The following is a 212,164-nucleotide window of genomic DNA, read 5'->3' as shown; positions in this document are numbered from 1 at the left end:
TTTGGGCTGAAGTGACTCAACCTGGCTGTGGTTTTAAGTTCAATTCATGTCAAACTTAGCTTTAGAGTAAAATAGCTACTATGTAGAAATTACAGCTTTGCTGTGTGCACAACATGCTTGGTAGCACAGTCATGCTATACCTCAGTTTTCCAAGGGACACCTTGTCAGATCAACTAGGACAAGATCTCAAGGTGCATAAATCTTGTAGGATCTGAGTGTGCTGGACACCTATATAGCTTTGTGGTTCCACGTCTGAGTTTCCTTCCTCTGTAAAATGGAAAGAGTGTTTTCCTCTGGTGGCAACTACTCCTTTGGTGTAGGGCAGTCCATCAAAGGGCAGAAGCATTGTCCACTGCAACTGAGCCTTTTGAAGTCTGTGGTACTAATACCAAACATCTCTGGGATTTCCTGCTTCACCAATGTTTGAGTTCATCAAAAACCTCTGCCAGGGACTGTGCCCAGGCATGGAGCTCAGCACATATCTGTAGCTGGTGAGGAGGGGACAGAGGGCCCAGATCAGGAGCTCTGCCCATGTCATAGGGGAGTAAATTGTGTGGGTTGAAATTTGGAAGGCGACACCAGTGGGGAAGAAGGGGAGAAATGACAGAGCAGGTACTGGGGGCCTCCTACCCTCTGTTCTGATGCAAGGCAGGGTGGACTCTGCTCTTGCCAGCCTGTGCTGAGTATCCTCCAGTGACCCAAGACTGCCATGCTCTCCTGGAGCTGCCACTAGGGAGCTTCCCCAAGACTTTCTCTGTGCTCCCTTCCCCCTTGTAGCAGAAAAAAGGAGGCAGGGAACAAAACCAAGGAGAGATGATCTGCTTCTCTGACACGGAGGATGAACTGCAGAGCTGAGGGGTCCTGCCCTGTGCTCGTTCCCTGTGGCTGGTGGGTCCAGGAGGAAGTTTCCACCTCTTCATTGGGGTCTGGCTTTGGGGAATGACCAGGGGTTTGCAGCACTGGTGAAGACCTTGGCGCTGAGCTGCCCAGTGGCCCTGGGCTTTGCCAGTCTCTCTGTGCACCTTTGCTGTGAGGATGGGGCTGCAGCTGTCCCTCCCCTTGGGATCTCCATCTCAGAGGTGACTCTGGCAGCTCGGTACCCACGTGTCGCCTTCCTCCCTCTCCTTCATTAAGGCACTGATCTCTTCCCAATAACAAGGGGGCTTCTGTTCGACAAAACCTGCCAATTAGTCATTCTGGCTGGGTATAAACGTGGCACTTGAACAGCTGAGGGGACGGCGGGCAGTCCTGCCCCTTCTCGCGGCGTTGCCAAGCTTGCCATTAACACAATGTGACAACTAATCTCTCTATAGCATCTGACTGAGCAATTTTAATTAATAGCTCTGTACGCTTGCACACACACCCCTACCCCCTCCGCTTCGTGCAGGTACCGCATGCCTTTAAAGCTCTTTCCTTTGCATCACAGCCTGAGTGGACAAAAGGAGTAAAAAAAAAAAAAAAGCCCTGTTTTGCCCCAATTAGTGTGGAAATGCTGCTTGTTTGGAGCTCTGGCCCTTGGACTGAGCCAGGGCTCACTGCCCCCCATTGCCTCTCCCCTGTATGGGATTGAGGACCCCAATAAATGTGGTGGCTCCGGGGCAGAGGTGTGTTCTCAGCTCTGCTGGTGATTGGGACATCCCTGTGGTGGCCTGTGGGAGGTGAGGAGCTGGCAGGGCTGAGTTGGCTTTGCAGGCTGGATGTGTGGGAATTGGAAGGCACCAAGGGGCATTTGTGCTTCTCCTCCAAAAACAGGCTACCTGGCTTTATCCAGGTGCATGTTAACATCAGAAAAAAAAAATCCAATTTCGGTGGCTAGGTTCTCCCCTGACGTGAGCAGCCACGTCTTGGCAGATGGCTGCTGTTGTGGCCCGTGCAGTTTTGGTGTGGAGGTGTCCCAGTTTGCTTTAGGACAACTGGGAGGGCTCATTCGTGGTGAAGCTTGTATGTTGCCTTAGGCAAATGTTAGCTTGAGGATGCCTGTTTTATGCCACTGCTCTCTGCAGAGACACCGATGTGGTTGCAGCAAGAGCAGAGCCAGCCCTCCTCATGACCAGGAAGGATGCAGGAGCCCATGGAAGCTGTGCTGGGCTGTGTGGGTCACTGTTTTGGGAGCAGCACACAAATCTTCCATGGAGAGAAATAAATTGTTACGGTTAGGAAGAGTGCTGGATGTCTCTGGTACGGACTGTGGCAGAAAAAGCTGGGCACGGGAGAAAGTGGGAAGGCCGGCAGAGTGCAGGGGTGCGGATGGGTGCTCCCTGCCCTTCTATCAACACCTTAATTCAATATTTTGGTTCTTCTGATCCCAGTGGTTCTGGGTAGCCAAGACCAAAGATGGTGATGGTGTGGCTGGATATCCTGAACATGATAACTTTGCTCAGGCTTTGAGCACATAGATAAGAAGAATGCATGGGACCATCTCTTCCCATGGTGACATGGCTCCACCATTGCCTTCCTGCAGCTCCCTCCTACCTGGGATCTGCTCAGCGCTTTTCCTTCAGTTCATTAGGGCAAGTCCTCAATGACAGTGAAGAAGCACCATGGGGGTGCTTAGGCTTGGGCAGAACATCCGTGCTTTCTGCAGGTTCTTGTTCCCATGGCATGTGGGTCTGGGGGGGTCTTATACTGTCACCTTGGCAGAATGGCTGCAGTGGGTCATACTATGGTATCGGGAGCCCCTTGCCTCATAGGAAGAGGGGAGCAGAAACCACCATAACTAGTGATGCTTAAGAAATGTGATACTTAGATAATAAATGGGAGACCCCTTGTCTTCAAGAGAGAGCTATACTGTTGGATAACACATTTCTGGCTGGGAATATCCATCCAGCCTAGAAGCGTTGCTCATTATGGACAAATGCAGAGGATTGTACTTTGTTTTGTTCTTGTGGAAAGCACAGGCTTGTGTCCCCATGGGGTGTGTCTCTCACCCTGGAAGAGGTGGGGTGTGTGGGACACTGGGGTGGTGTGCAGGAGCCCCTTTCCTGGAGATGGGATTTAGGAGGAAATGACCAACTGGCCTAACAGCCCTTTCCCTCTGCATGTGTGCATCCTTTCTGGCTTGGTCCTTGCTGGTGACTCCTGGCTTTGGCTCATGTTTCTTTTGGTCCCTCTCCTGCCTTTGAGGCTGTGTAGGCTGTATCCCAGAGCTCTGGCTGCTATTGCTGGAGGATGTCTCTGCCTTGCTCTGGCAGGGAACTCATCCTGTATGTGTTAAGGGCTTGGACTGCCCAAGAGCACCCTTGGTCCCTAAGGTGACTTGCACTCAACACCCTGGGCACCCAAAACACAGCACCAGGCTGTCTTGCAGTGGGATGTCCCCTTGTCCTAGGGCATGGGCCTGGCTGCCTTATGCTGGGTGAAGCTGCCCAGGCACTTTGAGCATCTTGGCCCTGCAAGGACCACTGAGCACAGAGTCGTGAGAGCTTTCCTGCTTCCAGCTTGCCCTCCCGGCAGAGGGATCACATGCCGGGATGCGGTGGAGTTGACTCGGCCAGGCAGCTGGCAAGCGCAGCCACCCGTCTGCAACCTGGGAAACAGTATGTGGACCAGCCATGTCCCCACCCAGCTCCTGGAAGAGCATCTCTGCCCTGCAGCAGAGACCAAGGGGACATGGCAGGGAGTGGTGCAGAAGCTGGTGTTTCCTGGCCCCCCCCCCCAGCATTGCGGCGGCAGGCGGACGCGGGACCTGCCCCATCTGCCTGCACAGCAGCGCGGCGGGGAGCTAATGAGAAGCAAGGTGAGAGGCAGGAGACAGGCTGACAACTTACTGGCTCCACAAGCTGCTGGTGGCACGTGGGCGGCAGAAGGATGGCATCTGCCCCCCCCCCCCCTCCCCCGGCATCTCCAGCCTCATAATGAGGTTATTACTGGCCTGCTGCTTGATGGCCAGCACCAGCATCTCTTGCCTCTTCGTCCTCCCAATTCCCACTTGTGGCTACGGGAGCAGTGAGTCAGGGAGGAAGGAATCACCCTAACCTCACGCTTGGGTTTGGCCCAGAGCTTCAGTGGGAGGGTAGTACGGTTTTGACCTTCCTTGCAGAGGAGACAGTGCTCCCATGCTCACCACCTGTCCACCCCCTTTATTATCTCTTGAATGTTTCTGGCCCGTTGCAGCCTGGTTTGACAGGGGGAGAAGTCTCAAAGATAATTAAGTTCCTACAAGTTTTGTGAAAGCGGGCAGGCGAAGGAGAAGGATGTGATAAGGGCTTCTGTGGTAGGGAGGGCTCCTGAAAGGGAGCCTGGGCCAGGGAATGGTGGCTGCCTTGCTTACAGAGCTCATGGGAAGCCCTTCTTGAGATTTAACTCAGGAAATTGGGGAATGATTCTTAACTAGGGGTTTTGCCACTTTGGGTCTGCTGGGGGAAGGATGGGATTTCACGGGGTATGCCCAGGAGTGGTGACATCCCAGTGCATCCGATGGAGGAACTCACAAGGGGATAATGAAGGCAGGGCTTGTCCCACCAGCACCAACAGAACACTGACTGAAAGGCTCCAAAAACTTTTCATTGTCCCACCTCATTCAACAGCAGCTGCAAACTGCTTTGCTGAGCCAATCAGCCCCAGCATGCCATTAGCATTTGTATTAATCCCTAATGTAGCAAGAGAAACGAGTGTATAACCAAACTCCTCTGACATCCAAAGGTTTGCAAACTGGGCTGTGGAATGGCTGCTGCTCACCTGGCTCTGCTCCCCTCCTGCCTTGGCATAAGGGACCCACTGAGAGGGACACATAGGTGTCACTGCTTGCTGACCCTGACCCCACAGCTGACCACGGGGACCCACTTCCAGGCACCCACTTAATGCTGTGGCAGGAGCTGCCTGCGGTTGAGGTGCCGGGCAGGGACCGGCTGGTTTTTTTGCCTCTCGGAGCAGCTGGTGTGGATGTCGCAGCCGATTACGTCGAGGAAGGAGGTGAGCGGGAAAGCAGTGACACCTCGCTTATGGCACCCTGCTGTCAAGGGGCAGATGTGGAGGCCGACACATGTTCGCTGCTGCCATGCCGCTAATTAATCACCTCCATCCCATGGCCGTGATGGCACCCTCCCCCATGCAAGGGGTGCAGTGGCCCTGCCAGGGTGGCGATGGGTGTTTGTCCCTGTGCTGTCCCTTTGAGCCATGTAGTCCCATCCATGGGATGGTGGGATGATGGGTGACTCCACCAGGATGTTTCAATGCTGTTGGGTTTTGGCTTCTGCAAAAAAGAGGTTGGAAAGGCAGGGTGCTTTTTTTTCACCCCTTGCAGAGACATCACTGCCCTATAAATCAAGGAGATCCCTCCCCAGCACCACCCCAACTTGAGCACCCCATGGGAAATTGGGCACCCTGAGACCTGGGCACCTCAGCTGCACCCTGGGAGACAAGAAGATGCACGGTCCCTGTGCTTGCAGCTGGAAGGGGTTCAGGCAGACATGAAAAGGGATTCCCTTCCCCATGGAAAGACCTGCAACTTCTAAATAATACAGAGAGCAGGCCCTATTTTGCAGAAAATGTTGGTAAAAAATGGGACTTTGAGGGTATTTTCCTGTTTACTCTGGCACTTGCGGCAGAAACCAGGCATTGCTGCTCTAATACTACTCACCAAAGAGGCACAGGAATAGCAAGCACCCACCCAGACCGCTTTTCCCCAATTTCCCTGCTAGCCAGCTGGAAAAAATCCCAAGTGGAGTGTGTCACAATTTTGCTGAAACCTGTTTTTTTTATTTTGTGGGGTTTGGTTTTTTTTTTTTTCTGTGAATGTCTCATTGAAATTCCTGGCAATTTTGCCTCAGCCAGGAGCATCTCATGGGGAGGTCAGCCACACCAACCCCCTTTTGCCTGCCCGGCCTGTCCCGAGGTGGGACAACGGTGCTGGGGAGGGGGAAAGATGACACTTCCTATCTGTTCGCTCTGGCTTTCCACTAAGTCAAACAAACAGATTTTGCAGCAAATCCTGGTGGTGGCCTGGCTTCGGGGACAGAGGACAAGGATGCAGCAGTCACCTTCGGGGATGCTCCGATGCCACGTCCCAATCCATCCCCAAAGCGCCGCAGTGCCCGGGCAGCCCCGGCGTGTCCCCAGGTGACGGGGGACAGCGGATGGGGATCCCGCAACTGGCCTGGGACCTCTGCGGGGTTGCCCCGGCTCCTCTCTGCGGGCAGAAGCCTCCACCTCGTGGCCGAGTCCCGAACGACAGACGGGCTGCGGGACAGGACGTGGACCGGGGACGTGTCCTCCCCTCGGGGGCTGCGGCAAGAGCCGCACTGACCCACAGCCCTTTTCTTCATCGCTGACCGTGTAATTAGCTTTCCCTCACCGCAAATTCGTCGAGCCCTGCCCGCCCCCCGCCCTGTTGAGCCGGTTATTTTTATTTATCGCTCTTTATCTCTTTTGCGCCTGTATTATTTTGGCAGTCAAAACTTTTCCAGAAGGTTATAAAGGCTTTTTCTTTGTCTTTTTTCCCTCCAATTTTCATTTCTGAAGCTGGGCTCAAGGCAACCGAGGAGGTAGTGGGGTAAAATTATGCAGCGGTGCATCCCCACTCCTCTCCCTGCTCCCCGGGGTGTGCGGTCCCTGGCTGAGGGACTAGAGGAGAGGGGACACCTCCACCAGCTCAAAGCAACTTGTCCCTGTCCCCTCAGGCTCTGCTGGACCTTGCTGGGGCCATCAGGAATGAGGCCATGCCTGGTGAGGATTTGCACATCACGTTTAACAGCCAAGACTCTTGCAACATTCGCTTTCCTGCTCTCTAATCCCTTAAATATGAACATGAGCAGGGTGTGGGATGTAACCCTGTTAGCGTCACGGTGAGCCCGGGGTGAGGCAGGCCCGTGTGCCTCAGTTTCCCTATTTCACATGACCTTGTTCTCCCTTTGCTTCTCCCCCAGCCTATTCTAACCCCTTTACTTAATGCAGGGACTAGCTCTGCCTTACAGTATCTAGCAGGTTTTTCACCTAAAATCCTCAGCTCACGTAATTAATGAATTCTCTTGCTTTTTTTTTTTCCTTTTTTTTTTCTTTTTTTTTTTTAAAGCAATGGAGCAGCTGTTATAGGGCAGCTCATTCCTGACTTGCCCGTCTGCACTGTGTGACCCTCTCAGGGCTGATTCGCGCTGGCCTTGGGGACAGCCTTGGGCAGCCTCAGTGGCTTTCAGGATGGGTCACGCCAAACAGGAGTGTCTGTCCGACCACACTCGCAGGGGAAGGAGATCATGATGCTACCCACTTGCTAGTCCAATTCTCCCCTGTGATGGATTTTTGCATGGCTTGGCTCCAGATCTGGCAAACCTGGTTAGGTAGAGGACACCCACATGGCCCCGTGGACGCCCACAGACAGAGGAGCCTGTGCTAACCTCAGCAGTTGCCTTCTGCTTTCCCTCTTCTTTTCAGCTGGGTACAGAAAATCAGGAGGGGTAACCCAGGTCTCGTGGTGCTCTCACAGAGAATCAGCTTCTCCTGGTTCTCACTTCCCCCATCTGTTATCACTGGCGCAGGTACGGCGCGTCTGCCCCGGTGCTTCCACAGCGTCATTTCATTTAAACAATTCCCAGCCGCAGCTCATCACTTTGCCCGCTGTCATCTGGAGATGGCTGCCTGAGACAGCGTTTGGCTGAGAAGTCTGTTCTGCACAGATCAAGGACAAAGTTTGACAAAAACTGAAAGAGACAAACGGCAGCGAAAAGCGAAGCCTGCTGACCAGGGCTGGGCAAGGCTGCCACCCATAAGTTAAAACCGTGGTGTCCTGGGGGGGGGGGGCTTGGGGATTAACCCTTCCACGTCTGGCAAGGCCTATGGGGGACATGGGATGACTTGCAACAAGCCAAGCACCACGTTGTGATGGGAAACATCTTGCACGTGTCTTTTTGGTCCATACCCTATCCCAGGGTGGAGGTCCCACCAGCCATAGCCCCACCACTACTTCAGGGCTCCATCCGGCAGCACCTGCCCCACACCTGGAGCTGCTCCTCACTGCATCTCCCCAGGTAAGCCTGCAAACCAAAGGCATTTCCCTTCAACTTTTTTATTTTCTTGCTTTTCAAAATTTAAGACCTTATTTCAGCATCGGGACAGGATTTTTTTCCTGTTTCAGAAATTCCACAGGGAATTTCAAGAAAAATGGAAACATTTGCAACATGCCCCAGGACAGAGAATTGGGTTGTGAGCAGCTTTCATCTGGTGCAGCTTTTGCTTCCTGCCCATTGGGATAAAAGTCCCAGAAGAAGTGACAAAGACTCATAAATTCTGCAGAACAGTTTAGTACTTTCTGGAAAAAATCTGGTTGTTCCCTGAAGTGGGAGTGAGAGCTGGGTGTGACGCGGGGTAAAGAAAGTTTCTGCAAATGTCTGTCTCTTAATTAATATTAATACCTCTCCAGCTTTTTATCTCTGCTTTAAATAAAAGGAATCCAGCCATGGCAGAGTTCCCACCACATTAAGAAACTCATGAAAGCGGAGTGATGGATGCTTTGGAAGATGGCTCTCATTAATGTCTAATCCTTCCCATCAGCCCCACTTGTCCCTGACACTTGGAGCTTGTTAACCATTTTTTGCAAGTGTTTTCAGGGACTTCTGAAACTGGGGGGAGATGGCACTGCTTTCTCCCCGTGCATTTGGGTGATGGTGCAAAGAAGAGCATGAAAAAGTGGGTTTTGGTCTGGGTGCAACTAGCTGCTGCTCTTCTATCTGCCTGCCCCAGGTTTATTGCAAGAGGTCTCTCCCAGGCAGACCCAAAGGCTGGGAGGCCAGAGCTCACTGGAGGTAATGAAAAAAAATTTCTGTTACTTTATGGGTGATAGCCATAATTAGGCAGGCCGTGTATACCTCGCAATAGCTGTTGCTGGGTGCAGGAGTGCTGTGTTAGGCAACCAAGGAGTGGGGGCCCTGCTGGGACTGGAGCTGTTGCCTCCTCTTGCTGCTTTGCTGTTGTTAAGGGCAGTCTATTTGGGGACCTTTTGGAAAACGCCAGCTCCTGGATTAATGTAAGTCAGGAACTTTTGCTTTCTTTTTTGAAATAAAAATCACTTTAGTCCTTGTGGCAGCAGAGGTGCATGAGGAAAATGCAATAGGTTTTGAGGGTGGAAGGGAGCAATAAGCTGGTTTGGTCTCCCATGGGGTCACACATAGAAAAACCAGTAGAAGGGCTTCCTTCTCAATGCTAATTGAGAACTTGTCTCAGTGACTGGTGACGGCACAGCATGCTCGAGGAGAAAGGTGCCCAGCCTTGTTGGGTGTCCTTACAGGGAGGTCACGGAGCCCTGCCAGACCTCAAGGGACCGAGTCACCCATGCCACGTACTGAGAAAACGGGGCTCTGACCCTACTTGTGGTCTTGCAAAAACCCCTGGCTGCTCTGCTGAGGGGATGCCCAAGATGCTGGGGCTGTCAGGAACAGCTTGCTGAGGTCTTAAAAAATATGAAGCTTCTGCACCCACCCCAGCCATGCAGGATAAGCAGGTCCTGGCCTCTCTGGAAGAGAAAGGCCACCCCAAATCAAATCAATTGTTAGACTTAGTCATATACATCTATGTTTGGGCTGAGAGTGATGGGTTGAAGTGTTTCTTGCAGCTAAATACTGCAGTAAGACTTCCAAGTAGGTGGATGAGAAGCCCCTTGGAGTAAATTAAGCCCTTGATGTGGAAGTGGTGCAGCCGAGGGCGGATGCTTCTGTCCGCTTTCCACTAGAGGTAGCTGGAGCCACGCACAATCCACCCAACAGCCCTGGGATTTCCACATCCCCAGCCCTAAATCAGCATCGATATAAGTGATTAGCTTCCCATTAAAGGCATATATCCCAATGCAGGAGGTTGTTTGTCCGCAGTTCTCCCTTCCCTGTGTGGCTGCTCTCCCCTGCCTGCATCCCTGCATCCCCTGCACCACGAGAGCTGCGGCGGCGAAGGCTGCATCAGCGCTTTCTTGGTGTAAACTCTGTAGTTCGGGGGCTTTTTAAAAGCAGAGGCAAAAATTCCCTTTGCTGCTGGAAATCATCATGCGGCTTCTCAGCCTTGGGGACAGATGTCTGCGACACTGGAGAAGAGAAGAGTAAACCGCTTTTAGCTATTTATTCTGCAGAGGAGGAAGAGGATAGAAGTTTGGTGGTTTAAGGCGATTTTTTTTTTTTTTTCTTATTTTTTTCCTCCTCTTTTGCCTTTCTAGCAGGTTTAGGATGTGTATTGCCAGCTGACTCTGTAGCTGCTCTTTACGGAGGGGTGAGGAATAAGCACTGGGGGTGGATGGGTGATGGGGCACTTGGGGGGGCAGTTGGCTCTGGCTGCAGGGACCACTCTGGCTGAAGGGCTCCCAGGGTGCAAATGTGGTGGGTTTTGTTGGGAGGGGAAGGAGTATATCATGTAGAACAGCTACTCCTGGGGAGTTGCAATAACCTTGCAAAGCGAGGAGGGAAAGAAGGTCAGGAGGAGCGAGGATTATCTGCCTTCCCCACTCCCAAAGGGAATTTAGTGCTGACTTTTAATAACAGCCAGGAAAGAGGCAGACCTCATGCTTACCCAGAGGAAAAGGCCCTAATAGCACAAAGGATCAGCTGGAAAAAACCCTTTTTAATCTTGCTTCACCATCCCCGTGGAGACTGCCATGCCAGGGACTGCAGCCCCTGCCCTGAGCCTCTGCTGGACCTTCTGGGTCAGGGTCCCAGCTGGTACAGGGGGTGCTCATGCCACCGATCTGGCCATGATTTGGTGATGGTGTGACTTCCCCCGACAAGGTACTGGCACAGCTCTGTGCAATGCAAGGGACTCACATGTGGGATGGATGGAGAGCCCTTGGGCCCCTCTCTGTTGCCACCATGTTGCTCAGTGCTTGCATGAGCTCAGCAAGTTTGGCTCAAAACAAGGGAGGTATTGGGGAAGAATAAATTTGGATTGCATGGCTGGGACCATCTGCAGCTCTTCAAAGGTCTCCCAAGCCTGCAGCATGCCACAACAAGAAGGGCTCCTTGTCTCTTCCTGTTGCCACTTGAGATATGGCCGCAGGTCCTTAGCTGCATCATCCTCTTAAGGTTGGGTCTTCTGGCCATTAAGTGTCACTCTCATTTGGTCTGGCCAATGCCAGCAGCCACCTTCGTGCTTGCTAGGTCCATCAGGTGGGAGGAGGCTGGAGAATCGAGAGAAATGAGCATTTCTGAACGAGGGGCTGGCACCTTCCTGTTCTGGTCTAATCCCTAAACTAGCGCTGGAAGATGGTCTCAAAACCATGCTTGACTGCTTCTCCAGAGGGTTTGCTGAGGGCTGGTGGGTGGTGTTTGTGGGTGGTGGAGAGCTCACCCAGCCCCGCGGGATGAGGACGGGCACACACTGGAGAGCTTTGACGGATGAAGACTGTTAATATTGAACATATAATTATGCTGGCCAAGGCCGAGAGTCCTTCTGCGGCGATGCGTATGGAGGGCATCAATATTAAGGTGAGTTACTAAATGTATCTCAAAGGTGAACTGAAAGGCGTTTTGGAGGTTCAGGGCTGAGTTTCAGGACTCTGCTGTGCTGCGGCCGGTGTTGAGAAGTTTCTTGCTAGCAGGGCAGTGGAGAAGAGAGTTGCTTGTCCTGAGCCTCTCGAGATGCCTCTTAGTTTGACAGTTAAAAGAGGAGACAGGCATGGCCACCCCGTGCTGCCGAGCTCAGCCTTTCCGAAATCAGGAAATCGGCTTAAAATGCTTATTTTTACAGACTGCATGCTGTTAATGAATCAACCTAATTAAAATAAATCCTCCCAGGGTTGGGGCTTTTAGGGTGCTTGGCTTTCTTCTTCCACCAGACAGCTGGAAACTTTGTTGTGGTTGGTTTCTAATTCAAGTTATTCTCACCCAAGCCCTCAGTTCCTGGAGCCGGGGCTTTAGACATTTTGGGTGCCAAGGGGTGGAGCTGGGGGTCCTGGAAATTGTGCTGGAAGCTCCCAGTTCTCTAGGTGGGAACTTTTTTTTATATTTATGGAAGAAAAGGAATAATTTCTCTCTATCAAAAATGAATGAAAACTTGAAAAATCTCTACCAGGTTTATTTATTACCTCATCTATTAAAATAGACACATACCTATTCAAGTGTGTGGGGGGCTGCACTTTATCTTGCCTTTTTCATGAGTCACAGAATACTTTTTTTTTTTTTTTTTTTTTTTTTTTCAGGGAAAAGATACTGCTGAGTTTCTCACACGGGGAAAATGTGCTGGAGGACACCAAGGACATGACTTGTCACCACAGCAGCCAAGCAGCCCAGTTGTCCTCCTGCTGCCACCGTCCCATGGCCCTGCAAAAACCTTGGTAGCTGATGGCAGCCTGACAGCCCATTTCCACCCCTGCCAGTGAGCCAAGTCTGGGATTTTCCTCACTCTTAAACCAGGACCCATCTGCTGCTGGTGAGTGCTGGTTGGGTAAAAGAAGGCAGAGATGCTCTGGGATCCTGGAGGCACCAGCAAACCTACTTGCACCAAACCTCTCAAGGGACTGATGGGCTTTCTAGCAGGTTTGCACATTTGTGCCTGTGTTTCTGTGGCTGTGGCATGAAGGAGACACACGCATACAGACATACAATCTCCTCTACCTTTCTTGCTTTGCATTCAGTGAAACTGCTCATATTAAACATAAGCTCTGAATTTCTGCTAAGCCAGCCCCGTGCAGGAGCTGATCTAGTTGTGCTGGAAGGGACACACTTTGCTAGTCGAACACCAGATGCCCCAAAATATGTGAATTTAAACCCCAGAACAGAAGCCCCCTCCATTTTTTTTCTGACTTCATCTCACACTGAATTGCAAATTCACAGCAGGACAAGAAATTAAACCTGCTTCCCATGATTATACCCCTGTGTGTGACTCTACCTAGGACTTAGCTGCACACCTTCGCTGAAACCTGGGCTTTCCCTCTGTCCCCAGGAGCCATCGCACCAAACAGATGTTGCAGGTTTGTGCGTACCTTCCAAAAAAACCCTGTCATGGGAGCTGCTGTCTAACCCGAAAATTGATGACGGTGTTTAACACTGTGGGGCCAAGGAGGAGGAGCCCCCAGGGCTCCCACGGTGGGACCCCTGCTATGATGTTCTGCCCAGGGCTCGCCTTTCCACACCTCACCACAAACTGGCAGGGGCACCTCGGTGAAGGGAGAGCATCAGATTTACTCGCGAACAAACTTTTAAATAAAGTTATCCATAATACTGCAAATAATATTTGCTGAGCTCCATATTATTCATGGTTGTTTCTGCGTACAGTAAGCGCCAGTTTTGCTAGAGCTGCAAGGGCCCTGTGAAACTGCAGGGAGCTGGTTTTAACTTTCTGCAGTAATTTTTCTGAGTGGGAATCAAGCTGAGGATGGCTCCAGCCAAGGGCACAGCTCAGGACCGCTAGGGCCAGTGAACGAACGGGACTCTGCCAGGGCTGGATGAAATCCAGGGTCCCACTGATGGAGAATTTATTCCTTGGGAAACAGCAGGAGGGGGGGGGGAGGGGCAAAAGCCATCACTTTATTAGTATTTTTTGTAAGCACATCAGCCTGGGGCTGGGAAGACGGGCAGCACTTTCTCCTGCTGTGGGTATTTTCCCGTGGGAGCCCCACATGGGCCCCACGAGCCCTTGCTCCCCCCCACACCCTTCCTGCCTATTCCCTGCCGCGTCTCAGAAAAAGCTTTATTTATACTCATTTAGCTGCTTGCCTTCGCCCTAATTGAAATCATTAACCTTCTCGCTTAATGAAGAAGAGGACCGGGAGGAGGGCAGGGGGTGCCGGGGCCGGCAGACCCCCTCCCGGGCTGCTCTGCTGACTCCCTCACCCGGCTGAAAAACGTGATTTTGAATTTGGCCACCGGGAGCTAAAAGAAAACAACCCCGAACAACTGTGTCTTGGTCGGGGGGCTGGCGGGGTACGGTTCCCTGTGCCCCCAGGGCCGCGGCGGGGCTGACGCCGGCATTTCATCTCTGCAGAGAAGTCATCGGCTCTGACCATGGGGAGGGCTTTGCCCGCCAGGTCCCACTTTGCTCCCCTATATTTAGCCCATTATGAATATGGAAGAGCATTGAAAATGATTCGCCCAGACATCCCTCTGTCCAGCCGAATAACGTCAAAGGCGGGAGCGGGGATGGGAGCTGCTCACCCTGACAGGGACCCTGGCCCCCGCCTGGCCTTGTGGGTTGCAGAGTGGGGTCCCTGTAGCCACATGGAGCGGGGGGAAATCACACTCATGGCTTTAGGGACCCCCATCGTGGGTGTTTGGGGGGTGCTTTGAGTGGTGAGATGCCGGCTGGGGCAGTGCTCCCCCCGCTGCAGTGTGCCGAGCGGGCGCCCGGGGTCTCAGCTGGCTTTGGAAGGGGCTGTGGCGGGGACACTGCACGGTGTCCAGCTGCGCGTTGTGCTCTCCAAGGGCACAGCGGCCCCATCCCTCTCTCCCTCCTTCCCTCCCTCCCACCGCCTAACACCCCCGGCCGGCCAGGCAGGGCCCCAGCAAAGGACCACGCAGCCTGGGATACACAGCCTGGGAACCGCTGGTGCTTGCTGCTTCCCATCAAGCTCCCTCTTCTCTCCAGCAGTGGGGAAGAGGGATGCTGTGGTCCTGGCTGGGTTTGCTGATGGCCCGGAATCCCGACTCTGCTGTGTTCAGGCTCCGGCACCAAATGTGCTGAATGTCCCGGGCGGCCGAGCCGACAGCATGTGGCTGCTCCTCTGCCACGCTTTGCCCCGAGCACAAAACACCTTTTCCCAAGGGGAGCTGCTCTCCCTTCCTTCTGGGAGCCCAAAGCTGCCCCAAAAGCATTTGGGCATCCTCCTGCCCTGCTCTGGGGAACACAAACACCTCCTTGGGTGTCTGCCACTTTTCACCTGCTATTTTCCTCCCCTTTGGAAGGATCATTGTTCCATCCTGAAAGCCAGGCATTGATGGGGAGAGGATGCGATGCAGGGGCAGAACCCCTGCCAGAAGAGGCCCCCCCAGCTCGCTTGGGTTGGTTTAGAGTTTGAAGAGCACTTTGCGCAAAAGATTAACCTCGCTTTTGGGCATAGTGGAAAAGAGGGAAAACAGCTTTATTCAAGCTGTTAATGAAATGTCATTTGCAATTCACTTCCATGGCTGTCACGTGGCGGATCCGCAGCACCCCGGGGTTGCACTGCCTCACACGGCGGGGGGGGGGGGTGTTACTTCGGAGGGGGTTTTGGGAAGAGGGGAAAATGCACAAAAGCATTGAAACATAACTGCCCCGTCCCCAGAGCTTGGGGACTCTGTTTGTCATGGATGCTGTCGCCGGGTAAGTTGTCTCACTGCCCCCCCCCCCCCCCCCCCCCCGCCGAGCTCAGGGACAAGGGGGGCTCAGCAGAGACCTGGCAGAGCAACACACCTTTTGTGTGGGATCTGGGCCCAGAAATATCCCTGGATTTTATTTTGCCCCTCCTCTCATCATATATCTATATCTCTCACATTGCATGTGAGAAGCCGGCGGAGTCCCACTGCCTTTCCCCCCCTGCAAGGCTTGGCGACATGATTTGGCCCCCCTTTTCCATTCTCCCCGCCTTTGCCTGCCCCCTCTCCTCTCTTCTGCCCCTTCCCAATTTCTGAGTGATCCTCTGCAGCCGTGAGCAGGTTTAACTAATCTTTCTGTCAGTGGGGTACTTTATGGAAATTGAAAACTAATTAACGTTCATCTCAGCAGCTAATCGCATAAAAAACCCACCGCCTTGGCCTCCCTGGTCTTAAAATAATGACGGCATGAGAGCAGGAGCAGGGAAGATCTCGATCAAGCTCACCAGGATGGGATGCTCCCTGAGACAGAGCCGGGATGCCCCTGAAACCCTCTACCTGGGGACAGGTCACCTTCTGCTGGACGTGGCTCCTGGCCCACTGAATCCACTTTGCCCATCCTACAGCCCTTCTCTCTGGCTACCTCGACCTAAGAGGTGGGGAAGAGCCATTTGGGGGCAGCTTGAGAAGAGAGGGTGGTGTGGCCCTGGGAGGGTGGTGGAGATGTGCGGTCAAAGATGCTCTCGCCCGCAGTGACTCATTCGGCTTTAATTGCTCCCTGAAGTTGCCGGCTGCTGGCGGCACCGCATCAGAGATGTCACGTTATAGTCATGCGTGAAGAGCTAATGGTCAAGGGTGACACCACCAACAAAACATCCTCGGGGGAGCTGTCAGCGGTGGGGAGTATCAAAGGGCAGGGAGAGAGGCCACTGCCAAGGGTCGGGGCTGCTGCTGGAGATGCAGGTGCCCAGCATAGTGGTGGGGGTGGTGCCCGGGGGGTTTTGTGGCCAGACAATCTTCTTGCCAGATCAGGAACGGTGCAGGCAATGCCAAAGCTGAGAGCACTGGCCACTCTCAGGATCCCTGGAAAAGCTTTCCTTTGGCTTTGAAGCTCCATGCTGGCATGGTTTGGGGGGCTCATGCTGGTGGTGTCATTGGACCAATGTTAGTTGGTCTCCACTGTCTTCATGCCACAGGGAGGTGGCCCAGGTGTGATAAACCAGGATGGTAAGGTGGGTCTCAGGCGCACAACTCCTGCAACAGTCACGGGGACACTACTTCGTTCCTTTGGCCATCTGTACACTCCAGTGCTCTGGCTGGGATGCTGCTGTGCCTGGCCAGGCTGGTTGGCACCTACCAGAGGCTGAAAGGAAGACCTGGGTGAGACTCCATCTTGCTGATGCAAGAGGTTAAGTGGTACAGCATGGTGGGGTTGCTTTTTCAGATGTTGCCAACAAGATGGGCCCCAACACATACATTTGCAGCCTGTGCCGCACTGACAGCGGCACAATACAAGGTGCCCTTTCCAGATGCCCTTGTCCCCAGGGGCCACAGCAGTACACAGGCTGCTCTTCCACTCTGTAGCAGCATCAGTATGGTCCTGGTTTGAATATGGCTCGGTGGTCCTGTTTCCAGCTGCTTCCCATCATCCTGCTGCTGAGTGCAGCATCTTCTCCCCACACTGCTGCTCTGGCAGGATGGGGCAGCATCTCGCTGCCCTCCATCAGCAGGAGTGGCTTGGAGAAAGCCAGGCGAGATGGCCACACTTCTGGGGCACAGATCAGCCTGCTGGAGAAGCAGCCCTGGACGCAGCCATCCTGCCGAGAAGCGCGGCGAGAGAGGAAGAGTTATTGCTGCAGTCACACACCAGCTATTACCTCCCAACAAAAGGCAGCGTCTGCACAGCCGGGAGAGAGCCCGAGGACAGGGACAGCCCTGATGACCTTCAGAGGACGCGCAGCAGACAGGCCGAAGCCCTGATTGCCCCAGACAGGTATGCCCATGGGCACCCCTCCACCTGGCCCAGCACAGCGGGAACCTCCTGGGGTGCTCCCCACAAGCCTTCAGCCACGATCAGCTTCAAAACCTCCTTGCCAGCCCCTGGCCTGGGTGGTTTTTTTTTTCCCTTCCAGCACACATCAAGCTTTCAGGTTTCTGAAAGGAGGAAGAGGCGATGCTGTTGTCGGCGCTTAGCTGCTGTGAGGTGCCAGTACCCAACCTAATGTTGGGGTTTGGATACATCCCTGCAAAGGATCATTTTCCAGCCCGTCCCCAGCAGCCAGAGCTTAGCAAGGAACCTGCTTACAACAATTTGGGATCAAGGCTAAGGTGACAGCACCAAAGATGTGGGGGAGTGAGCTGGGGCTCTCTCCCTGAGGTCAGGGGCCGGGGGCCAGGGTCTACTGGCTGTGTCCCCAGAGCCTGACACACTGGTGTCATCTCAGCAATGTTCTGGGACAGCTGGACCTGAGGAGCTCTCATTGTGATGTTCTTGTGCTGCCTCTCACCCCAGGAACAAAGGTATTCAATGGCATCCCCATGCCATGGTGAGAAACCACCTGTAGACAAGCAGAAGTTACTACTTAGCCAAGTTTCTGGTCTCTGGCCCAAATTCACCTTGGGGAGATGTTGAGGTGTGTGTGTAAGAGTAGGGGAAGCATCATCATCCCCCGGTTCAGCTCCCCACAGAGAGCTGGATAGGAGCAAGTGGCCGGGGCTTAATGAAGAAGGGAGGAGCAGGTTGTCAGCAAATGTCAAAAAGCAAAAAACAAGCTGGACTTCAGAGCCAATTAAGTTTGTACAATGTGAGAGAAGTGCTGCTTAAAGACATGGTACCAGCTGAACTGTATATCCATTTATTGAAATGCAGTTTTCCATGGGAGCAGAGTACATGCATAGCATTAGTGCTAACTATCTCTGATAAGGCTGTCTTCACTAATATGCCAAAAAGAGCTTAATTAACTTTGCTCTGCAGTGAGCCAGGGAGGTTCCTCGAATGCCTTTTCCTCCAATCGGGAACAAAACAGGTCTTGAGACATGGGTACAAATGTGGGTGGGTAGGGTTGTTCCATACAGGGGAATGCCACCAAACAGCGGGTGACCCTGGAGGAATCCATCTGGCCGCGATGTGACACCGCTTAGCTTGCGGAGAGGAACTTCAAAAGCACATTGTGAGCCCAAGCTCCATATGAAAATCAGAGGAACACTGTGGCTATCCAGAGTGAGATGGCGGCTGCCTCCCTGGGACATGCAGGGCCACCACCTCTCTGTGCCCTGCGGCGAGCACGAAGCCCCAGCATCCTGCAAACTCCTCAGCCATCACCACTGCCCGTAACTAGAGGGATGGAGGAACCAGTCCAAGATTTAAGTGGCTGTGGATTCTGTCTGTCTCTCCGCATTTCCTCTCGCACGTGAACCTTCCCAAGCCCACTGCCCTCCCATCAAATCCCTCATCTGGTAGCTGATTGTCCCTACGTTCTTCTGCACCGCCAGCAGCATTGGGGAGCACTGACACTACCATGACATGCACCGAGCAGGGGGGAGCCTGGGCTCTGAGGGGTGACACTGCCGGTGGCAAAGGCAGGGAAGCAGGGTGCCCCACAGCATGTCATCAGTGCCCCAGCACTGATGGCACTGGCCGTGGCGGCTGTTGAACCTGCTGCACCCAGAGGAGCTCTTCAGTGGTGGTACCTTGGCTTTTCACTGCTGTCCACTCCTGTTTTTCCAAGCACAAAACACATTGCTTGCGCTCCCCAGCCCTACAAATCCCAGGTGGGGTGTAGGTCCTGGGAGCTAGCACACTTCCAAGACACTTCTACCTATATACATACACATGTATGTATGTAAATACATTATATAGATGATTATATTTATGTCTTCTATTTCATGCAGAGGTCACAGCTGTGTAGCTGCCAGCCCTTTTGCACAGCAGACTTTTCCACAAGCCCAGCCATGCTGGAAGCAGAGGCGATTTATCGGAGACCCCCTCTCGGCACTGTCAGCTGGCAGCGGCGACGGCTGGGCACCCTCCATCCCAGTGCCAGCCCCGCGCTGGCCGGGCTCCAGGCAGCGCTCCCCGCTTCCCTCGCAAACCTCTTAGTCCCGGGGTTAATTAATCGTCATCAAATAACCTGCGTGGCCGCAGCTGGGACAGAGGCTTCACCTTCATTCCTGCTTCCGCCTGCGATGCCGGGCTCTGTCCCAGTGGTGTTGCTGTGTTTCACTGGGCTGCCCAGGTGTGAGTGCCCAGCGCTCCGGCCGGTGGGAAGGAAACGGGCTGCTGCCAAAATGCAGCCCCTGAAGAGCGGGTCTTGATAGGAGATGGGTCTTGATAAGTTCGGGATGTTGATAGGAGAGGGGGGTGTCAGTAGGAGAGGGGTGTCTCCATAGGAGGGGGGGACATGATAGGAGATGGGTTCTCAATAGCAGAGGAGGCGGTCTCGGTAGGAGAGGGGGACTCAATAGGAGAGGAGAGGTCTCAGTAGGAAAGGGGGGCTCGATAGGAGAGGGAGTCTCAGTAGGAGAGGGATCTGGATAGGAGAGAGGGACTTGAAGGAGAGGGTGTCTCGGTGGGAGAGGGGTCTTGATAGGAGAGGAGGTCTCACGAGCATGGTCCTTTTTGTTTAGCTGGCAAAGGTGTTCCCTGCAATGGCTGCACATGGCCCAAAGGACAAGTTTTGAGCAGCTCAATGCAGTTTTACCCACTTAAAGCCCCAGTCAGGCTCTGAAATCGCTGCAAACCACAGACGGATTTCAGGAACTGGAATTCCCTGTATTTTGCAGTATCTCCCCATCACACCAGGAGCTTGCATTAGCTGCGCACTGACGAGCGCTGGTGGGGGACCCTCCGTAGGGTGTCCCTTATGGTGGCACAGTCTTGCTGGCGGGCAGGAGAAGCGCCGTGCTGCCCACACCTGCCTGCGCTGGGCTCTGCCTGAACAGATGCTTCTGCGCCGTAATAAAAGGCTAAATATTTTAATAAGCATTAGCCACATGTTGAAGGTAAAACGAGCTGCTTGCTTGCACTCTCTCTCTCTTTTTCTTTTTTTTTTTTTTTTGTATGCAAATGAACTGGAAGCTTATTAACAAGATGAGAGGCTGGAGCCTAATTAGCAGCAGGACGAGAGAGCCGCGCTGGAGCTGAGTCAGCGAGTGGGAGAATCGCTGGCGCGGCCCTCGGCAAACACTGCAGCAGTCCCTGCTGTTGCCGCTTCCAAATCACCCCAAAAACCAGGAGAATTGGGCAAAACCCCACGCATTTCTGGAAGGATGAGAGGAGACCATCTTCACTTGGGTTCCTGCTCTAGACATAGCCTGTATGGACCACCCCAAAGCCACCGTCCTCAAGTTTCTCCTCCATGTTGGTTGCGTCGCAGCTTGGATTTTACAGGTTGAGCTAGGGCGGTGTTTCCAAGCATATATTGAATATTCAGGGGGTGATGCCACCAAGTCACGTAGTGATGGACGGAGCAGAAATGAGGTATTTCTGGTGTGGGCTCAAGCATGCCCAGTGCCACTGGCAGGGGCCTGGGCTGCTTTACTCCCTGCGTAATTTGTTTTAGTGAGTATTTGCCTCTGATTATGTTTCTTTTTTCATTTTGAAGAATCATTTTCCCACAAAGAGCTGTAAAGAAAACAAAGGAGGAAAAAAAAAACAAAAAACCAAAAACAACACACACGCCAAAAAGCAGGGAAACATTTTTTCTTTAAAAAGATCATCTTTATTTCCTGCTGTCTCCTTTCTTCTATCTCCTTTTCCCTGCTCTGGAGGCTGTTTTTCAAGCAGAGAAAAGACAAAAAGCTCCTCCAGCTGCCGGGCGGCTGTGGCAGCGGTGCAGGCAGGGGCTGCCCGTCCTGCGAGGCTGGTGGCTGTGCAGGGAAGGGACTTGCCTCCGAATGAGAAGCTGCCGATAAACCCCTCTTGTAATTTGCACCTTCGGAAGGCGATAGCAGCCGTGTGGCCCTGTCTTTCATTTGCATTTTTAATTAGCTGGGCTCTCCCAGCACCTCTCAGCTGCCTTGCCCTGGGGCCAGCAATGGCTGCAGGAAAACGGGGTTGATTTTGAGGGTGAACAAAGCGTTTTGGTGGCCCACAGGGTGGGAGACCTGGCAAGGACGTGGTGGTACTCCTCTTTTTTTTCCCTGTTTTATTGATACGTAGTTCTTCCACTTGGTCTCGGTCCAGCCCTGCCTCTGTGCCATCATCACCCGCTGCAGTGCTGAGCCAGTGCCCATTCATCTGCCCTCTCCTCTGGGCTCCTTCCTCACCGTCCTCCTCCTCTCACGCCACCAAGCACCCTGCATCGCTACCCTGGGTTCCCCTTTCCTGCACAGCCCCATGGGCAGCGCTGCCGCATCAGCATCTTGAGCAGCCAGCGTGCAGAAGGACTCCACAATTCCCCTATAAAGCTATTAAAACTCTACCTCATTAGCAATAATTAAAAGGTGTAGTACATGTTCCCAATAGCTCATGCCTGTGGGCAGGGTAATTTTTTATTTATTTTTGTTTTATTTGATTTTTATTTTTTTTTAAATTATTTTATTTTAAATTTTTTTCCAGGCTCCTACACTCACTATGCCCAAAAGATGGGCAGCATCATCCATGCCATCCCCACAGTGCTGGCAGACGAGGGACACAGGGACAGCCACCAACCCCCATGCCCACCTGACGGCAGGTAAGGGGGAAGGGGAGAAGGCTGCCTGCATCCAAGGCACAGTAAAATATTTTACTACAAAGCAGAATTACTCCAAAGACTGATGGGCTGACTTGCGAGACCCACTCACATTTATGGAGGTCGTAAGTTATAGACTCCCAGTGAACTGCAGAAAAAAAAATAATGCTTGCCTTTTATAGGCAAAACTTCCTGCCATATATTAAACTCTCCAGCAAACAGACGGGGGCTTTACTGCAAACTATAACTTTAATGCCTCTCAACCCCTCGGTTAGTTTGGAAGGATTATTAATAACTGGGTTGTGCTTTGCCAGCCAGTCCCTGCACGCCAGTGGTTTGTCCCCACGGTGGCTGGTGGTGTCCCTTGGCTGGAGCTCCTGGCATGGGGATGGGTGGGAGCAAGCAGGGGGTACCCCAGCTCTGCAAGCAGGGGCTGGGGAAATGCTGGCAGCTGCCTATGGGGACAAAAAGCTGCAAGAGGCATTGGACGGGTCAGGACATGCCCCAGAGAGCTTGGGAGAGACCTGGCACGTCCTGGGCATCAGCACGTCACCAAGCTGCTGGGTGATGCTCACTGAAAGCCTTTTGCAGCTTCTGCTGTGGAAATCCACGGGGCTCGGTACACACCATGTCTTTTTTTTCTACTCCTTGGCCTAAAATATTATAATGTGAAATGGAAGAAGTGCAGGAACCAGCCCTCGAGGTTTGCTCTCATCCAGGGCTGAACTTTGTTGCCCAAATAGGGGGAAATAAGGAAATAAAACCCCAACCATTGATAAATGAGGGGCAGAGGGAGAAGGATGGATAGCACCAGCAGAAGGAAAAGGTGTGGATGGAGAGGGGAAGGAGATGAAAGCAAGGAAAACTGAATCGAGTTTGGGTCCTGTGGGTTTGGCTTCTGTTTTATCCAGAAGCAGCCAGCAAAGGGTGGGGGGGGCGTGTGGAGGGAGGATGCTGCACCCAGCCTGGTTCCTCCAGCTGCCCCCAGATGTCTGGCAGGCTCTGTGTGCCCTTTTCCCACCTTAAACTCATCTCTTTTTTCCATGGAGGGGAAAGACTTGAGCTGGGACAGGTGTGACATGCTCAAACCCAGCCCAGCACCCAACCAATGTGTGCCAGGACCCCTAGCATCATCACATCACCTCCTTCCAGCATCACCTCCTGCCACCTGCCTTTTTGGGGCGATTTTCTCATCAGGGCCCAGTGAGACTTAGCATTTCTCTGTTTGGCACTGGGATGAGCATTTATTAGAATTAAAACAGCTGGGAGCAAGATGATATTTAAACTGGTATTAGGAGAACACCGTTGGAGGGAGATAATTCCTGGGGTGGTCTGGCAGTGCGGCAGCCGGGGGGGCTCCTCGGGTCTCCTGCCAGAGAGCGATACAGTTAATTTGCAGCCAGAGCTGGAGGCTGGCCCACGCTGATACTGCCGTGTTATTTAGAAGAGAAAGGTCAGGCTGGAGATTGAATAATCATTGACAAGAAATCCATGGGGGAGCGTGGGCGGCAGCTCCAGGAGAGGTCCAGCATCCTTGTGCCACCTCCCTGGGGCTCCCCAGGAATTTCCCTCCGCTTTAGCCCCCTCAGAGTGTCAGGGGGGTTTTGTGGCAGGGATTCTGCCTGCCTTTTTCCAGTTCGGGGAATCACAGCCTCTCTCTTCATCCATCCCTTGCCCCCCGCTTTTTTTTTTACCTCCATTTCTGGGGATGTGGCAGAGCTGTCCCGGTTTTCAGAACAGATTCTTTTTTTTTAATTGTAAAATATTCTTAAATTTAAAATCACTTTTTGCTCAGAAATGTTTTCAAAATTTTTCTTTTTTTAAACTAAAACCCACAGGAAAACACAAGAAACCACCAACCCTTCCCCTGCTCCCCAGCCCTGGGTGTGATAAAAATCCCCATTCTAGCTTTTTTGGAAAGAAGTGCACTAAAAAGTGCAAAAAAGCAGTGAACGAGCAATGAAAATGAAAGATTGAAAATGGTCTTTTTGCATGGACAAATCTGCGTGTCCAGAAGTACCCACCTCCCCCTGCCCAGGGAAACTGAGGCACGGGGGGGAGGCGCAGGGACCAGCAGTGATGCTGCACATCAGGCATCACCCCTGAATCGCATCCCTCCGGCTCCCAAGCTCGCACCGCCAGGAGCAGGAGCCAGCATCAGGCTTGGGTGAGACTTTGCTCACACCCCCCCACACCCCCCATCACACCCCAAACCCCTCCTGCCCCCTGCATCCCCATGGGGGAAGCCCCTGGGGCATCTCGCTTTCCTTTTTCCTCCCAAAAAATACACCAGGTTTGGTTTCAGGTTTTTTTTTTTTTTTGGTTTTTTTTTGCAACAAAAGAAACTATTTATTTGGAATATGCATTACCAGTACAAATCAGGAAACTGTAAAACCTACACCTTGTTAGTATCGTCATAGAACATAAAAGTCTCAATTGGGATCAGAAAGACAGAGGCCTTTTTTTTTTTTTCTTTACAGAAGCAGAAAAGCTTAAAGTTTCAAAACCAGGTCGGAACAGAGAGTCTTTTTTTTTTTTTAGGGTTTTTCTTTTTTTTTATATTTGGAATCCATTAGGAAGAGAAAAAAAAAGATGGGGGAAAAAATAGAAAAGAAAAAGCAACTCAGAACAACTGGATCATCTTTACAAGGGATAGAAAGGGCTTTGCAAGAACAAAAAGAGCAAACCGACAAAACCAACCCCCCCAGGCAACATCTGATTTACATCATCTTAATAATAATAATAATAATAATAAAGGTGTACGAAAACAAAAGGACTCCAGGAAACCTTGGGATTAAAAATAAGACCCCAAACCCTAAACCATTCAGTGATGTGAAAAGCTCAGCTTTTTGGGAGGAGGGAGGTGAGCAAGGAAACTGTTTTAAGACAAAACTAAAGCGATGCCAACCAGTGTCTTCTCAGCACTTCTCCTTGAACCCCACTCTGCAGCCACCATGATTTCGGGCATTTTTGGGGGGGCATTTTGGCCCTGTCCCACCATGGCTGGGGGGCTGCCACATCCTGTCCCTTGTCCCTCATCCTTCCCAGCGCCCCTGTGCAGCTGGAGCCTGGGGCCAGGCTGTGACACTCCATCCTCATCAAGAAGGTCCATGGTCAGAATGAGGTTGGTACCTTGCTCCAAAACCCTCATTGTTGGGCCAACAGCTGAGGTTGGGCTGATGGGTGCCTCCAAGCCAGGGGTTCTGCAACAAATCCTCGGGGCGAGGGTGCCGCCAGGATTCAAGGCAGAGCCCAAGTTGTTGAAGCCCACCATCTACACATTTTGGGGAGGATTGATGCCCTTTCATCACTTCCAGGCAGCTCAGGATTGCCCCAGCCATGGAGACCGACAGGGGATCAGCACCTGACTCCCCATCACCACCCGACATCTCCTCCCCAAGCCCCCTGAGGATTACATCTCTCTCTGGGGATGTAATCCCCCCGCTCAGCCCCAGAGCAGCCACCCAAGGATCTTCTGGGGTTGGGTGTCAAAATGTGTGGGGACCCCCTGGGACAAGAGAAACACCACCCCCCCCCAAAACACCACCATCACTTTTCACATCACTTGGGTCACAGCTCAAAAGCGCAGGGGAAGCGGCAAGGCCGTCGTCTTGGCAAGGTCCAAATAAACTCAGCATCATCATCAAAGCCCCCTCTCCCCTCCCAAATAATGCCAAAAAAATAAAATAAAAGGTAATTTCTGGGTCTCAACGTTAAGAAACATAAAAGTGTTAGACTGTACCTATTAATGCTCACTATTCCAACCATTTTTTTTTCTTTTTAAAGTTTTACAAAATGAATTACTGTCACTTTTTAAACATTGTGTAAGAAGAAATGAGTGTGCACAACTCTACACTTTTCTAGCATTCTTGAACTAATTCACAAATGCGAGAAAATGGAAAAAAAAAACAAACCATGGGAAAAACAAACAAACAAAAAAAAAGAAGATGAATGTAGGTAGTTTGATGTTATAAACTATACAGGAATGAAGCGCTTGTTGCCACAGAAAGAACAGGGACGGGACCTTCCCCCTGTTCAATTTTGCGTGCTAAGAGGGTCATTTTTTATTCTTTTATTATAAACACTATTAAATTCCGACTGCGTTTTTGGTTTTTTTTTTTCTCCTTTATCTGAATATACAAGAACATTCATTATCAAATGTTCGTTATCATCAATACTACAAAGAACGAGACACAAATCGCAAGAAACAATGGAAAATGTTAATAAAGCTGAAAGAATCGTCGAGTTTTTTTTGTGGTTTTTTTTTTGTTTTTATTTTTTTTGAGTTTCTGCAGGTTTTTTTTGTTTGTTTTTTTGTTTTTTTGTTTTGTTTTGTTTTTTTGGTATCGAAGTCAGGTTTTTCTGGGCAGAAAAAAAAATAAAAAAAAAAAAAAGAAGAAGAAGAAGAAAAAAACCCACAACACTCAGGACTGGAAAGGGGAGGAAGGGGAGGAGAAACAAAACCCAAAAATAAAAAAGCAAAGGAAAAGGCAAGCCAGTAGCTACGCCAAGGCGAACCGGAGGGACCAACCGGGGAACCCAGGAGGTGATTTGCAAAGTACCGTGGAGGAGCGAGTGCCCCGCTGGGGCAGGGGGTGCCGTGGGCAGGGGGTGCAGGCAGGAGGGGCAGTGGCTGCAGGGCAGGGGAAGGCAGCCCCGGCACGGGCCGTCTCTGGTGAGTGGGTGGTTTCGGCTCATTCCCGGTTGGTTTCCAAGAGGTACAGTGGCATTCCCAGAGGCACGGCACTGCTGTCGCCCTGGAGAACAGACCTGACCCAGTCCCACATCCCTGAAACGCTTTGCCGGAACGGTTCCATGTAAAATAAGCTGGAAACGGTTAAAAGGCTGCACTGAAGGAGGCCACGGGAGGGGAGGAGCAGAGCAGGAAGGTGCATGGCTTGGGAAGAGGGGCAGCACCTCCTAACCGTCCTCCTCCTTGCAGGGAACCAACCTTCTCGTTGCTCTTAACATACTCCCAGCTGGGAGTCAGCCCTAGACCTCACATGTCACATCACTCTCTGCAACATGGTCCCCGTCCCTGGGCACAGACACGAAAGGAAGAGCAGAATGTGTCTCACCACTCGAGATTAAGAACTAAGCAAGGAGCAGCTTGTGCTGTTTCTTTTCACGTCCTACTCTGATCCCACCAGCTCAGAAACAGAAAATCCACTGAATCGGGACTTTCAGTATTTGGGGGGAGGTCACAAATTCCAGAGCGGGTGTTTTAGAGTCTTCTGGGCTTGTTCCCCAGGGAAAGGCAGGCTTCGCCTCCACTTCAGGAGAGTCAGAGCCACAGGCACCTCCTTTTTCCAGCAAAAGGGTGGAAATTTTTCTGGCAGTGCTTTAACTTTAAACGGTTCCTGCTTAATGCTGCTCTGCGCTGGCAGTTCCCATCTCGAGGTGGCTGGCACCAGCATGGGCAGGGTGGGCACGGACGTGCAAGAGCATGAGATGTGGCCAAGAGGTATTAGGGTCCATCACAAGGTGCCAGAAATGCTGCACCCACACCGGTTCCTGTGACACCCAGGATCTTGCTGTGGGCCGGTTCAGCCTCCTCAAGCCTGCTGGAAGAACCAGTGGCCAAAAGTACCTCCCCGTCACAAAGCTCAGCCCATTGACTGGGGCAAACTGGTGCTTCTTAACCCTTCTGTTCAGTGAAAGCCATGTCCTCACAGTGTTGGCTGTGTGAAGGGGTGTTTTAGCAAGATGAAGCCTTGCGTACCACCCACCACCACTTGTCCAAAAAGCAGACCAGAAAAGCTGGGCAGAAAACCCCACAAGTGCTCCCACGGCTTGGGATGCCACTGCCCAGAGTAACTCCCACAATAAAACCAGCAGCTTCAGCAGAAGACATCCCCTGGCGAGGCACCCAACCGTCCTACAGAGCTTCACCCTTAAGCAAACCTGTTGTATTAACCATTACCAAAAGCACCCGACGTGCTCACCCCACCACATCCAGCCTCTGGGATCCCGCTGCCCAGCCCTCATCGCCTGCCCGGCATGGCTTTGGGGATGCAGTGGGTGCCACCCACCTCTGTGGGTCCTGCCTGCACTGGGGAACCCCATCTCCTCCTCTTCCACAGCGCAGCACGCTCCCGAAAACACGAGCCAACAACCCATGACACTCTCCTCGCCAGAAAAACTCCACTGCCGGTCTCCTTAGATGCTGTGAGAAAACTGCCAGGGTCCCATCAATAACCAATACTTGATCCCATACAACACCGCGGAGGTGCTCAGTGCCTTTGTTATCAGTGATGGCATTTCCCGTCCACCTCTGCCTCATTTCCTTCCCTCCTCTCCTCCCCTCCAACAGCAGGCAGGGAGGATGGTGGGGTTTCATGGCTCACCCAGCTCACAGCAGCCAGTGGGATGCGCGGCGGAGCAGGGCAGGGACCGGGAAGTGCTGGTGGTTTCCCCAGGGCTGGGAATGGGCCGGTACCTTTTGGAAGTGAAGGAGAGCACGCTGGCTTCTTCTCCCATGTGCACAGGGGCCTGCATCCACCTGCCCCATCACCGGCAGTGCCCGGGGGATAGCTCACCGAGGCAGGGCTGGACGCGGGGAGGCGATGTGCTGGCTGCGGCCGGCAGAGACGAGGTGGCAGCGGGGCTGCGGTGGCATTTCCCTATGGAGAGGTAGCGTGAGAGACAGGGGGGATAAAAGGGGGCTGCCTACTAGTAAAGGAGCGAGACGTGACTGAGGTACGTTTGTGGCTCCTCAGAAAGACACCCAGCACGAGGCCGTACACTGCTTTGGGGTTGTTTTGTGTGGCGGCAGTTGATTTTTTGCTTTTCCTCCTTAAAATCCTTCTACCTGTTGACACATCCTTCGGTGGGAAGGGGTGAGGGGAAGGGAGTGGTGTTGTGGTGGTGGCAGGGAAGGGGAGAGCGGCTTCTACCCAGAAAAGAAAGGGAAGAGAGTATAAAGAAGTGTCCAGATTGGCTGAAAAAAGCATCCCGACGAAGAGAAGAGAAGAGGAGTCTTCTTGTGTGTGCTGATTGGGTTCACCTCCAGTCTGACTGCTGCGGTGTTAGGAGAGGCCCCCTCCCCTCCTGCCCCCGCCGGGGCCGGCTCAGCCAGGGATGCAATTTGCTGGGAGATCAGTTGGAGGTATCAGAGTGAACGCTGCCAGGGCCTTCTGTGGGGGAGGTCACCGACGACGGGGTAGTAGCATCTTGCCAACCTCCATTAGCCTGCAGGAAGGGAGACACAGAGATGTCAGTCACCCAACAGCACACCCGGCCCTACCCAAGTCACCCATCCACCTTGGACTCCCCCCCTTGCTTCTTCCTCGGCAGAGGTCAATGTAGGAGGCAAAGATGTCACCTCTGGCTCACCCATCTGACCACCCACCATAGGGCTCCATCAGTGGGATGGGGGCAAGACACAATTCTATCAAAAACAGGGGTTTCGATAAATTGCAAGTGCTCATGTGCATGCTCAAGTGCCCTTCAAAAATACGTATTTCTGCTGAAACCCTGAGCTCTGGTTGTTTGTGGTTTTTTTATCCCCAAATAGGACCCTTCCCCAAATGGAAGGAGAAAAATAGCAAAACTCTCACTCCAAAAACCCTATCCTGGGACGTTATCTGGATCCAGGGGCCCTGAACATGCAGAACAAGCAATGGGTCCCAAGGGACTGCTGAGCCTTGCCATGTCCCCACCATAGCTCCATGTCCCCCCTTGCTACCTTTCCGGGCACCCCTCCTGCTCCATGGTCCCTGTGCGGGGGGAAGCCATCAGCACCAAACCTTATCACGGGGAAGACACCCTGTCCAAACACCTCTCCCGCCACCATGAAAGCTGCATTTGGGGATTTGGGCCACCTCTCTGCTCCCAACACAAGAGCCTTCCCCTCCTTGCTTTGCAGTAAAACCACAAACACATTTCTGCCACCCCAGGGCTGGTCCTCCACACTCCCCACCACAGCACAATGGAGTTGCCACCACCATATCCCATCCAAGGGTTCATACAGCAAAGCATGGTGGACAACTTGTTTCTTCTCCTAAAAAGAGTCGCAGAGCCAAATTCTCCAACCTCTCGAGAACAGCACTACTGAAGGGCCCTGGCTGCCGCAGGCAGGAGCCAGCAATGCACAGAAGCTGCTCCACCGTGGCTGCCATCCCCTTCAGAGAGGAGCAGATGTTGCACCCAACCTCCTCTCCTCGCTCTGACATTGATTCAGTGCTCGGCTAATTAATCCTTCCCAACTCCTGCCCAAGCTCATGTTGGTAGCAGCCGCCATCCTGCTTTTGACATGCCTGGCCTGCCTCGCCTCTCTGGCTGCCTGTCCCACTGCCTCCAGCGCAGAGCATCCATCACCGGCCCTGACAGCTCTGGCTTGCCAGGACCCCGCAGACCCCCAAAGTGGGATAAGGGTAGGGAAAGCCCCATTGCACTGAGCAGCTGCCCAGGACGTGCCAACGGCTTGTCCACGCTGCTGACCAGCTCCTGTCTGCCTGAGAGGTGGCTGAGATGGGAGCAAAGAGTTCACCACGGGCAAGCCGTGGGAACCCATGTTTTGAAGGATGGAAACCACTTTGCAGAAAAGACAGAGGCGTACACACACACAATGGGCTTGTGTGTTCTCCCATGCACAGATGGGAGTGTGCAAACATGCTCCCTTGCAAAGGGGTTCAGGCAACAGCAAGAAGACAGGAATTGCAACCTGAGCTTGCTAGCAGGTTAGCAAAGTCCACTTCACCTTGGGTGCAAGCATGAAACCAGACCATGTGTGAACATTAACAGCCCCGTGTGCCTCCCACCTGCAGAGACCTCACCATGCCTACCACCCCCACAGCTTCCATCTGTAGCTGAGCCCTGACCCACCATCCCTGGGCTCCCCAAGATGCAATATCCACCCTTACATGTCTTGGACTGCTGTCTTGGACCGCTGCAAGAGGCAGCAATTACTGTAGATTATCAGCCCGACAATGACAGGCCGCGTAAAGAGAGACACAGAGCCAACTCCACCGCCCTGAGACTGGCATATTCAAGTACACTTAGGACATTAATAGCAATTTACGTGCCATCAGTGAGAGAGAACCACAATAGCTGTGCTGGCAGGCTCTTATTACCAAGCCTGTTATTTGTTGGAGTTACAAGCTATAATCACAACAGAAACTTTCAAAACCCTTATCTTCCGTGACGCACCAAATCTATTTCAGAGCCATAATTGCTATGTCACCAGAGAGTTTGCTGCTTAATGCACTCAGATGCCATTTAGTGTTTGCAGGGTCATTACGGCAAGCAGGAGGGGGGGAGAGCGGAGGGGGCCGTGCGGAGCAGGGCTCCGTCCCTATTGTGCTCAACTATTTTTAGCCAGGCTTTTGCGTGCCAGCCACGACTGGAAGGAGCGGGAGGTAGAGCATCTTGCAGACAGCGACTGCGGTGCCTTAATGTTTAGCACTCTGCCCCCCAAAATGCTGGGGAGCCCCACGGTACTCAAGCTTGGGAATCAGGCTTCACGTGTTGCAGGAATCTGTGCTGCTGACGACGACCTCACTGGCATCCAGTGGGAAGACAAGAGGATGCTGGGGAGAGGCTGACCCATACTGGGGCACCCTCCACAGGCCCCCCACCCTCCTGCTCCCCCAGCCTGGCAAGGCCCCACGTTATGGGTCAAGCAACGGAAAGGCGGCTCCAAGGTTGGCCATGACTTTAGAATCTTGATGCCATCCTTTGGTACGGACAAGCCCTCCACTCATCCCTCCTTTCCTGGAGTTCACCCCATTGCTACACAGACCAAGCCACATGCAGTATACATCCGATTCCACCCAGCTGGCCCTGTCTCCTTCTGAAGCAAGGAGATCCCTTGGGATCTGACTGTAGCAAATCCCTTGGGATCTCCCTCAAAGACGAGAGAGTCTTCTGAGGAGGCTGCTGCTCCTCACAGAACCTCTGAGGAGCCCCTGCACACAGCTGCGACTTCTTCAGGAAGGGCAGAAGCCAAAGACAGAGCAACTGTCTCCAGGACACCTCTTCATATATCACCTTCTGGTGCCAGAGTACAGGCAAGGCCTTGGTGGCTGTCCAAGTGGTGGAGCCCTGGTGATGGACTGCTGAAGCAACTGCTTTTGTTGCCTGTTTCCACAGGCCCCACAGCATTTTTGTCACCTCCAGCAAGTCTGGTTGGCTCTCTGTCCAGGCCTCCTACTTGGGGCTGGGAGATGACTTTCTGCCAATCTTTAAAGGAGCCTTCTGCTTTGCATGGAGACTGTGTCAACCCCCCACCTTCTGTGACAAAATCCCTATCCCGCCATCAACAGGGCAGTGTGTCAGGACAGCCTCCAAACACACCAGATACTGGCAAGTCTGACAGATGGGGAGTAACCTCAAAGATGTTTCAGACCTCTGAATTCCCTATCAGGGCCTCCTTATGATACGCACTGAAGCTCTTACTACACATCACAGAATCCAGCCTTGTCTAGCCATTACTTTCCAAGGGTCACGGTGGCAGTCTCAAGACACATCAAGGCATCTCTGAAGCCCTGCCAGACCAGCTTCAGTATCCCAACTTGTGATCATGATGGTGAACTGCAGCTTGCTGAGGAGCAGAGCCACAACTTTCTTTTCAAGACCCAAATTCTTAGAGAAAAGGGTCTCAGCACAAGCAAGCAGGTTTCACCTCCTACAGGTACCAGTATCCAGTGGTCCTTGTTGACAGAACTGAATGGAAAACTCAATGGCGCAACCTGCCCCTGACCACTGCCATCACGACAAAAGACACTGCTCTGTGAATAGACGCAGCTCTGCACAACAGTGTTTTTAAATCAAAAACCTTGCACTCTGTTGAACTTTAAAAATAGCCCCTCATTTTAGACTTTTAAATGATCTATAAATTAAATTAAATGAAGTCCAAAAATAAATTTCTGAAAGAGTTTTTCTTTAAGATGACTATAGCTCATTCATTAATCAGCAGACAGGGGACCTAAAACACTTTGTGGATTTAGGGTCACAGGACAGTGACCTAAAAGGGCTATGTTTTGGGTTGGGACCTTCCAGAGGACTATGGCAATAAAGATCCAACTTCTACTGGAACCCACCAGAACCCGGACATCTAAATGCTTTGAAATCCCCAGCATCAGGGATCCCCAGCTGGGTATGCACATGGACCCCTATAAACTAGCACTGTCCAGAGCGACCAGACACCTTTCACTTAATGGTGCCACATCCCCAACCTCAAAGCTTGCAAAAAGGGCTGGATTAGGCCCCAAACATCCCCTCCTTTCAGGTGAGCAGGGCCCTCCTTCATCTCACTGCTACCCAAGGCAGGGCACCCTCAAGACGGCTCCTGCCTCTACCATCCCTCCATCACCAAGAGCATCCCTGTCCCTCACCAGGACCGGCGCTGCCTGACACCATCTCCACCTGCAGAGGAGAAGGCGGCTGTTCTCACTGCATCAGCCATCACTGCGGGTCACAGAGATCACGATGGCTGGGACATCACCCATTATCCCGCTAACGATGCAGAACCAACTCCAGACCTTTCTGCCCCGCGGAGCGGTCTGTCAGCTGTCGAGCAGCAGAGACACGGAGGGAACTGGGCTTTGGGTAGATTCCTGTCCTCAGCTGTCATGACTTACATGCATTTAAAAATTCATCCTCCATCAAGGAAGGCAAACCCCGAGCATTGTCTCCCCTGCCAAGGTTTGCAGCGATGGAGCTGGGCAACCTGCCGCTAACTTCCCAGCCTTGACGGGCTCTGGGGATGACTTAACCTCAGCCCCGTGCAGACATCTTTGTGACAGGGCTCTTGACTAGGTTTCGGCTCATCTCCTTCCAGCAGCTCATGGGGATCCTCGGGTGACGTGGGGACAGCAGCTTTCTGTGTCACTAGCAGCTTTCCTCCACATGCTGCTGCCCTTCCCTGGCATTAAAGGGTTCAGCAGAGAGGCAGGGAAGCCCTGCCTACTAGAAGACAGCCACCCTGCCTGCACTGAACAGCTCCCCAGGATCTTGCCCAGGACCAATGCTTCTCAGAGGGCAGCCACACCTCAGGGGTGGACAAACTAGGGTTCATCAAGGGACCTAGCTGGATGGGAAGACATTAAGTGACAATAAAAACTACAAGGAGGAGCTGATATGGGGGAAGCAAAACATTTGGGGACAGAGAGGCAACCCAGAAGATGCTTCCTAAACTATCTGCTCAGCTCTGGACTCCCTGTCTTGCTCCCCATGCCTAGCACAGCTTTATGGGAAAACAAGGGATCACCCCCAAACCTAGGTGGTCCCTTTTCCCATTTGCCACCTTGCCCCTCTCTGAACAACATCCAATTCGGGCCAATGTGGGCTCCTGTCCTCCCTGAAAATGAGACTGAGGAACCATCAGTTGCAACCATCCAGGGTCTCTGTTTGGGAAGTGCAGTGGGGAGAGCTGAGCCCCTGCAGCTCTCAGCTCACCAGTTCCCGCCCTTGTGGCAATAGTGGTTCTCCTCGTACCACGGCCAGAAACACCAGCCCAGCCCTCCTCGTCCTATTCAGCTTTTGAGTTTCCACGTCCTTTTTCTTCTCCTTTCCCCCATCACCCCCTCCCCCCAAATTTTGGCTTAACCCAGCCCACTGTTATTTTCCAAGCCAACTGCAACCATAATCAGCTCAGCCTCTTTCCTTGGGGGTATTTTAATTTATACAAAAGTATCATCTCTTATCATGATCAGCCTGCGATTCATTTACTCTCCAAGTATTAAAAAGCCAGAAAGGGAATAAATTCAGCGCACGGAGAAATTAATGCGGAACGATAGGCTCTTTCATGTGGCATTTCCAAGTGCCGTTTTTGCAACGGGCTTATGTAATGAGACATAATTATCTGCACATGTTCAATTACATTACTTCACAAATCCTCCCTGCCTCCTGACGTCAAGCTGCCCGCTAAGCCCTGGCGCCTGCAGGAGAGGGGACCACAGACCCCTGTCCTGCTGCACTCCTCTCCCCGCGCTGGCGGTGGCCGCTCACACACCAACAGCCTGCAAGGTGACCAATAGCACAAGCCTTGGCTGGGAGGGTGATGGGACCGGACTGTGCACCTCAATGGGGTGCTCAGCCACGAGACCACCATCCCACCCAGAGGACCACCACGTTCCCGCCCAGCTCGAGACCACCCCACCTCAACCTTCAGCCTCCTTGCTGAGGACTGTGGCAGCAAGCCAGGTCCAAGGCGAGCCGCCCCCTCCTCCATGCCACCCCGGACACCACTGCCGCCACCCACTCGGCGCTTGCTCACAGCCTCCTTTTCCAGGCTGCCCTCTTCTCCCAGCTTGCTGTCACTGCCACTGAGATGGTGGACGATTGATCTGAGAAATGAAGTTGGATTGCTGTCCCGAATCTACACTGGGTTCTCCTTGTGTGTGTCTGATCGATTTCCCCCTGTGCGACACAGCTTGTCGCTACGAATTTTCATGCTAGTCAGAACCCGCCAGCGCACCCAAGAACAAGGAGAAGATGCTCTGGAGACCGCCCTCCCCCTCGCATCCTCCCCCAGTCCGGTTGGGCGAGGTTTTCTTGGGTTGACGTTGGTTGGCTTTGTTTGTTTTTTTTTCTCCTTTTATTTGCAATCGTTATTGCCGCCAACCCCATCGCCGCCGTGCTTTCGGATGCCGGCCAGGGATGGGTTATTTTTAGATGGTCGCCATTGGCCTCTGCATGGAGCCACCTCTGGACCAGGGCATTCGCAGTGACATTCCCCACCGTGGCTATGCGAGGTGTCACCTGTTTAGCAGCTCCTTTCAGCCGAGTGCGTGTGGCCGCAGGTGCCAGGCAAACGCTGATCGGCTCTGACAGTCCTAGACGCCAGCTGCCTGCACAAAGCCTGCCCGGTCGCCACTTTTTTTGTGGGCAAAGCTCTGCCGTTGGCGTGACCGATACAGAAGCAATAAACTAGGTGACCGTAAAAGCAAAGACAAGTCCTACTAAGTGGCATTCTGAGCCCTATGGCTTTGAAATAATTGGTAGTGAGAGAACAAAAATGAAAAAAAAAATAAAACAAGAACCCGAGCCTAGTTTTTTTTCTTACACTGATGCCCTGCGGACTATACATCTGACTTGCTGCGAGTCCATCACTGTATCCTCCTGTCTGGCTGATAACATGGCGAAGGGTATCCACCTAAACAGACCAACGACAACAAAGACACAAATTAGAGTGAATGAAAGGTTAGTGGGCAAAGCCTCTTTGGTTCATCTTTGGCAAGATAAAAACACACAAACAGTAATAATAATAATAAAGGTATACATTTAAAGAGGGACAAAAGAGAAACCACAGTTGGTCTTGCAGCGAGAGCTGAGCCAGAGGACCACTCCTGCCTCCCTCACCACCCCCCACCTGCCCTAGCAGCCCCATCATGCTCTCCTTGGTCCCAGGTCTTTCGACAAAAAGAGCAGAGAGGGAGAACAGCATGGCAAGCATAGGGTGGGAACTCCTGGAGCACATCACTGCAGCCAGTTCCACCACCGTGCTTGAGGACCCACATTCCTACCCCTATCCCCTTCCACTCTTCAGCCCCAAGCACTGGGAAGCTCATGGCAGTGGAAAGTGATCCTTGGAGTCGGCTGAGCGCCTTCATTTCAGAGGGCCCAGAAATGGAATATACCTACCATGGCAAAGGCACCGGCAGCTCTCCTTCGGGTGCCCTGTTCCTCTCCCTCCACTCCCCCAGCCCAGCCCCAGCAGCAGTATAAGCGACAAGCACATCTTGTCGCCCATGGATGGCACGCTTGCTCTGCATCCAGCACTGTGAGGGGGGCAACCTCGGCTTTAGAGAGCTCTCTTTGCCCAATGCAGAGTGTCAGAGTGGCTGTTGCTTCTCAACACTTCTCACTACAGAGCCTTAGATGCCAGAGAGTGGACTCATGGCACATCTGGACATCGGATGGGAGGTGGGAGATCTGAGCGAGTTCCTGGCTATTTTAAGTTCTTTCTTTTTGCTCAAGGCACAGGTTGAAGTTTCAGTAACACTGCTCAAAGATCCCTTGCTCTGTCTTGGTGGTCTGGGTACCTGTGCTTGGATAGGTGGGGAGATGATGAGGGGTGGCTTTTAATTAAAAAAAAAATTAAAAAAAATCTATCTATTTATTTGAGCACTTCTCGCCTTTCAGCAGACACTTGGTTCGGCATCAAAGAAGTAAGTGGAATCCTTGTAAAATGAGACACCAGTCCAAACATCTGGCCCCTTCCCTTGGAAGAACAAAGCAAGCAGAACCTAAACCTCAGCGGCTTTTGTTTGAGTTCATGCCTGTTCTCCTAAACCTCTTCTCCTCCTAGTACGACTATCAAGCCAGAGCCAAATGCATTCACAAAGTGTGGGCAAGTCTCCTCAAGACCATGGTTGTTGGTTTGGTTGGGTGTTTGGTTTTGGTTTCTTTTGGATTGATTTTTTTTTGGTGGTTGTTGCTGTTGCTTTTTTTGGTTGGTTGGTTGGTTGTTTTTTTCAGTTTGGTTTGCCTTTTTTTAATGTTGGTTGGTTCATTTGTGCTGGTTGAGATTTGCTCTTTTCGGACGGGAGGGAGAAGTGCCAATACAATCAAAGGCTCCTCCAACACTAATGCATTCACTGGCAGTACATCGGATGGGTCCCTACCTGTGACTGCACGTTGGCTCCAACCTGGGCCCCTTGGTAAGAATCCCCATTGAGAGACTGCACGCTCATGAACAAATCTCCAGAGTTTGACATGTTAAAAGAACTGGAAGAACCTGGAAAGGAAAGAGTGAGGCACCTGAATCACAGAAAGGAAAAAGATCCACCCCATGACTCTCAGCCAAGAGGAAGAAACAACATGCAAAGCAACCACAAAAACAAAACAAAACACACAGTCAGGTTAGTAGTATGAAGAACAGAGCAAGCCAAAAGAAAAAAAAAAAAAGGGGATGCACTCTTGAGGTTACTCAAAGCCACATGTTGTTACAGCTCAATGCCAAGAACATTCTTCAACAGCTCCTCAGCTGGAGGAAGGATTCTTCATGCTCTGGACCGAGAAAAATAAAACCCAGCCTGGAGGACTCAGACAGCTCTTTCCCTTCTTTTCAGGGCATCAAAATCCTTCAGGCAGCTTTGAAAATCTTGGTTGTTGAAGGTGTCCACCCGGCAGACTGCACTGGAGAACAGAATTACCCAGACAAGCCTCACTATTGAAAGTGGAAGCCTTGGCCCACACCACTGTTTCCGAGAAACTCAGATCAGGGTGGGTAAGTCTGCACTGGGCTGCTCTCTGCAGGGTGAGCACATCCAGACACCATCCAGTTCCACGGCCAGAGCTCCTGCCGAGCCACAGGGAGCTCTGCATGGGAGTGGTGCGTGTGGTTTGCCTTCAGGACACCAGGAACCCATCACTGGTGGGAACTGCATTGCACCAGGAGTGAAGGCTCACAAAAACGTGAAGGAACCTGGGCTAGACTCCCAGCACCCATCAGGTCATCAAGTGTCTTTCATCATGATGGGTCATGAGAGAACGCAAGGGTGCCACAGCCCTCCGGGGTCAGCTGCCCCAGGAGAATGAGCTCTGTAAGCAAATTCCCCATCGCATGCACCAGTCGCCAACGTTACGCTAAAAAATTATAATGGTGAAAACAACTGGGTGGGATCAGGAAAAAACAAAAAACCACAGATGAAAAGAAAAAAAAACAATCCCGCCTTTGCAGAAACAAGGCTTTCTGCTTCCAGCTTCAAGATATCTGAGCACCTCCTCAAAACTACTGAACGGGACAAACAAACCCATCATGTAACTGGAAGGCGGGGGAGGAGGGAAGGGGGTTAAAAATAAATAAAAAGGTTTTATGGGATTATTTCAGAATTTATCGTGCAGATCAGCGCGTTAAGTGTGAGACAGCTCAACGTGCAAGGTTTGGTTATATACATGACGTTAGCCTTGGAAAGGAGAGACTTCAGGGGCCCAGGTCAGCTACGCTTTCAGCTCCAACCCCAAATACACTGTCATCATCTTCACTGCCTCTTCCAACTTGGAAGACTGGCAACCACAGTCCTGGTGGAGCTGCCCAACTATGGCTCATGCGTACGCTCTGAGAAACACCTGGCAATCCCCCTCCCTTTGCTGGAGAGGGAGGAAACACTGCGGACTGAGCCCAGCTCTGCCCTAGAGGTGGACTGAGACGGATCCTCTGAAGGAAGCCACCTCCAAGAAAGATCAAGGAGTAGGTGGGAGGTCTATGCTGGAGGCTTCACGTTCACTAAACTCTCTGCAGCGCTCTGCAACTGGCTCTTTTGTCAGGTGCTGGCAATTCCCAGAACTGAACGAAAGCAGAAACATCACTGCTAGATACAATGCCCAAGACAGTCAAGAGTCTCATCTTGAGCACAGTGAGTCTTGGATCAGGACCCTCCCACCAGTGCTTGAAAAGAGCAGAGCCAGGAATAGCTCATTGTCTGTGCTCACTGTCAACCCTGCCCAACCTGTTCCAGAGAGCAATCCCACAGCGCTGCATAAAATAACCCGGACTAGTCAGAAGGCAGCTGTAACCATCACCTCCTCTGTTCAGCTGGCAAAGGGCTTCTGTCACTTTCTGACCTCTCAGGTTACTTGCCACTTTAACGGCAAAAAACCTAGGGAAAGGAGCTGGCAAACTGAGGATAGCCCACCCTGACACTGCTCAACTTTAACCATGAAGATGGGCACTTTTCACATACACAAAGATGTTTTCTGCTGGCTTTTCTGAATGATCACTTTGGCTACCGACATAAAAGCACAGGGCAGTAACATGGCTTTGCACTCCTACCGTGGCTGAGGACCAAAGGGTTTTGCAGCTACCGCTCATAAGAATCACAAAATATTTTCCTGTTCTTTTAAGGTGAGCAGAAACCTTTGAGATCACAAAAATCATCAGTGGCAGAGCTGAGGACTTGGGAATCCCTGAGCACCTGACAAGGCATTGCTATCACTCTGCCCCCAACAGAGCAACATTTCATCCCACCTTCCCCTACCAAAAGAAACCTGTAACAGTAATAACAAATAAAAATGTCATAAACTTAACTGATATTTTATTGAAACTTAACAAACCTGGCCCTAAAACTAAGACTGGGAGGGAGGAAATAAAAACAAACAAATAGCCACAAACTCCAGTTCTGAAGAGCGCCGGTGTCTTAGAAATCATGAGGAGCAGTGCAGATGTCACTTACAAGATATACGCTGCTATTGGCATGGGGTATTTTTACAATATATGTGCATATTTAAACGGTAAATATGTCTTGCCGCTGATGTGGATACAAAGATAAATATGCGCATATCAATGGCCCCGCATGTATGGATGCATTTGTATCAGAGCTGTAATTGCAGAGAGCCCTTTACGCTGCTGCTCTGCTGCTTCAGCACTCCGCTGTCTACGTGCTAGCCATGTATGAAAATTACGATGGCCCAAAGTCTCAGAGACACGGCTAAGAGGGGCTGATGCACTGGAATGGGAGAAGGGGCAGGAATGTGAAGAGCCCTGAAAATTAAGACTCTGGTATCCTCCATGGAGACAAGATCTGGGAATACAAGTCAAATCCTTCCACTAGAGGAGGCTCCATCATAAATCTAACCTGTCCCTAAGAAGGCTTCCCTGTGACTGCACCAAAGGTTTTCAGTGGTCATAATCCGATCTGGAGCTTCTCAAGAACTGAAATGTAACAACCACCTTTGAACTTGTGAACCCAAAAGAAAAGGGCTCATATCTTGGCATGGAAGTCCCTTGATGCTGTTGTGTGCAGACAAAAAAAACAAAACCACCAGAAAACCCAACACTTTAATGACTTGTAGCAATGTGGAACAGTGGTTCACCTGCAGTATCCAAACATCTTATCAAACCCAAGACCTATCACCACCATTCCTTAGCGTCGAGATTTTATCAGGGCATCACCGGCTTCAGAGAATGGTGGAAATGTTTAAACAAGCTATGGCACTCAGATCTTGCCACTTGTAGGTGAAAGGCTACATCAAAACAATGCCCACAATGAGACCTATTCCACCTCTTAACATTTCTGATGAGCAAAATCCACCTCAAGTTTGCTTCCAATTCAAAAATCTTCACAGGCTTGACTGCCGGTATTTCTTGCATCACTTCTCCAGCTCTTCAGACAGCTTCTACCGCTTCTCTAATGTCTTTTCTAATGTTTTGACAGTCTCCACTTCCACCTCAAATTTTCCAGGACCTCTAATAGGTCCTTTCCTCTAAAGTATCCGACAATTCAAATGGCATCAAGAATAAACAAGCATGGTAATGGTGCTCATTGGAGTTGAAATCTAGCCATCCTCATCTGCTGCCTCATTCCATCTACCACCAATGAGACAGAGACCCAGCAGACTGAACCACTGAAGTTTACTTTGGTCATGTATACAAGACTGCTAATTGAAATGCAATGACATATATGCATTCAAAGCACAGGATTTACCCGCCCTGTAACTTTTCCATGTGTTTCTCCCATGGCCAAAGATGAGGGAAGAACTTGATAGACCATGTAGCTCCTCAGTTGGACAAAGCCACCAAGTTTGACAGCAGGTCTAAAAGCCTGGGATGACCCAGCAAGACATCTGTTCTTTTTCCCTTGCCAACCAATACTCAAGACAGTGAGATCATGATCAGAACATGGTCTCTGCTTAAGCAGGATCCTCTCCAGTGCTGCACTCTGGACAAATGACTGCCACATATGGAGGAAGGCAAAGGAGAGATACAACAGTCAGGCCTGTACCCGACGAAGTGCATTTCCAGACAGCATGATCCCCTCCATCAGCACCTTAGCAAATAGATTTTTACAAAACAAAAGGGTGAACAGAAAAAAAAAAAAACAGTTTGGGTCAATTTTGTCTGCTCCGCGTGGAAGATTTCACTGGATGTCATCACCTGTGTGCGGCCCTTGAGGACTCTGGTTGGCAAAAGGGTCTGTCCACATAAAATAGCTTTCATTTGCCATGTGGTTTTTGTGCTGAGATTGTCCAGGCAATCAAAGTGAGGATGGGGAGTTGTTAGCCCAAATGAGCCAGACATCTCAGCTTATTCGAACATCTGGCTGATATAAGCCCAACTGCGCGTATTCAGGATGAAAAGGTGTTTGACATTCAGGCCTGGGTGACTGAGGATGGGGGACCCTGCTTTGAACGTGCCAGATGGCTAGACAGATGCAATCCTTGCCCTTGTCAATGTGTGGCCAATCTCTTTGACTGACTGTAGCCATTCACCAATCTCCGGTAACACAGGCATCAATGCAGAGAACAGATGGGCCTGCGTAGCCACAGCAGAAATGAGTTTAGCTCGTGTCCCAGGTCCCATCGCATCCAGTTCCACCTCCAACATCATTGCCCTCCAGGGACTACATTGCTGGTCACTTTTTTCTCATGACCTGTCCTCTGCCTACTCTACTTCCTTCCACATGCCCTACCATGCATTTAAACCAGAAGGTCCTAAAAACTCCCTGCAAATCCAGCCTTTTTTCAGGCTCCTTCCTCACCAAAGTCTCAGCCAATGATCTGAAAACAGAAAAAAGCCCATGGTGTAAAAGGAGAGACATCATCCATCCTAGACTTTCATCTCTTCACCCACTTCGATCCTCCCAGGGCAATTCAGCACATCCGGGTGGCTCATGGCCCTTGACACCATCCTCCAAATCTTTCACAGATAGGTTATTTCAGACCTAGTGTGTACAGGTGTGCTTCTTGCTGCTAGCACCTCCAGGACAACCTGAACCAGAGGTCACCAACTTTATATGTCCTCAGGTGATATCCTTGCCCCACAATGTGACAATGCAGAGATGCTTGACTGAGCTGTTACATCCACGTGGCTCAGCTGGGGAGATCTCAACCTGGGATGCCACTGTTGGAGATAAAATCCTGAGGCCCTTCCAGTTATCTTCTCAGGAGAGGGCTACAAGGACATCCAAACCTGCTGTTTCTGCAAGCTGACCCAGAGACTGCTGTCGTGCTGACAGTGGCGCTTCCCTGCTGCTCTGCCACTGCTGTAGTGTACAGAGAAGGTGGTGGCATCTGGGTCAGGTTAGAAACACTTTGCTTCTAGCAGAAGGATCTCAATGGCCCAGGAGCTCCCCTTGCACTGACATGCTGCTTTAGCACCGCTGCCACATTAGGCACGTGAAAAGAGGTCGATGTTTCTGGAATGCAGACAAGTGAGTCAGAAAGAGGACCCTGGAGCTCAGGTCCTACACGTTAATAACAAGACTGTTTGTCCTTCCTTGAAAGCGTAGTGTTATCCAGGGATTATCTTAGCTGTTTACTGCGGGGTATCGGCCAATTTATCTTTAAAACAGCTGTGTTACTGCCTGTGGGGAAGGCAAAGAAGCAGCCTTGCACAGGAGCACTATTTAACTGGGCAGGCACTGGGTAAATGCCTATTCCACAACGTGTGGGCCAGATCCAAACCCATTTAAGCAATTTGGAGCCCTTCCCTTGCTATTCCAGATCTTTGGATCTGACTCCAGTTGAAGAAAGAGGAAAAGAAGGAAAGCTGTCTTTCTTCAGTCCAAGCTGATGTGGACTGGAGGACAGCACCACAGGCAGTTGTACGTACTTCCCTCAACACAGGCAATTGTGCTCTCTATCCTCCAGCTTTTTCTACACGGGGGTTTTAATGTCAAGAGACTCCACCTGACCAGGTATTCTGAGCGTGCTGTTTGGAAAGGATGACATTTTAAAAAATGCAGTTAAATCTTCAGCATTTAAAACAATGGAAGGCAAAGGAAAAAAGAAAAAAAAAAAAAAGAAAGAGAAGAATCAAACAAAATTCCTGCAAACCATCTGTCCCTGCAGAACTCTGCCGCATCCACCTGAGCCCTCTGAGCACCTCAGCTGAGCCAGAGCAGGCATCACAGCTTGCTCACAGGCAACCCTGGGCAAGGAGAAGATGGGAGAGATGCCTCCCCAGTAGTATTTCTGACCTGCAACCAAAAGCTGCAACATCTCTGCTCTGGGTGGCTCTGGGAGGCAGACCCTTAGCCAGTAACATGTCCCCCGGCAAATAAGAGGTTGTGTGTAGGGACTTCTCTCCACTGCCCACTAACCTTTCTGCTCTGTGCAAGCCATCCACATGAGTCCCTGCAAGGTGTGGATGAGCTCCCCAGCACAGAGCGATCAACCACTGCTTACCATGTTAGCTCGTGGGTCACAGACTGCCTTTGCCTTCCTGCTGGGGGGATGTTTTGAGAGATCAGCCAGAGACCCAAGCGACTGGTTTCTCTCCTTATTTGACCCTTGGCTCTCCACTTTCCACTCAAATCCTCCAGATCTAGGGGTGCTTCTGGGTGCGATTCCTTTCATACCTGTCACAGGCAGGGTTACTCTCACTATAGAAGCACGTCCTGATAGCAACCAGCATTTGCATGGTGTACCACTGATGGTCTACTTAACATCCAGCTTCTCCTGCTGTCCACCACCCTCTTTGCTCCCTCACCATTTCCTTTAGCAGCCTACCTGATAACAGCAAGCATCATGCCCCAGGGAAAGGGTACCATGAGCAGACACCGAGCTCAAAGGCACAAGAGTGGCACATTCCCACTCTCCCTCCCACCCCTAAAAGGAAAACAGGCACACAAATATTTGCATGGATAACAAAGTACATAGCACCCATGACATTCACTTTTTTTTCCTCCTTTTAAAGAAATCCCAATTTTCAGTCCCTCTTGGGAGCAGAGCATAACCAGCTGACCACAGTCTGGGATCATTTTTGGGTCGGTCGTCATTGTGGCAGGCACCACGCATGAACTAGGCATCATTCTCTAGCAGAGGAGTTGAAATCTGGGCAAAGTGCTCTGTGCCTTTGACCCTCAAAACAAACAAATGGAAACCACAGCAAATGGGAAGGGAAGGGTAAAAGGGAAGGGAACGACCCATGGATTTCCTTGGATCGTGCTGACACAAAGGGAAAATAAAATCCACACAGGGCACACTCTTGCAGGTGATCCAGACACTGTCATGTAAGCAATCAAAGGTAACCACAATAGAAAGAAAACCAAAGGATAAAAATCTATTCAAAGCAACCCCCAAAATAGCATGAGTTAGGACAGCCCAGAAATGCTGGGGTACGTCCATTAGGGCCACTCATGCTTTCAGCCCCACTGAAACAGAACCATTATGCAAGGACTTTTTTTCAATTGCTTTCTTCCCCCAAAGTGCAAGCAATCCCAGCAATCTTTTTTCAGATAATTTTTCTGGTTTTGTGTTTACCATCCATGCATATAACACCCAACGTGGCATCATCAGTCACAAGGTCTGATCACATCACTTTTCCAACAAAAAACAGAAAGGGGAAGAGGAAGAGAAAAAAAAAAGAGAAAAGAAAAGAAAAGAAAAGAAAAGAAAAGAAAAGAAAAGAAAAGAAAAGAAAAGAAAAGAAAAGAAAAGAAAAGAAAAGAAAAGAAAAGAAAAGAAAAGAAAAGAAAAGAAAAGAAAAGAAAAGAAAAGAAAAGAAAGAAAAGAGAAAAGAGGGGGAAAAAAGTAAAGAAAATAAAGTACCCCGACAAAACAACCCCCAAAACCAAACCCATCTCTCTTTTTTTTTTTTAAAGACCATGAAAGTAAGCCAACCAAAACAAGGAAATTAAAATTGAAATAACCAAAAGGAGAAAACAAGAGAGAGATTAGAGGAGGGGGGGAAAACGAAGGAAAAAACGAACACTAATGACCCAAAATAAAAAAAAAAACCAAAAACTAACCAGCTGAATTGGGAGTTGAGGGTGAGTTAGCCTGGCTTCCATGGGCTGACACGTTGGTAGCCGTGACAGCCGTTTTGGCAGCATAAATATTGGCTTCCTCTTGAAATTTACCTATGTTCTTCTTGTACCGGATTCTCTTATTTCCAAACCAGTTTGATACCTAGAGTGAGTTTAAGAGAAGACAAAGACGTTAACGTTTCAGCTCTGGCAAATGCAGTTGGGTGAGGAAGGTGGATTAGTTCAGATCAAGCAGTGCATATTCTTCTCCCCCATGCCCTCCTGTTTTCCTAGTTGTGGAAGGCAGCACCTTCTACCTGTGCGTACCACACCAAGCCCAAGGAAAGGCGGTGGGACCCCCTTGGGAGGGCCGGGTTTGTGTGGATGCATCTGGCTCCTCTACAGTTGGGACATCCACTAAGGGGATGCTCCACAGGAACTGCTACACCCATCCCATAAAAATATCAGATGGGTTTAAAAAACAACTGAGAAAGCCAAGTGACTCTGAAATTACACAATCTGAAAATGACTATGTGTCATTTTAGAACTTCTTTTTTGCCTCCTCCTTGGTGTCTCTTTGACAGGGACAGATGTTCGATTCCCAGATGCCCCTTCTCCTCCCTTTGGAGGAGCCAGTGTGGCTTTCAGAGAAAATTAATTTACACCCAATGAATTTACTTGGGCCTGGCTGACAAACAAAATTGCCTTGCTATCACTGAAACTTTGCTTTTGATCCACCTGAGTAAAATCAGTGCTAAAGGCCAGAAATGAGTGTTTTGCATCCAGCTGAACTTGGCTTTGTACTTGGCTTTAGCATGAGCCACAAGATAAACCAGGAGCTTCAGGGGAAGGCTGGAGAGGCAGCACGGGGCTCATCATAAGACCTAACTTTGGTGCCGAGGAACAAGCGTATCCTTTGGAAAGGGAGAGGAGATGTTTCCATTGTGTTTGCCCAGAGACCACTATGGGTCTGTTGTGTCTAAGTGCCTAGAAGTGTGTTGAATGAGGCTAGTGGATTTATTTAAAAAAAAATAAAGCAGCAGGCTGAACTTCTTCACAAGTCACAGGGGTGACTGAAAATGATGGGCCGGGTGTCTGGATAAATACCCCACAGTTTGCAGATCAGAGGTTCAGCACAGCAATAGGAAACTCCGAAATCTGTGAAATCAGGCTGTGATATCCAACAAGAGCTGCTTCTCCAGGGAAAATGTCAGGGTACCACCATGAACCCAGTGTTCACAAAATCCCGCTCAGTAGCCTGCTGAGGTTAAACTTCTTCACTTGTGGGCACTATGTCGCAGTAAACAATTTCAGAAAAGATGTAGGAAATATTCAGCCTAGAGTTTGGGAAGCAGCTCTCAGCTTCTTCTTTGACAACCCTGAACACAGAGAATTAAAGGAATGTCTTCCTGCATGCAGGTATATAGGCAGAAGACAACTTCCAGCTGCTCCTGACCTTGTTTGAGAAAGCTCATCAGGATGAAGAGGATGGGCAAACGCCAGAGGATGTTGCAACTCTCCCAGAAGAGCTCCAACATTCTCGTGCTTGCTGGTGAGCAAATACATTGGTGCTCCCTCTTCCAAATGGACTGTCCAAGCACCAAGACACAGAAGACAATACTGGATGTTCATTCTATGAAGCTCATGACTTTTTCCTCATCTTAGGGAACTGTTTTGGCTTGGGTGTTGGTAACTGAAAGCCATATGCTTTTTTACTCCTATGATGCTTTCTATCTGCAGCACTCCTAGAACATTCAGCAGCTTCTACAGAGAAGGAGCTTCATTCACCAATTTACTTGCTACTGAACTGCACGTATCCAATCCTGTGCTGCTGCAGAGCAGGAAAAAGAAAATGTAACCTCCAGAGACTCCTGGGAGGCAAAAGGTAGTAACACAGATCAGTGCCCAACCAGATCTGGGAGTGAACATTTCAATGGCACTGGGAGCAGGCACTATTTGTAGGAGCTCTATTCCACTTCTCAGTCTGGCTTTCTCATTAATGACAATGTGTTCCTTCATGATCTTCTCTCTTGGCCATCTCTCTACAACAGCTCTTCTGGCTTCAAATGCTGGAGCTGGTGGGTGAACTCTGACTGCCACATGGAAGGAAGTCGGGATAAACAGCCACCACAATCGATCTTCATCTTAAAAGTTGTAAAGCAAAGAACCTGCCTAACCTGGTCAGCCTTTGAGTTCAGGTGAACTCTGCTCATGACTTGCACAGATTCATGCTGTCCCATGTTCCCACTTAGCCTCAGCAAAAACGGAGACTTGGATGTGTGTTTGTTTCTACCTTCTTTGGATGAAGAAGGGAAGGAGATTGTGGAGTCAGGCACAAAGCGGCCTGGATATAGCACGGTCAAAAACTATCCTAAGAGCAGCATTTCTCCTGGGCATTTTCTCTTTGCAAGGAAAAAGCTGTAAGTGTGAACAGATGAATTAAAAGTGAGAGGGGAAGCATCAGGACAGCTGTAGTTTTACTTAAGCCAGTATGTGCTGTCTCTCATAGGTAACTCTGGGCAGAATCGATGTTTGGGTCTTCTGACCCAGGGGAAGCAACTGGAGTCACTCAGCAGGCATTCAACACGGTGATGACACCTACCCTTGGATGCTGTTGCTCCTGCTGAAGGCAGACATGCTCTCACAAGGACACCAGATGCTACCGCTGTCTTCAGTTTACTCAAGCGATGAACAGGCGTGTGCCTGGGGCTGGGAAGCGGCCCAAGATGGGGAACGCAATGAGAGCCTAGAGGGAGCACTAAGCTCACACAAGGACAAGACTACCACAGGCCACATAGACTGGCTTTCAATCACACAGCTTGCTCCAAAAAGAAAGGAAACAAAAAAGGCCAGGCCTGAGCAATGTACGGTTGAACACTTCAAGGACTGACTGCACTTCTCACAAATCCCAGCAGCTCCTAGGTCATACCTATAGACTCCAGGAACTAGGTGGCTGCCTAGAATGTACGGAAATAACGAAATTTGTCTTTATTGACCAACCTTCTTCGAGGGATAAGCAAGTCAGGTAGATGTCATGTTCCACAGCACAAGAGTAATGACAGAGAGAAAAGACCTTGAGAAAGCCCACTCTCCTTGAGCACAAACTATAACCTGTCTGACCCAAACCCTTCCCACCAGGACCTTGTCCATTCTACCTTATCAAGCAAAATCTGCGCAAGTCTTCCTACTGCATTTGAATCTCTTGTCTTGAAGAATGGACTTTCAGCTCAAATAAGGTCTTCTTGTAAGCCATCTCAACACTAATCCCTTGAGGAGAAGACTTTGCCGCTGTGGATCACGCCACATCATTTCTGTGCTGTTATCACCTCGGCTGCACACGCAGCCATTGCTCCATGAAGTCTTCATCCTTTCTAAATCCTCTCCCAAACTCTCCTTTTCCATCCATGGCTTCAAACTGCACTTCTGCCATCTGCTCTCCATACACTTACACTAACTTGTGCTAAACTCATTTAGTAATTAAACTCTCAACACTGGGACATGATTAACTTGACTGAGGTCCAGAGTGCCCTTCACCACGCTCAGGTAGCCATCTTTGCTGTGTTTCTGAGCTCTCTCACCTGTGAGACTGTGATGCCGCATTTCTTGGCTAGCTCTTCTTTGGCTTCCTCACTAGGGTAAGGGTTGCTGAGATGGGAATAGAAATACTCATTCAGGATTTCCGTAGCCTGCTTGTTGAAGTTTCGTCTCTTCCGCCTTAGCATGAAGAAAGAAGGGGAAATAGAAGGAAAAGGAAAGAGAGTCAGTGCCAAGGATCCAGAAATAGGAATGCAATTTTAGATACCCTGACTTTCTTCACTTCCCTTCCTCCTTGCCCTGCTCCTGGAAGCATGGAGCGCAATAGATTCATGGATGGGAAGCTTCCCATCTGCATCTTGCTGGTGACTCCTCTCTCAGCACTTTCTAAAGCACGTAAGTCTCCGTCTCAAATTATCACTGTACCCTCCAGCTCACAGAAGAGTCTTAAAACTGGAACCCAGCTCCTCCCCCTGGGAAGGTGACTCCCGACACCTGGCTGCACTGGCCAAAGACATCACTGCTACTCTGCAAAGCTCCATGCTGAGGAAGCAGCGCTAGATATATCCTTGGGGAAATCTGTTCCATTTACAGCTGGACGTTATCTGTCAGCTACCTCTTCCCTCGTACCCCAAGTGTAGCTGCCTCTCCTCCCCATCCAAAGCTGCAGCCAAAGCCACAGCCTGCATGTAACCAGCTTGGAGAATGAAATAATTTTACAGCAAATTGAAAATCTGGGACAATGGAAACAGAAGGAAAAGAATAGGAACCTAGAGGGGACAGGATGGGCTGAAGGATTAACTTTCATCCCTAACTGATGTGCACATTTTCACCACAGGGGTTTGTTGGAATATGCCACAGAATTTCCTTCTGCCACAGCAAAAAACAGGATGTGCAATTCTCAAGGTAAAGCTGGGAGCCTCCCCAAGACAGAGGCTGGATGTCTTGAACTCCCTTGCTGAGCTACTGAAGATTAAGGAAGGTAAATAGCCTCTGCAGCTGAAGACCAAGAGACGTGGTCCTTCAGATGGACCTGAGTTCACTCCAGAACCTCAAAACACCTCTCCCAGGCCTGAACAATACTGCACGGTGGGTGGAGAGAAAGGTTTGGTGGGGTGAACTCACCGTGCATCCAGAAATCGGGAGCGCAGTATCATGACGGCTTCACACGTGCTTTGCTTCAACTGCATCTGGATGGAGCTGAACTTGCGGTGGATGATGCTCACCATCCGCTCTATCTCCTTTGGTGAGATAGGTCGAGTCCGGCTCTGCTCACGCAGCAGGTTCATCACGTGGGTGGTGAATTCGTTGCATGCCTGGGATGGCAAGAAAAGCAAAAAAAACCCCAGGATCGGAAGGTCATTCGGTGGTGTCAGGGACAGTACAGAAGCAGCACTGCTAAGGAAGGAGATGAAAGTGGAGGCCTCAATGGCTGGGGCTTTTTAGGGCAGACCCAGAGCAAGAGCATGCTGGTTCTTGAGGTAGAGAGGCATGCAGAGGGCATGAGAGGTCTTGCTGGATATGGAGCTGGGGCAGGTGAAGGCCTAGGACTCATGACTCATGAAAAACATGAAGAAGTCGCAGCCACTGTTTTTCGATGGGACTGGAGGAGCTATAGATGTATCTGTGGAGGACCATGAACCTTTTGACCCACTGTCCCTCCTCCTGCTGCCCCAGCTCGACTCCAGCACTGTGTGTCCTGCAAAGCCCCTTGTGCTTCACAGAGAGACACGGCCCTGCTCCACGGTTTTAGCACATCAGATAAGAAGTAAATAACAATAATAATTAAAGCTTGAGTGAGGCAGGAGCCCTGACAAGTAAGGGCAAGCAGGTAATAATCTCAATTAGTGTGTGCTAGCACAGCACTGTCTGGCTGCTCCTGCTGTCCCCATGCTGTGCTGTGAGGACAGGGCAGCGAGAGGAGTTGGGTGGACAAGTGAGGGATTTTGAGGCCAGATAAAGGCCACTTCATTGCCTTTTCCTCCATCCTCACAAGCACCTCGTGGACATGACAGGATCCCCCGATTCCCAGAACCAAGCCCCAAAAACGAGGCTGAGAGCAGCACTCGGACACTGACGGCTCAAGAAGCCTTTGGTGCTCCTGGGACACAGGCAGGTGCTCTGGGGACAGCGTCCTCAGTTCCCACCCTGTGATGGGGAAAAAGGGGCTAGCAGGGGAAAGAAACACTGATTTTGTGGACTGGAGATGAGCTTGACTTACTATATCCCACCCCACCCTTCCAAGCTGAATCCCCACCCACAGCTCAGACCTAACAAGGAGACATCCCAGAGGCCAGCAGAGCCCCTCCAGTTGCCCATCACCAGCTTCAGCTGACAACTCCCCTCTCCCAGGGTGAGCACTGGCTACGAGAGCTCTCAGCCGGGTGCCTCTTTGTCCCAGACGCCCAAGCAATTTCAGCTCGTCTCCTCTTGGCGTGAAATAAAGAGCATCAAAGGCAAAATTGCAAGTGTGCACCATGCTGTCACAGCAGCAGCCAGACGCTGTGAGAAGGTGCTGAGCTCCCCCAGCCACCAAAAATGGAACCAGAGAGAAGGGGATGGAGACTGAGAAACCCTGAACCCTGGTTTTGCAGGACTGTGGGTGATGATACCAAAGATGTGGACCGGCACAGGTGTTTGCAAAGCAACTTGGTGGCAAAACCAACCCTGTCAGTGCATTGTGAGAAGGAAAGAAGTGGCCTATCCCACCCCATGGGGCTGGGCTAAGGGCTGCTCTCACCTGGGTGTCCCTTTGGGGAGCAAAAATGAAGCAGAAGCAAAATGAGAAAAGCAAACAAAACTCCCGCCCAAGGGGAGAAAGGAGCAAAAGGTCCTTCCTTGAAGCCTGTCCCTAGCTGTGCCAAGGGTCTCACCTTGGGCTTTGTTGGCAGAGGACATGGGATCTTCTCTCCCACTCTTCAGCCTGGGAGCTGAGAGATGAGCCCTGACATGGTCTCCACTCCTATCCATGTGTGATGGCTGGGTACAGCCACCAAAGGTCATCCTTCCAACCTGCCCCCTGCCTACTCCCTGGGCCCCACCACCCCCTCCTCCTCTAATGGTCTGCCAAGATGCCTTTCATGGCATGACCCTACTCGGCTTCTCCAACACCAGAGCCCTGCCTGGCCACCCTGACTCCAGCTCCAACACAGGGGCACCCATCTAAGGTAGCTCCACACCAGCCCCGGGTGTAGGTCTGAATATGCCAACCAGCAGCCTCAGCTTGGCCAATGTGGCACCTGAAGGGGTGAGACATGTCTGAGCTCCACCACACAACCAGTTAGCTGGCTAAAATGGGGGCCAACCTGGCTTGCCCGAACAGATCCCAGCACTGGTGGCCACTCACAGCCCTATGACACCGGCAGAGTCCGCTTTAAACCAGAGACCTGAAACCCCGCCTGGCTCTGGCTGCGGGGATGCTTTCTTGCTTGCACTCCATAAACCACAACCTTGGGGTAGAAACCCCATTCATGGCAAGGGCAAGCTGCACGGCGGCTAAGAGATCTGCAAAACATCTGGAAGCGTTTGAAAGAAACCGGTTTTGAGTGTTGGCCTGTGAAGCTTTTCATGCAATTGTCAGTGTTACCAATAGCTGCATTCATGACCCAAATAGTTTTCCTTTTTCTTTCCCTTTTTTTTTTTTTTAAGAACCATTTTCCAATAAAAAAGCCACTTTTTTTCCTGGAAGAACTTTTCAAGCAGAAGAAATATTCAATGAAGATTTTGATTCAAGCCTTGCTTGGAAACCTGCCTGCACTGAGGCCAGCACCTCGAAGAGGATGCCACCTTCAGAGAGCCAATTTTTGGCAAGATATTAGAGGAGAAGTGAAAAGTAAAAACCAAAGGGGCAATCCATGCCGAGCCTATTCTCACATCACATCCCAGCACAAAAAAAACCCAACCCTGCCAATCCTAAAAAAGCATGTTCTCACGCAAGTACCAAGCAACAGTTTGCATTCGCCCGCACGCTCCTAACAATAGATGTCAGTAGCGATCCAGGCTGTGCACATCCACGCTGCGGTGCTGGCACCGGACGGCGGCTCTCCCGGACGCTCCGGCTCCTGACACCACCATCATCCCACGACGATCACCCTTGGGCAGCCCTGCCCTCCGCCGCGAAGGAGCCTGTTACCTGCTCGTACTTCTCCAGCTCCGTGTGGTAGATCTGCCGGATCTGGGAGAGTTTGGCTCTGTAGTCGGAGTGCTCCACTGAGTTGTCAGAGCCAGCTCCTCCCGATGCGGCGGCAGCGGCGGCAGCGGCGGCTGAGCCACCTCCTTTTTCGGGGCCCGCTACCCCCTCGGCCAGGAGCATGTTGTCTAACCGCATCAGCTGGGGGTCTGTGGGCTCCTCTTCCTGCGCTCCCCGGATGCTCAGCACTGCAGGAGACACAAAGGGGAGAGGAAAGCCTGAGACGTGCCCGGAGCTTAACTCGGGGAAGGGGATGCTCACCCCAGGTTGGACAGGCGGGGCTCAGTCCCCATCAATGGGGCTTCCTTTGCCAAGGGTACCCCAACAGGCAGTCGGCATGCTGGTGCTCCACATGCTCATCTCCAAATGCAGCTCCTCGGCTCTCCAGCCCAGCAGCAGCCATGAGGGCACTCCAGCTCTCCACTACCCTCCCCGCCTCTTCCCCTCCCTTCCCGCAGGGAAGAAGTAGGGCAGAACCGGCAGAGAGCTCACCGCAGAGGTAACCCAGAAAACCATGCTCTGTGTTCAAATATGCAGCAAAAATGCTAGCAACACCAGTCAAAAAACCCAACAAATTTACCCACTCTTCCTGCCAGAAGCGATAGGGACTGTATCCCAATTGAAGCACGGGATGGGAAATCAGGAGTCTAGCCCAGACTTCAGCTCAGCCAGGGGTCCTCTCCTGTCACCTACAGTACCATTTACAGCCGATCCTGCACCGTTTGCATCAGCCACGAACCCCAGATGGCAGAAGTAGTAGTAGAGAGCCCAGGGCTGGCTGTGCCTCAGTTATTCCACCTTTAAATACCGACACAGACGGCTTGCAATGCCGTGCTTTTAGCCACCCAGTGGAAAAACAAGCAAAAAAATGTATGAAAAGCATTTTACTTTTTGGAAAACGCCAGGTTTTTTTGAACAATCCAGTTGTTCCAGTGAAGTCTGAACCATGCTAAGAAAAGGGGTGACAATAAATCAATCCTCCCAGAGTGACTTGCCAAGGAGAGGATTTTCCTTCCCTCTTTGTACTCCCTGCCTCAATTATAGCTTCGAGTAAGAGTCCTTCTCCTGCGAAGGTTTTCCTAGAAAAACCAGATGGGAGCATCCTGACCACTCCAGGCTGGCTTAGCAAAGGGGCACATCCCAAGTCTGAAGGATGGAGGTGCCCCACATGCCCTCCTTTCCCCCCCACCATGGTCTGTGTTTGAACACAGAAGTGTAACATGAGATTTCTGCATGCACACAGACAGGTGTGCGCAGCTGCAAAATAAATAAAATAAAATAAATCCTTGATGAGCAAACAAAGAAGGCATTTCCTAAGAGAAACAAATTGTATTTCCCCACATCATCTAGCACAGGAACTCAAAGCACTTTGTAAACACACACCCACCCCCCGAGCACACACTCGTGCACATCCGGAGCTGGGTAACGTTGCATGGATTTTAATAAAGCTGTGCCCACTTACACCCAAGATGAATTTGACCCCCCAAATCTGCAGCGCAAACAAAAGCAAGTGATTTTCCCAGTAATTTAAAAAAAAAAAAAAATTCTAAAATTAGTTGGCAATAAGAAGTAAAACCAGAGCAGCTAAAAAGACATTGAGTGTGTTCTTCCTCACTCTGAACTAAGTTAGAGAAGGATATAGCTATTATCAAAATATAATATTCATAGAATCATAGAATGGTTTGGGTTGGAAGAGACCTTAAAGATCATCCAGTTCCAGCTCCCCCTGCCATGGGCAGGGACACCTCCACAAGACCAGGTAGCCCCATCCAGCCTGGTCTTGGATATATTACAATATACAATATTGTAGTAAAAGACCCTGTTGAGAGGTTTGGCTAAAACTAAGAAGAGCTTTTTTAAAGCCTCAAACTCTACTGAAATCATTATTTTCAGGACTCTAATACGTATTGCCATTTTTGGGATTAAAACATTTGCTGTCAACAAAGGTGAGGAGGTCAGGGGGAGAGGAAAGAAAAGAAAGAAAAAAGCCCGGCAACAGTAAATTTGCCAATAAAACTATGAGCTAATAATAAATATATGAGCTAAAATATGAGCTAATAATAAATAATTCCATGCTAGGGAGGATTGTTTCTATATGGAGGGATGGGGGCATACTGCCAAATTTGGAGCTGGGTGCCAGTTGCCGAGCCTCAAGGAGACAGGTCCGGCATCCCCCTCCACTGCGGGAGGCTTCCCGCGGCTCTGCCGGCACCCAGCCACACGCTTCACCAATGAATAAATCCAAGGGGAGAGGTCAGACTTCATTTGTGGTCCATGAACTGAAACAAGAGGTAAACGTAGCCAAAATCCTTAAAAATAGAAAAGGGAAGTGGGGAGGTGCCCAGCTATGGGCAAGAGACAAAGTTGCTATGAAAAAAAAGAGAATAAATTCCTACTCTTCCAGGAAAAAAAAAAAAAATCACTAAATTAAAGCACATCAAAAGCCCAAATACAAATGGAAAGCAACACAGGTTAAAAAAAGAAAATAAAATTAAAAACCCCCAAATAAACAAATCAAAAGCAGAGTTGCCAAAACAGGTGCATCTGGATTTCAAAAGGGAAATATTTTTAGATTAAAAATCTCAGGAATCATTGACCTGACAGGTAGGCACGAGTGATTAATTAGTTGATGTTTAGAAAGCTGCTTCCCGTTGAAAAGCGCTGTATAACCCCTGAGCTTTATTACCGTGCAACACGCAAGGAGCAGCACCCGCTGGGTGTGTGCATCCCAAGCTTCCTACGGATGGACATGCGTCCCCACAGCAAAGACCCAAACCCAGCTGGGGACCGCATGGAGACGGCCTGGGTTTGGCTGCCCGCTCGGAATCAGGCTCGGGAGGAAATAAATGGAAAGTCCAGTGTGTCTAAGCAGAACTGATGCTGCCTATTTATCCCTGGAAGGCTGCGCTAAGCTGAGAAGAAGACAAAATGATTATTTAAAAGCTCCTTTTTTATCTTCCCGGTGCTGTCCCCGGCTCCAATGCCCCTCCTGCCAGGATGCCCGCGGTGCTGGACTCCTTGGCAGCTCCAACCCTCCGAAGTGTCCCCGTGATGGGATGCAGCCCCTGCTCCGCTCTGGGGGGCTCGGGGTGAGCTGGTACAGGCAGCACCGGACCCGCGGTGCCTGGGCAGCCGATTGAGGCTGCAGGGTTTCCTACCAAATTAAAAATAAAATAAATTAAGCAGAACGATCCTCAGCGGTCCAGCAGCAAGCTGGAGCTGAGGGGCTGTGGGAACACTCCCGCCCGTGCCCAGGCAACCCCAGAACCCGCCATTTGCCCCTCCTAATTAAAGAGAGGAAAAAAGGGGGGAAAAAAAAAGGGGAAGAACAAAAAAGAAAGATAGCGACTGGCAGCCGGGGGGGAGGAACATTCATGCAAGACTTTCTGTCCTTGGCCGCTTTCCTGTTGGCTCGGCAGCCCCCAGAGCCGTAGCAAACGCCACTAGAGGGTGCTCGGCTCTCGCTGAGGTCCCCTGCTGCCTCAAAAAGTGTTTTTATATATAAATACATATACACACACAAATATATATATATATATATGGATTTATTTTAAAAGCAAAGCCAAGCCATGCGCCTTGTCCCCGCTGTGAAATGCTCCCTGGGTGACCATGGAGGGGAACCGAGGAGCATGGCTGCCGAACGGCTCGTGGCCATGGCAGGGTCACCAATGCCAGCAGTGGGAGCAGCTGGGGACCGCTAAGCCACCAGCCTGCGGTCCGGTCACAGACGCCACCAGGGTCACAGAGACCCGTTCCAGCAGCTGGGAAATGGCTCCCAGCTCACATGCTCGCTCCTTTTTCCTCCCAAGTGAGGTATCACAGCCACGGTCTGCAGAGGACATGGGCCAAGTCCTGGGCTAGCTCGGTGGTAGGACTGGCCTTGGAAAATCAGACGGGAAGACAAAGCTGAAAATAGCTCCCCAGCTCCTTGCCTGCCCTGCGATTCTGGGTCGCGGGATGGAAACTCCATTGAGTCGCCAAAGCTTTCAGATGGTCCAAGATGTTTCCTACCAAATCGGGCATCACCAAGGAGCGCCTGCAGAACAGCCAGCCCCACGCTCACACAAGATGGGCAGCCAGTGCCCCACTTGTGTCTGTGTCCCCACACCACGGTACCTGTGCCTGGTGTCCCTGGGTGCTGGGGCAGCCTGATGTATAGCCAGGGTGGGGAGCATAGGCAAGAGAAACAGCCCTTGCCAGATATGGTACTGATATATGCCTTCGAAATGGACTGTACCCTGGGGATAGACTGAGGCTGTGAAGACACCTAAGAAATCCACAAAGGTGGGTACCATGTTCCTCCTGGTCCTCCATGCTACCATACCCTCCATTCTCCTGGGAGCACTTTTTCAAAGAGACTTGAGGAGACAGTTCAGAGCAGAAGCCAAGCACACAGCCACCTCTGTCCTCTACTAAGGCCATCCCAAATGCTTCAGCTTAGCAACACTTTGCTCTCCATCCCTTCCAAACCCTCCAGATCAGGGACGCACAGGGCAACATGGAAGGAACACCATCATGAAGGCAATGAATATAATGAGGGTGATGGCAGCAGCTTAGCAGGAGACTGTGGCTCAGAAGTGACAGCAGAAAAGGATGATCGAACGACCAAGCTCTACCTGTCTTCTAGAAAGGGCAATTTACCCTACTGCAGTAAGTGCTCTCAAGCTGAAGAAATGTGGAAAGCAGAGGCCTGTCCCAGCCAGCTCCAGCATGGGATATCTCCACTCACACGGGGGAGACAGGCTGCCGTGGTACAGCAGTCCCCACCGTTTCTCATCCTCGCGCCTCCCCTTGGATGCTGTTGCATGTGTGTGTGCTCATCCTCAGTTAGATGTGGCCCGGACTTCTGGGGTGAAAGCCGAAGACCAAGCAGAAGACACTGGAGGACACTATGGCCAAGCAAAGACATCAGAGGAAGCTAAGGCAAGGTGGAGCAGTTGGGAATAGCCTCTCTAGGGATGCAATGGGGACACCGTGGAGGAAGAAGACACATTGAACGACACAAAGCCAACCCAATGATGAAAGAAGAGGTCCCCAGAGCTGGAGCAACTGCTCACGAGGGCTTTGCTGCACAGGACCAGCATTCTTTCACTGCCAACTTCAGTGGTCAAAACCCTAGTCCTGTGAAATTTGCTGTGACTGCCAAGTTAAGATCTCCTCCAACCACATGAGCTGGCAGTTTCTCTACAGCTTCGTTTGCTCACACCACCAGCCAAGGGCTGGTCCCAGAGGCTGGACATTCAAACCAACCTACCTAAAAAGAAACCTGCTGCATGGTTTTAATGAGTACAGGAGGAGCACTGCCCTCCCGCATGAGCTGGGCTGCTTCTGGATGGGTTTTCTTGTGGTTGTTTCTGCCCATTCCCAACTTGCTGAATTGCCTTTCCAGGGGGACATTTTAAAGGAGAAGGAGATTTCAAGTAAATGATTGCAACTTATCGAAAATAATGTGCTACTTAGCATCGGAGACAAGCATCCTGGCAGGCAGAAATGGGAAGCAGTGCCGGAGCAGATGGGAGTAATTAGGTTGTGATTTTCAGAAGGGTTTACTTCTGCCTCCACTGTGCCTAAGATGTACTGGGGGGGGGGGAACAACCCATCCAACAACAGAATTTCAAGAGAGGCAGATGATTCCTTTGCCGTGCTGTGAGCTGGTCTTTGGTGTGACTTTCCCATGGGGAAACCAGAGATGCCCAGGGTGGCAATGCTGCTGGTGGACCACTGCTAGCTGCTCTCGCTGTTCTTACCCAGCCACAAGTGGGGCAAAACGCCTCCTTCCCTACCAAGGCACTCATCTGCCACTGAAGCACAGAACACCTCACCCGCACATTGGATGAGTAAGGTCTTGCCCAAATCCTGTCCTGGATCGGTGGGTGCCTCTGTGGGTTGATATAGGCAATGAAGGCAAAGCAGCTCCTCCCTGGGAACCTCAAAACTTCTCTACAGACTCACACTGCGCACAGTCAGGCTTTGAAACACACATCAAACACCATCCCTTTTGCAATTTAACCACTCTTTGCAATATTTGCTTGGGCTTGTGGACACTGAGCTTCAGGAGTCACACGAGCTCACTAGTTTCTTTAAACATATGTTTTTACACCTCCAGGTCTAAAACAACAGCCATCAAACAGAGGGACAGATGCGATGCCAGCAAATGCCCCTGCTAACAAAACCGGTAACTAATCACGTTATTTTAAGCCAATCTCATTATTCCCCAGAGCCTGAGTCTACATTTGTGAATGCTGAAGATCAACAGCACTGAACCTGGTACAAAAATATTCCCATCTGCCTCATATTTGAGGACAGTTACGCATTAAGTGGCTTGCGGCTGTCGGTCTGCATCCTCCTCGTACTTATACGTGTAGTCACAACCGACTCAGGAGAGTTGGCGTTTGCTTCCTCAGCTGATCCATGACGGTACGGGCTTCAGTTGCTCTTCCCAAGCTTTCTTTGTGCAGAAAAGCTCCCAGATCCCATGCACCTACCTAAACTCCTGGATTTTTGCCTGTTCAAGTATATTTGCAGCCGACTTTCTTCTGCAACAGCAAACCCCATACACAAAGGCAAATGCAGTGTTTTGGGTCTTCTCTTTAAACACAAAGTCACCTTCAAGACCCTATGTCCAAAATGAATACATAAACTCTCAGAGCTTTGTGGAGGATGCTGAAGAACCTCTGGCTGGGTCTTCACACTGCCCAGTCAAGGGTCCATGTGACAGACAGCAACGTAAATGTCTTCTTGGCAAAGCCTCTGGTGTCCACGTTAAAAGGATATCAACAATCTCAATAACCAAGATGGAGCACTTCGATGTTAAGCAATCATAGGGAGTTTTAAACCTCGGTTGGCTATATTCACCATGTTTACATAAAGTCACTGAGAAAGTCAATAGCAAAACACAAATACCTACTTCCAAGATAAATGTAAGCTGGAATTTCCAAATACACCGACACACACCCTTCCAGGAAGTGGGAATTAAGAGAAGCTGGGTTCTTTTTTTCCTCTTGCAATTGATATAAAAGTTCCCCTCCTCACTCCAACCTTTCCAAAACTTACAACTGGATGAACAGATTTTGCTAAGATTTTCCAAAACAGGCTGCCGTGAGATGAGGCATGGAAAATTTCAGCTGGCAAAACGACTTTTTGTGCATCTACTTATTTATTTTATTTCCCAGAAAAAGGAGGAACACTGTGAAATCGATGGGCCATTTCTGTCAGGAATTTTCACAGTCTAAAGCCATAAAACAAACCAAAAATCCCATTAACAAATAAAGACAGAAGCTTGTACCCATAAGCACTGCAAAGCCACTCCGGACACCTGCAAACGCACCTCCTCTCCCAACACAGAGTGTCCATCAGGGCTGTTTGGAAACAAAGCACTTAATTTAGTGAGAGATGCTTTGAAAGGTGGAGAAGTGTTCCTTCAGTCCATAAAGCACGGAAAATTGTGATGATACATACTCCCACAGATACAGGAGCAAGTCACATCAGTTCAGAGTAATGGTTCATCTAGCCCCAGAGGCCAACGCAAGCTGTGGCCAACAAGCTCTACTGGAGACCCAACCAAGGCCATGACCAACAGCAGAATCATCAGATATTCAGGGCAGGAGCACTTCCCCCCAGCACCCTCCTACCCACCACCAGTTCGGGGAACCTGCGCTGCAACCCAAATTCAGATCAATCAAAAATGCTTCCTGAATCAAAAATGAAATCTTCTTCTCCTATTTCATGTTACAGTTTCCCTCTCCCTCTTTATAAATCAAAATTTGGATCAATTTAAAAACAACCAAACTGGTTTAAAAAACACTAATTTCCCATCTTTCTGGGCTAGAAGAGTCCAAATTATTTGCTGAATCCAACCCAAATTCAAAAAAGAGTCTGAATTACCTCAAACTGTAATTTCGGGGTGTGGGGAACGGAAGAGGGGAATTTATCACATGCCAAAAAGTTTCTCAGCTCCCAGTAGCAGCTCTCCATCACTTCAGGAGATGCAGCTTGCATGTGCCATGGAAGCTGCAGAACAGAGACATGTATTTCATAGTGCTGGCAAAGAGTCTGCACTGGTTTTCTCCTAACCCCATCCCAAATGCCAAACGGGTTGCCATAGCAAGCGAGGATCTGGCAGTAAAATGCTCAAAAGGTCTGGAAAATTATCACTAACAAATTAGGGGGGAAAAAGTCCCCCTCAAAATGGAAAATGATCTAAAATAGCCCTTTCCACAAAAATAGGGCACAATGTTGTGGTGATTACTGAAAACCAGATTTCCCCAAGAAATGTGACTCTCTGGAAAGCTGAATGAACACAGATGAACTCATCTTTCCAGTCCTTCTCCGAGTCTTGCTCCCATCGACCAGTTTAGCTCACAGCTAGTAACCGAGCTGGGTATGGAAACTTCTGACCCCATCCCTGCATGTCCAGTTATTGCTACATCATGGTCAAATGAAGCACTGTGGATTAAATTGAAATATTTTCTGTTTTTCTCTTTGCAGTCCTGACGCCACAAACCATGTCTACTCACAGATGCTTCACTGCAGGTTGGTGGTCAACTCCTACTGGCTTCAGCAGCTAAACTCCCAGCTTTAATTTTCACATCTGAAATCTGGGGACAGATAGCACTCAGAAGCCAGAGCCGATTGAACCTCTTGTACCCCGAGTAGATTGCTGAACAGAGGTGGGTGGTTTAGTGGTGAAAGCAGGCTGCAAGTGTTTGCGAACTTAAAAACAAAGCAACCAAAGGCAACCAGCCCACCGGTGGACAAATCACCTCCTCCCCTCACAGTTACAGCAGCTTCAAGCCCATCTTTGCCATGTCCCACAGAGCAGCAAACCCTCACAACTTCACCTAATTAAGCAAATCCACTGCCCCTCAAAACACTCGCCAAACAACCCATCACCCCAGAACCAAACTTAGGGCATGGAGGGGTCAACCCTGCCCTACTGTCACTTTTGCCTTGGAAAAGCAAGGATAAATTTTGGCCACACACAGGTCCCCTCCCTGTCCTGCTGGGCTCCCCCGTCATCCCCAGGCCAGGGTCATTGTCTGACCACGAAGCAGCCTGATGTTGGGGAGCGATGCTGAAGCGGGCTGGAGCAATCCCACACTCGGTTTATCTCACAAAGCAGTCTTCCCCTTCCTAAGCAGGGCAGGATTAGCAGGCTCCAGTTACAGCTGTGAAGCGTAATCAATCCCTTATCTGCATAGGCAAACCCAGCACGTCTCAAATTCTCCTGCTGCACCGACCGCACGCCATGGGAAAGATTGTCTGCAGCCACCCGGCCTCCTTCATCTCCAGCCCCTGCCATGGGCAGGGGGACGGGGACCTGGACTGACCTCCAGCTGCTTGGAGCAGCAGCCGCAGGAGATAAAGGAAAGCAGGGCGAGATTAAGCACTGCTCTGCTGCTGGGCCAGATTTGAGCAGAAGAGGTGAGCCAGCTAATTGACCACAGGCTGGCCTGGCTCAGGGGAGCAGCATCTGCTGCAGAGAAAAGCCAGTGGCTGGGATGGGATGGTAAATTGGCATTACAGGCAGCGGAGGGGAGGAGGATAACACAAACCCAGAGATGTGCCCCCTTTCCACACCTCCCGGTGTTTCCGATTTTTTCCAACCCTAGACTGCGATATGGGGCAAAAGAATCAGATTTTGCTATTGTGATGAGAAGAACAGGCGGTTACACACAGGGCTCTGCCTTGGTCCCTCCAACAGCAGCACCTGTTATGCCGGGACCTCACCTTCTGCTGGTGGAGTTTGGGTAATGGACCGGAGTCCCCTCCGCAGCACCAAGCCAGTATATTGTCACTGAGGGACAGAGCAAGCCATTGTCCCCATCATAAGAGATCGCTTGGACCTGGGCAACCTGGCATTCACCACACCTGGAGACACCGGAGTGGGCGAGGGGCTCCCTAAGGAGGGAGGAACAAATCAGCAAACAAAAGATGGGATTGCTCCCAGAAAGGGTCCAGCCATAAACCCCCTCCTTCTGAACGCCAGTTGGGCTGGGATCTGCCTCCTGCTCCAGCGCAGTGCTTTGCATATGAATTCTCCTTGCTGAAAAGAAATGGGTCCTTTGAATGAGCTGAATCTGCTAATGAGAAGCCGGGGCCTCCAGAGCCCCTCTGAGGACAAGGGTCCTATTTCGACCGCCCCAGGCCAAGCCCTGAAACTGGAGAACAAACAAAGAGAGGTTTTCCCCCAGAAGGAAGCTGCCTTTCCAGCCTGCTCTCCCTCTCAGAAAGGTCATCTCCCCTGGACACGCAGCGCCTGCGAATGGCTGCTCGATGCACAAAGCAGCTGGGGCAAGAAAGTCATAGGTGAAAAGACTGGCGAGAGCCCAAGCTGAAAAGCTGCATTTCAGATTCCCTTCTCCTGCCATCCTTCAAAAAAGATGACCCGTGAGACTCCATCTAAGCAAAGCTGACTTGGGGCTCATTAGATGGCAATGTCCCACTCAGGTCTTTGGTTTGCTATATAATTTGAAGGTGCCCGCTGCCCATCACATGGCTGAGAGCACTGCCACTCTGTCACCAAGTTGATGGCCTTGCCACAGGCTAGATTTGGGATTTTGTGCAATACAGGAGAGATTTTCCAGGTCTCGGAGCCAAGCTATCACAGGAAATACACTGTTCCTCCCTTCCTCTCTCACAAAGCAGGCGGCCCAGAACCACGACAGACATCTCCACCAAAAGCTGAGGACAAACATGTAACAGCCTCCCACTGCAGAGCACCCTAGGGCCATGTCCTCTCCCTCCACTGCCAAGGGACCTCCCCACCTTCTGCTTACTGGCACACTCTCTGCCTAGAACCATGTTCCCATTTCCAGCAGCAACCTTCTGATACAACCCAAAAACAAGGACTCTCCAGCCAGGGTGAAACCTCAGGGATGGGGTCTGCAGTAGGAAAGCTACTGCCCTGGCAAAGGGGAGACTGCAGCCACTGCCAAGTACAAGCAGTTCAGAACTGCCTACCATCAGTGATCGTCTTCTCCGAGGGTCAGCCACGGCCCAGGGTCTCTGCCTCGTGGAGGATGGACACTGCTCTTCCCCAAGAGACAGGGGTCTTCCATTACAGATGCATTAGAAACCATCCCTCCACATGTCCACCTCCCCCCCAAGCCAGGAGATTCAGAGTCGTCTCCACAAAAAATCTGAACTCAAAGTAAGTTATATGCATATGAGGATAGGTCAAATCCAAAGCACAAGAAGCAACCATAACCAAAGGTAACAGAAATCCCACCCCAGCTCCTGCAGTGTAGCCACCACTCCTGTAGATGCAACACATCAGCCACTGGACAACCTCCGGCACCTAATTTTGGTGGTGGCCTGCACTGGGACAGTATCAGGCCATTTCACAGCGTTAGAGATGTCACCTAGATGACAGGACCAGTTAGCCTCCCTTGAACCCATATGCACGAGCCCCATGTATTTTTGAGGTACCACAGCTCTCCAGGACTAAATGTTCCTCTAACTCCTTGCAGACTTCCCTTACGCACATGTGCAAGGTCTTTCTCTCTATGCTATACATAGATCACACCAAAATCTGACCATTCCTCTTCCATTTGCTTGGTGTTCAAGCTTGACCCACCCACAGCATCACAGAGAAGTCAAGTTTGCCCAAGCCTAGATGGTCCATCAAGCTCCCATGGCTAAGACATGCCATTTTGAACCCAGCTTTGCTGGGATCCAATGATCTCGGGCAAATAAACGAGCACATTTTTTGCACGATGCTCAGTCCCTCATGCTACCGTGCCGACCTGCTGAGCTCGGTATCAAACCTCGTCCTTGAGCGCACCAGACAAAACCCGACTCTTTGAAAGGCAACAGCCGGTCGGCAGCGTTTTAAGGCCAGAAAACAGCTCTGAACGTTCAGTTCCTTCTTTAAATAGAGGCCCCTTCTGTAAACGATCTGTTTGGACAGGAGGGAGAGTGCTGCAAGAGTCCAAGTGCTTGTGAAATAGGATCGGCTGCCTTCGTTCCCGCTCCATTCAAAACATGTGGGGGGAAGAAAGAAACCCAAAACTGGCAAGGCAAGGGGGAAGGAGAGAGCCCCTACACCTCTGTGCTGCTGGAAGGGTGCGAGACACCAGAGAAAACAGGGAAAAATAATTAAAAAGGATCAATTAGTGGCATTTCTGTTTTGAGGTGCCGGCGTGTGTTTAATTATATTCCATGCAAGAGGTTGTTGACACAGATTTCCGTGCTGCAGGGCGGTGGTGTAACGGGATCCGGCTCTGCCTTCTACCCTGGACAACCCCGCTCGGGGCTTTTACCACCAAGCCCCCCCCTCGCCCTAATGGTTTGGCAGCGCCCTTGGGCAGAAGGGGGCTGACACCCAGCCCCATAGCACGATGGCCAGACAGACGGACGCATAGCTCCCCCCTGCTCCTGCAAGAGAGGCCCCTGCCATAAACAGAGAGGAGATTAAAAAGGGAGCAAAAAAAAAAATCTTTGCCCGACTCCGGCTGCGTCCCAGATCAAAGATCATCTCCATCGAGGCCATCTGGTCCTTGTAAATGTAAAACCAAATTGAAAGCCCTGCCCTCACCTCCTCTGACTCCCTCGGCAATATTGCTTTTACCGGCCGGGGATGGGGAAGGAACTCACAAAAGGCATCTGTATGTAATATAGAGCCCCCGTGCAGCTGGGCTATAGGTTTGCGACACCCCCCATCCCCCCCTTTTTTGTTAATCACGAAGCAGAGGTAAATGTTTTCTTTGTATCTCCAGGGGCCCTGTTATTCCCAGGGGCTTCGGGAAGAGCCCACGGCACCAACCCTGGGACGGAACAGGGCTGCTCTGCATCCCCATCACTTCTTTCCAGCTGGGAATCTGGTTGTTGTTCCCATCCTGCTTTAGAAAGGGACACACCAGGAAGGGAATATGTCCCCACCATCACAAAAACCATGCAGCACCCTTCTTCCCCAGCCCAAGCAGGTTTCTCCTACCACCGCTCCCTGCCTGGGATGCAAAAGGGGATGCAGAGGCCGGCAAATCACAGAATCACAGAGAGTGATAAACAGAGAGAAAGAGGAGGACTGAACTGAGCACTTCCAAAAAGGGGATACAACACGTCTGAGCCAAAAAAGACTTGTGAAAAACCCTGCCATTGCCAAGCCAAATACTCCAGGCTCGACTTGAAAGGCAAGCAGGATCCGCTATCGAGAGGCGAAAGCTACACGGGAGACATCGCAGGCAAAGAGGAGGCAGCTTGAGGAATTCCTACCTATCAAGCTTTATTGTGTTATTCCAACTAAGCAGAGACAAAAAGACAAATCTCAGCTCCCTACTTTCATTTATAATTGAACCCAGTCCAGAAGGATGGAGCAAGTACCATCTGTAATGCAGAGTGCATTAGCAGCCGGCAGAATGAAATATTCAAATTACTGTAGGCTACCTCGCATTTTAATGACAGGGTTACAAAAACCTGACTTGTAAGTGGAGATTGGACTGGAAGAACAGAAAGTTTGTTTTTCCAGTGCATGAATTAACCTAACAAAATGTTACTTTCAGGAAAAAAAAAAAACATTTGCATGGGCAATTCTGCAACATATCCCAACAGGCTGATGAGAAAAAAAAAAAAATTATTCCATTTACCTACCCTAATTGATATATTGTCCGGGGAGATGAAAAAACTCACAGAAAAAAGGGCAAAGCTTTTTCCTTTTGGCTGACAATACTAAATAAACAGACGTAGGTGTGCACAAATCTTAGCAACAAATACAGGTCTCGTACACAGGGATGCACAGCAGCACATATGTGCATCCACGGGGTGTATCAGTGCAATACTTGCACGAGCTGTAGCCTTTTGATGCTGTGCACAATTTGAATATGCAAATCACCCCTTGATTTTCGTGCTTGTGCCTGCGCCGGGATCCATTCGTTTTGATATCGTTAATCAGGGCTGCCGAAAAGCCTGACACAGTAAGTGGCTGTAGCCCCTAGCAGTAGTCAAGATGGAGTGACAGGCTCCATTTAAGATGTCACAGCATATAATAAAGTGTAAAACTATACTTAAAATAAACGAGATAGAAACAATAAACTTGACTCTGGGTTTGAACTTTCTGGGAAAGCGGCAGAGAGATGTAAGCACGTGTGTGTGCAAGTGGGCATGGGGCTGGGGTGGCTGGAAAGGACAGTCCCACCACCACCCTGCCACACAGGTGAGAGCAAGGAGAGCTGACTTCCCACATCCTCCCAAGGAGCCAAACTTCTCAGCAACCCTACAATAACAACCAGTCTGCATGTGGGACATCTCTGGAGGTGACACAGAGGAGGAAGACAAGAGCCGTAAGTGGGATCTGCTGGCGACCAAGGAGATGGACAGGCCACAATGGGCATTGCGATTCAGGTGAGGAGCCCACCGAAGGGGCTAAGCTTTGCTTCCAGCAGCTCAGCAAAGAAGGTGGCATTTACTCACTGCAGGTATCACCTTTGGATGCCTGGAAGGAGGTGGGGACGACTTGGTCCAAACCACCTTTCCCTCCCGGGCACCCAGGGAATCCCTCCCCCTCCATTCCCAGGCAGTAGCACCAGGATGGGAGTGGAGAGGCAGTGATGCCCTCAGCATCTCCAGCGTGGGCTCAGCCACATGCCCTGGGACCAGGAGCCAGGGAGACACTGCAGCCCTTCCTTGGAAGGACCAGGCACATGTGGGGAGGGGCGGGGGTGTTTGTGTGTATACTAATGGGTCCAAAAGCCTGATTTTGCTCCCCAAACCACCTTTCTGCACCCTAAAACCTCCTGTGTGCCCAATGGCAGCTCTGTGCGCTGAGACAAACCAGTCGCTCTCCCTCCTGCTAAGCAGTTAAATTAGAGAGTATTCAATTAATAACAGCTGAATATTCTGTCACATTTAGGAAGATGTATGGTAAGACAAGCGAGTTGTGATGTCTGTGACAGAAATGATAAAAGTTCTCCCGACACAGCCTGGCAGATACTTGGCTGGAGGAACCGCTTGCTCTCATGGACTCCAACGTCAGCACAGACACCAGGCCCAGTGCCGCCTTCAAAGGAGACACGCTCCAAATTGCACAGGAAAACCTTTGCCAAAATCATTTGCAGGCAGCTCCCTCCCGCCCTCCTTCTGGGATCCATCTGAGACACAGGGATGAGACCCTAGAGAAGACTTTTGCCAGGAGAGGTTTGAGACAGCGCCTGCCAGCCACCGTGTGGCAAGCATCACCCAGCAGAAACTCAAACCCTCCCATGTCACCTAAACACATCCCTTGACATTCTTCCCACCCCCAGGCTGCCTCAGTTTACCCGTCTGCTAAAAGAACAGTGATCACATCCCAAGCAATGCACCCCAGAGGGGACCAGGGCAGCACTGGCATCGTACCACGACTGTGGGCAAGTGACTGCCGTCCAGTAAGACGTTCTCTGCCTAATTTAAAGATGCAGTGTGGCCAGGGGACATGTAGAAGCGGTGCTCTGGAGGCTGCCTCCTCTTCTTCTGGGGGGTCGTTTTTCACTGGTGTTGTTTGCGAACAGAGTTTTGTTGCTAAGAAACTACCTTCATATTGCTCAGAGAGCAAAGACAAAGCAACCGTCAAAATAACACTGTATTTTGACAGTAGCCAGATCGTAACCATAAATGATCCATTTTCCCCGCTCTCCTGTATGCTCATTAATGTGGTCTAAATACCATACTCCCATATATAACCCACACTCTATACGTACACACGCACGGCAAATGCAGGCACTGGGGACCCATGCCATGCTTGCAGGGGGCTCCGCCACATCCATTCATCCCCTGAGCAAAAGCTGAAGGAATCAGAGCCGGGAAGAGGAAGGGGCTCCCTGGGGAGGCCCCATGGCTCCCTTGTAGGCAGGAAGATGGCACAAGGTCTTTAAGCAAGAGATACATGAGAAATTAACAGGGAGAAAGTAAGACCTCTGCCCATAGCTCTGCCTGTCAGCCCTGGTCTGGGGAGAAATGTAATTATGTGTGGGCTTTGGTTTGTTGGGAGGGCTGGGGTTGGTTGTTATAGGTCTTTTTCTTAAAGTCCCAAGGGAGAAAAAGTGGGGGAAAAAGTAAAACTCATACTGCTCAGTTCCCAAAGTGCTCTGTGACTCTTGTTGCTTTCAAGGTGGGGAGACCCTGCCACACAGGGAAGATCAGAGCACCCCATTATCTTGACATAGATACATTCCCAAGCCAAGTCCCCGGGATCCTGACAATGCATCCACCTCCTAGGGCAGGAGAACATCTTCACCTTTCCTGACAAAACAATGCTGCCCCTCTTTGCTGATCCCACTACAACTAGGAGGGCCTCGATGGGTCCCAGAAAAGATGTGAAAAGCAACACATCAGCCCCCCAAAAAAGGCAGGAAAAGGGCAAAAGCACTTCCAGGGCAGCAGCAGCTGCAGGAAGATGCTACTCATGCTGATGCAGGACCATCCAGGTTGATGCATGAAGCTAAAAGGCTTGGTGAACACAGTGGTGTGGTGAGGTTGGCACTGCCTTACTTGCACCAAAACGCTAGAGGAAAGCAAACGTCCTGTTTGCAAATGTCCCATGTGCCCAGAGAGCAGGGGGTAAAGGCAAGGGGAGAAAAGACACCTGGGCCATGCTCACTAACAACTGGGAATGAAAACTGCTCCACTGGAAAGCCTCGGCATCGTGGGAAGTGCCCTGAGCAGAGGCAGCGTGCTGCAGTCAGGTGCCAGTGGGACAACTGGAGCAGTGGGTAACCACCATGCAGGCAAGGACACGAGTGACCGCCATGCAGGCAGGGACACAGACAGTGGCACCTTGTACCCACCCTGCTGCAAAAGCCCCCCCCAGGCCTGCCAACCTGCCACTGCTGATTTACGAGGGAAAGGCAGGTAAAAGGCAAGGCTGAAACTCCAACCTGTCGTGCCAAGGGCACTGCGCTTTTGCAAACCCCTGGTGCAAGAAAGGACGCCCAGAGTCACAGCGCAACAGCAGCGGCTCTCACCACCCCAGCAGGACAGCAAACTCAGACCTTGACCACGACCCACCTGTGGTAATCACTGGCTCAAGAGCCGACCAAGAGCAGGGACTCATGGCTGGGGAGGGATTACACTGATCTGCTTTACGCTCCTCGTCATGCACTTGTGCAGATAGCAACTGCAAGCAGGGACCAACAGGGCGTGGGAGAGCAGTGCCCTGCCTTGCATGCTTTTTAGGGGGGATAAGTCAAAAATTGAAGTTGTGGGAAGCAATCCCGCCGTATCTGGGTTGTTTGACTCTTCCCCTGAGTCAGCTGGAGCATGGCTCTGGCTGATCCCTTGCTCAAGCGCAAGACGCTTCTGCACGTACCCGAAACCCCAGCCCAGCACTGAGTGGCCCGTCTCCCGCAGAGCAGCAGCTTGCCACGTGTGCTTTCTCTGCCAAAACCCCGAGCTCCACCCTACAGTAGGAGAAAAAGGGAAGGGCGAGAAGAGCTCTGTCGAAACCCACCAAACCCCAAACAACATTGCTCTGCAACAGAACAAAGCCCTTGGAAATCTCTTCTCTGCTTGGGTCCCCCGACCCACATGAAAGCAGCATTTTTCTGGGCTAATTACACAGGCTGTTCTGAGCCTCCTGGCAGAATACGAGCTGCAAAGGCAGACATCAAAGGGCTCCCAACTTTAAAACAAATAGAGAGCAAAGACAGTGTGGTCCATGGGAGACCTCTCCCCGTTGCTTCTGCTGGCTGCCTGGGTTGAAAGTTGGGGGTGAGTCAGTTCACAAGACCCCCGGGCAAGGAAAAGCAGGGGAAGAGGGGAGGGCAGCTAGGTTTTATTTACATGGCATGTTCCCAGAAGGCACAGGCAAGGAAGGGGAGTTTGGTCACTGCAGGACCAGCCATGGTCGCAGCAAAGCCTTCTGAGACCTCCATCCAAGGGAAGGACCAACTATGGAGGCTTGTCTGCTAGCTGGGGTGGGCGAACTGAGGCGCTGGATGGAACGGCCAAAGTTGGGTTGTAGGAGAGGATGGGACAAGAGTCACTGCCTGGTGTGTGGTGGCACTGCCTGGCCATGGTGGCTGCCAACACAGCTGGTCTGAGCACCAGCACCAGGGCACTGCATGCATCAGTTTCTCCAAAGGTGAATGCACCCATTGCACCTGGAGCTCCTGAGGTGTGATTTTCCAAACAGGTCCTTCACCCTAAAGAGCAATCATCTAGAGGAAGCCTTGACCCTGCTCGGGCCAAGTCACAGACTGTTCTTGCAGCTCCTGGTGGACAAGAAGCCTGAGCTCTGCTTCTTCCCATTTGTTTGGGAGAGAAAATACGTTTACTATCCACTCTAGGAAAAGGGCAGTAGCTAGAAACCAGCTTCACCTTCCACCAGCACCTTGCTGCCATCCGTCCCCACTCCTGGCCTAGAAAGTGGCAGACTCTCCTGGCTTTCAGGAGGACACCCTGATATGCCAGGCATGATTTGCATCAGAGATGACTGGGAAAGATTAAGCCATTCTGCCACCTCCTCCAGCCCCCACCTTTCGCTCTCCCCTTTGGGCTTTATAGGGCCTTGCAGCCGGTACATGCTCTGCAGAGCAACCAGCCCTCGCTTGTTGCTGAGGAGCACACAGAGATGCCTCCAAAACAGCAAGGCGTAACCAGAAATCCTATGGGTCTTCAGGCTCTGGTCCTTCCGTGGGCAGCAATTACCCAGGAGTGCTGCCATGAGACATTTCTGCAGAGCCTTGGAAAAGGACAGGGGCGAGGCAATCCACATGGGATGCTCTGACGTTCAGGAAGATCAGCGCACACGAAACTGTCATATGAGGGATGGCAACTGTGCTCCTGTACCCAGCCTGGTCCAGCCCTTCGTCTCCCTCCTTCTCCCCCAGCCTTGGCTCCAGGGGCATGGGGGCAAGGAGGAGGGCTGAACTGCACCCGGCTTCCTCACGGAGAGGAGAAGGAAGATGAAAAGAAAGATGAGACTGGGATGGCCGAGCGTGGGATGCGAAGGGAAGGTGTCAATTAAAGCAATGAGGCCCTCTGCATCCCCGCACCTGACAGCCAGGCTGAGCGGAGCTGACAGCCGGAGTGCCGGCTGGCTTCCCTGTCTCGCTCGCTGGAGCGCGCTCCCCCCCACGCACCCCCAGCTCCAAACCAGCAAGGCCAGGGCATGCAGACACCAGCAGCATTGTGGTGCCCCTTCCCCTGCCCCCAGAGATGCTCCTAATAATGGAAATTCTCATGATTTGGGGCTTAGAGCAGGCCACCGCCATCCTGGAGGGGGATGGCAGTGAAGCAGAGGGAGGCGCCAGATCGCACTGAAATTACTAATGACCACCGCAAGGTCTCAGCCCCTATGCAGGATGGCATCAGCCGGGTGCTGGGATGCAGGAAAGGTGGGAATCAAGCAGACACTGGCTGCAACTCGTCCCCAAAAGCCTCCCTGGACAGCCAGCCTGGATCTCTGTTCCCCCTTGCCTCCCCCTGGGAATCGCATCCCGGGAGCCCCTGCTTCAACCCCTGCCTCCCCTCCCCGCAGGCTCAATCCGATTACTGCTGATACACATCTCCTCCTGGGCTCCAAAACACGCTCTTCCTAGCTGAAGGATTCGCAGGGACACGGAAAACTTGTCCTGATTGCGGCGTTAATGGTCGTGTGGCCCATGTCATCACCGAAATGGCCTTAGGGGGAGAGTTGATGGGTCTCTGAAGTCATCAGGACTACCCCACCTCATCTTGCTCCCCTTATTAAAACCATTCATCCTGGGAGCTAAATGAATATGTTTCATCTTCAAATGCTGAGACACAACAGCAAGCAGGCAGAGATCTAATAGAACAATACCCATCTAATCATGCCGATTTTTCTCTCCCCATCCTGCCTTCATATTACACACGCAGTCACAAGACAGAGCCGGGGCCGCAGGCAACGGGTGAGGACGGGGCATGGCTTGCTCTCGGCTTTGCCACCACCGCTGCACCTCAACCTCCCCCCCACCCCCCGCCAGGGTCTTCCTCCCTCCGCTGCAGTGGAAAAAGCCCCAGGACTTTTAAAACTAATAAGCCCGATAGATACCGAGCCTAACAAGTCTAAGGGAGCCAGGGAAGCGGGGCGGGCCCTCCGCCACCGGCAGACCCCTGCTTCCCACAGGAATACTGCACGTCGTACTGCCCATGAATCATTTTGGTGCTCCTTCCCACACCCACTGCAGGTTTTCCGGGCTCCCGTTCCCTTAGATACAGGGTTGATTTTTTTCCCTTGTTTGCTAAAGCACCTTTTTGCACGCATGACGTCGGAGAAAGCAAAACAGTTTTGTGTCTCTCGCATATTAAGCCTCTCCGGCAAGGTCCCTGGCTGTGGATGGGGCGGTGGAGGACACGGCGGGTGGGAGCATGGGGAAAGGTTGGAGATGGGAAAGGTGGTTAATCCGTTGCATCTTTCAAGAGCCTGCCAGAGACGCTGCTGGCCTCCCCTTCCTAACCAGGGTTTGCACAGCAAATCCCCGCTCTATCTAATTATTAACGATAATAACAGCGGCTGGCTCGCTGGATGCCATCTGGAGCCCTGCCACATGTGCCCACCGGCCCCGGGAGGGCCAGGAAAGGGGGTGACCCTGCGGGGCAAGGGCCAGGACCAGGAGCCGGCCGGGCGGTGGGTACCAGCTCGGGATCGCCCTGAGGACCCAGCGGGCCCACCCAAGCTGCCGTACTTGTGTTCTCTGCTGTGGCAGGCTTCATAAGGCTCCGCTCTTTGACTGGCGTTGAGTTTATGTGAAAGTAATTAACAGTAATTAATCCTTAATTACAGTAATTAGCCAAGTCGCAGTAAATTAAACCACATCTGGAGCAGATGAGGGCTTCCGAACGGGAGGCTAGTGCAGGCGACAATCGGAGAGATGCTGAATTCATCTGACAGCATCTGATTAAGGCTACCTGTTGCAAGTGCCTCATTTGCATCGTGTTTTTGTTTGCATTTGGCAGTAACCCTTTTAACCGGGCTCCCACCCCCCACCTCCGCTCCCTCTGCCCTCCTCCACCTCCCCACCTACCCCCAAAGAGCTGCATGGACCTGTGAGGAAGAGGAAGCAGCTCCAACTCAAGATCCAACCCAAGGGTCTCCCCGCTGTCCTCCCAACCAGCCCAGGCTACTCCAGGGTGGCAGGGATGAGCCCGCACAGAGCCATGGAGCTGCTGGGAGAGCACCCTAACCCTAACCCAGCACAGGGCCATGGAGCTGCACCCTCTGGAGAGCAGAAGCTGCTCGGGTGGTGATACATAACCCACCCACCCTGCAGGCAGGTACCAGGCAGCAGATGACCAAGCAGGATGGAGGCAGAGCGATGGAGGCAGCCAGCTTTGCTCCTCAGCTTCCCCATGTCCTGTGTTGTAACAGTTACAATAATAATAATAATAATAAAAGATCTGGACTCCAAAGGGGAGCATTAGCAAAAAAGGGCAGGTTATTATTAATACCACTCAGCATTTACCCAGTGCCTCAGAGACCTTTGCTGATGTTTAGCCATGCTCACAGGAAGGGGGAAATCCTTCCCTTCCCTTTCTTCCTACAACAGAGAAACCACGAAATGGAGAGATGAAACAGGGTATGAGAGGCTTGTCACGTCTGAACACTGAAAGAAAGAGCTCACAGAGTAAATTGCGCCACCCTGACTGTTTTGTGCCTTCATCCTGTGCAGCCAGGAAGCAGGGTTGGCTCTGAGCTGTTAGAAAAATGCTGGGGACGATTCACAAAAATATCTTACAGTCTTCTGGTCATCAAACTGTGCTGCTCACAAGCAGCCCAAACCCTGGGACAAGGTTTTCTATCAAGGCAAGGAGATGCCAACAGGATGTCAACCATGATGGTCCAAAAGCAACTGCACGATTTCATTAAGTATCACAAAAGCTTCAAGGCTTAATTGCATGCAATTAATGAGCATGAAGGTCTTGTGTATCTTGCCTTTTCATCACACAGTACAGGTTGGATGGGTGGTGTACCCCAGCTCTTGAAGCCTAGGCAGAGTGCTAAAAAACCCTTTGATACTGAAATATTGTCTTTCCTCTGGACCAAAACTGTTCAGGACTGCCAAAGCCAACAGCTGGAAAAGGCCCTGGAAACGATCAGAAGAACCTCATTTTATGAAACATAGAAAAGAGCTATGTTTGCCCCTGATTGCAAAATAAAAGCAACCTTTTGAATTTCCTGTGCACACAAGAGCCTCACACAAAAAATGTCTCCCTACCTCTGCTTTGACTCTGCATCAGGCAGGATTCCCCTGCAGCTCTGCAACCCAGCTGAGCGCTGAAACAGCCACCGACCAGCCGATGTCCAACACCAATCTGTCCCAGAAACACCCTTTGCTGTCTGTGTCTCAGTTGGAGAAAGGGGAATTCACAGCTTTCCTCCCCTTCCGAGGAGAAACGTGGTATGCCTCAGTTCCCAGGGCCACCAGCCACCAAATGGAGGAGGAAAAATTAAGCAGACTGAAGTGATGTTGCACCAAATCTCACCTTCCCAAACTAGGCAGGTCTCTGACCATGGATGCTACCTTGATATGGCTGTGCCTAGTGCAAGAACGTGTAACCACCCTGGGGGAAAAAATTTTGCAGTCAACTTAAAAGAGTGGGGAGGGTTCCTGATTCACACCCCCAAAATTAACTCACACTGTCCTTTTAGTGCAATTTTGCTTTCAACGAATAGTTTTCTAAATAGATATTCCAGCAGCTTTGTACTTGAGATCCTTCACAGTTATGGCGTTTACAGCAAATCACATTATCTAGCTGCAGCCAGATTTTTGGCTAAATAAATATTAAATTTGTATGAATAAAAGATTCCCTCACAAATGTCTTCAAGAAATACACCCCCCAAATCCACAATGCCAACATTTTGCCTTGCATAAAAATAACATAAATTGAGAAGCTGTAACCAAATACGCAAAGCTTGCTCTAGCCAGGCAAAAGAATGGAGGACATCACTCCGCTACAGAAGCAGCAATGACCTCAGATGGTTTAATGGTGAACAGGAGAGTCTGTCTGAGCCTGCTCCTCCTCCACAGGTATCGGCCAATGGCTACCTGTACGGACCATAGATGCTAAAGATGTGGCCTTCAAAGCTGGAAAATATTCAACATCTCAACTTGGGTAAATAACCAAATTTTCAGTGCGTGGGCAACTCAACACTCTTGGGAAGACAGTAATTTTAGACCCAAGCAGATGTTTCATTTCAGCTTTTGCATGTCTTTGTATCCAAATTTCCTCCAATCTCACTTGGCTACGAAGCTTCCATCTCTGCAAACACAAGGAAGCCCACTCCCCATGCATTGAGAGACTCAAGAGAAACAGCTCCAAAGACAATTCCCAGCTGTCCCGTCCTGGATCAGGATGTGATGAGACTCGTCTCCCGAGCACACAGAGCGGTTAAAGTGGTGCAACCTCCTCTGCTCATCTGCCTATTGCTCCTCTCGATGCTGGCAACGACTTGCAGGAATATAAGGACTGGGTCAGTGCCTCCTACAAGATGGATCAGCAATATTGCCATTGGGTCCAACTAGACCCAAAGCTAAAAGCTCCCTAAGCCTCGTGTGTTGTCCAGCCCATTTGCCCTACCTGCTTGCAACTGGTACATCTCAAACTCTCAAGCCTATGTCCTCCATGGTGGCTCTGACCTGCCTAAGTAGCAACATGAGTCCCTTTGGCTTTTACTTATGTGACTGGAAACACGTCCCTGCTCTTTTTACAAGTTTCTGGGGAACAACCAAGGGAAACATCCCTCCCATGTTGGTGGAGCACCTATTAATTCCACCAAGTTCACCCTCTCTACCTTTTCAAGCCCATACAGCCCCTTGGGACTTTCCACTGCAGAAGTCCTTCAAAAAGCAGCCCAGTGGTTGCTCCATTTCCAGTAGTTTCGCATCAGATGAGATGAGAAAACAAATACAACCACAGAAGAACTAGTGAGGCCATGAAGAGTAGAGGCACATGTTGCTTCTCCTCTCCAGGGGAAGGGAGACATGGCCATACCCAGCAACATGGCCAGGCAGGCTTCCCCAGCCATCAAATATCACCATTTTTGGACGAAACGCGAGAGTGCAAGTTATAACCTGAAAACATGTGCATTGGGAAGTTCCCAAATAAAACCAATTAAAACTAAGCCTCTGTGCCGTACAATTGAGGAAGGCAACGTGTCCCAAGGACCTGCAGCTGGGGAGGTGAGAGGCAGCAGATTTGCCCAGCCCTGCCAGGGCTCCAGTGCAGATTCCCCTGTCATTGCAGACGGACATGCACACGCACGTTTTACGGACATGTGTGCGATCCTTTCAGGCTGAAGACGCGGGTCCCTCCTCATCTGCACAGTTCGAATTAATTATACACTTTAATTTCATGAATTATTAATTTGATTCTGACTCGGCAGCTTACGATTATCCAGCGCTACAGACTATGCAATTCCAGCTTCATTAAAACATCACCAGCTGCCTGAGAGACAGACATTAAATAGCAGAGAGTAATAATAAAATTAAGCTCCCTGTGCATAGCAACAGAGTCTTCCCCAGCCGCACGCGGCGAGGGCCCAACTGGTAAATAGGTTCCTTCCAGGAGCTTTATTCCCTTCCCGAGGCTGGTCCCACCCCACTCCCTCACCAGGAGGATGCTGCTCCCGGGATGCATGGCAGTGGAGGTCCGGGGTTCTGCAAGAGCATCTTGGGGATGGGGGTCAGGGCCAGGCGATGAGGGCGAGTGGCATCCCCCTCCCACACCCTCCTTGGTGCCCGCAGCAAGGACGGGGAAGGCTTCAGGGCTAACATCACCTCCAAATAAATAAAGCCAGAGCGCTGCCTCCCAGCGTCTCCCTGGCAAAACAATTTATAGAGGGAAAATGTCGGAATTTAGACATTCCATTTAGCTGCTTCAGAAATCTAAGGACCCCAAACCTTGTGGGATTTGAGAAATCGATGGAATTAATTAAGGGAGATGTCCAGCGGTCTCCGCTAAGTAATCAGCAGGTACAGTAGACCTGAAATTCTATAAAGAAAAATGGGAAGGGATGACATTGAAGGAGGCAGTGGGGATTAAAAAATGAGCATCCGAGTGGTAAAGGCGCACACCCATTGATCGCTGCATTACGGATTAAGGCTTCAACGAGCAGCCAGAAGATTCTGTAGCAGAAAATGGTTACAGAGGATGAGCATGAGCAGAGCGGATATATATAACCTCTGACAGCCAGGAACAACTGAGACGGAGGACAGCTCTGCAGCGAACCCCAGAGCAAGAAAGTTTTGGGGAGGGGGAGGAAGGGGAAGATGGGGGGAGCCATTTTATGCAAGGGAGACCAGCCCAGGAGGAGGGAGCTGTGTCCCCTGCCCGCCCTGGGGAAGCAGGTGGAAGGGGGCACCCAGAGCCGGTGCCAGATGGGGGGATGCAGGGGTGGGCAGTGAGGTGGGGAGGGGCACTTGGATGCTGGCCTGGGAAGCCGCTCCATCAGCAAACAGTTAATGCCTGGCTATGATGGCTATAAGGCGCAGCCCAAGCAGACACAGACACAGAGATTAGACCTGCCTGCGCTGCCTGTCGGCCTGTCACAGGGCTCTCCGGATCACACTTCACCTCTCTGCCCTGCTGTGAGCTCCCAAGGAGATCACCGCCTTTAACCCTACGCCCCTTACTGGTCCCGTGCTTTGGTTTCCCAACCATCCCACCTCCCATGGGATGACTGCATCCAAGCCCAAGAAGGCACTGTCACCACTCGGTCCACGTCCATATGGCAGCAGCTTCGCGAGGTCACTCTGTCCACAGCATAGCCCCAGGATGCGCAGCTAACCGTCCCCAAAAGCCAGGCTGGACCCTCCTCACAAGGGCGGCTGCGGGCAACAGCAGGCAATGCTGCGTTTAGGGGCAGGTCACCAATTAGCACCATCCAACCTTGGGAAGGAAGCGAGTAGCATCTTCAGACACTCCGGGTATGTATGGGAGGGTGTTAAAGCACAATCACCTGGGAGCTGCAACTGTGAACCCTCCCCCAGCACGCAGCCAGCCACCCGTGCAGCGCTCGCACCACACTTGTGCCACCATTTGGAACCAACCACAGACAAGACGTGCTTCTCCAGAGGTCCCAAGCATCACCCAGACCATGGTACCCGTCAACGTTGCACAGCAGCCGGTTCAGACAAGACTTCAGCAATGTGGTAAACTCAATTTTCCGTGCTTAAAACGGATCCTTGCTGGGAACGTTACAGCTGCATCCAATGCCTTGTGCAAACAGAGGAGGAAGCCCTTGGGAAGCGGCACCCCACCCAGCCATCCTGCCTTCCCCGGCCACTGCAGAGGGAGGAGACGAAGGCAGCAAAACTGAATTGGGATTGTTGGAACATTTCAATGAGAAATTTCAAAAACAAAACCAAACCCCCTGGAGCCACATGCGGCGGCAGCTCCGTTTCTGTGGAGGTCGTGGGGCCAGGGCCAGCCCCCCGTCACCCTCCCGCCTGCTCCTCATACATATGCATCGTTGCAAGCCAGCGAGAGCTAAATGTCAGCGGTGCCAGCACACGCACGCAGCCAGAGGGGACCCTCGCTTTGCAGGACAAAGGCAGGCGCTTTGGGGTACGGGAGGCATGGACCAGCTGGGTGCAGGGGGGAGAAGGGATCACCCCCACCCATGGATGCGGCTGTAGGCACACAGCTGCTTCAGGAGGTGGTCGCAAGCTGGCGAGGCTGGTGAGGCTGAAGCACGCTTCCAGCTAAGGGCTGCTTGCAGCCCTGTGGGTGCCTGGATGGGTCTGGCAGTCCCTGTGCCCCCACCCTGGCACTGCTGCTCCCACCACCACCACTCTTGCACACATAGGAGTATCTCCATCCTTCATTCCTTAAATATCTTTTAAAAATCCAGTGGGGACCAAAAAAGTATGCCTGAAGATCATGGGCACTTTGAGCCAAACCCAGTGAGAGCATCCTGGTTGGGACAGAGTCTGCAAAAACATCTTTCCTTCCCAGTCCACCAGCAAACACACAGCCGTGCTTGGATCGGCAGCCTCCATGGGGCTTCTGGGTCCCTCCTCTTGTGTGGCTCTGGGAGACAGAGCAGGGCAGCAAGTGGATCTTGGCCCCTTCATCATTGAGGAAGATAGGGTCACCTTCTCCGATGCTGCTGAGGGACACAGAAATCCCAGCCTCTGTGCCAGGCAAGCCACAGGGACCAGGGGACACAATGGGCACTTGCCTGTTCAAGCTGAAGTGAGATGCTCCTGCATGCAGAAGACTGAACACCATGTCCCCAGATCCAGCATGACAAGACACCAGCAAAAAGAGGCCACGACCTCATGAGAAAAATAGGTCTAGCAGACACAGTAGCATAAACACAGCTCATCCTTTCTCCCTGGAAAGGCTTCTTCTGTGTCCAAGCTGGACTTTGAAGCCTCTCTTTGTCCCCACACCTCTGCACATCCTTGGATCAAGCCCCTCCAGCTCCAGCCTCAGGTTCCCTCAAGCCAACCCCAACCTGCCGCTGGCAGGAGCTGCAATCCCACAGCCCGAGTCAACAGCAACGACTTGAAATCACACTTGGGAGGCCTTATGGGTGCCCAGCGACACGCCAGGCGGTGTGTATTTTACAATACATGTGTTGAAAAGCCCTGAGCAAAGGCTGTAGCAGATGCAGAATGTTCAGCAGATTCCTTCCCCTGGCTGCATTACAGCGGGAGGCAGGGAGCAGCCCCGGCCCTCTGCCCCCCGCCTCCCCGGCCCCCAGCAGGCATTTGGCATCCAGTGCCATGAGCTCCTCGGGCAAGCGTGCTTGTCGCCACAAACATCCTCCCTCAAAGCAGGACGCCTTCTCCCATGGGGCAAACATTAGTGGGACAACTGGAAACGTTCAACTTGATTATAATGCTTTAAGAAAAGGTCACGGTGAAATTTCAGTGCTTTACCTTGAGCTCTGTTTGTTCTCCGCAGGATGAGATGGGAAGAGTCAGCTTGCCCTGGCTCGTGGCGTCCGCGTAACTCTGATTGCATTTCACGGGCCGGCAGCAGGCTGTTGAGCCGCAGCAAACCCCCCAGCCCTGGGGACCGAGATAAGTCACCACGGACGTGCTTGTGGGGGCACGTGCTGGACCACCACACCATAGCTGGACCACCACACCATAGCTGGACCACCACACGATAGATGGATCACCACACCATAGCCAGTCCATGTTTTCACTCTGAAAGTTGTCCAACCCTTAGCTGATTTTGCACTGTGCTTGTACTTCTGCTGTCAAAACAGGCCAAATACACCCAAAAAGCATGGAAAAGCAGCCAGCAATTCCTAGATAGCATCTCCCTTGGAGTCGGGAAGGCTTTCCAGCACGCCATTTGGCTTGATCTTTTCGGGCCTCAAAGGGAACCATGGCCAAAACCACAATAAGGCAGTGGCACTGCAGGACTCAAGCATCACTGAAGCATCACCCAGACCACTGGTGACCCACAGCCACCATGCCAGCCCCACCAGTGCTTTCCCTGTGCTTCCAGAGAGGGAAGGCAAAGCAAGGGCTGCCAGTACTGAAGGGCTGTCACAGTTATGGCCAATACTATGAGAAGAACCAGGTCTCAGCCTGCGCAGAGCAGCACGAACCTCAGGAGCATTCTGGCTCCCCGGCCCCTATCCTTGCACTCTGGCACAACTGCTTTGGGACTCAGTAACAAGCCACTTTGCTCTCCAAGCTGAGGTGCACAAGGACAACCCACTGAAAGGCCCACAACTGGTGCAGAAGGCAGCCAGGACTCCCCAAAACCCACGGGTACAGGAGAGGAGCAATCTACCATCCCTCCTTGTCTGCACATCAGAACGGGAGCAGCTCTGACAAGCAGCAAAGGGTTTGTTATCAGTTGGGCAAGAGGAACGCCAAGGTCAGTTTTGTTTGTGGCCAACTCGAGGATGCTCTGCCCCCAGCAACATTCCTGCTACAATAATTAAATTTGTCGTCCGACCATTTGTTGCCAGAGGAGTTCTCAAAAGCTCTCCAAGCGGAGCCAGAGATGAGTGCTTAGTGGAGATGGAACTCTGCACCCACCAGGGTCCAGGCTGCCAGGTCCAGGCCCAGGCAGGTGAAGGGAGGAGGAAAAGCCACCAGGAGCTGCCTTCAGCTGAGACAAGTCTCCAGGAAAGAGCCAACAGCAGAAGATTTTTGGAGGAGATTTTAAAACAGCCAGTTCCAGCAAACCAGACTGAACGACTGAGGTGCCGAGTGCCCTCACAGCACCTAGGTGGCCAGGAAGGGTTTGGCATCCTTCCCTGGAGGTGGCTGTGCAATCCAGCCTGCAAAGTGTTCCTTCAAAGGGGAAATGGTTTGAGATGCAAACGATTCTTTCCTGATGGCTGCTGATGCAGCCAGAGCGCAGGGCCAGCATGACACTCCTCCACAAGCTAGGATGCAGCTGGAGAGTCCCCGTGGCAGCATCCTTCCACTGAAAGCCAACCTCGGCAAAGGAGATGCTTGCTTAAAAGCCGAGGAGGGACAGAATCAACACCTTGGCTTGTCGGTGGGGCCGTAGCGGACCCAGGAGGTAGGCAGACCCTCGTCCCCGCAGCACTTGCTCTTGCTTTTCCGGAGCATGCAGACACACCTGCCTGCGGAGCCGGGATGCTGTATTCCCACCACTCCGGCAGTGCCGCTTGCAACAACTCCCAGCTGCTGCCAAAAGGTATTTTTAGCTGCATTATTTATTTGAACACCTGCCTGAGACTTCAAGGCAGAGTACGGAGCCTGAGCAGCGGAGGGAGGGAGGGAGGAGCGGCACCAGGAGATCTGGACCATTTCCACTGGAAGATTCGAGAGCAGAGACATGGGCATAATGGAGCAAGACTCAGGCTACACCAAGGGAGAGGCATGGCAGGGATCACACACCTGCACCACAAACAGCACCAGGTTAATCCCGCTGCTGGAACAGTCGAGTACCAGTGCAGACTGGGAAGATGCTCTAGTCACCCTCATAGAGAGGTTGCCTTCAGAGAAATTGGGCTCATTAGGTGCCCAACCACATAGGATTTCAAGATGCCCTGGTCCAAGATGGTGTCTGCAGCAGGACTGCCCAGGTCTCGCTGCCGTACATCTTTTCCACATAACCCGATTTTGGGGAGAAAACTCAAAACTGCCCTCTTTTAAAATGCCTTTCCTCCACACAAAAGCCCATTGCCGTTTTGGAGAGTCAGCCCGAGAGAGGAGAGGACAAAGCCAGCAGAAATTGAGGGAAGTAGGGATGCCATGAGGGGGAACAGACATACTTCACTCTTGCTCCCAAAGATGGAGATGCCTGCATGTACCCCAGGGGACTGGGGGGGCCACAGGGTAACTGAGGGACCCAGGCAGTGGGCACACGGAAAAGGATGCAACTCCCTTGTGTTATTTCTGCACACCTTTCTTTCCACCCCATTTACTGATGTGAACAAAAGCCGCCACCTTCCTCTCCTTCTGCTGAAATAATCCCCCCTTCTCTCTGAAATCAGCCAGGAAAAGGAGGGGGGAAAAAAAGGAAAAAAAAGAGAAAAGAGCATCTAAAAATAAAGGCCAGGCCAGAGTATGTGCCTCTTGGTTGGGCTCCTGTGCTCACAGATCTGCTTATTTTGGCCTATCTCTCCCCAGCGATAAGGCAGCTAACAGCCCGTTATCAGCCAGTCGGTGAAAATGTGCTCCAGCCTGATTAGGGCTCAGTCTTTGCCAAGGTTATAAACAGCCGTTATCGTTCTCCCAAACAGAATAATCCGGACAGTATCAGCTCAGAAACATATGGGCCACACAGCGAAGATAGCCGCTGACGGACACTTCATTTTAATTGTAACGAGTGGTTAGCAGCAGCCTCCAGACAACAGACACAACTGCCCAATTGGCAGTGGGTTCGCATCTCCTCCTGCATCCCTCCTCCCTCCTGCTCGCCGCCGCTTTTCTCCTCTCCCCACTGCCCTCCTCCCCTCGGCTTTGCAGACCCCTGGGTGAGCATCCCTGCAGTGCCGGGAGAGCCCTGCCCAGTCTCTGTGGGGCTGGAGGTGGGGGGAGCAGGCAGGCAGCACCCTCCTCATCTCTGCAGTGAAAAACGGGCGCTTGGCAGCGGTGGCAGGAGTGTGGCCGTGTCACACCTGATGTGCTTACGGCACACATCAAGAGGCTGCACAAGGCCGCTGCAATGGTGGGAAGGCACCAGCGCCCTCCTCTCCATGGGGGATGGAGGCAGAGCGATAGGTGCCCACTGGAGAGCGCAGCACCCACATGCCTGGGTCCCCCCTCCACGCAGCATCTCGGCAGCTCCTCGCTGCCTGCCCGTGTGCCAGCTCGGCAGCAGGCAGGGCGCGGGAGGAGGGGCAGCAAACCCTCATTTCACATTCTCCCGGTGTCCCTTCTGTGTCATACTTCCCCACCACCACCTTTTCCCCCTCCCTCTTCCCAAAAGGGGTGGTTTAGCTCAGAGAGTCTTAAACACATTTGCATTCCCAAGACAAGCTTAGGCATAAATTCATCTCAGTGCAGGGGTCTTTTTCTTTTTTTTTTTTTTCTTTTCCTCCCCATCCTCCTCCTTTTCCTCCTTTCTCCTTTTCTCTCCAAACCTGAAATGAATTCAGCAAGAACCCTTGCAATTCCAGCACCGTCGCGCTGCGCAACGTGGGATTACAAGGGATCCGAGGGCTTTCCTTTTCTTCAGACTCACGGCATGCAGTGTTGCTGCTTGGTTTTGTTATTAACAATATGCAGGGATAAGGCTCTTAGCCCCATTAGCTGCGCTAACCTTCTTCCCCCTTTCTTCTTCAGCCAGCCCTGGCTCCCAGCAATTGCACCTGAGCTCCATCCCTTCTGCAGGGAAAAAGCAGAAGGAAAAGGGGAAGCCCCCCAAAAAAATGACAGCAAAATGTTAATATGGGGAGGCAAACTAAAAACCTTAGGAAGACCCAAGACTGAGCTTCAAGTCACGGATGCTTTCTCAGATAATCTGTATTCCTATCTCGGTGCCAGCGGAGCTGTGATCAGAATATCCAAGGTCTCATAAAAGATTCAGGGCTTATTGACTTCCTTGCCTTCACTGCCGGTTCGTGGTGATCCTGCCTGCTCCTGCTCAGCCTCCAAAGCACCCACTGCCCCTTGCAAGTTGCCATCACAGGTGCTAAAGTTGAAGACATCTGCTTCTGTGGCTGTGCTGGACCAGCAGAGCAGAGCGGTGGAGGAAGGCTCTCCTCCGGAGCTGGGGAATGTATTCCCAGCCCTGGTGAGAGGTGTTTCAGTAGACCCTTTGCTCCAGTGGACATTCCCGCCCCAGACAAAAAACCCTCTTAAAAGTCCCCATGGCCTCTCCAGCAGCACCGGCCACCGTGGCAGGCAGCCGATGCTCCACGCGCAGCAGGCAGAAAAGCATATTTTCATTCGAGTCACACATTTAGGTGAAATCATCTCCAAGCTGGAAAAAGAAAACTTACAGCACAGACCCCTCAAGAGCAGGCTTCCCCCTGGACCAAACCCAGGATGAGCTCTCCGAGGGCTGTCTCCGGCAGCATTGCAGCCCAGTTTTGCTGCATAAGCAGCCCCGAGCAAATGTGCCGACCAGAGAATCCAGTCCCTGCAAATTTATGATCAGTGTTACTCGGATACAGCCCTAAGGAGAAGGCAAGGGATGGGGGCAGGCACCCAGCCCTTTGGAACACACCATCCCACTGTCACTCACGTACTGGTTTTAGGTACAAAACATCAGGTGAATGGTGAACATAATACAAATTGTGTAGTTTACATACTGGATATCTTCATACATGAGTTACGCCAAGATGTCCATGAACACCACACACAACTAAGCATGATGTTACCATCAAATCCACCCTAATAACTGCATTTCTGCATCGCCTAAAAGCCTTACATGCGCACCAAGACTCCATAGTAGAAGGTACCGCACAATATAGGAAATAAATCCATATAAAAATAAAATACTGCATAGGAACACATAGATTTATACATACGTATATGCTCAAACACACACATGCGCTTGTTTGTTTACGTATCGATGTGCATACACCCTCATACAGCACGTGCGTATACACCCCCGCAAGGCATACCCAGGCACACATATATATACATATCTGCACATAGATATAGACTATTTATACATACACCAACTATACAAATGCTCTACGCACCCTGCTCGGTGACAGCTCAGATTTTCAGTAATATCATAATATTATTTTTTAGATCAGTTAAGGTATAAAATGTGCGCTCTCTCAGTCTTTAATATTAATAAGTCTTGTAACTAGCAGTTTCTCGTAGCTCCGAATTCTTGAGCACAACTAGAAAGGGCACTTATCCTGAAAAATCTAATAAATTTACAGTTTTATATACTTCCTTCAATTGTAAAAGTCTTGTTCAATAAACTTTAAAATGCCACTATAGAGCAATAACACAGACAGTATAAACCCAGCCCTGGGAAAGCTGTGCAACCAGAAATTGTTCCCCTTTCTGCTACAGCAATAAAGTTTTATATGTTTGAACTGACTGTAAAAAGGTTTGAATGTTGGCAACTGGGGAATAATCTGTCTTCTTTATAGTTATTATCATATTTCCCACAAGACCCTTTGGTCTGTGTCAATCCTTCTCGTATATGACACCTTTGTACTGTCAGCGAAAGCAAGAATACTTAACTTTTTGCGTGTGCGCGCGGCTGTGACTGGAGGTCCTTCGTTCTGCTTTTCTTCAGATTACAGCACCCGGGAATAAATTACCTGTGACGTGCTGCAATGGATGCCTTTTACCAAATCAAGCTGATTTGGAGTACAAAGCTCAAAAAAAAAAAAAAACCGCCAGAAAAAAAAAAGGATTTGGGGACCGTTTCTCAAGGTGCCAGGGGTAAGAGCGGCTGCCACCAAATGGGGATGCTGATGTCCCCGCAACTGCCCAGGACACTGTGGCTGCACCCCCAGGGCAGGCAGCATCCCCCATCGGTGGCACGTCCCTGTGGCTCTTTCAGAAGAAAGAGATTCTCTTTCAAGACCAGCTGAAAGCAAGGTCAGGTCCAGCACCAGCATCCCCAGATTCAGCTCTTGGAGCCAGAGCACCCAGACACCTTCTGGACAGAAACATTTTCGGGATTCTCACTGAATCCCAAAGAAATCTGACCCAGACCCCAAAGAAGCAGCAGACAAACACAAGGAAATTCCTCAAGCTCATCCGTTTTACAAAAGGATGATGCTTTAATCAGTCACAATTTTTAACTACCTAGGAGCTTACAAACCAAGATGAGAATGCATTTTGTCACAAGACCTACAGCAAGCCTGGAGCCTGTCATCATTCATACAGGGCTGATTTCCAGAGAAGTTGCTGTGGTGGCGGCCACAGGGTGCCAGGATGCAGGAGAACCTGGTACTCAGCTCTCAGCAGCCCAACACCACTCAAACCCTGACCATGGGCCATCTTTCAGGTGACAACCATGAGGCTTAATCAGAGATTGAGATGTCAGAAGAAGTGATGTTAAAGCACGTTTGGAAAATGAAAAATGAGGAGTCACCAAGACCAGATAATACCTGCCTAAGAGTTCTGCAGGGACTCAGAAATAAAATGATTGCATATTTTCATTAGCAGCTCAATCTCTCATTACACTAGAGAACACAAAATGTCATACCCTATTTTTAAAAAATGGTGTGAGATGAGCCACAGATTCACCGACTTGTGAGTCTCACTTCAGTACCGCCTAAGATGATAAATAGATAGTATAAAGCCTGGAGATGGACACGATACCACCAAGATTAACTAGCAACGCCTGTAAGAAAGGAGAAAACATACCTCACTAGCCTTCTTACAACTGCGGCACACCCATCAACAGAAGGCACGAAGCATGGTTGGTGTTGTTTGGAGGCCCCCAAAGTTTCATCAGTTGACAAATTTCTCTTCTCAGAAGCAAAAGCAAGGACTAAAGGTTAGTTAAGAGGTGGAAGAGAGTAGACATAAATAGCTTTTTCAACAAGGCCATGGGTGTAGGTTTGCCCGCTGCTGCTTAGTAAGTTTATTGCCAGGAGAAGAGCACAAGCAGCTGTAGGTTTGAGGAAAACATGAGAACGGGGTTTAGCAAGGACTCACAAAGGCTGGGATACTCCTCCAAGTATGTGTGAACGAAGCTCCATAAGCTGGTGATAAGATGGTGGGTAAAAGTCAGCGAGGGTAAAATGCACAAGGAAGTAATTTAATTACTCACACACACTGACTACAACAAACTGTGCAGTCAGGCTGGACACCTAGCGAAGCATGAAGGGAAGGGGCGGTAAGAGCTGCCAGGGCTGTACGACACCCCACGTCCAGGCTGCCCTCTGCCCTGAGGCTTCTCACCCCCCGCAAGCCCATCATCCTTACAAGAAAGATGGAGAGAGACTTTTTATTAGGTCCTGTAACACTAGGACAAGGGGTAATGATTTTAAACTAGAAGAGGGTAGGTTTAGATTAGGTGTAAGGACAAAATGTTTTATGATGGTGGTGGTGAAAGAGAGGAAGAGGTTGCCTGGCAAAGTTGTGGATGCCCCATCACTGGAAGTGTTCAAGCTCAATTTTGATGGGCAGCCTGATCTTGTCAAAGGTGACCCCGCCCATGGCAGGGCACAGACTAGATGATCTTTGAAGGTCCCTTCTCCAACCCAAACCACACCGTGATTCTGTGGTCCTGCAGGCAGCAGATAATGCCACCCATGGGGTTTCCTCATGAGCAAGCTACAGAGAGACTCTGTAAAGAGGAGGGATGGAAACGAGCTTATTAGTCTTCAAAATACAATTTGACAGTTAAGTGGATGACAGGAAAAGCCATCAATGTGAACCAGAAGAAGAGGTCAGAGATGCACCCAGCCTGCCCTCCTCGGGTGTAACCACAGAGCTGGAGGGGCACCAACCACCTCTCCACCCATTTTATCCCTCCAGATATGAGAAATGATGTTTGAACCACAAACCCAGCACTATAACCATGGGGTTTCAGTTCTGGACCCCAGCTTAGCACTTTGTGCAACCAGCCATGAACGAAGGCAAAGCTTCTCAGCACCTCTGCCACTGACGGCAGAGAAACATCAGGTCACGGGCAACCTCTTCTCCTGTCCTGCTCCGGGACTGTGCTCCTCACCTTGTCAGCTATTGCGGTTTCAGTTGGGATAGAGTTAACATTTTTACTAGCAGCTGGCAGAGTGCTATGTTTTTGGATTTGGGATGAGAAATACTTTTGGTAGCGCACTGGTGTTTTCAGTTGTTGCTAGGCAGTCAAGGCATTTTCTGCTCCTCATATTGCCCCACCAGCAAACAGCCTGGGGGGTGCACAAGAAGTTGGGAGGGGACACAGCCGGGACAGCTGATCCCAACTGACTAAAAAAAAACTATTCCACGCCATGTGATGTCATGCTCAGCATATAAAGCTGGGGGGAAGAAGAAGGAAGGGGGGTACTTTTGGAGTCTTCCCAAGTAACTGTTAGAGGTGATGGAGCCCTGCTTTCCTGGAGATGGCTGAACACCTACCTGCTGATGGGAAGCAGTGAATGAATTTCTTGTTTTGCTTTGCTTGCATGCACTGCTTTTTCTTTACCTATTAAACTGTCTTTATCTCAACCCACGAGTTTTTTCTCACTTTTACTCTTCTGATTTTCTCCACCATCCAAACTGGGGTGAGTGAGCAAGTGGCTGCATGGTTCTAGCTGCTGGCTGGGGTTAAACCACGACACTAGCTGAGCCCCCAAGACTTCCACACCCACCCTCAGCAGGACCCCAAAGCCAGAGCCACCCCAAAAGCTGCATCCCTTTGCACGTCCCAAGCAGCACAAGCCCTTTTGCTAACAAGCGATGAACAGATCTCTTGGTGCTCACCATGAAGATGCTCCATCCTGAGCTTGTGGCAAGTCCAGCAAGTGCTGCTGTTCAAGAGGTGGGGGGTCTGGAGGGACCCGGGCAGCACTCCCCACACTCCATGGGGACAACCTGGCTCTTCCCACCGCACCTCAGCATCCCAGCCCCGAACCAGCCAGATCTCAGGGCCACAGGCGAGTGGGACATGCACCTCCCATTCCACCCCATCCCACCAGTGGAGTGGCAAGGGTTAAGTCCAGCCGCCACGGCGCATCTCTGTTGCAAGAGTCCATTACCTCCCGCCACATTACCTCATTCATTTCTTATATGCGGATGGTTTATTCTCCCATGAGCACCCTCGCCAGCAGACATGGCTAGTGTAAAGTCCCCTCCCTCCCCTGTATTTCTCTATCCATCACATTTAACACTCTGACAGTAACAGTCTATAATGTTTCTATTCTACAAAACCGCTCTGTCAACTCTGGGCTTCCAGAGCAGCAACTGAGGAAAATAAATAACATCAACGCCAGGCCCGACAGTATCACAGCTTGCTTTCTGCTGGGGGTTTATTTTATTTTTTTTTGAGGAAGGGAAAGGAAGGGAAAAAAAGGGAAAAAAAGGAGGGTGAGAGAGAAAGGGAAGAGAAAGTGCAGGCGTGTAACGTGCACAGAGAGACGGGTGGGAGTTTCCTTCCCACCCAAATGAAGGGCTGGGAGACCCTCAGAGATGGGCATAGCAGCTCTAATGCAAAGGAAGGGGGGGCCCGCTGTCCCCACCCTGCTGCCCCTCTTACCCTGCACCCAGATTCCCCAGGGACACGGTGGCTTTGCAGAGGCTATTTGGGGCAGTGAAGACCAGGCAGGGAGGGGGAGTGGGGCTGCAGCTCTTGGAGACAGAAGATTCAACCTGCCATCACCCACCATAACCCCCACAGACCCCACACCAGCAGCAGGCAAAACCCCATCTTCTCCACACCAACCCCTGGTCAGAAATCACTAATCCACTTAAATGATCTACTCCAGCTCGTGGCTTAGTGGCCTCACGGTGCTTTCCATCTCCTTTCACTCTTGTGAAATTCCCTGGAGCTGAAATCAGGCATGCAGCTGAAGCTCTGGGGTTTGGCTGCTCCTTTCTGCAGCTGCATGGGTGACCTCAGCACCCAGCGGCAGGGAGGGCAAAGGAGAACCATACCCAAATAAATATATAGTAATAATAATAAAATATAATTTTTAATTATTTAAAATACCTTAACAGATTGCCTAGAACTTTAGAAAATCAAAATAAAGCAGAAAACCTCCACTTTTTTCCTTGATAGGACTACGCTGGTATTTATTTCAAGTCACTGTCGGCAAGCTCGCCCGCCTTCTGCATGAGCTGCGCAGGCTTGACAAACAGAGACCTGCTCAGGTGGTGTTTTTCATTGGGGAAAAAAAATAATAACTATATGCACAAGAACTTTTCCAATCAATCGGAGAGAGACGCAGCCCTTGACAGCCCTGTAGATGTGGGGGCTGTGCTCACCAGGCAGCTTAAGGAAGCCAGCAGGGACGCACTCGCCTGCAGCAGAAAAACAAGGGCCAGAGGGGGTGCTCAGAGGAGAGAGAGGTTTGGAGGACTCAGAAAACGTGGGGAGCACATAACTGTCCTCACAGCATCCCTGTTATTTGCTTCCCCAGTCCCTTTGTGTCAAGTGGCTCTGAAATCCAGCTGACACCCTCCAGCTTGACACCAAACAGGGCCACTGCCAGCCCCAACGTGCATGGGGCTACACCACCCCACATCTCGCATGCGTACTTGAAATGACTCTTTCAAGTGAAGAAAAAAAAAAAAAAAGAAAAAAAAAAAAGAAAAGAAAAAAAAAGAGTGAGCAGAAAACGGTTCCCTCCTTTGTTTACATACCTGCCAAGGGCTGACGCTGGCTGCTGTCAGTCATTTGTATGAGCTGACGGTTTTCTAGCCGAAAGCAACACAAGTGATAGCAAGGCAAGCAATAAAGGGACGGATCCTGCTCTGAGAGCCCCACGCCACCCCCCAAGCTCACCCTATGAACTCTGCTCTGGGAAGAAAACACACTGAGCAACCAGAAAGGCTCTGGGTTTGGAAAATGAATTGCACGCTCTGACTCCTTGCAAGGGAGAGCATCACCGCTGCGAGAGGGAACTCTGAGGAATACCAACACCAAGCTCTGCCGAGCATCTGAAATTAGGAGAACTCGGCCACGGATGGATGAGGTTTGCACCTAAGCATCCTCTTTGGGACCTCCCCCCTGAGAGCGGAGGCTCATGCGGTACCCACTCTGGTTCAGGTTTGCTGGCTGGACCCTGCCTGCCCTCTGCTCCACAAGCCGGGCTTTGCTACAAAGCCCTTGGAGCCGCTCAGAAAACCCTGAGCCAGGAAGGATGCTAAAGGGATTTTAACTACCAGCTGGAATGGGCTTAAGGATAAGGACTCCAGAAACAACTACCTTTTCCACAGACTCCCGGTCCACTGACAGGAAGGGCCTTTATTCCGCTGCAAAAAGAAACTTCCCACTTGCAAAAGCAAGAATAAAGCTTCCCGCAGAGGTCTGACAGCATAATATGCATGCAGGCCCACGTGTACACACACACCCCTATACAGACATGCTCGCAAGGGGAACGTGCAAGAGAAATACAAAGAATTAAGGAGCAATGAAAGGCGCAAACCAAACTCCAAGCTTTGACGTGAAAAAATACACAAATGCATTTTTTTTTTGTCAAGCTGTATTATTTTCCATTCATAAATATCCCCCTCAATAGCTATATACGTACCCAGATAAAATTTGTATTTAGCTAAGCCCTGTCACTGGGAAGCATGTCATTTGCTCTTTCATCGCTGTCGTTATTCGATTTATTAAAAAACCTCCCTTGCCCAACATGAGAGGAGAAACCGGGCACTGGGACCGATCACATTGCAACCAGAGAGCAGCTCTTGGAGAGAAGCGTTTGCAAACAATTCACAGGCTGATATTTATTTCTGGAATCCAATCATGTTTATATAATTAATCCATTTCCTATTTACTTTTGCATGAGGATTTGCTGACAAACAGGTCACAAAGTTGTAAGATAAAAGCAGTGGGTTTGGGAGCAGGGGGGAGGGCTCACAACTTTTATTTACTCCCTAAACTCTGGGGAGATGCAATGCCCTGTGGTTAGACACAGAAAGTCCGGCTGTTGCGTGGAATAGTCAAACCTTTCAGGTTCGCTGCTGCCAAAACTCAAGGCTGGAAACTTGCTCGCAAGACCAGCAGCATCTTTTGCTTGTGCCTGTAGCGGAGTCCTCTGACATCCAGAAATGATGGAAGCAACAGTGCACGGGGGCAGGGAAATCCATCCTTTCTAGCTTCAAGAAATGTGTGATTTAGACAGTTTTTTTCATGGCAGAAGGGAACTGAGGAAGCAGAAGATCCTCCAGTTTTAGCAGTTCCCCCCTGCACCCCAGGCTCAGAGCCCTGGGCTCCCCGGGGAGCAGCCAGCGCGCGCACCAGAGGGCAGCAGTGCCAAAGCCACCCACCGCCACCCTGCAACCTCAACCACCCGGCAGAGGCGAAAATGCCCAGTTCCTATCACGACATTTCTCACCATGCACTCACTTTACACAGAGAAAGAGGAGGCAGGAAAACAAAATCACCGGCCATGTGATCCCTTTCCTTTATAGAAAGCTTGGTGCAGCTTACCAGAGTCAGGAGCATCTGTGTACCAAAACAAACCAAACCTAAGCCCTTTTTGCTGCTGCTTTGAGGACATCCTCAAACACTGAGAGCAGCACACTGGGGCGGATGGCTGCTTGCAAGGGGCTGCGCTGCCGCAGCACTGCCCATCAAAGTGTGACTGGCTGGGACTCGGTGGATGGTCCCCACGTTTGGGCATTTCTGGGCTCTGAAAAACCCAGGCTCTACTGCCAAGGAATGGTATGTGACCGAAAGCCATGGGGGAGGGTCTGGAGTGCAAGCAATGCATTGCTTGCGAGCATCCCTGCATTGCTGCAAGCACCCTTGAATCACTGCGAGCATCCCTCCTGCAGCCCACCTGCAAGAGGCCATGGGGCCAGCTCAGCTGCGGGCAAGTGCAATGACACCCACAAGCCACCGCCTCATCCTGCACGCCGCCTTCTTGCCATGTTCCTGCCGGAAGTCCACCTCTGGATACGATAACAGCTAATGAAACCCACGGCTTGCCGATAACGGGAGATCAAGCAAAGCAGCGACGGTGGCAGCAGCAGCCAGTCTGCCGAGCGGGCTGGGATGCATGTAATCAGAAGGGTTATCTAATGCTAGTTTCATTCTAATTGAGTCACTACCATATGTCACCCTGCAATAACAACGCAAGCAGCATGCAACTGAATACATATTTAATTCACATAATGGGTACAACAGTAGAAGTAATCAAGGCAGTTTGCCATAAGCCATAAAGAAGTGTAGCGTGTTCCTATCGAGGAGCAGCCTGCGCTCGGGGAGAAGGGGATAGCAGGGGCATCGCGCCGCTGCAGAAGCTGCAAAGGAGGGGGGGACATCTCCCAAAACACATCCCAGCATGGACTGAAGGCGAGGCGGCTATTCGACGCGAATGGAAAACTATGGCAGAATACTGTCGACGGATCGTTAGCCCCTTCAATATAATTAACAGTAATGGATTTATTGGTGGAAACTTAATGATTTGAATGTTAAATACTGGCCTGGAATTGTGGCGCACAGTCCAGTTGAGGGGCGGTCACTTTGTTTCCCATTTCAAAAAGGACCAAAAAATTGGAAAAATCAGCCTAAAGCCAGGAAAAGGTACAACCCCAGAGGCAGGTCAAGGCGGCGGGTGGTGGCCATCCCCGCTGCCGGCTCACCATCCTCTTTCAGCGGCACATGATGGCCCTGCTTGCTGCCTTCATTTCCTCCCGCAACGAGAAGATTAATACGATTGAGGACCACTCATCAATATCTTTGGACAGATCAACCGGAGTTTTCATTAAAGCCATATTAATGCTTTTGGATACACAGCTGTGGATAGGTTAGGCTTCAAAAATAAAGCCCAGAAAGGAAAGAAGAGAGAAGAGGAGCAGTGTCCGTTCCCAGCCGGGAATTAACGGAGAGCCGGCCTGTTCCCTCGTTAGTGGCCTCTCCCACCAACATGTTTTGATGTATATTTCATGAGGATAAACAAACATTCATTTCACTTTGGGAAGGTGCTTGCTGTAATGTATTGGCAGCCTCACCAGCAATGAGGGGACATTAATTTCAATTCTGGTGTTTAAACACTTTGTTGAGTCCCAATCATTCATCCCTGGCTCAGCACAGCTCGGCCATGGGGAAACAACGGACAAGCAGAGCCCCAACCTCACCCTCCTGCAGAGCCTGCTGGAGTTTATTTGTTATTTAAATGACTTAGGAAGGACCAGACATTAATAAAGAGGTGGCCCTACCTGGCTGCTTGCCTTGGGGTGCAGCCTTCAGCCATACCATATATCACCAGAGAAAGGCTCCCAGCCTACGTCAGGAAATACCATCCCTGGAGGACAGGCTCTGATGAGCATCTGCAGCTACGAAGAACCACTGGACGTGGCAGGGACAGAAGGATAACACTTGAGCTGGAAGACTCCTCAATCTTCCAGGACTCCTCAAGCCCTCTCTTGCTTGCGCCTTCCACCTCTGCATTCCTGTTAGATTAGAGTAACAGCACTGCTTTTCCCAGGGGGTTGCTGCAGAGCAGTCTCATAAAGATGGGGGATTCTCAGTCCAGTCTCAAAAGCCAGACCTCACTTCGAAAACAGCCTCTCCGGCCCATACAACTTGCCTTGCGGGGACAGGAGACCAGATGTGCTGGTGAGGACCCATCGCACATACCTCCTTCCAAACCAAACGTGGTTGTGGGGCAATAGCTGCAACCAACTCCCAGCTTCAACTCTTTGGGCAGATTTACTCACTGGTAACCTGCACCCCTCAACAGGGTTTTGGAGACACACAGGCTATAGGTGAGAAAATGTCCACAGTGTTTCCCAGGGAAATGCAGATATAGATGCAGGCGGCTGCATCTTCTCTCCATTGCCAGCCCTTAGATGCTCACATGCACCACTGAATAAATGGAGCTGGCAGAAACTATGCAGCAGAGGGAGCAAGGGGGTCGGGGCATGGAGAGTGGGGACATCCGGGAGTGGGAAAATGGGAAGCAAATATGGCCTGGAAAAGGACAGGGGATCCTGCTGCACAGGAGAGAGCAAGACAGGCTGAAGAAAGAGTGGTTGGAAACACAACACCGCTTCTATTACTCTCACGTGTCTATAAGAGGTGACACTGCTTGCAGAAAGGCTTTTTACAAATAATCAAATGTGGGTTAAGACGCATGGAAACAGCAAAACAGGAAAATGATGCCTGTATGAAAGAGATGTGTTGTTTATGTGAATGCCAAGGGCTTTGCTTATCCCAGCCCTCCCTGAACACACTCACCACCACCCAAAAGGAAGAGGGGAGCTCCATCATAGTTCCTCTCCTTCCAAAAAAAAGAGGTCACATCAAGAGACTAACAAATAATCACCTGAAGAGCCAAGGCAGGTGAACTGCAGCCAGAGCTGCCCCCTTGTTTTTCCTCCCACTTTTATTTTCCTGCATCTTTTTTCTGATCCCCAAATATGCAAGATACCCTACACATAAGGTAGATTTAAAAGAAGTTACAGTATCTGACAACACATCAACAGCTCTCTGGTAAGGCCGTAGAGACATTGCGGTTGCTTTATATCATAAAGCACAAACAAAAAGACATAGACACACACACACGCTCCTATCTAGCTCCACATAAATGCAGGCGATGCCATAAAAACATTTCTCCTTTCACTTTATTTTGTGTGATCTGCTTTGTGGGGATGTTTAAGAGGCAGCAGCACTGTCTCCTTTCTCATCTATGCATCTCCTTGTTTCTAAGGGTAAAAAGCTGCTTTAAGAAGAAAACACATCAATGCCTAAGAAAGGAGCTTATGATAGGAGAGCTGCCACAAGGACAGAAACCATCTTGCACTCAAACGCCTTCCAGGGTATGATCCCAATGAAAGAGGGTTCCATCAACATCAGTTGCTTCAGGAGACAGGACTGTCCCCTGGTACCCAATGACTAATCCAGCCCTATCAGAATGCTCTTCCTCGCCCTTCATCAGAGGCTGATGAGGGTCTATGGCCCTTCCAAAAATCTCCCCCACATCTCTGTCTTGACTTCTCCTAAGTGAGACTTTTCCAGTAGTGCAATGGACACAACTGACCTGATGGCAGCCCCCCTGGAGACGCAGTCAGACTTTGTGCTGTTGGTTGGATGAAAAATGTATTTCTTTGCAGTAGAGTTAAAAACTGCCAAATTTCCAATTTCAGCTCCCTGCAAGGAGCACATACCATCAAACATGGTCTCCACCCCAAAGAGTTCCTCATCTAACCAAACTGGCCAGAGAAAGGCAAGGGAATGAAGGACTAGGTCAGACCTCTGTGACCCCAACTGTCCCACTACAGCTCACCCATTGACATCTAGCAAAGCCACGCTAACTCCTGAAGCTTCCCCATCCTACTGGGGCCACTGGAAAAGAAAGATCCATGGTCCTAAGTCACATGGAAAATCCCAGAGCCTTCCCTCCCTCTGCCCCTCACCCCTATGTTCAATAATCCTGTTAAACTGAACCCTGGCTGGATTAATCTCTTTCCCCAGACAAATGGGCGATTATTCAGGCATCACATTGGGATTTTTAGGGTTTGTGTGCATTTCTACTGATTTTCTCTTGGCTTTTTTTGTAAATGGCTTTTACTGCTCCCCTGACAGCATGCACGATTCAATTCGGTCTCTCTATTAACATTTCAGATACAAATACCTGCTCCCCAGGGCTACCCACAACAAATACTGGCAGAGCTTCACTACTTCACCACCAGTTTGGTGGCCAGAAAAACCTACAGCTACTTGTATTTGTCCTTAAAGCCATGTCCTCTCTAAAGCTCGCTGAGACAAGCTCTGCAAATAGTCAAGCCACGCAGCCTAAGGCCAGAGCATCCAGCAATCAACCTTGTAACCAAGCCTGGCAAACCCAACACATGCCTCGGGCAGCCTTGGATAAGGAAGATCCTACTGAAGTCAACTAAATTTGGCACTCAACCACCTGAGTGTAAACATGTAACCTCAGCAGGAAGCACTTGGGTAGGAACATCAGGTGGCTGTTGTACCTCCTGCCTAGGAGAATAAATGGAGACCCACTAGGAAAAGTAAGAAGGAAAGCCAAAGTGACCCCGAAGACTGTGCTGAAGTTTCTTGCCTGGGTAACACCAGACACCACCTGCGACACCAGGGAACTGGCCCTGGGTCCCACGTGGCGACGTTTCCTGCAAGGTTATTTTCCAGCAAGTCTCTCTTTTTTCAATAAAGAAAGAAAGGATTTGGGATCAGGACACACGGTTCCTACCTTGCACAAAGAAAGGTAACTATGTGGCTCCTTTACTCCCTGGAACACCTCCACAACACAGCCTCTAGCTACCAGACCAACAGCTCAGATGCCCATCATTCCACATTTGTATTCCTATACATGCGGTTATGAGTGTGCATATACAGATATACGCATACATAGACATTTTTGTAAACAGCATGGAACTAGGCAGCACTGAAATGCCTTTTTGTTCTTTGAAAAAAATCTGCTTTTAAAGTCATTCACTCCCAACCCCAAATAATGCCATCACATAAAAGCCAACAAGCCCTTTTGCACTGCCCAGATGTTTTCCCCGCATGTCCTCAGCTATATTTCTATACTTGAGTGACTACAATAAGTTGAAACTAATTTATACTCTGGCTGGCCCTGCCAAGGCGAGCTGGCTAGGAGAAGCCAGCTGGACGGTGGAGCTACAGGACTGTTTACCGAGCTCCAGCCTGCTCTGCCTGACCAAGCCCAGCAAAGGAGCACACTGTTCTCTGGATGCCAGCAAGACCCTTCAGCTGCTAGCAAAGAGAAAGGGCAGAAACCAGAAGATATCTCAGCTCTGCAGCTGGAAGGAAGAGCTCACTGGTACTTGCCAGCTTCCACGTCAGTGGGATACTCACGTTTTTTCCTCCAAAGTTCCAGGAGTTTTGGGAGAGATGAGACTCTCAGCATTTGGTATCAGAAAAGAAAGAACACCTGAAAGTAACGCTGATGCTCAGGAAAGACCAAGCCTCAACAGTGAGATTTCCCCCATCGCTTATGACATCCTTAGAAAACATAAATCGGTATTTTCCAGCTTCTGTGTGGGGTCTGGTTGGCGGTACTCGGGACACACCACATGCTTCTTGACACTGCTAGGGACAGACAATGCTCTGCCAATTCCTGCCCACGTCACGTCAGCCCAAATCAGGGACCGGGGATGGCAGCGGAGAACTGGTGAGCTCAATGCCAAGCTGGAGGGGCAGTGATCCTCAGGAGAGACCCGGAGCACTGGAGGAAATGGATGCTCCGCAACTCTGAAGAAATCCTTCCCGTCCCCTTTGCAGCAAAGGGCAGCCCGGGGCGCCAAACAGACCAAAAAGCCACAAAATCCCTGCACCCCCAGCCTCTCTCCCCTAATCAGGATGGAGACAACCCAGGCAAAATTCCCATTAACCAGCTAATGCATATAGCAGTGTTTCCCAGCCAGAGCTCCTCGTGGCTAAATAACAGTCTTTATCCCCCAATTTCCCTTCATCATTTGTCATCTTCTTTCAAATCAACTCAGTATTTCCTGAATCCTCAAGTACTAACAGGCTTGGGAAAAAAAAAAAAAAAAAACCTCAAGGAAGAAAGTGCTTATGACTCACAAGAAAACTGGTTAATGTTTCCCACCCCTCTTCTCTCTTCTCTCAGACTTCCCCCCTTTTCACCCTGGGCCTCCAAACACTTGCCGGACATGGCAAGTGGATCGGCTCAGACACGCTGGCCCAGTGGAGGAAACCCAGCAAACAAGCAGGCAGCTGGATCACAGTGCTGGGAAGAAAGAAGCACAGAGCACCAGGATCTCTGGCAGACGGGTTTCCTGTTCCCCCATCCCATCCCAGATCAGCCCAGCATCCACAGGACAAACCCAGTCCTGCACCAAGCAATGCCGGGACCTTTCTCCAAGGACAAGGGCAGGAAAGCTACTAGGGATCATGATGCTGGAGCATCCTCTGTGCATGCAGGACACACAGCACATGTCCCTCCCTCTGCCAGCAGCCCCCCTTTGAGCTGAAATGAATGGGCAGGGACATGAGTTTCTGCAGCAAAAATGGGTCTGCGAGGGCACAAAGGAGAGGAGAGGGGCTGCACTGATGGCTTGGAAGGTGTATATGGAAACAAGAGACAAGAAAACAGAGCACAACAGTGTTTCATGCTCAGGGTCTTCCCCCTCCACATGCACCCATGGGCATGGTGGCAGGTGGGATGGCGTGGGTGACCTGGGCAGGGCCCCATACGGGACTGAAGGTAACTCCACCTGCATCACCATGGCACCTCCATCGCAGATGGAGACCTCCAGCTCCTGCAGAAGGCAACCCGACCCAAGCCATCTCCCAGACGCAGCCATACTGCTTGCCTCCTGAGTGGGGCCCATTCTGCACTCTCCAAAGCAAAACAGAAAAAAATGGATAATTTTTTTACCCACCCCCCCCCTTCAATACTTCTTCCCCCAGGTTTACCCTGTGTTTGCTTTCTAATGCACTACCACATCCCCAGATAAATTGTGTCAGGGCAATTCAGGGGCACCCCAAAAGCAAAGAAGAATGGCTGCAGAGTACGGAAACAACAAAAAACCCTCAAAAAATAAAATAAAAAATGAGGAGAAAGGGTTTTTAAAGAGAGACAGGACTAAAGAAAAAGCAACAGCAGCACAAGAAAAGGGAAAAGGGGGGAGGGGGGGGAATTCCTCTGGAAATCATTAATACTCCAGGAACCTTCAGGACTAAACCTGAATACAGACACTTAAGCTCTCAGCTCTGCCATTAACGCTAGGGCCTAAATTATTGATCTTTTGCCTTTATCAGCATAACAGTCACGTCCTGGTATCAAGATCTAACTACACTGCGGTCCCTGTGCTGCAGCCACTGAAATAATTAGGAGAAATTCTCATTAAAGGAGAGTGAAAGGTTCAGAGATGGAGACAGAGAAAAGGGTCTGGGAGGGTGTTTAATGTCTTCCACGGGGTCGAGAGAGCGCTCTGATCAAATCCCCGCGCGGGGCCGGGGGATGACAGCTTATCAAAAGGAGAAGTCCAAAGCCTGGGCTGTGCTGCGCCGTACCGGCGCCTGCCCGCAGCCACCGCCACGCACCGGCGAGAGGGGGAATAAAGGAAGGTAGGGGGGAAATCCATGAAAAATAAATAAAAAGAAAAAATTAATAATGGAAGGGCTGCTGTGGGCTTGTTCGGAGTCTAAAAAATTCAGCCTGGGGAAAGAGAAGGGGTGCAGGGAGGGGAGGTGGGTACGAGGGAGAGCCGGAGGAGGAAGGAGCCCAGCCTGCTCCCCAAGGCACACGGCCACGGCTCTCGCTATCGATTTCACTGCAGACTGCGCCGCTCGGGACGCCGAAAGGAAACCGCAAAGCAAAAAGGGAAAGCGGCAAAACCGAAGAGAAACCACATGCGCGGCCAAGAGGAATGGAGGGAAGAAGCCAGCAGGATGGGGGGAAGAAGCCCGGCCTGGTGGTGGCACTGGTCTCAGCCCAAAATGCCATGGAAAACATTTTTAAAAAAAAAAAAAAAAAAAAAAAAAGGCAAAAAGAGAAAAAGGCACCCCCACCAGCCTGAAAATCCAGGAAACATTTCACAAAAGCCAGGGGGAAAAAAAAAAATCTCAGTCTGGTGGGCAGCAGAAAGAAGTCGATGGATATTTCAGTACGATTGGGGAGGGGGTGATGGAAAGATAAGGCGAGTGATGGACGGGGAGGGAGAAGGACATGGATGAATGTAAAAAGGCTGTCCCCTCCCCCCTGCACACACAAAGTTTGCCTATATTTAATGTCAACGCGCTGTAATTTAAAAGAAAAATTCCATTTCACTCGGCTAATCAGAATGGTTAGAGAGACCATTACCACAAACACTGGGAACATCTGAAATTGATTATTTTTTACTTCGTGCAGTTAATGAAATCCTCCAGCGACCGCAGGCGAGCGCGGCAGAGGGGTCTGTGCCCGGCGCCGGGGATGGGGAGGGGGATGCCGCGCCGCCGACCTTTCTGCCCAGGGCTGCGGGGGAGAGGCGCGGGGCTGCCGGAGCCGGGCTGGGCTCTCTGCCCACCATTTTGTGAAGGCTGGAGATATTTAGCATGGGCGGCACATCCCGTAAGGAGCACCACATCATTAAATGTCTTGGGCTGGTGCGGCAGGGAAGAGAAATGCAGGATGTCACTGCCTGATAGGGAGAAGACTTGGAGGTTATTTATTAGCGGACACTTACCACAAACTGCATTTTCTCCATTTGCATTCGATATGCTGCAGCCAGCTTAGCGCCAGGAAAAGGTGGGCGGGATGGAAGGATCAGTACCCTCGACCTTCCCCTTCTCTCCCGTCTTGCTCCCCACCCATCTCAACCCCTCAAGATTCTCCCTGCTCCTTGCCAGTCCCATCAGAGCCAACTGTCTATCTGCTTGGCAAGACCCAGTCATGCCAACTTTCCCAAAGAAGCCGTGAGGCTCCCCATTGATGCTCTCCATCACCATGGTTCAAGCAACTGAGCCCCGGGGTCCAGCCACCAAGCCACCCTGGGGTTTTGCCGAGGCCCTCTGAGCTCTGCAGTGGCCCTTCGGCCACAAATGCAGGACACATCCCTTCTGCAAGACCATCCTGAGCAACACACGAAAGAGCCCACAGGACACTTGGACACTCAGCCTGTCACAGCCAGGTTCCAAGTCCCCCCACTTGGAGCACCATGAGGACATCCCAACGCATCCCTGCCTCAGATGCAGGCAAATGTCGGGGGCCACTCTCCCCTCCATCCCATGGCCGCAGCCTCTCCCCCACCTCCGAAAAGTGGCCGAGTGTAATTACGCAGAAAGCTCCTCTGGAGCTATATCAATAAGACAGACGTCTGTTGTATCATTCCCTCTCAGTAAGGCATTTCTTCTCCCCAATTGCTCATATAGAATCATAGCCTAATAGCATGCTATTAACATAATTGCCAACACAACTAGTGTTCCGTGTCTCACAGCCATTTGCTTATTTTGCCATAAAGAATATCAAAAAACAGCCCGAAAACCCGCAGCCGGGCTGTGTGGCCAAGGGGACTAGCCGCTCAGCTCCGCCAGTGGTTTCGGGACCCGGCCAGGAGAGGAGCAGCACCGGCAGCTGGCCCCAGCTGCGGACCACGGTACCGGCAGCGCGCTCCGACCGGGCTCCCAAGCAGACGTGTGCGAAGATCTAAACGGATTCTGCCAGGCGAAATGAAATTCCCATTATTTTTAATTAATCCTTAATTAAAATATATTACTCCGCAGATTCCGCAAATCTCTCTTAATATGCAAATGCAGCCCATTCAAGGATATTTACATATCATTAATTAAAACGGCACATTCTTTCAGTCTAACAAGCTGGGAGCCGTGGCTGTTGCCACACTGGCAAGCAAGCCCTGCCCAGCACTGCCAAATTCATCTGCGAGAAAGATGTTAAGTGTCACGGCAGGGGTGGGAGAGCAGGGGACAGGGCTGGGGAAAGAAGACAGCTCCCAAAGCTCTCACTGATCACCAAATGAGGAGACAAGTTTGGGAGATCCCGATCTGTGGCAGAAGAGCATCCTGGAGCCTGTCTGGAGCAGTGGATGGGGATGCACAGCGGCATAGCAGCATCCAGGGAGAAAGGAAGCATTTCAGCAGAAGCAGGGGCACAGTCCAGGCTCTGGTCGCAGGGTAAATACTCACTCAAGCATGATGTTTGAGGTCACCTATTTCTCCACAGCTTTCATTGCCAGGGACACTGTGCTGTCCCACCAAGACCTGTCACCAGGAAGTACTTCCGCTCTCCCCATCTGCCTCAACCCCTGACCATGGTGATCTCTCTGCTTCAAAACTACAGTACACATAATCTGCAAGAGATGAGCTCCCAGCACCAAATTCACTCTGCACCTCTTCACACCGAGCAAGAGAAACCACCCCATCAGAAGGGTCAGACCCTAAGAGACAAGCCAGTGCTACAGCCCTTCAACAGGGTGAGAGCACAGAGGTGACGAGCTGGCTTGAGGGAAGAAAGCTTGCTGTGCCCCAGTAATTTGCTCCTCCATGGCTCTCCAACAGGACTCTGCGCCTCCTTCCCCAAGTCATAAGGGGAAGGCTCTTTGGGCAGCATCACAAACACGGACATCAGAGCCCAGCGGCAAGCTCTGCATGGCCGACTTCCACCCCAACCACATGTCCAGCGGAGTCGTGGACCCTGAGATGTGTGTGAACCAAATCAGAGCGCGAGAAAGCCAAGAGGTTAATCACTGCTCCAACACGGGTCTAATAGCTGCAGAAAAACTTACGGTTTAGTACTCTGGAGAGGCTTATCAGGTAACTGAGTCTGGGTACTAGTCAGGCATAAATCCATCACCCCAAAGAGCCATCAGTTTTGCACACACAATGACAACTCCCCGTTATTACCAACTGACCTGCATTCTTAAGTCTCCCATGGCCTGGGGTCAACAGGAACATCAAGCACCCAAAACACAGCTAGCAGCTCCTTCCCAGAAGAGGAAGGCCACCACCAACCACACAGTATCTACATGTTCATGGCTCCAAAGGCGCCTGAAGGCAAAGGCTGGCCAGGCCTCCACAGTGACACACCAGGACACAGCTTTATCTCATATCACAACCTGAATATACTGCTTCTATAAAACTGGAGGTTTTCAGCCTGCAGGACTGATTTCCATGAGAATAACAGCTCCACTCTCATTGTCTCAGTACTGTCACTACCTTCTAGACAGAGCAGAAATTCAACCAGCAGCTCCTCACGCAGGACTGATAGATATTCTCAACAACAATTAGTAAGCCTCTGTTCTTCTCCAGCGCTTTTATCAGAGGACTTCAAAGTGCCTGAATGAACTTGTCTCCACCGTGCTCCAGAGAAGGAGCAAACACGTAGCAACCTCTCTGCCCAGATGGAGAAACAGAGGCATAGTGCAGGGAAACTTGTCTCCTGCCACACAAGAAGCTTTACACACAGAGCAAAACAAAAGCCACCTGGATGGGCGAGGGAACTTGAGCATTGCCGGGTCTATTGCTGCTCGCTGATGGGGTTTGGGAAGGACACCAGCGAAGAGGCACTTGTGCCTTGTCCCTTTTTCCTCCTTCACCTGGCAGCTGCCACCGGGCTTTGGCAAGAAGGGCAACCTGGCTGGATGTAACTTTAGTCCAGCCTGGCATAGCTACCCTGAAACCCCCAGAGATACTCAAATAACACAGGTACTTGCCAAGCAACATTTTCTTGCTTTCCCAATAAATGAGGCTGTTCAGGCCACACGAGCCTTCGATCTCCCAGGTCTTCAGAGGAGAAGGAGAGAGTCACACTATTCCCAGTCAACTGAGAGAACACAATACGAACTGCTCAAATCAAGATCACTTGGCTGCATTTCCACACCTCCTGTGGTTGGGAAAAGCAGCTATATCTCCACGTACCAGGTTGATACTCACATTGAGTCCGTTTTAGGCCACACTTACCCCTTTTTGCTGCACAAGGAGTCATTCGTTCTTCTAGTGGGCTGAGCCTTTAATCAGAGAAGTGTATTAGAGAGGATTCTTGCTTTTCTTTTTGCTTGCCTTTTTTCAGGACAGTGAAGGGAAAACATTTCTGCTTTATTGCAGACTGCCCCTTCAGCAAGTTTTCACATCACTTAACTCCTCTTCAGATCTTCATGCCATACCAGTCCAGGGAGCTCACCAAGGACCATGCAAATCACAGCAGCTGGCAAGCCAGGTGCTGCCACAGAGGTTCGTCCTGCTTCCGCAGCATTTTTGGTCCCGAGTCCTTCTCAAGAAGCAAGCACAGCCAGGCAAGGGGGGGTGCTTTGAGCTGGGCTTGCAACCCCCATTCAGCCCCTGTGTCAACCTGTGGAGGAAGTGACCAATGCACCAGGAGCTGCAGACAAAGCCCACTGCGATTGCCTTCCTCAACTGCAGGCAGGCAGTTTTGGAGACCCTTCCACCTGCCCCCAGCACCACACCATGGCCTCAAGAGCCACTCAGGCCAGTGGCACTCATCCGCTTTCCAGAAAAGCCTCAAAGCTCGCCAAAATCCCCCCAGCCTGGAGCACTGGGACACTGTGTGGACAACACACCACGAGGAGCCAAACAGTTGATGAATTATGCCAATTAATACTCCCACGGCATCTCTTGCTGTGGAGAGGTGTTTGAACCTTGGTGGTCTTGGCCCAGGGCCAGACGAGGTGATTAAATCACGCCTCCCTCTGCTCTCCCTTTGCAGTTCCAATTGCACGTGAAATTGCTCCTCACCTCCTGGCACACCCAGCTGCATCCTGGCTGCCTGCACAGGGTTAAAAGCCACTGCCGCAAGCCACGGCTCCAGGCCACTGGTCCACAGCCTGAGCTGTTTCGCTAAAATGGCCCCATGTCTGTGCTCGCTCCTCCAGCAAGCTGTGAGGAGGAGGGGACAACCATATCTGGCTTCTCCCTCCTCTGCACTTTCTTCTTTTCACCCAAAATTTGCTGGTGTGGGCAGTGGAACAGGTCTGGGGTCCCTGCTCTGCTCCCCAGGCTGGGGGACCAAGACCAAAGTTCCCCCAGGCAGGCAGCGATGCTGCTCCATCCCATGCAGAGGGACAGGTGCCTGTCACCCGTTCTCACCATACCTTCCCCTCCCAGCAAAACAAGGCAAAGCAAAAATGAACACTCCAGACCATTACAGCTTCATGGCCAGTGAGGGCTGCAGGACAGAGGGTCACCAGAGGGACCCCAGGGCCAGCTTTGTTACCCAGGCTGGTACTCTCCCAGCCAAATCCTCCCAGGAGCACTCACCAGCAGCCCCGAGATGTCAAACCTGAGGTGCAAAAGGGCCTCAGCTTCCCAATATCCTAGGAAAGCTGATACCTGTCCCCCTTGGCTCCTCTGCTTCTCTGTCCTTGGCAGATACTGGCCACCTCTTGGGGGCTGGGCACAGCCTCCAGTCACCCCAATTCGGAGGGACAGCAAGAACAGTCACTGGTGGTGGGGCCTGTCCCTCCCTCCCCACTGCTGATGCACGCTCTGCCATGGCACTAATCCCACATTAATATGCTCACCACAGCTGAAGCAGCCGATGTAATGAAAAAGCCCATCCACAAGGAGATAATTATATTACAAAACTATTTTAAATCAATGAGAGCCAAGACGGATGGGGCAGGGGGATGCTGAGGACAGGCTGCTGTCACTCCAGGTGTCCTGCCATGGTCTGGCCTCCTCCAAGGGCTGGGGAACAGGGGATCCCCAAGCCTCCGGCACCAGGGGCTGGGCAAACCAGAGGATAGAAATACCAAAGAAAAGCAAAACATGGCCCAGAAGAGCATGGCCTCAGAGCCAGCGGGGGACTGTTGCATGACTGTTGCAAAAACATGGCTGGCTTTTGGTGCCCCAGCTCTCAGGACAGGCGGCAGCTTGCTCCAAATTCACCAGCTCCTTGAGATGGGAGACGGCAGCTTTCATTACAAAACTCATCCCAGCTTGAGGGCACGAGCCAGGAGATGGAGTAGAAGCTGTGAAACAGCCACTTGGTTTTAAAACAGCACTGTCACACGCACCGCTGTCTCCCATGTGGCTACAAAGTGTGGACAAGAACAAGCAGGGGCAGAGGATGCCCAGATGTGCTCTGCAGCGGGGACAAAAAAGAGGACATCCCTTCTCCCACCCCAACAGAAACAGACCCAGGGCCACGGACAAAGTCATCACCACCAGTGTGACAACACGCCAGCCTCAAAGAGAAACTCTAGTCGCAAAGGGAACAGCTTAAAAGGAAAAATAGGTGGAAAAAGGGGAAACCCTAGAACCAAAGGAACCCCTACAACACATGTCCTCCCCCTCCCCTCCTCCTTTTGCGCCTTGTTCTCTCTCTCCTTTCCCCGGCCGGTTTAATTTGACACCTTGAGCTTTGGTAACGAGGTGGGGAGAGAAGAGCCACAGCGGAATTCATTAGGCTGAGCACTGCAGGGCCTGCTCTCGGCGCGCTAATGACATCGGAGGATAGGGAAACGAGACAGCCGCCACGCCGGATGAAATAAACATGAGCACTGTCAGCCCTGACAGCAAAAGGGACAAAATAAGGCAGGTAGAGACCTTCCCTCAGCCTCGAATGCAAAGCGACAGCTTCCAAAACCCCCTGCCTGTGGATCCCTTTTGCCCTCTGCTTGGGAAAGGAGAGGGTAGCTGAGAAGCGGATGGAAAAGAAAAGCGGCAATTAAACCACCCTTCCCATGATTAAACCACCTTTCCCCGGATACTCACACTCCTTTGGTCCCCTTACACAGCAGGAGGAACTCGTGGAACCTCCTTCCAGCTGGTCGGCACAATCCCAAACTTCACACAGCTGCTCCTAGGGTAGGGGTTTTGGGGATACTGTCTTTGCCTGGGGTACACGTCTCCATACCCCAAACAGCAGAGGGAAGGGGGGGAACAGGCTGAGCCAAGTATTGCACAAATCCCACAGGCTCATCACACCTGTGAACAAGCTGGAGAAGACCAAGCTCCGGTGTGCCATGGGGTTGATGTGCAGCAGAGGGGCGTGTGTGCAGGCACAGAGGGTGCTCCTGGTGTGCCATGGTGCTATACAAACCCAGCAGCGTGGCTCTGACACAACTTCTACCAACACTCACCATCTTCTTTCGTTCTGGAAATACCCAGGGAGCCAGCAAACCCTTACTTTGCCCACTTGCAAACCTTCATCCCAAGTCCATGAGTACCCAGGTCCTACTGAGACAGCAACGTTTAAAAGGCAATATGCAAGTTGCAAAGGGCAAGAAAACCGCAGGCTCTAGGAGAAAACTATCTATCTACATCAGCTCACCAGTCTTGATGCTAGTCTGCAGGGACACCAGGCCAGAACGGTCCCAGCCTGCTTCCCTTGGAGGATCTGGGCCTGCAGGAACATCAGGTGATGCTGAGATCTTCCACTGTGTCTAAAACACAAGATGATGGTTGCAGAACCACTGCCCACCAGCAAGGTGCTGGAGCCTGGCTGCCCAGCTCAGCCCCTGGTGCAACACAGCCTCTCCTACATCTCCCAACACCACTTCCAACACCTCCTCACCCAGCTCCTAGATCCCTCTCCTGAAGGCACTCTTCAGGAGGATGAGGCTCTTCGTTATCATAGGGCTGTTCTAAGCCACACAGGTGAGAGGAAGTTCAGAGAAGCAGGCGTTACCAGCAGTGCATCAGGAAGAAACACATGGGCTTTGAGAAACCAGATCTCAGGGAAGACAAGGCCACTGAGCTCACCTGCCTAGCATTAATTCTGCCTGATGTCGGGCTGAGCTCAGGGCCCAGCATGGTTCCCCTTCATGCCTGCTCTGTTCACCACTTCTCCAATTCCTCAGACAGCGAGACAGCCAGGTCAGACTTTCCTTCGACACCCCTAATGCTTTGCAAGGAGAAATACTTCCCCACCCATGAGCAACTGGCATCACAAACAAACTTCTCCTTACCTCCAAAATGTTGACCTGCCCCATCACTCATACTAAGTGAAGAGACTACTTCTCATGTGCACCAACATATGGCACAAGAGCTCACCTGCTTGATGCCAAGCAGATCGCTTGGGTTGACAGATGCTCTCTTCCCATCATGAATTTGAATTTTCTGCTTGGGTTTGGGGGCAAGTTTTTCTGGCTGGGCAAAGTTTCTAGAAGGCTCTTTTACAGCATCTTCACTTCATTGCTTTTAGTGCTCCCAGTTGTTGGCTCTGCTCCCAGGACGCAGCAGCAGCAGGAAGGAAGGGCATATGAGGGAAAAAAAAGGCAAACTTCTGGAGCACAAGAGCCCCAAGCACTACTGTATCGGCCCCTGGCCTGTACCCGATCTCAACAAGTCGCATGTACACACCTGCCTCAATTTCAATAGTTTCCCCACCTATTAAAATAACCGAATCCTCATCCGTCCCTTCTCTCCTCTTACTCTGAGCAAAGGATGGCACTCACTGACAGATGCATTGCTAGATTTGCTGCATCTTCACCACCCTTTCACCCCAGCAAAGAACCCCACACGTTGATGGGAATATGGGACCCATCATGTGGTTTAAATGACCCAGGGCTGTTTCACAAAGTCCACTCAAAGGCCAGGAACACTTCCAGGCTCAGCCATTCACCCTCTGCTCCATCCTCTGCTTTTATTCCCTCCCCCCGCTCCCTCAAGCATCCCTTGAAAGCGAATGGCAATTGAGTTTGTAAGTCCCTATTCATCGAGGAAATTAATTCCTTATGCATAATTCATTTCTTTTGTCAACTTTTTTTTTTCCCCCCAAATGCTCCCAAATGCATCAGGAGTGGAAGCAGCAATGGGAGAATGGGAACACAAGAGGCTGATGGGGGGAAGAAACAGCCTCGCTATAAGCTGACCAGTCTATGCCCTGCACCAGCCCATCACTTCAATCCCCAGCTCACAAGGTGTCCCCATGAGATGGCTGAGGAGAGGGAGGTCATCACAAAGTTTGAGCTATGAATAAGCAGTGAATTTGCTGGTGGGACGGAGAAGATCCGTGGGCTGAAAGTTTGTGCTATGTCTATGTTGTTGCCTACACTTGGAGGTAGTCGAGCTGAATATCATCTCGCTGTAGTTGAGCAGCCTCTCAAGTGACAACTGAAAGCCCAAAGAGAGGTCCAGGGCTGGCAGAGAGCAGGGGCACCAGGGTGCCCAGAAGACCAAAGATGACAGGAGCTCTGAAGGCATGAAATCACAGCACTCTGATCCCTGAATCAAAGGGTGTGGCAGCCTCTCATCAGGCTTTCTGTCCTCCTGATATGTTATGCTGGCCTTGTGCTGCGCTGGACGGACACGTCCTTCAACAGCTATCCTCTCTGGGTCCAGAGTGAGCTATCCAGGCTTCACCATACATCTTGTCTGTAAGGAGGCATCCACCCGTCTGGGTTATTTATGGAGGAGAGCTCTGGAGCCATGTAAGAACCCTGCTGACTGCAGAAGCTTTGCAGATATGTTTACCTTACTGCAAGCACAAGTCTGGAAGGAGGCCTGGAGGTAACGCTCACACCTTATCAGCTCTTGGATGGACAACCTAGGAAGATAAACCCAGTTGCAAGAGGAAGAGTTGGCTGGAGATGAGCCATGCCTGCACTTGGAAAGGACTCTGAACCCCCAAATCCTCCCAGTGTCAGGATGGGCCCTTGCCACCAGCAGTGCCCAGTCTTTTATCTCCCTACAGCTCTCACGGTGCAGCAAGAACTGAGAGACTCTCCCTGCCAGCTCCACCTTGCTCCTTCCCAAGGCAAGGAAATCCCAGATTGCCCTAGCATCGGCACAGCCCAGCTCAGACATGGGGACACCATTGCTGAAACTCAGACCGGAAGTGCTGAGGCCATGTGCAACACCGTAGCCCCAGCAGAACACTGCTGGTCCCAGCAGGATCAGGTACAACAGCAGCTTGGGCAACAGGGCTCAGTTTACCGCTGACCTATCGACATTTACACTCACATGCAGCTGGTAAACCGCCTTCAGATACCTGACCAAAAAAGACTGTGGCACTTGGCCCATGCTGCTAATCCCCAAACTTGAGGAGAAGTTCACACGCAGCGCTCACACCCACGTACCATCACCTCCCACCCTGCAAGCTGGGAAACCACATATAAATAAAGCTTAATTGCTGCTACTCCAACACAGCACACACAGGCAAAGCACGCAGTAGCCAAACAAACAGCAAAGCCCTGGGATTTCCCGACTCCTCCGCAGACCAGACCCTCCAGCCAACGTTCAACCGAAGTCAACAAGACCATCACCTTACCTGCAAACCTGGCATCTTTCATGACCGAATTTCTCCCTCTGCTAGGGAGAGGAAGGTATTTGTATAGCAAAGCTGAATTCGTTTACTGCTTCTGCACTCGTGACTCTCAGTGGCACTAAAGAAAAGGGGAAAATTAAGCGATGTGCTGAGATGCCACTACCATCTCCAACTCTCCGCAGAGGGGACACAGCCCTGGCTGTATCCCGCCCCAGCCCACAGAGTGAAAGGTAGCGGTTCATGCTGTTCCCTGTACTAAATTTGGACAGTAAGTAACGCCACCTTGTCACGGGGGTACAGAGAGCGTTTGCAACGCCCCATTTAACTGCACTGTACTCCTATCCACAGGCTTCATCAGCATATTTCAGCAGCGCCTTGATGGATGAAGATAGATGGGAGAACATCATCCTTGGTGAAATCACTGTTTTATCAAGGTTAAACCATCCTCACGCTGCACCACCTCCCTTTGTTGCTTCGTTTCCAATCACAAAATTAGCGGCAGACGTAAAGCACATTTGCACGGACCCCGGTCCTCCCTCTCCAGCTCAGCTCTCCCTTCTGCAGTGTGGGGAGGGAGGGGAAGAACAGGGGGACCTCTCCCATCCCCATGCCTAAGTCCCGTCAGCTCTGAGGACCCAATGAAACCCAAAATCCATACGGATTTCATAAAGTTGTCTCTGTGGCATGAAGGGCCGCTGGAAGCACAGCTACGCTGTCATCAGGGCTCTCCAACAGCTCCTGCTAAAGCCAAGGACCACCAGCCCTGCTCATTTCACCGTAGCACACCACACCTGCTGGCACTTTTCTGTGGGCTGAGAGCTGAAGCCATGGTGAGAAGAGGACAAGGAAGGAAAGCAGGAGGCAGGTAGGCTTTTGGTGGAGCCAGATGGCCTCATGATGAAGACACCAAGGGGAATGGGATGCACAAGGGCAGCGGCACAATAAATGACCTTTCTCCATTGTAAGCCTGGCTGGATGCGGGTGGGAAAGCCTGGGCAATTCGAGGAAAAGGGCAACAGAGCCAGGGAGGGAGGGGAAAGGCTTTTATCTCCAGGTCAGAAGTTCAACCCCAGTCCAGGTCAGCAGCGACAGAAAGCTGTTGCCTTCTGACACCTCTCCAGCAGCCAGCTGGGCAGGTTGATGGATGTCGCTGTGACTCCCAGCCCCAGCACTCCCCACATCCCCACCTGGCAGGCCAGGCACATCTCCTTCCAGCTCCTCCTGAGAGCTGTCCCCTCCAGACTCAGGGGGCATGGCCCACAGCAGCTGTGCCGGGCCACCAGGCAGAGCCAGGTCCCCCCTGCAAACCCCAAGCACACTTAGGAGCTCTATCAAACCCTTTCCACAGAGCCTCTCTGCCAAGGACGGCTTGTCCCCCTGCCCCGGTTTTACCAAAAAGGAGAAATACATGGCCTTGAACAGCATCCCTGGTGGATCACCTTGAATCACCCCACTTTTCCAAGATCAGACATCAAATAGCTTCCCGTGAAGAAGACCTTGTGCAGGGTCAACCGAGGAGCCCTTGTGACTTGGAGTGCGCATCCCATTGGAAAACCTAGATCGCAGACTCCCAAGTCACTTTGACCCAGATTTCGGAGACCTTTCTGGGCTGAGTCACTCCCTGCCCAGAGGCAAGGCCCCAGCAGAGGAGAGCACCTGTTATCCCTGTGGCCTTGAGCCAGGCGCTCACTGGAGGAACATGATCCCAGTGACTTGGGAATATATAAGGACAGACAATCAAGGTGGGCAGGTTTTAAACAGCCCTCAGGACCCCTCTCTGTAGCCCCAGGCTCCTAAGTACCTTTTAAAAAACTCTGTACCCCCTTTATAGCACTGTTTGTCTCCACAGGGTGCTATTAAGTTACAAGAGTATCTCCGGGCCCGGGGCCAGCTGTCGTATTGTGTAGTCCCCATTAGACACAGATGGGTCAGACTGCCTCCTGCAGGGAGACCTGCTCCAGCCATGGCTTTGCATCCCCATCATGAAAGAGTCAGCCTTGGCGGCTATGCTTTCCATCTAGCCCATCACTCATGGCCTACATGTTGCAGAGGCCCCCTTGGCACCTTTCAACCAAGGCTCAATGGTGTTTTGCACCAAAAACAAAGGGTAAGATGGCATGCAAGATCATTGGCTTTACAGTTGGGGAAACTGAGGCACAAGCAACCGTAAGGGCCAGCTCAGGCTCATAAAATGCAGTACTGGCCAGCCCACTTGCTGCAGCAGCCCTTCCCTCTCCCTCTGCCCTGACTCCTCCCGCACATCCTTTGGACGAGCTCCAGACACAGCAGGCCCAGCGGGTCAGGTCCGTGGGGGCTGCCAGCCCTCTTCCTCCTCCTCCTCCAGCGAGAACTCTCCTTTGCTCTTTCGCTAGCAGGGAAAAGCATCCCTGATATGCAGCTGAGCGGCCAACTGACCCTGGCAGGCAGTGACCCAGGAGAAGGTCACTTACTGAGTCCTGCTGCAATATTTGCTGCCTCCGAATTCACCCTGGCTGCTGGGGGGGCTGTGGGTATGTGCGTACACAGACACCCACAAACTTTCCAGGAGAGGCGGCTGGTTTCACACCCCAGCTCCTTCAGGGCTGCTTCCCCACGCCAACAAGCAGCAGCCGCCATCAGGCGCAGGGCAAGCCTTGCCCCGGCTCCCCCCATCTCCTGCCTGCTCCCCCCATCCCCTGTCTGGTGCAGGCAGCTCTCGAGTTTGCAGATACCATCACAACAAGCCCGGTGGAGCAGGAGCTCAGACGAGATGCTCGCAGGGAAGTTTCCTCTGAGCTCAGCGTGCAGCGGTTGGCTCACACTCCAAAGCACTGCAGTTTATAGCCCTTATAAAAACATTTATATAGAAACTGCCTGCTCCTATGCATATAAGGCCAATGCCTTCAGACTTGGGCAGGCACCAACACCATATTCAGGCGCAGGGAATAACCCGGCTTCCCAATGAGCCAAGCACATCCAAAGCTGGACAGAAACCAGCCAGCATGTCTGAAAACCTCTTCAAGAGCTATATATGGATTTTGGAGCCCAATCCCAGTTCACACTGGGAGAAGAGGCCAGGAGGGCTGTGCTGACCAGCACTCAAGACGCAGCTACAGAAACACATTACCAGAAAACTAAAGAAATGGTTTACAGCAGTAAAAAGAAAAGCAAAAGGTGGACATCTCCTTTACTTCACCCCATTCCTAGCACAGAGAGGTAAATGAGAGCACGGATTAAACAGATGCGGCTTTCGCTAGATCCTCAAACAAAACAAAAGCAAGACTTTCTGCAGTATAAATATGTCATTAAAAAGCACAGCTCTCGGTAACAGTACTGCAGCAGCAGACACTCACAGTAGCCCAGATCTGGCTTAACGTGCTACATCCAGGTTAGAAAGTACTCAGCACCTGAACCTTTCAGTTTTGCAAGGATCCCAATCCATGCCCAGTAGACAGGACCAGTTCCCCTTAACCCATTTCATACTGGTTGCCTCCAAATCTCCTTAGGTATCCCACCGCAGGGAGGGGAACATCCTCTCTCTTTTGCTACTTCATACGCTACCCTCCAAGGAGATACCTTCTTCCTCAGTATCCCCAGGACCCAAATAAAGTGCTCATTCCCATGGCCATCCCAGCCTGTCACACAGCTATACCCATGGCAAACTTGTCCCCTACTCCTAGTAGCAACCAGTTTGTTCCAGACCCATGCAGCTTTCATTAAGAGCTCACAAACCATACTCGCCCCAAACTTCTCCACCAGCCCTGACCCGGGCTGTCCTCTGCCACAGAGGTGGCAGCACCTCAACCATGGGGCAGTTGGGTATTTGTCATAAGCAAGGACGCTCTGGAAAGCTTTGCTGTCTCACAGACACATCCACTTCCAAGATTCAGGGACATTTGAGCTTTGGTTCCTGGAGACAATTAAGAGAAATAAATCTGGTTGCTTTAGCCCCAGCACTGGAGGGGGAACGATTTTCCCTAGCGCTAATGGAGGTGCTTTTCCTTACATATATATCAGCTGAGATGATGTCCAGGCAGAACATTAAATTAGCCAGCCTCTATTAATTACAGCACTTCTATAGCTCTTCCCATCCTCCAAGTGCTTTACAAACAGCATTAATTCCTGCGCATGTCATCTCCTTTCCAAAAACCACCCTGAAGAGCTGGCAAAGCCCCACAGCCTGGAGGGGCCTTGGAGTGAGTGGTCTCCACCCAGCCTCGTGGTCCCCTGCGTGCATTCAGGCTCAAGACCATTGTTTGGAGCTGGATCCAGAGGCTGGCTAATTTACGAGTCATCAAAAGGGCCAGGACTCCCCAGTGAGGTCCATCCCCAGCTGGTCTCCCACAGGCTGGGACTTATCCCAGCTGTCCTCCCACCCCTGAGGGCTGCTGGCACTCCAACTTCAGCATCTCTGCCTCGCCTCTCTCCCTGGCTGGAGAATTTCTCCCACCATTAAAATTAACAAGGTGGGTTTGCAGAGACGAGCTTGCTACAGAGCCCCTCTTGTTCCTGGAGTTTGGGGTTGTTTTTAAATCGAGCTGCAGTCCTGTAAGCGCAAAGTTATACCAAGCATCATTTACTTTACTGCTGAGCAATGAGGAGCAGGGAGGGAAGCAGGGCGCTCCCCTCCCGGCACGCCATAAAGCAGCCGGCACGCACAGGCACGCAGACATTGCCTGCAGTTCTCCTCTGCTCCGGTCCGGCAGTGCTCCCCGTGCCAAGAGCTACAGCCTGGAAAATGGCACTTGTGCTAAAGTGCCCGCATTAATCAAATCTTCATTCACACCAGCAGAGAGAGAGGGAAAGTCAGAGAGATCCCACCAGCTCCCTGAGCCCAGCCTTTGGTCCACCCCGGCTGGGAAGAAGCATGCTCTAGTACTTTGCCAGCCAGCAGCCTCTGCACGATGCACCACAACAGCAGAAAAGGACAGTGAAAGCCTCCGTGTCGCAGCTTTCACAGACTTAAGTGTTCCCAGGAAGAAATGAAAAATTACAACTTTCCAAACTAGATTTAACAGCACAGGCAAGAAAGACCTATGGCAGAAGGGGGTCATGGGGTTCCTAGCAAAATCACCGAGCTGTGCTTTGACCTGAGAGACTGACCACAGCTTTCTAACTGGATACCATCACTGGGACCATCAATCCATCATCCACAGCATGCTATGGAGACAAATTTAGCAATAGCAATGGGGACATCATATGTTGGACCCCCAGGGATAAAGAACCCATGAGAACGATTGCTAGACTTAAGGTTACCCATAACACCATCCAAATATAGGGCAACCTCTTAGCCACAGTCAGCAGGAACAGAACAGATGCTAACCACATCAGCAACAACCTCATACTGGGAGACCCAACACCAGACTGGCCCCTAACACTCCAAGTCAGGACGCTGGAATGGACAGGCAGACACGTACAGACTGACCCCTTTTCCAACACTTCAACAAGAACATCCTCGTCGGTTATTCTTCTAACCTGTTTCTGGACATTCATCCCAAAGGTGAGTCTACTACCTCCCCAGGTGGATTTACACTTGCACACATAACCTGAAGAAAGGGGTGCTTGAACATTACATTAGTTACTACTTCTCACCTGGTTTTTGGTCTTATATTTACTCTTTCAGTCTGCGAAGCAAGAGTATGTTTGCTGTCCTCTTTGAACTAAAGAGAGCAAGAACCACCTTGATTTTAGTCTGTCCAAGAGCTTAACTCCCATACGCTCCTATCTAGGAAACTGTAAGACAAAGTCTTGTCCAGGCTTACACAGCTATCTGTGGCACTGGGAAAAAAGTCAAATATAGAGCATCCAAAGACCAAGTGAGTGCTCTGCCAGGTGAATCAGGGGGAAAAGCACTGTACACAAAGTACAAAAACGGGAAGGTGGAGGAGGGATTCCTCTCCCTCCCATTTTAATAACCCAAGGTTGCAAGGACAGGAAGAGCTCTTCAAACTACACAGAGCTGGGCGCAGCAGCATCACGACCTTCACTGGTTTTCCGCTCATCGGAGAGGAAACAAAACACAACATGCTCCAGTTTCTTCCACTCCTCTGCCTTTTTCTGTTCCCCACAGACCCTCTGGACAACCAGACAAAACAGACCTAATGCTCAAAGGGAAAGTCAGCTGGAGTGCAGCCCCACCGAGATCTTAAGCCAGACCTTAGGTGAGACTTATCCCTTCCCTACTGTGAAGGTATGGCAGGAAATGGTACCCTGGCCACAAGAAATGAACCGTGAATCTTAGCAAAACCCTGACACCCTACATGTGCCAGCACTCGTGGCTTCAGCATCCCAGCTCAAGAAATGGGAAGACACACACACACCACCCTCCCAACATAAACAGCTGGTTTCAGCCCTTCTCCCCCCTGCACTGTTATGGGGTCTAGGACACAGGAGGCAGGTCTCCTCTAGGCTTTGGTTACAAAGCAGCCTGGTGTCTAACTCACAACAACAGTGGCAGCTGATGCTCAACAGCCTGTTCCCTCTGAAGCCATTGCCTCCCAGGTCCATGCCAAGCCAGCCGAGATGGCCACAAGCCTCCCTGAGCAAGGTGCACCACAACACCTTTGCTCAGCACTTGGAGGCGAGAGGAAGGAGAGTCTATCTGAAACCACTTTCCAACCAGCCTTAATAAGTTAATGCAGAAATCTTCCCAAAGAGTCTGGCTATAGGAGACACTGGTCTCCACTGAATCAAGATCTGTTATGTTGTAATATAATAGATGTAAATTAAAACAGAAAATCTATCATGCCTCTAATGTAGCCTGATAGCTGAGCGTGTGGATCCGTACAAGCAGAAGCACAGAGAGGAAGGGTGATATATGGCGAAGCTGGATGGAGGGTGAAAAGCGTGGCGAGACGAGCCGGAGAATGGTGCAGCCCGCTCTACGCTCCTCAGACCCAAGGGCAAGAGAGGAATAAATGTTGATTAGTGTTGATTTTGTCCGACGAACGCTTGTCGAGTGACAGTTGGACTAAGCTGCTCTGAAAGAGAAGCATTAATCTTGGTCTGGTTTAAGTAGAGTATATTAATTTGTGTCATTTTTACTAAGTCGCACTGAGAAAGGCTTCTTACTGCTTTGCATCTGACTGCTTTGGTGGTTTAGCCTACTTTATTTTTTTTTCTCTCTTTTCCCCTCCTTCCCCCTTTTAAACAGATACAGCGGCAGCAGCAACATATTCAAATAGCTCAGCAGGAGAGCGGGGGACCAAACGCTTCGCTCCTGGATTAAGAAAATAAACTCCCAGGGTGTTGGCATAGCAACAGCATTTCAGATGAACTGCTATATATTCTGTGATTAATAAATTAACATTTTTTTCATATGGTTGTTCCTCCTTTTCTTTCCCTCCTTCCGATGGCAGGAAGGAGAGCAGGAGGGGGGGGTGAGCAGCGTGCAGGGGAGGCCGGCGCCGATGTCCCCACGAGCTGAGGACGGGGCTTTGCCCAAGCAGGGTGGCAGGGTCTCCTTCCCTCTCTGTGCGCCCAGCTGAAGCACAGAGCTTTCTGCACCCTACAGAGGTGCAGGAATACAACAGGAACACGACATCCCGTATGTTGGGGCCAAGGAGAAATGTGCCTTGGGTGGATGGGGATGAGGATGCGGCACAGCCGAGAAAGCAGGCGTAGGGGTGCAGGCAGCCCTGCCACAGGCAGAGGCTGGAGGTGCTGCTCGTGCTGGGACAAGGCTCGTTTCAACTCCCCTTGAATAGCCCCGGCTGGCCAAGGAGCATGCCACACTCTCACCATGGAGGAATGAAGCATTCCCACAGCGGCAGGCAGCAGCACGGGCAGGTGTTGCCTGCGCTCCCAGTCCTGGCTCGGTTATGCTCCATTCCTGCTCTCGGCGGGACCAATGGCTTCTCAAGCAGGTCTATGCCCCTTGCTGGCAGATTGGCCCTTTTGCAGCCCCTTTCTCCTCTCTGCTGCCTGCCTTCTTTTTTTCTTTTACTTACTTTTATGGAAAAGGGACTAGAGGGAAAAGCTAGAGAAAATACCATGAATTAAGAGCAAAAGACTGCAAAGTTCCCCAGAGCAAACTGCATGCACAGAGTTAATTTTCCATGGCTGGAGCAGGTAACAAGAGCTCCCGCAAGCCTTTCTGAACATAACCAGGCGATCCCATTCTCTAAGAACAAGAAACCAGAGCCTCCCTGAGGAGCACCGGTGAGTGACTGACCCAAATTCAAACACTTTCTTCCTCCTGCCAGTGCTGGCAAAGTGACCGGTACTGAGCCATATCCGCCTTCAGGCCCTGGCCCCGCTGCACCATTAAGAGCCTGAACACAGCAGGGAGAAAACCAACAGTTCATTATAGTCCCCCCAAAAATAAAAAGGTGTGGGGATATGCTGAGCCAGGAGAGCTTTGCCAGGACGGCAGGCTCCTGCCGGGGTAAAGGCTGGTGGGGCAAGTCGTGCCCTGTTTTCAAACACTTGTACCAGGTGTCGTGGTTTAGCCCCAGCCGGTAACAAAGAACCAGGCGGTCGTTTGCTCACTCCCCCTCTCTGCAGCGGGACGGGGGCAAATCAGAAGAAAAAGGCAAAACTCATGGGTTGAGATAAAGGCAGTTTAACAGAACAGCAAAGAAAAGGGGAAAACGCCAACAATAATACCGATACAGGAATATACAAAACATGACCAATGTACAACTGCTCACTGATGGGACACCGCCCACCCCGGCCCCCAGCTCTATACTGAGCATCACTTTAGGTCAGCCGTCAGGGCTAGGTCCTGTTCCGGCTCCTTGTGAAAATTAATCCTATCCCCACCAGAACCAGGACACTAGGCGGTCTGCGTGCTATGGGATCACCATGCTGAGAAGGTTCAGGCTTGAACATGCTGCTCCCACTGAATTCAAGAGGTTTTGGGGTTGGGGTTTTTTTTTAAATCTTAGTGTAACAACTCTTGCATCTGCAAACATGCCCTGAACATCCCCATCACCCATGCTGCTTGCAGCCTCTTTGGCACCATAACAATCCTCCCCCAGCTCTACCACCCAAAGCTGCTTTGCTTCAGGCACCATCCAAAGCTGAAACATTTCCTCTTCTTACCAAAATCTGGATTTGTGTAAGTTCCGTTAAAGCATGAAATCGTTTTGACGAGGATTGAGTTACGTCCACCACAAAGTGCACGTGCCCATAGGCATGCTGTTGACGCACAGTCAGCACACCTCTGTTTGAGAATTAAGATCCTGAAGAAGAACCAACATTTTTAAAAGCTGTTTGAGGCCCAAACCTGGCTAGGAATGAGGCCTCTCATCTTATCCCAAGAGCAAGACTTGGGCAATCCAGGAACATTACCAAAGGAATTTAAACGCAAACCAAACCAGCAGTTCTGTGCTCGCTGCCCTGCACGCAGCTGCAGGCACAAAAACCCAAAGCTCCTCCATCACCAGCAGGAATACCCTCGTTTAAGCCCACTGCCAATCCCTCCCAGTATCTTCTGAGGTCTCAACAAACCCCCCACCTCTTTCACAGCATCACCCCTCCAACTGTGCAAAGCCCCAGCACAAGCTGTGCCATCGTGCCAAGTCCCTCTATGTTCTCTATACCACAGCAAAGGTCAGCAGGGTCTCTATCCATGCCTCGAAGGCACCCTGTCACCCACGAGACCTTCCTCCGCTGCTGGCAATCCTAAAGAAATGGAAACCTTTAAAATTGGAGCCTTCGGGGAGAGAGAAGCAGAGTAGGGCCCCGCAGAACTTTCCCTCTGCTCATTATTGCTGCTGCTGGGGACGGCGGGCGAGCAGCACCACACCGTGTCCTCCCCTTAACGTTATCTTACGCTCTGAAGCACAAAGGACTACTTAGAAAACCCTCGCTGGTGTAATGCTGTTTCTCAATGACTGTTCTTATGGATCCTGGAGGACATGCTGTATCAAAGCATTTCCACAGCTGCATACAGAGAGCTGGGCTAACCTAAGCCTTTTATTTAAGCAACTGCCAGCCTCTAGCCCAGCACTGGGAGTTTTTAGGAGGAAGACGGAAGCGAGCGAGTGCCCATGGTGACATGGGATGCTTGGTACCAAACTTCAGAGGTGTCTTTGGATTCTTCATGTAGTCCTGGTTCAAAACACATCCTGACTTCCAACATATTTATTAAACACACCAACAATCGGTCTACAAGTAAGGACTGAGTCCCAAAACAAAAATATGCAGAGCCTGGGACTTATCTACACACCTGAAGGTAGGAAGGTTCCTCCTCCCTCCCAAACACCATCCATGAGAGCCCACATGGAGTCACTGCAGCACCGACACTACCCGGTCCTTCACTAACACCTTCCATCTAACCCAAGAGACTTTAGAATAAATCAATCCATCAAAACACTGAGTCCAAGTGTCAGCCCCTTCGCTCATGAGGAGAGGGCGAGACCCCAGCAGGCAAAGCGCACACACGTGTCACAGCTCATTTTCCCAGGGCTGAATTGAGGAAGCCCAGGGTCAGCACGGGAAGAGGTGCATCCCCTGCTTTCCAAGGTGTATGGCCCAGGAGAAAGAAAACAGGGCACTGCTTGGCCATAAAGGACCAGTCCCACGACTCAGGTGTTTTTCCAGTAGCCTAAAATGGTACAGAAAAGATCCGGCTGGCCCTACCTTGTCATCTGAATGCCGCCACACACAGAGGTTGCGTCCCTCCAGCAAAGAGCCTTGCCCACTTCAGGCATTATGTTACACTGGTCCTTTAAAGTTCTTAAATTGGTCTGCTGGACCAGATGGTTCTCAGCATCCTCAGCAGGGGCAGTATCAAATACGAGATCCCCTCTTAAAAATTTAAGTGATGAACCTCCCATGAATGGGAGGGGGAAACCCCCAAAAGAAATTAAAAAAAAAAAAAAGGAAAGAAGAAAACAAACCAACAGCACAGCCTCCTGGAATTTGTCCATGATGATCTGCACAAGGTTATTCTGCTTCCCCTGATTTCCCCAGTTTAAAAAGAACCCTTCAAACAATCGGGAGCTCAAAACAGAAAAGGAGGTATGTAAAATAATGCCAACCACACAGCATACTGCAAAATGCCTCCAGCCCCTTACAGCTTTTGCCCCCTGCAGTATAATCCGCAGCAATGCTATTTAGACCCTGCTTCTGGCCTTACTTTTCAATTCATCCCTTGTCCATCCTGAATTTCAGCACCCAGTTCCTAGTCCGGGGACAGCTCTGTGCTACCCATTTGACAGTTTCTCACCATCTGACACCCATAGCCCTCATGAGTTCATCCAGGGAGATGCAATGTGGCAATACTTGCTCCCTAAACTTGGCAAGAAAGAGCTTATTTTTTGGAAAAAATTCTTTAAACACCCCCAAAATCGAGGGGAAAGTCTGAATTCAAGCTCAGATCAAGAAACCCAAATAGGAGACCAACCAATCAATCATTAGTTCCACGCTGCTCAAAAATCCCATTCCAGAAGTTTAGCCATGGACCACGTCGACCCCACATACCTGGTTTAGGGGTGCCTCTAATTTGCTGGGCTCACCATCAAGTTACCCGTGTGGTGCTTGCACAGCTCCATTAACGCACACTTGGAAAGACCTGCTCTCCGTAATTTGCAGCCAAGATCACAAGAGAGAAGCCTGTAGAAAGTCTTCTGCTGCTACTACTCCTTTGCATTTACAAAAGACCCTACGAAATCCTAAGGCATTGCCCTAAGGCAATCCTGCTTCAGCAGCGGAGTTGGACTAGATGATCTCTATGGTCCCTTCCAACTCTAAAAAAAATTCAGTGAAATTCAGTGAAACTCCAGTGCTGTGCAAAGAAACGGTACAAACCGGTAAAATGCCGTTCATCTAACGAGCTTCTACTCCTTACATCCTGGAGTCACTCACTCATTTATTTTAAGTTTCTCTCAGTCCAGGTGTTTCCTACCACATGTTAGCACCTAACATCCCCTTGGAGAGTGGCTGCTGGTGGGTTACCTGGTCTGCCGTGGAAATTAACGAGACTCCACCACAAAGGAAGAATTTCTCTCCGTAACTCCCTAGCTCCGATCCCATACATCTGGAGTTCCTGAAACTCCCTTTATTTCACCAGTATCGGTGCATTAATAAGATGTCTGGAGACACATGCCATACCCAGTTAGGAAAAGGAACTAAGATCTCTCCTGCTCTATCAAGTGTGGCCTCTGCAACCCAGAAAGCCCACTGCTACCCTTTTTGCCAAACCACACTGCAAATAACACATCTAATTTGCTCTCCGCTGTGCTCCTTAGGTCTTTTGCAACGTTACTGATTTCCAAGAGCTTTCCTCCCACTGAATCTTTCCGGTTTGGATCATGACGGTAGTATTTTGCAATTCCTTCCTCGCACATTCATGAAGTGTTGCTGTTTGCCACTAAAAAGCCGCTTGCTGGGCTCTGCCCCAAAGGCAGCTGCGTTTCAATGGTTGGGAAGCTAATAATATACATTACCATACCGGTAGGCAGGGAGAGACGTGCACTGATGTTTACATCTTCCCTACACAACCAATGCACAACACAGTTTTTTTCAGAGCAGAATTTGGAGACAGAGGGAAACATGTGAGACGATCACGCCACGGGAGCGAGCAGCAGCGCGCCACCACCAGCACCCCAGCTCCCGATCAATAGGCCATCTGTAATAGAAGATCAATCGCTTCCATTTTGCGAGGTGTTAAGTGTGACGGGGATTGAATTAAAGCCGAGACCATAAGAGCAGCTATAAGTTATGCCTTTTTCCTTCCCCCCTTTTTTTCCCCTTTTAAGAAACAAACCCATAAAATGGTACCTTTTCCTATCTTCTCCCCTGCCCCCTCCCTTTCCCCTCTAAGATTTTCAATTAGGTGAGTGGAAGGACGAATGGTGCAAATACATTTTGTTCAAGTTCTAAGTGCTTTTGAAACCCCCTGTCAAAGCATTTAGTAACGCAAGATTTAAGATGCCCAATTAATTTTTCCCCAACAAGGAGCCAAAAGTAGATGCAGGAGGAGGTTAAAAGCTAAGTGTTTAATTAATATTAAATTTATATGATTCTTTATCACTGAAAGCATTGTAAAATTGAAAAAGCAGTTAATTTTATGATCACTGTGTATTCCTCTGCTTTGATCTTTGATCCGTGGAATGAAATCGCAGAGTGTAAAGATTCTCCTGCTTTATTATACCTGTCTCACGGCAGGGATGCTGGATGAGGTGAGCTCATCTGAGCCCCAGCACAAACTAGGCAGGGTGGTACCCGGGCACGAAGCCCACACGCTGCCTGGGGCTTGGGGGTGCACAGTTTGCAATCGCCCCCCAAGGGGAACTTTGTGCCATTTGGCCGAGGACGGCATGAAACTCTTCTGTACGCCACCGCTGCCTCACCGCCGATTCCTGGCCTCCCCCGTGCCTATCTGCCAGCGAGACAAAGAGCTATTATGCAGAATGGATTGCACAGGAAAGAAAAAAAAAAAAAGAGGGGGGGATAATTTCTGCAGGGGTTTTTATGTGGGTTTTTTTTTATATTTTTAAATCCCAATGGGAGCCTCATTATAATTTAGTTATTAGCAAGGGGAAAAAAAAATTCCAAATAAGTAAAAGAAATTTAACATCTTAAAAAAAAATATTTAAAGGGAGGAGAAAAATCAACAGGATGAGAGTTCTCCAAGCTTCAAAGCAGTTGCAAATTCCCGATTCAAACATCTGAGGCAGAGCCACTGGCAGCGAGCTGCCTTGGGGTCAGCTCCCAATCACAGATCTGTCTCTGCTCCCAGCCGGAACAGGCAGGGTTCCCAGACCACAGACGCCCTCGCAGTCCAGACAGACACCTGGGATGGAAGCACATCTCCACACCAAGCAGGACCATCTGATCCCACTCCTCTCACCCAGCCCTCCCTTACTTAGAAACCCTTTGAAAGGCCACGTACACCTTCCCCCGTCCCTTCAATTCAGTGCCTCCTTCCCAGAGAGAGGTATTGTGAGTATATTCATACAATAGGAAAGTGAGGGTTTATATGGGAATTTAATCTTATTAAAGTCTTGATTTTAGGGCAGGTACAGAAGTCATACTTGCAAAGAGGCATGAAGTAATGAAACGGTGCAGCTCTCGGGATACAGCTGGGAAAACTGGGAAGTCATTAAGGATGGACAAAAATTAAGCTTGATATCAAGAAATAAGATCTAATAATTGGCACTGCTTCATAAGCAATGGGAATTAATACTGTTAACCCTTCGCTCCCACTCTTCAACTTATTTTCAGTTGCTGTCAGAGAAGGACAGTCACCTCATCCCCACATGAGAGGTTCCAGCACTGCAGCAACACAAGCTGCCCCAGGTCATGCAGCAGTGATGGAGTAGAGCCTGGAAGAAAAACCACGTTTCTCCTCTCCCATGGGATGCCAGAAGGCGGCTCCTCTTCTATTAAGCAGAAGAGATGTCAGACACACAAAGCAGCAGTCTACCTCACCTCAGGAAGTCTGAAATGGGATGGATAACAACAACCCTGCTGTTTTTAGCAGGTCATCTCTGCTCCTATCCAAGACATAGGAAGCACAAGACACAGACTGGTGTTTTTAACATCCCCACTGGATGGGCCATGGAGTCGAATCATCAGTGATGCTGGCCACCAAATCATACCCTCCAGCTGGCACTTCTTCAAGCCCATGTCCAGCCTGGTTTTTTAAGGCTCAAACTACTCTTGGCCCAGCTAAGACAGGACATCGGATTCCCAAACACTCAGCCCTGGCCTGGAACCAGGCAACCAGCTTTCAAGCCTTGTACAAAGCATGTCAACCAAAAAAAAAACCTGAGAAGTATCTGCAATTGCCCATGGGGAGTTATCTACAGCCAGACTGCTCTCTCCATTGTTCATGGAAGAGAAAGAGGTACCAAGGAGCCCACCTCCTGATAACTTTCACATTTAAGGTGGTGTTTTCAGGATCTGCTTGACAGAAGTCCTGCATGACTTCTGGTCCTCTCCCAAGGATGAGAAGTTGTGCATGCTCAAGCAGAGCTGTGCATCTATCTTGGGAAGAGCGGCCATTAAGCGAGATGTTCAGGGGACATATACAGCACAAAAGAGTCCTGGTGCTGCTCTGACAACTCCTCTGCTTCCTCCCAAGCAGTGGGTAACAGCAGGTCCACCACAGCTCTGGTCATACACAGCGCAGCTTTGCCCGTGCAGACAGACTGACTGTATTTTATACATATGCGTGCAGATATCGACAGATGGAGAGAGAAAATTACTGTGCCCATAAATTGAAGCTTTGGTCACGTCAGTTCAAGAAGCAGAATAGAAAATTTAGAGCCAAAAACCCAGCTTGTGTCAGTCAGGCTGATGAGCGCAGGCGCCAAAAAACACACCCTTTAGCATGGGGAGGCGAGATGCAAGCACATACATGCACGCAGAGACCCCGCTTCTCTTCATCTATTCTCAGCAACTGTTTGTCTGAGGCCACATGCAACTGGATTTGTCAAGCCCCCTTTTAACAACTTCTTGTCACAGTCCATTACCAAATTGCATATAGTTATATATTCCACTAATTAGGCTTCTAAAATATCATTAACATGTCTCTTGATCATTAGCATAACGTATGAGGCGTCCTCGTTAGGCACGACTCGAGTTTGTTAACGCGGTAATGAAAGGCACGGGGCTGGTACTGCAGGAGCCGTGCAGAGATAGGAGGCTGGGAACATCAAAAGCATCAGTGCCAGGCTCAAAAAAAAATAACAACAAGATCAGTGAGAGGCAGGGGCAGAAGCCAATCGCTGGGAAACCAGGGTGATGTGGAAGGTGGAGCAAGCATCTTCAGGCAGGCAGATACTTCACATACACCATGCGTCTTCCCCAGACTAAAATAACATTCCCCTGATCTGGATACAGTGCAGATCAGGGATGAGTCAGGATCACAGGCTTGAACGTATAGTCAGAGGTCTGGCTAAAATGGCAGCGATGTCCAGGGTCCACACAAGACTTCAGCCACGGAACAGATCTGCGTCCCCACTTGGACCCTTCCTGTTTGATTGACTTTGAGACACCCCTCACACCTGCTTGGGCCAGCCCTGCTCCACACAAGGACACCCTGCACCCAAAACCCAGTGCAAGACACACATGCTCCTCCCTCCTCCAAAACCAACGTTGAGTGCTCCCTCTCCCCAGCCCCCAGATAAAACTGGTCCGATGCAATGCCAGGCACCACCCTCAGCCAGTCAGCTACGCAACATTGAGCAACCACCCCAGTTAAACCAACGACGAAAAACCACCACCCACCAGGCATTACCCAGCAGTAGATCAAGGGTGTTAGAGACAGCAGCCCAGGATGGTGCAATGACAAGGGACCTCGGTCAGGAATGCAAGAGAAAGGTATGAAAGGTCTCCGCTACCCAAATGCAACCCCCCAAACAGCAATATTCACATATGTGCTTCACTCCATCCAGGGCTGGGGGGTGAAGGATGTGAATTAATAGCCAAAGGTTTGACCAGGACAGATGCTTCCATGTCCAAGCCAGCTCATGTATCAGTGGTTACCACCGTTGCTATAAATAAGCAGGGACTTTTTTTTTTTTTTTTTCCTTTGAGCGAATAACTCAATAAGTCACCGCATGAAAGATATTGTAAATAGCTCCAGCAGAGTGCAAGTCAGGGCTGCTTTCAATTAGCTTTCACTTACGCTCCCCCTGCCTGCGCCAAGTTTGCAGAGTTTGTTCCCAACACGCCGCTCGCTGTCTGGGGAGAGGTGGGGAGCGAACCCCACTACAATCCAGGCCACTGCTCCTGCGCGTTAGAAATTATCTTTTCATTAAGGCTGCAAGGACTTCAAAGCAAGTGAAAACAACTCCAACTCACATACGCAGTTATCTTTGTCCAGATGTTAATGAAAGGTGGGGGAGAGGAAAAAACCAAGAGCTTTTCTTCAGCTGTTGAGAGCAAACACCAACACCACAGCATAAAACAAGCTCAGCAAAGGCAGCCCAGGGGCTTTTTACACACACATCTGAAGAGACACCCCTAAGAAACGGGTAGGACACATCCTCGTGGGTGACACCACTGCCAAAACAACAGGGGCAAGATGGATGATTTTGCGACTCTTCATCAAAAAATTCCTCTTCCATGAGATAAACACGGTGCTAAGACTCTTTCCGAGATTTTACTCATTCATACACACAACCGCTGTGTCCCGCACATGCATGCGTCTTCACACAGCAGCTGGCCCCGATACCAGAGGAGCATCGCAGCCAGGAAACTATCACCAGGAAGATAAAATACAGGGCAGAAGAGTGCAGGATCAGTTGGTAGCCTACAGGAACAGGAATCCTGGGGAAGGGGCTTAATTCCCCACCACCCCTATCTGGGCAAATCACAGGGCATCCACATCTCACCTCTTGCAAGATGGTCATACAGGTGCCTGACCTGAGCCAGGAGATGGAGGGAGACCAGGAAATCAAGACCTGCTCATCGCATGACCATTTTAGCCAAATCTCCCTTCTTAAGTCACCATACAACCAGGAACCACCATCACTCAGGCATTTTGCAAGGAGGTCAGCAACACCCCAGAGCAGGACTAGGAGGTCTCCCTAACGAAGCAGATGTATTCATTCACAGCTGAGCAGCCTCCCTTCCCTGCCACCCAAACCATAACACTGCATTGAAATATGGACACTGGAAAGCATCCACTGTTTTGGGGAGAGGGGTTACAGCAGCCAGCGCAGTGCACACCGCTTTTGTTTGCTTCCTGCCTTTCAAGCCAAAAGCAACAATCACAAAAAAGAAAAGCCACTAACACTAGATAAAGCTTTTCAATTTGAAAGGGGTCAGGAAAAAGTTCCAGGAAAGGGAAGAGAAACAACCTTCTTTTAAACCCTTTAATGTGGTGAGAATCAGCTCTCACAAGCTACACGGGTTTATATTTCTCCTTGTAGTTTTTCAACCTCCTTTACCCCCCGCCCCCCGTCATGCTCCATCTTCTTCCCACTCCCTGCTGCACTCCCAAATGGCGGCAGCGCTCTGTTAAGATGGCCAGAGAGGAACCTCTCCCCTCCCCATGCAGGAGGGCGCTGGGTTGACCTCTCCACATCTGGACATGGCTGCAACCTCCGGCTTTCCACAGCAAATGCCGGCAGCGCAGCAACCTTCCTGGAAACTCGGTCCCCTGACCTCCCTTCTCCGACCCACCCATCTTCCATCCCTCTGCTCAACTCCACCACCCACCACTCTGTCTGGGCTGGGGACGCGGCATTATCTCATGAGGGGTGCAACTCCTCCAGAGAGATGAGTCCTTGACAGCTCTCATGGGGCCAAATCCAGGGTGTATTTGCTTGGGAAACTGAAGGGGGGTCAGAGAGAAGAGGAAGAGACTCCAGACTGCAAACCAGCCAGATTTAAATAACTAAAGCAAACAGCCTGAACAGCAACAAATCTGTTCAGATCCTAGAGCCACATCCTCAAATCCACTTTTGATCACCTGGAGAGTGCTTGCCACCACAGACTGCCTTTAACCAGTGCATCTATCGTGCAACCAGCCAGCAGGTATTACAGACCCATCAACAACTCTACTGGCGTAGTGAAAAAGCCTTGGTGGGTCTTCTTACTTCTCGTGCTGCATGAGTCCCCCAGATCTCAACAGTCTGAGTAAAACACTGCCTTCCCTAGCCATATCAATGTGCCTCAGCCTTCCCCAGCCAGTCCAGCACGAGGTGGTCCATGCTCTAGCTTTTCCAAGCTATGCATGGGCCAAACCAGATGGTCACTGATACCACATCACGTCCCCTCCTCATGCAGGTCCAGAACTCCCTCCTCTACATGCCCCAGCTTTCCCACAACTCGCACAGTCACATTTTTTCATGGGAGCTGCCTCTCCCAAAATACCAACAATTTTAACACGCTGATGCATTGCTGGCAGATCACAGTGCCCCCATGGAACAGGAGGCCTCATCCCGACCGGGCCCACAACCAACCACTCCATCCACTTGGGATGGTTTTTCCAAACGTCCTCCCACCCAGACCGCAACCACCCAAGGCAACCTGGACCTCCCCACCCCTTGGACCATCTTGGATGAAAAAAGCATGACAGAAAGCAGAGCAGATGCTAATGGCTACGCTGTAAACTGTGACTCACACAGGTAGCATCATTTGCTCCCAGCCAGAGGAACATGCAGAACTTTTCTTTATAGGACACAAACAGCTTTTCCTGTGTGCATCACTACCACCAAATCCTACTTTTGCAGCTTCACCAGCAGCAAGGCTAATATTTTTCACCCTCCTTGCTGGGCGAGTGCAGAGACCCCATTCTCACCCCCCAGCCACTCTGGGGGGCATCATGTCGATAAAGCCTCATGCATGCAGTGAGATGTGAGCCTCCCTGCTGCCCGCAATCAACTTCATTTGTTTATTTTTGTTTGACCAAAACTTCAACTAGGCTGAGCTGGGGGGAGGACAAGCCCCTGGAAAGCCAGGCTGCGCGTTGGTCTCCAAATGGACTGAAACTGGGGATGGGAGGAGGGGCCAGCTCTCCTTTCCAAAGAGCTTTCAATAGGAAACAGATGTTGAGGGCCCGAACACTGAAAGCAGGGTCTGCAGCGGGCTTTCCTGGCTCAATGCTCCCAAACAGAATCCATTTTAATTAAAATATTTCAGTTCAAGCACGAGGCGAGGGGTAGGGGGAACGGGTAAGGGTCCGAGGGTGATGTGCTTGTTACCTCTGTGCAGGCAGCAGGGTTTGTGGCAGGGCTGGAGGGAGTGCTGGGGCGTGTAGGGTTGGGTTGGAGACCCCATCCTGTACCCCCAGCCCAGGCTCCCTCCCTCCAGCAGGGCTCGACATAAATTCTGCTGACTTCAAGTGAAAAATTGCCTCGTTTCGGTACCGAAAAAATAACATTACATCATGTAGGCTGTGTCAGGTTCTATCAATGCCCCCTTCCCACCCACCCCCAAAAGCAAGGGGGATGTAACCCAACACTATGAAAACACCAGCCCAGAGAAGAAAAGGGGCCTTTGTCATGGACCGTCAGCTCCCTGCTCCTGCCTGAGGTGAAGAAAGATCTCTGAAAATGTTAGGCTGGGAGGTACAGACTCCAGACGTGTCCCCCCCACAGTCCCTTTCCTTCCCCATCCCCACCTTCTAAACCCCTACTTCTCCCTTACTTAAAAACTTCTGCCATTACTAGGATCCAGAGCTCCCTTCTCCCCCAGATCCCTTGGGAAAGGTCAGCCCCATGGAAAAAAGCAGGGTGCCAGGAAGCCTGAAAGCCCAGCTGCAGGATCACTAAAACCTGACTTTAAGCCTGGATGAGTCAATAACATCCTCCAGGTGAGGATCCATCCCTTGCAGGAAGGGATGTGGAGCAGAGGATATGTGGACATCGACACCCAGCTCCAGGAAGAAGAAACAGGGGAATGCCAGGACCTGAACAGCAAGGAGGGGAGCCGGGAAGGGCTCTGCCAAGCCATGACCACCCCGCCAGAACACAGACAGAGAGTGTCTGCCCACCCCGTGGGGATAGGTATGAGCCGATGAGGAGAGGGAAGGAAATCAGGGCCCGCAGGATCTGATAAGCAGCATCAGCAATGCACGGCATTATGGTCCTCGAGGCTATGGGTTGAGCAGGGCCAGGCACAAGCTGCAGGGCTCTCTTGCAGCCGCTCAGGGAATGCTGTGCCGGGTGGATGGGAAGCAGGCTGTGCCACTCACCCGTCAGCCAGGGAACAGGCCCTAACCTGCTTTATTTACTGGGAGAGAGGAGCTCCATAAGCCTGAGGCCCCACAGGCTCCCAGGGCTGAGTGTGCAAGTGGGAATGGAGGGGGTGCAAAATGGAGCAAGCCCCTCCTGGACCATGCAGGGTACAGGGCAGGGTTGCTTTCTGCCTCCCCCCTGCTGGGATCACGCTTTCCTCTACCACATGATGGGGGAACAGGGGCATGCACCCCAGCAAAGCGTGCCTTGCTTAAACCATGCTTGCCAGCAGCACCTTGGCTCGCTGAGCAAAGCCACAGCAGAGGGAAAAGTAGCTGCCGCTGCCCGCGGGCAACACAGCACCCGGCCATGCACGGGTCGAGAGGAGAGGGAGGAGAACACCCAGCTTGCCCCAGGCCCTCGGCTCTCAAATGTATTTTCTCATTAACGTGTAATACGGTTTTATTGTCTCAAACAATGTCTGTTTTCGATCAGTTCCTTTATCCCAGACACTGCCGCGCGGAGAGACCGAGGAGGCCAGATGGTTCGTGTTGCAGGAGTCTTCCCGCTCTTCCCTACCCGCCCCCTAATTCCTTACAAATTCCTGGAATGCCTGCGCCCCCGAAAACCAGCCCCGGGCAGGGCAGAGGCAAGCATCAGCCTCCAGAATAGGGGCTGGGGACCCTCCCCAGCCTCCCCTCCTTGTCACCAGCAGCTTGCACAGGGCACATACCCAGTGGCGAGCGGCTGTCGTCTCCTCCACAGGGTCACCAGCAAGCAGTTCGCACTGTGGAGATCCACAGGCTCCCCTCCTTCACACACGACAGGGGGGTTTTCCTCTGCTGAGGCAGGGATGCACAGATCCCAAAACCCCCTATCCCAGCTCCAAAGGCATGGCTGGCACCAGGGCTGCAGGCAGCGGGGAGGACATCTGCCCATAATCCCCACCACGTGCCCAAGGCCACCAGGCCCCCGCCACACCGCTCACAGCTCCAGCTTTCACCCACGCCTCCCAGTGTTAATCCCCACGCCAGCAGCTGGACACAGAGGTTCACTGAGCTCTTCCCAAAATCCAGCGGCCGATCTGAGCCTCAGTCAAATCAAAGGGAAGGCTCCCGCTGACTTCAAGCGGCCTGCCTCCCCCCAGCATGGGCTATCCAGACAGGCAGCTTGGCTGGCAGATCCAGCCCACCCTGAAAGATGTCCTGGAGGCCCTGCAAGGCTTGTGCTCCTCCTGCCATCCTCCCAGCACCCTTGTAAGCACCTTCCTTGGAGGAGGAGGGAGCCCGCCAGCCCCGGGAAGGAGCACAACCCAACAGCGGGGGGGAAAATAAGGGATGCCGAAAGCAATTGTTCAGCCTGGAAGAAGGCCAGGAGACTAGTGTTCACACCCTTAAACTTGGGAAAAATGCCATGAGAGCACAGATAATCCCATCTGGGAAAAAACTGAGTCTGGTAGAAAAGATGGCACCTTCTCCAGGGCATTCAAGCACTGCATGGCACAGCCAGGCTGTTGGGTCATCCCAGACCAGGCACTGACTGGCAGATTCCCACAGTCTCTCCCATCCTGCGGACCTTGTCCTGTCTCCCAGGAGCTCCCTACAAGTCGTGTTTTCCCTGCTGTTCCTGCTTTACAGGAGCTGCTGCTCAGGAAAAGTCTCCACCAAAGAAGGCTGGAGGGGACAACCAGCCTGCAGCACCCTGGGGCTGTGAGACACTCTCCAGGGTTTGGCTGCCAAAATGTCACATGGGCTCCTCAGAGACCTGCCGAGCAGACGGGTATCTGCTCCCAATTCGACTGAATTTTCATGAGGATGACACAAGACAGTCCCACTGCCAAGTTTCCACAGCTCTTCCAGAGAGCAGGGATGCCAGAGCCTAAGAGGCATCTCCAAAAATCTCACTCACACATGCAGCGAGGAGTACACCTTTTTTCTACATCGCTTTTTTTTTTTTCCTGAGCCACTCGGCTCATTTTAGTAAGCTAAACCTGCCTCCACCCAGAGAAACACCAGGGCACACAGTCCTGCCAAGTTCTGAGAGATGAGAGGAAAAAAGAAAAAAAAAAAAAAAGAAGGTGGAAGGTTTATAGCAGTAAGATTTATACCTGTAGGATCATGCTGTCTCTTCCAACACTCTTCCTACACCTTGCCCACAAGCACTGCGATGGAAGAAGCCGTTCTTGCCCTGTCATGGTCAGCTGCTCAAGAGGGAAGGCAGCTACAGGGTGTGAAATGTTTCGTTTCCACCCAAGAAGCCCAAATACAGAAGAAAAGCTGCTACAGGCCAGAACTGAGGAGTCTGGAGAGTCCTTGGACCCCAGGCCTGAAACAGCCAGGAAGGGGACAAGTAGCTGATGTGCTTCGTACAGTGGAACAAGAGGGCTGGAAGTAAGTGATGGTGGGGGGCATGCAAGCGTGTTGGCGGTTTTGCACTCCGTAGCAGAGAAAATATCACCTGCCACCTTTCGGCATTCCCAGCGCTCAACTTTGGCTCCATCCAGCAAGAAAAAACGCAGCAGGAAAGAGCGAGCGAGCTGAAACCTGATCCCCTGAAAGGCCGGACTCGGTGTCTGGCTTTTCTTACCGGCTCGGCCGACCTGTACGTGCCAGCCTGGGAAGGCGTAATGGTTCCACCGACAGAACTTCATTAACTTTTTATACACTTGGCCGCTAATTTATAATCATTAGCGGACAAACAGCCAACAATTACACAAGCAGCACGTTAAGAAGAGAGGGAGCGAGCTTGAAGGAGCCGCAATGGAAACGTGCTCATGGTCAGGAGGGAGCGGGGACGGCGTGTCCCCCGTCCCAGGGCTGGCATGTGACAGGGGCGACCTCTCCCAAGATTTACTGGCACGCCATTTCGTCAGCTGTAATTAAGGCACCGGGCAGCAGAAAGGCAAAAGGCGCAGGTGAGTGTGGAGAGGGGAGAAGTCTCACAAGCCCTCTCACGACACAAAAAACAGAAAGAGACGGGAAGAGGAGGAGCATGTATATTCCACGTTTCCAACTCCTGGGGCAGGCTCGGCCCCTGTTTGCAGAAGAATGTGAAACTGCATACAAACAGCATAAAATTCATCCTGTTTTAATGGAATCTTCAAACATAGGTCATGTAGCCCCAGTGCGTTTCCACGCACGAGCTCTCCTTCTGGGGGCAGCTCTGTGTGGGGAGGTAGGAGATGGTGTTGCAATCCACAGCCCTGGCACCCTGGATGAGCAACGCCTGCAAACACCCAAATCCCGAGGATGGAGATGTGAAAGCGGGGAAAGGTTTCAAACACCTCTGAGATCAGAGGTCTCTGCTTCCCAAAAGAAAACTCAAAACTAACTCCACCAGTGCTCATCTTCTGCTCAATATCCCTCCCGGTCCCTGCCAGCAAAGGCGTGTGACTCGCACCATCCAGCCAGACCTTCACTGCACAACACGAAGCCACAGGCAGAGAACAACAGGCAACAACCCTTCCCTGCAACAACCCGAGTGGCTTTAAGCCATCAAAGAACCATAAGATCTGCAGATATAGACGTCCCTGCCATGCAGGCAGGCCAGTAAGGAAGCAGAGTGACCTGCCTGGCATCACTCAACAACACGTTGTGCCCAGAAACCAAACCTACACCTCTGCTGGCTCCCGCGCAAGGGCTGAGCCTGCTCTCCTGCCCCACGCCAGCCAGTCCTTTTTCGAGACGTAAGCTTCCTGCTAAACAGGTCTAATGAACACCCTGAGCGCTTCACAAAGCCTCTGCCTGGGCATCTCCGAGCAGCCAGCGCAGCTCTAATCACCCACTGCCTCTGATGACAAGAGAGGAAAACTCCTTTCCAAAACTCCATGCAGTGGGGGGATGAGGGGGGGCAAAGAGCAGCACCCCTTGAGAAAGGCAAAGGAAGTGGGTGGCTGGCCACAGCTCATCCCGCTCCCCTCCAGCGCGGGAGGGGGAGGCTGCAGGGAACAGCGCAGCCCGCTTGCAGGACCCGCCATGCCTCGCAAGCCACGGCTTGCCAAGCACGCAGAGGGCAGGTAGGCAGAGCCCCACGCTCCGAGCGCACAATCCCGGGCGTGCTCGCAGCTGGAAAAGGCCCTCGCAAGCCCTCCAGCTGCACCCGCTCCCCCGCCTGCTCCCCGCGGCAGGGGCGTGCGGAAAGGCTCACGAGTCGCTTTTGCTCAGAGCGGGGCCCTTCCCCTTCCACCCTGGGTTTTGCAAGCAGCCCAGTGCAGGTGTAATGCGTGCAGGCTCTTTATCACATCACATTTGGGCCAGAAGGATGAACGCCTCGGAGTTTACTGGGGACTAAACCCAAATTTCTTGTGCAACAAGCTCCCTTCCCTCTACTGCTTCTTAATAAGCATCCAGCATCCACGCAGGAAAAAAGAAAAAAAAATTTCTCCATCTAGAAGTGCAGCTCTCAAGGCAATTCATGGGATCACACAGTAAAGGTAATTTAGATGTAAATTCAGACCACTCATCCTGCCTAGGACAGCACTGCAACTCCAGCTGCCTGCAAGATCGTGGTGCCCACCTACACAGGGGCAAGCTTTTAAGCTCAATGCTGCTAAAAGCATTGAGCGTGCTGCTTAGATCATTTTCCTGTGGCTGTTCAATATCCATAGTGGCACAATACCCTCAGTCCATGCATCTAAGAAAACCAGAGGGAAAATCCCCTACATATGACATTCCATCCTGCAATTAAAATGGAGTAACACTGTGTGATCGTGCAACCACAGATCGAATGGCAGGATACGCTGGGAGACAAGTGGAGGTTGCTCCTACAAACTTCACTTCAGCATTCCTGCCTTTGAGTAATTTGACATTTGCCCAAATACCTATTCTTTCAGGATTTTTTTTAAACAGCATCACTTGAGAAGTGGATTTACAATTAAGATATTTGTAATACAGAACTGAAGTCAAATTTCAGAGAAATACTTTTAATAAAAAAGGCAAAGGCTTAATTGCAAAAATGTAAATATGAGACGTTTCCATCTTTTTTACGCTTCCCAAAAGCAAAGCAAGAGAGTCTTCTTTACTGAAACATATTGGGAAATTGAGCTGCACAAATTTGTACAACATTTCTGTCAACCCAAATACACATTATTATTTCTTTTCCTCCTTGAGACCTTTTAATTTGGAGGCGGGGGTAAAAAGAGACCTTATCTTGCCTACAGACACAAAGATCCCAATGCCTTTCAAGCCCATAAACAACACCCTGTCCATACCCCATCTCGCAGGGATGCCATGTAGCATCCGCAATAGGCGAGAGGGAGGAGGGAGCATCTCACACTGGACCCAGTTCACCATCCGGTCTGGGGACTCCACAGCAGAGGCAGGATGTAGGCACCAAACCTTGCGCAGGAATTAAGCATTGCTCTTATGAGCCCCCTGCCCCACTGCCTTGCCCACACCACCCAGGTCACAGGAAGTGTCAGCATCCAAGAACCCTTCCCACACAGGGAATTGAAAGCAGCCAGGCTCCAAATAGGAGGAGGGAAAAATTACTACAACCACCAAGTCCAGGTAGGCTCACAAGCAAGAGCCCCCGATGTTTTTGGGGAGAAATGCAGAGATATCTGGGCTCATCCAGCCCTAGGGATGCCTGTACAGGGTGGGAGGTGAGTACAGGGCCCTCACCATCCTAAGCGAGGAGGGGACAGCGAGTGAGGATATGGTGAGCTGGGCAAAGGGAGTGCAGCAGCATCCTTTGCATCACTAAAGCATCAGCAGCATTGCATTGTGTCTGAGGGGTTCTCCTGGAAGGGCCTTCACCCAGAGCTGCTCCCCCTCCCTGCACATTTGGGAACGCTCCTCTTTGGCTTTCGGTACTCCATTATCCAAAGACCTCAGCAAACCAGGCAAGACCAGCAGCAGCATGACTTGACTCAGTGCCTCCCCACAAAGGGGCCAGTCCCATCCACCTCTGGCTTCCCAGCAAGCTGCAGGAAGGGCAAAGGAGGGGGGGCTGGCAGAAAGCACCCCCCTGCTATGGCCAGCCCCACACAAACCATCCAAAGCCTTCCCTGGGGAGAGGGGGCCACACAGCCAGAACCCCTGTGTGCAAACCCCCTCCTCCCCACAGCCCCTTTCCCCTCCCCCTAAATTCACTCTCGGGCCCCATCCTCCCGAACAATCTCGCCGCGGGCTGCTTTTGTAAGCCTACAGCCCCAAAAGAAAAATGATGGGTTTGAACTCTTAACCCCGCCCCAGAAAAAGGCTGGAATTAAAAGGGGTTTATGACTAAGTATGCAGATGGGAATACTGTAATAACAACAGGCGAAATGTTTGCCCAGCAGTTCTGGGCTGGTTTCGGAGGGAGGGAGGGAGAGCGGGGACGGGGCGGCTTCTGGCCGGAGGATGACGGCACGGAGAAGGAATTTGGCGGCTGGGAGGGAAAGGAGGTTGCTGATAAATGCTGGGGCAGAGGCAGGGAGGGGGGCCGGGACCCGAACGCCGCATCACTGGCACTTCAGGGAGGCTGGCTGTGGCGCTGTGGGTTTCTGGCCAGCTGACAAAGGCACCGCCATGAAGGAGGCAAGCAGGGGTAGGGGGAGATGGCAGGAGAGTTCAGCACAGATCACACATCTTGTGGGACATAGTTGTGTTCAGTGAGGCTGGGACATACAATAGGGAACATATCAAAGCAGACGGCAAAGCTCCCCTGCACCCCAAATGCCTTCTGATGGCGGGGACACACACGCACAGACTCCTGCCAAGGGTAGACCCCACAACCACAAATAAGTGGCTAACTTTTACCAGTCTTGGGACTTCAGCTCTGCTGAAAAGGTAGTAAAATGTCAGTACCCAAGCCACCTGGCAGGGCATTTTCAGGACATCACCTTCCTCTTTTAGCAACAGGCTGCACCCAAACCTCAGCCGTTGTCCCAGAGGCATGCACACTGCTGCTCACTTAACCCTTCCAACAAGAGGGGAGAGCACTGCTTCTCCACCATCCAGTCCTGCACAAGGCTCCCAGGACTCCCCTCTCCACAGGGGAGCAGACAGATGAGGCACCTCAACAGCTCCCCACCATACAACGAAGAGCCCCCCCAACATCACTCAGCAGAGCCCAAAAACATCCCCCTGCCACCATACCAAGCCAGGCTGTCCACAGGCACCCAGTCCTTAGGAGAGGTTTGCTCCATAGCTCACTGGGGATGCAAGTCCCTGATCATATCAAACCAGGACCTTCCTGTTCTCTTAAGCTCTCCATGGGTACCTGCAAACTAAAATACAAAAATACAAGATGCAAACTGCTCGCACATCATCACACATGGCTTGGCAGCCACAGGCCAGAAAGCCAAGTCATCAGGACCCGCGAGAGAGAAATTCACATGTGGCACACGGAAACAAGCCACAAAGACATAGACCTCCTCAAGCTCCCAGAGGAGCCACAATATCAAACTGTTTCTGTGCGATGCTCCTGCTGCAAGCACAGGGACCTTCCCCCCTGCATTTGCTGGGTGCAGCCTGGCCTGATGCAACAGCAGCCCTTTGCCAAACCAAGCACCTCGCAGGGGTACGAGGTTTGGATGGGAACACGCCCCAGCCACTTCCCTGCAGGGGTGAGGAGGTAAAGCCACGTGCAAAATATTCAGGGCAGGACTGGCAAGCCAGGAACTCCAGGAGACATCTCAGCTTGCAACGTGAAGGATTTCCAAGCGCAACTCACAGCCTTTGCTCCACAGGGACCTCAGGGTTTGCAGCATCAGCACATGGAGTTTTGACTATGGTCACCTCCTGCTGGCCCACTGCATTTGCCAGAGACTAGCAGTGCTGGAAGGAGCCTGTGGATGGTAAAAAGTCTCTCTCGTTGCCACAATCTTCCTCCAGGTGTGACCTGTTGCATTTATGAACAGAAACACAGCAGTCCTACAGCAGCAACCAGGCAAGAGGCAAGTGGATCTCCCCAAACTACCTCCTACAGCAGCCAGTATTGCTCTTACCAGCAACACAGCACAGGGGACAGGTCAAAAACAAAGCCACCAAGGTTGCTCTTCTTAACAAGCAAGGAGATCTCTATTTTGCCTCTCAAAGAGAGTAAACGTCTCTGCAAAGACCATCTGTGGGATCAGGAAAGATGGTCACTAGCAAAGGGAGCACATGCATTGCTAAGGGTGACAGGGGAGACACAGGCTCTGGTCCCTTCCAGCACCACACGCTGCAGCAGCCTGCGGCGGACACAAGCTGCACAAATGTACAGCTCCCTTCACGGCCGCTGCTCCGCGATGGCACGGCGGTGAGAGCCAACACGCCAGGAAGAACTCAGATCAGGTAATGGAGGGTGTAGGAGACTCGTGAGATGATTCCTGTGAGTCAGACGAGCTGGCCAGGGCCCAGATCAGCAAGCTCTGCGAAATCAGCAAACAAAAGAGGGCAAAACCTGGACCTCCCCAGCCCCTTCCTGCCGCCTCTGAGATGACCCCTGCAAGCAGCCCCAGCAGCAGGCTCAATGAGTGGCCAGAGCCACATGGAACGCCGCAGCCAGGGCTGGGGACAGAAACTCAACCTGCCATGCCTTGGGGTGAGCTGGTCGCCCCAGCTCCCTGCTCAGTCCCGGGACTTGCTAAGCAATTTGGTTTCTCCTCTGCCAACAGAAAAGATAACATTGCTCTTGCTCATTTAAGCCGTCAGCAGTCTCTCCACATGCAAACCAAACACAAGGAATCCTCCTCTCAATCCACAGCTTCCAGGGCGCTTCCCAGGGTTTAAGGACCAAATGTAAACGCTCCTTTGCAAGTCCTTTTCGGAGAGCAGCGTTTCCCTTCCTTGCCCAATCACATACCCAGGCCTTGACAGCCAGGCACAGAGCTGACCTACACAAGGGATATTCACATCTCCCTGCCAACAGCGTGGCCCTGAGCAGGTGAAGCCCCTGGCCCTGCCTTGCACCACATCCCTGGAGCTTGTTCCAGAGGCTTTAACAGATAACACGTTATGGGAGGCTGCAGCCACTGGTCTGCATCAGAAGGATCACCTTAGGAGACCAAGGGGAAGGTCCTTCCTTTCCAGAGACAGATGAGAAGCATCTGATCACAAGAAGATCCAGGGCTGAAGCAGAGCTCTGGCCCAGCATCTCTCTGCAGGATCACAGCACCTCTTAAGGAGCAGCCCTGAGTGAAGGGTCACCCTACATTTTTGTGGAGACTTCCTCTCCCTGGAGGCTTGAGATCCTTACCCTCCAACCTCTGCCAAACCGAGTGCTACAGTCAACCCAACTTTCATAAAAGCCCCCACAAAATCTCTGCCATGAGGTGCTGCCATTCCTTCCTCATCTGGAACATCCAGACGTGCCAGTTGTCGTTTTTCATTAAAAAAAAGGAAAGAAGGGGAATGGTGGGGAGGACATCTGGAAGAGGGATAAATACCCATCAGGAGTTATCCCAATTCTGACAGCTGAATGAGTTACACAAGTGCTAACAAACAAACAGGCTAAATTGCTCCTTTCCCTTCCTGAGAGGTTGAACCAAGTCTCCTGAGCACCCCGAATGCCAGCTCAGGAAATGGTTCCTTCCCAGCTTTTGGTAGCAGTGAGAAGCTCAACCCAAGCAGCCGCCCAGCTAAACCAGCCTGCACATGCTGCCCAGAGGCACAGGGAGGCCTCCAACATTAAACCCCACTCTCCTGCTCCCTCAGTGGGGTACCACGCACCACCCAGAGAGGAGCCCTCAAGCCAGGCAAGATGGAAGACCAAGTCACCTTTTTGGTGAGATGGAAGACCAAGCCGGGGCAATGCAGCCCTTATAAATGGATAGGGACTGGGACTGTGCACCCCCTCTTCCCTACGGCAAAGCCTTCTGTTCCAGCAGAGAGGCGATGCAGGCAGACTAGCAGCCTCCATCCCTCTGATGCCTGATGGCCCATAGCCCCTTCCTTCCCCCGCTCCCAACGGGAGGCACACCCAGTGCTAAACACTGAGGCTAACTCCATCCGGTCCTCCTTCCCTACGTCTATTGTGGCTAAAAATTTATCTGGCTTCTGCAAAAAAAAAAAAAAAAAAAAAAAAAAAAAAAAAAAAAAAAGAGCTGTACCTCCCCTTTGCCCTTCAAAGTAAAAGCAGCTCTGCTCTGCTCTTTACCCAGGGAGGGGGAGAAGAGTCCCCCATCTACCCAGCACTGCTCCACTCCTCCTCCAAGGACTTTCACACAGCCCTGTCCCGTCAGCATGTCTGTGGCATTTGATTCCTGTCTGTCACTAAGTGATGAGGACAAAGGGTGAGGAGTCAGGAAAAGGTCTGAGCTACTTTGTTCATCGTCTGGATACGAACTTTGGATGAACTCCGTGGGGAAAGAGAAAAGGCGCATGGAGCAGGACGCACCGTGCATAGCGCTCTCTCTCCTCAAAAAAAAAAAAAAAAAAAGAAAAAAGGAAAAAAAAGGGAGGCTTGAACAAGGGGAAGAGGTGGGAGGGAAAGGGAAAGGAGAGGACAGCATTCCCCATCCCCATGGCGGCAGGCAGTCCTGAGAGCTCCCTGCTCCGAGGAGACAGAAGGATATTCAAACTGCCTTCCCAGGAGGCATGTTCAATAAAGCAGGATGCCAACGCAGCCTTTTCTCAAACAAATCTGTTAGCGGTGGGCCAGGGGCCAGCCACAAGGGCTCGCTTTTTAAAGCAACCAAATGGGAATTTCCTAATAAAATAAAATTTTTTTAAAAGCCCGACTGTCGCATGATTAAAGGGAAGCTTGCTGGCAGCAATGAGAAGTATCTTGCACACAGACCTCTCTGGAAGCATGGAAAGACGAAATACAGCACAGGATGGGACGCTTTAGGATGCAGCCAGGGCACTGAAGCACCCACCTGCACGAGCTGGGGGAGAGGACTGCCTACAGTGCAGCTACATACCAGGGTGAAGGTTTACAACCATGATTTTCTGCTGTGCTGAACAAGGGAAGGGGCTCACCCTGTGCTACAATGGAGGCAATTTCCCTCGTGCCGACCTCAGGGACCTGGAAAAGCCACTGCAAGGCACACTCGGCTCCTTTGCTTCATTCTGCTTTTCAGAGCAAAGTCAAACCAGTTTGCAACTGGAAAGCCCTGTGGTAGCCTTGCAAACATTAATTAAGTCAGCCCCTCCTGGGCAGCAAAGCTACCACAAACTTTGTCTCGAATGGCTCTTGCCCAGCAGCTAAGGTGCCGGCACTGGGATCGGACACAGCCTCCATTGAGGATTATCGGCAAAGCCTACACACAAGACGTGCCAAGCCACACAGGAAAACGATTACAATTGTGTGTGCAATTCTGCAGTGTTCATAAGAGACCTGCTGAGCGCTAGAGGCGAAAGGGTGCCCCGGACAAACCACCCCACCACTCTGCACCAGCACCACCCACTGAACGTGAGAGGGGACCTACAGTCCTACAGGCTGTCTGGGAACACAGTTATTGCTCTGCGACCTTAAAAGTCTGTGTCTGAGGCACAAGCAGTTGGAAATCCAAGGGTCATACTGGAGGCTGTTCACCACCAGCAGAGTGGGTGAACTGAACTCTCCAGGATGGGATTCCTACATAAAACAGATTAAGTCAGTTACAAAACCCAGGAGAGCACTTGAAAGCAATCCACTAGTACATGCCGGAGGTTATCCCAGATCCCTTGTCTCTCTACTAGCCACCAGCAAGTAGAAAAACAACTCTGTACGAGAAAGCTCTGCCAGGGACACAACAGCCCTACATGTTGCAGCAGCCCAGCCACAGAAGGCACTGGTAAGACATCCCTACCTGGGCACACAGCAGCAAGCGGGACACACCTTCCCCTTCAAGGTGGGAGAAACTTTATCGCTTGCATGGTGCCCAGTGTAGGAGACTGAGAGCTGCAGAGATGGTCACAGGAACCACTAATTTCAGTTTCAGTCTGGCTTCTCTGCTTGGGAAGATGATTACTCACCACCAGGACTCTTGGAACTGGAAGGAATCAGAAGCTCGACTTCACTGACCCACAGCTACACGTGACCTCAGCCCTCCCAAGATCCACCTGCTGTGCACCAAGACAATGACCAGGGAAAAAAAGGAGGAGGAAGGAAGCACAGTTCTGCAGGGAAACAACCCGTCCATAGAAACCAGCAAGGCAGGGTCATCCCTTGCAGCCACCACCACATCCCAGAGGAGAACGTGTCAGGACATAACTCAAGCATCTTGGAGGCACTGCCCAAGACCTCCAGTGGAGATACTTTGACTTCCTTCAAGTACAGCCAGTCCCTCGGGACTGCCTCGGAAGTACACAGCAGAGTGTGCCAGGACAAATCTACTCCACAGAGCAAACCTCAGCCCATTTGGAGGAGTCTGTTTCACCACTCGCTCCAGAAATTCCAAAAAGCTCCTTTGGTGGTGGGAGGGACCCATCCCCAGCAGCCCAGCCAAGGCAGTCTGGCTCAAAGCAACAAGCTCCCCAAAAGGGAGAACCAGACAGAAGGAGAAGCAAAAAAACTGGACAAGATGTCAGCTGGATTGGCCAGCAATCCCATTTGCAAAAGGTGGGAGCTCAGGGAGGAAATGCTGGTGCTGCTAGGTCCAGGGCTGTTTTGGGAACAGCAAGGAAGAGAGGGAAAGAGAGGGGGCTGGGGGAAGAGAAGGTAAAAGAAAACAAATCTGCTTTATTATTGCCTGAAACTGAAGGAGACTGATTAAAGCAAACAGCCCCCCTGCCCCTTCCAAAGGTTTGTCTCGTCTGCTTCCTAAATCTGATTCCCATTTGTCTCTATATGGTTCTCATTTGTTCTTCATTTAGGTCTCCTCCACGCTCCTTGCTGTGCCTAAGAGAGCCCCTCTGGAGAGCCACAGGGCCAGGCTTCCCTTGGGACCCCGTGAGGGCAATCACCAACCAGGGTCAGACCCAGCACCAGTGCCTGCATAGAGGAAGGAGATGCAGCAAGAGGAAGGCAGCACAGTATCACTGCCCAAGGATGCTGATGGGATCCTGGCCACCTCTGGGCTAGCAGACCCAGCATCCCTGAAGAAGGGAAAAAAGAAAAAAAAGCAGAAGGGACCAGGAAGAGGGGATGCAGCATGAGCAGAGACCCACTGCCCAAGCAGTTCCCCTCTTCATCAGCAGACGGCCTTCTGATTAAACAGGAACTTAAAAATTTTCCTAATGGAGCTCGTTTCAAACACAAACCGCAGGGACCTCTCCTAATTGCACAGCTCCTTTTTCAATCACAGCCTATGTATGATGAAGCAGGTCCATCCACCGCCCTTGCCTGCAGCTGCGTGCCTCAGCACGCAGGACCAGCACACTTCACCAGCCATGCCCGCAGCTCCCAACAGGATGTCGGGGCTGGAAGCACCGTGCCATCATGGCCCTCCCAGCACTCACCTTCTGCCCTGGCCCCTGGCTGTTAGCCCCCGAGCACCCAGCCAGCTAGGCATGCTGCCTTTGATGAAGGACATTTGCAAAGCCTAACCAAACATGGCAGAGAAAAGGAAACAAAAGTCTGTCCTTCCACCCACACGGACTTTGCCACCTGCCTCAGGAGCATGGAAGGACCAGGAACTTCCCCTACCACTACCTTAGCTGTGCCTTTTCTCCTTCCATATTGCTTGTGGGCTTTTCATGGTAAACAATCCCCACTTGCCCTTGGGATAGTCTCCCTAAAGCTCCATCCATACCATTGTGCCAGCATGTTAACCTACCCCCAAGGGTCAGGATCCCACAGCTTTCTAGACCTGGATGCAGAAGAGCCATTTCTAAGGAAAAATCCCACCTGAGGCTGTGCACCTCCCAGGCACGTGCTGCAAACCTATCTGAATGGAAACACAGCATCCTTTCTCACAATGAAACCCAACCAAGCACCCGCTGCCCAGACCCTGGCTGTCCAACCAATCCATCTACCACAAGAGGAAACTGAGCAGGGTCTAAGCTCTCCACAGCCAGAGCCAACCCAGCAACCACCCAACATCAGAGCAGGACCCAGATAGTTGCACAGGTACAACATGCTACATAACATCAGTTTTCCCCTCCTGGTTGCTGCCTAGGTAAAGGATGTAGTACCCATCAGCTGCTTTCTCTGCTCCCTTCTGCCCATAAGGAAAGCAGAGACCCCTGACCTTCTCCACCGCATCCCCCAGCCCCTCTGCAGCTTAAGCAGCCCAGGTGCGCAAATGTTAACCATTGCCCTCACCAGGCAGAAAGTAAATTCCACAGAACAGGGGAAATGCCAGCCACAGTCAGACCCTGGGATGTGCAAATAGCAGCTGGGGACCTTCGGGAGAGGAACAGCCCAGGCCCAGACACTCCTGCTGATAATCCTTCTTGGGATGCCCCCTCCAGAAGCTCCTGTACCAGAGCAAAGATGCTAATTTGACTATTTGAGAGAGTGAAAAAAAAAATAAATCGTAAATTAAGCATTTGCAATTGCGCTAAATGACCTTTTCAGCCGCTTGGGGACAGAATTGCACCAGGGCTTTGAAGCGAGCTACAGCAGGCTCTGCTCTCATGCTCTATGCTTTGTGCCTCCGGATGCATTTAAGGGGTCCATGCCCCCTTAGCCACCTCTGCCCACCCACTCACAGAGCCGAGAAACAGCCTCTTCAGAAATATCTGCATGAAGTAGGGAGGAAGAAGCAGTCTGCTAAGAGCTTGCTGAGCAAAGCGCTTCAGATGGCTTCATTTCACATCACCAAAAGCGTAAATCAGGGAACTGCTCCTCGGGTTTTTCTCCATTAGCAAAGTATATTGCAACTCGCCTTCCCACCACCGATACCGATCGACACTCCACATCTGCTGACCAGATCTAACAGCCAGGATTTTCTGGGGGAATAATACATTTGCTGAAAACACCATTCCTGCCACCTGCTCCCCCCGCCCGACATGCAACTGCTCCGGGAGCAGGGCCGCGGCAGGCTCCTCACTCTCTGCAGGCACATGCACAGCACAACGCGGCAGTCAGAAGCTTCATAAATTCACATCAGAAATAAATAGGCGACCCCTTGCAAAGCAAGGGTCATAAACCCTTCAAAACACCACTTCCACCAGGGTGGTGGAGCCTGTCCCACTGCCTGCAACTTTACTGGACAAGACCAAATGCCCTTCTGGAAAGCATAAGCTTTCACACAAAACATACTGAGGAGCCTGTGTCCTATACTATGAAGTCAGGATTGATGGCTGAGACTCCTTCCAACTCATTTCTTTTACCCTGTGAACTGTGCCTAGAGATCTGCAATAATATTATTGCAATAATAATTTTGCATATAAACATCCCCCTCCCAATCAAAAAAGACCAAGTTAGAACACTTGCAACCCTTTAAAATTAGAGACCTAGAGTTAAAAGTCAAATTCAAAGCTTAAAGCTGGAGACCAACCCATGCAGAGACTCCAGGTATTGTATCATTCTTAATGTTTCACCAGAGAATCACTGCACAGGGAAAAAAAAGGATGTGTGTAAACAAGCAAACATACACCCACCAGCAGCTTGGGTTTTGAAACATTAATGTTGAAATTAGAAAGGCACATTTCAGAGAGTTATGGGCAGATTCGCTTTCATTTTGGCTCCAGCCTTGTAAATATCAAATGTCAAAGGAAACAGTCGCAGTGAATTAAGAGAGAAATATCCCCGTGCTGCGGAGACATGTTCGGGATCAGGACCACTGGAGTTAGGAACAGAGCAGCAGCCAGCAACAAACACTTTACAACTGGAAGGGTATTTTTACTGGTTAACCTGCCACTGCTAATTCTGCTAATCGACATCACTCTGGAATTTGAAAATGTTATCCAACCAAGAGAGAAACTTGATTTTCTTCTTCTGATAACGAGGACAGGCAGGCCAGCCAGGCCGGGCCAAACATGGCATTACAAAATGCTGCCTGTAAAACCAAAAATGGGACATGGAAACGATGCACTGAGTTTCTGGGCTTGCACTTCGGTGAGAAACAAAAATCCAGCCACCAGCATTTAGACAGGGTGATTCCACTTGCAAAGGCAGCTCCGCTCGTTTTTCACCAAGGCTGAAGTAAAATGGCAAAGTTATCATTTTAGATTAGTGTTGCTCCTCACAGCACTGGCTGTTCCAAGGGTTGTCAATTTATCAGTATATTTACAAAAAAAAAAAAAAACAACCCAGGGGAGCCATGGGGGAACAGCCCGTCAGCTTAGGCCAAGCAAAAAAGCTATTTTGGGTAAGGCTTCTCCTATAAATAAAAGGCTGGGCAGGGAGAGGACAGTGACAACGTGCTGCTCGCTCAAGGTGTCAGAGGGGATTTCTATTATCCATGCTGGCGACCTCCCCAAAACACCGAGAAGCAGCGACAGCACACTGCTCCTCAGCAGGCACGGCAGACCGGCGAGGTGGCTTCTCCTGGCAGCCGTCCCCTCCATCGGGCTGCTGGTTCTCCTGTCGTCTCGCCTTCGCTAGCAGGAAAAGGAGCCAGTAAAGGTGGCTTTCTATTCCAGCTTAAAAAAAAATAAATTAAAAAAAAAATACAGGGGCAGGGCTCACAAACACAAGGCCAAGAGATTTAATTCTTCAGTGGTTCAGGGTTTTTTTTTCAGCTTTTTTTTTTTTTTTTTTAAAAATCAACGCAGTTGCAAACCAATTAATTCCAGCCCAACCAATCCCCCAGCACCAAGAGAAAGCATCACCCGAGTCCCTCTCCAGCCCCACCGCCAGCCTGACAACACCACACTTTAATGTATTCAGCCCACAGCCTCCTCGGGCCACGGCTTTCTGTAATTTATCCCTATACCGCCCACCACCTTGTATTATTTAAGTCATCGGGGGACGCAACACCTCCGAGACAGTTTTCAGCAGAAGCTGCCGACCGCCTGGCCTGCAAAACCATCATTTTTGGTTTTAAACAGGCTTCCCAGCAGATGCTCCCAAAGGCGACATGGCAAGAGGAGGGATTTTACGGAAAATTCCTGACTGTCGATGCCTCTGGAGCACGCTGGGGAGGTGACACTCTACAAAGCACCCTGCAGCACCTACAAATGTCCAGTGTACCCAAAAAAGCCATGGTGCTTATACAACCCAGGCTCTGGCAGGGGGTATAGCCTTGGTACCCAGTAACTGCTGGCAGCACTGGGATGCCACGTATGACCCCAGGCTGGCAGATCAGGGGCCAGGCACTGTTCACAAACAGTTTCTCCTACCACAGGGAATACCTGCAGTCTGACCGGACTGGGATCCTCTCCGGCAGGATGTTTGGGGAAAGCTAAGGACGCAGATTGAGGTTGGTTTATTAGATTATGGGCAGCCCCATGCAAATAGGGCCATATTGATCCGGTCTGCAAACACCTGGCTGGGAATACAAGCAGCCCCTGAGTATACAGAAGCTGCTGGAGATTATTAACCAGATCCATTGCTGTAAATCACATTACCTCCTTCCAAACCCCAACCCAGCCCCAAGTCCCCCTGTGCTAGGTGCTGTATGGCACACACCCTTACAGCACGAGACAGCATCAAGTCTCCCTGCCTGACACCCAAAAGCCCAAAGATTCAGCCCAAAAGTATGGAGCCCGGCAGGGGCATCCTGCTCTGGGGTTCGTGGAGCCAGGGTTGCACAGCCCACTCCAAGTGCGGGAAAGAAAAAAAAATAGTAGTAAAATGCTTCACAGCAGATTTCCAAGAGATCACGAAACCCTTTGCAGAGCTTTATTAGCAGAGAAGGCAGCAGCTCACGGATTAAAGGGGGAACTGGGGAATGAGGTGTTGAACCAGAAGCAGAGGAAGAATCCCATATTCCTCTCTTCTCCCCGCCAAAATCCCCAGCTCTGATTCAGCAGAAGCACCAACAGCAGCATAAGCTAGTGTATCTCACTGCAAATGAAACCACTTAAGTTTAACCCACCACCCTACTCCCCTAAAGAATTGCTGCATGTAGTAATTTCCTTATGACGGGGGGAGAAAAAAAAAAAAAAGCCATGATGAAATTGTCTCAGAGTTTCACTGCGTTCTGTTTACAGCCACTGCCCTCAAAGCCAGGGCTGGCACGCAGCACGCAAGCCTGCTAACAGGAATAAATCTAACATTTGAGATCATTTAGAAAAGCTCTGCTCACAGACAGTCAGCGCTCCAAGGGGGAAATCCCTTTGCAGGTCTCAAATAAGGGAACTTGAACCATTTTTCCCTGGAGAAATTTAGGCCTGAAAGATCTTCCGAGTTTCTAGTTTGGAGCTACAAGGCCCGATAACAAGATCTCTTTCCCTGGACTCAGCCACAACACTTTGGCTGCTGCCAAAACCATTTGGAGGTGAGGGGAGATGGAGCGGAGAGAGACCCGTGGCAGTGGGGAAGTCACCCAACTCATCTACATAAGAGAATGCTCTACTTAGCTGTTATTTATATATGCATCAGGTTAATATAGGCATTTTTCCGGCACGCATTAATTGAGCACAAAGACTCCTTCTCCTCTGCACTGGGCCAAGTGCTGTCAGCAGGCAGCATCCAAAGCGCAGGCACAGCACCTTCCCAGCGCCCTCCTTCCCCAGACACACGCAGTCAATGGCCACTGCTACCCAAAACCTGCTAGCGGGGGCAGCTGGTACAAGTAAAGTCTAGGAGACTTGGGAACATGGGATCTGGGGCAGGAGGACAAGCACATCCATCCCCTAGGAACAAACAGATGGAGCAGGGAGCAATGGGACCCTCCAAGACCGTCTTCCTGCTCCGCTGCAATCACAGCAAAGTTTACTCGACATCAAGCACCCACAAAAAACCAAGCCTTGAAATAAAACTAAGCAGGTTTTGTACTCCCCAAATTGTAGGGACTCCCTAAGGAGCAGTAATGTTGTGCTGGAGCCAGGCCTGGTTTCTCTGCTTTGCCGGGAGGGTTAAGGGGGAGGAGGTGGGATGAAGAGCCCACTGGCAGCCCTGTGCTTCCCACCTCCTCCCCTGGAGGTTTGCAGAAGGCCAATTTTGATTAAACTAATTAAGCCTGCTCCATTCAAAGAGCCCCAACCACATGCTACCAGGGGAGAAGAATAAAATATAAAATTGAAAAGGAAAAAGAGAAATCTCCCTGCGATCACACTCTTCTCCAAAGCTATCCATCCCCAGCAGATCCCTGATGGACAACACTGCGCTGGAAGAGGAAAGCCCAGAGAAAGGACACATTGCAGTGTCACAGCTCCAACCACAAAGACTCTGTGCTCTGGAGAAGGCTGCTGCTCCTTCCAGGCACGGGACACATCCCCCCCTTCCCATCAGAATGAACCGGTTTCCATCCTCTCCCAGCAAGTCCCCAGAGGTGGCCCCTCCTCTCGCAGTAATACAGCCCTCCACCAAGCCAAGATCTCCCAGATGCTGTCTTCTCCCTGCAAACCTATCCCTATCTTCCTGCCCCTTGTAAGTTCCCTTCCCTCCTTTCCCTTGAACGCATCAGGTTTCTGGAAGCAATTTATTTGTGAGCTGCAAAGAGCTTCCTTGGGCAGTGCTGGCCAGCTGGAGGCCCTGTTCTCCCAAAATGTTTCTCTTCCCCCCAGGGCAGTCGTATCAGTGAACCGGCAGACCCTGCCCCTACAGACCCCACAGACCCTGCCCCTATAGGGAGCCTGCCTGGCTGGGAGAGAGAAGCACCACTATTGCTTTCAAAGCCTTTCATCTGGAGGAAAAAAAAAATAATAAGTATCAAAGCAAAGGCTTCCTCCCCTTTGAAGGGCAGGAGGAGAACAGCCGGGCGCGGGCTGGACCTGCAGAGAGCAGAGCGGGACCTGTCCTCCAGGCTGGAGCCCAAGCACTTTCATTATGAGCTTTTGCAGAAGCAGAATGAAGCCTTAGGTGCAAGAATTGCATTGAAATTCAAATCGGGGTGTTTAACTCTCCCCTGCGCCTTGGGAAACCTTGGTGGAAATGCAGGGTAAGGAGGAGGGCAGGGTTTGAAACCACAGCAAAGGGCTGGGGCGGGGGGAAGGAAAGCAAGCTGGCCCATCCTTCCCCGCAAAAAACTTCATCCGAAGGTCCCCGGGCTTGCCAGTGTACCCCACTTACAGCTCTGCCCCGCACCCCAAACCCATCGGCACTGCACGCACCGCGGCTGCCCCTCTTCTCCCCGTGCCGCTCGGTGGGGCTTGAGTTGGGAGAGGGGGAAGAGAAGGAAGGGAGGAAGAAAGAAAGAAACCCCATATCGTAATTGCTATATTAAAGAGAAATAGCAGGCAAGAATAATAAGAGAGGTGTCAGAAGTGAAATACAGTAACAGACATTAAAAAAAAAAAAAAAGACTACAGTTCTGCGATGGGGGTGTTAATTGAACACAGAGCTGGAGAGAACAAAGGGGTGTTAAGGAAGAAAAGAAGGGGGAAAAAATCCTACCTCCTCCAAAGATCTGATCTGAGTTAAGTTTGATGAAGATAATGCACAGGGAAAGGTAGCTAAGAGGCACCGTATATAGCTATTATGTTCTAAAATTAAAAAAAAAAAAAAAAAAAACACAAACCCATTATTCAACAACAATTGCACAGCTAATCAGTGCTGTCTATAAATATTCCACTTCGTAAATTCCCCCCGTTGGTGGTATGTACATTTTTCTTTAAAACCTGAATTCCTTCAATGCAGAAGGGTGAGGGGGGTAAGAAAATAAAAACCAGGGGATTTCAAATACAAAGTCAGGGTCTTTTTAAGAAGTAGAATTTGCCCGATGTCCTCGCCTCCCCCAAAAGAGCGAAGAAAGTGAAACGATGGGAAAAGCTCTTAAGGAGGAGGAATCAGATTAAACGGTCATATATCCTGCGCCCAGCCTCTCCCCACCGGTCCCCGCCGAACGAGATGGGAGTTGGGAAAGGCTCACAGCTGAAATAGATGCTGCTGCATTTTGACAGCAGATATTTTCCAGTTTGCCATCCAAGGACCCCACGTCTGCGTACGCCTTGCCTGATTCTTCTGCTTAGTTATTCTGCTCATGCAGAGAACAGCTTAAAAAAAAAAAAGAAAAAACATACCAACAGAGAGAAAAAAAAACAAGGGGGAAAAAAAAAAAGCCATAAAGACAGAGCCCCTACCCCTGCCTTCAAACTTTTTATAAATCAGCAATGCAATTTCCGATTTCAATCCCTATTGACGGAGGAATCAATTGTATTTAGGACAACAATGACTCCCATTTCCATAATTATTATTCCAAAAAGCCAGCCAGCCATTTGAAGGCAGTCCTGCCCCTTCCCTCACAACAAAGCGACCAACAGCAAGTGAAAACACACCGAATGAACGCCGACAACTTATATGTATATTTAAGCGGCAATTTTTTTCCCCCTACGTACTCCCGCTCGGCTCAAACCTCTCTTTTGTTACTTTTAAACAGAAATCACCCCAAAAGCGACAATCTCCAGGTTGCAGACAAAAGACAACCCACCAAGCCTTTTTTATTATTATCTTTTTTAAAAGTGTTTATAAATGCTTTAAAATAACTGAAGAGCCCAAGAGCAAAAGGGAACTCTTTGGCCAATACAGACGACCTCTTTTTCTAAGAACTTTATGGACACTTTGGGTTTGCTCAAGACAACGTTAACACTATGAAATATTAGCCATAATGTTGCGAGAGACGGTGGTAAAGTCTCCGTAAGGCTCTGGAGTCACTTAAATCAGGCAGCGGGGTAACTGAACGCACATTTCTGCACATCATAACGCCGGGGGGAAGATGTACGCACGCATTTTCAAACACCCACCAGTGACCACAAACAATCACCAGGATTTCAAACGCGACACATGCAAAAATCTGGGAAGCAAAATGGAAAGTGGGAAGAGAGAAGTTGGCTAAACTTTCACACTGCTGCCCACAAGGAAGGAGTACGCAAACAGAAGCAGGCGGTACCCTCGGCCCCAGAAAACACAAGGCTAACTTCCCCCTAGCACTGGGCTCACAAAGCAATAATTTTAAAAAAATAAATAAATAAATAAAACAAAACCATCTGGTCGTTTGCTTCCTTACAAAGTGTGACTTTGGGGGATGCAGATGGGGGAGAGAGGAAGAGGTCTTTGAAATTGCAAAGTAAAATAATTCACCGTAAACCTATCCGAGGGTAGAAAAACAACGCTCCAAAAGCCATCTCGATTGAACCTCTTCAGACAGCTCTGCACAGCAGCCCCATAGCCAAGTAACCCAGGCACAAAAGCAACAAATAAAATTAAAAAAAAAATTCTAAGACAACCACAGTTCACACCTGAATATACTTTATTTCCAGTAGCAAGATTCACCCTATACCATCTCACTCGATTTTACTTAGCAGAGGGGAATTTTCACACCCAGGCTCCATGAATACGTACAGCTCGCTGGGACCCCACAGCATCCCTGAGGTCACCTGGATTTCCCACCAGGTTTGGTCCTAGCAGATTCCCCATCCCCTAACTTTGTGACTGCACCAATAGCAAAGCTGAGCTGGGATTAATCAGTTACCCTGCCAAAAAGTACCTCTGCACAGACAACATAAACAGCATCAAATACATGGGGAGAAAAGGCAGACAAACATTTTCGTTGGCTCACACAAAATAAAAGAGAAAAGAGGGAAGAGGGAAAGGAACTTGGTGGCTCCTTTTTTTGGGGTGGCACCCAGGGAAGGACTATAAAACCATCCATAAAATTTATCTCTAGGCAGACTACCTCACGTTACATCAGATGAACTCTACAGAGGTTCCCATACCAAACCCACTGCTTGATATTATGGAAACTCCATAAGGAAGGACTCCTCAGGAAGGTCAGACCCGGCCACGCAGCCGCGAGGACTTCAGAGAGCCGAATGCCATCGGTAGGTGCTTTGTCTGGGCTACACGCTGCACAAACAACGTTTAACAAAGGACCCTCTTAGTCATTTTATATATATTGCAAGAGTCAAGTAATTGTATTTGCAATCAGTTGCTCATGCTAGGAAGTTTTATATATATATTTAAGAAACAAAAAAAAAAAAAAAAGGAGAGCCAGATTCAGGTTTCTGAAAGCTGTTCCCCTTTTATGTGTAACTATCAATGTATATCAACTGGGTGTGCAATCATATTTATTGTCACTTTCATTCATGTCATGCCCTTGCTTATATGGTTTAGATATGAATTATTGACTGTTACAGTCCTTGTTATAAAAGGGGAGGGTGGGGGAGAAGTCAAGTACTTTGCAGCGTGCTAAAACAAGGCAGCTAGATCGGCATGGGAAAGCCCGCCGATCAACTCCAGTCAGCTTGGAAAGTCAACAGCAGAGATGAACCCCCTCCCCCGCCGAATTTCCATCATTCCTCCCACTATTTTTTTAATCAAAAAAAAAAAAAAAAACCAAGAGACATTCCGACAAATAAATAAATAAGTGGTGCATGTTGCTAAATGTCCTTCCCTGAGCATCTGTTGTTTAAGATCACCCTTGATTGATGACTGCTATTTTTTAATTGTTGCTTTTAAAATTTAAATGCCCCCCTGGGATGTGTTATAAGTGTGTTAGTACATGGTAGGAGGTCTGGAAAGTGGGAAACGGCAGAACCAATGCTCTCATGCCATTAGCTTCTTTAGAAGCCTGAGAACACCCCATGCCATAAAACAACAGTACCCTAAAGTAACTAACAATCTAATATATTGCTTTCACTAAAGGCAACTGACAACTCACTCTTACATGAGCTAGCCTAGATGATTGGCAGACAAGAGCATTTTAACCCTTTCTTTTTTAAAAAAAAAAAAGTAAGAAACCTTTAAGTTTACCTGAATAGTAACAGTAGCAAAGCTGCGCAATTTCGTTTTGTTGGGTTTTCCCCCCTACTCTGTACTCAGATTTTTCTATTTATCTTTTTTTAATAAACAGTGCTATGTCTTAAAGAAGAAACTAGAGCAAGAGAGAAATTGCAAGGGTTTTGATTTTTTTCTTCTCCCCAGAAAAAGCGATAAATAAAAAGAGTCTATACAATAGAAATTAAACCACACTATTTTCCCTTCCAGACACAAACCGCATCATGCAACTCCACTGCCAGAAGCATTAAATACCGGCTAGTTATTTCTCCCCACTTAAATACTGCTACATGGGGGGGGGAAAGGCACAAACTTAGTGGAACAAAACCCTCAAAGAGCAAAAAGAAAAATAACACAGAACCAACAGCATTGATTTCCTACCTGTTTTTTCTTTGATTTCACACAAGACATTAAAAAGGGCTGGCTTCATCCTGTGGCAGTTTAAAGCATGTTTCCTGGAGAGAGAAGAAAAGAGGGGAGGATGAGGTTAGGATGTCACCACAAGGAACAACTTTCCAAATTCATACTGGCTGGCATGTGCGTGACAGAGGTGGGGGGGACGATGCACACCTTTGAGCCCCCGCAGCCCCACCACCATCCCTGCTAGCACTTGAGTGCCGGTGCTGCAAACAGCCACCTACCTAACGCAAAGGAGATGAATTAGCCAATTTAGGAATGGCTTGAAAATTGCCTTTGCCACTGAGCGGCTCACACTGCCAGTGCGAGCCAGGCGATGCACTGAGCCAAAGCCAGCAGCTTTTGGGAGCCAAGCTCGGTTCAACTATCTTATTCAACACAGAGCTCTCTCCGTCCCCCACCTCCGATATTAAACCCAGCCAAGTGCTTTATTAGGCTCGTCCTGCAAGGCAGAGGGGAAATAAGCCCCCTCCTTGCCCCAGCGCTGGAAACATTCTCTACTTAGAGCTGTCAATTTCAGGGAATTTCAGCGCCCAACTTGGAGCACAGAGCCAGGCGGGCAGGTATGGAGAGAGAAACCCGTTCCTCCGCCTCCATGCTACTTACACCCAGCTTAGTTGCAGGTGTTAAAATTTAATTCTTTACAACTGGGACAGTAAACACATTTAAAAACACGGCCGGCTGCTTCTGAGAAGGGGAGGGCACACAATTCAACGCCTTTCTTTTCAGCGGCTGTTATTTCACAGCTGACCGTTCTCCGGTGGGTTTTGAGGAGAGAGTTGGGGTGGGGGGGTGTGTGTGTGTTTATTTAAAACCCACCATGCGCCCTCCGAGGCAAGGAAACAGCATGATTTTATTTTTTTCTCTTAAGCCATACGACCATTTAGCCAAGGGTTTAGTTGTATAGAGGGGCTGCTGCTATCAGGCTCCGGTTACGGGATTTCTGTTTACCAACCGAAATTACACGCAAAAGACAATGCGAACATCTGGCAAACATTCACACTACTTACCCCACCACCCACAACATGTTAAAAAGATTTATATATCCGATGAAGTCTCTCAAAGGTATATACCCTTGCAGAACCACAGCGTCCCCTTATCAGCACACACAGATGGGTGCAGACATTTGGGTATACACAAATCACGTACATATGCTGTAGGGGCCCTCTTACAAATAATACTGGCACTTCACATCTTCCAAAACTTCATTTAGAAAAACAAGAAAAGAGGCAGGAAAACAACTGTGCAATAGTAGGATGGATGGAGGAAATGCGAAGCCAAACAGCGCTGGTAAATACAGCGTATTTCGCAGCTCAGCATTAAAAATAAGAATAATTAAAAAAAAAAAAAGTACTGTGAGGAAGCAGCTAAAATAGTCTAGCAAGGCAAACCCATAAAGCCTTCTCCTAGCTCTGTTCTGCTTTGGTTTTATTGATTTGATTAACCATACTAAATTATCCAGACAGGAACACGCACAATTCCTGCAACTTTCCGAAGGAAGATCCCCTCACTGCCCCGGGTCTGGCCAGGAAAAAAAGTGCATGATTTCCTCCTCCTAACAGCTACCCTGCCCCTGCAAAGAACATAAGAAAATTAGTAAGATCAGCCCAGCAACAAGACTCTTCGGTAAGCAGGAGCTTTAAACAAGCTGGGGAGGATGAAAACAGAGGTTGGGGGGCGGGGTACTTTTACCCTTCTGGAAGTTCTTACTAAGCGAGTTTTGGGGCTGCGTGGTGCGTTTTTCCAGGAACAATGTATTCTAGCAATCTGCTCCAGCTCGGGGCACGAATGCCAGGGGGAAGAACACCACACCTAGAAGCTCTGCAGCCCAGAAGAAATTTCAAGCGTACCTCAGGCAATTCGGGGCAACTTTTTTGTCCTTTTTTTTTTTTTTTTTAAACCCTTCAACCGCGCTTTCAATTTGGGGATTATTCCCCCTCCCCCTTAACTTTTGCTAGCGTCTTTGAAGGTGCACATTAGGTTTGCGCTCCTTGAAGCCGGGGGCAATTCGGTTACCGGCTTTTACAGCCTTTTTTTTTTTTTTTCCCCTCCTTTTTAAATACCTCTGCAATTAAGAATAAAGATAATAAATAAAAGAAAGCTTCTACGTGCATCCTCCAAGCACAAAAAAACGGCCTTAAAAATAACATCACTACAGGGCCCTACAAAAAAAAAAAATAACATTATCAACGCCCCTGAAAAAAAATGGAGCAGCACTTCGTGCTTCTTTCGGAGGAGCCCAAGCAGAGCCCCCCGCACCCCCAGCCCGCTCCAACAACCATCTCCCTGCGGAATTAACCCCAAAAAGGCTGGGAAAAGCCAGGCCGCCCGCCCGGCTGAGCCCGAGTTTGGGACCCCCACTGGGGAAAGGGGACGGGGGTGGGCGGAGGCGGGGGCTGTGGGCGCTGCGACCCCCAGAAACCTCCACGAAGTTGGAAAAGGGGGGGGGGGAATTAACCCGTTCCCCCTTTTTTACCCCACCCCCCAAATTTCTCGAGAGCAGGAGCCCCCGCGGCCGGGCGCGCTGCCCCCGCCGGACAACAAAGGCCGGGTTGGGGGAAACTTCCCCGGCACCTGCCCCCCCCCCCGCCTCCGTTCCCCTTCCCTCCCCGCCGGCCGGGGACGGGCCGCCGCTCTCACCTGGCCTGCGCTTCGTCCAAACTCTGGTCCGTGATGGTCATGATCTGCTGTAAGATGTCTCCGATGTCCTGCTTCCTGCCTGCCTCCCCCTCCGCCCCGCCTGGTCCATCCTGCATGTGCTGGGACAGGCCCGGGTGCCCGGGCATCCCCACCCCGCTGTGCGTGTGCATCAGCCGCGGCTGGTCATCCATCGCCGGCCCCCGGCCCCCGCTCCGCCGCCGCCTCCTGCCCTGGCTGCCGGGAGCGGCGCGGCTGGGCTGGCCGCCTGGCTCCTCGCTTTCTTTTCTTGCTCGCTTTCTTCTTCTTCTTTCCTCCTCCTCCTCCTCCCCCCCCTTCTCCTCCTCCTCCTCCCCAGCCTCTTCCTCTTCGCTTTTTATTTATCCTTCACGCTGGCGCCCGGCTCCGCGGCGGGGAGGAAGAGGAGGAGGGGGAAAAAATGGGAAGAAAAAAAAAAAAAAAAAAAGGAGAGAGAGAGAGAGAAAAGAAAGGGGGGGGGAAAAATCCCCTTGGCTGCTGGAGGAGGAGGAGGAGGAGGAGGGAGGGAGGGAGGCGGGAGGGAGGGAAGGAGGAGGGAGAAGAGAGGGAGGGGGGGGGTTCCGGGGAAGGGAGGGGAAACGGCGGCGACTCCAAAAGCAGGGCAGCTCAGCCCCGCGCCCGGGGAGGCGGCGGGCGGGCCGGCGGGGGCCGGGGCCGGCGGGGGCAGGGGCTGCGCCCGGGGAGGAGGAGGCGGCGGCGGCAGCAGCAACGGCCGCGGCGGGGCGGAGCGGAGCGGCCGCCCGCGATGGCAGCGCCGGAGGTGCCGGGGCCGGAGAGCGACGGAGCCCGCACGCTCCGGGGGAAGGCTCCAAACTTTCCCCCCACCCTCGGGCCGGGCTCGGGGCTGGCTGGCGGCCCGCTCCGCTTCGCTCCGCAGCCGGCAGCGGGGCCCCCCCCCCCGCCTTCGCCGGGCCTGCGCGCACCGCTCCCGGCCCTCGCCGCCTGCTTTTGTTCGGCTCCGGACTCCTCAAACTGGCACGGAGGAGCCCGGGGGGGGCGGGGGGAGGAAGGGGCAGCGGCGCCTCCCCGCCCCCCCGGCTCCATTGGCGGTGGCGGCGGGAAGGCCGGCCCCCGCGGGCCGCCCCGCCTCCTCCGCGGCCGCCCGTCAATCTCCGGGTTCAGAGGTGGGCCGGGGGCCGCGCCCCGCCCGCGCCTTAAAGCGGCCTCGGCCGCTGGTGGGAAGGGGAAGAGGGGCAGCGCAGCGCGGCGGCCGGCTTGGGCTCGGCCTCCGGGGGTCCTCACCGGCCGCCATGCGCCGCTCCGCGCGTCTCCCCTCAGGCCCAGCTCGGGCCCCGGCCCGCCTTCCACCTCCCCTCAGAGCTATGCCCCTCAGCTTCCCAGCCGACCCTCGGGCTCATCTCATTTCCAGCCTCCTGCCCCTCAGACCACCCCCAACCTCAGCCAGCCTTCCCGCCTCCCCTCAGCACCCCATCTCCCTTCAGTCTCCCCGTGGCCCCACGGCCAGCCTTCCCCGCTCCCCACAGCCCTTCAGGCAGCCTCTGTGCCTCCCCGCTGCCCCCTGCCAGCCAGCTGGGTCTGACTCCCCATGCTGTCCCCCCACATCCCAGGTAGGAGCAGGGACCCCCTGCACTACAGTCCCAAGGGGATCCTTCCCTCTCAACTCTGCTGCCAGGATCTCCCCATAGTGCTGTTTCCTTCCTTTTCTCTGGTCCACACTGTCCGACAAGCAGGGCTTTCCCAAGCGCATCGTGCAGGCTGGTGGTGCCACATCCCATGCCCAATGGCCCCACACCTGCCCAAACAGGGCAGGGGAAGCTTGCAGAGGTCCCAAAGCCCCGCAGGCTGCCGTTCAGACCTACCTGTCATGGTGTCACGGCACTCCAGAGGGGGAAGCACTTCCCCAGCCCCTTTCTGCAGTCCCTAGGATCTGAGAGTGTCCTGTGGCCAAAAAGACCTCTAGGCATGAAGTCTGCTAAGCAGGGACAACCCTGGGACTGGGCTTGTCTGCGGGTTTGTATTTAAAAAAGAATAAATAAAAGGTAGTTATGATGATACAGGAATTTACTGCGTGGGAGACGATTTCATTAGATTGTCCCTTTCTCAGACCTGAGGGTTTCCAGCTCCAGGCTCCTTGTAACCCAAAGGAAGACAGGCCCAGCCCCGGTCCCTGACCTCAGCATCAGTTGGGGAAGAGCTATTAGGTTGATGGCAAAAAGAAAAGAAAAAAAAAAAAGGCAATTGTTTTGCTTCCACTCTTCCTTTCTAATGAAACACTTTCCAGTGTTTTAAGGAAAACATGACTTTTCATTTTGAAATTTCCTTTCGAACCATTAAAATGTTTTAAAGTGGTTGAAGGCGAAGTGAGATGTTTTGATTTTTGTCGCTATGAAATGTTTCACTCAACACATTCTTTGTGTTTCTTGATTTGCCAAAATTTTTCAAAGGTTTCTGCTTTCTCGCCCAAGACATATCTATATATTTTTTACTGTTTTGAAAAGGCAAAAAAAAAAAAAAAGGAGAGAAAAATATCCTTTATCTCTGCAGCTCCACAGGAAGCGGAACTTTATCCAAGAAACAAGGAGCCAAGGGACTCCTCTCCAAAGGTCCAAACTTTCAGACACTTAGTCATCCCTTCGCTTGCTTGCTCACACACCAAGTCTAGACATAGGCTGTCTCAAACTCTGGCAGGGAGTCTCCCATCCCCAGAGGTCAGTCCAGGGTCTTTTGGGTTTGATTTTGAGTGGCTCTGAGAAGAGGCAGAGCAGCAAAGCTGAAAAGGGAGCAGTGGCTGAGGGGGACAAACAGAGACACTGGGGACCATGGGACGTGGTGGCCTGCTGACCCTGCAGACTCTTGTATTGCAGATCCTTCCCCGTTTCCCAAATCACAACACGATGCCTCAGCACAACAGGTAGACGTGAGAGAGGGGGAGCTAGAAGACCCTTGGGGAGCCAGTACGGGTACAGTGCAAGGCACACGTGGGGCGAGGCAAGTTGTCCATGGGGTCAGTGAGCTCCAGGCAGCCCCACGGCATCTCACAAGAAGAAGGGCAGGGTGACCTGAGCTACTCCAAGGGAAGCATCCCAGCACGGGGCCTTGGAGAAGCCATCGGGCAAATGCAGAAATGGCCAAGACTCTGCCGTCTGCTGGAGTCTGTAAAATCCTTCCTGTCAGAGATAACTAATCCTGGGGCCTTTACAACACCTCTCCTGAAAAGCACGTTTCATTCCTCCATCTCCTCCTGCCTTCCAAGTGCATGAGATTGCAATAGGTATTACCGAAAATATTCCCCATGGGAGCCGACACTGGACTCCCTTAAAACCCAAACACCATCACCCCTCCTTCCCCAAGACACAAGTGAGCGCTATGCTCTATTATCTCTACACCCACTAAATCTTTCTGAAATAAAGAATAAACATTTCCACCACACATAGTGTAAGTGTATGTGCCAAGCTGCATCGCTTCCTCTCCTCTGTGGTTGTTATAAAGTGGTTTTGTTTCAACGGTGAAGCAGATGGACAGATTCCAAGTCTGGCGTCCCCACTCCCTCCAAGTACGTCTAACGCTATCTTTGGTTTATCGCAGATTCCTGAAGAAAATGTTTACGGGAGCCTCTTGTTTAAAATCTTGGCTCCATCGCAGCATAATTCCTATTATTTATTAAATGAAAATCAAACTGTTGTTAATGCACCATTAGTGGCAAAGCGGAGCCCCTGCAAACGAAGGCCAAACACACTATTTCTCTGAGCATGAGGGAAGCATCTCCCCATCACCGTCGCTCAGTGCTCACACTGCTGTGGGATGAAAAGTGGTCTCTTGGCCTGTGACTCCTTAAACGGTTTTTTATGGGGGAGGAGAGCCATGGACTCTTTTGCTTTGCTGTCCAAAAACTGACATCGCAGAGTCAGACAGTGTACAAGGTTGTCCATAACACTGTCAGAGGGGCTTTACCCAAGACGCTTCTGTGGCAATGCCCTTCTCCGTTCATCATGACCAGATTTACTTTCCTCCCTTTTCTGCAATTTTCCTCTAACATATTCCATGGAAAAACCAAGGCCGTTCCTATTTCCCAGCCAGCTGTAGCCCCCATAACACAGTGAGCTCCATATAGATATTGTCTCTTGGGTTGAAGTGTGGCAGAGTTTACATTCCTAACCAGTTTTCAGAGGAGATTCTTAAATTTTCCTGGAAATGTTGTCGCTGCTTTGAACTGATTGTTTATTTGTCAATTTAGTCATTAACCTTCTTCCTTACTCCTTTGGCTTTTGGTAAGACAGAAAATGTCAAAGGGAAGGGAAATAGGCTCAGAATGATTTCCCCTGGCGAAGGATCCCAGTCCCCAGAAGCGAAGGGAGTTTTCTCATCAATTTTAGCAAAGACACAGCTTCACTCACGGTGCCAGGTTAAATCAGCATTCAAGCATTTGCAGGGTTTGTGTGTTAGACTTTAGCAAAGTGCCTGGGTCTTCTGGAGTCATCTCAACCTGTAGGTCTCAAAGCCCTTTACAAAAGCAGCTCGATACCCCTGATCCCAGTTAAAGGAGGTGGGAAGAACAGGCCAGGCAGTAGGAAAGCCAGAGACGGATTCCCACTCACCCATTCCCAGCCTCACACCCAGTCCCCTCCATTACACCAACTTTACCATGGTAATGGCAAATTCTATCAAGAAATGCACGTCTTAATTAATGCATTGCTTATTAATATTTCCTGTTCACAAAATTACTACAAACAACCTCAACACAGGTAAAATTCTACAACCACAGGAGAGGGGATCAACTTCTGTTCACAAAAATTCCTTGCATCTAAACTTGTTGTTTGTTGCTTATTCAAATGCAAGTAACAAAATTCTTACCATCAGAAGTTTACCAAAAAGGAAAACAGCTTTTCCCAATAGCTGACATAAACATGTAAGTGCTACCAAACATATTTACATGTTTGAAATAGATGGTATAATTACAATGAGTTATAGTCAATATTCAGTCTTTCCCCGGTTTAAGTGCTACCTTCTGATACAGCACAACACGTCCTTTAATTGTAATCACGTGCTCTTTCTTAGAGACTGTTGCAATTTTTTTTGCACAAAAATGTCTGTAATTGAAAAGAAAATGGCATTGTTTAAAATAAATTCTCTGCCCTTCTGGAAATAAACAGGTGACTTCCCTTACAGAATGTTCTATTTCTGGGACTTCTGCATCGCAGCAAGCCATCTGCAAAATCATTTTGGACATTTTTCCAGACCCCAAACTTGAATCTCAGCAAGGAAATGCATTTTTTGAAGACTGAAAAAAAAATCCAACACGGATTTTGAAAACAAGTCAGGTAAGAGCTATCAGAGGAAATATCAACAAAAGAAGCTGTAGAGTCCGCCAATAAAAGCAGATCCATTCCGGACTCAATATAAAAGGTCTTTTTCCCCTCTTTCAGCCAATACTGATGTTCCTCAAAGGATACAAAACAGCTGTTAAATTCACTTTTATCTAGTGTGTCTCACATTCTGCACAGTGCTTTTAAAAAGAGAAAGCCACGTTAGAGGGACAAACACATGACCGTATTCCACAGCTTCTCCATGAGATCTCACAAGTCGGGCCTCCAAATGAGACCTCCTCTTCATCACCAGCAGTATGGGCTCACTTTTGTAATAAGCCCATTTTCAGATGATGTACTAAGAAGGTATATCCCTAGCCTTTTTTTATGGATGGAGAAACAGGGGAACAAGTAGAAGAAGGGCCTTACCTCTATGAACCACTAGCAAGACCTGAGGTTATCACCCAAAGGTGATCATGTACTACCTACCTTGATCACAGTGTCTGTGAAAGAAATCCCTGCTGCCTCATGTGAAGTATAGGTATCTAGAAAGACTTTCGATGTGTCTCAGATGCAGGCTCATGGTTTTGGGATGTTTTCCACCATGTCATCTACCTTCTAGTGGTCTTTACGGAGTTCATCAGCAAGCAGAAGTTGGTTTTCCTCTCTTGGAATTTTCCACAGATTTCCAAGGCCAAGAAAGGCTGCAAAGGAAGAGGTTCAGCTACAGGTTTCCGATTTCAGCTTCATAAAAGAGGAGTTTAAGGCAAACCCCAAAGACAACTCTCACCAGCTCTGAATTAAGGGACAGAGCAAACACCCTCTGCAGCAGTAAAGTTGGTGGGAACTGTTGCCCCATGTAAAGCTCCACCAAGAAGCCCCCTGCTGTTCTCTGAGTTCAAGCCCTACCATCCCATGTGCCCCCCAAGTTGGCCATCACCACAAAGCAGTGAGCAAAGAGGTCACAGTGAGAGACTTAGGTCTCTATGGCGGTAAGCAAGCCAACAGCTCCAATTTGCTGACTCGCTTCTCGATAAAATCTCCCCCTTGGCTTGTTCACAGATTCTTCCAGTCTCTCTCATGGGGGTTTTGACCCAGTGTTCCTACCGGCTTTCCTATTTTCAGCTGTCCTATCCTTTCTACATGACTGCCGAAGTTGGACCTTAGCCTTTCATTTCATTTTCATTTGGCTTCTTCCCCAACTTCCCATATTTGAGCACTTTGCTTATTATCAGTCTGGTCCCTCCTGTACTTTGCTCAGCTCCATTCTACTAATTGGTTTGAGCATGGGCCCAGCATTCCCTAAAAGAAAGTGACTTCCCCTCGCATGGAGTCACTGCTGCGCATTCAACACCCTCCCCAGACTCCCAGAGCAGGAGCAACACTTCCTCTCCAAAAGGTGCTGGTGCCCTTGACTGAATGGGTCTGAGACAGTGATCGATATAATCACTGATATATGATTGTGTCCCATATTGGTTCTTCACAGCCCAGGAAACACGTCCCCTGGCAGGCCCTGAAGGTTGTAGGACAGACAAGCTTCACAAGTCCTATGAGGAGAGGCTGAGGGAACTGGGCATGTTTAGTTTGGAGAAGAGGAGGCTGAGGGGAGACCTCATTGCCCTCTACAACTACCTGAAAGGAAACTGTAGAGAGGCGGGGGTTGGCCTCTTCTCCCAAGGGAATAACGACAGGACCAGAGGAAATGGTATGAAGCTGCGGCAAGGGAGGTTTAGATTAGATATTAGGAAGAATTACTTTACTGAGAGAGTGGTCAGGCACTGGAACAGCCTGCCCAGGGAGGTGGTGGAGTCACCATCCCTGGAGGTATTTAAGAAACGTGTAGACGTGGCTCTTCAGGGCATGCTCTAGTGCCCGGGATTGTTGGTTTGTGGTGGGGTGTTGTGTGTGAGGTTGTGGGTGTGGGGTTTAGTTGGTGGATGCTGCTTTTTTTTTTTTTTTTTTTTGGGGGGGGGGGTGTTGTTGTTTGTTTGGTTTTGTGTTGTGTTTTTTTGTTTGTTTGTGTGTTTTTGTTTTTGTTTTTTTTTTAATGTGGTTGGACTCGATGATCTCAAAGGTCCCTTCCAACCACTAAGATTCTGTGATTCTGTGATTCTGTAACCGGACATCCATTTTCACTAATGCTCTTATCAACAGCTTTCCCAGTAATATCCCTATATTGCACACCACCTTGGGAAGCACCAAATTTCAAATAGCCAGCAAACTAAAAATAGGATGTTCACTTTAATTCCTATGAATTGATACTATTTGGATTCTCATACGATCGGCCAAACCAAGGATGCTTGCACCACCATTGTCAATGACCTTGTCTTTCCAGAACACAAGTCACCACTGCTTCCCTGTGGCTCCTAGGTCATAAAGAGGTGTCAAAACCACTTGCTTCTCACTTGTGAGTAAGGAGGTGGTGCTGCAGAGAGTATAACCACAAATCACAGCAGCAGCTCTCCTGCCCCTGGACCCAACCCAAGTTCACCAAGGACTTTACTTTCACTGATCGACTGGGCAGAAAACCCGCAAAACTTAATTTCTTACCACGCTTTCCCAGGAGGAAAAAATCTCACCTAGAATTGCTGTCAAGTCACATATTGTATCTCACCCCAAAAAGATTTAGGCAGGTTAAGCCTGGAAGAAAGAGAAACTATCAAGGGCTGCTTGTTTGATAAGGGCACATCTCTACTCCAGCAGCACCTGGTTACTGTGGGACATGTAGAGCTGGAAGCTGGGCTGGGGGAGCAGGTTGCCCACCCTAGGCACTGTTCTCCAGAGGGGAAGCTAGAAAGGACAGGTTGTCACTTGCTCTGAATGAGAGCAAAGCCTGCAGAGTAAAAACTGTTTGCATCTTGCAGTGAGCTCAAAGCCACCCATCACTCACATTCCGTGGGTGGCCCACCGACCCCGTCAGCTCAACATCCGTGAAGGTGGGAAAGCCACAGGCCTGAGAATGGAAAGTCAAGTTCATCGGGATTGCGGCTTTGGAAGGAGGTCCTGTTGAGCCAAAGGAGATGGAGGTCTTCGACACTGCTCTGGAACAAGCCTGCAGCCTCCCACACCGGTCTATTTAACAGCAGCTTCAACCTTCCCACTCTCCCTTTAATAAAGTCAAAGAGTCCAAGGGATGGGGATCTTTGGGAGAGGGTCAGAAGATATTCGTCAGAGGACTGGAAAAAGGAAGAGGGTGCCATGGTTATGGCAATGGGGAAGACAAAAGGACACATAATGCTCAAAAAGCTACCAACAACTCTGACATGATGACTTTTCCCCAGTCTCATACTGGGGAAGATCCCCAAAGGATGTAAATTAATAAACCGTGTTTGAAGCAGTATCAATTTACTCACAGCAAAGACCCGGCTGTCAAATTTTAGAGGCCCAAGTGGGTGTTGCACTGGAGCCTGAATTTCAAGGCCCAGGCTGGGAAGACCCCATCTGGCTCACATTGTCCCGGCCTCAAATAAAAGAGCAGAAACTCCTCCCCTGTTCCAGGCTGTTCAGCCCCCTCCTCCAGCTAATTGTTCTTTCCCCAGTTGGATAGTCTATTTCTGGAGCCAGTCGAGAATTAGGACAGAGAGAAAGACACTGGCAGAGCCCAAGGAGGAGCAGGGAGAAGTGCCAGGTGCCCACTGTCCCCATGGAGCAGGCAGTGTCGGCCAGATGGGGATGACATGGGAGGAGAGAAATGGGACAAGTGTCGTGAGAGATACAGACTGCCTTGGCCAAAGAGGAAAGGGAGGAGAGGCAAAGGAAGCCACAGCCTTTTGGTTTTGCAGGGAAGGAAACATGGGTGTTTTATAGTCATCAACCCCATCTCAACTGAAATGCATGAGCTGTGACCAGCCTAGGGGTGGGCAGCAGGTGTAGAAGCAGCAAAGGAACATGTGCTCACCCAAAGGTGCCCCGTACCTTCTCCTCAGAGGACTGCCCCAAGCATGCAAGCCAGAGTTTGGCATGTTAAACCACCCCTAGGCCAGGCTTCACACTGCACTACTGCAAAGCCCTCAGTTCTGCCCACAGCAGCCAACAAGTCTGCTGACTCCCAGTTAACTCCATCTCCCAGCCCTGCTCCATCTCCTCTCCCAGCCTGCTCAATGCTGGGAGCTGGGAATACAAATCATCCTACCAAAACATGCTCTCAACATTCATCCCACCAAGACATGCTCTCAACACTCATCCCTTTCCATCCCTTTCTATTTCAACTTCTTGCTCCCATTCAGCTGGGACTGAGTCTGGCTGAGAAGGGTCAGACTTGCCACATGAATCCCAAGGCTCAAGGTAAACCAGGAAGAGCAGTTTCCAGGGCTTGGGCTGGAAAGTGGGGAAACAACAGGCACATCTCCTGAACCTCAGCAGCTTGCCGATCTTGTGACCTGAAACCAAGGCTCAGTCAGGGACTGCTCAGAGCTAATAGTAGCTGTTATTTGCATTTGACGTAAGGGTTCGAAATTTTAGGCAATCACTGTTCCAGATAACAAGAAAAGGGACTTCTTGCATGTGTGCTCTGGACACATCTGGCCAGATGCTGCTCCTGGGCACTGCCCTGTGGTTGAAGTCAAAGGCATGAGTCCTGAGGAAAAGCAAAGGCAGAGCTCTATGAGAAATAGCAACATCCGTTCCTCCCATACCAGCACCTCCAACCTTGCTGGTAAAAGAAAAGATGGAAGCTTAGCCAGGTCTGGAGCACAGGGCAAACCGTTGCAGATAGCACCATGCTTTACGGCTTGACCAGAAAAGTATTATTTACCAAAGCACATTCAGCCCAGTTTCATAGCCTCCATAATGTAGCATTTCCCAAGCCAGTGCTTGGTGGAGGGACTACAGCTGGACCAGCAGCTGCAGGTAGAGCTTGCAGTGCTGCCGTCAGTCCTGGAGTAACACAGCTCCTGGGAGACTCCACCATCACAGCCCGCTCTGGAAGAAGACAGCCTCTGCCAGATTTTCACTGCAGGCAGGACAGGGACCTGCACTGCACAACACACTGTTCATCTATGAATGGATGGACACAAGCAACAGCAGGAGATACCTTCACTAGGATCAAAGTTGGGTTTACAGCAGTGAAGACATGCCTGAATTTTGACATCAGGTTATCAAAGCAAGTATTTTCAATGTTGGAGCAAGCTAGAGCAACTCCTCCTGTGTAGACCTGGTTAGTGTGACTCTGCTCAGTCATAGGTCTTCCTCTACACCAGAAACCCAAGCAATACCAGTGACATGAGACTGGCTTTGCATTAGATTTAATCCGTGGACCTGTGATCAGACTCTGACTCTAGCTTTTAGACAGGTTTTTTATGGTCTCCCCTCACCACCACTTAGCTCCAACCCCAAGCACTGGAATAACCAAATACCATCAATTAAATTGCCTCAGAGGAAACAAAACGTGCATTTTTACAGTCCTGAGCTGGAGCCCTGTTCTCATGCTTCATGATGAAAGGGGTCCTTTAGGCTGCACAAATCACTCCCATTAAAAGGCAAATATTATTTCCTGCTTTTTTCTTTGGAACCCAGTGCAGATGAGAGAATTTGTAATGTGGAATCAGAGGTGCCCCTTAAAACAAGAAATCAATGTATCTAGTCCTCAGCCTATGTAGGACTGGATGGATCCTTCATAAAGGTAGAAGATTGGTCTTGATTTGATGCTGGAACTGCAGCAAGAAAATTCCATTGTGGGACACAAAAATCCCTTTGTGATGGACTAGAAACAAAAAAGAATAATCAAATTTCAGAATCTTCTCATTAAGCAGGTGCTTCTGGAGCAAGCATCTCTTCCCACTTGCTCTAATGCTCTTCCTCTAGCTAAAGACGAGTGAGCTATAGTGTTTGTTGCACACACATGCACACAAAAATCCTGCATGTGTTCTTTCCATCCCGTTTGAGGCACGGCTTCCCAGGCTGTATCATGTGCAAAGTGAAATCACCTGAAGAGTGTCGCTTTAAAAGCCACGGAAGTGCAGAGAGCAGCACCAGCAGCAGTCAATAGCAATTTCCACCACCAGGTCGATACCATCTGATGGCTGTGTAGCTGTAAAGATTGTTTCACACACATATCAGGAGGTGGGCAGGGGCAGGAAAAGTGGAATTGGTTTTAATGATTGCAGGATTCAAAGTACTCCTGGCTCCCTTTCCCTCTTCTTCTTTCACAAGAAATACATGCACAAAGAGTCAGAAATCAAATTTCCAGCCCTGTCAGTTCCTATCACACCAGCTCCCCAGCTTGGACTCCTTCCCAGTTTGCCAGGGAAGCTTCTCCTAATCCACTGAGAAGTGCATTACCAGGGGATGGAGTTGCAGCCTGTGTCCAAACTTCCCTGCAGTTTCAGGTCATTAGCTCCACCGGTTTAGACACAGAGCTACAGCAGAAGTGCAGCGCTCAGGTTCAAACCCAAAGGGTTTCCAGATGAGGGTAATTTGCACTATTTTACCTCTCCAGACAAGATCAGCATCTCATTTTGCTAGATGCTGGATGGCTAAGGAATAGTAGGCAAGCACAAACAGATAAACACAAAAAAGAGGGAGGGTACCCCTTTTGCAGAGAAAATGTGTGAATGGCTATAGCCTAAAAAAATAATAGCACATTGTGTTCCTATTGCATCACAAAGTGCTTTTCAGCCAGTGACTCCAGAAGCAACAAATGAAAAAACGTGTCTTGGTCAGCATGAAGAGCATTGCTGTGGGATGAAGGCCAGACCTATGGCCTGGGGTTCCCAGGACTGGCCCCGCAGTCCCAGCTCTGCTCTTTGGCTCTTGTAAACGTGCTAAAATACCAGTCACTGCTTCTGTTTCCCTTGCACTGTCTGTCTGCCTGACTCCTGCCTGAGGCATGGACTCTTTCTTACAGGGTTTCACTAGCTGGAACTCTCATTTCTGCTAAGAAAACCTCTCAATTGTTTCTGCTGTAACCGAAAGCCAAGACTGTGTGTGCTTTTCAGAAAATAAAGAACATTAGTTTGATTCTTTGTTTTCTAATTCATTAATTCGCTGACATCCAAACAGAAAGTTCTCCCCCACCATCACATAAATAAACAAGATAATTTTCCAAGGAGCTGAGCCCCCACTAATGTCTCTCCTGACCCGTAGTGCCTGGGTACCAGGGTGGGAGCAAAGCTGGGCATCTTCAAGCATCTTTCTGAAAACTGGGGCAAAGCAGCCTCTCCACAGTTCATCAGGTTGTGCCAGCTGAACACAGCCTACCTCCTCTGCTCGTTAGAGCATTTAATAAAACACAAGTCACCGCTGTCTCACATGCCCATCACAGAATATTTTATTAACACCCTCAATTAGGCCTCATATGATAACTGAGAAGCAAACACAATAATCATAAGTATATGCTACCAACAGGTCTTTCTTTCATCTTGTAGGATGCCACACGAACCTGTGTGTAACACGTGTACACACATCTCCTTCCCTCTTTTTCTCCTAGCCCCTAAGACATCAATTCTTATTTGCTGCAGCTTTTTATTTTATTAATAAGTACAAAAGCATTTCAGGGCCTGATCACCAGCTTGATTCTTTTATGGAAGTGATAATACATACGCACAATATCCACAGCCCTTAGAAGCATGCTCCCAAACTCCCGGCTTCCAGAGTCCTATAAGAAGCAGAAATAGCAGGTAACAGTACCCAAATCTTGAAGCCCGGAAAGGGTGTTTGAGATAGACCTTCACTGCAAGGGCTGGAGAAACTTAAGAGGGGCAGGCTGCAATTAGTAGGGCTTGCTGAAGTTTTAAATCAACAGAAAACCAGCTGGGGTTCAGCCACCAAAGGTACTATTGCTCTGGATCCAACTTCACAAATAGGTTTATTCCTGGGAAGAGGCAACACCTAATTTCAATATTTTTAAACAAGACATCTTGCTGTTTCAGTTTGAAACACTCCTGGTTTATACTTGCCTCTTTCAGAAGGCCTGCCAGCTTTCCCTGAGTGTGCTGCCACCACCATCCCTAACCCCTACAGCCATGCAGAGGTGTCCACCACAGCGCTCCATCCATCAACACAGCCAGGAGACACAGGGAAGGTGACAAACATGGTAGAAGACAAACACAGCCCAAGCTGTGGGCATGTTAGCTCAGCGGAGGGAGATTGACACAACGCAGCAGACCTCTGACCCTCGAAGGAAACCAGAAAATAAACTGTGTTTCTCTCCACGTGCATGACACTGATGATGAGGCCAGTTCTGCCCTTCAGCCTGGCCAGCAATGCAGAAGAACCTGCAGATGATGAAGACTTGAAATTCAGAGCTGTTGAGGCCAGACAGCCACTCTCATCTACTCTGCCACTGTACAAATAGAAGAGCTGTGGGAATTTCAGGTCAATATCTACCCTGCCTGCAGGAACCACACACGCATGCAAAGAGAGACACCCCTGAGCCCCATGGTGGCTTCCCAGTGAGTTTGCAGCTTTGCTAATTAGTCACCAAGGCAGCACCCACCACTCCTCCCACTCACAATAAATCAAAACATCACAAAACTCTTTATGCATTAAAAAAAAAAAAAAATTAAAAAAAAAATCCCCCCAAATGCCCAAATGATGTTTTCAGGTCTGCAAAAATAAAGTGGAAAGTCGTTGTAATGGTGCGAGTCCAGAGGCTGGGACTTTAAATAAAATCCCACACACTGGGAGATGCTCAAGGCAGTGGCAAGCACAGCTTCTGCTTTGCCTGTACTCAACCCTGCAAAAGACTGAAAGGGCTCTGTCTGCTCAGCAGTCAAAGAAAATCTTCGTCGTGACTTGATCCCAGATACCCACAGAGTGAAAATAGCTGAGATTGGCATGTTCGTTAGGCTCACAGGTAAAAGGCACAGTAAGCAGCAAAACCCAAAATAAATAGTGAGAGTTGACAACACTGAGTGAGTGAACCTTGAATGGGAAATAAAAGACAATTTTGAACAGTGAGGGTAGTTAATCACCAGGTCCGGTTACCAAGGGAAATGGCAAATTCATCATCAGTCAGAGGTCATGCTCGGAGACTGGATGTCTTCCAAAAAGCGACACTCTGGTTCAGGATCGAGTTTTTGGGTTCAAGAGCATCTCTCAGAGGAGAATAATGCCTTCCACCACAGCCTCTGCTGGTGATGCTGGCCTGAGCTGCCAGGTGAGTGGGTGAGGGTTGCAGTGAGCCGAGCCCCCACCTCGCAGCCCAGCCTCTCCCCCCAGTCGCACTTTGGCTGGCTCATGGGGCCCAGCCAAGCGCCGAAACCCTGCACTGACCATGGCCCTCCTCCAGACACCCCGCCTCAGCCGGGCTGCGAGTCCTAGCCTCCATCACGCTCAACCCCAGCATGGTGCTCCTAGCCACCATGGCAAGCTTCTCACACTGAAGCACTGGCTGCCCAACGCAGCCAGGGAAGCAGAATAATGATCTCCTTTTTCCCTTTACTCCTTTTAGTCTCTGCATCTGCTCCTTTCTTCCTTTAGCTGCCATGCAAAACCAAGCCCAAAATACATGCTCTGCCTTCTATTTACCCTTTCAGGCAGTTTCCCTGGTGCCCAAGACGCTGATTTGAACTGACCTCTCTCTCACCACCACCTTATCACCAATTCAGCTCCCCATCCCTCCTTGGAAGCAGAAACAAAAATCCAAAGGCAAAGCAAAGCCTCCTTGGCATCCCTGATGTGCTCCAGCATCTCGATCTCCCAACCATCACATGGGAGAAAAGCAAAATGGATCAGTCTCTGACTTCCAGCTTTGATTGAGGACATGGAGAGCAAAATGCCAGCTAGTACGTCACAGCGCCACAATCCCTGCATGAAAGTGACTCCCCAGATCCCAAAGGGCAGAGCTGTACTCTCCCCCCTCCTCCTGCACTAGTCAATATGGCCAATTTAAAGAGGTTTCAGAAGGAAGCAGGTGCCTGCAGCTCATGCTGCTTCCCTGACCCTTGTAAATCCAGTCTCTTGAGTGAATGGCTTGTTTGGAGAGAGCCCTCCGTTTGTTTGTCTGGACTCTAGTGATAATAGCTCTAATTTATCTCTGAGCTGGGCAGGCATGTCTAATGTGTTTGAGTATTTAGAAGCATTACGGAGGTTTCATTTGGTCAATTGTTTCTTGAAATCCTTTCCCACACACAGAACAGCCATGCAAAGGTGGAACCGCTCCACTGCGGCCAGCCCCGGGAGCTGCAGCCTGCACTGCCAGCCTGGGAAGGACACACATGCCGAGTGCCCCGTCTCAGAAATTAAAGACCAAGCAGCCAACCTTTGAAAGGGATAATGACAAGACAGTCTGGAACACGCCACCATGCCTCCTCCTGCTTAGACCTTCCAATCCTGTTTGCTTTATCATCTATCTCCTCCATGTAGACACACTCCATCTCGGCTCAGGCTTGATTAGGCAGGGTTAGCTTGGCATCTACACTGGGACATTCAGCACAGTTGGCCAACACATTGTACCTAATCTTAAATTAACTCTCCCTGCACATCAAGGTCCATTCCAGCTATAACCAGACACCAGCTGAAGACCCTTTAAGGTGGGTTGCAGCAGAAGGGGTTAACCTGAGTCAGTGCTGGGGACTAGTGGGACCAGGTCACAGGTAGAACATTCGATCCAACCGCAGAGTTACTTACAGCTCAAGCCTAAATGGCTTAACACGCTACCGCCCATCACCTGCGCTTGTGCTCGCAGGCCCGCGCGTGCTTCGGCCCGTGACAAATGCAAGGTCATGTGCTTCGGCTTAAATCACTTTTGTGGAGGTTTCAGCAATTCCCTTCATGCCATTTCAGCTAATTTTAGCTGCGAGCTGAGAGGCTGTTACCGAGGTTCAGCTGACTGGTGGCAATTTATCAGGTCACCCTGTTGGGGTAGGGAGCCTGATCCCACTCGGCTCTGTCCTCTCTGCTCTCCCTTTTCTGAACACAGGAGCATCAAGAACCAGACCTCTTGTGCAGCACCTGTAGCCCCAGAGCAATTTAACGGAGCGTTAGCATGAGCAAGTCCACGTTGCTCCCCGTGCTCATCCTCCATGCCACCCTGCACACCAAGATGCAACCGGTGCCAAGGAGGAGAACGCTGGGCATCGCCACCACCGCACAGCTGGGAGGAAATGACGCTGCAGCTCCTCGGCTGCGAGCACAGGGCTAATTTATAGGGGCCGAATGTAATTACTTACCCTGGCACACGGCCAGAACAACAAGGTTAACACCCTCGCTCTCCGAAGAGTGCCAGGGGAACGTTAGAGGGATGCTGCCAAGTCATTTTATACGCCTTGACTTCAGGTGTTGCAAGCAGCAAGCTTTAGCAAGGGCCAGTGGGGAAGAAAAGGGTCGTCATGGAATTTTTTAAAAAGGAAAATGAACAAAGGGGTTTGCTTTCTGCTTCTCCGTTTGGGTTTATTAACTTAAACTTTACTGTGCTGCACCAGGGACCCAAGTACAACAGCCCTGCAGAAAAGCGAGGGCTTGCCCACACGTCCTTCGGTTGCTTTGGAAAATTTTGAGCCTCTCTTGGGTTTGCTAAAGAAATCTTGTGAGGCCTTGAAAAAAAACACGACTTTGTCTCTGTCCCTGAGCTCCCTGTCCCTACCACGGCCTTGGCAGTGTCTGAGCCGTCATCTCCCGGAGCAGGGGCTGGCGCAGACACCACGTCTGTGCCGCGCCGGCTGGAGCGAGTGCTCAGCTCCACAGACTCCTACGATGCTGCCAGAAGTTTCTCATGGCTCTAATTTTTTTTTACATGGGTTTAAAACAGATTGAAATAGCCCTTGTCAAAAATAAAAGACACCAAATTTAGCCTTCCTTCCCTCTTCCCCCCTCCCCGCCTCCCGTTTCCTGGAGTATTTGCAACAGGCAGCTGGTTGGGAGGTTTTCCCCTAGGGGTTTTGGCTGTTATTTATAAAGCTTTGATGAAAACTGCAAAAGAAAGGGAAAGAAAAAAAATAAATCAACTTCCAGGTGACCTCTCTCCTTCTGCAGCAGCTCTGCTCCCTGCAGCGACGAGGCATCGCGGCAGCCACGGCTTCAGGGACCACATCCAGCATCCTTTGGGGTCAATGCAAACCTGCCCTCTGCCTTCCCTGGAGTTTCTCACCAACCCCCTCTGGCCCTGAGGGATGTAGCAGGGAGGGATACAGTTCCTTTCATTTAGAGTTTACTAGTTCAGCAATAAATGTCACAAACCCCCACCTCTTAGCAGCACTGTGTTACTGGCAGGTGTCCCTGGAGCTTACTGGTCTGAAGGACTTCCCAGAAAATGTTAGCACAGGACCTTGGAGGAGCTGGGCTGCTGTTTTAGGGCAAAACAAAGGAAAAAAATGTCACAAATATGTCTCTTCTGACTGCCCCACTGTCAAGATGAGAACAAGCCTAGTCCCACAGCATCCAGAGCTGATGTAGGCATCTCGTGTCTGCTGATGAACCAAAAAACCCAGATAAGTGAAAACCTCTCTGGCCTTCACCTTAGTCCATAAACCCGCAGAGGAAAGGGCAGGGCAGAATGCCAGTCCCCTTAGCCTCTGTGGGTCACCTTTCCAGCAGGAGAGTAAGGACAAGCACAGCAAGAACAGCAGCTGCGTGGCAGAAATCCCCTTTGCAGGGCTGCAATGGTGGCACCCTCTGCTCAGCCTGACGTGGGGCCCAGGACGATGCCCAGCATGGGAGCATTATCCCGTGCTTCTTACTCCTGCGGCTGGTGGGAGGAATGCTGCAGTGATGCATATGCATGTATTTAGCTGTATATACATGTGTGTATGTACTATGGCATGCATACGATGCATATTGAGATAAATAATATTTTGAGAACAAACATTTCATTTTAAAAGTCACTGTGTGACAACAAGTTAATTATCTATCATATCATCTCTCAAACCCAAACATTTTGAAAGCTAGGAAATAACTAATTAAGATCATCATAAATCTTACTCTGTCTCACAAGCACATTTTCCAAAGAAATAGGAAGAAATACATATTTCATCACAATGCAACATCCGTAACTCTGACCTATAAGATATTAATGACTAGTTCATATGGTTTCTCTATCTAAACACTTTTTTTGCAAAGGTTACCATAAGGTAGCACAGGATAATTATTTGGTAACGCTTTCCTGGCAACCTGACTTCTAATGAATCTATAGACAGTTAGAAGACAAAAAAAAAAAAAAAAAAAGACAACATTGGGATCCTCTCACCTAACACAACCCATGTGACTTCCTCAGATCCATTTTGCTTTGAACCAGGACAAATCTTATAAAGGAAGATAATTAACTGCTCTCAGTTAAAGCTTTGCTCCCTTTTCCTCCTCCAGACAACGGTTCCCAGCAGGCTCTGCTTACACTCAAGCCTCTACCCACTCCTGGGGCTTTCCTCTGAAGCGCGTTTAGCCACAGCTTTGGCAAACAGCTGGCCATTTCTAGAAGACAACTTCAGATTGATCCTGGATAGATAAATCAAATCCACTGGAGAAGATGCATAAAGCTAGGCCAGAACTACACTATTAACATGCTCAACGTGACTGAAGAGCTTAAGGACTTGAACATGGAGGAAATTTCAGATTGTTTTTTTAATTAGAGTGTGAAACGCAGGTGGGACAACCATTCAAGCAAGTCTTTGAGCCTGGAACCATGTTTAATAGGAAAAGGGTGTTCACACGTAACATCAGGACTACAAAGGAATAAAGATGAGGTGGGGGAGAGAGCAGCAAAGGAAGACACATCTGGAAATCAAAAAATACAGGAACAAAATGAAACCTGGCAGGACTCAGGCAGAGTTAGACCTTGAAGGGGAGACAGAAACTCAGCAAAAAAGGGCTTTCATCATAAAAGGAGAGCAAGTGACAATGCACAGCTGCTCTGCACTCATGGTGGAGGTTTTGTGTTTGGGTAGTTTGGACATGGCCCCGAGAATAAATCAATGCTCAGTGCCTGGTGAGGGCAAAGGCAAGGAAAGCACATGTAGAAATGGCAACAATCCTCACCTGTGTGATGGTCCAGAGCAGAGGGAGGCACATACCCTTCATGGGCTATCAGTCGGAAAGACAGCATCCAGGAGCCAACCTCTGTGACTGCAAGGCAGGAGATACAGCACCTCTGCTCAGCTCTGCAAAGCCAGTGGGCTGATCTCAAGCATCTGTAAGGCCTCAAAACAAGTTTTGAAGCTGGAATCATTTGGGACTCAGAGCTTGCTACATGGAAAGTGAGCCAAAACACAACATGGCTCTTGCAAATTTGAGTATTAGTGGGCAAATCCCCGAACCAGCTTTCTAGGCGAATCAGGAGGTTCAGCTGAGGAAGACTTCACTGAATAGTGCCCCATGGGACACATCCCATTGGGGTGGGAGTATGGGCATCATGGGACATAGGATCAGGAAGCAGAGAGGGGCAGAATAGGGTTAAGCTGAAGGACTGCAGAAGTGCCCTGCAAGGGCACAAAGAGCTGCCTCCAGCCCAGCAGCTGACAAACACCAATCCACCTCCACATCCATAAGCCAGGGCCACGGCAGGAGCAGAAACCCCTGGCCTCAGAGCATAGTAGGCTTTGATACAGTCTAGGGTGGGAATTCAAACAGATCTAAACATAGTGCTACGTACAAGGAGGCTCTTACACTGATGAAGCAGGCCCTCATTTTGTGAGGGACATTTGCAAGTAAATTTAAGCTAAAGGAAAAAAAGGCCTTTTTATACTGGAATTAAAATGTCTAGACAGAGCCTTCCTGGTGTAACTGGACCTGCATATACTGATTGTGATACACCTGATAAAACTTCCCATGTAGACAGGGACTAAGAAGTACTTTGGCAGAAATTCCAGCAGGAGCCATTTGAAAAGTCTTTAATCTCAAGAATTCCTTATGCTATGAAATGAAGTCTGCATTGTGGCTGTTCATTACATGGACCCTAAACACTAGAAAGCAAGAGGATTTTCTTTGGCATTATGACAGGAATCCACGGCATAGACAAGGCTGGCCCTCAGCGTGAGGTCATACCTCCCTCTAGCTGCTGGTCCTGGGGACTCAGCAGCCTTTGACCATCCAACGCCTGCACAAGCTCCTCTTCTGACCCGTCCTAGGTGCTGGCGCTTCCAGTGGTGCAGGTCTTGGGGTCACTTCTTGCTGGCTGCAGTGCTCCTCCCAAGGAGTGCAAAATAGCTCAACTTTTGGGGAGGACATACTCCAAAAGGGACGTAGAGAGGCCAAGAGTAAAACCCACAAGGTCAATGGCTTCTTCAAAATAAGCCAGCATAGATTAGTCAATGTGGCGTGCAGAGAGCCCAGGACCCTCTGCAGAGGAGACATCCCACAGCAAAGGTACTCGTGGCTTATGCCTCCTCTTAGTCCAGCTAAATCCACAAAAGACCTCCAAGTCAATTTTCTCCCTCTGGTGTACAGCAGGATCCAAGCAGTGCTCAGCATCACACTGGTCTTCCCAGAGGTATGTTCCCCAGACCAACGGCCCCAGGTCTCCAACCTGCTATTACAATGTTGCTGCATCACTCGCATCTTCAGGGCTAGAACCAGAGCTTGCTATCAAAATGCCACCATCATCACCAAAACGTCCCAGCAATCCCAGAGAAGGAGCTCATTCCAAGAGCTGCAGCCACTCCATAACATCTCACAGGGCAGCAAAGGACACTGCTTTTTTGGAAGGATGCAAAGCCTTTTTATTTTTTGAAGAACTGGATGGGAGCCTTGATTTAGTGGGCTGGAGTCTGGTGGCTCAAAGATATCTTTTGTGACATAGGTCAGAGTTGGCCCAGTTGGTCCCACTGGCATTTCCAAGTCAGCTTCTTCCTTATATGTTTACATTGAAAGGGAAAAACTTGTACAAATCCTAGCCTGATGGTCCCTTCAGCCAGCCACTGCTGAGCAACGTTGGAGAGGTGCGTGAGTGTGTGTGTGGAGAGATTTCCCACCTGCCATAAAGCTAGTGGTGATGACTCCTCCCAGAAATCCAAACGATTCTCAACAACACACCCCCACCCGCCCCAACTTCCCTTAACTGCAACTTATTTTCTTCAGATGCATCTGGACATGTAAGTACTCTAGAAGTGCAAACAGGCTTTGAGGAGCAAGAGACAGAGACCAGCAGGAAAAAAAAAATAAAAAAAAAAATTCAACATTTCAGTGACTAGGAAGGGTCCAACTAAAATACTCACTACTCACAAGCCTCTAAAAAAATGCTCCTCAGGCACAGCAGGAACCTTATCAGCTCTCCACAGCACAAACACAATTTCCAGCTCCGATCACTTTTCTAAGCCAAACCCACAAGAGAACTGAAATGGGACTTTATCACATGGCTGAGTACAATCCTGGGGCTCCTTCTTACCCCTCCGGTCAGGTAGGTTGTGTGTGCAGCAGCTGGCCTTCACGCTATTCCAGTGCTAATTGTAGGAAAGAGGCACCATGGGGCAAACGTGACTTCAAGCCACCTTCCAGCCCAGGGCTGGGGAAAGTCTCAGACCTCTTAAATTCACCTTTCTTCTCCCAGAATCCGAAAGCAAAGAGCATCCATATGGCAAGGCAGTGGCCACAGCTCTGCTTTTCCCCCTAAGCAAAATCTGGCTCTCCAGAGCCCCTCTGCAAGATCTAGAGAGATCTGAGAGCCTCCTCACGTCACCTGAAGGCCCCTTTACATTGCCAGTGTAATATAGAGGGGCTCCAGCCTGAAGCCAACCGCAGAGCACATCTGCGACAGACCCTGGCAGGACCAGTGTGTCTGAATAGCCACGTGTACACATGCACAAACAGACACACACACACTGTCCACCTTGCAAAGTTTCCCCTGGATTTTTGTTACCATGTCATCTATTAATTACCTAATTACATCTTCTAATTATGGGATTCCTCCAGTATTTATACTCATTACATAAATGGCGGCAATTACACTAATTAGGTTAATGATACAGGATAACAGTCTACAAATTGCTTTTAAGGGACACTCTCAAGGCACATAGGCCAAGGATGCTTCCTGGCAGGTCAGCTTGTGGGTAGCAGGCAGACATGCTCCCTCACCCCATGTAGCTGCTGCTGCTGCCGCCTCCTCGCGTGGCCTCTACCTGAGCACCGGGGCTGCCGCTACGGGGCCTCGCTCTGCCCCAACAAACGGAGAGGGGGCTGCAAAGAGAGCTACCAGGGAGATAAGGAAGAAGTGCTCTATTGCATCGCTGCTAAATTGCTTCCTCTGAAAACTGCTGGAAAGCTGGAGGAAGGCTTGCAAATGGTTCTTCTCTGGCTGTATGGAAACCTGGGAGGAAGAAGGTGGAGTACCTGCATCCTTCCAGGCTCCCCAGCACCACTTCTGAGTGCACCCCAAATCCTTGAGTCCCGCTCAGCTGGATGCGACCCAGTCTCTTGCCTATAGGCATTTCCAAAATGGCAGGTTTGCAGAGAGGAAATCCAGCTCCTCTGCTCCAGCTAGGTTCCCTGGAGCACTGGTGGCACTCTGCAGATCCAAGCATGTCTTCAGGGTGAAAGGCAAGCCACAGGAGGCTGGAAGGAATCTATTTTGCTGGGCGCCCTACTTACCCAGATTCGCTGGAGACTGAGCGGCGCATGACAAGGTGCTTGCCCCTATAACTCATCCAAAAGGATCCTAAAGCAGCGCCAAGCTCCATTACTCTCTGGAGTGGCCTCAAGCACAGGGAGAAAACTTTCTTGCTTGGATTCGAATGCAGGCACTTCTCCGGTGGAACACGGGAGCCCTTTGCAGCACTTTGGAGCGTGATGAATGGCCCTTTGTCCTGCAGCCACTACAGAAAGAGAATGTAATTACCCAAACTGGAATTCGGCCAGGATGCAATTTTACGCTGAATGAATTTCCTCCCCCCCTTCCTTAAAGTGTTTGCAAATCCCCCTTTAAAGATAAAATCCCGGAATAAAATCCAGTGCTTGCTTCAAAATTGGCCCAATTCCATTATAAGTCAACTGAACAACTCCATTTTGCACCTTTAAGGCCATGGAGCTCTCTATGTTGCGCAAGAGATTTCATTATTGGCAAGGTTGAGGAATGCTGATTTCTGCTACTGAACTGCTGTCTTAGCCCTAAACTATATCCCTGTGTCAGCTGCCCAAAGACATGTGTAACCAGGTCCATTTTCTGAAAGATATACAGCTGCGTCCGGCTTTATAGCCCGTTCCAGCAGGACATGGCTGGCACTTCCAGTGGAGCAGGCTGACCGGTCTCCACTCTAACAGGCAGGGTCTATGGCTCCAGCGGGAGTCTTGCAGGAGCATATATCGATTGTAAATAATGTCTCAATATCCTATAGTAGGTCATAAATCAAAAAGGGGTTGAAATATCTTTTCTCCAAGGGACTTTTTTTTAAAGGAGTCTATTTCTTGTTTAGCAGTTTTCTTTTTAGAGTTACTGCATCGACCTTTTACCCCAAGTGCCAGGTTTGAATCGTGGCCGGCGATCCCTGCTTGACCTTCCCTGGGGACACGCAGCAGCTCTGCGATAAATCCAGGGCCCGGGTGTCCCATGAGAGAATAGTCACTTCTCACGCTTGGGCCAAACCCCTCACCCCAGGTGGTGCCCCATCCCTCGTGTGTGCCTTGCAGAGCAAGCCAAGCCCCACAGCAGCCACATCTCCTCTGGTCACAGACTACGGCCTGGGGGGGAGTCTCGGATGTAACAGCATTAGAGACATGCACCATGGAGATGGGCATCTCATAGCGGGTGCAGGAAGCAGAGATCCTCCCCACTGGTATGGAGCAACACCATCCTCAACTTCTCTGCACGTGGACTTGTTACCAACCCAAAAAATAAAAACAAGCTTTGAGCCAATGAAGACAACATCCTTTCTCCTGTTCCACAGGCCATGAGAGATCTCTCCAAAAGCCTAACCATCAACCCAAACCTCTCCCTTCCTCCTTTGGGGAGGCCTCCCACATGCCTCCAAGCTATACGTGCTGGCATGGCAATGCAGCAAAAGGAATGGCCTCAGGATTTTGTCCTGCTGGATATGCTGCTGCCATTGCCATTGGCCTGGGGCTTGTACCCCCATGTTGTTATCAATGTGGGACAGATGCAGCCTCCAACCCACCGTGCACAGCCCTGCACCAGCCACCTCCTCAGCAGTCACGACTTACAGACCCATTTGACATGGTTTTCAGAGCAGAGACTCCTTTTTTTGTCAACTCTCTGTAGGGCCCTATCACAGGGTCCCTTTGTCTTGCAAAGTACCAGTTTCTCAAATTGCTGCATTATTCTGGAAAACAGAAAAAGAAAAAGCCTACCTTGGGCAATTTTTAGGGGTATTGAGCAGAGGGAACTGAATACCTGACAGAAGGACAGAAAAACCAACAGTTTGCTGTCTAGAAAGTCCTCTAAAATGATCCAAGCTGAGCCTCCCTGTTGCATGATGCTATGTGGCACCTGGGGACACCTCCAGCCCCTCTCCCAGCATCTCCTGTGTGCCACCAGCATCATGCACGACAAGGTGGACACAGCACCCTGATGGCCACAGGCAGCAGGACACAGTCCTACTGCTCCCCCTCCAGCGCTGCCTTGGTAGGACCTGGGAAATATTGATTTCTTCAAGTCCAAGAAGTATTTAAGCTTGACTGGCAATAAAATCAAACCCAAGGAAAGGTGCCATGGGATCTCTTGGGACTGAAACGAGAGCTATGATGTTTAAAGAAGCCAAGAGGGAATAAAAGGGAAGGAAGGGTGGGAGGGGAATAGCATTTACCTGCACAAAAGCAAGAACGTTGACAATAGCCCAGCTCAGCTCCAGCTTGCACGGGAGACTTTGGAGAAGGGGGTGGGAGGCAAGGTGGGAAATTACCAGGAGCTTAAGAAAATATATATGTAAAAATTAAAAAAATAAAATAAAACTGTATCAGCATTGACTAATAATTTCCGGGCTCTGCGCAGATGTCATTAATGACCCTTTTTATTCATGCAGGAGTTCCCAAAGAGGAGCATAATGTTCCATTAGTAATAATTGAGAAAGTCTCCTGTCGGGATTATGTCAAAACCTAGAGATGCTGCTGCTGCCAAAACATTTTGGTGACAAACGTGTGAAGCGTTTGACAGAAGGTGCCACAGCAGGTTGAGGCGGCTTCAGGAGGGGAATCCTAGGAGGAGAGAAAAGGTGGGAGACAGGAGCAGGGTGAGAGCTGAGCACCAATTTACTCACGAAACAAGGCTCAAGGGACGAGCCCACCTACTGTGACAGCTTCAGGGTCACGATGGCACCTCAGAGATGCCGCTGGAGACTGCTGAGGATTTCAGCTGACCCATCTTCTCCCCCACTCCCAAGACTTTGCAACACATCTGAAATACATCCTCTGGCATGGCTCAGCACTGCTGGATCCTTTCACCCAGGGACGACTGTGTCCTCAGCTACTGGGGAAAGGCAGGGGTATTGCGACACCCTGAACGTTCCTTGCTGCTGCCCCAGTGAGGGCTGGGGACCACTGCAGTCACCAGCACAAAGGGCAAACCCAGGACAAAGCTGCTGTGAGCAATTAACCCAACGTGTCCCATTTGAACAGGATGGAGAAAATATCTGGTGACACAAGTACAACCTACAGCAAGGCTGGACAGTACCTCTTTGAGCTATGAAACGCCAGTGAAATTTAGACAAATGGGAAAATAAATTCCTTCTACCAAATTTTTCCCATTTATGATCAGGATATTTCTATTTTTGCCTTGCAGACACAGAGCCCTGCTTGACCACAGCTGGTGCCTAAGAACCAGCATCACACTGCTGCTGCACAAATGCCACCAGAAAACACGGGAAGAGCAAGTGGCTTTCCAGGCTCAGTCCTTTTCCAACAAAGGGTTAGTTAATGCCTTGCAAGAGCCAAAATAACATATTCCCTCCTCTGTCCTCATCATCCCCCTCACCAAACCCTTCCTGTGACTGGACCCCCAACATTATCTACCCTTCACACTGCTCTTCCAAACCAGAAACCATCTACTGTAGTCTGTGGCGCAGGGAGCTGTGCTGCAAACTAGTACTGCCACCATAAGCTGCCCGCACCCGGGAATTGTGGTATCCAGAGATCCATGTTGCACTGTTGGGGATGGCACAGCTTGGCTCCACGACATCCTTGGGCTCGATAGACACGAGTTATGAGGGTTGGGGAGTGGGCCAAGCTCAGGAGAAAGCATCAGCAAGATACGGGAAGGGGTCCCCAGGCATCAGTGGGAACAGGGGATAAGCCAGGCAGATGGGCAACACAGGGGAGAGCTGGGGAAGCTGCCCTGGCTCCCCATCCCCGGGAAGGGAGGCTTTGTCCCCCACAAGCACAGTTCCTTCTGCAACATAGCCTGGCATGGGGAAGCACCTGTGGGTCAAGCACCATGAGCCACACATTCCCAACTTGCTGCACAAAACCAGGCAGGTCACTTTGCCAAGTCAGCACCCGCTGCCAGAGGGGTGAAAAAAGGGATTTAAGTGCAAGCACTGTCCTGGCTGCAGCGATGCAGCTGGGGAAGCCCAAGCCAGAGCACCTCAAATTCAGCATTATACAGAGCCATGGACAAAAAAAAAAAAAGTTTGTCACCACCACATTATTTGCCCTTTTAGAGCAGGGAGGTATTTGGAGCCAAGACATTGGTTCAGGCAGCATTTAAAGCCATGAAATTTGAATTTGGATCCAGAGCTGGAGTCTAAAAGCCATCCCAGTTTGCAGAGGTTGGTTCAGGCTCATTTCTAGTCCCCAGACCACAGCAGAAGGGCCTCTCTTCCCCGGGGCAGGAGCAGAGCAGCTGGTACTCTTCAGCCCAGTTAACAGACGAGGTCTGGCCACCGCAGCCGAGGGCTGCTCCAGATTTGTTTTCTAGTGGTTTGTTCATTGAGAGGCTGCCAATGTGTTAGCAATGAGAAATGCACACTGGCCTGATTCTCCCCAGCCCTGCCTTGCACCAGAGATCTGCTGCAAGCTGGAGTGAAGACCCTGCCGAAGGAGAACGTGTGCTTGGCTCTCTGCTGCAACTGCCTCGTTAGAGGACAGAGCCAGGGTACATCCCGAACGGCTCCAATTAGGGCAACCCCCTTACAGACAAGCCTGTGGGCCCCCTACACCGCTTTGCATGCCCACCCCACAGAGTCCTGCCTGCAGGTCTGGTGTAGCCAAATTAGCGGTGTCATCTCCCCCAACACCTGCAGAAAAGCTGCGACTTGTGGCCTCACCACGGTGGCCTCATGGAGTTGGAGGCAGAAGTGCCATTGAAAAGAGCGTGAAGGCTGATTGCTGTAATTGAGCCTACCAGGGGAATTTTGGTCTGTGGGAATGCACAGTACATCCCAGCCTGCAGGAACAGGGGTGGAGAATATCCGAGCTGTTCCTTTTGAGGACTAATAATGATGGGTTTTTGCTAGGACTCAAGCTGGCATGGATGAGAGCTCCCACAGAGCGCAGAGTCAGCCAAATTAAGTGCTGGTCCTCCCCTGGAGAAATCCAGTCGAGAAGAGTTAGTCACAGGATGCTGCCAGACTGGGTGCAGGCTATGCAGAGAAGGAGGTGGCAGGCAAGGAGCCTTGCGTCCTTGCTGGATTCCTGCTGAGGAATCAGCTAACTGTGGTCTTACAGCCCGTGCTATTCAGGTGGCAAGAGACCAAGCAGTAACGGCAAGGTGATGCAGGGGACAGGGGCACGATGATGCTTGGGTATCTTTCCTTTCGTCAGCCAGGGCCACAGGGCAGGTCTTGCATGGAATTAGCAGCAGAAAAGGAAAAATACATAGCCTTGCATGTGTATGCATATGTGTGCAAGCACATGTATGTTCAGAGGCACAGGAAATCTTCACCATAGTCAATGCCCTTTTTACCATTTTGCCCCTTTTTGGGGCTTATAAAATTTACTGCCCTGTTTTGTGGATAAGCTTACACCAACATATGGTCATATATCTGCTAATCATTTACTAACCATTTCTAACTGACTACGTGTGAGAAACAGGTCTCATCTCAGAGGTCTGAAAGGTGAACATGGCAGCTGCATTGCTTTCTTGCCTAGCTTGGAAAATTACTACTAAAAAGATTTAACATGACTGTAAATAAGTTTGTACCAAACTGATTCTTCATAGCCACATCCAGAGAGAAGAAACACAAGGAACACATTGCTGGTACTTGTGGTTAATTGCTGCCTTTTCTTTTGGGTCTACTTGGTTTGAAATATTAAATGCAGAAGAAACCATCTATTTTTCCTCCATAGCCTGTCAGTAGAGGAAGTGAAATATGTTCCCCTCCCCCCCCCCTTTTTTTTTTTTTATAAACAAGGAGTATAAACTGTTTTATAGTAACTAGATAAAATTACACAGTATTTTAGTCAGCGGGGAAAAATATGGATCTCCGCGTGGCGGTATTTCTCCTATCTTTCTCGCTGACTGTACGTTAACATGACGACTCTGCATAACTCAGCTTTGCAGAGTTGTTATGGACATCTTTGAGCTCAGACACCGTCCGGTCTGCCCCACCAGGGCTGTCCTCAGGGCAGGTGACGGGCATTTTAAAGAGTTCTGGGGTTTGATGTCCCTCCTCTAACACCCCAATAACACAGGGGAAATTTGGACTAGCAGTTACAGATTTAAGCCTGTATTCCACATACAACCGTTCACCTGCTGTGGCCCACAGTCAGCTTTTACCCTGCAAAGGAGCTCTGGTCCATTAAGCACAGATTCAGCCCACCCTATCACATGGTGACTTAGAGGAAACATCTCTTGGAGAAAAACAACAATAGAACAGGAAAACGCACCAACTTTTCTCTTCAGTACTGACAAACCTATAAACCGATACCTTCTTTGCTCTAAAGGACCAAACCTTCTGCCACTGACACCAGCTCTTTTGCTTCAGCTTGCTGAGCCTCAGCTCCACACTGCAAAGCGCCCTGACAGACCTACTGCCCTCTGCAAACTCCAGTCTTCCAAAAAAGCAGGGAATTTTGAAGGCAAGATTTCACAGCCACAACATTTCTCCCTTTGACCCTGAACTTGCTCTAAGGACATGCCAATATTTCAGAATCAAAATATCTCCATAGCACTTTATACGCTTTCTGATGGCGACTCTGAAATTTCAGCTTTTCATCACAATGCTAAGTAGAAGCATTTTCCAGACCTTTATATGGGATTAAAATTCAACATTTTCCATCACTGCCTAGCAAACAGCTGCCCTGTTCGCAAAAACAGAGTTTGCTCTAGCACCCAGGGTGGGAAATTCAGTATATTCTGTACAAATCTCTTAAATTTTGACTGAACAGTCAAAACAGGTGTGTCTGTAGGAGAGCACACACCTGAGAGTTGGGTTGCTGTCACCCCATGTTGCTCTACCTGCTGCCCTGAGCAATGCCAGCAGCTGTGTGGCTGTCACCCTCGCTCCGGGACATCAGTATCTGATTTGGTCCAACCCAACTGAGCATCTGGAGCCACCACAAATTTTGCCAGAGCCACTTGCAGCCAGTGAGGGAGAAGATCCCCCAGCATCCTTACCTCTGGGTTCCATCCGGCTGCCTCTGCTGCTTGGCAAGAGCTCTGGTGAAGGCAAAGACATCGGTTCTCCATCGCAGCTGTGGTGGGAAGGCAGATTGAGCTCACCGTCAGTGTCTTCAGCCCTTCAGCACACACATGGCTGCAAACCCACCAGACAGCCCAAAGCACAGAGAGGGAAAGTGTGCAAATGGCTTTAGTTTTCCCTACCAGGCACTGAACCCCCATCTCCTTTACATGTCGAAACTCAGAAGCACTTTCCTAATCAAATGAGCTGGTTTACAGCTTTTAGCTGTAAAATATATGATGAAAATTTTCATTTGGAGCTGAGCACGTTCATCCCTTTGCACTGTGTTTGCACGACACCTTGCACCCCACGCCGATACCGTCTCTAGTGCCACCTGAGCATCCTGCTGCTTCAGATAAAAAAAGACTCTTGCGATTATTTTTTAATCCCTATTTTTCCAGGGGAGTGAAAAAAAAAAAAAAAAAGAAAAAAGGAAAGAAAAGAAAAGAGAGTATTTAATTTAAGAGTTTCATGGCCTGGAAGTCTCAGCTGCTTCAGCAGTGTTAATGCCCGCTATGCGGGGCTGACCCACGGGATTCTGGCATAGGACGTGGCCGTGGCACGGAGCTGGAGCAACGCTACCACAGCATCACCCGTAGAGGGAGCTTCCTTGGGGAGCCAGGCACGGTTGACATCTTTTCATCAAAAGTGTTGAGCTTTTCAAAAAAAAAAAAAAAAAAAAAATTTTTTTTCTTTTTTTTTTTTTTTTCCCAGACAATATAAAGTATTGATTTTAAAGTTCTTGTGGGTTTTGGTTGTGATTTTTTGTTGCTTTTCTTTTTCCCCTGCCCCTTCAGCAAAACAGGCAGCTCCAGGTTAAACCTATTGGAAATGGATATTTTGTGAGAGGGGGAGAAAGAAGAACAGGGACAGAAATGCTTTGCCCAGCACTGGATGTTTGCAGTCAGTTTTTAGTTGGATGGAATCAAGCAAATTGCAAATGGTCATTTTTCCATTCAATTTTGTTATAATGAAAGGGGAAAAAAGCCAGTATTTTAGTGAAAATAAGATTCTGCAGTCTGCCAGCACTCAAGTGTTACACAGCTTTTTCTACCTACTGGATACCACTCTGGGTTTGAAATGTGAAGCCCGATGGCTGTTTTTCTACACATTTTTAGTTTAATTTCCTTGCAAACAGGCTCCGGTTACTTCTCCGTGAGATCCCCCCTACCCTTTGGGCACAGCCACAGGATTCCCACAGCTCCCAAGACGGAGGAGGAACGTCCTTTTAATTCACTCTGTGGACGGCCCAATTAGCATCCCAGTAAATTATTACCTCGGGGAAAACTCCGGTCTCAGGACTCAGCAGCCAGCTGTGCAGGCAGCCGGCGCGCGCCCCCGCTTCCCCAAGCGGCACGGGGAGAGCCGAGAAGATGGAGGGCATTTTCTCTGTGAGGCGATGGCTTTCAGGTGGCCAAGCAGCACAATTAGATGGGGAGAACTGTAGATTATCTCTGGTTTATAGTTCCCTGATAGAAGGGAGGGGGAGAAGCACAACAAAAACATGATCAAATAATTTGTTCTGCTGTTCAAACTTCTGGACAAGGCGAGAGATAAGACACAGCTCCACCCCCCAGCTGCATTTGATCTAGCGGGCTTTGAAATTAAATATTCTCCCTGCAACAGGCGTAATTGTGTCCTGGTGAAAACTGCTTCTTCAGGCTCTCCCATATCTCAGGGTTTGGACCTCCCTTCACTCAGCACATTAAGAATGAAAAGTCCCAGAAGCAGCTGAGAACCTTCTGGTTTGGGTGCACCACAAGCAAAGGATGGTCCTAACACCAGGTCCTTTCCTACCTGCGAGGCAGAGGCCAGAGTCCTTGTCTGCTTCAGCAAGAGGACCAAAACCACCAGGCAACCAGGCCAAGGCTGTGCAGATCTGTGTCCCAGCAGGGACACAGCCCAGATGCTGGCATGGTCCACCATGAAGCTGTTCTTGCACTTCAGTAACCTGTTGCCATCTTCTTCTTCTGAAGACAAGAAGATCTCTCTCCTTGTTCTCTCCCTCCAAAATGCCTTTGCAATTCGTGTGAATGAAGCACAGGCAAAGAAAACCACATCAAGCCCATGTTGCAAACAAAAACTGTGCCCCTGTTGCATCCACTGTGAAAAACAGGAGGGGTGGGGGCAGGTAAACTAGCCATTTACTGGATGAACCTGAAAAAAACCTCATTTTCATGAATAGATTTGGCACAGGTATCCTCACTCACCTCAGCGTGCTTTGGCTTCAGAAGGGCCAGACGGATTTTCTCTACTAATTTCAACATCCCAAAGTTACAGCTCCAAAGGTTTGCCAGCCTTGATATTGCAATAAATAGCTATTTCCATGAAATTATTTTCCAACCTGTTTTCAGCTGAGACATTATCAGTACAGAGGCACCAGCACCTGATCAGGGATGTTTAGCTTCATGAAATCTCTACAATCTTCAGAGGATGGTGTAGCATTTATGAAGTGCAGGTTTTTTTTATAACTTGGCAACTTGGGACACATCTCCTAGACTCTTAATGTTTCTTGATGCTGGCTGCCAGTGTTTCTGCAATAGGACATTCACCCCTTTTACCAACTCTGGATTTATACTACAGTATCTCCATCAATTTTGATGGACCTACTCTTGACAAGGTCACAATGGGAAATGGGGGAACTCCATCCCTTAACCATGTATTGTATTTACTTGTGTAACCATCAGATCTCCCCCTGCCACGACCCTTTGCAGTCTTGAGATAAGGCACAACCTGCTGTACTTCTGTATGACCTTGCAGTGAGTTTTCACAGCTCGAGAATACAAAGAATTAAGAACATTTCCTTGTATGAGCTGTAAATGTTTCACTTTTTGACTGAGCTGTAGTTCCCCATCCTTCCCAAAGGAGGAGAGAGCAGGTGGGACACCTGAGCCATCTTCCTTGTCCTGTTTGCTAACTGACCATGTCCATTCTCACTTACTCTTCTGTACATACAGCATCATTTTTCCTCTCTCAGTCAGCTTTTAAATATTTATTTTAGTCTGTTATCTATATAACAGGTTTATTTTTTTATTTAAGGCGATTATCTCATTCTGCTCACCTAGATGGAAGCAGCACCTCTTCATCTGCACTTGCCAGACCAAACCACCCACTAAACTTATTTCTAAAAGCCCCAAACAAAACTTGACCCAGTCACACCTTTCTTCCCAGACCCTGTCTCCAATACATTAGAGTTATTTTGCATGCCAGCCCTGTTCTCCAACATACTGGCCCTCTCACCTAGGCTCTAGTGTCATCTGGAAACAACCATAGCCTCATTCCACCATCCCAAATCACTAATGAAAACATAGAGCATCACCAGATGCTCTGTGCGCACACTTATTCAACAACTCCTTTCAGTGCAACAGTAAACCTCTGGTAGGTGCTCTCCGAGTTTGCATTTCTGGCCACTTCTGCCACCTCTAGCATTTCCTCTAGATGATTCTCCTCCACTTATGAGACCAGCCTGTCAACCACACCTGGTAAACTCAAGATGTTCAGCTTCTGCTCTTTGCCTTTCCTCCACAAGACCCACTACTCAGCAATGCAAGGAGATCCTATCAGGCTGATACAATTTCCTTTGAAGTCACCTGTGCTACCTGTTCTCACTCCCTTCTTTCATCCTAGGTTTTCACAAGCTTGACTACAGTCTCAGTGCTTTTCTGGGAAATGCAGTTAGTCTGAAAGCTGTGTAATTGTCCCATTCCTCCTTTCTCTCCATTTTTCCCTTTTTTAGTACTTAACTAGGATCACAGCCGACCTTCTTAGGGGAAAACAAATGTGATGCCACTTCCTTGGCATCGTCTGTTGAGAGCTTTCCCTCTCCCTGAGTACAAAACCAACACCTCTGTGGTTCTCCTGCAACTGCTGATGTACTGCTAGAGCAATCTCTCGTTACACTTGATGTCCCCTGCTAATTGCATCTCACCATGTGCCTTGGCTTATCTGATCTTGTCTCTGCATGTGCATGCTGCACTTCTGTACTGGATCTTCATGGCCTGACCTACTTTTCATTTCCCCCAGGTTTCTTTCTCAGATCCGAGTTCTTTCTCCATGCTTCCTTTCTCCTGCAACACCATAGTCTGAACTGTGCCCGTAAGAGGTTGTGGCTGACTCTCATTAACAACTTTTTCCCCCTCAAGATTAGCTTCCCAGGGGTCCTTACCTGTGCACAACTGGCTGATGCTGGAGTCCCCTGACCCATACATAGGTCCATTGCTCTCCTCCCTCCTGCTCTTCAGCACCAGTTCAGTCATTTCCCAGCAACTCTAACAGGTCACCTTCCACATCCCTAACCAGCTCCTCCTGCAGGACTTACCATCAGAAACAGGCTCTTCCCTGGCTGTTCTCCCATGCTTGGTGATGGAGATGGTCATCCACAGACCCCCAGGCCTTGCTGGGTCCTCTGTGTCTTCTTTGCCCAGGAATGGATATCCCACATTAACTAAATGATGCTGCCAGCTGCTCACTATAACCTCCTTTACCTGGTGTGCTGGAGACCCACCCCTGTGGTAATTGTCTTGGTGTTTTTCCTTTTAACAACCAGCTGGAGACCTCCAGCAAGTCTAATGCCCCCCTCCCCCCCCATTTTCTAGCCTCCACACAAACACATGCACTCTTGACGTGCAACACGTACCTTCTCCCCGAGGCCCCTGCCTCCTTCCCTGCTCCAGCCATGTCCCTTTAACGTAGCAATTCCAGAATACAACTTCTCCCACTAATTCAATCTTGTTGCTTTGTTGTGAGCCAAAGCCCCCAGCTCCCCCCGCTCCTCTCCCATTCATCTTGCATTCAGCTATCGGGTGCAACGGCCCCCTCTGCTCTTTCTTGGCCCTCCTTTGATCTTGCTTTGAATAGAAGAGGTCAAGCTACACGACCACAATTTCTTTCTTCCGTCCTTAAAGCCCGTGACTCCGGTGGTGACGGCTGGCACGCCGAGGGCCAGCGGATGGTGTTTCCAGCAGTGGGTCAGGGCTCCCACATCCCTGTGGGCTGCCGGGCTGCCTCTGCAGGGGAGCACCCATCACCCATCCCCAGCTACCTCCGTCCTTAATAGGACACTCGGCGCTTTTCCCTCTGCCCCAGCAGCCCAATTCAAAGCCCGTTGAAGGCAACAGAAAGACTTCCATTAGCTTCAGCGGGCGTTGGATCAGGGTCATGAACTGCAGTAGCCGGTATTTTTTACACCGAGGCTGCCAGATCAAGTTAGTAAGTTGGTCTCGGCAGCCAGGTGCCTGCCAGGTCCTCAGATAACACAGCTCTGCGCCATGTGTCCTGGTGCAGAAAGCAACGGACCTGGGAGTTTTACTCTGGATTTGCACTGCAAAAGAAATCCTTGCTAACCCCACTGGCACCTGCAAGGGCAATGTCTAAGCCAAGAGGCAGGGAAAAGAGAAGGGACAATTACCCTGGTTTAAATCCACTCAGCTGCTCATACCAAAAAGATTTACCTTCCGAGACGGGATCCTGATAGCACTCGGAGCTGAATCCCCAGCCTGAAGTGTATGAGGTTTAATTACTGCAGCTTTGTTAAATCAGCTCAGTGAAGCCCCTGTGTAATTGCTTTTTTTCTGGGCCCGGCAGTGGTTTATTTGAGGACAGCTCAAGCTGATATTCAGATGACTGGAAGCTGCTCCTATGATATTTACATCACTGCATTTAGATCAGTTTTAACCCACACCCTTTGAGAAAGCGCCTTCAAAGAGGTGAGGCCTCAGCCTTTGCTCTGGTTTGTGCTGAGAGAAAATAAAACACTTATTTTTTGCTTTAAATAAATGAAGCCCAACTGCACCCAGAGCTATTGGTGTGCTTTGAGCAGCACCTAGTATCATCGGTCTCAGGGAGGATTGTAAGACACCCCAAGAAAGAGAAATGCCACCTGGTGATGGGGCTGGAGCCCAAGGCTGGGGCCAAGGCTCCTGCCCAGAGAAAACCGCCCACCACAGAGCCCACAGGAGCCACATCCCAAATCCTTTTGTGCTTCCCACCGCTTTTGCCCGATCGGGGAGAATCCCAGGACACGCAGCGCCCAGGCTGGATCCTCTGCTCCATCCCTGCAGCCGTGCTGGTTGCTACGGTTACGGGCAAATCGGTGTGTTTTGCAGGGTGGGAAGGGTTGACGGACCAGACCCGGGTGACGGGGGTCTGTAAATGAAATGGCTTTTGTGGGAGGGAGGACCCTCGCCCGATCCTCGGCAGCCCCGTGCCACAGAGCCGACCCACGCCGGCTGCGGGCGCCATGCAAATTTGCATGGAGCTGACAAGATGACAAGGTGCAAATACGCCAGGCTGCTCGGGAATAATTTTTACGGCAGCTCTGCCTTGTGCACGTTTTTATTGCAAAGAGGGTAATCGGGCCTCTTCATTATTGAAAACATATTTACTACCCCTCGGCCGCTCTCTCCCATTTTTGCCAGCCCCTTCCTTCCCCCCTTAACTACCCTGTCCTCCACGAGATATGATCTCATAAATTTACAGTGTACTTGCTGTCTGCAAAGTGGATGTTCAGTTTCATTTTTATTGGACTTTACGATACAGGCGGATTGCATTTTATTTGTTGCACCGCTACCAGAAGGCCTGAAACTGGAGGTAAGTGCTGGCTGCAAAAGGGATTTGGCCTGAGAAAGGGTGGCGGGATGGGGCTCCGCAGACCCCGGGAGAGCTGTCGGCATGGGACACGCTGGCTGGAAGCAGGACAGCTGCAGAAGGTAGTGCTTTGGAGGAAGGCTGCCTTCCTCCTCCTCCTCTGCTGGAGGAGATGCTGCTCCGTCTGTCCCGTGATTCTCCCGGCTCCTCCCAAGAGGGATTGGGATCGATGCGGGAGCCGTGCCTCTCTCCCCAGCAGCCAGCGTGATTGACAAGGGATGCACAGCAGGAACATGGCAGCAGTTTCTCATTGCTCACTATTCTTTTTGTAGTCGGTACCCTTCCCAAAAATGCCTTCCTCAAGGCTTGCTCTCAGGCTAGACAGGCTTGTCCAAACCCGCTTGTCCAGCACTGCCCTCAGCGTGACACTACTGTACCTGAACAAAATTGCCAGAAACCACAGGGAATGGCAGCAATGTGTGTGACACCACGGAGGTCAGCATCTACGAAAACATCTATCGCAGTCGGTGCATTGCTCCAGATTTACCCTGCCATAACAGCCAGCAGAACATAAGCTCGTCCCCTTAACTCCAAACCCCTCAGATGGCTGCTACTTAGTGCCCGGCACAGGGGCAGAAATCCCCCTGATGCAGAGGGAGCGCTGCCTGGAGCTCTGCCCAACGGGCAGGGGCAAAGGGAAGCCCATGTCTCTGCTCCCACAGACGTCGGCTCCGGACTGACTGCCAAGCCAGCGACCGCTGCCACGGCTGCTGTAATCAATCGCTAGTTTATTATTAAAAAGCTGTTTCGCTAGTGCACAAGGAATTTGTTAGCACGCAGCGAGCCGTGTGCTCTCTCGGCGTCAGGTGGTGGGGTAGAACCACATCTCGCTGCAGAGCCACCTTCTTCTCCAGGGGAAAGGGCTTTGCAGCCCTTTCAGCAACTGCCCAGTGGTCCAGCGGCGTTAGGAGCCCAACACGCTTTGTATCCACCTCATCCCAGTGCGGCAGTTTAAATAATCAACTTGTGCCAATTCAATCCAAAAAAAGGGAAGAATATTTTTTTTTACTTTTCCAAGGTAACAGGGAGAGGCCAAGCAAAGCACTGCAAAGCAACATAAATGATTTAGCACCCAACGATTTTGCCAGGGAAATGCTAAAGACGGAGTCTAATCCTTTCATCTAACCCTGGTCCTTCTAAAAGCTTTAAGCTAGGAGTTGACTCAGCATGTCAGTGCCAAAAAGATCCATTGACCTCGAGTTCAGTGCTGAGAAATTGAGAAATGTTCTTTTTAATGTCTATTCAATAAATACAGCATCACCCTCTCCGTGGGCTGAACAATCCACTTCAAATCCATTACTGCACGTTCTCACAGACTGACAAGTTGTCCTGAGACAATAGTGGCTGCCAGATGAGGTTAACCCTTGCCGAGGGGGTGTAAATCTTTGTAGCCACAAGCCTTTTGCTCTCAGAAGTCCTTGAGAAGAGGGGAGGGGATATCTGAATTGATGACGAGCGGCTGCTGTGTGCACTCATCGCTGGACCAAGGTGATCTGCATCGGTAAAAAATATGCCCAGTCAACACAGCCAGGCTTCTGACCATCTTGACGGGAAGGAGGGAAGTGCTGCTGTCCTTCCCTCCCTGGTGGGCTGGTGACACCTCCAGGCAGTCATGTTCCCAGCTCCTGCCAGCCAACACAGCCCATTGGATTAGCAGCAGGATGAATGCTGTTGAACCAAGGTTTTGTTGGGAAGCACCACGCCATACTACCATCCCTTAGGCAGCTCTACCAACAGCTAAAAGCAAACGCTGGAGCTCATGATACCTGGGGAAATTTGGAGCTGGAGCCAGTTTGGAGACTTCTGACACAGGCATGGTGAGTGCAAGCTCTGTACTCAGCTCCCCGGGGCGTACCGGGATCACCTCACCTCCCAGGCTGCATGGCCGTGCTCTTCGGAGCACCAAGCTGGCTGGATTAAATACATGGCCAAGGATGACAATGGCGCAACTCAGAAAGCAATTCAGCCCACCTAAGTCCAACCAATCCTGGCAGCGGGCCGTGGCCTCTGCTCCCCCCCCCCCAAAAAAGTGCACCTTCACCAGGGACAGCCTGGGGCCAGCAGCAGCACAGACCTCCCACACAGGACATTGTACCTGCACAAAGGCCAGCATGGAGCTGCTTTCCAGGCTAGGCGTTCTGTCCAAGAGCATGTCCATGCGAGGAGTGATAGCAGTGTGACACCACTTTCCCCACCACTGCATATCTATAACTCTATGTAAGGCTGGCAAACACGGGATGTACTTTTCACTAGCTCCTTGTTCCCAAGTGCCTCAGCTGGCGGGTGCCCTATGGTCGTCTATAGATATTGCAACATTGGTTGCCGTGGTCATCTCTGATTCATCTACGGTTAGTGGAACCTGACCCAACCAGAGGGGCTGACAGCCTGTCCTAAGGTCAGAGTCCCAGATCACTGGGCTAAGCAGACTTAAAGGACTGCTGGTCTCCCCCCGCGGAGAGTAGATGGCACCTACTTGGCCAGTTTAGTCCATCAGAGCTCAACCGTGAGGAGTCCCTGCAGGGGGGACCCTGCAGCCAGCCAGACCTCCTTTCTGATGGAAAGCCCTGGACTGCTACAGCTTCCAGCACTAATGAAAGTGCTGGAATCGTTAATGAAAATTATCACCTTGGTAATGGTAATAATACAATAATTCCAAAAGGTAAAGCTTCGGGTGCACAGTCAATCTGCAAGAAATTGGAGCAGAGGCAGCGGGGGAGCCCTACGTCTTCGGTTTTATATTCGGTTACAGGTATTTTACAGTGCCCCCTTCCTCCCCCTCCTCCCTGGTTTCAAGACACTGAGCTTTGGCTTAGCAACACACAACCACGCTGGAGGCTGTGGCAGTTTTTGGGGGGACGATGGGGTGCTGCAGCAGCCACCCAGCCTTTTCAGGCTTCTCTGACACGCTGCGGTGGAGGAGGTCGCATGAGCCGGTATTTGAGGTTCTCTGCTGACTCAAGGAAGCCATCCTGCGTCGTGTTTATCTGGGTCACATTTACAAATTCTCTTTTCGGCTTTGGAGGATGGAAGTTTCTATTTTTTCCCTCTCTCCCCTTGTTTGTATGTGCTGGCTGAAGGAAGCCTTGCTGAGATCTGCAGGTACAGAGGGCTCGGCCTCGGGGTTGTACTGGTAATTACTCTTTGCCCGTTAACTAGATCATGAAGACCAGCAAATGTTTATCTTTGACTAGACCGCAAATCTTCAAGATGGCATTCCTTACTCATAGAGTCTTTAAAGATACAGAATTCTTCTGGAAATCAGCAAAAAGCTTTTGTTTATGGAAATAAAACTTACATGTATCTCACACAGCTGCTGAGAAAAACAGGGGAAGGCCAAATGACTGCACCCAAAGGTCAAAGACTGTAAAGGCACAAAACAACCCCTGGATTTTTCTCCAATGTCCTTATGAGTTGAACTGAATTAAATTAAAAATCTCATGATTTCTAGGGAAGGAGGAGGCACACTGGAGGCTTTTGCACAGGTGGGGCTGGTAACACTGGGAGCATCTTCCCAGTACACCAGTCCTCACTGAGGGACTTCTTGACAGTTGGACACTTAGACTATGCCAGTAAGTATTTCTATACTAATAAATAAAATGTGCTCAGCACTCTTCTCCAGCACTGCTTAATTTACTTCCATAGGCATAACCTTAAACACTTCCAAAGAGCCATACCAAAGCCCCTCGGTGTAGGAGGGCAGAGCACACAGTGCTTGAATGCTTCCCCAGCAGTATCGCTCCTGTCCACGTCACCGCCAAGACCTGCTTCAGAAAGTACACCTGTGTCCCACCCTCAACACTGTATGCTGGTTGGATGCTCTGGTCCTGACTTTTTTTGGCCCCCCCAGGCACTCTGTGGGGAGACCCACCCAAAAAAAAGCACAGCCACTGTGTAGAGGAGATGCAGCTGCTTTGAGATAGGCAGAGGGATTCCCAAAATTTATCCGAAAGGTGCCTCAGGGCAAGGACAGCCATCATTAGAGATACTGCTGGCTGAAAGACCAACACGGAGCGATGATATTTCAGTCCCTTCAGTTTCTCACTCCTGCCACACCAGCCAAACAGGCCACACGGGAGAGATGCTGACACAAGAATTTCCTTCCTAATGTTTTAAATTCCCCATGTGCATAACAGAACACCATACCAATCACCAACAATGAAAGTCCTCTAGACTTCAAGAGAGCCCGGGTCTTGCCTTCGAACCCCATGCCAGCACAGCCCTGCAGCCCAGCAGCAACCTGCACTGCCCATGAGAAGCCACGGGCAAGGCCAGGACCAGTCCAGATCCAGGTCCTCTGCTTAGGGCTTAAATAAATGCCCCACATGCCCCCATGCAGGGCACTTGTCTGTGCACAGTACGTACTGACCTATAACATTCATATATGCTGGAAGACTTGCTTTGACCATACTCACAACCTTGCACCGTAACAGAGGACGTGCTAATGAAGATGCTACGCCCATAGCTGTGTTTGAACAACCTCACCAGAGGAGATCTTGTGGAGAGACTCCTTGCAAGGTGGGAGGTCTTCAGCTCATGCTTGGCTGAATTTCACTGGGAGAAGCAAAACTGAAAAATCAGGTATTAGGACAACGATTTCCAAGCGTGAGGTCTGCACACAGCTCTGTCGCAGGAGTGTTTCCAGAGGCTGGCCAAGCCAAAAGAAATCAGGCAGGCAGATTGCGAACATCATCACCAAAACAACATCATGCAGGAGGGGGTGTGAGCAGGGTAGGGGGACACTACTCTGCTGCTGTACTAGACACAGCCTATTCATTTGAAGACAGGTTGCAATGCCTGTCACCCCGTCATCAGTACTCCCTGCTTGGGTCACCAGCACCAGCCATGATTTTGATGCTCCCTAAACCTGTGGTCCATTGGGTCACCCTCTGCTGAGGAGGAATGCCTTCCCTTTCACATGGGGACAGGAGATAATGACAAGACAGTGGAAGAGCAGGTGATAGACCATCTCCGTGATGCTAGTAAGATGTAGAAAAGGACCAGGACAGCAGTGTCCCAGGCACCGATCTCTGCTGCCACCCTTAGCCATGCACACCAGGGCAGCCACCTGGCCACAGGGCTCCTTTTTCGTGACCCAGACTTTAGGAGTCTCCTCTAAGACATCTGCTGACACTGCTAATTATGGTCCAGGCCGCCAGTGGCTCAGTGCACTGTAAGAATTTCCTGATTGCTTTTTTGGGGAGGGACAGGAGCTTTCCTTCTCCCTTTGTCTCCTCGGTGAAGGATGTGCTCTCGGGCTGAAGTCCTGACAATCCAAGCTGCTGAAATGAATCCTCTTCAGTCTATTTACTTGATATTTACCAAAGTCTGCGATCAACAAGAAAACACATCTCAGCAGCTCACTTGGCAAGAGAACGAATTGAGGCAGCACTGCAGCTGTCATATTTATTTCAGTGGCAAAGCAGGTCAGGAAAATTGATAAAATTAATCATACAAACTAGCAAACACCGGGAGTGAAGGAGAGAGAGAACGAAGGGGAGAGAATGAGAGTGAAGGAGTGTTTGCAGCACCAAGCTGCACCTGCTTTTATTTCTTTTAATGGATTTTTTTTTTTTTATGCAATGTCACAGATAAAATTGGTGCAAGGTACATTATTTTATAAGTAGGTTTGGGGAGGAGTGTTGAGATTACTACAAGCAGATGCCTATTACACCAGGGCTGAGCCCTAGCCACGGGGTTTGCAAGGAAATAGGAATTCAAGGACAGAAGTGATTTTTCAGACTGTCCCTGTAGACCAGGTGGGAAGATCCTTGAAAGCAATATCTAGAGGTGCTCTGACCGGGCTGAGGTTTGGGCCAGAGCTCCAGGTGGCTCCTCAAGGTTCTCCCAGGGTTGTCCTCAGGGCCATGTCCCTATTGCCTCTGCCAGCTGGGTGCAGATGCGCCCACGGCTTGTGACAGCTGCATCCACCAAAGTGCAGAAACACCTCCCCGGCCATGGCTTTACTTGCCCCTGCAAGTCAGCTACTCTGGGGATGTCTCGTCCGGGGACATCTCACCAAATGTGTCCCCCCGGTTTTTGGACCTTGGTCTCGGGAAGCATGGACGAGGCACAGCTCCAAGGGGCCCCCATGCTCCCTGGACACTGAGGTCTTAGTTTTTGTGGCCACCCGTGCTGGATTTATACACCTGTGTTACAAGGATTAACACCAAGTTTGCTCTCAGAGACTTTATGGGTCCATCTGCATAAGGAGGCTTGCAGAAGCTAATATCTTTTTGCCATGGGCTCCTTTTATGAGCAGAGGTCTCCCTGATTTCAATCTAGGGCTAGGCAAGCCAAAAAGAGCCAAACAACTCTGGGAAAATCTTCAGGGAAGGTTTCAAGCATCACCCCCCTACCCCCCACCTTTCTTTCTTTTCTTTAAGAGTTTTTAGATCAAGATTTAAATTGTAAAAATTGCCATTTCAGAATGAAAAGTGGAAGAGTGCATTTAAAGGATGTTACCAAATGGCATTTTGGCATTTCTACTCTTTAGTTTTCTGTCATAAAAATAGCATTCACAAAACTCAACCCAAATTCAAAAATAACACTGGTCCCTCTGAAACATTTTCTTCTCTTCTTTTTCCTCCTTTCTCACAGACTAAAGATTCACTGAAAAATGTCCCTGCTCTAATTTCGAGTCTTTTTTCTCTGGCTTTCCACCCTCCTCTTCTACACCTCTCCAAGCCCTCACTGCACGTCCCTGTTCCTAACGTGAATTACTGTTCTCATTGCTCCAAGCACATTAAAAGTGAAGCTAATTAACCAGCAGAACAATTTGCCTAACGACGTGGTAGATTCTCCATCACTTGCAGCCTTTGAGTCAAGCCTGAACGTCTCTCCGACAGAGCTTTAGCAGGGTAGGGGAATTCAGGGGTGAGGGTCTCAGACCCACACAGGGCTGCAGGACACATGGGGTCACCTTAGAGACTTTGGGACCCTAAAACAGGGGGCCCCACCTGCCCCTGGGGAGAAGAGCATCCATCAGCTCCAACATACTCATCCACAGCCTCTGTCCTTGCTGGGGATGGGGCTGTGGAGGCCGGTGATGGTGTCAGTGATCTTTGCCGAGCCGTGGCTGAGGAAGGACGGCGGAGGGGACCCTGAGGAGGTGAACGCAGGGGGATGGTGACAAACCAGCAAGAGGCCACCAGAAACACTGAGGCTGCTGTGGAAATCACAAGAGTTAACGAGCATTTTAGGAGAGAAATCCCTCTATAAGATCTTGCTGACAAGCACTATTAAATATTCATTCTATAGACTGCGGAGACATCATTAGACACATACGTTCAGGCTTTGCATACTCCCGGCTCTGGCATTTGTTTTATGCTGCGCTGATGAGCTGAGGGGACCTCGAGGAGGCTGGCGCCAGCCCCTGTTAGCAGAGCTGGGCTCCGAGGGGGTAAGCATGGCTTACAAAGAGAAACACAACCTTGCCGCCCCAACGCTGCCTACGATGTGCAGGGAGGCAATTTGCGGGTTTGGGAGATGCTGATGTTTAAGGCGCGTTATCTTCCCCATGGAAGAACAGCAACAGAGGCTGGAGGGACAGTCATGCCCCAGGAAGTCACACTGACCACCACGAGCCCCAGTCCCACTGCAGGAAGGAGGACCACCTTGCCTTCACCCCCTGCCCACATGCACACCCCGGCGCAGGCAGCACTCCCTATCCTGCAAACACCGAGTGAGCCTTCTCCAGCCAGTCACCCCACCAGGGACCAGGAAGAGGTCCTATGGGCATCTTGGGAAATGCCAGAGCCCTGCCACTGGCCACCTTAGTAGCCTCACCAGACCAATGCTGCCTGCCACAGGTCTCCTTCCCAGCTCAGAGCCGTCTCTCCCTTTTCACCATGGGAAAACTCATGTGCCCACCCTGGCTGAAGCTGGCTCTGCCCATGGGAAACAGGGCTTGCACACATGCATGTAAATATATATATATATATATGTATTTTTGCATACATTTGTGGTGACGGTACCATTTATTTTTTTTTTTTTAAACAATCCGTCCATAAATGTCACTGAAAATCCCGGTCTCCTTTTATTAAACCTGAAAAATGCGTATAAATGTAAATAACAAATGACTGATACAGGGAGAGGAACCAGAGCGTCTGCTGGCGTCACCCTCCCTCCCTCTCTCCCTCCCTCGCGCTCTTTCCTCCTCGTGTAATTTGCATTAATAAAGAGGCTGTTCCTTGTCGGAATGTGTTTCATCCGGTTTAAAATCCCAGGGCGATCCACCAGGAACAGCTCTGGGAGAATCCGACTGTCAGAGCCGACAAGACAAATGAATCCCGGTGTCAGGAGCGTGTGGTTCAACGATGACAGATTGAGAAGAACTGTCCCCCTCTCGACAGGCGGGCTTCATTTTCAAATTAATAAATCTGAATAAAATATTTTCCCTTTCATTACGAGCCGAGCCCGGATGACAGTTCCCGTGACAGGAGGGAGTCGCAGTGTTGATGAGGAGACTTTGCATGAATTCCACCTGGGCTTCTTCGGCTTTATTTTTACCTGCAATTTCATCCCTGTTTACTTCTCTCCCCTTCCCTCCTCCCCTTGCCCTCTCTCTCGCGCTCCCCCTCCCTCCTTTTCCTTCACCCGCTCTCAGCCCCTCTCCCATTCCTCCTCTGCTCCTCCTTTCCCCACCGTCCCTCAGTGATTTGGAAGCTGAGCCCTGGACGTCACTCCTGCAACACACGCACCGGCTGTCTCACACCTTGAATGTGTACATGTATGAGATGCACCAAGGTCTTATGTTGCCACCGCGGGAACGCTGTTCTATTTCCACACGTGCACAGGTGCCTCGACCCCACTCAAAAACCACAGCCCACGCACCTAAAGAGAAACCCCCCCTAGGCTTTTGATTCTCTGTACGCAGAGGTGGGACTTGGCTTGGGGACCAGCCACCGATGGCTGCTCCCAAGGGGACTGGAGGCAGTGCCACGCTGCAGCCCTGTCCCAGGGCACAGGCAGGTGGGTCACCAAAGGCTGTGCCATGTCCAGTAGCACGGTCGCCCCAGCTAAAACATACATCTCCTGCCCTGTCTCACTGCGAGTCCCACCACCCTGCTCCCAAGGTGGAAGATGTGGGTTAACTTTCCTGGCCTGGTGCCTCAGGTATGTTCGTAAGGCTCCCGAGCATCTTTCTTTGAGACAGCAGCACATCGACCACAGTCGCATGCAGCATTTGCACAACAGCACTACCAAAATCACTATCGAGCTTTACCTCAGCGCAGGAGCAAGTTTCCCCTCCGACGCCAGCATCCACCCCCAGGGACGTGCAGTCTGCAGCAGCACTGCGAGCTCCCTCTGCCCCCTTGGCAGTGCCCCCCCCACCCCGTTTTCTGTGACTGCCACCATACCCAAACCAGTCTTTGCTCCAGAATGTGCCTTTGGATGCTGAAAGCAGGCAAACGGCAAACAGTCACGCTGCAGCCAAGTGTTCGTGACACTCAAGTCTCCATTCTGCCTCTGGATGCCACTGTGACCCATAAACATGGCTGGAGAGCCCATAAATGTTTTTACTGCCGCGTAGCCTCCAAGGCAGTGATGTGGCCCACTTCCCAAGGATGCCGCGGAGATTATTCAATGATGGTCCCCATGCAACCTCAGCACAGCAAGCGCTAGCCTGGGATGAAGGCTGGAGAGGCTCTTTCCACTGCCAGAGCATGTTCCAGTTTAGGTAAACCTCCCAACCCTCCCCTCCTGCACAAGAGTCAGTCTTTAGTTTGGATGGTCCTCTGGATCACCCCAACCCAAGACGTGGCACCCACAGAAGACCACACAAACCCAACCCAAAGTTTGGACTGAGTTGGCAGTGGCATGGAGAGAGCAGAAATAGGAGAGACCACAGTGGGAAATGGAGTGTCTGAGCTGGCTTGGGAATTGCAGCGACTCCAGGGCACGTTACAGAGAAAGCCGTCAGAAGTGGAGGTGCTGGCTGATTCTTCGCGAGCCCAATATCCCCCTCTGAAGAAATTAGAAACATTCCAACAGCTATAGCTGTGCCTGACAGTAAATTTGATTAACTTGCCCGTGGAGTTAATGATATAGAGGGCCGTGTGGATTTTGTTGTAAAGAACACAGAAAAGACAGATGAGAAAATGAGAAAACAAGAAAGTAAATTTAAGCAGCTGGAAGCTTTAACAACTGGCATGATAAATCCAATAAAGAACTGCTCGATAAAACCCAACCACTGGAAAGCCAAACACGGGTTGGGGAGGGAGTGGATGTACTTCGGATTCACAACCGAAGCAGGAGTGTGATTTACACACAGTGGGAAAGTGCTCCCAGGTCACTGGCCGGGCTGCCGGGAGCGACCAGGCTGCAGCCCTCCTTGTCTGCTTGCTCCCGGAGCACACGGCGGCGTTGCTCCTGCTACGGCCATCCTACACCGGTCAAGGCAAAGCCAGGGTCCTGCTGCCCAGGCTCACTCCACATCCCTTTTCCAGTCTTGTTCCAGTTTCCTTTGCAGGGCCAGCATGTATTTGCTGCGGCTGACAAGAGCCTGGGGGGGATTCACACCTACCAAGCCAAACTGTGCTGACTCTGGAAGGCAGCACAGCATCACAAACATGCTTGCCAACCAAATGCAGACCAGGTATTGCCAAGAAGCCTGAAGTAAAACCCAACATTTGGACATCCATATTCTTAAGTTCTATCCTCTTTAAAATTTAATTCTGCTGAACCCTGCTGGAAGTGACAGACAAGAGGAAAACCTCTAAGAAAATGACTGATGAGAACACATCTCTACTTATCCCAGTAGCAAGACTGTGGTGCAGCGTCCCATAGTACCCTATTATCCAATACAGAGGCAGACTTGGAGTATCACTATAACATGTAAGACCCTCCAGGATCCTTGCTGTCTGCACACAGAAGTGATTTTGGTGTCCCCACACCGACCTCATTGATGTTCTCCATCCTGTCATGGAATTCCAGAGGTGAGCCATCACTGCCAGCCTGGTCCAGCCACACCACTGTGAGCACGCAGGGGGAAGGCAGAGACAGCCTCCACAGGGATCCAAGAATCAGGAGTACAGGGAAATGAGGACCAGGGCCACCCATGCAGTGCCAGATGCAGCTGGCAACAGTCCAGCCACTGTGTTAGCTCTGGCACAGCTTCCCCAGGGCTCTGCATTGTGGGAGAGGGTGTTAGCTGGGCACAGGCTGAGTGCATGGAGCCCAAAACTGAATTTCACTGAATTTCACTGAATTTTTAGAGTTGGAAGGGACCATAGAGATCACCTAGTCCAACTCCCCTGCTGAAGCAGGATTGCCTAGAGCATGTTAGAGCATGTTACTCAGGAGCCAACCCTGCTGGGACGAGCCTGGCAGCATTTAGGCTGGGTCCATGCAGGCCCACCCAAGTACTTGACTTGCCATTTTCCACCATCCATATCCTCTGCACCTTCATTTTTCCAGCCCTCTGTGGCTCTGGCCATCAGAGAACCTCTCTGTTCCCAACCAGGACGTTCAAGCTGGCCTGTTGACCCATATCTGAATTTGGTACTTGGACTTTGCAGACCAATATCTACATTGCTGTACCACCTACATCCAACTTCGATGGGTCACAGTCAATCAGAAGAGATTTTCTACAAGCACCAATGGAGAACAGCAGCCACAGATGTTCTCCATGCATTCCCTAATGGGGCAAAGAGTCCAGCTCCCCAAAGTCTTTGTTTGCTGCCGTAACTCTAGTTCCCAGGAATATCTCCCAGGTCTCACTTCAAATTCGGAATTGGACTCCCAAGAGGGGAAAGACCTCATCATGAGCTGGACACCTGCTGTAGCCACAGGCTTTCAGGGCTCTCTCAAGCAAAGCAGCCCTTCGGAGCCATCTCCCTCATCTCCTGCCACTTTCCTGTAGCTCAGCCGCCTGCAAGACCAAGTGGCTGGAAATGTGCAGAGTGCTCTGAATTGAGCTGTAAAGAATGAAGGTGAAGTTTTAAGCCGCTAGATTCATGGCTGGGATTTTTATACACACATAAAATATGAATCTCAGTTGTATACAAAGCTGAGCCCATCGTGCCAAAAGGATCCCAGTCAAGCAGGCCTGTAAAATGAAATCCTCTCGGACTAATTTAAGGAGACCTGAGCAATATAAATTCTGGCCTGCTCAAATGCAGGAAATAAAAAAAAAATCTGACTTGAATACAGGCTTCTCTCTCAATGCACTTGGCAGCCCCAGCGTGTGAACAACGGTAACAAAAAAACAGAGCAAGAAATTAGCTCTGGGGTTGTGAGAAAAACTGTTCCAGTTCCCCGTTTATACCAGTCTTGTGGGCCTAATGAAACCCTCTTCAGCGAAAATTTAATGCAGAGATAAACTTTGCAATAAATAAGAGGTGCTCGTATCTGCTGACTCCTGATGACTTTCCTGACCTGCACAGTCACTTCCACTGAGCTGTTACGCACAGAGGAAACGCTCATAAAGATGCTTCTTATAAAAGAAAATATTAACTTATCTGCCAGTTAGCGAATCTTGGCTTGTACACCTTTATCTCCTCAGGCCTCCTCCGGTTTTAGTGGAGTAAGAGTCTCCTTCAACAAGCCACCTCCCTGGAGGCTGGAGAAGGACTTGCTTCCTCTGGTCCTGCTGATGAGGGTGGCTGGAGGAAAGTCACGGGACTGGAGAGGCTTGCTCTGAGCCATGGTCACCACAGTTCAGGTGCATCGGACAGTTTACGGGCAGCCCTGGGCAGCCCACGGGTCGGCCAGGTGGGATGAGGAGTGAGTGAAATAAAACATCCACATCCCCTTTTCTTTTCTCAGGCAGGGCACTGGGGTGAGAAGAACTGAAGTGACTTTGCTCAAGGTCGGAGAAGAAGCCTGAGGTCTGGGAAACACATCCAGATCTCCCTGCAAGGGCCAGAGATAACATCATCCTTCCCAGCAAAATAAGGAGCCAGATAAAAACATCTAATTACAGGCTTAGAAATGCCTTAGCTGAAAATGCTGTCTCCTTTTTCTAGAGAATGTTGCTGGCTGTTTTTTGGAGGGCAGGGAGGAGGAGCAGCATTTAGTCTTACCTTGGATTATCTGCCAGCTCACTGGGGCCAGAGCACAGTTGTTTGGGCATGTGCCGCCAGCCTCGTGGCACGATGTAAGGCAGCTCCCTCCCAAGCAAAATAGCCCGGGGATAACTTGCGTGAGGTGGGTACAGCTGTGCTGCAGTTGCTGGTAGCCCCTCAGCACCTCTAGAGCTTGTATGTCCCATGGTCTCCCCACTCCAGCACTGCCACCACCTCTCCTCCCTTACCTCCCTCCTGTGCCCAGGGTCCTCCTCTCTATGCCAACCCCACCTCCCCATGCCACAGAGGCCTGAAGTGACTGGGAACATCAGGGAGCCTTTCTGTAGTTGATCAAAGGCACAAAACATCCAGCAAAGCTATACAATAATTCAGGGGATGTCCTCCAGTGGCAGGATGATATGGTAGCAATTTTTCTGGGGCTATTTTTCTAAGCTTTCTCCATTAAAAAACAAAAACAAAACAAAACAAAAAACAACCAAAAAACCCCCAAAACAAAGCACAAAACCAAACCCAAGCACTAGCCATGAAAACCCTCCCTAATGAACGCATCAGCTTCAGCTCCAAAGCTGAAGGCGACTTCCAGCCCAGACCATCTTTGCTCCTCAGGGCCTTGGAGAAAGATCTCCTCTTGGGCAGCCAAGTAGCAATTGGGTCACAGTGCAGGATTATCTGCTAGTAACAAGCTGCAAATGTGCTCTGGGACCAGTGATTCATTAATGCACTTCATGGTGACATATGAACCAGAACCCGAGGGAGCCTTTATTTCTGCCCTCTCTATCCATTCAGCTGAAAGACAGGGAAAAAGGTTCCAGCACTGCACTGATTTCTAACGCTGATCAAATTAGAGCTACCCTACAACCAAGGCAACTAATCAAGGACATCATGGAGAAGGTGTGGTTTGAAGTGTAGCAAAACCCTGGGTCTCTGAGTAATGTTGCAAGACAAATCCTCACTGTTAATGGGGACTAGGAGGAGAGAGGACTGAAGAGGCAGGGAGGGAGGTTTTGCAAGAAGACCATGCTGCAGGGAACCTGTTATAGACCCTCGTGGCCACGGCTACCTCCGTCCATCCCTGCGCAGGTGTCTTCCATCCTCCCCCAAAACCGTCCCCACATGTCCCAAGGTGGCAGTGGCAAGCAGTCCTGGGGACTGGGAGCATGGATACTCCTCCGGAGAAGTGCAGTCTCTCTAGAGACACATCACCCACCTGCATCACATACCCTGCTGATTTATTAAAAAAAAAAAAAAGAGATGGAGGAGCAAAAACTATCCTCACAGCAGGAAAACTAATACCCACTGCCTGCATTAGGCTGCGCAGGTTGAGTGCACTGAAGGCACATGGACCATGCCAAGATGTTTTTATTTTAATGCCAGTTGCCAAAAATTTCCAAGGTGGCACACATACACCCTTTCAGATCCAACCTTGGGGGATTTTCAGGAAAAGGCCCTTCCCTGAGGCCAGGAACTGTCTGAAACGCACCAGGAACATGCATCTGAGGCTCAACAAGTAACTCAAAAGCCAGTGCCTCCATAGCAAGGGCAGAGGGCAGCCCCGGCTCCACTGAGAAAATCCAGAGCTACTCCAGCCATATGCCAACATGGGAAGCAGCAAGGTTTACCCCAAACACTGCCCATCACGCAGACGAAAGGAGTAGCACCAACATCCAGAGAAAACAGGGCCAATGATGTGCAAGTAGTCTTCACCAATTTAAGGTTCCTGTAGGAGCTTTAAAGGTTTTATTTCCTGACTTTTATGCAATTTGATTCTTAACCATAATGCTTCATTGACTTTTTTTTTTCCCCTCCACACTGCCTATATCTCCAGGTTATTAGAGCAGCAGACAAGGGCGGTTCACGTCTGGTGAGACCCAGTGCCGCCTCACCAAAATCAACAGGAGCTGCCGCCTGGACCATGGTTCAGATCTATCCCAGAGGTTTTGGCAGCAGCAGGGCTCTCTCAGTGCCTGGCTTGTGTGTATTGCACTGCCCTTTTCAGCGTGGGACCTGCTGGGGGTGAAAGCTGCCAGCATTTTTCCATTCCCCCCTGGTCCAGCAGACACTGCTCTCCCATTACATGGTGTCACCCTGAGTTCGGCTGCAGAGGGAGATGGGGCAGCCATCCCGTGGACACAATCCTGAGCCCCATCTGAGTCTCACAGGTGACTGCAAGCCTGAGGAGGAGGATGGCAGCAGGTCCACAGGGCTGAACCACGCTGCTCCTCCACCCCAACTGACCACAGCAGGACGCACACCCTATCAATACAGTGAAAAGGTTAATGGGATTGCCTCCTTCCAACTCTACCACAGTAAATGCGGGATTTATAGCGATGCTAAAATACTGACCTCTATCTGTTTTATGCTGATCATTAACTAAGATTATCTCACACCAGAGATTTGCTATACCAAAGAGCACTGACATCACTAACTGCTATTAAGTGTATTATACTTAAACTCTATAAAGGGGAGCAAAAAAACCATTGTCAGCAGCATAGGGAAAAGGCACATTACCAGGCACGCTCAGATTATATATATATTAAAAAAAAAAAAAGCAGTTGCCTGCAGCTTTCTGTGTGTCTGGCATTTTGCGATTGCAATATTGAGAAAAATCCTTGAAAATGTTTTCAGACTCGGAAACCCTCCATGCGCAGACACCCAGATGAATGCCCTTAGCTAACAGACGACAGTGGGGATGGTTCACATTGCATGAGGTCCCCAGAGCCTCATTGCAATAGATGCTATACATATGGGGCATACGAAATGGTGCCTGTTCTGGGAGCGGTGGATGAAGGCGGCACCTCGTGTCCCCAGATGGCTCGGGCTGTCTCCTCCACAGCCCATCATCCACACCGGCTCCGCTTGCCACCCTCCTTGGCTCCCCCAGCTGCATGGCTGTTTCTGGGCAGTGGCATATTTGTTGACTTGCTCTTTTGGTGACATCTTCTTTTAATAAGGAAATCTGTCTCTTAGCAGCTTCTCGCCCAAGGCTGTGCTTAGTTAAAGTGTAAAATGTCAAACTTTAGCAAGGATGACAATAACCCTGCTGGGCAAAGAAGAGCCAACCACTATATTATTAGCTACTCGAGGGAGAGGGGAGGAATATTGACCCATTCCATGGAGGAAAAACACTAAAATCCCCTAATCTACCCACCCACCCCCTTCCACATGGAGACCAGCCTCAAATCCGCTTCCACATGATCTTTCCAGCAGCCAAAGCTCATAACTGAAGCTGAAAAGCAAACAGCATGCCCTTCCTATTTGATCAAATACATTTACATATGCAACTATAATAGGTCAAAGCGTCCTGGACATGCCCTTTCATCTCTCAAAATTCCCCAAAGGCAGATGGGGATGCAGGCACAATGCTGGGATAACACATGATGGAGAAAAGTTGCAATGTCACTGAAAAGCCTAAGGCAGAGAGTTGAGCAAAGCCCACTGGCCTCCCCCGACATCCAGGGGCTTTGGCAGAGGAAGGAAAAGCCAGTGGGCACCGTTGCAGGCAATAACCGAGGGCAGTGACACACAGGAAGGTCTGCCAAGGGCTTACAGAAGACGTCTGCAGAGCACAGGAAGGCTTTGTCAGGCTTATGGGTCTTTGGGCAACGGTTCTGTGCTGCTGAAGGACTCCTCTGTACTGCATTTACCTTCACGCACACACACTGTAATATATGTAGGTGCAACCTTTTCATCTAGAGCACACGTGATTGGTACCAACATAATTTTCTGACTAGTTCTTCCTTG

General features: G+C 50.5%; 1 protein-coding gene across 3 annotated transcripts; it reads right to left on the bottom strand.

Annotated features, from left to right (window-relative positions):
- Positions 1–28,957: 28,957 nt before the first annotated feature.
- On the bottom strand, positions 28,958–159,213 carry PBX1 (PBX homeobox 1). Of its 3 annotated transcripts, none has more exons than XM_074151670.1 (9): positions 159,023–159,213; positions 156,347–156,420; positions 53,159–53,403; positions 50,152–50,342; positions 49,071–49,206; positions 45,496–45,655; positions 37,429–37,541; positions 35,868–35,957; positions 28,958–29,050 (listed from the first exon to the last, which is right to left on the bottom strand). In XM_074151670.1, exons 1-9 carry the CDS (start codon positions 159,211–159,213, stop codon positions 28,958–28,960), a joined length of 1,293 nt encoding a protein of 430 aa, XP_074007771.1. The 3 variants fall into 3 exon arrangements, with proteins under 3 accessions (XP_074007771.1, XP_074007772.1, XP_074007773.1); XM_074151671.1 differs by having other exon boundaries at positions 37,453–37,541; XM_074151672.1 differs by lacking the exons at positions 28,958–29,050; positions 37,429–37,541 and having other exon boundaries at positions 35,911–35,957.
- Positions 159,214–212,164: the final 52,951 nt, after the last annotated feature.

The sequence above is a fragment of the Numenius arquata genome, chromosome 8 (genome assembly GCF_964106895.1).
Source record: "Numenius arquata chromosome 8, bNumArq3.hap1.1, whole genome shotgun sequence".
Lineage (NCBI taxonomy): Eukaryota > Metazoa > Chordata > Aves > Charadriiformes > Scolopacidae > Numenius > Numenius arquata.
Note: the sequence above shows the minus strand (reverse complement) of the source record. Positions and strands in the feature narration are given on the sequence as shown.

Bases quoted from the DNA above. Each gene is read 5' to 3' on its own strand.
- PBX1 (XM_074151670.1), bottom strand. From the start codon at position 159,213: ATGGATGACCAGCCGCGGCTGATGCACACGCACAGCGGGGTGGGGATG. The intron at 50,343-53,158 runs GTAACAGGCTCC...TTGCCATCCCAG, and splicing joins AGCTGGAGAAGTACGAGCAG to GCATGCAACGAATTCACCAC. The intron at 45,656-49,070 runs GTGAGAGAGCTC...AACTCACTCTAG, and splicing joins GCGGCATCACAGTCTCACAG to GTATCAAACTGGTTTGGAAA.